The sequence below is a fragment of the Aethalodelphis obliquidens genome, unplaced genomic scaffold (genome assembly GCF_003676395.1).
Source record: "Aethalodelphis obliquidens isolate GAN/ISIS:26980383/991018 unplaced genomic scaffold, ASM367639v1 scaffold19, whole genome shotgun sequence".
In the NCBI taxonomy this organism is placed as follows: Eukaryota; Metazoa; Chordata; class Mammalia; order Artiodactyla; family Delphinidae; genus Aethalodelphis; species Aethalodelphis obliquidens.
In genome coordinates, this window is record NW_020837963.1 from 28,704,995 (window position 1) to 28,991,898 (window position 286,904).

General features: G+C 47.4%; 2 protein-coding genes across 21 annotated transcripts in view; both read left to right on the plus strand.

Moving 5' to 3' along the window:
• The first annotated feature begins 21,162 nt into the window (after window positions 1-21,162).
• Window positions 21,163-238,108, plus strand: ATP9B (ATPase phospholipid transporting 9B). Of its 15 annotated transcripts, none has more exons than XR_003435308.1 (29): window positions 21,163-21,407; window positions 36,268-36,441; window positions 43,850-44,000; window positions 46,491-46,604; window positions 57,755-57,863; window positions 73,769-73,827; window positions 82,063-82,114; window positions 96,359-96,453; window positions 107,411-107,491; window positions 116,030-116,105; window positions 126,577-126,653; window positions 160,847-161,007; window positions 179,078-179,220; window positions 191,145-191,257; window positions 194,506-194,751; window positions 210,309-210,470; window positions 211,156-211,248; window positions 212,736-212,819; window positions 212,927-213,097; window positions 215,711-215,809; window positions 217,775-217,864; window positions 220,388-220,532; window positions 220,758-220,822; window positions 221,383-221,538; window positions 221,639-221,703; window positions 222,187-222,348; window positions 222,499-223,438; window positions 223,632-223,686; window positions 224,145-225,170. XR_003435308.1 is itself a non-coding variant. In XM_027118803.1 (29 exons), exons 1-29 carry the CDS (start codon window positions 21,292-21,294, stop codon window positions 235,417-235,419), a joined length of 3,282 nt encoding a protein of 1,093 aa, XP_026974604.1. In that variant the 5' UTR covers window positions 21,163-21,291; the 3' UTR covers window positions 235,420-235,806. The 15 variants fall into 15 exon arrangements, 13 of the variants coding, with proteins under 13 accessions (XP_026974604.1, XP_026974608.1, XP_026974610.1 ...); XM_027118803.1 differs by lacking the exons at window positions 222,187-222,348; window positions 222,499-223,438; window positions 223,632-223,686; window positions 224,145-225,170 and adding exons at window positions 227,077-227,185; window positions 234,392-234,449; window positions 235,115-235,318; window positions 235,406-235,806; XM_027118800.1 differs by lacking the exons at window positions 222,187-222,348; window positions 222,499-223,438; window positions 223,632-223,686; window positions 224,145-225,170 and adding exons at window positions 227,077-227,185; window positions 234,392-234,449; window positions 235,115-235,318; window positions 237,569-238,108 and having other exon boundaries at window positions 21,181-21,407.
• Window positions 238,109-253,986: 15,878 nt separating this feature from the next.
• The window catches only part of NFATC1 (nuclear factor of activated T cells 1), a 101,729-nt gene continuing 68,811 nt past the window's right edge, over window positions 253,987-286,904 (plus strand). For 4 of the 6 annotated variants that reach the window (XM_027118813.1, XM_027118815.1, XM_027118816.1 and 1 more), the window contains exons 1-3: window positions 253,987-254,223; window positions 267,770-268,847; window positions 284,592-284,751. In XM_027118813.1, coding sequence (XP_026974614.1) covers window positions 254,097-254,223; window positions 267,770-268,847; window positions 284,592-284,751 — 1,365 coding nt within the window. In that variant the 5' untranslated portion in view covers window positions 253,987-254,096. Of the gene's footprint in view, window positions 254,224-258,464; window positions 258,939-267,769; window positions 268,848-284,591; window positions 284,752-284,780 lie in introns of those variants that run through there. The other 2 variants (XM_027118814.1, XM_027118818.1) reach the window with 2 other exon arrangements.

The following is a 286,904-nucleotide window of genomic DNA, read 5'->3' on the forward strand; positions in this document are numbered from 1 at the left end:
GGTAGCATAATCTGGTGACCAAAGAATTATAAAAATAAAACTCAGAAGGAGATATAAAATTGATTAATGACCTTAACTATACAAAGCTTGGCCCCGAACCAAACAATTGTCTTGGCAAATACATACTTTCTATTTTCCTGACAATCTAAGAGAAACGTTAACTTTTTGTGAATTATGAAAGAATGTGTGTGCTCACTGCTATACAAGTGGAATTTTCCACCCAAAGCTCTCTTTCCTTTGGTGCCGTAAATCTAACCCAACGGTGGAAAAGTAGCCTAAAAAGCAATCCAATATCTTCAGCAAAATGGGCACAATCAGTTGTGGAGAAAAACATATTGTGAGTTTTGTTGAGAAAAATATATTATGTTTGCATCATTGAAGCATTTAGACATGTTCTGGACTACAGAAATAACAGAAGCAAAATCCTCTTCACACAGGTAGAGTTTGTTTTAAATTCTGAAGTAAACTGATGTGGTCCCAGCAGCAAAGATGAATCTTCCCAGCCTGTGGGACCCGCTGCAGGAACATGAAACTGCACCGAGGAAAAAGAGTTTAGACAAAAAGGAATGCATTTCCTAGGTAGCCACACAGAAGGGTCTTTACATTGGAAGTAAAGATTCAAAGAAGCACCAGGACAGCGTTTGCCAAACCCTGCGTTATCCAGAGAGCTCCCTCCTGGGGTGGATGTGAGTGACAGGTGCCATTTCAGGGGTCTTTTGCTCAGAGGTCTCTTTAGAAAGGGAATGTCGCTGACGTGGCTTGGATCCCCCTCCGAACCAAGCATGCTGTGTCAGAGGGTACATCATAGTTCCCCAGTTTCTACTTTTCAAATTGTTCCGAACCATCAGATCTTTGCATTCAAGAAACAACTACATCTCCTCATCTGTTGGTTTCAGGGTGAAAGATCTGTGCCTTCCGAGTGGTTGCTGGTACCACTTTCAGTGCCAAGGCTGCTTTGAAAAGAGCTTTGTCTTGGTACCGACTCCTCCTTACACCCGGATTTCAGTCTAAACCGTAGCTGGGTTGCTGCGGTCCACGGTCAGAGCCTAGATGACTTTGTATTAGATATTCCTTAAATTCGAGGGCAAAATCAACAGAGTGGTATTTCCCAAAGCAATCCGTGGCCAACTTTGAATTTCAGTGTTGGACCATTTAATTTTTAGTTTGCTTTGACCCATAGTCACAATCTCCAGGTGAAACACCCTCCAGCTTAAGTTCTTGCTCTGATTGCTCCCCCAGGTAATTCACATCTAGAAAGAATGTGTTGATCAAGTAGAGAAGGAAGCACAGGCAAGGGCGTGGGCCTGGGAATTATTTAGGGGAACACTTGGGGAAGTTCAGCTGCGTTTCTGCGCTGCAGGACTTGTCAGAGCCTTGAATGAGCTAAGGAGCCTCGTGCCTCTCCTGGAGAGGAGTGTAGTCTGTGTGATTCGCCGATGTGGACCACAGAACCGAGTTTAGGAAACCCTGAACTCCACACCACGGCTCTGGCGACAACCGCCATGTCCTAATGTGGACGCCCATCCCCCAAACTCACCAGCCAAAATACTCCAGACACTTGCAATGGGTCAGATCTGCCCCAGGGCTGCCAGTTCCTCTTCTCCTCTCATCACCTCATTTGTGCTTCGTTCGCAAGCCCCGGTCTGTAGGCCAGGCCGCAGTCCCACCACCCCGGATGGGATCCTAGGGCCGGAAAACAAAGGACCCAAAACTGGCTAAAAATGACAGAAACTCATTCTCTCACACAGCAGTAAGGCGTTGCAGGGCCAGGCTCCCAGGGGGATCCTTTGTCTCCGCCAGGCTCTGGTGGCTGGCCTGTTCCTGTCCCTGCCTGCTGTGTAGACGTGTGTGTCAAGGGCACCCTGTGGCAGGGCACCATGGCCCAGTCACCGGTGTGTCCGTGGCTCGGGTGGCTCCACTTCCCACTGCACGAGTCTCACATCCACGGAAGCCCCGCGACCGAGCTCCCAGCTCTCTGGGCCGGAGTCTGGGAGCTGCCCGGGCCTCACGGTGTGACCTGTGGTCTGAGGCCACGTCTGAGGGTCACCCGCATGGGGGAGGGGTGTGTGTCCTGGCACCGCTCATCCCAACATCTGTCCTGGCAGCAGCCACGTTAACATCAAAGCATTCACCTCGACCTTGGTTCTCTGCTTTGATTTCCATGCTTATCTTGTGGTCACCAACAGCAGAGAAATCTGCCCAACCCAAGTGGGCTTGGAAGGGCTGGGCTTCCAGGCTGGAAGGCGGGCGACCCTCAGCACCGGGGCATCCCCAGAGCATGCGACTCCCCAGAAACCAGAGTGCGGGGCCCCTGAGTCAGCAGGGTCTGTCTGGTGACAAGGGCTGCTGGAAACAGCAGAACCACCTGCCCTGGTCAGGAGGTCACAGGGACGCGTGTTGTGTGAGTTCCCAGGCAGAGCCAGGCCAGAGGGAACTGCCCGGGGACCCACCCGGCCCGCACACAACCCCTTCTCATCCCCACTGTCCTGTGGCCACTCAGTAATGTCTCCTCAGCCTGAGCTGGACGCCCTCACCTCCGTCCACCCTGAGCTGTGTCCTTCGTGTCCCCCCTTCATTTCACATTCCCTCTGCGTCTCCTGGGAGCTCGTCACAGGACAGAGAGGGTGAGGGAGGCCACCTGCTGTGGCCTTTGGGCCGTCGCCGACCTTGCTGAACCAGGTTTCCCATCTGGACGAAGGGGGAAGACCACTGAGGTTGTACACATTGTAAACAGCATCGGGGTGTTTTGTAGTTTAAATGCATGACGTTTGTGCCTAGAACTTGGTAGGTCCTGTCACGAGCTCTGACGCATCGAGGCGTCCACACGCCCACAAGCTCGCACGCTGCCCGGGACAGGCTCCGGGGTTCAGGGCGCCAGTAGGAGACACATGCTCCCCGGTCAGAGTTGGAGAACAGCTCATCATTTGCACCAATGGCCAGAGGCCCAGCCTTTGGCCCCAGGTCTCCAAGCCCCGTCCCCACAGGCGACACCTACACACACAGGAGAGGTACCCTGAGCTAGGGCACCCGAGTCTCTTAGGACGGGCAGGGAGCCGGCCTGCCCCTTCCCCGGGGTGGACGCCCTTCACGCCCAGGCTGCAGACATTCTTGAAAAGCTGGTCTAGAGCACAGGGCACCCAGCACTCCACCCACAGGATGGGTGGAAACAGGAGAAATCCACTGAGAACTGTCTCCCAGCACTAACTCAGCCTGGTCCGTGGATGGCTTCATCTCAGGGAGAGACGCGAGCCCCTGCTAAAAATGGGTGTTTGCACAGCATTTCCAACACTGTCAGATGGTTTATAGGTATCCAGATTCTGACTCTTATTAGAGAGAGAGGTGTTGGCCTTATGCCTAAAAATCTGAAGAAACGCCCAGATGTATGACGCCTCTTCCCTAGTAGGTGAACCAAATACGGTCTTCAGACCCATTTCCTCCTTTTGATTTTTTGTCATGAAACATAACGTAGAAAATAAAACAAAACAAAAGCAATGCAGTCACCTCAATCTTGTGGTGAGATTGGCTAAAACTGATACAATGACGACATTAAGAGTATTTCTCACAATTGTCATTGCCTAATTCACCTTCCCAGAATGACATTGAGGGAAAATTCCTTTCAAATGGATGACTTTTTATGCTGAATCCACTTGGTTGTAAGAAACAGAAATGAAATTCGATAGCTGGTTGAAGCAGGGAAGCATTTCCAACAGTGTGACTGTGTAGAAAATGTTTCTCCCTGTTGCGCTCATTCCTATTATTAAGAAACATTTCTGCCCAAAGATGCATTTCTTTGGGAGTTATGCTGACTGAATAAATCATAGGAGAAACCAGCTGGACTTGTTGCTGCATCCAGAGTGCCCACAGGCTTGCGGCCCCTCAGCACTGCCAGAGCTTGGGCCCAGGGAGGTGTCCGGTCCGGCTGCTCCAGCCCCGCCTCCCGCTGCCCAGAGGGAGCCTCAGCCCAGCCTCAGGAGCTGCCCTGAAGGCAAAGGCAAAGGTGCCACGCTTGCTTCAAGGGTGCCTTCAACCTGTGGTTACCCCTAATCACCTACCTAGCACAGTCCCACCAAATTAAATCACTGAGTGGTCATTAATTATTTTTTTGAATTTTATTTTATTTTATTTTTATACAGCAGGTCCTTATTAGTCATCAGCTTTATCCACATCAGTGTCTACATGTCAATCCCAATCTCCCAATTCATCCCACCATCACCCCCCACCACCACTTTCCCCCCTTGGTGTCTGTACGTTTGTTCTCTGCATCTGTGTCTCTATTTCTGCCCTGCAAACCGGTTCATCCGTACCATTTTTCTAGGTTCCACATGTATGCGTTAACATACGGTATTTGTTTTTCTCTTTCTGACTTACTTCACTCTGTAAGACAGTCTCTAGATCCATCCACGTCTCTACAGATGACCCAATTTCGTTCCTTTCTATGGCTGAGTAATATTCCATTGTATATAGGTAACTAAGTGGTTATTAATTATTAAATAACTAATAATTGTAATAATAATTATATGGTTTTGCTGTTAAACACAAGTTTCTATGATTAAACTTTCTGATTTTAAGCCAACTTCTGAACGAGGCTCTGTGAACCCCAGCATGCTGGGCGCACGGGAAAGGCAGTGCAGCCCCAGCCCTCAGAGCTCCCTAGCGTGCCCACACCAGTCACACCTGCATCCTCAGCAAGGAGGCCGGGCACGGGGAGGCCAGGGAGAAGTAGGATTTGAACTTGGGCCCCAGTACACAGATTTGCACATCATCCTTTTGTAAGATGGGAACAGAGGAGGATTCTCTGTTATAAAGAAACTGAGTGGAAGACACCTGTCTCTAATGAGCATAATGAAAGAATGAAGCCAGACGGTCCCTTGCTGGGCATCCTGGGGACCCTGAGGAGTCTCTGACTCCCTGAGCTCACCGTCTGAGGGATGATGAAATAAGCACAAACAGTAACGCACTGTGAATCCTGGCATTCGCCTCTTTTGCTGCCTCATGGTCTAGTCTGCCTTCTCTAATCAAGCCCCCATCAGTAGATGCTTGAGACATAGACATGATCTTAAGATGCTGGTACTCCGAATCCTGGAACAAAGGAAAAGGCTCTAACCTGCCTGATGACTAAGTGTAATGTGCGGTCCCGAGCAGGAAAAGGACCTCAGAGGAAAACTAAAATATAAAGCATGCACTTCAGTTCATATCAATGGTATCAGTATTGGCTCATTAATTGCAACACGTGTGTCAAACCAATACAGAGTGTTACTAATAAAGGAAACTGGATGTGGGATGTATGGGGATTGCTTGTACTATCTTTGCAATTTTTCTATAAATCTAAAACTGTTCTAAAATAAACCTTTATTTAAAAATAAACCAATTAAGGAGCTTCCCTGGTGGCGCAGTGGTTGAGAGTCCGCCTGCCGATGCAGGGGACAGGGGTTCATGCCCCGGTCCGGGAAGATCCCACATGCCGCGGAGTGGCTGGGCCCGTGAGCCATGGCCGCTGAGCCTGCGCGTCCGAAGCCTGTGCTCCGCAACGGGAGAGACCGCAGCAGTGAGAGGCCCGCGTACCGCAAAACAAAAAATAAATAAATAAAACTAAAAATAAACCAATTAAAAGAATGGACTGAACTGAGTCATGTCCGACGTTATGGGTCATGACAAAAGGTGTTGAATCTCTCTCAGAAATGCGGACACGATGCACACGCGGAAGACTATGGATATTTGTTGGCGGAGGCGTTGCATAACCTCAGGTCACGAACCCTTTCCTGCATGAACAGGAAACAGGAGGCAGTAGGTGGGCCTCGGGACGCCAGACAGCAGCAGGATATAAACAGAGCTGGGACGTGCTCTGCATCCCGTTTCCAGAGCCTGAGTGGCTTTCACAGAATTCTGTCATAGGGGATAGCACCCACATGTGTGTCCACACGGGGCCCATGAACCAGCCCGTTCAGCTAGAAAACCATCCAAGCTGGTTGCTCGAAACCTCTGGTTAAAAACCATCAGCTGCTTCCAGGTCACCTGTGGTTAATTTCTGCAACTGACCTTGCGTTGGAGGACGCTACCTGCAACGTCTCTACTGGATGACAAGTACATTAAAATTTCAAAAAGAGCGGCCTCTGATCCCGTCTCCTGGGAATGTTTTCAGAGTCTTCCGGAACCAGCTGAATGGGATTGATTTTCTAAAAGCCATATTATCCTCCGGCTGCTGTTCTTAATGGTGCTTTAAATATATATTTACATCAAAAAATCTTTCTTCTTACGTAAACTCATTCCTGTTTTTAGAAAACATGGACATGATATATTAGTCCACTCACTTCTTATGACCTGCAAGCGTATCTAATAAAACTACAGATGGAAATTACAACAAACACCCATAATCACGTGACTCTATAGGACTATTTTAAACCATCTGTATGTGTGCATCGTGATGTTTTAAATATACACATTGATACATACATTATTCATAAGAGTAGAAGATACCACTTCGCAAAACTCCGTAAGCAGAGCGCATGACATAAAATCGCACTAGTTCCAGACACAGACCGTGAACCACTTGCAAAGGAAGCGCCCTGGGGCAGAGCTGTGCCCTGTGTCTGCACGGCAGCCATTATCTTTTCTCACAATTTAACCCGCTCTATAAACAGACACTTCCCTGATTGTGACAAAGACGTTGTTATAACGGCAAATACCACAACCTTGGGATCTTTAAGTACCTGTTGACCATCAAAAGACTGATTTACCCACGTCGTCCAAAGAGAGCCGCTCTATATTCAAAACCAAAGGTCGACACGAGTGCTGCCACCTTGTCTGACTCTGAATGAAAGGGTCGTCGAGAGACGTTACAGGAAACCAAGGCACCAGTGGTCCACTCACCCCAGCACCGCGAGGTGTGGTCACTTCCCAGGAGCACGATGCCACTTCCTGCTGCGCCCACCGGAAAGCTCTTAAACACAGACGTACCTGACGCCCTGGATGGCATTTCCATTTTCCACAAACTCCCTGCAGCATATGAAGATCTTTGTAAACGGAGGGAGGAAAATAACTTCAGAGAGAGAAGTGTCCAACCCATGGAGTGTCCCCAGATGGTGTCACTGTGCAGTCAGAGTAACACACATGGGCTCCCCCCCAACCAGGGATGAGCATGGCGGTTCCTCACGGTAGGAGGTCTGCTGTCCCCTCACCAGCTTGGGCTCCACCTTCACAACTGGACTCAAGCTTAGCATGCCATCCCGCCCCTGTCTGGCACCAGCAGCCCTGATTCACATCAGGCTCAGACACAGCCCTGGGAAAAGGCGTCAGAGTCCTGGGTCTGGGGCCCTCCCCTCACCAAGGCTCCCTAAGGAGGCCTGGAGGGCTGCCTTTGTCATCTCTTGAGCCAGAGCTTGCAGCAGGAGTGCGCCCGGGGCTTGGGCCACCCCAGATCTACAGGATCTGAGTAACAGGAGCGCTTGCCAAGAGCGCCGTTGACAGGCCCCTGCCTTCTCCTCCAGCTACATAACTGCCCTCCTGTAAAGAGATTCTAGAACTGCCCGCCTGCGAGGACAATTCAGCTATACTCAGTTGTTCTGACCTGTCCCCCCAAAGATCCCCAGTTGGTACCTGGGGGGTCTGTGTGTGGAACCATCATCTTAAGTATGGTTCCAGGCAATCTGGCAAAGGTGGACCGTTCTTTGAAAACCTGAGACCCAGAGCCACCTAAAGATGGATTCTGGAGTCGAGAACAGCGGGTAGTAACAGTTTGGATCTAAATCGTCAAGACGCTCTGCATAAGGAAGCTGCTGGCCCAGGCTCTGACGGGGATTCCAGGCTAAGACACACCATTAAGCCGGGAAGTAGATACGGACACCAAAACACTCGGAGAATCTAGAAAAATCTCATGTCCTGATGTCTCCAAAAATTATCTTTAGGATGTGGTCCTTGAATATGAGTTTGGATTTAATCTAAACCTAAATATCATTCAGTAGTTTACTAACAAGAAGCTTGAACAAGCTTAAAATTACAAAAGATATAAAGAACCATTAGCTTAGGAATATTCTCTCTGTGGCCAAGGACAGAAACAAACAAACGATGTGGGAAGCACAGGTACCGGGATGAAGCCAGGGAAGCACAATGAGACGTCAGTGAGGGGGGATCTGGACAGGAAGCTCAGTCTATAGGGTCAGTGTTTCTACGGATTTCTCCCTTAACAGCTCCTGGGGTTATTGGTGGAAGCCAAATTATCCGGCCCAACTTTCGTGTGTTCCCGGAAAAGTCCTGCTAAGGATTAACCGGCTGCCTGCCTCTCCCTTGGTACGGGCTGTTGGGTTCCAGAATTGTCTCTATGAAAAATAAAATACTTAAGGTCTCAAGAGCTGCTTTTAATTAAGTCGCCGAGTTTCCCATTGGGGGTTATCTGCAAATTATGCTGCTTTCTTTTTTTGTGTAAAATGATCATCGTTCAGTGGGAAATGCCGTGAAACCTGGGTCTGTGTCCCAGCCTGCCTGGAAGGGTGTGGACAAGTGAATCACACTGACACGCTCACAGACCGCCAGAGGAAGGGGGTCTGCTGTGACGGAGTGACAGTTACGGAGACATGTCCCCGTAGGTGCAAAGTGCAGGCCCCTCCCAATGCAGGTCGGGAAATCTGAAATGCTCTGAAAACCAGGAGTGGTTCTATTATTTAATGGATGGTGACCCTGACCCGAACTAAAGTGAAGTCATTTACAGGAGGGGTGTGTGTGTGTGTGTGTGTGTGTTGTACACATGTGTATGTGGCTCTGCATATTCTCTGGTTGTGCATGTTCATGTCTCACTGCAGACGTGTATGACTGACTGGCTGTAGGACTCTTACCTCCCTAGATGCCACTGGAGGTGTAGGTAGTGCATGTGTTACTTTTCTCAAATCCAAAAAATCTTGAATTCCAAAGTGAAAGATCTCAGTAAATGGAGGGATGTTCCATGTTAGTGGACGGCAAAGATGCCCATTTCTCTCAAAATCGATCTGTAGATTCAGGACAAACCCAATCAAAATCCGGCACTATTTTATAGAAGTTGGTGAACAGATTCTAAAATGGAGACGAGAGAGGGACTTCCCTGGTGGCGCAATATTTAAGAATATGCCTGCCAATGCAGGGGACCTGGGTTCGAGCCCTGGTCCTGGAAGATCCCACATGCCGCGGAGCAACTAAACCCCTGCGTCACAACTACTGAAGCCCGCGTGCCACAACTACTGAAGACCATGTGCCTAGAGCCCGTGCTCTGCAACAAGAGAAGCCACCGCAATGAGAAGCCTGCGCACCACAACAAAGAGTAGCCCCTGCTCACTGCAACTAGAGAAAGCCCTCGCACAGCAACGAAGACCCAAAGCAGCCAAAAATCAATCAATCAATCAATCAGTTTAAAAAAATAAAAAAATAAAATTGAGACGCAAGAGTAAAGGGCCAAGAACAGCCAAGATGACCTTGAAGAAGAACAAAGTTTGGAGACTTGTTACTGGATTTTAAGACATGTTACAAAGCTTGGCTGACCACACGGTGTGGTCTCAGACAGCAGAACAGAAAGTCCAGACATGTCCAGGTAATTGTAGATGGACGATCACTGTATGACAGAGTGGCAGTGCGGAACAGCAGGAAGGATGTCCTTTTTAGTAAAGACCGGGGGGTCATGTGTACACCCCTATGAAACTGACCTCTGCAAACCAAACCAAACCAAACAAAAGAACTCTGGGTGAATTATAGACCTAAACGTGAAAAGTAAAAGAATAAAGCTTCTAGAAAATTACATAAGATAAAATACCGTTATGGGCTGAGAGATTTTTCCAAACAGAACATAAAAATGACTAAAAAAATTGGTCAAAATCAAGAATTTGCATGAATCAGAAGATGAAAGAGACAAAAATGTCAAGCTACAGGTGAGAGGACTTTAGACCACATAATTGCACTTGTGTTTCTGGGAGGAGGAGTAGACGTGCTTTTCCTGTTCCCTCTTGCTAAGGACAACAAAAACCGTGGACGTTACACGTAAAGCAAACAGGGGAGACTGAAAGGGGGAAGAGGGCAGAGGGGCCGGGGCCGCAGCCTGGAGGGGCAGCGAGCTGCTGGCTGCCTTGGGTCTCCCCAGACTCAGGGCTAAATTGTCCGCCACCCAGAAGCACCAACGGGCAGAGACTAAAAGTGCCCAAAGGAGCTGCTCCCTCCAGACGAGTACCAGGAAGGGGCACCTGGCAGGACAACGTACTCCAGCCCCCCAACCATGTCAGCAAAGGGCGAGTGGGGACCCGGATGCCCACTGTCTCGAGGCTGTCACAGCACCCCAGGGTGGCCTCAGAGCATGTGCAGTGGGGGGCAAGGACCCCCTCCTTCCCAGCCAGAAACCCTTACAGGGTCAGGGCCTGGAGCCCACCCACCTGCAGCGCCCGCGAGGCGCCAGACTCTTATGGACACTTCCACGTGCCAGCGGCGACCACGGGAGCTGGAGTCCCCACGGCTGCCCCGGCGGATGTTAGGGACAGCGGCAAGGGGTCTACTCTTCGACTGAGCCGGTGAAAGGCTACGTGGGCTGCGATGGTCACCTCCGTATGAAGTGATACCCAGAACGATCACTGGAAAAGCTACACAAGGAAACGCCCTCAAAACACCACTTCCCTGGTGGCACAGTGGTGGAGAGTCCGCCTGCCGATGCAGGGGACACGGGTTTGTGCCCCGGTCCGGGAAGATCCCACATGCCGCGGAGCGGCTGGGCCCGTGAGCCATGGCCGCTGAGCCTGCGCGTCCGGAGCCTGTGCTCCGCAACAGGAGAGGCCACAACGGTGAGAGGCCCACGTACCGCAAAAAAAAAATAAAAAACACCACGGGGAGAGGACTGTTCTTTCTTGATAGTGTCCTTTGTAACACAGAAGTTTTTACTTTGATATAATCCAACTTTTCTATCAAAATCATACCTCTTGACTCTCTCTCGTGTTCTTTCTTTCTGATCCCGCAGGTCCATCACCTGCTAGTAAAGACCCCTGAAGAAGAAAACCGGGACTTAGAACAATTGAGAAAGATGAGCTGCATGGCCAGGAGTTTCTCTGGTCCTGACGCTGACCTCCACGTCGGGGAGCGGGGTCCCGGGTGGGCTGTGGGAGAGACGGGGTGTCCCCGAGTGCCCCTCTTCTGACAGTACTGGTCTGGGAACAAACGCGAGGAGCACGTGCAGATACGTCAATGTGGCCAGCCCTTGCCAGGCCCCAGGGTCTGGGGCAAACGCTTGTCATTTCAGTGACCGTTGATCACTGCCCCCCTCACTTCACACCTCCGCTTACTTAGGTATTAAAAACTTATTTTAAGGAGCCACAAAATGAGATGCGTAAGAGGGTGAGTTCCTCTGCTACTAACACGGAAGGCTCTAAGGACTTAAGGACATGGAAGTAATCCTCACTTTACTGATCCCAGATTCCCCTGTGAATCTGCAGACGCCTGAGTCGCCAGGATGCTGACACGCGCACTTTTTATATTCCTGAACGGTTGTCACTGACATCCTAGCACGAGGCCAACACTCGTATTTTCATCAGGTCAACCTGAGCAAGGTTACCAGGCCCTGGTCTCATCGTTACTTGATTATTAACCGTCACACATTTAATTCTGTGCAGGGAACCATGTGAAGCAGAATGAGTGGACAGAGGACAAATCCGTGTTTCCACATGGTCCAAATTCCATCTTGGCCACAGGTTTGACAAAGGCCCACATTTTTGTCTCAGGCAAACACCGTTTTCTGTGAACCTGTATCTCCGCTCTGTCCCGAAACACTTGGTGGGTGAGGGCCTGTGCCCGCCCTGCGGCCCCTTCCCCCACCTGTTCCTCCTCGCTCTGTGGTCTCTTTACAGTAAGTACATCTCCTCCAAGGGTTCCTGCATTTTCCATTTTATTCTTTTTTTTTTTTTTGCGGTACGTGGGCCTCGCAATGCTGTGGACTCTCCCGTTGCGGAGCACAGGCTCCGGACTCGCAGGCTCAGTGGCCATGGCTCACAGGCCCAGCCGCTCTGCGGCCTGTCGGATCTTCCTGGACCGGGGCACGAACTGGCGTCCCCTGCATCGGCAGGCGGACTCTCAACCACTGTGCCACCATGGAAGCCCCCATTTTATTCTTAACAATGAAATTTAGAAGAAAAATTTCTCTGCAATGAAATTCCTCTTTTAAAAGTTTTTTTCCTTCCAATTTCTCTGTTATTCTGGTTCATTGTAGAAAATGTGGCAAATATAAGTAGATATATTTGAAATGTGAAATCCACCGCAAACCCCACTACTGCTGACGCGTTCTGCTAACATTTTCGTGTATCTCCTCCCAGTCTTTCTCGATGTACATATATTCCACCTATGCAGACAGACAGCAGCCGCCGCATAGCACAGGGAGATCAGCTCGGTGCTTTGTGACCACCTAGAGGGGTGGGATAGGGAGGGTGGGAGGGTGACGCTAGAGGGAGGGGATATGGGGTTATACGTATACATACAGCTGATTCACTTTGTTATACAGCAGAAACCAGCACACCGTTGTAAAGCAATTATACTCCAATAAGGATGTAAAAAAAAAAAAAAAACAGCAAGGTATCGTGCTGGCCCTGGACTTTCGTATCTTGCCGGCTGACTCTAGGTTTGGGAACGTGGGCCACTGCCTGGCTGTACCGGTGCTGATAGTTTCTGTGGGATCTTCGTGGCACAGGGGCCCCTGAGGTTCTGCGATCACCGTGAAGGTCATTGTTCATAGGTTTCCATGATGAGGTGACTGTCCCAGAGAGACTGAAAACATGCCTGTGTGGCTCCCGCAGGGCTGGCCAGGGAATAAACAAAATAAAATCAGAGTGCGGTGGTCTGATAGGTTCTTCGAATATCCTTCTACCCTTTAAGGACGAAATACTGGAGCTCAGATATTGAAAAGGAAACTGCATCTATGTCCATCAACCATAAATATATTAAATGATGGTAGTTGTTCTGGCCACAGGTATTTGAGTTGGTACTTGCCAACACACATTATAATGTGCATGCCTTGCATTTTAATTATATGGGCAGTCATTTCAAAACAATGTGGTCTCTTGCAACAAAAGCTATTAAACCTACCTTCCCAGTGCCTGTAGTTTTATTTTGTGCATCTAGATCTTTTCACACCATCATTTATTTTCTCTTGGGAAGGAAAGTGCTGTTAACACACGATATTATGTTTCTGTATTACGCTGAAAGATCATCTGGGTGCCAATCCATACTCCACAATTATCCAGGTTTTGACTGAGACCAGGTGAGCATCCGTAGGAGGCTGGCGGCCGATGGGGCAAAGCTCACCTGGATGGGGGTCAGAGCCTCTATTCCGGTCCACGCCACCTCTGTTTAATGGCGCTGTCATTTACACGTCTCAGTGGACAGAATCAAAGGGTGATCTGAATTTATTCCAGGCAATTTCTCCTTTTGCTTTTCTTAATTCATGAGTATTAATATTCCTTAATAAGGATTTTTTATTTTGAGACTTTTTTTTTAGGGAGGGAGCTCTGCTTCCCTCCTTTCAGAGTGAGGAGCATTAGTGAACTCTAAGTAATGGAATGTTCTAGCAACTTTCTATAAAGAGGAGAGAGGAGAGTGGGTGACAGTGGGTGACAGTGTAATTCTAGGGTCTTGGGGAAGTAGCGTCATCCAGCGATGACGGTGCCAGTCTGATGTCCTGTCCTGCAAGCTCTCCTGTAAGGGGCAGATACTTGGCCCACAAATATCTGAGCCAGGAAACGAAGGGCAGGTGGTGCTAAGAGAGGATTCAGCAGGGTAATCACACGTGGGCTGCTGGGTCCAGCCCCGTGCTAAGTGCTCTGTACACATTCTCACATTTCATTCTCACACAAATCTTCTGAAGTTGGTACTATTATTATTATTCCCGCCCTTCGAGTAAGGAAGTTGATACTCGGAGTTTAAAACTGGCTCAAGTTCACAAGCAGGTAAGTGTGAGAGAAGAGGTGAAAACCCATGCGGCTTCCTCCCAAACATCAGCTCTTGGACGGTAAGCTGTATTCGCTCCTAGAACTTAATAAAGGCATCACCACGCCTTAAAATACATCTGAAAATAAATCTGTCATATTCTCTGATGGGTGTTAGGTTTCCACAGTCAAAAATTTTTGCCAAAAATTTTCAGTAGGAAGAGTGGAGAGTTATTAATAAAAAGTAACAAATGTGAAAATAATAATAAACATCTGTAGAGTGTGCTTTCACAAAACAAACTTAAAGTTGTTGGAAAAGTTAAAGTTTCTGGAGCTTCTTCTAGAGAGGAGAGGTCAGCGGGGGCAGCAGGGGGAGGGATGGAGGGAGCGTTTGTAGATCACTGCGGGACATCCACCCTCCAGCCGTTCTCCATCCTAACGGGAGCCCAAGACACTCGTTGGACGGAGGGCTCTGTTTAAAAGTAAGACGTCCCTGGCACTGAGGGTGGCTGAACACTGGAATGCGTCTTTGAGGGGATTTGTGAAGTCTTTCCAGATAGGCTGTGCTTCTGCTGGTCATCAGGCCGCGGTGTCGCCCGGTCGACCACTCCTGGGGCCTGGGCCCTGGGATATTAATTCTAAGACCTGTTCTGATTTTTACAAGTGTATCAGGCACATCTGAAAACTCTCAGTTATAACAACTTGGTAAGTCTAGACGTCTGAAAACCCCAAAGGAAAAAGGGTTTCAGCATTTGATTTATTCTATTTGACTATTAAAATAAAATCAGAAATACTCCACATATAGGAAAATATTATCGATAAAAACTAACATAGGAAATTAATGGGAATAAAGTTAGCATTCATGCAAACAGTAACGGTATAAACAGAACACAGAGAGCGGTATTTCTGCCCTGTGCCGACGATCAATGCTGTCCACGATCAGGAGGAAGAGAGATAAACGCTTCACAATGCATACAACAAATATTTATCAGCCACTTAGGCTGGGTGAGACTCTGGTGGTCACTAGAGGAAACAGATAAGATATAGTTTCTTTCTGCACGGAATGAATAAGCCAACTGTACAAACAGCAAAATACAGATTTGACTGTGCTATGGACAAGGGAAGCCCCACAGGTGCTATGGGAGATCAGAGGGGAAGAGCTGTCTCACTGAGAGGGTCCCCCAAGGTGCCCCGGGCAGCGCGGCTGCCGAAACAGAATCTACAGCTGGGGGCCCATCATTAGAGACGCTGGGTTCTCACCGTGCCGGGGGCTGCAAGTCCAACATGTGGGCCCCGCGGATCCTGCGTCTGGGGAGGGGAGAACCCTCGTCTTGGCTCACAGACGGCGTCTTCTCGCAGTGTCCTCACACGGCGGGGGGTCAAGGGAGCGCTATGCGGTCTCTTACAGGGCACAAGTCCCATTGGGGCAGGGATTCCACCCTCATGAGCCAAGCGTCTCCCAAAGGCCCCGCCTCTAACAGCATCCCCCTGGAGGTTAGGTTTCAAGGTGTGCATTTTCGGGGGACACAGACGTTCTGTTCATAGCCCGGGATATTGTGGATGGTGCTGGCGTTTGAGGGGCGACTTGAGGCGATTTCAGCAGAGACGGGAAGCACGAGGGCTGCGGGAGGGTCAGGAGCTTTTCCGGCCCCTGCCTTTCAACTCCCGCCTGCAGCTGCTGACTCTGTCCCCGGCCTAGAACAGAGCCTGGCGCAATTCACGGGGTACGATCGAGTCTGTGGATGAATCGTTCGTGATTCACGCTTATAATGTGAAATAGTTTACGTAAGGATCTCTCTGGACTGCAGGCCAGCGGCCGGCCGCTGATGGGGGCTGGGGGTGGTGGTAAGGCGGGGGAGAGCTGGGCGGTGGAAGGCCTGGAGGGGGGCGCCGGGAGCACCATCTGAGGAGCGCTAGCCTCCTCGTGGAAACCCAGAGACTCGGTTTTCAAGAAAGCAGTTCATGAAAAAAGCCAAAAGGTGTCTCAACTATGTACCTTTTCAATGACAATGAATGGAGTTCAAGCGCTTCTTGGAGTTTCAATAATTTAAAGTATCTTCTAAACATGAACAGTCAGAGCCTGACAGCAGGGTTCAGCCGGGGAGTTCAGGCGTGTCCGTGTTACCGGTGAGTTTGCACGTGAAGGGTGAGCCTGCGCTGGGCGCCGGGCCTCCACTGCCCTGTGTGCTTCGGACTATCTTCCCACGGGGGGCAGTTCCTTGGGAATTTCACCCAAACGGTGGTCTCTCTCTGTCTCTCTCCAGACTTCTTTATCTTTGATACGGCTCCTCGTTTTCCCGGTCATCCTCAAAGCGCCACGGACGGTGGTGAAAGGGAAATCAAAACAGAGTTGGTGTCACTCAGAGAGCGTCTAGAAAGGACCTGGGAGGCCATGGAGGGTGACTTGTGCATGTCCCAGCCGAGGGGATCTGACCTGTTGACCTGGTGAAGTCATCCAGAACCCCTGCCGGAAACGGGGTGTATTATTGGACCCCCTACCCTAAAACAACTCGTGATTCCTTAAGGCCAAATATTTCCTGAGTCAAATCAGGGTCAGGCACAATTCTCTCCAGGCGGCTGGTAACAACCTCGTGGCTTCTTGTCCTTCACAAGCCCATGATTTTTCCTCTTCCTTGAAACACTCTCGGGGTTACCCTGAATCTGCATCTCCCGAATTGCCGTTATTAAAATAACTAAGCCCTCTTGTGATGTGCAGCCCAATCAGGGGCAGCAAAGGCAAAGGTCTCCCCTTCCTGCTCCCCCCCGCCACCGCCCCCCAGCCCCGTGGACACAAGATTCCCGCGCCGCTGGCCTCACCTCATCCGTTGACTCTGGGCCTGGAGAGGAGGCCGCTGACAACATAGGGCGCAAATACCCCGAAGGAGCGCTCTTCTGTCTGACACTTTCCCGGGCTCCTGGGAGATGGGGTACGTCACCAAATGCCCCAAGGTTACGCGGACAAGGTAAGGACGCCACCCCCCGCCCTGGGAGTGTTCAGGTCCCTGCGTTTGTCAATAGGAGGAGGTGGTCAGGGGTGAGTCGTCCTGTGCTGGATGGGGCGGGAGTTGTGAGCTTGCAGGGAGAGGAAGGTGCCCACACTCTGCCCCCGCCACGTGTCTGATGTCTTGGTTTGTTGCTTGTTTTCTGTTTGGGGCTGGGAGTTATTAACGGTGCGGTATGATGGGGCCAGGGCAGGGGCACCTAAGTGTCCATCGATGGTGAATGGATAAAGAAAACATAATCGAACTCAACCTTCAAAAAGAAGGAAAGCCTGCCATTTGCAACAATGTGGAACAGCCTCCTTGAGCATTGGTGCTAAGTGTGATACACCAGACGCAGGCAAACACTGCGGGGTCCTACCTAGCACCACCACCCTCGGACACGCACCTTTATGAACACTGCCAGTTGTCCCTAAACCCAAAGGCTGGGCTGAGGTTAGAAACCCTGGAAGCCAGGGGCAGGTAGAGCTTGGGTTTCCTTTACTTCAGTGGTGAGAGGCAGGCCATTTCTTCCTCCAAATCTTGCACAGATGGAAAGACCTGGCAACATCTACTGTAGCTCCTCTGCTGTAAGGTAGAGTTACAAAATCCACTACCAGCCTTTTCTTCTCCCGTTAGTCTAAGAAAAATCTGAAAGGTACATACACTTTAATCTCTTCCTCCACAGATATGTGTGTATATGTAAATATACAGTAATTTCATTTTATATGATACTCTTAATGGAAACACTACTTTTACAAAATGAGCAGACTGATTTCCATTTTTCCAAAATAAGATACTTTATACACATCATATACATTATTCCGTGTATATATTTTGTATATAAAGTGTTATATACAGAATTCTCCATACAGAATTTTCTGAACATAAAATTATAATATGGTGGTACCTGGTATTATACCCTCTCTTCTGAATTTTCAAGAGAATTTTACATCATTATTGAGAACATCCTATACAGTATCTTGCAGGCTTCCACAGTTTGCAATAAATATACTTAGTATGAACAATTTCATTTTAAGAATTTTGAAGTGATTAGCTTCACCTGCTTGAAGTGGTAGAGACAAAAATGAAACTTCAGCAAAAGAATAAACTTCCTCTAGAGCCACTTTTAGACTTTCTACTTCTGTCATTATTACTATTATCTGTTACTGAAGTATAGTTGATTTACAATATCATGTTAGTTTCAGGTGTACAGCCCAGTAGTACAGTTTTATGTATATTGAGTATAGTCCCCTGTGCTATACAGTAGGTCCTTGTTAGTTATCTATTTTATATACAGTATAGTAGTATGTATATGTTAATCCCAACTTCCTAATTTATCTCTCCCCCCCTTTCCCCTTTCCCCTTTGGTGATCATAAGTTTGTTTTCTATGTCTGTGACTCTCTTTCTGTTTTGGAAATAAATTCATTTGTATGTTTTTTTTAGATTCCACATATAAGCAATATCATATGATGTTTGTCTTTGTCTGGCTTACTTCACTTAGTATGATAATCTCTAGGTCCATCCATGTTGCTGCCAATGGCACTATTTTATTCCTTTTTATGGCTGAGTAATATTCTATTGTGTGTGTGTGTTTATGTGTATATATATATATATATATATATATATATATATATACCACATCTTTATCCATTCATCTGTCAATGGACATTTAGGTTGCTTCCATGTCTTGGCTATTGTAAATAATGCTGTAATGAACATTGGGGTGTATATATCTTTCCAAATTATGGTTTTCTCCAGATATCTGCCCAGGAGTGTGATTGCAGGATCATACGGTAGCTCTAGTTTTAGTTTTTTAAGGAACCTCCATACCGTTCTCCATATTAGCTGAACAATTACGTTCCCACCAACAGTGTAGGAGGGTTCCCTTTTCTCCACACCCTCTTCAGCATTTGTTTTTTGTAGACTTTTTAATGACGGCCATTCTGACCCCTGTGAGGTGGTATCTCATTGTAGTTCTGATTTGCATTTCTCTAATAATTAGCAATTTTGAGCATCTTTCGATGTGACTTTTGGCCATCTGTATGTCTTCTTTGGAGAAATGTCTATTTAGATCTTCTGCCTATTTTTTTGATTGGGTTGTTCCACTTCTTATCATTATTGAGACTATGGTATTGTGCCTAGAAAGATTCTCAAGCATTGAAATGAAAGGTAGAAAGACCTTGTCAGCCACAAAGCTGTTGATACTGAACAGCCTTATTGATTCCAAATCCCAACCAACTGTAACGAGACTCCACAGAGCAAAGCTTGTTTCCAGTTTATTTATTCTTTAGCTAACCCTTTGAAACTCTCCATGAGAAGCTATTAATTGCATTTTTTCCCATTTTGATAGAATAGTTGAAACACCTATGGTTCATTACAAAGCAGTAATTGAATGAGTGGTTTAAAGGAAACTATGGACCCTCTAAATACATTGATCTAAACATACTTCAGCTGGATCCTAAACAGCCAGGAGTTCTTTTTCAAGTTATCGGTTTTCTAAGGTATGGCTGAAGTTGCGGGTGCGGAATAAATGCCACATATACATGCACCCACTCACACACATGCACACACACATGCTCACACACACATTTTTGTGGTTGACTTAAATTCTTCCTTCAGAATATGAGAAGCTAGAATAAATGACTGCACAAAAATACATTCATTTTAAATTATGAACTAGCTATAATTAATGTGAGAGCATTGTGTGGTGAATTGAATAAAAACCTTATTCTGTTGGAGTTACATTTTTCTCCTTTATAAGAAATCAAGGCATCATAAATCTGGAGGGTACTTAATATTTCCTCTTTAAAATATATTTCTATTCAAGGAATGAAACATGATGTTGGAAATCTTGTGTTTTGGTCCACGCTGGGATCTTCCGAATCCAGATATATGTTAGAGGGGGTGGGAGTGAAGATTAATTTTGTTTAACTTCCCATCTTCCATCCCCTAGGTAACCTGTAGAGAGAAAGAATGCATTTCTCTAGAGGGAGAGTTCCATGAGAGCAAAGCAAAGAAAGTATCAGGAAGAAATCATAAGTGCTAAAATTGGCTTATAAAAGATAATTTAAAGGCAGATTTTTACAAGATTCATATTTTATGGTAGTTTTTTTTTTTTAAAAAACTGCATTACGATAGCAGTCTTTGAACTTTTTTGTTCATTGACTCCCTAGAATTTTGTAGATGTATTCCTTCACACATTTTGTACTGATAGTTCAAAGTTTTAATTATAAGTGTAAATAGTTACAACTGATGCATTTTTGGCATTTAGTATTTACATTTAAAAAACAGAACTGTGACATCACTCTTTCAAATGTATTGAATGGCATTTAAATTCCATGATTCGATACCCAGTCATCCGTTTTTAAAAATACATAAGGAAGCTCTTTTCCAATATTCGAAAATTTGCCTTTTTGCTAAAGTGTAATTTTCGAGAGGTAAAACAACTCTCGTGAAGATACATAATAAAGATGGGCCAAAAATTTTATTCAACTTATTAAGAGGGAAGATACAGTGCGTCAGATATTGAGATCAGCTCAAAGAGTATTGCAGGGCCGAGGTATTTAGAGGCGATTTAACATAGGAATGTTAGGGTAAGACTGCTGGGTTATACACAAAACTGGCTAACAGCCTATAGGACAATAAAGTATATCCTTCAGCGTTGTCAGCTGTTGAGAGTGGTGATCTAGCCGGACACTCAAGGCCCACATGCTATTGTAGCAACAGGCACTGGCCACCAGCTTCATTCACCACAGGGGGGACCTGCAGGGACCGCGTGAGCAGGGGCGCCGCCGGACGGAGGAGGGAAGGCCGGTCAGCCCCGCGCGGCGTCCAGGTTGCGCACTGCGCTAAAGAGGTGGGTCGGGCTCCGGTGCGATGGGGTACCAGGGGTGGGCGGCAAGGCCCTCGGCGCCCCGCACCGGGCTCTCAGGGAAGTCCCCACGGGCGGGGTCACACCCGCACTTCTTACTAGAAAGCGCTGCGGCTCATGCGCGCTCGGCACAGTCCGGCCAGCGGCGCATGCGCGCACGCACCCGGCCCAGCCCGGTACCCCTCGGCCGCCGCTCTTGCCCTCGCCGAGCGGTGACGTCACCGGTGGCCGACGCCCGAGGAGCCGGGCCTCCGAACGCCACCGCCTCCTGCTCGCGCCCTCGCCGCAGGTGACGTCACTGGCCCCGACGAGCGGGGGGCGGGGCCTCGGGTGCCTCCGCCTCCCGCACCGCACCGTCGTTGACGGCGTTGTCATCGGGCCCCGACACGTGGTGACGCCATCAGGCCTCGACGCACGGTGAAGGGGCAGGGCGCGCGGGCGGAGCCTCAGCGGGGTCGGAGCTGAGAGGAGAAGGCGGGGAAAGGCGGCGAACTGAGGGGGATCGGGGAGGGGCGGGAAGGTGGCGGCCAGAACATGGCGGAACAGATCCCTCTGTACCCGGTGCGCAGCGCGGCGGCCGCGGCCAGCTGCAAACGTGCGGCCTACTTCAGCGCGGCGGGGCCCGGGCCGGGGGCCGAGCGGTCCAGCAGGTAACGACGGTGCCGCCCCACCGTTCCGCCCAGGCGCCCTCCCCGCCCAGCCCGGTGGGGTCCGCCCAGGGCGGCCGGCTCCGGAGCCCCGCGGGTGCGCCTGACCCGGGGAGGGCGTCCACGGTCCGGGAGGTGCCCGGGCGCTGCCACGACCCCGGTGTGCCCCGGCGCCGGGCTGAGCGCAGAGGAGGAAGAGCCTCTGGTTCGGGGGGCTGCTCCCTCAAGTAGCACTGGCACCGCAGGTCGCACGGCACCGATCACGCAAGTTGTTAGTTTCCGAGACCCGTACTGTGTCACCAGAGAAATCGCGAAGATGGCAGACACAACTTCCAGTTAGTTTTAGAAATACAAATCTTGTTGCGAATCACTTTCACAAGTGTAAAGAGCAAGTGAAGACATTTCAGTTTGTTTACTAAGTGCACGTTTTACTTGAACGTGTACATACAAAGTACTTTGTGTTGACAAGAATTTTTGCTCTTAAGAATGGGAAACGGAGATTCAGAAAGGTTAAATTGTTACAGTTAGTAAGAGGTAGAATTAAACAGTGCAGACCTTTGATTTAAAATGGAAGTCTCATACCCTAGTTGGTTTTAGTTCGTAACTTATTTCTTACCCAAAGGGAAGAATACTACACTTATAAATGATAGAGTGGTTAGAAAAAGAAACTTACAGGAAGGGGAGATAATGCTTTTCAGAGTTGTTAAAATTTTATTCCTGGGCAGTTGTAGAAGCAATCAGTCTTTAGAACATAGAGTGAAAAAGCACGGGTTTCAATATCCAGTTGCTTCAGGATTCCAGTTTTAGAATAGTTTTTGGTTTGGGCTATTTGAGAGGCTGTAACATGTAGTCAAAAGAGTACATATTATGATGCTACAGAGCTGGATTGAATCTTGGTTCATTTCCGTATTAGCTAGCTGTTTGATCTTAGGTAACCATAGGCCCTAATTTCCTCTGCTGTAAAATGGGGGGGGGCAGTATTTTTCCTCATAGAATTGTTGAGGGTTACAGGAGAAGTTAGTAAGGTGCCCATTTTTAGTGTTTGGCCCTGCAGTGAAGTATCGTTTCCTTTCTTCCCTGATATTACCTGGAAGAGTAATTGCATAGGTAATCTTCTAAGTGGTTGATTTTAGGAGATATTATTTGAAAACGTGCCACCTATTTCACAGTCGGTTTCCATCACAGTTCACATCTGTGAGTTTTTGCCTTATATATCTTAAGGCTCAGTCATTTGGTAAATACACATTTAGGATCTCTGTGTCTTCAGGGTGGATACTTCTTTTATTGTCAGGTAATATTTCTCTTTTTGTCTCTGGAAATTTTTTTTACTCTGGAGTCTACTTTAGTAGACTGGTGTAGCCACATCTGCTTTTTGTGGATAAATGTTTGCATGGTGTTAGCATTCAACCTATCTAAGTTGTTGAATTTGAAGTGAGTTTCTGTTGGGTCATGTTTCTCCATTATTCAATCCGTCAATCTCTGTCTTTTGATTGGTATGTTCAGGCCATTACATTTCAGGTAATTATTGATACATTAGAGTTTTTTATTAAGATTTTTTTTTTTTTGATGTGGACCATTTTTAAAGTCTCTATTGAATTTGTTACAATATTGCTTCTATTTTATGTTTTGGTTTTTTGGCCCTGAGGCATGTGGGATCTTGGCTCCTGACCAGAGATCGAGCCCATATCCCCCGCATTGGAAGGCAAAGTCTTAACCACTGGACCGCCAAGGAAGCAAGGAAGTCCCCGATACATTAGAGTTTAAGTGTGCCACTTTATTAATCTGTTTTCTGTTTCTTTGGATTCTCATTCTTCTGTTTCTCTTCTTACTTTCCTTTTACTTGAACGCTCTTTTGATATCGCTACAGTGTTTTTTGGTGTAGGTCTTTGTATAGTTTATATAGTGTTTGCTCTGGGTATTACAGTATATGTATGTGACTTATCACCATAGTGTATTGGTATCAGTATTTTACTATGTGGAGTGATTTGTGGAAACTTCATTTTGGTTCCTTTACCTCCCTTTTCCCCCCTGCAATTTAAATATCATGTCCTGAGTATCAGATGGTGTTATACTTTTTGTTTAAATCATCAAATATGGTTTATAAAACTTGTGATGATAAGGATAGGTTATTGTATGTACGCATATTTTTGCTCTTTTTTGTTCTTCCTTCCTGATGTTCCAGGATTCTCTTTTTTCATTTCCTTTCTATTTCAAGAACTTCCTATAGCCCATCTTGAGATTTCGTCTTAGAAGGTCTTTATTTCTCCTTTATTCCTGAAAGATAGTTTTATTGGATGTAGAATTCCTGGTCACTTCTTTTCTTAGTACTTGGAAACTCTTGTTCCACTTCCTTCCAGCCTTCATAGTTTCTGCTTAGAAGTCCACTGTCATTCCAATTGGTGTTCCCTGTAGGTAACGCATCATTTATGTCTGGCTACTTTCACGTTTTGATGTATGTTGGTATGATTTCTTTGGGTTTAACTTGTTTGGTAGTCACTGAGCTTCTTGAATCTGTTGTATTTTGTTTCCCTAAATTTAGGGAGTTTTTAGCCATTATTTCTTCAAGTCCTCTTTCATTTCCACCCCTTTCTCCTCTTCTTTCTGGACTCCAGTGATACAAATGCTGGATCTTTTGTTAGTTGTACGTAATTCCTTTAGGCTCTTTTATTTCCCAGTTTCTTTTCTCTGTGTTGTTCAGACTGCGTAAATTCTATTTACTTGTTCTCAAGTTCCCTAATTCTGTCCTCTGTCATTTTCACTCTACTATAGATCCCATCCAGTGGGGTTTTGTTTCTACTATTGTATTTTTAAGTTTTATAATTTCTTTGTTTCAAGAGAATTTGAAATTGTTTGTTGAAGCATACTTATGTTCGGTGCTTGAAATGCTTGTTACATAATTCCAGTATCTGAGTTCATCTTAGTTTTGGTGTCACTTGATTGTCTTTTCTAATTCCCACTGTCAGTGTTTTGGTTCTTTGTATGATGGATGGTTTTTGATTGTTTCCTGGATATTTCATCTATTAGGAGAATGTGGGCCCTGTTTATATCTTTTATTTTAGCAGATGATCACCCTGTTTAGATTTAGCACATAGGTCCTGGCCTACCTTTGTCGGCTGTGGTTCCAATGACAGTTTAATTCTCAGCGTTGTGATTTTTGGTGTGCGTGGTTTATGTGGTGCTACTGGAGCTCTTACTTGTCTCTACTTACGCTGCTGAGGAAAAGAAGGGATTCCCCTAGGCCCAGTGTCTTTTGGTGAGAGGTGGTTGTGTCATCCCATGTGGATGGTGAGGCTGTGTTGGCTGGGCAGTGGCTGTGGACGTGCCCCCTCCATATGTGCTCCCTGACTCTCCTGGTGTGTCTTGGTAGGAGAGGAGACTCAGCACCACTGTGGCCAGGAGGCTTTCTGTGCCCAAATCCTTTTTTCTGGTGCCCCTGGCTGCTCTGGCATCTTGGGGAAGAGGAGAGGCCATGGAGAGAAGCCATTTCCTGAGCTAGCTGCTTCAGTCACGGGGTTGCACTTGTTGGTGCTGCTGGCCGCCCCCCAGCCCGCTGAGAGAGGGGTGCCTCAGGCTCATGGGGACACGGAGGCTTCCTGAGGCCTCTAACCTCTTGCTGTGGCAGGGACCCTACCTGGTGCCACCTGGATGCCCTCGTGTCCCTGGGTGGGATAGGGGAGTCTCAGGCCCGTGGGGAAGGATGCCAATTCCCATGGCTACTTGTCAATCTTATCTTGCTGGTGGTGGACGACTCTTGTTCTGCCAGGGGAGTAATGGCCTTCCTGGGCTGCCTTTTCTTGCTAGGTTGGGAGTTAGGCAATGCCGAGCCTGTGTCCTTCCTTTTGTCCGGTGGGGGCATGTAAGACGTCCTGCCACTGTGTTCCTCCAGTTCTGCATCCCAGATCAGCCCAGCTCTCTTCCTCTCACTGCTGCCTTCTTCCCACCTTCCAGAGCTCTCCCGTGGTTGGCTCTTGCTTTATTTCCAAGGTTTATAGTTGTACTTAGGTGAGAGGAGCAGGGAGAAATGGATTGTGACTGGAAGTTGTGCTTCTGCATTATTTTGTGAAGTTTGGCTTTGGTTGTATTTTATCATGGTAACATTTACGTATAGTTTAAAAAGTTAATTGGTGGTAAAAGGCTTATGATAAGATACTGTGGCCCTCACCCCTCATCTTCATTCTCCCTTATCCCAGCCTCTCATCCCACAGGCAGTTACTTTGGACTCTTCTAGCTGTTTCTTCTGGCACTTACACATCTCCGTTATTTCAGTGGCGTTATTCCTGACTTTGTCAGCATCTGAAATGACTATTTCTAAAGGCTTCCTTGATCTCAGCCCCAGCCAGGATAAAATGGGATGCTCCTGCCAGGCTCCCGTAGGACTCTGTTTCCCCTCATACCACAGATTGCACTTGACTATAACTGCTTCTCTTCTCATTAGACTTTAAATTCCATGAATAGAGTGGCAGTGATGGTCAGATTTTACCCCTGTTACCTGGCCCCACGAGATGCGTAGGGAAATGTTCCCTTCTCTTTTACTTTCTGGAAGACATTGTGTAAAGTTGGTGTTACTTCTTTAAATATTTGCTATTTTCCAGTGAAACCATCTGGACGTGGCGATTTCTTTTTAGGGTGTTTTAATTTAAAATTCAGTTTCTTTAATAGTTATTGAGCTATTCAAATGACCTGTTTCCTATTTGGTGAGTTTTGATAGTTTGTGCCCCATGACCAATTGGTTTGTTTCAGGTAAGTTGCCGTATTTATGTGTGTAGAGTTGTTTGTAGTAGTCCCGTATTTCCCTTTTGATGTTGTTTCATTCAGGTGTTGGTGGTTTGTGCCTTCACTTCTATTTGTTGGTCGTTCCTGCTAGAGGTTTGATCTTTTCAAAGATCCATCTTTATTTTACTTATTTTTTCTATCGTTTTCTTTTTTTCAACTTCATTAATTTCTGCTCTTTATTTTTTCCTTCCTTTGCTTACATTAGGTTTATTTTTCTCTTCCTCTCATTTCTTAAGGTGAGAGCTTGGATTATTGATTAGAGACTTCTTTTTAGTATAAATGTTTAGTGCTGTAAATTTCCCTCTTGGTACTGACTTATCTGTGTCCAATAAATTCTGGTATTTTGATTTTCTCTGAGACATCCTCTTTGACCCATGGATTATTTAGAAGTGTGTTTGGAAAATTTACTATTATCTTCCTGTTACTAATATCTAGTGTGATTCCTTTGTGATCAAAGAACACACTTTGTGTGATTTCAGTTATTCTAAATTTGGTGCAGTTTGTGACTGAGGATATGGTCTGCATCGGTAAGAATTCCTGGGGCTCTTGAAAAGAAAGTGTATGGTGCTGTTGTTGGGTGAAATGTTCTGAAATGTGATTAGATCTCGTTAGTTAATGGTGTTGAGTTCTTCTCTCCTTGCTGGTTTACTGTCTAGTTGTTGTATGGGTTGTTGAGGGTGGGGAGTTGAAGTCTCTTGAGTGTAATCATGGACTTGTCTATTTCTTCTTTTAGTTTTTTCAATTTTTGCTTCACATATTTTGCAGGTCTGTTGTTCGGTGCATTCATGTTTGGGATTGCTTTGTGTTCTTGAGGGCCTGACACTTTTATCCTTATGTAATTTCCCTGTCTGTCTCTAGTAATTTTATTGCTCTGAAGTTTACTTTTTTTTTTTTTTTTTTTTTTTTTTTTTACGCGGGCCTCTCACTGTTGTGGCCTCTCCCGCTGCGGAGCACAGGCTCCGGACGCGCAGGCTCAGTGGCCATGGCTCACGGGCCCAGCCGCTCCACGGCATGTGGGATCTTCCCGTACTGGAGCATGAACACGTGTCCCCTGCATCGGCAGGCGGACTCCCAACCACAGCGCCACCAGGGAAGCCCTGCTTTCTTTTGATTTATGTTGGCCTGGCGTATAATTTTCCATCCTTTTAAATTCAACCTACTTATATTTAACGTGAGTTTCTTTTAGTGTGTGTATGGTTGGTTTATATTTTTTATCCACTCTGCCGATCTGTGTCTTAGAGTTGATGTATTTAGAACATTTACATTCATTGTAGTGATGGTTAGTTAGTGCTTACATCTGCCATTTTACTTTTTGTTTTCTGTGTTTTTTGTTTCTCTGTTTTCTTTTTCCTGATTTCTTGTGGGTTACTTTGAACACTTTTTAGAATTCTATTTTGATTTACTTATGCTGTTTTATGTTGGATCTTTTCTTTGTATAAGTACTATTTAGCAGTTCTAGATATTATATTATACATGCATAACTCATCACAGTATACTTGTGTTGATATTTTATCAATTTGAGTAAAGTGTATATTTCTTACCTTACATCCTTTTATTCTCCCCTATTAGTAATGTAATTATGGGCATACCTTGTTTTATTGTGCTTTGCATTATTGTGTTTTTTACAAATTGAAGGTTTGTGGCAACGCTGCATTGTTAGATGATGGTTAGCATTTTTAAGTAATAAAGTATTTTCCAATTAAGGCACGTATTTTTTTTTTACACATATTGCTGTTGCACACTTAATAGACTACAGTACATTGTAAACATAACTTTTATAGGCACCAGAAGACCAAAATTTCATGTGACTCACTTTATTGCCATATTTGCTTCATTGCAGTGGTCTGGAACCAAACCCACAATAACTCTGAGGTATGCTTGTGTCTTGTAAAATTATATGTAAATTTTACATATGTAAAAGTACTTAAATATTTCCCTTACATACAATTAGAATTGCACATCAGACAGTGTTATAATTTTTGCTTCATCTCTCAAACATAATTTAGAAAACTTGAGAGGAGAAGGATGGTCTGTTATACTGACCCATATTTTTGCTATTTCTGTTGTTCTTTTATTTCCTGATGTACCGAAATTCTTTATTTCATTGTTTCTGTTCTGCTTTAAGAATTCCTTAGCTATACTTTGAGGGTAGGTCTGCTGGAAACAAATCTTTTAGTTTTACTTCATCTGAGGATGTCTTATTTCCCCTTCATTCCTAAAGGATATTTTCACGAGATATACAGTTTGGGGTTGAGCACTTGAAAAATGTTATGTCACTTCTTTTTGGCCTGCATGATTCTTGATGAGAAATCTGATGTCATTTGAATGATTTTTCCTTTGTAGGTAAGATATCATTTCTCACTACTTTCAAACTCTGTCTTTAGTTTTCAGTAGTTTGATTATTATGGGCCTTAGCATAGATTTCTTTGAGTTTATACTGTTTCACTTAGTTTCTTGAATCTTTTGTCAAATAGAAGTTTTCAGCCTTTATTTGTTTGAATACTTATGTTTGGGACCTTCTTTTTTCTCTTCTTCTGTTACTCTAGTGACGCCTTGTGAGATCTTTTCTTTTAGTCCCATGTGGTCATGAGTTCTGTTCATTTGTTTTAAGTCTGTTTTCTGTTCAGATTGGGTGATTTCTGTTGTTCTGTCTTCAAGTTCATTGATTTTTCCTCTGTCTCCTGCATTGTGCTGCTGAGCCTGTCCATTCAGTTTTTAAGTCTCTGCTATTTTTTTTTCTCGTTTCAAAATTTCCAGTTGATACTAATTTATATTAGCTGTTTCTTTGCTGAGTCGTTCTATTCTTTTGCATATGCTTCAACATGTTTGTATTGCCTGTTGAAACATTTTTATGATGAATGTTTCAAAACCCTTGTCAGATAATTGCAACATCTGCATCATTTTGATGTTAACATCTCTTGATTCTCTTTTCTCATTCAATTTGAAGTTTTTTGGTTTTTGGTGTAATGAGTGATTTTTGCTTGTATCCTCGACATTTTGGTGTTATGCTATGGGGCTGTGGACCTTATTTAAGTCTTCTGTTTTATCAGTCTCTTTTAAAAAGAGACTCATGCTGAGAACAGATGCCTATTGTCTGATTATCTCTAAAATATTAGTACGTTTCTTAGTAGAGGCAACACAATTTTTTTTTTAGTGTTAGTTTTCTCATTGAGTGTCTACATACAGTTTTCTCTGAATCTTAAAAATTTTACAATTATCATAATGATAAAAAAATATTTTACTATTTGTAAAGATGAAACTTTTCCTTTGCTGTGATGGTTTGCAATTGAAAGCTTTTTTAAAGTACAGAATGATTAGTAAGATAGCATTTATCTAAGTATCCAGGCCCAGGATTCCTTGGAATCAGAGACATAGTCTTAAAATTTATAGAATTAATTTCCTTTCCGGGGCTGTAGTTCGCACACGTTTACGACATTCTTCACACTTGCCAGCATGGAAATGTCTCACTTAGTTTTCTAAACCGACGGTGTCAGCGTGAAGATGAGTCGGTGACTGGGGTAGCACATTCTGGGCCACTGGAGTGTGTGTCCTGAGCTAACTGGCCTGCTCATCTGTAAATTTCCAGATTGACATTTACGTATATTAGATATCGCACCATTAACTCTGATTCAGAAGTTTGTCTCCATTTATGTATAGCATTAGTGTAATTTCTTATTTGAGAAGTTGGTATTCTCATCTCTTACAGAACATTGTGTAAGAGGAGTCAGTAACTCCAAGGTTACTACCTAAACAGTGTGTGGCCGGGGGCCTCAGCTCGAGGGACTGCCTGACCCTTGTCCCTGTTGCTTGTTTTTGCTGCTGATGTCAAGGCATGCTGCTCTGGTGCTGTTCCTTTAAATTTTTTTTCTTTTTAAACTATTCCCTTGTTCATCTCCTCTGCTGCTGTAGGAAGGAAGGAGTTCCAATTTTTCAGAAGTTCATACAGTTTTGCTGCTCATTAATGACTCATCAGTGACACAGTTGAACTTGGAAGCTCTATTTGATGAAGAAAATACGCACATTTCTCTATAGCATTTTGTCGCTTTGTTTTTCTGCGTTATTTACATGTAGGCAAAGAGGGAGTGTTTATTTTTCTTAAAGAAGGTTTAAGCGTTAGGCATATTTTAAATGTTTTTCTCCCTTTAATATCAGTTGACTCTCAGAAATGTTTCTCATCAAAGTGGAAACAATAAGACTGTTGGATACTTAAGATAAAAATGTGAGTTTAAGATAGTTATTGTATTGACCTACTTTTACTTAGATACATGTAAATTATTCGTCTTCCAGTACTTGAATGTTTTGTTGAAAGTTCCTAATTTTTTTAAACCTTTGGCAGCAGCTAAGATAGCTGTCTTCAGTTCTTACCATGGCGGTACTCTTGGGTTCAGTATCATCCATTCTGTCGTCTTTGTTCACATTGTTGTTACTCATTTTAAAAATATGTTTCCAGAATTATACTTAATTGCTGGAAACGTTGATCTTTCTTGAGTGACAAACCAATTAAGTGTGTATGACACCAGGCAACAAAGACACTTAATATTCTCTGCTTATCCTGTCTCTGAAAAATCCATTATTCATCATCTTATTGTTTTTAAATACTGAGGTAAAATTTTCAATACAATAGGAAAATTGCTTTGGAAGTGGAATAAATTGCTTGCCAGTTCAAAGTCTCCATTTCTGAAGTTGAGGTTACTAAACATGATGTTGCTTATATTCATTATCTTTCAGACTCATTGTACTGCTTTTCTAGCATTAAACTTGATAAGATTGTGACTTTTGCTAAAAAACAACACAACGGCTAAAAGAGCTTAATGAAAAAGACTAAAAATCTCATTTTGTATACTATGTTATAATATATTTAAGTGGTGTTTTGAATTTTAATTGCATTTTGTATAAATATTCATTTTCTAGTTGACTGTTTTAAAAGAAGTAATCTACACAGAAGTAAGAAAAAAGGAATTTTTGAGAGGAAAAATATTAGTTCTGTTTTAGATTTTATGTAATTTTTTGCCTGAACCATCTCAGATGATAGGTCGCTTGCTGTAGGGATGTTCGGTGATGGTATCAGTAGTAATTGGAGTTGTTTGTAGAAGATTACATGGAGAGATTAAAACGAGTATCCCTTTGATCAGTGGAGTAAGGTGTTCAAAAGAGAGGTGAAAATAGTGACTGCTACTTCTCCTGACATATGCTTTCAGCTAGAGGTCTTCTGCTCTCTTGCTTTTAGTGATGAGATGGTATTCCATCATGTATTAAAAGCAACTCTAATCATTGATAATGAGGTTTTTCCAGGCTTTTGGGGTGCACAGCACGGTGATCATTATCTTTGTAGATATATCTTGTATATATTTTTAATTTTATGAGATAATAGAACCTGTGCGTTAAAGTTTAATTGCATTACCAAAAAAAAAAAAAGGCTTTCGATGCATCTTCACAAATTAGTCTCCAAAAAGTTGTTCACATTCTTACCAGCAATAAGAGTCCCTGGTTATCCAAGACTGTTGTCCATGCCAAATGTTAAGAATTATTTTTTCAGTTGTTTTAATTTGCATGTTTTAAACGTCCTTTTTGAAAACAAAAATTGTTCCCAGGCTTAAAGCCTTCCACTGCCTTCCCCTCCTTCCACTTTGAATTCGCATTATGCTCTTCCTTTTGGCCTTCCAGTCTGTGGGGCTTGCCCCGCTGCGTCTGCAGCTGCATTTGCCGCAGCTCCGCCCGGCTCGCTCCCTCCAGGCACGCTGGCTGTCTCCCCTCCTGCAGCCCTCCAGGCTCTGCAGCCCCTTCTAGGTCTTCCTAGGCCTTGGTGTGCTTGGCTGCTTTTCATCCAGGTGTCGCTTCTTGAGACTCAGGCTCCTGGACAATCTGAGGAAGACCCCTCCTGTCACTTCTGGTCTCATCATCCCCTTTATTGTCTTCCTAGCACTTTCCCCTTTGAAAATAGTTTACGTCTTGTTTTTGTCCTGTTAGTACCTAAGCTGTGTATGAGCAGGGGCTTCATGTGCCTCTTTGCTTCTGTACCCGCAGGGACAGCGCTAGCACGTAGTAGACACTCAAGTGTTTGTCGTAAGCTCCTAATGTGGTGGAGTGTAATTTTCTAAGTATAGCTGTATTTCTTCCTTTGTGAATTGTCTTTGTTCATGTGTCATTCAGAGTGTTTGCTTTTTTATTGATTTTTATTGATTTGTGAGAACTGCTTATAAAGAATCATTTTTTTCTGTCACGTGCTGCATATTTTCCCCCATTTTCTCATTTGCTTTAAAGTTTTCTTCTTTGATGATGCAGAATGCAGACCTCCAGAGTGCCTGGCCGTAGTAAGGACTCAGTGAACTTTAGCCATCCATTTTCCCGGGCTCCTTCGTCTAAGACGCCTGCAGGAGTTCTTTTTCATTCTGGTTTATTGTCTGATTGACAAGCCTGTTCCCCAAATGATGAATCTCTTGAGTAAACTTGCCCTGTGCGTAAGGGTGCAGCACACTGACTGTGGCAGCCAGCAGGAGCACGAGGAGAAAGGGCCCCGTGCTCAGTGCAGGGAAAGCCATGTTGCAGGAATTAGCTTGCGCGCTGGGGGTGTGGGTAGTGATGAGGGGATATCCGTCTTCCCGTGGTTACTTGGCTGCGGGGGAGCAGGGTATCATCAACAATAAGTACAGAATCTGTTCTTTTTTAAAGAATTGTGGTAAAGTATGCGTAACATAAGAAATACCATCTTAACCGTTTTTAAGTGCACAGTAAATGGCGTTAAGTACGTTACCGTTGTTGTGTAACCGCCACTGCCATCTACCCACAGAACTTCCATCTTCCCAAACTGAAACTCTGTGCCTCTTAGACACTGACTTCCACCCTCCCCCACTGCCCGCTCACCTGTCTTCCTCCTGTCTCTGGAGTTGACTGCTCTTGGGACCTCATGTAAGTGGAGTCATTCAGTGTTTGTCTTCTCGTGTCCGGCTTATTTCACTGAGCATAATGTCCTAAAGGTTCTCGTTGTAGCTTGTATCAATTTTCTTCCTTTTCATGGCTGAATGATAGATATCCCATTGTATGTATGGTCCGCGTTTGTCTATTGAGTTTTTGTTCTTTCTTATAGTATGGTTTTCTGTGTTAATTGTCTAAACATGGGAATTAAATGAATATACGTGACGTGCCTAGATTACTGCCTGAGAGTCTGAGCTCTCAGTAACTGTTCAGTGCTGGTTTCCTCTCCTTTAGATCAGCAGCATTGTCCCTTCAACAGTGCATTAGTAATCAGCAGGGTAGTGGGAGGGACAGGTTGGTGGCTCCTTCACTGAGTCTTCTGTTTTCAGCACAGCCTCCCTTCCCCAGAGGAGGGGAGGGCTGGTTGCCTAGTTGGGTGGGAGGGGGGCTGCAGTGTAAGGATCCAGATGTTTCTTTCAGAGCTTTCAGTCGGTTCTTATTTCAGCGTCCCTTCAGAGCGCTCCCAGAGGCACCCAGCGCTGCCGGTCTTCAGCCCTGCTAGGGTCCTGAGGTTCCAGTCCCTTGGTTCTCTGGTTTCTTCACTGCTGGCTTCAGACTCCATTTTCATGGTTCTGCTTAGTTGTTTACCATCCATACATCTGCTTCCCCAGCTTCTTACATTTTGTTATCTCCTCTTTTGTTTTCTGTTCTTGTAGATTGACGCTTTTTAAAAAAAGCAATATTTTGCATATTGAAAGTAGATTATGTATTTAATCTTCCATGAAAGATTAAACATGAAACATTTTAATCTTGAAACATGAAACAAGAAACATGAAACATTTTTTCATTTTACACGTATCTGTCTGATTCGTTCTTCTCTTTCAGAAGACTGGTTTTCTGGTTTCTTACTCTACGTACTGGCATAGACCTCCAACAGCTCCTATCACAGGAGATAGTAGCTTTAGTTATCGAGGGAGACTGCCGCCTTTTTCTCAGCTCCAGTCGCAGAATTTTCCTGGACAGCTGTGGCTTAGCTTGGTTGGCCGCCTGTCCCCGACCAACCACAGGAGGGTTTGAGGGTCCCAGGCAGCTACACAGCAGCCCTTCCTGGGTGGTGGGCGGAGTGGGCCAGGTTCCTAAGGAAAGAGGAGCTGGTGACCTCCCAGCTCCTGCCTGCCCTTGGCAGGCCAGCTCCGTTTATAGCAGCTGCCTGCGTCGTATTTCAGAGACCGCAGACTGAAAATGAATAAAAGCAGACTCAAGATTCTCCCTCTGCTGCCAGAAGCCTGCTTCTGCTAGTGTTTTCTGTCCTACTGAGCGGCACTGCCGTCCTTCCCGTATAGGCCGGTCATCCTTAGGCTCTTGTGTCCTCTGAGTTCACAGTCAAACATCACCTGTCTGTGTGCTCTAGCTCTTAAATGCCCTGAATCTACCCACTTCTCTCCTGTTTCCTCCAGCTCCTTTGTTCAAGCACTGTCTGTCTCTGTCCTGGACTCCTGCAGCGGCCTCCTAATTGGCTCCAGCTCTGCCTCGACCAGTTCTCCAGGGCAGCCAGAGTGCAGAGCGAATCTCATGTTTGCCTCTCACCTGAAATGGTTGCCTTTCCTGTGATTTGCAAGGGCCTCCACTGCCAAGTTCCTTCTGCCTTTCTGGGCTTGCAAGAGGCCCTGATCTTACGTCTGCACGGGCCACCCCTGCTGCCCCTTATCTTCTGAACTGCGTCCAGCTAAATTGAATTTTCCGTACGAGAGGGAAGCAGCCTCGGCCATAGCTCATTGGTGGTGTAGGGCCCGTGTGACACCAAGGTGCTCTCCTTCCCTTAAATGAGTAAATGTACCCGCCCCAGTCTGATAAGGCTGAGGTAAACTGCTTCTCGTGTTTTTGGTATCTCTCATAGCTCTCATATTGGTGGGAGTTTAAATTTGCAGTTTGGCAATATGTATCGAGTGTTTTACAGCTTATGACTTTACATAACAATTCTAGTCCTGGGAATCTCTGAAAGAATTCATCTAAAATATGGGAGAAGTGCTATGCACAGATATATTCACTGAAATATTTTTTAATGGGGAGTTATAAATGTCTTCCCTGTAGGGGATAACTGAGTAACCTGGTAAATCCTCTCGCTGGACTATTTTTTAGTTACCAAATGTTGAGAAGACGGTAGAGAAACTTAGGTGGGAGGTTGACATTGGCCTTCATGTCCAAGGACTTTTTTCCATCACTGAATTCCATTTGGGCTTGGGTTCTTGACAGCTAGGCCCTTATTTTAAGAATAAAGTCTCATGAAGACAGGCTTTGGGAATCTTGCCTGCTGACCTTTTCACAGAATCCTAGTAGGCAGAGTGGTACATGGCACCGTTGCCACACACTCACATGTGCACTGGAACACCCAGGCACCCACCCACCCGTGCACAGGCCACACACACGTGCACACACACACTTCCCTGAAGGATTCTAAAAAGATAGCTAACTGCAGATACAAAGCTTGTTATAAACTGTAGGAGATGCATTTTACTAAAGTTCAGAGCAGAATGGAAGTTCTGCTAGTGCTGTTGGATATTCTCGATTCTCTGGAGTAGCACCCGTCATCGTCCGCCCTTCCGTAGGCCTTCATCTCCAAAGCGTTGGCTCTCGAGAGTGACAGGAGATCTAGAGAAAGAAGATAGTAATGATGGAGAAAACGACAAGTGTCCAGGTGACCACAGGTCTCAGAGGCAGTGGCAGGAGAAAAGATGGAGAAGCTGTAGATAGAAGTAATGGAGAGTGGACATCTATTCTAGTCTTAAATTTTTTTCCCTTGAGTATAGTCTCCCCAGTTGCTCATTATAAGTTATTTCAAGCATACAGAAACATCAAGAGAATGGTCTTTTATGTAGATACAACAACTACACATGGAAGGCTGCTTGGAGGGTTCCGCTCACGGCATGGTAATGGCAGCTTCCTTGGACAACCTTTCCTTTCCTGCTTACCTTGGTTAAGTTTTTTGCAAAGGAAAGTAGCATTACTGTGCAGTGTTATTTGTAATGCTTTGCTTCCCCTGAAGACAGCTTACTTAGTGCGAGGGAAAAAGAAAAGTGTGATTAGTAGAATTGGGCCAGCTCTTGCCCTAAGCCAGACCCGTATCATATACAGAAGACTGCTTGGCCTGCCTCAGTGCTCTGTTCTTTCCTTTATCCAGGTACCAGCTGGAAGATGAGTCTGCCCATTTGGATGAAATGCCATTAATGATGTCTGAAGAAGGCTTTGAGAATGATGAAAGTGATTACCACAAATTACCACGAGCTAGGATCCTGCGAAGAAAGAGAGGCCTAGAGTGGTTTGTCTGTGGAGGATGGAAGTTCCTCTGTACCAGGTTTGTTCTCTATTGCTGCCAAACCTACACACCAAGGTTACACAGTTATTTATAAGCTTAGCTTCTAAACACATTTGTTTCTATATCAAACTAAAGAAGCCACTCTCTAAATGACATCATGGAGAGTATTAATAACCTTAGTCAAAACCAAACAGTGCTAATCCCAAAGGGACAGAAAGCCAAATTCACTTTTTTGTGAGATGTTTTAATGTTTAAAAGATGGAGAAAATTAGTGATTTTGTAATTACTGCATGGTAGAATTAATTCTGGTCACTGTACTGACATTTATAAACTGTGTTCCTTTCTTTTCTGTCTGTGACTATAGAGGCGTCCCTTGGTATCTGTGGAGGATTGGTTCTGAGACCCAAATCAGTGGATGCTCAAGTCCCTTTATTTTTTCAGTTATACGTATATATATATTTTTTCAGATTCTTTTCTATTGTACGTTATTACAAGATATTGAATATAGTTCCCTGTGCTATACAGTTGGTCCTTGTTGTTTATCTATTTTGTATATAGTAGTGTGTATACGTTAATCCCAGACTCCTAATCTACCCCCACACCCTGCCCTCCCTGCTATCCCCATTGGTAACCGTAAGTTTTTTTTCTATGTCTGTTTCTGTTTTGTAAATAAGTTCATTTGTGTCATTTTTTACTTTCTACATATAAGCAATACCACATGATATTTATCTTTTCTCTGACGGACTCGCTTCACTTAATGTGATAATCTCTAGGTACATCCATGTTGCTGCAAATGGCATTATTTCGTTTCTTTTTTATGGCTGAGTAATATTCCATTGTATATCTGTACCACATGTTCTTTATCCATTCCTCTGTCGATGGGCATTTAGGTTGCTTCCAGGTCTGGGTTATTGTAAATAATGCTGCAGTGAACATTGGGGCGCATGTACCTTTTTGATTTATGGTTTTCTCCGGATATATGCCCGGGAGTGGGATTGCTGGATCACGTGGTAACTCTACTTTTAGTTTTTTCAGGAACCTCCATACCATTCTCCATAGTTGGAGTTGTAAATTGGTTGTACCAATTTACATTCTCACCAACAGTGTAGGAGGGTTCCTTTTTCTCCACACCCACTCCAACATTTATCATTTGTAGACTTTTTAATGGTGGCCATTCTGACTGGTGTGAGGTGATACCTTATGTAAGTCTGTCATGTACTGGATTGGTCTAAGACAGATAGTTCTGTCAGATCCAGAAGCAGGATCTGGACATGTAGGTTTGAGAGTTGCTGTTACTGTAGTGATAGTGGAAACCACCTGGAAGGATGACATTCCTAAAATGGCAGCAGTGTGGTAGAGGTCTGTGAAGGAAGAAGGAAAGGGACCCTTTGGGGAAAAGGACAGTGTTGGAAAGGAAGGCTAATAATCCTTTTCTTAGGCAGCAGAAAAAATAGGGGAGCAAGTGTGAAATAGTGTTGGAGAGGATGACTTTTATCTTAACCTCAGTTGGGAACATTAGTTCATTTAAGTGAGGAGGTGTCTGGGATACACATGAGGACTAAAAAAATGACAAAATTGGTCCTGCCTTGGTAGAGATCATCAGTAATCACACATCTGTATTGAACCCAGCATAATTTTATTACTGTTTGTCCATCAAGGAGAAACGTGAGCCGTTACAGAACCAGCTGTGGAAGCGAGGGTGTGGGCAGTTACGGTGGGAATGGTGGCCAGTGTTGTGAGTTGAAGAGACGGCTGCGGCAGAGGAGCTTTGGGCGGTGCCGCAATTGCAGTTTGATGGATGTGTGGTGTGTGTTTTCCATTAGTGTGGGGTGGAAGAAAGAGTGGGATCAGACCCAGTGGTGCTGTTTGAGATGAGCATTCTCACTGCTGTTTACAGCCGAGAACTAGAAGAGGCCCTCTCCTGATAGCTAAGGGCCAAGCCCGAAGTTGAGCCAGAGTCTGACTTGACTCGCCAAAGCCTTTCCTTGCTCTTTGCTCCGCGGACTGGGAAAAGTGCTAGGACGAGGAGGTGTGCCCCAAATGCGATAGGTCCTGATTTGCACTCTTCAAGCAGATAAGTGCCTGGTCTCACCCTCCTAAAGGGAACCTGACGTGAAGATCAGTGGGACTGAGAAGGCTGAGAATCTTACCTACTGTGCACGGAGGATCCCTGCATGACAGAGTTGCTAGAAACTGGGGACGTGGGAGTGGGTACTGATGGACCTGAAACTTTAAGGTCATAGTCTCGTGCGCATGGTGTGGACTTCAAGAGGGCAGGCCACGTGTTGGAAGTGATACTTATCCATACCAGTGAAACGGTTGCCAAGAACTGTGGACATTGTTGAAGGCCGAGTGCCTTGTTGAATTAATTATTTTTGGTCTTTTACAGGATTTTGTTTTTACCAAATGGAACATGGCCAAGTTTTTGATTTCATTTGTAATATTCCTTTTCTTAAGGAAGATATTAAGAATATATTTGAAAATCTAGGTGTTAGTGGCAAAAACTAACATGTTTTGGGGATATTAAAACAGCTCAGTAATATATACTCGACATGTATATATAGTCTTTATCTTAGTGAATGGTGATCATGTGGGCAGAGCTGACCGAACCATCGTGGTGGCTTCACTCACGAGTGTCTCTTTCCATGTGGACGAGAGTGACCTGAGACATGGCCACACTTCGTGTTCAGTGTGCATCCACTACACCAGGAAATTGTTATGGAAATTAAAACTGCACCTTACAGAACAAACTGTACAGTTAGCAACTTAGATGGGTCTTATTTTCTTTATTATAAATTTCCAGTTTTGAATATTTGCTAACCTTTTTATTTTCTAAATACCAGGCATTATAAAAGTCAGTGTTATTAAGGTTATTAGGCGAAGGATCAAAGAGTAGAAGATATATAAAATTACTTAGTTTAATTGCAGAAGAAAACGTCAGTGAATATTGTAGTAAAGATAGATAGCAAATGATATTAATGAGTTGCAGATATTTCATTGTATTTTTATTTGTAGATTCTGTGAGTAGTCAGGTTTATTTTTAAATTATTCTTCTTCTGGGATTGAGTAGGCTTTAATTTCTTCATGGCTTAAGACCTGCCTTCTCATTTTTATTATTTGGCAAAAATTCCAACTCTGAAAAATTTGACTCTGGAAAAACTTTTTCTGTAATCTGTCTTCTAAACCTTTGGGTGTCCTCCACGTGGGTTACCGTGATGCACACCGGTATGTAGTTCTGGGGGACAGTAATGCCTTTCTCACGAGGTTTACGTTTCACTTGCTATCAAAAATCACTTTGTCCCCATGAAAGTGGAACCCTTGAATGGCATTTCCATATGAAGGGGGGTATCAAATGCTAGGATTGTTCCCGGTCCTAAATGGCCTCTACACTTTCAGTTAATCGGCAACACGTTTGGAGTGCAGAAGCATGGGAAAATGCTGATCTCTTGAGAGGACATGAGTGCTGTGTTGCTTTTGGCTTGGTAACCAAAGGTACCTGTTGGATATAATTATTTACTTATTTGGGAAGGAGGCTTTCTAAATTTTGGAAGTTATTTAATTATGGCCCCTTAAAATTTTACAAGACAGGATCTTGGCATATAAAGATGTGCTTTATTGAGTATTGGAGTACTACTTTGATTGTAGAGGCATTTGCAAAAACTTACTAATCCTAAAATGTTTTAAGAAAAAAGTATAGTTTGTACACTATTGGATTTAGTTTCAATTTGCCTTGACAGTGTGAGGCGATTTACATATAAATGGGAAAGTGTCTTCTGAATACAGAGTAACTGAGGAAACGTGCAGTGCGCATAGAAATGTTCCTGGGTAAAGCTTCTGGTTTCTTTCTTCCAGGGACTCCTCTGCATCTCCTTCTCACTTACCGGTATTTACCAGTATGTTTTACTCTTATTACTTTGCCTTCAAAAATGGCCCATAGTTTTACTTTCTCCCTTAGCTCTACAGCTCTATAAGGCTTACTTACACGTATTTTTTTGGTTACAAGTATTTTCTTTATGTGGGGGGTTTGTCTTCTCTTTCTGGTCATATTTTCTGTCTGCATAATCCAGTGGCAATGCTGGCAGAGCCCCAGGCTTTTAAAACTTCGAGACTGTGTATTCATTTAATATTGTGGAATAGCGGGTGGTTTAATAGTGGCTCCCTAACCACTGCTTGATTCTGTCTTTGCTTGAAGAAATAATAATAAGATTTTAATTTGGTAATAGTAGTAGCAAAGTGTTATGAATAATTTAATTACATTTTGGAAGTCTGGGAATCTTAGTTTTTTCTATACAGTGTTATAGAGAAAAACTGAACTGTTGAGTATGTGTTTTTAGCCCCTCGTATTTAATTTAGTTTCTAGAGTATGAAGCTTTGAAAGTTAATGGGATGTTAGTTTCATGTGCTGCTGACAGTGGTGTAGATGTTGAGGTTTTTATTCTAGCGAATGTTTACAGTGTCATGTGATGAAGACAGTGGTTTTGCATTTATAGAGCTTTTTGCCTGTAGGATATGCCGATACCAGCCTAAACTCTGGAAAATCCACATTTCCTAAGTTTTATTTATATTTTTTTAAACACTGAGCTTTGGCTATCCTCCGTTTCATCTTAAGACTTGTCTGACTTTTGCACATTAAACCATTAGATTAGATAATTATGTGTTTCAGGAGAAAAATTCATATCTGAATACATTCCTGGAGGATTTTTGCTGTATTTGAAATGCTGAAGGAAGTGTGCACACGAGGACTGCTGTCCTAGCTGTCGTGCTTGCCTGAAGAGTGCTTTGTGTGTACCAGCCCTGCTCCAGCGCTTCCCTGGGATGCTGAGAATATTCTAGATCTGTGACGTCCAATATGGTAGCCACTGGACAAGGTGGCTGTTGAGTCCTTGAAAGGTGGATAGGGTGACTGAGGAACTGCACTTTTTATTTTACTTAACATTAATTAATTCCCACTAAAATAGCCACATGTGGCCAATGGATGCTTTATTGGACAGTAACTTTTTGTGCCAATTAGTGTTATAAGTTTGGAGACATTCTGAATGTGACAGCGAGAGGCAGCACAGTGACAGCAGAGCTCTGAGTGCTTTCCCTGTGGCAGGCATTGTGCCAGGAGCTCAGAGCGTGTCACCTGTAACCTCATCAGCGCTTCTGCGGATGAGGAAACAAAGACTTAGACCAGGGGACCACCCCAGTGCCACTTGCTGGGAGTTGTTTCCAAAAGCACGACCTTAAAGTCCACATTTTTCCCATGGAGTCCTGTGGCCTGCTCATGCGTTTTTCATTTATTTCCATCGTCTGTTGAATGGCTGCCGTACTGTGTGCTGTGCTAAGCACAGGCCGTCTGTGTAGATGAGCAGGCGCCGGCCTGCCTGTTGTCCTCGCGGCAGGAGGAACACGGGGTTGAGTGGGGACTGAGGTCCGGGCTGTGTGTCAGCCCTGCCCAGCTGTTGTGCGTACATCGCTCACTGACCTCTGTGGCCTCCGGTTTTCCCTTGTGTACCGTGTGGGAGTTTGTCGTCTGTGAGTGTGGTTGCGGGGGTCTGAGACGAGGAGTTGGTGTTGTAACTGGACAGAGGTGGGCAGTGTGCGCCCTCCCTCCCGGCTGTGGGGAGGTGCCCCAAGGAGAGGCGCGGGTCCGGCAATTTGGTTCCGTGTGGGTGTTGGTGAGGGAGCTTGGGCTGGAGGCAATCCAGGTCCTACTGTAAAAGCAACAGGAAGGTGAGAAATAGTAGTTTGAAGCTTATTATATTTTATTTGAAGCCTTATTTAATTTTTGTCTCATACAAGCATAAACAAGATAAAATATTACCAATATTGACTGAGATCTACTTGACCAGTCCCCTTTCCCCCACCAACAAACAGTAAGGATGGGAATACTTATTTTGACAGTCTTAAATCGTTTAGTAATACTGTGATTTATAACTGTTGGGGATTTAAAAGTATGCTTTATGCGTGGAGATGCTCTCCGTTCTGATTTATTTTTTAAAACGTGATGGCAAGCAGTGATAAGAAATTTCTGCTCTTGGAGAGTTGGGTCTTCTTTGCTCCAATTGAAGCAGAAGATGGGGTGCGGAGAATGTTTTAGAGCTGATCTGCTTGGTATGCATTTGGCGTTCCTGGACCCCCCATGGGGTAGCTCCTCAGGACGGCAGAGCCTGACACTCCTGCGGGCGATGAGCTGTGCCCACGCCAGGAGGACTCCGCAGCTTTCAAAGGGCAAAGCCCTGTCCTTCCAGGATGAAGGTTTTCTGAGCACAGCCAAGAACTAGGTGGATACTTAGTAGGGATATACTGATTTCAGTTTAAACACATAATGTATTCTCTCATACGGGGTGCTGCTGTGGGTGATTTATGAAGTAACACATCTGAGTGTGTTAAAGGGAAGAAAGACGTGCAGTGAATTTGACACATAGTCCTGAGGGGTCAGCCTCATCTTATAGTCACACCTTCTAAGGCTGTCATTATCCTGCAGGATTTCAGGTTAACTCTTGAGCTTGCTTTGTCCCAAGTGAAGTTAGGAATTTCCGCCTTATCCTTCTGGCTTGCAGTTCTAGCCTTGGCTACGTTCAGAAGATGACGTTTAATAACTTCCCTTCCCTTATTAAACCTCTCGGAGTCTTTCTCTGCATTTTGGAAATTTTAATTAAACTGAATTGTTAATACTGAATTTTAAATTCAGGATTATTTTGTGCTTAATAGAGGTGAATTTGATACCTTTTCATCATTTTCTGAAGTATTTTAAGAAAAGTTATCCCACTAGAAACTTTATACTCTCTATTCAAATATGGTGGTTTGGATGTCCAGGAAGGAGAAGAGTTTGTGCTCCTGGAACCCTGAGCAGGGTTGGAGCAGGGTAGATTTAGATTAAAATCTTCGTTGCATAGATGAAGGTAGCCACATGGAAATACAATCAAGCTTTTAAGCCATTAGAATAGTCCATTAAACATTGGTATCCTTTCTAAATACTGAATTGAGCCATACGTCTTAGTTTTATATTAACGCGATCACTTAAAGGAGGAAAAAAGTGACTACTTAAGACAAGGGCGTGGGTCACATCCTAGTTAATTGACGTCTGAGAGCCTTTATCACTGAATCACCAAGTGGTGTATTGAGAATTACCCATAACATATGGCGATTCTTTTCTCAGCATGTAAAGCATTGACTGCTTCAGAATGTTAATGGTTTTATTTTGCCAGTAAGAGGGTCTAAACGGGGAGGATAATTTCCCTGAGGTTCTAGGAGTCATTGCACACTTATTCAAGCTCCTTCAGTATCTTCATGTCAAATTTAAATTAGTATAGCTGACCTGTTTTAAGAAAACCCTTACAGATTAACAGTAGATATGCTATTGGTGTCTGGTAAATACAATCAGTATTGGCTCTGGATATATAGAATTAATTCAAAAACTTTTGAAAAAGCATACGCAATATGTATCTTTTGTTTCATGCAGTTGCTGTGATTGGCTGATAAATATTTGTCAAAGAAAGAAAGAATTGAAAGCTCGTACAGTGTGGCTTGGATATCCGGAAAAGTGTGAAGAAAAACATCCCAGAAATTCTATAAAAAATCAGAAATACAATGTATTTACCTTTATACCTGGGGTAAGATTGTTAAATTCTTGAAAATGGGCTGCATATCAGAGATTGCTAACTTTGTTTTCATTTTTTTCTCTCATTAATTCTGTCGTATCCAAATCAGAGTCCTTTTGCTTTGGAACCATGGGTGTTTCAAATAATTGTTAAGTAATTCATATGCATTTGTAATAGCCACATGATAAGGGTTCAACTCAAGAAAGTTTATAGTTTGATTATTGCCTTCAATTCTAGATAAACATCACATTTATATTATTGTAGAAATAATCAAGTAAAGCTAAATAAAATTATCAGAAAATAAGTCATAAATTTTGTTTGGCTGGGAATTTGTTTGGTGGGAAAAGTGGAATGTATCTAATGTTTAAAGCCTGCCGAGGCTGTCACAATGAAAGTAAAATAACTTTTTACACAAACATGACTCCATAACAAAATATCTATAAGCATTTATAGATTTCTTTTCTACTTCACATTGTAAATTTCAGGCCTTGTTGTATTGTTATGTCAGTAGTTATCTTTAATTAGGTATTATGCTAAATTTAAATTCTGAAGTTTAAATATTTACTACTTTTTTTTGTTGCCAGTGATATTTGTGGCTTAAATTATAAAACTGCGATTATATGTATTTAGATTAGTGGAATTATTTTTGCTTTTTGTGCATCATTCCCTATTTTAATAGACAGATTTATTTATCTTTCTAAAGGCAAAAGAAAGCTGGGACTGATTTATGTTTCCAGTATCAAAGTTTTTGATATGTTCTAGGTGTTAGCTCTTACGCTATTTTGCAAAAACCCCTCTTGATTATGTGAAATGAGGGCTGCTTTATCTTTCATGTTTTTATTTAAATAAGCACGCTGACTTGATATTGGGCATTGATCAGCCCTCACCCCCCCCATCCGTCCAATAGTTGTCAGATGCTTGATGTCTGATATGCTCCTTTATTAAAACACACAAAACTAATGGCTTCATAATTAAAAGACTGACCTTTTGTTAGGACAATAAAGTGTAAACTCGCTTTCAGGCAGATAAATATTCTCATCTTTATTGAATGAAGCTACTGTTTTCTCCTTAGGTTTAAATTATTAAATACTCCCACGTTGGCTAAGTGTTGTACATTTTCCTAAAGCCCTCCAGAAGTTCGCTCAGCAGACAATCACGTCTTGATTGCAGTGGTTTAAGGTGGATCGGGCAGCTTAGTTTTGATCCGAGTGAGTTCACTTGGCTACCAGGACGGCTGTCCAGAAGAGACCTGTTGATGTGTCTGTACAGCTGTTACCGTGGGAATGACTTTTTTCTTAGATTGTCTCTTAAATTAGTCTTTTCATCTAAAACGTAGTATTTTAGAAACATTTGGTAATTGCACAGTAGGAATTCTATGCCATTTTTAGCACGAATGGCAATTTCCGAATTGCTAGTAGATATAATCTATGCTAACTGAGATTTGAAAGAAATCACTGAGGAAAAAGAGTTTTCTCTCCTGCTAAGATTAATTTATGAAATGATTCAAAACATTTTTAGACTGCAGTTGAACATGATTATGAATATAAATGTGTCATTGATGTAACTGATGTTTTTAGTCATACACATAACTGTGTGATGATGTGTATAACTTCATTATATAAAAACTGTGGTTCCAGACTCTTTAAGTCAACAGTAAGTACTTAACGCATTGCTCTGCCCTTGTGAAAATTTCTGTGCCTTCCACGTTGTATTAGAAAATGGCATCCCAGGAGATTTTGATTTGCAGTTTGCAAGTCTGTAAGTTTCATTGTAATTGTAGTGTTGAAGGTCAGCTACCGTATATCAGCTATCACGTAAAGAATATGCAGGTAGCTGTCTTCCTGAAAATTGGTCTGCAATTTACGTATTTTTATATTTTATCATTTCTTATACTTTGAGGGAAGTAAATACAGGAGATTAAAGTAGGTTTTTGTGTGTGTGTGAAGTCATACCTGTACATGGTTTGCTTGTTCACTCGATCTTTCTAAAACTACCTAGATGTCCACATTCAGAAAACGTGGCTATCATGTTTTATTGTTTACCATTTCATAAATACAAGGTTAACACCACTTTTCCATAAGATTTTCTGAGTTGATATGAAGAGATACATTTGTATATCTATATTAACTGACTTACTAACATTGGGAAGGTTTTGCTGTCTCATTTGGTGTGCATGTAAAGATTTATAGAAGATGAGTGTGGGAACCTGGAAAATTGCATGCAAGAAAATAAGAAACTTTTAGAGGACACTTAACATAGTTGAAAGTTCTAATTGTCTTTTTTTTTTCAGTTTATTTTAAATATAATTTGGGGTAACCTTAGCTCTTTTTTGTGATTTAGTTATTGGAAAGCCATTGTCAAAATTAATGTATTGTGACTCAGGGCATGTTTTCACTGTTTGATGGAAATACAGTTAGATATTATGTTGATTTTAATTATTTAATTAAGATATGAAAGATTTTCCTTGAAGAGATTATGTTAATTTTTTCTTTTTCTTTTTAGGTTTTATATGAACAATTCAAGTTTTTCTTGAATCTCTATTTTCTGGTAGTATCCTGCTCACAGTTTGTGCCAGCATTGAAAATAGGCTATCTCTACACCTACTGGGCTCCTCTGGTAAAAAGAAAAGATTTTTGAAATTAAGTGAAATTATTAAGTATTTAAAATATAGCTTTAAGAGTGGAGATGGTTAAAAGATAAATCAATCGTATTTTTAAAATGTGATATGTTGCTGTGTGTCACTGAACTTTTGTTACAAGGTTTCACAGGAGTGTGAGGGCAGCGTGCGGCGCTAGGTTGGCTGGAGAAGCTACAGAGCACCTTTGCTGGTGGGGCTGGGCGTTCTGTCGGGCCCTAGGGTGGCAGCTGTGTGTCCCCAGCCCCGCTGCCCCGTACTGGAGGAGCTCTTGGGAGAGATGGGGCGGGCCTGTGCGAGTCTGCCCAGCGCCTCTGACATCCTGACGGGTGGGCAGCTTTTCCCTCTGCCTGATGGCGACAGTTCTGAAGCATCTCAGTGAAGTCTGGCAGCCGCTGGTTGACAGCTTGGGGCGTGACATTTTTGGGAAGGCAAATGATGTTTGTCATTGAATATTTCCATCTCAAACATGCTATCTTGATAGTTTTATACTGTTTGCAGATAGTTTTCATTGCTTTTCAGTTTACAGAGGTAAGAGGTATGTCTCCTTCCTTCTTTTCACCTAGAAGCGGGTACTGCTCCCTTTGGTGTGCTCCCTCCTGGGCAGATCACCAGTGTGATCTGGGCAAGAAAACATGGCGAGTGAGATGATTCCTGTAGCGAGGGAGCAGGGCAGTGCTCAGGTTTCCCGCCCTCAGAACTGGAGATCGGAGCCCTGTGCTCTCCAGTTGATCTGTTCTGCTTCGTGCAGCCCTGCTGCCTCTGAGGCTGTGCTTTCAGGTGCGGCAGGAGGGCTGGAAGCGGGGGTAAGTTTAAGTCCCTCTCCGGTTCCTGTTCACGTAGACTTTAGGGTGGCGTGGGTCTGAGCAATGAAAGCAACTTATGTGTAATCTAGATACAAAATTACTGAATAAATGGATACCTTTTCCACTTGTTGTATTCGCCAGATCAACAGAGACGTTGGTGCTGATGATGTGAAGCTGTGATTCTCATCCACTGTTGTGTAAACATAAATCTATACAGCCTTTTTTTGGAGGATAGTTTGGAAATATATATAAAATGCCTTATAAATGGATTCAGCATTTCTATTTGAGGAATTTATCTTAAAGCAATAATGATCAGTCATAGAGTCTAAAGAATGTCTTTACTAATGTCTATTATTATTCTTTTTAAAAAATATTTATTTATTTGTTTATTTATTTATTTATTTATGGCTGAGTTGGGTCTTTGTTGCTGCGCGCGGGCTTTCTCTAGTTATGGCGAGCTGGGGCCACTCTTCCTTGCAGGTGCGCGGGCTTCTCATTGTGGTGGCTTCTCTTGTTGAAGAGCACAGGCTTTAGGCGTGTGGGCTCAGTAGTTGCGGCTCGCGGGCTCTAGAGCACAGACTCAGTAGTTGCGGCGCAGGGGCTTAATTGCTCCGCGGCACGTGGGATCTTCTCCGACCAGGTCTCGGACCCATGTCCCCTGCATTGGCAGGCGGATTCTTAACCAGTGTGCCACCAGGGAAGCCCTATTATTCTTGATGACAAAATTATTTGAAAAGTCAAATGTCTAACTGGATTGTTTAACTGTGCTTTATGCCATGCATTGTTGGAATACTGTGCTACTGTGTACCTTTGAAAATGATGTTTAGAAAAAGTATTTAATAACACTGAAGGTGTACATATTAGAAAAATGGGGAAAAATGGGTTAAAATATGTATGGAATGAAATACACAATTCTTTGATCAGCCCCCACTGAGTTCGTTTGTGTCCAGCACTAGTGAAAGCAGTGTTGATTCAATTGTGAATAAGACAAACCCTGTCCTAATAGAGCTTATATTCTGGGGGAGAAAGACAATTTAAATGATCCGTCATGCCAGGAAGCCTGCCATGAAGCCGTGAAGCCGAAAATGTAAAGCAGGATATGGGGGTAGAGAATGACCGGGTTATTTTAATAGGGTGGCTAAGGAAGTCGCCTTTGTTGGGGTGGCATTTGACGACATCTGGATGATAGGAGGGAGTGAGTGGGCCGTGTGCAGAGCAGGTGTTGCAGGCAGAGGGCACAGTAGTTGCACAAGGTCTGGACACCCTGGAGTGTGTGGACGTGCAACTCTGGTGGGAAGGGGGCCCGGAGGGGTGGTGGGCGCTCAGATTTCATCCTGAATAGGATAGGGGCGTGTGTCTGTGTGTTGCATATGTCACACGAGGGAGAACACTGAAGCTTACACCACAGTTTTAAAAGTTGATCTTAAAGCCACACAGCCATGGAGAGGGAACATAGGTGACTTTTCCTTCTTTCTTTTCTCTCACTTTTCTTCTCATTGGAGGTAACCTCTATTCTGAATTTGAGATTAAATTGCTGTGTATCTCTTAATAATTTTGCTACTTATGTTTGTATTTTTAAAACAAGATGCACTGTTTTGGCATGCTTTAAAAATTCTATGTAACATTTGTCTTGCTCTAAGTATCCTTTTGTAACATGCTTTTTTGACTTTACATTGATTTATAAAATTGACCCATGTGGACACACATATCTAGTTCCTTCGTTTTTCACTTCTCTAAAATATTCCATTGTGTGAATGTATCACAATTGATTTGTCCATCCTCTTGGGAAAGGAGACTTTTAGGTTGTTTCTAATTGTTCTCAGTTACAGACTGCTGCACGATCAGTCAAATTGTGTGTTATTCCTTACACACTTGTGCCAGAAATTCTGTAGGCTGTATGTGCCCTCCTTAAAAGGGCTGTTTATTTTGTCCATTTTCTAATAAAAGCAGTCTAGCATTACAGAAATTTTAGAACATAGAAAATATACTTGCTAATGCTGAAAACACAAACTTATTTATGGTTTTCATGTGTTTATTTCTAGCCCCTATTTTCTATTCCTAGCAGTATTTACCATTTAAATAGTATTTTCTACCTTGGGTTAAATTAATTTTAACTCAAACAGTGAGTATCTGAGAACACAAATTCTTCTTAAAAATCTGAAGTAAAATATATTCATTTGTATCTTGCTTTTGTCTCTGGCCTTTTTAACTCTGATTTAACTAGCTTTTAACCAAAGAAAATGTTCTATTTTGATGGATTCTTTTCGAAGAATTCAGTGTTATCTGTTCACAGATTGACCTTGTTGGCCAGGCTTGGACTGAGTGCACAGCATACATGGGCCTCTCTAGTTTCTCTGTTCTCTAACGAGAGCTCATTTCCAGTTCTAGATTGGATTTTAGGTCCTTTAACTTGAATTCTCAGGTTTTTTGAAGTACTTTATCATTTTTTTTTGACATGAGAAATAAACTTTATTATATTTAGATAAATACCTCAGTACGAACCTCAGTATCCACATAAGGGGACCGTTATTCTGCTGTGATTATGTGTTCGTGCTCCAGAGAGCAGAGAAAAGCCCCTCCCCTTCTTCGATTCGGGCAGGGCCTCGACACGCGGGCGGGCGCTCCCCTGCTCCGCTCTGCTGGCCGCCACACCCTCAGACCTGGGTTCCCACCCTTCCCTCTGCTCCTGGGTTTGGCAGCAGCCACAGGTGACGCCTCTTCTCAGAAAACACATAATGAAGGTTTGTCAGTATCTTTGCTTGCACTTTTTACATGCATTTTAACCTTTGACTTGGCAAGAATCTCACAAAGTTGATGTGCGCATTGGGCTCACTTTTGAATCCACGAAGCTGACTTAGGGTATATTGGTTCTTTGATCCAAACTCACCTCACAACACCTTTTAAATTTTTGAAAATTTAGATACTATCTGTAGAAGATCTTTTTTATTAATCTGGGCAAAGTTAAAGAACCTTTAAACTAAATCTAAAATATACATGTGTATTTTTTTTTTTTTTTTCTTTACCAAGGGAAGTATTCTTGATTTCTTCCTAAGCCCTTGTTCTTTCTACGCCTGTGTATCTTACCCTGTCCCATCCCAGGGCCTAGAAGAGCAGGGATCTTCATATACACATTGAAGCTTTTGACATCTTTTCTCTGCTTGCACTCTAAGGTTCTGTAAGTTGCCCAAAAGAGGAATCAGTTAGCATTTGCAGTTTTCTCCTAGCCAAAAACCTGCCAGTGAAGCATAAAAAATCTTAAAGCTGGTGATTATGAAGTCTTATGTCTGATGTCCACTCATTTTAAAGAAAACAAGTTAATGCAAACTTAATCCCTCTGCTCTCTATCTAAAATTAGGATGTTTCTGAAAACAGTGATAGCTTAATTAATAATCTTTCTATTTCAATTACTCCTGGCAGTGTTGTTTACTGGCTTCAGGTCTGAACTAATTTCTGTTATATTTTGTTATATAATAGGAAGAGTAAACTGAAAATAAGTGATTTCATTACATTGTATCAGAATGAATATTACCCTTCATACTGTTCAGATTTCAGAACACTTCTTCAAGGCAAAGCTGCTGTAATCAGAGTAACAAAATGGGTTGTAATGCTTCTATCAAAATTAATAAGGTGGAGTAGATCTATCCATACAAAAGGTTTTTAGATAAAGAAAATATGGATTTTTTAATCTGTACATCTTCCATATAAAATATCTTCCTGGTGCTCTGTTAATACATAATTGGAAACCAGACAGGCTGTGTAGGTTGGAAATCAGTCTGTGGGGGACTCTGATTTTCAGCCTGATTTTAAAATCCTTCCTTCTATCCACCCTTTCTTGTGAGTGTCTCTGTGAATTGGAGGTGTGGGCAAAGTATGAAAAGGAGAAAACAAAATCAATCATTTGGAATCCTGCCATCCAGAGACAACCACTGTTTACATGAACTTTGTGACCCTGACTGAGTTACTTTTTCTTTTTGTATTTCAGTTTCCTTATTTGTAAGTTAGAGCTAAAAGTACACGTCTTCTAAGGTTTTTGTGACATTTAAAAGGTAATTCATTTAAAATATGTAGGAGTGTCTGGCATATAATAATCCCTCAAAGGTAAACTGATGTGGTAACATAATAAAATCTTTTTTCTCTTTGCTAAATTATATATTGTTTTGACACTCACTCCATATGGTTCCTGGGTTATATGGAGAAATAGAAAAGGATCCCACTTTGTGATGTAAGATTTCATCACGGGCTGTGGACAGGCCATGCGAGATATTCTTGTCATCAGTGCTGATGCACCAGTGCTGTTGATTCTGGGGGACAGCATGTCACTGTGACCCTCTTGTGTGCAGTTTTGTTTTTTTCTGGATAGCAGTGCTGTAGCCGACATCTCTGACCTGGTTGGTGCTGAGGTCATGGGCAGGCCCAGCTGCTCCTGCAGGAGACTTGTGTATCCATATCTTCCCTAAACCACCCATCTGTTATGAGCGCAGACCTCTTCTGAGGTCTTAACCTCAGAAGATGTAAACTTGAAAGGTAGAGGCCCATTGGTTGTAACTCCAGTGGTCAAGAAGGAAATGGTGGCATCAGCTTGCCTTTCCTTTGATCTGTTTTATGTTCCTAGGCTGGTCACTGGGCGTCTTCTCAGAATATATGTGCTAGAGGTGGGCATGACGGTGTGGGAGGGACCCCTCTTGGCTGTTTCTGGTCCTACCCGTCTATTATGTATCCAGAGGAACCTTAGACTTGGAATGAGGCCTGGAGCAGCTTAGAGCTGTCAGTAGTCCTTGCCTGTGACCGGGACTCTGCTTCCTCTTAGGGGTGTTGAACTCCTGTCTTTAGAAGTTGGGACCTGCCCCTCTTTGGTGCATCTTCTCTGATATTATCACATTAGAAGAGGCAGCTTGCGTTCACTCCTTGAGTTCTTAGGAGCACTAGGAACTAGCACAGTTCTTGTGGTTTATAAACTTAATAAATTCAGAGGTAAATTTTGCTGTCTTTAAGCTGTAGGTTTAAAGGGTAAAAATTAGATTCATCTGGAGAGTTTAAATACCATTTGTATGTCGGGGTGGGGGAGGGGGTCAGTTCCCTGGAGATTAGAGGTAAAGGTACATATTTCAGGTAGGGCCTGAGCAAATCTGTGTTGCAAACAGTTGTCTGAGTGATTCTGATATGCCTGTCTGATAGAAAGCACTTCTTTAAAAATACTGTCTTCATTGTATAAATGAAGCATTCCTGACACTCACTCTCCTCTTGTCTCTCAAGGTGAGTCAGTCACAGGTAGAGTTTTAAGGAATTACTTCCACACCGTCACATGAGTCTGTAACCGTAAATATTCTCCTACACGAGAGTGGCTGCATAGAACTGTATTTTTTGGATTCATAGATGCATATTTTTCATGTTACTGAAATTGTGACTTATAAACGGTTTATGTATTTAAAGTGATATTGTCTTCCCACCAGGACTGTTACTAAATTAATAATGATGTATCTTTTTTTTTTAAATAAATCTATCTATCTATTTATTTATTTATTTTTGGCTGTGTTGGGTCTTTGTTACTGCGCACGGGCTTTCTGTACTTGTAGTGAGCAGGGTCTAGTCTTTGTTGCGGCGCGCGGGCTTCTCCTTGCAGTGGCTTCTCTTGTTGCGGAGCACAGACTCTAGGCACGGGGGCTTCAGTAGTTGTGGCACGCGAGCTCAGTACTTGTGGCACATGGACTTAGTCGCTCCATGGCATGTGGGATCTTCCTGGACCAGGGCTTGAACCTGTGTCCCCTGCATTAGCAGTGAGATTCTTAACCACTGTGCCACCAGGGAAGTCCCAATAATGATGTATCTTAAAATCAACAGCATCTTTGAATTAGGGAAATAAAATATTTCATCATATAGAGTATCATAAATTTCTTATTTGGACTTTCAGGTTTCCATTTTTTTCATATTCAGTGCTGGGATCCTTGGTTTTATTTTATTTTTTTCTTTAGGCTAAGTTTCTAGAAGTGAAGCTGCTTGGTTAATATGTGTATAAATTTTAAGGCTTTTGATAATACTAAATTTCTTAAAGCTAATGTTTTTGATATTTGATGCTTTTATTTTATTTTATTTTTGTCTTACCTTTGCTAACCCTAGCTCTAATAAAATGATGAATTTGCATTCAAGATAAGAGTACTTCTCTGCCCCCAACTAATAGTTTCTTTGACGACCACTTTATTTCATCACTGCTTTGTCATGACAAGTCACCAGCTTTGGAGAGGCTGGCCATTTGTCCCTAGAGCACATACTTCCCTCTAGTATGGAGATTCTTGGTCATAATGTAGAAATCTCTCTTGTTCTTAAAATTTTGTACTTTGCACAGCTAACATACTTTTAATGGTAAAAGACTGGATGCTTCCCCCTAAGGTCAGCAGCAAGACAAAGATGGCTACTCCCACTGTTTCCATTCAACATTTTATTGAAGGTAAAATGAATAGTGCAGTTAGGCAAGAAAAAGAAATAGGAGGCATCTAGATAGAAAAGAAGAAAAGCTATCTGTCTCTATTCGCAGATGGCATGATCTTGTATATAGGAAAATCTAAGGAATCTATGCACACACAAAAGTATTGGAACAAGTTAGTGAGCCGTAGGGTACGAGGTAAATGTACAGACCTCACTTGCACTGCTGCGCACTAGCGTGACCGCCTGCAAATGGAGTGAGGCTAACAGTTCTGTTTATAACGGCATCAAAAAGGAAAAAGGAATACATTCAGCTAAAGTGCATATCAAAAACTATGAAACATTTTTGAAAAAAATTAAGATATAAGTAAATGGAAAGTCGTCTCATGTTCAAGAATTGAAAGACTTAGTATTACAATGACAGGACTCTCCAAACTGATCTACAGAGTCAGCGCAATCTGAATCGAAATCCCATTTGGCTTCTTTTGCAGGCATTGACAAGCTGATTCTAAAATTCATGCAACAACGGAAGGGTCCCAGGGTAGCCAAAACAACCTAGAAAAGTAGATCAAAGTCGTAGGACTCATACTTCCCCATTTTGAAACTTCTTACAGAGCTGTAGTAATCAAGAGAATGTGGTACTGGCAGAAGGATAGGTATGTAGATCAAAGGATACAATAAACATTTATGACAAATGGATTTTCAACAAGGTACCAAGACGGTTCAATGGAGAAAGAGTAGTCTCCACAGATGGTGCCGGGACGTTTGGACAGCATGTGGGAGGGAATGAAGTTGGACCCCTACCACAGCATACACAAACCGTCACTTAAAATGGATCATAGACCTAAATGAAGCTGAAACTGTAGGACTCCTAGAAGAAAGCATGGAAGTAAATCTTTGTGATCTTGGACACTAAGAGCCCAAGTGACAAGAGAAAAAACTTGAGTAAGTTGGACTTCATCAAAACTAAAAACTTTTGTGCATCAGAGGACAGCATCAAGAAAGTACAACGATAACCCAGAGTGGGAGAAAGTGTTTGTAACATCATATTTGTAGGTCACATATTTGACAAGCACTTGTATGCAGAATGATATAAAGGGCTCTTCCAGCTTAACAACTAAAAGATAAGTTGACCCAGTTATAAAGTGGGTGTAGGATCTGAATTAACATTTCTCCAAAGAAGATATACACATGGGCAATAAACACATGAAAATTGGTGTAATCGCTTTAGAAAACAGTTTGGCTGTTGTCAGGAAGCTAAACATCGAGGTTACCGAATCACCCGTAATAGGCAAATCCACAGAGACGGAAGGTAGATTAGTGGTTTCCAGGGCGGGGACCGGAGGGGGAATGGGGGCTGGTTGCTCTTGGGGTTTCTTTTGGGGGTGATTAAATAAATAAATAATATGCTCTAGATGATGGTGATAGAGGCACAGCTCTGTAAATAAACTAAACAAGTGACGTGCATGCTTTAAAAGCATTTTAAGGTATGTGAATTAATCTCAACAAAACTGTTACTAAAAACAAAATGTGTGTTAAAGGTCCTGCTACGTGAGGGTCACCCTGCCCATCGTCAGCTGTCCTCAGGCGGTGATGGCAAATCCCTGGCACGTGCCGTGCCTGCCTTCCTCTCTGTGGGTGGGGCCCACCAGCAACTGCTGTTCACGGCTTCTCTTTATGATTCCAAGAGTAGCTTTGGAATACTTCTTAAAATAGTGCTTTTAGCAGCCACTGGAAAGACACTGGCAAAGACTGGATGGGAGGCGTCATGCTGTTGCAGGAGACTGCTGATAGTGTCCTGGCGTTGGAGGATAAAGGCGGCACTGAGTGGGCCACGAGGCTAGAGGTCTGTCCTTAAGGCTGTGCTTTAGCGAAGGAGCGTAAACAGCGGGGACTGTTGAGGTTTCAGGCAGTGAATTGCTGGGGCCCGTCCCTGGAGGAGGATTTTGCCACATATTTGTCAAATTTATATTGCAGAAGATACTTTGGGAACTGTGTGGAGGGATGACTTTGAGGGGAGTGAGGCTGGAGGCGGGAGGCTGGCCCAGTAGTGATGGTGGCCGTGAGAACCAAGGGGGCCTGGGCCAGGCTCCCACATCACCGCTGAGAGTGGTCTAGGCCTCAGGCGTGCTGGGAAGCACAGTCAGCAGGTGGTGATCCGTGATGACACTGAGAGTCAGAGAGCAGTAGTGATGCTGCTTACTGGTGGTGCCTGTACCATGAACGTCAAGACTGAAGGCTACTGAGTGAGTGGAGAACTGGGCCGTGTGCACTGAGCCTGGAGCCTCACACCAGCCTTCAGGCACAACTGCTTAAAGAGGACTGCACTTCTGAACACAAGAAACATTCTCCAGAGGCCTACTTACTTTAGCCTATTGGTTAGACAGAAAAAAACCTATGTAGAGCTGATTCACTTTGCTGTACGGTAGAAACTAATACGACATTATAAATCAACTGTATTCCAATAAAAATTAATTAAAAATATATAAAACAATAAAAGCGGGATGGTGGACTTCCCTGGTGGCGCAGCGGTTAAGAATCCGCCTGCCAATGCAGGGGACACGGGTTCGAGCCCTTGTCCGGGAAGATGCCACATGCCATGGAGCAACGAAGCCCGTGCACCACAACTACTGAGCCTGCACTCTAGAGCCCACGAGCCACAACTGCTGAGCCCGCATGCCACAACTACTGAAGCCCGCACACCTAGAGCCCATGCTCTGCAACAAGAGAGGCCACTGCAATGAGAAGCCTGCGCATCACAATGAAGAGTAGCCCCTGCTCGCTGCAACTAGAGAAAGCCCGCGCAGCAACGAAGACCCAACGCAGCCATAAGTAAATAAATTAGTTAATTAAATTAAAAATAAATAAATAAAAGCAGGGATGGCAAACCATGGGCCAAATCTGGACCTCCCTCTGTTTTGTACAGCCTGAAAGCTAAGAATGGTTTTTAAACTTTCAATGTTTGAAAAGCATCAAAAGCAGAATAATATGCTATGACATATAAAAATTATATAAAATTTAAATTTCCGTGTCAATAAACAAAGGTGTTCTTTTAATTCAAAAAAAACCAAAAACAATAAACCTGGAATAAGAGATTATTGTACTTTCAGTGGAAATTCATCCAGTGTTGTGTAATTTACATGGTACGCTGGAGCATGTTTGTCATTAAAATGAAGCCTACTGAAGAGGTCTCTCTTTAATCATAGGGAACTTGACTTGAAGAATATTCTTGTATTGTGTGTCAGAAAATACATATGTAGCCTTTAAAAAAGATGGACGTTAGCCATGTGTTAGTAACAGATTTCACAATAGATTACAAGTATACAGAAGTTTTATTTTGATAGCATCAAACTCATCTATTCAGGTTTTTGCTTAACAAAATGAGAGAAAAAGAGCACTATGGCCATACCTGTGCTCTCAAATGCATTTGCATGGTAATGCATGATGTAAGGAAGTTGATGTGTAAGTGTCATATATGGGAATTGTTTTGTGTTCCTAAATGCTTTTATTCTATCAGAAAGATTTAAGTGCACGTATTGTAAGATTTTTATGTCAGTCTTTGTTAATGTGATATTTGAATGCCTGAGTGTTCTAAATATAATTCATGGGTTTATTGAAGATTAATTTCTTTTTCTTTGGGTTATTAAATATTTTCTGATGTTTAGCTTGAAGTATACATTAAGGTGTGAATTTTTTAAGTTTTCTGGGGTATAGTAAGAATTGTAAATCTTTCACTATGCATTACTATGTTCCTTTTGTAGTGTTTGTTACTTTTTGTCTTTTTTTTTCATTTATTGTATATTTTACAACTAATATAAATTGAACGAAAAAAAGTAAAGCTAAACAGTAAAAGAATTTTCCCTTTTTGTTGAAGTCCAGTTTTCTCAAATACTTTATTTTGTTTAAAGGGGTTTGTCTTGGCTGTTACTATCATGAGGGAAGCAATTGATGAATTTCGGCGTTTTCAGCGAGACAAGGAAGTGAATTCACAACTATACAGCAAGCTTACAGTAAGAGGTGAGCAAGATACTTTTAATTCAGTTTATCATTGTTTAATATAATCATCATTTTAGAATTAACATAAATGTAAGAAAACGTCTTAATTTAGTTACTGAAAATAGTATTATGCGATTGTGTGTTGTCTAATTTTCTTATAATACTATAATGCATATAGTTTCAGGGTAGCTTTTTATTCATTCTCTAGATGCTTGGATGTATGTGTTTATGAATATTAATATATACACAAACCCTTAAATACATGCATGCACACATACATATACATAAATATTAATAGTTTTAGAGTGCGCTGTTACAGTTTGTATATAATGCACGTGTCCTAGAGACACGTGAAGCTCAACTGGTGTGTACGCATTGTCTGTGAAGGGTAGTTATCACTTCCTCTAAGGTCTCTCTTTGCTTTATATTTTAAACACAGTCATTAAGGTCAGACATCTGGTATCTTGGCCTTGAACTATACTTAAGGAAGAGGGCTTTGAGCAGCTGAAACAAATGTCATGGTCCAAAGTGGTAACTGATGTGCGCCGATCCCCCTGCAACGTTCATTTAAGGCTTTAACCCTCGCCCAGTTTATGTTCTTGAGAGTTGTTTATTTGGTTTTTCAGTCCATTGTAGAAAAGAAGCAATGTATTAGGGAGAGAGTGGGTGAAGGTATTACAGGTAAGCGTGATGACAGTAGAAAGTGACAGTGAAAAACTAAATGGATATTCATAATGACTCAGAGCCTGTTTAAAAATGGAGAAGTTTAGAGTGGAGTTTATGTCTTCTGTTTATACATGGACATTTGTACAATGAATTATTATTATTTTTTAATTGTCTAAAAAGTGTTTTTATGCTTTATTGGAGTATTTTTCACATAACATAAAATTCATCCATTTAAAATATACAGTTCAATAGTTTTGGGTATAGTCACAGAGTTATGAAACCGTCACCACCATCTAATTTCAGAATGTTTTTAACATTCTAGAAAGAAGCTCTGAATATCTATTAGCAGGCATTTCCCATTCTTGCCGCTTCCCTATCCCACTCCAGCCCCAGGCAACTACTGATCTACTTTCTATCTCTATGGATTTGCCTGTTCTAAACATTTCATATAAATGGAGTCAGGGAGTGTGTGGCCTGTTGTCACTGTTTCCTGACACTTGGCATCATGTTTTAAAGGTGCATTCATGTTGCAGCACATACCAGTACTTAGCGTCTTGTTGCCAGGTGATATTCTACTGTATGATATATCATATGGATGGACATTTGGGTTGTTTCCACTTTTAGGCCATTATAAATAATGCTGCTGTGAACATTTGTGTACAAGTTTTGTGTGAACATTGTTTTTATTTCTTTTGTATATATACCTAGGCATGAAATTACTGGACTGCACGGTAATTCCATGTTTTTGAGGAATTGCCAAACTATTTTCGTAATTGGCTGCACCGTTTTACGTTTCCACCAGCAATGTGAGAGAGTTCCAGTTTCTCCACATCTTCAACAACACTTGTAGCCATCCTAGTGGGTGTGAAGTGGTATCTCACTGTGGCTTTGGTTTGCATTTCCCTAATGACTAATGATGTTAAATGTCTTTTCATGTGCTTTCTGGCCATTAGTATATCTTCTCTGGAGAAATGTTTATTCACATTCTTTGCCTGCTTTTAAACTGAGTTATCTGTTTTAATTGTTGAGCTGTAGGAGTTCTTTCTATATTCTGGATTTAAGTCCCATGTTAGATATATGTGATTTGGAACTGTATTGTCTCATTCTATGGGTTGTATTTTTTCTTTCTTGATGGTATCCCCTGATACACAAAAGTTTTTAATTTTCATGAGTCCGAGTTCATCTGTTTTTTTCTTTTTGTCGCTTATGTTTTGGGGTTGTATCTAAGGAACAGTTTGCCAACCCAAAGTTACAACGATTTACTTCTGTATTTTCTTCTAGGGGTTTTATAGTTTTAGCTCTTACATTCAGGTCTGTGACCCATTTTCATTTTGTATTTTGTATGTGATGTGGCTTCTCATCCTTTTGCTTGTGAACACCAAGTTGCCCCAGTATCATTTGTTGAAAAGACTGTTCTTTCTCAATTGAATTGAAAAATTAATTATTAAAAAGCTTTAATGCATAAAGTATTGGCATGGTAGAGGAAAGGTGTGTTGTAGAAAATAAGGTAAGCTTTAGCTTTGGGGAAAAGAGTCCTCAGAATGGCCAGGTAAATTAGGTGTAACTTTGGTTTGTCTATTTTGGAATACAGTATAGGTCCTGGCTTATGTTTTAAATTGTTTTGTATTGTGGAATTTGGGCTGAGCAGAGATTTGTTTCTGGGCACTAATTGTATCATTCACAAATAAATGGTGTGGTGATGTCAGCAAAAATGACAGAGTACGCAGCTCCACAAATCAGGCAGAATGTGGCAGAGCTAACTTCGTCCAAACTCTGGAAACAGTCAAACTTTACAGCATCCAGGTGATTGTTGCATCCAGGAAAAGGCCTCCTAAAAATCGTAGGAAAGCCTTTTAATATTTTCACCTGCCTTTGCTCCACCCACTCCGTGTCATGGCAGCCGCCGGGAAGACAAGCAGCAGCCATGTTCCCAGTCTGGGCTCTGGACCCGGCCCTGGAGGGCACAGAGCAGGACGAGCTTGCAAAGCTTTGTGTCTGTCTGTCTAACCTGTCTGGGGGCTACTTGAAGGACTAACCCAGTTCACTCGCCTGTCTTTCACCTAGCTTGGAGTTCAGGGCAGGAAGGCTGAAAAGCTGCAGGCGTTTCTCCTTGTGTCAGACTCGGGTACAGCCGGAGTCGCCGGGCAAAGATTAGTTGGGGTTCACACACGAGAGTGTCACTTCCAGGCAGGAAAAGATGCGAGAGAATCCAAAGTGCCCCTGTTTGCTCGGGGAATTTTGAAAGCTACATTCAAGGCCAGAGCTGGATGCAAGCTCAGAAAAGGCCTGAGAAGGTCTTTTGCTTCTGACCAGTTTCTAGGCTCAGGACAGGCGGAAGTGAAGGCTGAGGCAGAGCTGTAAACCCGGACTAAGCGACAGGGTGCCCAGCACAGAGCCACAGTCTGCAAAGGCGGAAGAGGCTGTTCTTCCTTTCTGTCGTCTTCCCTCCCTCCTTCCCTCCCCCCTCTTTGTCACCATATGTGACAAAGAATACATGCTTCACAAAAATAGTTTAGAAAAGTCACTAAATATACATGGCTATAGCATATACCAAGCAGCAAAACAAATCCAGAAGAGGGGGGGGATAGCTCATTTCCTGGGTTACCAGATTATAATACTCAAAATGTCTAGTTTCCCACAAAAAATTACAAAGCATGCAAAGAAAGTGTAGCCCATTCACAGAAGAAATTAACAAAAACTTTCTCTGAGGAAGCCCAGACATTGAACTTACTAGACAAACACGACGTCATCCGCCTCAGATATGCTCAGGAAACTAAGGCAAACAATGGACAAATTGCTAAAAGATACCAGAATGAGATGTTAACAAATGGAGAATATCAGTAAAGGTATGTAAGTTTTAAAAAAAGAAGCAAGAAATTCTGGTGCTGAAAAGTACAATAGATGAAGAGAGAAACTCACTAGAGAGTTTCAGTAGCAGATTTGAGCTGGCAGAAGAAAGAATCAGTGAACTTGAACCTAGATCACTTGAAATTATCCAGTCTGAGGAGCAAGAAGTAGAATGAAGAAAAATAAACAGATCCTAAGAGACTTGTGGGGTAGCATCAAGTGTACTAAGGTACACGTGATGGGCATCTTAGAAGGAGAGGAGAGAGAGAGAGCACAGAGAGAATACTTGAAAGGATAATGGCCATTAACTCCCCGAATTTGAGAAAAGACGCAAATCTACACATTCAGGAAGTGCACTGAACCCCAGAAGGATAAATGCAGAGATCCACACTAAGACACATTACCATCAAACAGTTGAAACCCCAGGACCAAGAGCACACCCTGCAAACGGCAAGAGAGGCGGCTTAGCACATGCAGGGGGTCCTCAGTGAGGTGAGGAGCCATCTGCAGACTTCTCATCAGAAACCTTAGAGGCCAGGGGGAAGTGGGGTGATGTTTTTAAAATTGGGAAAGGAGAAACCGTCAACAGAAAATTCTATGCTAGTAAAACTGTCACTCAAAAATGAAGGCGAAATTAAGATATTCCCAGATAAATTTAGAATTAAAAATAGGGACTCAAACACAAATACACATATACCCATGTTATCACTGCACTGTATACAATTGCCAAAAGGTGGTGATGACGGTCCAGATGTCCATCAGTGGGTGGATGGATAAACAAATTATGGTCTCTTCATACATTGGGATATTGGGATATTATTTAGCTGTAACAATTACTGAAATGCTGATACATGATAGAATGTGAATGAACCCTGAAAATACTATGCTTTGTAAGAGAAGCCAGACACTAAAGGTCATATATTGTATGATGTCATTCTTTTGAAATATGCAGAAGAGGTAAGTTAATAGATGAAGAACGCAGATTGTGGTTGCTGTGGCCTGGGGGAGTAGGGAACGGCAGCTGCTTAATGGGTATGAGGTTCTTTTGTGGTGATGAACGCGTTTTGGAACTTGATAGAGTTGGTTGCACAATACTGTGAATGTACTAAGTGCCGCGAATCATTTACCTTAAAGTGGCTGACTATGTCATTTTCACCTAAAATAGTATAAAATGATGAGGAAGACAGACTGGTGTATGTCTTTTACAATTCTGTAATATTTGAATTCAAAATACTCTAAAAACAATTTCAGTGGTTTCATTTCAAATGCAAGTGAAAATTCACATTTTTTAAAAAAATCGGTCCTCATTGCCTGTGATCTGAGAAATGGACATTTCCCATGTAGATAGATGTCGGTAGCGACAGCTGCTCTTTTGGACTTCCGTGTGTGTCAGAGCACTTTCCCTGTGCTCATTCACATAACCATCGCCCAGGGGTGGCTGGTGTGGTCTCCAGTGACAATGAGAAGCCTGAAACTCATGCTGAATAATTTGCCCAAAGTTGCCATCCTTCTTGGCAGAGTTCGTATTTGAACCTGGACCCTCTGACCTCAAATTCAGTGTTCTTTCAGCTGTGGCACATTGCATTGTGGCTGGTTATTCTGATGTAAATGACTGATAAGTAAAACTTAGTACATAGAAAGTGCATGTGTATGCTTATTATTGAGTATAGTTTAAAATTTATTTTTGGAATGGCATTGATTTCTTTCTGTGATTTATTGTAGTTTGTTGTATCATTTTACAGCATGTGAACTTTTTATATTTAGAGTTCTGAAGCACATTCTTGTAAAAATACATTGAGAAAATGTTCTGTGTTGTTATTTTTTTCTTTTGAAAAGGAAAGCCACTTCCACTGTTAAATATGCTAACGACTTGAAGGTGCTGTGTTTGGAAGCAGAGAATATTTTAACTCTGGCATATGACCTTAGTGAGCACCGAATGATTTTTAGTTTGCCCTTTATTTCATTGCCTGATAAGCTGCTTTTCTTGCATGGGAATTTTCCATACCTGTTGCTGCTAGCTTCCTTCCTTTCTCTTTATGACTACTTCTGCTATTCATTGTCTCCTAGTGAACAGCACCAGAGGCAGAGGCAAGGAAGAGAAAATAACGTAGATTTTCCTACTTCCTGGCAGCTTTTGCGAAGAGTTGGAATTGTGTGGCCATTCTACTTTTGGCTTCTTGGAGACAATGCTGTTTTTTTCCCTTGTTGCTAGGGAGTCATGTATAGATTGTGTACCTTGTTTGTAATCATCCAGATGGCTAGTTCACAATTCATTTCCACAGATATTTACTAAGTACCCACTATGTGTTGGGTACCGTGATAACGTGATGAGATTCAAATATGGATAAGTCCTGAACTAAGCTTTTTAAAGAGCTCATGCAGTCAGTATTCTAGCAGATAGGATCAATTCAGAAGTCTTCGTTTATTTGTGTTTTCATCAGCTGCCAGATCTCAGCAGGGCTAAGTTATGTCAACCACTATTAGTGTATTTCCCAAATTTAAACCTAAAGCTAACATGGAACTTGATATTTAGAAATGAAACTTGAATTAATTTTGTGCTGTTGGGTCCTTCATACAGCTCGTGATGATTGTTTTCCAGTATATCTTAGTTATTTCTTTTTTATTTTTTAATAAATTTATTTATTTTTATTTATTTATTTTTGGCTGCATTGGGTCTTCGTTGCTGCATGCGGGCTTTCTCTAGTTGCGGTGGACGAGCGGGGGCTTCTCATTGTGGTGGCTTCTCTTGTTGTGGAGCACAGGCTCTAGGCTCGCAGGCTTCAGTAGTGGCTCGTGGGCTCTAGAGCGCAGGCTCAGTAGTTGTGGTGCACGGGCTTATTTGCTCTGTGGCATGTGGGATCTTCCTGGACCAGGGATCGAACCTGTGTCCCCTGCATTGGCAGGCGGATTCTTAACCAGTGCACCACCAGGGAAGTCCCTTAGTTATTTCTTTTACTAGTTCTGGCGTTTTGTCGTTTAACATGTTTTCAAGTATTCAGACATAGGAGAGAGAGAAAAATGTCTGTGACTTGAGCCTTATGTAAAGTACTTGTGTTTGCGTATTCGTGTGTGTGTGTGTGTGTGTGTTTGAGAGAATGTGAGAGAGAACATTTGCATATTTACATGTCTCTTGTGGTCCAGTTTCCTTGCCAAAAAGGAAGCTTATCTGTGCAGAGTATAGAAATTCTTTATTCCTGTGTATTTTAGCATCTTTGATTCATATTATCAACACTGTGTTGTCCCACACTTGTTAACATTCTTACTCTGTTTTTTTTACGTTAAAAAGATTTTTATGGAATGTCGAATGAAATTTTGCCATCTTTTAGTGAAATTGACTCCATTTGTCAGTAATAATCATTCCTTGAAAATCAAGAGATTTTAAAATCCCTCGTTAGTGCCTTTTACATATTGTCTATGCAATATGTCGCTTTCACTAAGTCATCTTTCTTGTCTGTGATCTGAGCAGCATTTTAAAATACCCTCTTCCAATGCTCATTCCAGAATATTCAGCATACACTATTGCATTTTTACTCTAAGTAACATTTATCAATCCATTACTATATGTCAGGCACAAACACTTTACATACACTCCCTCATTTGTTTGGTTCTCTGTGGCTGTATCATGGTGGACACGTATCCTCAGGACTGGATAGATAGGCAAGAGTGGATGTACATACTCATTATCTGCATAACTGGTATTTTTTCTTAGGTCACCCTAAGAGGACCTGTATGAATTCATTTCTTCATGATATTAAGCGTTTAACATTTTTTATTGCATTGTTTGGAGATTAGGGCCTGGAACCCATGAAACATAACTTTAAAAAATACTTGCTTGCACAGGGTACCTTCTCACACAGACGGGCGTTTCGTGTATGTCTGGATGCTGGTAGCATCCTCTGCTTCCCTCTAGTGACTGGCATCAGTAGTTACCTTTAATGACTGCTGGTTACCTTTAATGACTGAACTCCCAGCCACACGTTTTTTTAAATTTCCAGTTTGGTGGAAAATGCTCTCATTGTGTTTTCTTGCTATTTATCTTTTAGCACTTCACTGTTTGTTTCTTATCCTTTATGGAAGTTTATTCCGCCGTTGTTCCTATGTTCATCTTTATCTTATAATTTCTCTACTAAGATAAATTTATCACATGTGGGAAATACTTTTATCTTGCTTGATTAATTTTTTCATTTTTTTTAAGATGTAGATAAATTTATATTTTTCATGTAGGCATATCTTCTGATCCTTTTCCTTTGTGGTTTTTACTTCCATCATAGGAAGTCCATTCAATACCAATATATTATAAGTGACTATTTTATTTTATTTCTTTTAATTAAAAAAATATTTATTTTATTTATTTAGTTATGGCTGTGTTGGGTCTTCGTTGCTGTGCACAGGCTTTCTCTAGTTGTGGCGAGCGGGTCTACTCTTCGTTGCAGTGCGTGGGCTTCTCATTGCGGTGGCTTCTCTCATTGTGGAGCACGGGTTCTAGGCGCGCGGGCTTCAGTAGTTGCGGCACGTGGGCTCAGTAGTTGTGGCTCGCGGGCTCTGGAGCACAGGGTCACTAGTTGTGGCGCACGGGCTTAGTTGCTCTGTGGCATGTGGGATCTTCCCGGACCAGGGATTGAACCCGTGTCTCCTGCATTGGCAGGCGGATTCTCAACCACTGCACCACCAGGGAAGCCCCTAAGTGACTATTTTAATTTCCTTACAGTATTTCTGTGTTTTCATTTTTTGTACTTGAATTTATTTATTTATTTATTATTATTATTATTTTTTGCGGTATATGGGCCTCTCACTGTTGCGGCCTCTCCCATTGTGGAGCACAGGCTCCGGACACGCAGGCTCAGTGGCCATGGCTCACGGGCCCAGCCACTCCGCGGCATGTGGGATCTTCCCGGACCGGGGCACGAACCCGTGTCCCCTTCATCGGCAGGTGGACTCTCAACCACTGCGCCACCAGGGAAGCCCTGTACTTGAATTTTTACCCCATTTGCAGTTTTACGTGTAAAAGTATGTATTGTATGGAGAAGGAATCTGACTTTTTTTTTCTCAAATGGTCAGTTAGTTACTTTAAAACCAGTTATTCAAGTTACTAACTTCTCTCAGATCTTTGAGAAATATGTTAGATTTGTTTTGGTCCTTTCCTCTAGTTTCTGTGCTCTTCCACTGATTCATCCAAATTTCCATGCCAGTCTCATACCAGTTTTAAATGTTCCTTTACAGTACATTCTGGTATCTTGGGAAACCTCTCCGTTCCTCCCTCCTCCCCTCCCTCCACCAGCTATTTTCATTTTTTTCTTGTGTTCTCTGAGAAGCATGAAACGCTCTAAATATAAGAGTCCTGGGGAACTTTCTGTCTGCTCGTGACTTAGGCCAGTGGCCCCTGGCCCTCCAGCAGCCTCACAGCTGTCTTGCCACCTCCATCTGTGGATTTCTTCACTGTCTCCAAGTCTCCACACTTAGGTGGATTGAGAAGTAAACCACTGTCATGTGGGTTATGTAAACGTTAGAGGAAAAGAGAGACCAGGGACTGTCCTGACCTGGGTTTGCTCACATCTCTCTCCATAGTAACATGACCGTACACACTCAGGTAGGACACTTGGGGTTTGTCCATGGGGTGAGTCCATGGTAGAGGGAGACTGCTTTTTTTGTACTGTTTCTGATTTTAGTGATTGAGAGTCTTAGAACTTGTTAATTACGAACCATTCATATTAACAATACTTTGTATCTTCACCTTTGATAGATATTTAAGAAGCCTATGTAAGTATAGGAAACAAAGGTTAGAAATTTTTTTTATGCAAACAGCAGAGGGCTTAATGAACACTTTGGAGTGTGTCCTCTCTTTATTGATACCATATAATTTCTATTTGTATCTGTTAGTTGGTAAAATATCTAACGTTTGAGATACTTATTAAAATTTTCAAATTGTTGTGATTTTCTGCAAAATCTTTTATCTGGTGAATGCAGTGAATTACTGTTGATACTTATTTCAGTGTTAGGTTCTGCATATAGCTTTAGGCAAAAACACGTGCACTGGCTGGCTGTAAAGCCTGCCTGATAGCCTCCTCTGACAGCCCCTGGAGTCTCCCTTGGCAACTTGCATAGATAGCTTGGACTCCCTTAGCCAGTGAGAGGCTAATATAGTTTATCCGGTGAATAACATTCAGTGTTTTATCTTTAAATATTTCTTATGGTAATGTAGTATTTCATTATTCCAGTATTCCTCCCAAAGCTATTCCAGCTCTTTTTTTACTGATAGTAGAGGAAAAAGAATTGATTGTGTTTAATTTGAGCATCTTAATTTTTTTGTTGTTGCTTAGGAATGTTATTAAATAATACCTTGGTTATTGCTAGTAAATGTTTAAGAGTAAAAATTGGTTACTTTTGGCAAGATGCTTTATAATTCTTACCCCCAGGCTGTAGTATTTCTTTTTTTTTTCTTATTTCCTAGGCTGTAATTATACAGTCCATTTGTTGTTATATTTTATTTCACTCTGCCTTACTTAATATTGCTAGAATATAAGCTACCCATTTTGTTCCCACTTATGTCCCTGGCCTGTACCGGGGGAAGGGTGTCCACGTGCCCTTGAGTTAATCCTGACTTCCTCTGGCACCCTCAACTTCGTCAGCCGAGGTCAAGGGGAAGCCTGTGCCCTGCCCAGCTTCAGCCGGGGTCAAGATGGGGTCCTGGGCTCCCCGGGCCTCTCAGCCTGAGCGCAGTCTTGGCCTGTGTACCCCAGGACTAGCCTCACGGGACCTTCATCTTGGTTCGTGTCTCAGACTTTAAAATCACTCTTCATCTTCTGCGTTTTAATCACCACAAGATTCTGTACATCTTCATTCTTAGCATTGCCCTTTTTTCACTGTGCCTTTGGAATTCTGGTTTCTTCATCACCTGAACCTTTCCATCATCAGACTCCTCTGAATGTGCCTTCTTGCTTTCATTAAAATGTGGCTCTTCTGTGAGGGTCCTGCTTCCCCTGCAACTCTCCTAAATGTTTGCTATTTTTCTCCCGTAATCTTGGGGCCACTTGACCTGGAATTAGAGTCCTTCCTATCTTTGTAGCTTATTCCCTCTTGCACCTTCTTCCGGCTATTTTTCAACCGCCAGTTCACTGATCTTACACCTTTGTGCTGTTCTTGCCCCTTTGATATTCTAGTTGATGAAGTCCAGTGTATCAGTTTTTTCTTTTATGATTGTGCTTTTGGTGTCCTATCTGAGAACTCTTTGCCTAAACTCAAGTTCACAAAGATTTTCTGTTACATTTATTTCTCTGATGTTTCTTCTTCTAGAGGTTTTTTAGTTTTAGGATTTGCATTATATGACAGGTCTTTTGAGTAAAGTTTTGTATTGGTACAAGGTGTGCGTGTTGTTGTTTCTAGCACCAGTTTTTGAAAAAGTGATCCCTTTACCACCACATTGGCTTACACTTCTGTCAACAATTAGTTGTCTTTCATGTGTGGGTTTATTTCTAGACTCTCTCTTCACTCTGTTGATCTATTTGTCTCTTTTATGCTAAAACAATGGTCTTTTGATTACTGTTGTTTCATAATAATTCTTGAAAGCAGTAGCGTTTGCCCTCCAAGTTTGTTTTTCCTTTTTAGAGTTGTTTTGGCTAGACTAGATCCTTTGTATTTCCATGTGACTTTTATAAATTTATTTATTTATTTATTTATTATTTTTGGCTACGTTGGGTCTTTGTTGCCACATGTGGGCTTTCTCTAGTTGCGGTGAGCGGCGGCTACTCCTTACTGTGGTGCGCAGGCTTTCCATTGCGGTGGCCTCTCCTGTTGTGGAGCATGGGCTCTAGGCGTGCGGGTTTCAGTAGTTGTGGCACATGGGCTCAGTAGCTGTGGCTCGCGGGCCCCAGAGCGCAGGCTCAGTAGTCGTGGCGCACGGGCTTAGTTGCTCCGCAGCATGCAGGGTCTTCCGGGACCAGGGCTCGAACCTGTGTCCCCTGCACCGGCAGGGCAGGCAGACTCTTAGCCACTGTGCCACGAGGGAAGTCCCTCCATGTGACTTTTAGAATCAGTTTGTTAATTTCTATTAAAAAAAAAAGCCTGCTGAGGGCTTCCCTGGTGGCGCAGTGGTTGAGAGTCCGCCTGCCAACGCAGGGGACACGGGTTCATGCCCCGGTCTGGGAAGATCCCACATGCCGCGGAGCGGCTGGGCCCGTGAGCCATGGCCGCTGAGCTTGCGCGTCCAGAGCCTGTGCTCCGCAATGGGAGAGGCCACAACAGTGAGAGGCCCGCGTACCACAAAAAAAGAAAATAAAAAGCCTGCTGGGATTTTGATTGGGATTGCATTGAATCTATAGATAAATTTGGGGGAGAATTGACTTTTTAATAGTATTAAGTCTTCTGATCCATGAATGAGGTATATCTCTTCCTTTATTTAGGTGTTTTAAAATTTCTCTCAGCAATATTTTGGGTTTTTTTCAGAGTATAGGTCTCTCTCTTAATATAATACGATGTGATATAATATAGTATAGTATAAAACTTATTTCCCAACTACCCACTTTGCTTCATAATCTGGAGTTAGGCTCCTACCTCCACACCCACTTCAAATGGTGAGAGAGTTGGGGGAGAATGCCATTCCCACCCAAATAATGAAGACAAGCCCAATAACTTGCCAATTTCACGGGTGATGGTCTACCCAGGAAGCAATATGTGTTAATCCGAAGTGACCTTCTAGAGGGCTCCTTATATGCGATCAAGTGCTTTTTAAAAAAGTTGCTTAATTATCTGTCACCCTTATCTCCTTGTGTGTGTTTTGTTGGGAAATAAGTAATTAATACCTTTTCATCCTTATTTGGTAATGTCTGTGTCTAGTTAGATGTGGTGTTTATGGTTATGCTCTCTTTAATCCATTCCGGCATTTGACCCATTTTAACTGATTAGGGGTAAAATGGTTATCAACTCCTGTTCTTTTAAAATGGGTTAAGTTTGGATATGCATTTGCGAAGAACAAACTAAATGTCCTAAAAGTGCACAGGATCTGAAATTTGGTAGACACTCAGGTGTTTGAATATTTATAGCATTTTAAGCACATTGTGTAGCAGTGTGTATAAAATCCTGCTGATGCTTATACAGGTTACAGAAGGCTTCATGGGGTTATATTTGCTGTGCAATTAAGGAGGTCTGGGGAGGGAGGGATTTCAGTCAAAAGGAGCAGCAAGTGCAGAGAACCTGTAAGAATAAGCAAGGGCCTTACACGGTTGTCGGATAAGGTGCCAGACTAACATAGAGCAGGAGCAAAGGGAAATAGTAGGTAAAGCCGGAAAGTTAATTTGAGATCAGCTGTGAAGAATGTGTATACATGCTGCAAATTTGATTATCTTCTAAGTAATTGTCCAGTAATGGAGGGTTTGGGGTGAGGATGAACATAATCCTTAATTTTTCAACTAGTTTGTTTGGAATTATGCTGAATTCAGAAAATAATAACAGTGGCGACCATTTAGTTGTGTCTTGTTGCTACAGGTGATGCTGATGAGTGGCAATGAGAGTGGTAGACAGGGCACGTGGTTAGACACTCTGCAGGAAGAAGAGTGGTTCTTGGAGTGATTTTTGATCTCTCTTCGGAGGAGCCAATAAAACTTGGTTCACGGGGCAAGTGAGCTAAATGCTTGCCTCCCGTGATAAGGCACACATAAGCCATCATACTTTTGAGGCATAGTGGCAGGGAACGTTTATTGCTAGAAGAAGGATTTAATGGAAGGATTTACCTGCAGTAGTTTAGAGGGAGGAAAGGACTGCTGTTACCTTACTTGGTAATAGTCACTATTCACTGTTCCATCAAAAGAAAAAGGCTGGTAAGGTACGACTTCCTGAGTATGTACTTGACAGTAAATGGAGTAGGATATTTTTAAGGAAAACTGTCATTAGGTTTAAATACTGGTGTACACATTGAAGTATCTTTGTTACTCTATTTAGAACTTGCTTCTATCAAATGGAGCTCTGAAGTTACTAAATTTTAAATGCTCATTCAATAAACACTTTGTGTTGTTGATGGTTCCATTGGTTTGTGAGAGCAGGTGGCCGTTGTGTGTCTTCTATGTGCTGTGACTTGTAAAACTTAAGGAATATCTCTTGTTACCAGTCTCTTCCAACTCTGATATTAGTATGTTGCTAGCTAGGATCAGCTATCCGTTCAGCTCACAAAGGGTGGCCAGAAATCAAACCGTTAGTGGAGGCGTGGACTCTGCAGATTAGGCTGCGGAAGGTCATGATGCTGGGCTGTCAGTGCTGGACAGGTGCATGGGGAGTGGGTGGCTTTCCTCCATCTTTTCTGTCCGATGCCTTCGCTGTTCTTTGGGAAAGAGAACAGAGAAGAAGTCCGTGAGTTCATGTGACAAAGGCTGTAAAGGAAGTGCAGGCAGTCCCTTGAACACAAGATCAGAATTATTAGAGAATTCAGAACTGTTGAACAATTTGACCAATTCTTCAAAATTTAGACATGTGTGCTTTGAACAGATAAGTGAGGCAGATGATCATACTGATTTGACACTGTGCTGTGTTTAGCCTTCTCGTATTTTGTTCGTGTTGTAATATTGTGTAAGAGTTGAGAACTTTCAACAGTGCGTTTTCATAAACTGTTTTACTTAAACATGTAATTGCTAGTAAGTTCCATAGAAATGAATAGTGATCACAATTAATGCCTTAAAAATTAAAGGCTATTAAATATAAATTGTGTCTATTACCATGTGAGAGAAGGTAATAAATCTCTCAGAAATGTAAGGTCTTGATTAAGGAGTCAAAAAAGGATGCGTTTTCTTTGTTTCAAAATAGTTTAAAATTATTTACTACATCTTATGACTGCAACCATTTCTTTTTCTCTCTTTTTTAAATGTGTCTATTAAAATGTAAAAAAGCAGAAGGAAGGAAAAGTGGATTGGAGAGTAGGAGAGAAAATAAAATTAAATGATAAGACAGGAATTCTGCTGAGTTAATACTCAGGGAGTATGAGATAAGTAATATGTCTTTACTGCCTGATGCTTAGCTATAAAAAACATAATAGTGGGAGTACAGACCTGAAGCTTGAAGTGACCAACTGAAAAAAAAGATTTAAAGTAGACATTCTTTTGCAAGTATGTTTTTTGGCTACTAATTGATGTATACTTATCACTTATGAAAATATCGTAAGATTTGCTTCACATGCAATTCTAAAGAACTTTGCTATTTTATAATATGAATAAAAAGTAGCTTCATCTCCCCCCTGAAAAGTTACTCCAGCCCTTATGTATTTATTGTATAATTGAGGAAAATGGAAAAATATAACAGCAAAAATATAATATTTACAAAACGTTTTGATATCCTCAAAACAAATTGTTAGGAACTGGTATGGTTCTATTGAAACTCAGCTGCTTTAAGAGGTATTTAGGAAATAAGGCTTTATGATAAGTTGAATTGGTCTAAACGTCAGTGTAATGACTGGTAATGCTGGTCTTCGATAATGTCGTATGAACTCAGCTCTTGCTCTGTGAGCTTTCAGAATAAACCGAATGTAAAAGAAGTGGACCTTTTCCCACGTCAAAACAGTAGTTACAAAAATGTAAAGGCAGATCCATAAGGCTGTTGCTGGTTTCAAAAGGGAGATGGACGGAGGGACGGAGACCAAGATAAGGAGGTGGGGAGAGAGGGAAGGAGGGAGAGAAACAGAGGGGCGAAGGGAGGCAGGGAGGGAGGAGACACAGGGAGAGAGAACTGACCCAAGTCTTGTTGCTGCTTCAGGACAGTGTCTCCCATTGTCCACGCCAGCTTCTCACCTCCTCTCTGTGGCACTAACATGATGTAGATGTTGTGTGTTAGATTTTGTAAATGATTACAGTGCACTAGATACTAGAGAGACAGTTTAAGAATTTACACAGTATACCATGTGGAAGCATCACATTTTGTGTAAATCTCTAGACCTTAGTTTTCAGTCCTGACCTGTGTCTGTAAAGCTACTAGTGGAGGGTGGTTTTACATGTAATTTTCTTCGTTTCTTTTTTCTGTCAGTTATGTGCCAATCAGTGCCTCCAAAACATTAATGTAAGGATTTTACATCTACATGTTACTCAGCTTCAGTCATCAAATTATTTTATTTAGTGATATTTTTGATCATCCGTAACTTGACTCAGACCTGAAATAATGGCAGATGTGGGAAGAACTTTCCAGATGGAATCCTCTTCCCCACTCTCGCACGTCTTTTATTGGGGGATAGTTAATTGTATTTGGGAGTTCACTAGGAGAAGTAAATTTTCAGCGACTGTGTCTATCTGAAATAAATTTATTTTGAAAGTATAAGTATAGATAAATTTCTAAAGTGTTATTTTTTTCTCCCAAAGTTATTTCTAAAGTATTATTTATCAACTGAAAGTTTAACTCTGATGTGCTATTATTTCCTTGAGTTGATTATACTTCTTCTTTTTTTTAAGGTAAAGTGCAAGTTAAGAGTTCAGACATACAAGTTGGAGACCTCATCATAGTGGAAAAGGTTGATGCATTTTTAATATCTTTTAGACATGTGTATGCCAGTTATGAACATTTAGCCTGATTGCAAGTAACTTTTGAATCTGAAGGAATTGTTTGAGACATGTATTTTAAATCTTAACATCTTTGTGTAAGGTTTGATATATGTGAAGAAAAAAATACAGGTTTCTGTGTAGTCTGTTTTGCTAAAGTACGTTTCAGTGTGTGTAGGTAGTCATATTTTGTCTAAAATAAGACATGTTAACTGTTTATTGTTGCATTATCAGAATTATATCTTTTGACCAAAGAATTATATTAGTTAGAACCTATTTATAATGTTTCAGTTTCTAGAGCTTCTTTTTATAGACAGATATATATGTAATTATTGGATATTAATTCTTATGGCTTAAAAACTTAACGAGGGGGCTTCGCTGGTGGCGCAGTGGTTGAGAGTCCGCCTGCCGATGCAGGGGACACGGGTTCGTGCCCCAGTCCGGGAAGATCCCACATGCCGCGGAGCGGCTGGGCCAGTGAGCCGTGGCCGCTGAGCCTGCGCGTCCGGAGCCTGTGCTCCGTAACGGGAGAGGCCACAACAGTGAGAGGCCCGCGTACTGCAAAAAAAACCCCAAACAAACAAACAAAAAAAACAACTTAATGAGGGAAAGGTAAATGGAAACAAGAGGATTAGAAAGAAAAAGTTTAGGTCAATGTAGGAAGAAGCCATTTTAAAAACCCCACAGTGGTCAGACGTGGCTGTTGGCAGGCCACTACTGGCCCGGAGTCTGGAGGCCTGGGCTGTCTGCCTTTGCGGAGAAGCGTTTCTGCCTGCACAGCCTTCCTGAGTAACAGTGACTGAGGGCATAGTCTTTTTGTTTTTCCTTTTTTAAGGCTCTAGAACAACATTTAAAAAAATATAGAATGAGAGGTTTTCATAAGGCCTCTTACAGAGGAGTGTGAGCCGCTGGTACCAGCTGATAGCCACATGGGGACCCATGGGAACATACCCATCCTGAGCCGCCCGTGGGGAGGTTGAGTGAGAGCCTTCTCCTCAGGAGGAAAGCGGTCTTCATCTCATTGCAGTAAAAATCCGTACGCAGAGAACGCTTCGGGCTGTCTTTGTCGGATTTTACGGAAAGGAGAAAATTAAACATACTGATTTGCAGCTTATTTACGTAGTATTCAGTTATATGGATACTGTAAGTTACTAACTTTTGATCCATTGTTAGATTTTGGATGGTTTCTCTTTTCTGCTATGAGAAGTGCTATAATGAACATTCTGGTACACATATCCTTGCAGGACTCTGTAGGATAAATGCTGACAAGAGGGATGGCTGAGCCATATGTTAGTCATATAAATTTTGATGCAATTTTTAGGAAACAGCAACCTTTGTTTTCTCAGGTTTCTGTGGTCAGGCATCTGGATGCAGCCTAGCTGCATCTCCTGGCTCTGGGTCCCCCTTAAGGCTCTCAGTCAAGTTGTGTCAAGGTGTCAGCCCAGTAGCCATCGCCTCCAAGTTCCATGGGGGTGGAGCTGATGCCAGTCTCACTCTTGGGGTTGTTGGCAGGACTTGGTGCCTCTTTGGACTCAGGGCCTCAGTTCTACGAGCTTTAGGCCTGTGGCCACGCTCATTCCTGGACACATGGGCCTCTCCACCGGGCAGCCCACCACCGGCCTGCCAGCAGGAGGGGTAAAGAGAGAGTGTGAGTGCCAGCAGAAGGGTTGCACAGTCTCCGAGACCTGGACTCCAGAGTGATGCCCCAACACTTTGTTTTCCTCTTGACTTTTAGGAGGATATCTTGTGTTTGTTGTGTTGAAGGTTAGGATAGAATCTCTCTTTGTGAATCAGGTGAGTACTGTTTGGCCTTTTCATTCTTTCATCTCTTATTTCCTCCTTAACTTTCCTATTTACCCTTTTTTTCCCTTACCTTTGCTGTTTAGTTTGATGTAGCAGTACACTCACCTTCCTGTTTTCCCTCAGTCCTCCCATTTTTACTGAGTAACAGGTGCACCCTTCTTGGCCTTCTCATTGGTCATACAGGTAGACGTGAAAGAGAGATCTACATCTGTGTCTGGGTGTTCCTCTTCAGTGTCTCTGGCCTCACAGGTGTCTTCTCCATCAGTAAGAAAGATTGGTGAGGGACATAGGCCTCTGTAGACATCCAGGTAAAGGTTTCCGTTTGATGTGGAGCTGCACCTCTTTGTGTTTGTTTGTTATTTCAGTGTCCAGTGGATAGCACGTTGTGGATGACGCACCAGTGTTACATATATGTGAGCATGTGTGTGGTATCCTGCGCTACTCTGAAATGTAAAGGTTTGGTGGCAGAGCTAGAGGGAAGGCTTCTGACTGTTTTCGCTAGCCTTCAGGAAGCACTGCTGCCACAGCATAGGGCGGCACCACCTGCCTCATTCAGGTTTTATGTTGCCAATTGTACTTTCATTTTCATATATTTCAATTCCCTGGAAAACATTGAGTATTCTGAAGTTTGATAACATAGTTTCCAGTAACTACTGGGAAATGATAAATTTTTAGTAGTAGGTTCATGGTATTTGTCAAACCAATTTTGTGATTTTTGTAGTGATAAAAGGTTTTTTTCTTGCCAGTTGATATAATCATCATAAGGAAATAGCAGAGATCTGGCAGCAAATGGCTTTGTCCTTCTACTTTTTTTTTTCTTTTTTGCGGTACGCGGGCCTCTCACAATTGTGGCATCTCCCGTTGCAGAGCACAGGCTCTGAACGCGCAGGCTCAGCGGCCATGGCTCATGGGCCCAGCCACTCTGCAGCATGTGGGATCTTGCTGGACCAGGGCATGAACCCGTGTCCCCTGCATCGGCAGGCGGACTCTCAACCACTGTGCCACCAGGGAAGCCCATATTTCTCTTTTATTTGACCATATTCCTATTTATAAATTAATGTTTGGATATTTCCATGGTGGATTTTATGTTATAGGATAGTTGTAATTTTTTATCTTAACATGGAATTAAAATTAGTACATTGATATTCATTTTATGGGTATTTAAAGAAATAATGCTAATCAGCTTTGGCTCAGTGTTATAGATGTCAGTAGCCGTAGAACATGGGAGAGCAGCAGCCTGGGACAGAAAGTGGAAAGAGGATGATGCGGCCTTCAGTGTTCACTGCGTCTAGGTTTAAACTCCTAGTTCTCCAGTTTCAAATTCAGCCTAGGAGAAGTATGTGTTTGACATGTATGTGGAAATTGGGAGGGTAGGACCGTTCAGAGTCAAGGTCAGATGATCCTTTATGCATGCAAGGTGAAGCAAGAAATTCCAAAGATTATCTCCCAGCTTAATAAGGAAACCTGAACAGTAACTGAATTCTTACACAGATGTATGTATCAAAATCTCAGCAAGGTTTTTTCTTCGTTCGTTTGTTTTGGTTTTAAAGACAAAATAAGATTTTTCTAAAACTGATTTGGCAAGGCACAGGCCCTAACATGGCAAAAACAACCTTGACAAGGAGAATAAAGTGAAAAGAGTCACTCTCCTAATGTTAAGGCATACTTCCTACTATATTAACATAGGGCAGAAGAAGGGTAGAAACAAAGATAATGAAACATCAATGGAGAACCCAGAAATAGACCCACCCAAATATGCTCAAGTGATTTTTGACAAAGTGCAAAAGCAATTAAAATGGAGGATGGATAGCCTTTCAACAAAACAGGCTGGAACTAGTGGACATCCATGGGTAAAAAATGAACCATAATCTAAACGTCATACCTTATATAGATATTAAATCAAAGTGGACCAGGGACTTAAATATATAACGTAAAACTGCAAAACTTTTAGAATAAAACAGGAGAAAATATTCAGAATCTAGGGTAGGAAAATAGTTTTTAGACTTGACACCAAAAGCACAATGCATATAAGGGTGAAATTGATAGATTGCATCATTAAAATTAAAAATTTGTGCTTTGTGAAAGAACATGTGAATATGGTGGAAAAACAGACTGGGAGAAAGTATTTGTAAACCATATATCCACAAAGATTTGTATCTAGAATGTGTAAAAATGCTAAATACTCAACAGTAAAAAAAAAAATCAAATTAGAAAATGGGCAAAAAAACCCCCATTTAGCCAAAGAAGACATACAGATAGAAAATAAGCATATGAAACGTTATTCAACATCATTAGTTATCTGGAAATGCAAATGAAAATACACTGAAATATCACTACACATATAGCAGAATGACTACAATGAAAACTGATGACAGCACAAATGCTGGCAGTGACATGAAGACAGTGGATCACATGCAATTCATGTGGGGATATCAAATGTTACAGCTATTCTGGAAAATCATTAGACAGTCTGTTAAAAAACTGAGTATACAACTATCATTTGACCCAGAAGTTGAACTTTTGGACCTTTATCACAGGTAAATATTAATTTAGATTGGCACAAAAGCTTGAACATGAATGTTTATACCTGCATTATTCATGATAGCCAAAAATCAGAAACAGTTCAGATATCCTGAACGGGTCATGGTCAAAGAAACTGCTGTACATTATACCATGGTAATTTCATATTAAGAAAACACAGGTCCCTGCTCCTATATTGCTCAGAGTCTTGAGAGGAGGGAAAAATAAAAATATCCAATAATTATTTTGAAGTTTCTAGTTTACTTATTAATGCCTCATAGAAAATAAAACAGGATAAGGGAATAAAGGGTAGTTGTCTAAAATTAAGAAAAAAATTCCATGTATGATAGTATCAAAGGAATAAAATACTTATAAATAAAATCATGGTTAAGAATAAACTTAACAAAAGAACAAAACTTGTACTTTGAAAACTACAAAACATTGTTAAAACACAGTAAAGAAGACCTGGATAAACAGAACGACGTCCCATGTTCATGGATTGGAAGTATTCATATGTCAAAATGGCAGTACTCCCAAACTGATCTACAGGTTCAGTGCAGTCCCTCTTAACATCTCAGCTGACTTCTTTGCAGAAATTGACAAGCTGATTCTAAAATTCATATGGAAATACAAGAGATGCAGAATAGCCAAAGCAGTTTTTAAAAATGTGAACAAAATTGGCATATTCACACTTCTCCATTTCAGAACTTTCTACAAAGTTAACATTAATCAGGACAGTATGGAATTGGCATAAATTAAACATTGAGAGTCCAGAAATAAAGCCTTAAATTTCTGGTTAACAGATTTTCAACAAGGGTGCCTAGAAAATTCAGTGGGATGGGGCTGTGTTTGGGTGGGTGCTTATTTTTGACCCAATACTGATTATGAGAGTCTTCATTTTGTTGTGTGCAGCTGTAATTCATTCATTTTGTGGTTACATAGTATGCCTTGTGTCCATTCTACTGTTGGTGGGTATTTGGGTTGCTTCTAAGTTTTGCCTGTTAGGGTTGATACCTCTGAGTCATACTTGACCATGTCTTCTGGCTCACATGTGCACACATTGCTGCTGCATGTGTACTGAGGAGTGGACTTGTTGGATTTTGGGGTGAATGTGTATGTTGCACTTGAGTACTTACTGCAAATGATTTTGCAAAGTGATGTATCAAATTATACTCAGATCGACAGTGAGTAAGAGTTCCCATTCCTTCATGTTTGCCAACACTTGGCATTGCCAACCTTTTAAATTTACCATTTCCAAATTGTACATAGTGGTTGTGGTTTTAATGTGCATTTCTGTAAAGACTAACAAAGTCGGACACCTTTTCATACGATTTTGGATATTTTTCTCATTTGGGAAAAGCCTGTGAGAATCTCTTGCTGTTTTTCTTCAGAGTTATCCTTTCTTAACAGTCTGCAGGCCTTCAAGTACTCTGGATGGGAGTCCTTTATTAGTTTTATGTTGTGAATATCTTTTCCTTCCTAGTGTGCTTTGTGGAACAGAGATGCTTAATGAATTCAATATATTATCATTCAAAGAAAAATTCTAATGAAGTCAACCTTATTAATCTTTTCATCTGTAATAAATTTTTTTTAAAATTTGTGGTGGTAGGGGGAAGGAGTCTTGTTTAAGAAATCTCTTCCTACCAAAAAGTCATGAAAATATTCTTCTGTATTATCTTTTAGGTTTTATTGTTTTGACTTTGACATTTTTTAAAAATTTATTTATTTATTTATTTCTGGCTGCGTTGGGTCTTTGTTGCAGTGAGTGGGGGCTACTCTTCATCACGGTGTGCGGACTTCTCACTGCAGTGGCTTCTCTTGTTGCGGAGCACGGGCTCTAGGCGCCCAGGCTTCAGTAGTTGTGGCACATGGGCTCAGTAGTTGTGGCTCGCAGCCTCTAGAGCTCAGGTTCCGTAGTTGTGGCGCACGGGCTTAGTTGCTCCGCAGCATGTGGGATCTTCCCGGACCAGAGCTCGAACCTGTGTCCCCTGCATTGGCAGGCGGATTCTTAACCACTGTGCCACCAGGGGAGCCCCTGACTTTGACATTTAGAAGTATAATTCGTTTGGAATAGATTTTCGTGTTTCGATTGAAGTAGAGGCCAGGTATTATCTCTTCTCATTGCCCATGGGTATCTAGTTTTCTCAGCACTGTTTATTGAAAAGATGTCTGCAGTGCCAACTTTCTCATAAATCTGGTGTCCATGGATGTGTGGGCCGACTTCTGGATTCTCTGCTTTTACATTACTATAATCATCCATCTTAGTGGAATACCATCTTGTCTTAATTATTCTATTTTAATATTTAGTTTTGTTATATTGTACAGACAGCTCTCCATGTTGTTTCTCACACTTGTCTAGTCATTCTTGGCCTTTTCATTTCCCTGTAAATATTAGGAATATCTTGTCATTTCCCACCAAAAAAAAATGTTAATATTTTGATTGGGTTTGTGTTGAATGTATAGGTCAGTATATGCACACTTCACATCTTTGCAATACTGTATATTCTAATTTCAGAACATGGTGTTTTCTGTTTCCTTAGGCTTCATTTAATTTCTTTCAGTAATGTTTTACAGTTTTTTGTTTAGAAGGCTTGCCCATCTTTTATCAGTTTTATTCTATTGCTAGTTTTTTCTTATTACCGAAATGGGCATATTTAAAGAAATATTTACCTTCTTGCTGTTTGTTACTGGTATGTATGTTTTTGTTTCCTGTGTCATTAATTTTGCTCTTATATTTCTTTACATCCTTGTACTTTCTTTGGGATTTATTGGCTGGGTTTTTTTTTCCTGCTTTCGAATGGATATTTAGTCCTTTGTATATTTTTAGCCTCCCTTTTCTGTTGTATGCAGTTTAGTCATGTATATTTTCCTCTTATCATTTTCCTGACTTCGGCTGTGTTACACACATGATATGTTGATATGTTGAGTTTTTATTACCATTTCATTAACAATATTTTCTAGTTTCCATTGTGATTTCCCCCTTCACCTAAAGGTTCTTTAGATCTTAACAATTGCCTAAAGAAATGTTAGAAATAAATAGCTCTGTTCTACAGCATATCTTCTTTCCGCTTTAACAACTTATGTTTGTTTTTGTTGCTTGCTGACTGACAAGTAGTTCATTTCTTTACTGTGTGTAGATAAATCTTAACTTAGGTCTTAAAGAATATAAATAATTCATGAAACTATGTGAAGTATTCTTATTATAATTATATTTTTCTTTTAGTTTGTATAGCTTTCCCAACTAATTAATGGTAATTAGTATTACTAATATTATTAGTAATACTAATTAATACTAGTATTAGTAATAGTGATTAAATAAATGTATGAATAGTGACCTTTGAGTTTTTCTCCTTTCCTGCTTTGTAAAAAGAATATCTCCTCAAATTTGTGGGGTTTTGTTTGCTCAGTTGTACATTTATTCTTTCATTCAACATTTATTAAGTGTTTCGTTTTCGATATGCTCTGTTTTGTGTTAGGTGTTGGAAGAACACTGTCCTCACTTTCTAGGTCATTAGTCTGATAGGGAGGCCGTCATTTTTTTATAAGGCAGTAACTGTTATATTGTACATGTGAGTTGAGGTGTACAACAGAGGCCACAGAAATGGTAATATTTAACATTTTTCAGGAAATGAAGTAGTTTTCAGGTCATCACTAAATGCCATTTACGTGGTTCATTGATGCGGAAAGAAACTTCGAGGTCTAACTAAAATATGAGTTAAAATATTCATTTTTATTATACAAATTATGGATGTTAATTGTTTCAGCATAGAGTTGAAATATAACATTATTTTAGTTGTTTTTAGGAGCTATTTCTCCTTTGGAATGGAATTGTGTTAATTTGTAGACTTGCATATAGATAATTAATATTTTATATTACTCTGCAGAATCAAAGAATTCCATCGGACATGGTATTTCTTAGGACATCAGAAAAAGCAGGTATTTTTATTTTTATTGCTGATGATTGGTATTTTGGCAGTTTAATTTTCATTTTGAAAGATAAAAGTTAAATTTATTCTTGTAAGAATTTTTCTTTGATAATATATTGAATTCATTAATTTCTAAATCACATTTAACTGTTTATGTTTAAAACAATGATTTTACTGTGTAATATGTTGGTTTAAAAAATATCCTTTCCTATATCAAGTGAAAGTTTTCATTCGAATCCATTTTGATATCCAAATAGATGGTGATGTTCCTCAAAACTTGATTGCTATTCTGCATTTGCACTTTTATTTCTCATTCAGCAAACATTTATTTAGCACTTACTATATGCCAGGCACTACCTGTTGCTTAGAATACAAAAGGGAGTAAAACCGAGTTGCTCTCTTCAAAGAGTTTATGATCTACTTATTTATGGAAGTACACACATTGACGATTAGCAATACTCTGATTGTATAGATAGTATAAATATTAAAAGGCATGTGGAGGGCTTTGCTGGTGGCGTAGTGGTTAAGAATCCTCCTGCCAATGCAGGGGACACGGGTTCGAGCCCTGGTGTGGGAAGAGCCCACATGCCATGGAGCAACTGAGCCTGTGCGCCACAACTACTGAGCCTGTGCTCTGGAGCCTGTGAGCCACAACTACTGAGCCCGCGAGCCACAACTACTGAGCCTGCGTGCCACAACTACTGAGCCCGCATGCCACAACTGCTGAAGCCCGTGTGCCTAGAGCCCGTGCTTTGCAACAAGAGAAGCCACCACAATGAGAAGCCCACGTGCCACAACGAAGAGTAACCCCCACTTGCCACAACTAGAGAAAGCCCATGCACAGCAATGAAGACCCAATGCCGCCAAAAATAAATATACAAACAAATAAATAAATAAAAGACATGTAGGGGTAATGGGAGGGAACAGACAATTTGCCTAGGTGAGTTGAAATGGGCTTCACAGAAAAAATGATACTTATATGACCAGAGCTTTAAACAATAAGAGGAAGGTGCAAAAGGGGTAATGAGAAGGAAGCCTCATGTGGTCAAGGAAAAAAAATCCATTGGTTGGAAATCAGGAAACCTAAAATCTAGTCTGCTTTGACCAATTTCTAATTATATGACCTAGCCACGTGGTCATACATTTTCATCATCTCTAAAATGATGAGAGGTTTGTCAAGTAATATCCAAAGTTCCTTCTGCCTTATATTTCTGACTTTGTTGCATAAATGAGCAATATTTTTATGGGAAGCTCAGCACATGTATTATTATTTGTAGCATGAAAACTCTAGAAAGGACATGGTTAAAGTTTAGAGTTGTTGATTTCGTTTTTTCTCCATTTACAAACAGTGGGGGGTTTTTGTTGTTTTTTTGTATTTTTTAAAAAATTTATTTATTTGGCTGTGCCGGGTCTTATTTGTGGCATGCGGGATCTTCATTGCCACATGCGAGGTCTTAGTTGTGGCACGCAGGATCTAATTCCCTGACCAGGGGTCGAACCCGGGCCCCCTGTGTTGGGAGCGAGGAGTCTTAATCACTGGACCACCAGCAAAGTTCCTAAACAGCGTTTCTTTAAAAGGACATTTTAAGTCATGAGAGAGAAGAAAAATGTTTTCTCTTTTCACCAACTGTAGTTATGATTACTTACATCGTAAGATGAGGCTGCCATTAACAGCAGAATTCAGTTACACCTAATAATCAAGTGACCTCTGTACACTTGATACCTTTACTTTATTGTGTGCTGTTTAATGTGTGGTTTTGTTTTGCCCATAGGGTGGAGACTGGAGAACTACTTTTCCAGTCCATTTCCCTTTCCTGTCCAGTTAGATGGGGCCATGCCCTGAGGTATGGCCGAAGGAGGGTGGCTGAAAGTCATGTGTACCACTTCCAGCCTCGGCTTTCCCTGTACTGGCTATGTGTCCATGACCAGGGTAACCTTGGAAGCTGCCTGTTGAAGATGGCAGAGCTTCCCTCAGTTTAGGTTCCTTAATGTCTGTGTGGAACAGACTCCCCTCCCATTCTGTCACCAAGTGGACTCTGTATGACAGAGAAGTATTATTAAGTACCAGAGTTGCAAGTTTTATCTTTTACAAATAGCTAGTGTTCCCTTAACACCTGCAGAGCTGTGTCAGGCAGTTAAAACTCTGCCTTTGCCTTCACTTGCTTGTACAGAGCCTCAGAGTCAGCCAGGTGTGAGAGATTCGGGCCTCTCGGGTTTTCAAGGGCATTGTGTGCAGCCCTGCACTGGCAGGTGGCCTTCTAGGCTCTTGGGAGTATGATAGAGCTTTTGCTCCTTGTTATCTGATTTTTCTTTTAAATTTTTTTGGTCAGCTTGTTGTTTACCCCAGCTTTAACCACCGCCCAAGGTAGCTGTGACATTAAACAATGGCCACTGTTTGTTTTTGACAAACATTCCAGGGAAAACACATTCTCAGTGAATGAACTGTGGGTTGAGTCAAATCCAGACAAGCTCTACCTGATCAGGTGGTTACAGTTGTCTGGGCGTGGGGTTTGGGGAGTCCTAGCCCTGGTTTCTTCCCCTCAGTGGCTACCAGACCATTGGTTTGCTCAGCTACTGTGGAGTTTGACTGGGGGCAGGGTACTGGCAAAGGGACAAGTCAAAACACCACACATCTCACTCATAGCTAGATTTAGCCGTGTTTCTTGAATAAGTGCACCTGGGATTGTTGCAAGTCTTTGATTATTTTCCAGAGTTTTGAAAAAGTTGCTTTAGACAATTTTTGCTTATGTTGTCATTACAGTTATGGAGGAACGGGTTTTCAGAGATGTTTACACTGCCATCCCTACTTATTTATGATTTCTTTGTCTTTGTTTGTAAATGTATTCAGTATAATGAATAACAAACAGTTTGCATTTGGGAGATACTTTTTTTTTCTTTTTTGGCTGCACCACTTGGCATGTGGCATCTTAGTTCCCCGACCAGGGATCGAACCCGTGTGCCCTACACCAGAAGCACAGATTCTTTTCTTTTCTTTTTTTTTTTTTTTTTTTTTGCGGTACGCGGGCCTCTCACTGCTGTGGCCTCTCCCGTTGCGGAGCACAGGCTCCGGACGCGCAGGCTCAGCGGCCATGACTCACGGGCCCAGCCGCTCCGCGGCACGTGGGATCTTCCCGGACCGGGGCACGAACCCGTGTCCCCTGCATCGGCAGGCAGACTCTCAACCACTGCGCCACCAGGGAAGCCTGGAAGCACGGATTCTTAACCACCGGACTGCCAGGGAAATCCCGGGAGATGCATTTATATTTAAATGCCCTTGTAGTGATCATGGTAGGAATATATGTAAGATTAAGAATATCATGCTCAACGTGGAAATGGCTTTAGGTAATTAACGTAGAAGAAATAGAGTATACAGACTATGTGAGGAGACAAAGTGTGGACAAATCCATCTCTTCAAAGCTGGAAGGTTGTTAGAAGTGTCCATTTTTCAGAGGAAGACTCTGAGGGCTAGTAAATGTTTGCTGAAGTTTCAGAAATTGTTCTTCAGCCACCGTATCATTGTTATGGCGTAATAAGATAGCAAAACATGCAGAGAATATTAGAGAATTAGGCAAGTGAGATACTCTCTGATGTGCCAACTACAGATAAATAACGTTATATCCAAATTGATTATGTTTTAAAAATGTTTTTTTCCCTCAAATTTTGCTTTGTATTCTATGTTGTAGGGACAGTTTCTTTCTGTAGGGTAATGATATTTAATATTTTGGAGGTCATGGGTCTTTCTGAGAATCTTAAGAATTATCACTTTGTTCCTCAGAAAAATGTACATAATATACACGTATGCTAAATTTTTACTATTTAACATATTCCTGGAAGGTTATTAATGGCTCCAAGTTTAGGACCTTACTGTCATCTGTTTTAACCTGTGGTTCTATTATATTCCTCAGTTTTATGATTTTTTTCTGTCAAATTTAAATTGTTAAAACAATTACTGTTACTCTTATGGAGATACTAAATGTCAGATTACTGTTTCATGATATTTTTCTTCTCTTTATAAAATGGACCAGACAGCTTCCCAGCTGTGTAAAATGTGTCATAACACTGCTTTCAATCAAGGTTTCTTAGCTTTAGAAATTCTGTTTGTGTGACTTTACATAATTATTTAAGGTTTTAAATTAAAGCCTTGTTTTTAAACTTACATGTTTAGAATTTTTTATGTATCTGCTAACACTGTTAATATTACTTTATTATTTTTCAGTTTCAGTTCAGAAAACCCTGGTAATATACTGTCTGTTATAGTAAGAATCTCTAAACCCTAGCCAGTGTGAAAGTCTTAAATCTACGCAGCGTGTTGAGTTTGGACGATAGCCACTGGGCGTTTGTCAGTACAGCTCAGTGAGTCTCTTCGTGGCATCATATTGACTGTGTATTAATACAGGGTATTCTGTTGGGCCGTCAGTTGATTGTTTAGAATGTAAATGAGGCTGTTGATGGATCTGGTGACTGATGGCTTAAATTCCAATTAATCAATTGCTTCATCAGTTTCTTAATTCAGATCAAATATCTCCTGAATGCACACAATTCTTTTAGTGGTATTAAGAGAAATTAATGCTTTAGAACTAATTTTCATCAATCTCTTATAAATGCCAATATCTTTTTCACTTGCCTCCTAAGTGATGGCATTATCGTTTAAGTGTTTGGGACATATTACAATAGCTCAGCTGTCACTTGTTAGAGGGCGAGGGGTAGGTAAATGACACTGTACTCATCCACATTCTCTCCGTGGTGCTATTCATCTTGCCACCAGCTTAAAAATTTCATGCAGAGTCATTAAGCCATATAAATGATTTAGAAATTAAGTTTAATGGCAAACGATCTGGTGTTATATATGCAAAGTCAATGTCTATTTTTCTTTTCTTGGGCACATACTGTAGCTATCTCTTTCAGACCTATTGGATTTGTGAGCTGTTGCAGGCAGTCTGCTAATATTACAGGGTAACTTATTACAATATATGACAGACTCATGTGCCCTGTGTCACAGTGTCCCATCAATTACTTTATCACCACTTGATGCGGCTCTCCTAGGTGACATATACACGAGTTGATCTTCATTTGATTGTCATTAAACCTGTCCTTTGCTGTCAACTCTTGTCAATTATACCAAATAAAATCAAGTATTCATAAGAAGTCAGTAATAGGATATAAGCAGACCAATTTAATAATTCATTTTTACCGAGCCTTAACTGACATCAGTTGTAGCTAGTGCTTGCTGTGAAAAAATTACTAGATATACTTTGTGTAAGACAAGTCAAGTTGGCCATACTTCTGATTTTGCTGCAGTTCATTCCCTCTCTCTGTCTTTCTCTCTGTCTCTTTAAATCATATCAGTTACTGTGAGCCTAGTAATGTAATTGTACTTGAAGATAAGTAATACGTCAGTTTCCTCTAAATTTTAAAAATAGTGTGTAATTATTTAACATGAGGCATACCCTTTTACTTTTAAGAATGGCAAGTATATTGTTTCCAGTGTTTAATAAGTTTATAGACATCTACATAAGGTATTAGTTTCACTTTTAGAAACACAAAATGTTTGAAACTTAAGAGACTGTAGATATTCTCACCTTTTCCTATTTTCTATGTTAGAAAGCAAACCTGGAGCAGAGCTGTTGGCATTGATGTCTCAAAGTCTGTGTCATACAGAATCTAGAATCCAATCCCTTTTAAGTTGCTTTTATACTTTATAAAACACACACATACAGATATATATAACCATGCATATATTTAAGAGGAAAAAAAATCAATCTTGAGTAAAAGGTTTAAGTGTAAAATAATGGATACTGCAAATTTCCTAGTACTCCTTTTTAGTTGAAACCAGTTATTCTCCTTATCATAAATTTTTTTTTTTTTAATTTATTTATTTTTTATTTTTTGTGGTAAGTGGGCCTCTCACTGTTGTGGCCTCTCCCGTTGTGGAGCACAGGCTCCGGCCGCGCAGGCTCAGCGGCCATGGCTCACGGGCCCAGCCGCTCCGCGGCATGTGGGATCTTCCCGGACCGGGGCACGAACCCGTGTCCCCTGCATCGGCAGGCGGACTCTCAACCACTGCGCCACCAGGGAAGCCCCATAAATCTTTTGACAAGTAATACATAAGAAAATTTATTTACATAACTAGATATATTTTTCAAAGTGCATGAAATCAGATGAAGGTCTCATAGATATATCTTCAACTGATAAAATAGGTGATTGAAAAATCTTTTCTTAGCTCTCTATCTTATTATGTCTTACAGAAGTGACTTAACCTGTATGAATCTCCTAGTTTCATGTTGGCAACACTAATGCCTGTGCCATCGGTAGTTAAAAGGATTAAATGCACTTGGTTAAGGAATCAGTGGGGCGCATTTCAGATGCTGAATTGCTGGTGGCTGTAATTAGTTGAAAGTGCATTGGCTCCAAGAGAAAAGTATTTGGTATTTACGCAGAGTAAGAGAGCAAGGAAATGCTTACAGATGTGCAGGGGTCCATTTCTTCTAGGGGTGGATGTGGATTCGCACGGACCCATTTTAGTTTTAGAACATTGTGCAAAAGGTGCACTGGGCTAAGCTGTGTAAAGATGTGTTCTTACATAGCTACCTTAGCTAGTTCCCCAAATTTCAGAAATAATTAGCTAAGGAATTAATAGGTTCCTGGTGTATACCATTCGCTGGCAGATTTCAATAGATTTGCCTCTAAATTTTACACCACCACTCCAGAGTAAGTCTTATTTTTTCCACTGTGCACATGAAAACCTTCATAAGGTGAAGTACCTGGACAGGGAGCTCAGTGAGTGGGTTATTAGGCAGTGCTCAGCCCAAGACTGGCTCTTCCCACTGCTACACCAGCTTTTAAGTTTTGAATTGCCTTCAGTACTGTTGACGTTTGGGGCCTGGTATTTATTTCTTTGTAGTGGTGGCTTGTCTCTGCCCTGCAGGGTGTTGAGCAGTATTCTTGGCCTCGACTCCTCGGGTGCCAGGAGCACCCTTCCAGCCCCCACCCCCAGCGCCTACTGTGAAAACCAAGTCTCCAGACGCTTCCTGAGGGCAAAATCGCCCCTGGTTGAAAATCACTAGAGGATTGTTTCATCGAGGAAAATCCCTAAAATAAATCTTCAGTATTCAATTGTATATCTTTTGAAAGTAATTGTTTTAATATTCTTCAGAGATCTTTCTTGATAAGAACAGATTGATCCTGTGGAATTTTAGCCATGACCTACCCCAGTTCCATGTGAAGGAAGCTTCTGCTCTAGGCCAGTGCAGCCGAGAAATCAGGGCCTCCATCTCCCTGCAGCTCCCAGGCGAAGGCCAGGGCCTCACCCTGGAGGGGTACCCACCCGTCTAATGCTTCTGTTTTACTGTAGTGATCACTACTGAAAGCTGACCTGGCATACGGCAACCTCTTCCTCTGGAGAAAAGGGAAAAGGCCATGAGATAACTTGTTGATGAAATTAGCTGCTGAAGTGGAGAGGACATGCAGTGTGAGCTCTACTGCAGGACCACGTTTGCAGTCAGCTGTTCACCAGAGCAACACTGGTGCTGAACTGCGCTGATCAGTAGTATAATTCTACATGAAATTGATGGATAGGAGCAAACACTGATAGACAGGGGAAGGGGAGCTCGGAAATACAGATATGAGAAAAGTACAATGGAAAGTAGTCTCCATCTTTGCGGGCGTTCAAATATAAATTTAAATGTGAATTTCTGTAGTGCAGTTTCAGTTATTTGCAGTGTTCTTTTCCTGCAAAGAAAAAAGTTTGTATAATATGTTTGGTGTATATTTTCTGTGTTAATCTGAATATGTTTCTTAAAAAATTTTTTTTATTTTGTACATTTTTAAAATTATATTTATTTTTATTTGTGGCTGTGTTATGTCTTCATTGTTGCGTGCAGGCTTTCTCCAGTTGTGGCAAGCAGGGGCAACTCTTGGTTGTGGAACATGGGCTTCTCATTGCGGTGGCTTCTCTTGTTGTGGAGCACGGGCTCTAGGAGTGCGGGCTTCAGTAGTTGTGGCACGTGGGCTCAGTAGTTGTGCCTCGCGGGCTCTAGAGCGCAGGCGCAGTAGTTGTGGCGCACGGACTTAGTTGCTCCGTGGCATGTGGGATCTTCCTGGACCAGGGCTCGAACCCGTGTCCCCTGCATTGGCAGGCAGATTCTTAACCACTGCGCCACCAGGGAAGCCCTGTACTTTATTGTTTTAAGTTCACAAAAAAAAGTGAGAAGGCGGTACAGAGATTTCCAGTATGCCCCATGCCCTCACACCTGCGTAGCTTCCCTCATCATCAGCATCCCCCACCAGATGATGCATTTGTTGCAGTTGATGGACTGACGCTGACACATCATCCTCACCCAAATTCCATAGTTTACATGAAAATTCACTCTTGGTGTAGTACATTCTATGGGTTTTGGCAAATGTATAATGACATCCATCCATCATTATATATATCATACAGAGGATTTTCACTGTCCTAGAAATTTTCTGTGCTCTGCCCATTTACCTCTATCCCCAACTCCATCCTGGGCAGCCATAGATCTCTTTAGTGCCTCCGTGGTTTTTTTCTTTTCCAGAATGTCACGTAGTTGGAACCACATAGTATGCAGCCTTTTCAGAGTGGTTTCTTTTACTTAGTGATAAACATTTAACGTTCCTTCTTATCTTTTCATTACTTGATAGCTCATTTCATTGTATCGCTGAATAATTCTCCATTGTCTGGATTTACCATAGTTGATCCATTCACCTACTGGAGGACGTTTGGTTGCTTCCAAGTTTTGGCAGTTATGAATAAAGCTCGTATAAAATCTGCATGCAGGATTTTGTGTGGACATGAGTTCCCCAGCTCTTTCGGGTAAATGGCAAGGAGTGCAATCGCTGGATCGTATCGTAAGATTATGTTTAGCTTTGTAAGAAACCACCAAACTGTCTTCCGAAGTGGCTGCACCATTTTGCATCCCCACCAGCAATGATGAGAGTTCCTGTTGCTCCGCATCCCCGCAAGCCTTGGTGTTGTCAGTGTTCTGGAGTTTGGCCATTCTCATAGGTGTGGAGTGGCGTCTCGTTGTTTTACCTTACATTTCCCTGATGATGTGATGTGGAGCATATTTTCATATGCTTATTTGCCATCTCTGTATCTTCTTTGTTCTGGTTTGGCCCATGTTTTAACTGGATTGTTTTCTTATTGTTGAGTTTTAAGAGTTCTTTATATATTTTGGATAACAGCCCTTTATCAGATGTGTCTTTTGCAAATATTTTCTCCCAGTCTGTGCCTTGTTTTCTAATTCTCTTGCTGATATGTTTGCAGAACAGAAGTTTTAAATTTTAATGAAGTCCAATTTATCAGTTTTTGCTTTTTTTTTAAATAGATCACGTCTTTGGTGTTGTATCTAAAAAGGCACCACCATAGCCAAGGTCATCTAGGTTTTCTCCTAGGTTATCTTCTAGGACTGTTATAGTTTTGCATTTAAGTCTGTGATCTATTTTGAGTTAATTTTTTATGAAGGGTGTAGGTCTGTGACTAGATTCATTTCTTTTGTGTATGGATGTCTGGTTGTTCCAGCACTATTTGTTGAAAAGGCTATCTTTGCTCAATAGTACTGCCTTTGCTAGTTTGTCAAAGATTACTTGACTATATTTATGGAGTTCTATTTAAAGGTTTTCTATATTCTATTCCCTTCATCTATGTCTACTCTTTCACCAATACCACACTGTCTTGATTACTGTAGCATTATAGTAATTTTTTTTCAAGGTTGGTGAATGGTTTTACTTTTGAAGTGAATTTATTTTTTTTCTTTTTTACTGTGTTCAAACACACGTAACATAAAATACACATAAGCCCCAGCCCTGGTGCCACCGTTCCACTTTCTGTCTGTGAATTGGACAATCTAAGACCCTCAGGTAACTGGATTCATACAGTGTTTGTCTTTCTGTGACTGGCTTGTTTCACTGAGTGTAATGTCCTAAAGGTTCATCCATGTTGTAGCATATTGTAAAATTTCTGTCCTTTTTCAGTCTGAATAATACTTCATTGTATGTATATACAACATTTTCCTTATCTATTCATCCATCAGTGGACACTTGGGTTACTTCCATGTTTTATTTATTGTGAATAATACTGCTATGAACATGAGTGCACAAATGTCTCTTTCAGACCTTGCTTTCAGTTCTTTTGGGCCTACACCCAGAAGTGGAATTGCTAGGTCATATGGTAATTCTTGAAAAAACTTTTTTAGAAACTGCTGTACTGTTTTGCATTGAATATCTCCTTCCCTCCTTTCACTTCCAGCTTCTTTGTGTCTTTGTATCTAAAGTGAGTCTCTTGCAGACAGCATGTGCTTGGATCGCGCCTTTGTCCATTCTGCCAGTCTCTGTCTTTGGTAGGAGTCTGAATAATATTTACCTATTTACCTATTTATATTTAAAGTCATTGCTGATAAGGAGCAACTTCTTTCATTGTGCAGTTTGTTTTCCTTATGCCTTATAACTTTTTTTTTTTCCCTTCATTTCCTACATTACTGTCTTTTCTGGTTGATATTTCGTAGTAAAATATTTAAATTCCTTTCTCATTCCCTTTTGTGTATATTCGGAACTCTGCTCCTTTATAGTTCTATCCCCGTCCTTTCAGGTGTTGATGTCACAGAATTACATCTTCATACACTATGTTCCGAAGACATAAACTAATAATTATTTTAAATGCATTAACCTTTTAAATTATGTAGAAAACAAGATTAGAAGTTACAAACCAAGTTACAGTAATTCTGGCTTTTAGACTAATAATTTCTTTAAATTTATTAATCTCTTAAATCGTGTAGAAAAAGTGCAGTTCAAACCATTCTTACAATAATAGTAGCTTTTATAATTGCCATGCATTAGTAACCTTTACTGAGATCTTTATTTCTCCACACAGCTTCACGTTACTGTCTACTGGCCTTTCATTTCACCTACCAGACTGCCTTGAGCACTTGCAGGGCAGGTCTAGTGGTCACCAGCTTCCTCAGCTTTTGTTTACTTGAGAATGTCTTGATTTCTCCCTCACATTCAAAGGGCAGTTTTGCTGGATTGAAGATATTTGGTTGCAGTTTTTTTCTTTTAGCACTTGGAGTTGATTGGTTCACTGCCTTCTGGCTTCCATAGAAATTCCATCTCTTTCTGATGAGCAATCTGGTGGTTATCTTACTGAGGATCCCTTGTATATGATAATTCTCTTTTCTCTTGCAGTTTTCAAGATTCTCTTTGTCTTTGAAAGTTTGATTATAATGTGTCTTGGTGTGGGTCTGTTTGAGTTCATATTACAGGCATGGTTTCCTGGTACTTGTAAAAGTTATGTTTACACTATACTTCAGTCTGTTAAGTGTGCAGTAGCATTATGTCTAAAAAAAAGTACAACCTTAATTAAAAAATACAAAACAAAAACAATAAGTTTTGTCTTTGTAGTAACAATTTTACTACAATAGTAAAATCAAAGAACAATGATCACAGATCATCGTAACAAATATAACAATAGTAAAAAGTTTGAAATATTACAAGAATTACCAAAATGTGACAAAGAGATGCAAATAGAGCAAATGCTCTTGGCAAAAATGGCCCTGATAGACTTGCTTGATGCAGGGTTGCCACACACTTCCAATCTGTGAAAGAACATAGCATCTGCAAAGTGCAACAAAAGAACGTGTCTCTGTGCTTGGATTTTGTTGGGGTCCTTGGGAGTTTATATTCATGTCTTTCATCAAATCTGGGAAGTTTTCAGCCATTATTCAGATATTCTCTCTGTTCCTTCTTCTCTGTCTTGTCCTTCTGGGCCTCCCACAGTGCATATGTTGGTCCACGTGACAGTGTCCTATGGGTCCATTTGTCTCTGTTCACTTTTTTCCCATCTTTTTCCTTCTGTTCCTCAGGTTGGATCACTTCCATTGTCCTATCTTCAGGTTTGCTCATTCTTTGCTATGCCTGCTCAAATCTGCCTTTGACTCCCTCTAGTGAAATTTTCATTGCCCTTGAATTTCTTTTTCATTTCGTTTTGGGTTTTCTCTCTCTTTATCGATATCTCCATTGTGTTCATACATTGTTTTCTTGACTTTCTCCACATCTTTCTTTAGTTCTTTGAGCATCTTTTTAGACAGTTGCTTTAAAGTCTTTGTTTAGTAGAACTACCGTCAGGTCTTTTTTGAGGACAGTCTCTGTTGATTAAGTTTTTTCCATTAAGTTGGCCATACTCTCCTGTTTTTGTTTTTGGTTGTTTTTTTTTTTTTTGAACACTGGACATTTCTATCTAATAATGTGGTAACTCTGGAGATTGTCCCCCAGTGGTGGGACAGCTGGAGACTCTATAATAATAGTAATGGCATTGGAGTGAAACTCCTTAAGTACTGGAGCTCATTCAGCACACACAAACACACATACACACACATGCCTAATTGGTCTCCTTCTGAGGATGGCAGGGTACTAGTTCATTGCCTTGAAATGTGGGTAGATAACAACAGGAGTCAGTGCTTTCTTATAGGAACTTTCCCACCAGGTGAGCCAACTGGATCCAAAGAGCAGAGGCCTCTCCTTTTACATTTTATTCCAGGTAAAAGGTGAAAAAGAAGGATAGACTGCTGCCTTCTGCACCCTCTGGTGCAGTAACGGGTACCTCTAGTGGGCATTAAGCATGAAGGGCTGTTGGCATCAGAGAAGAGCAGGCCATTGTACCTCTGGACGGAAGCAGGGCAGCATTGCTGAGGGTCAGTGGAGTCTGAACTGGGCTCCGTGTGCAGGAGCCAGCGTTGTAGGACCCACAGAGGGAAGGGGAGCAGGCTGGCCTGGACCCTGAGTGTTCAGTCAGCAACACGCAGAACCAGCCTTTCAGCAGACAAATTGGAAGGAGGGGTGGGGAGGGCCTGGGGTGAAAAGTGACTTTACAGACATTCCCAGAGTGGGCTCTGCAGTGGTGCTAAGGATGTACATCTGCACAGGGACGTACAACTGACAGTCCTGCTGCTTTACAAGCAGGGAAGGGGCTGCAATGGGGTCGGGGCACATGCAGCATCTCCTAAGGGGTCTCATAGTTGTGCACAAGATATTTATCTTGTAGTAATTTGTAAGGTGTACATATGCTTGTGTGGCTTTCTACAACTATTTTATTTTACAGTTAAATTTTTGAAAAACCTCAAAAGTCACTTGAATTCATTATGTGGTTAAACTACTAATTTGTTACTTAGTTTTATCTGATTCCTTTTATATTTTCGGGGTCACTTTTTTAAAGTTTGATGTGATTTGGCTTTTTAATTATGTGAATCATGTATGATCTCAGAGTGAACAGTGTAACATGGGATGCACTCCCAAAGGTGTTGCTTCTGGCCCGTCCCTCCCCTTTCCCCTTCCTTCCTGTGGGTAGTGTCCCTCCCTGCACACGCGCATACAGACACACACACTCACGCTTTCCCCACCTTGATCTCCAGTAGCTGGTGTTACTTTGTTCCCAGTGTTGTGCACCTGGCTTTTTTCATTAGATGGTATATATCCTAGAGAGATTTCTCAGTAGAAATGGAGGCCTTTCTCATCTCTTTTTCTTTTTCCTTTCTGTTTCTTTTTCCTTCCTTCCTTTCTTTGCTTTTTTTTTTTTTTTTCACTGCTGCATGTGCTCCCTTGTATTCAGCTGATTCCCTGATTTTGTGTTCCCACTCCTTTGGTTATGATTAATAATGTTGCACAGTTGCCCTGTATGTATGTGTTTTGTGCTTTGCTGTTGTGTAAGAGGATACGTTATAAGAAATGGTGTGACAGCATGGGCAAAGAGTAAATGGACTTTTGTAATTTAATATTTTTTATGTTTAAAATTGGATGGGGTTGTGAGTATGACAGTAGCTCTTTTCAGGCTTTAACATTTTAGCTGTGATTTTATTATTGAGCATATGTTTTATAGTGATACATCATATATTTTATTAGCAAAGTTATATCACACACTCTTGGGTATTTTTGTATATTTACTTATTATTGTGTTATTATCAAAACATAAGCTAAAGGTAGAAATGATCAATGTAGTCTTTCTAAAATAAAGTAAACCTTTATTACTAGTAAACCTTAATAGTCTAGAACACCAACTAGGAGACAAGTGAATAAACAATGACTTCTATCTTTTCAGCAGACTCATTTTGTGAGTCAAATAAATAGTACTTTTAAGGATTTTTTGTTAATGGGAATCTGTAGATATATCATTTCTGTATCCCACTGTGCTGTGAATTGTGGCTTTAAAGTACCTGTAACTTAGGAGTTTTTCCTCTCTTATGCCAAGGTTCATGTTTTATTCGAACTGATCAACTCGATGGTGAAACTGACTGGAAGCTGAAAGTGGCGGTGAGCTGCACGCAGAGGCTGCCGGCTCTGGGGGTGAGTGTTGCTGTCATTATTCCATCATTTACTGTAGTGGCCATTTCTGTGCAGTAGATACAGTTCTGTTTATACCAACTTACTTAATTAATGTGTTGATATTGTTTTAAAATAATTTCTTTGTTACTAAGTTCATTGAAAATTATGCCCACGTAATTTCTCTGGTGTCTTAGCACATAACCTTTTTGAGGTATAGTTTTAAATGTTCCTTTTGGCTTGACTCTTAGGTTTTCTTTCTTTTCTTTCTCTTTCCTTTTTGTTTCTGTTTTTAAAACCCCCCTCATGTGAGTAATCTTTGAAATCGAGAACTCTTGGTGGGGTTAGCTACATCCATTTTTGGTAACTGACTGACTCCCAGGAGGCTGTTCAGATACTGCTTTGGTAGAACTCACAGGGGCTTAGCCCAGCCTCGGACACCAGCCTGTCCACTTCAGCTTTTCCCTTTGAAGGTGGAGGGGAAGTGAATTGTTCCTTCCTAGGGAGGGGGGGGAAGTGTTCCTGTGTGTCTCAGCAGAGTGAGAAGGGGAAAGACACCTTTGGACTTCTTGCTTGGCCTTTGCTGCCTGGGGAACGGGCAAGAGGTGGGACCAGAGGGCACAGTACTTAACGGATCTCAGTGTTTTTAGTGATCTCTGAAACAGATCTCATGAGCGCTCAGAACCTCCTAAACTGCTATACATCTTTTTTTTTTTTTTTTTTTTTTAAGTCAAAATCACGGTTGTGGTCATTTGGTGTTTGTTTTGTGTTATACGTATGATTTATCTGAATGAGAGAAGCTTTATCTTACATGATTTGCTGATATTCACTGGAGAGTAAAGAAAGATTGAGGGTCTTCAGAATGACCTTGGACCCAAGCAGTTGTTGGTTAAGGGAGAGGAAATTGAATCCTCTGGATTTGGTCACTTTCCTTAGATGGGTTGGATTTGATAGGAATAGCTGCTGCACATAGCTTACAGTTAATTACTGTGAATAGCAGGAACCTTCCTTATTGTAAATATTGTACTTTCTGGAAACTAAATCTGTTTGGCATGTATAAGGCTTGGCAGTATTTTGTTTCTTTAGGTATCTTCCATTGCCTGTACTTAGGTAGTACCAAGGTTGAAATTCATTCCTTGCTTAGAGTTTGTTGGTTTCTTGGAGCTGTGGGTTCCTGGTTTTCTTCTCTTTTCCATCCTCCTTTCTGCGCAGACCCATCTCTGGGACACGAGCGACAAGTGTGTTAGACTTGCTGTTCCTGCAGGTGTCGAGCTTCTGCTGCTCTCTTCTCAGTCTTGTTCTCTTTCTGTGACTCAATTTTGACAGTTTCGGTTGCTCTTTTTTTTTTTTTTTTTTAGTTGCACAGCTTTTGGGATTTTAGTTCCCTGACCAGGGATTGAACCCAGGCCCTCAGCAGTGAGAGCACGGAGTCCTAACCACTGGAGCATCAGGGAATTCTCATTTTGCTGCCTTTAGATTCACTAATTTTATCTTGTGCAGTGTCTAGTCTTCTGTTAAGACCACCCAGCTCATTTTTTTTATTCCAAATCTTGTATTTTTAATCTCTGGAACCAGGTTCCACCTGGTCACCCATTTTTGTTATTGTTTGAATACTTTTCTTTCCTAATATGTTCATAGTTTCATTTAAATCTTTCAGCAGTTTACAACACTTATTCTTCGTCTGTTAATGCCATTGTCTCTGTTATTTTGGGCATGTTTCTTCTTAAAAAAATGTTCTCCTTGTTACAGGTCACACTTTCCTGCTTCCTTGCACAGCTGGTAATTTTTAGTTGGATGCTGGATATTGTAAATACTATATTTTTTTCTTCCTTCAAAACCTGTTGATCTTGATTTTCTTAGTTCAGTAACTTGTGGATAAACTTGATCTTTCCAAGAGTTGTTCTTAAACTTTGTTGGGGTGGCCATGGCTCACGGGCCCAGCCGCTCCGCGGCATGTGGGATCTTCCCGGACCGGGGCTCAAACCCATGTCCCCTGCATCGGCAGGCGGACTCTCATCCACTGCGCCACCAGGGAAGCCCCTGTTATGTGTTTTTAAAGAGGTCTTTATATATAGTTTGCGAATCATCTTTCATTCGTTTTAATCTCTTCTAAATATTTTCATTTATAGTTTCTGTTGTCCGTATAAAAGTTCAGCATCCTTATATAAGGTGACCTAACAGTAATTTTACAATAGTCTTTAAAATAGTTACTTATGTAATGTGATAGAAGTGCTAATTATTACTATGGTGATGATCATATCACAATACGTAAATGCATCAAACTGACTTGTACACCTTAAATTTATACAATGTTATATGTCAAGTATATTTCAGTAAAAATATTTTTTAAAAAATAAATAGTTACTGCTTTTGGTTTTATGCTTAGACCATTTCCACTCCATGACTATGTTTTAAATGGTTACTTTAAAATCACTCCTCCTTTACACATGAACTCTCCAGTCCAGCTAGCATTTGTTTGGAGTCGAGCTCTGAGTAGGAAATCAAACGTAAAACAACCTGCTGGCTGGTTGTAGCAGTACTGTTTGCTGAATAGCTCACTGTTTTAGCACAATTTTAAAATTGCCCTGGGAGGTTCCAGTTTTAAACTCTCGCCCTCAGTGTATGCGTGTGCAGGGTTCTCCAAACCTTTGCCGAGTGAGTACGTGTCGCAAACCTATTCCCCCAGCCTGTTTCCTGACTTTTCGCTTTAAAATACCTTTTGCCATATAACTTTGTTTAGGTAAATATTAAAATTAACTTTTGTTTAGGTAATTATTTATACGTTTTCCTTTTTGTTTGTGGATTTTGTGTTGTGCCAGAAGGCTGTTCTCCCACCAGTGTTCATTTATCATCTTAACCACTGTCAGTGTTTGTCAGCGGGTAGTCTAAAAGTGAGAGGCTGGCCATTAGCACTTACTGTCTTGTAATTATTAAAATATTCCCCGCACATGGACCCGTAGAGAAGAGAGTTCAATCACATCATGAAATCTGTGTGGCTGAACGATAGATTTATGAGTGAGATCGAGTAAGCCCTTGTTAATAGAGCCTGCAGCTGGGCCGCAGTTTTCTCTGCCCAGGCTCTTCCTCTCTGCTCTCTCCAGCCTCACTCAGACTCCCGGTGTTTTCTGTGTGCTCTTCCTTCTTTCGCGTGGTGAAATAAATCTGTGCTGTCGCCTTGTCCCTGAAGACACCCAGCTTGCAGTTCTCACGCTACTTGTTAAAATGGTTAGTTTTCATCCTGAGACAGTCGTGGAGCCTGTTGACTTTCTAACGTGCTTTGAGCCCATTGCTGGGCTCCCGCTGCTCTTGCGCGCTTGCCTTTTTCCTCCTCTTTGTGCTTTCTTGTTTTTCTAGTGCGCGTCCTCAAGTGGTCTCTCCAGGATTGAAGGAGGAGGAAAGGTCACGAACCCCAAGTGACCGGAGGGTTTCTGTTTGCCATGAGGCTTGGAGGCCGCACCTCGGAGTCTGTCCCTCTGCACCTCACTTCCAGCAGTCACAGGTGCTCCAGGGCACACTGGGAAGCAGTTGTACAGAATAATCCTTTGTAGCAGATTTAATTCGCTGAGAGTGTTAGAAAAGAAGTGCATTGTTAAGATACTGTATTAGAATTTTTCTGAAAGAAAAGCCGAACGACGAGTATGTGGTATGTGATGGCATTACCTGGATTCCAGGAGAGTGGGTCAGCTGTGACAGAGGCTAGTGTCGGGGAGGGGCGTGCAGAGGACTGCTAGAAATGTCCACCCCTTGGTCCTGGTGGTGTCGTTGGTGCGTGCTTGTATTCCAATGCAGAAAATTGTACACTTTAAGCATGCATAATTTATTGCTTGTAAACGATATCTTAAGAAACTATTTAAAATTCCACTATGATGTTATCTATATTTTTGAATATTCCCTTTGCTGTGATCACAGGAGGTACATTTTATTATATTCAATATTATAAGGATGTTTTCCTCACTTTTATTAGTGACAGATATGTATAAATTGCAAAATACTTAGAAAGTCAGAGTATGCAATTCATACAGTGCTACTTTTAAAATTTTATGGTTGATACACTTTGATAAAGAGTGTGTTAAGCATTTGGGTGAAGTAACTGGAAAATGAAAACGTTTTAAGTTTTGATATTATCATAAAACCAAAAGGCAATATATTTTAGAAAACAGGAAATTTAGCTGAATTTGTGATTCATCCATCAATTTATTTATTTATTTATAAAATTTATTTATTTATTTTTGGCTGCCTTGGGTCTTCGTTGCTGCACGTGGACTTTCTCTAGTTGTGGCACGCGGGGGCTACTCTTTGTCGTGGTGCGTGGTCTTCTCATTGCGGTGGCTTCTCTTGTTGCAGAGCACAGGCTCTAGGCATGCAGGCTTCACTAGTTGTGGTACGCAGGCTCAGTAGTTGTGGCTTGAGGGCTCTAGAGCGCAGACTCAGTAGTTGTGGCACACGGGCTTAGTTGCTCTGCGGCATGTGGGATCTTCCTGGACCAGGGCTCGAACCCGTGTCCCCTGCATGGGCAGGTGGATTCTTAACTACTGTGCCACCAGGGAAGCCCCATCCATCAATTTAAATTTGTAGCTTCATATAATTTGACATATCAGGTATAGACTTTTTTTCATAGGAAAGAAAGCTCTAATTTCATTATGGACATAGACAAGGCAATTTGGTTTTTCATCAAATAGCTTACGCTGTCCATAACTGTCACTCATTTTGACTTTTCTGTCTCTAATGTGATGGACCTGGGGAGTGTTTGGTGACATTCGCTGTTTGTCGCATCATCAGTGGAGCATTGTGTCCACAGTGACACCAAGAATGATTAAACCTACAATCCTTAGAGCTCTTTTTAAAGAATTGAGGATGCCACCAAGAATAAGCTCTCGAATTCTGTTGTGTCCAGAGCACCTAATGTGATCAGAGAATTGAAATTTAGTTGGAGTGGTGCTGCCGATCCAAACCTGTGACGGCAGGTCCGGCTTCTTGCTGTCGCGGACATGGAGACGTGTGGGAATGTGTTTCTGCTCTTGTGATCAGGCAAATTTATTAACGACAGTGAGGGCACAGTAATTTTCAATAAATCATGACTCGCTGATGTATTTCAAAAGATCCATATAGGAGTAAACAATACCATTTATATTTAATTAGTTTTATTGAACGAAAGGCAATTTTTTTGGTAATGAACCACATGTTATGATTAAGGATGTATTTTAATGACCTTTAAGAAATGCGAACAAATGTTGCCCTTGACCTAATAGCAGAGGCTTTCCTACATTATTGAAAACTTCAGAATGATTTTTAAATTATTATGAAAAGCTTCGAATGACATTCTCATTATTGTGCCATTATTCAGTCATTTGATGTCTAATGTACTAGATGAAATGCATTCCTCTAAATGTTCATGTGCATGTGGAAATACGGGGGTTGTTGCTAGGCGGTTCTTTATTTCCATGTATCAAAAGGCAGTCTGTTATAGGAGAACTTCATTTTTTGAAAATGACTGTGACGGTATAGGACTTAAATGACGAGTGATCCTCCAGCTTGCCTTGTGCCAGGAGTCGGTGGGCTGTCTTTTCACAAGTCTAAAATTATTACGCAATGCATTTCTTCTTGTGTAAACTAGCCTGGCTTAATTAACTTGAACATAAATTTTTATTAGTTAACATATAATCTAAGCTGCAGTAGCAGACCCACTGTGGTGAGCTGGTGTGTTCACCCTTCATCCAGTGCAGCGTCTCTGTTCTTCAGAACCTTAAAAACTAACCTGCACGTATTTTGCAGGCCCACTTGAAGGCATGTGAATGAGCTTCCCCAAGTTTAACGAGCTCTCAGAGAACTCTCACGGCAGGATGGGAGTGAGCTGTCCCTCTGCCCCACTGGCATTCTCAGCTGGCAGGTGCTGTCCTCAGCCCCAGGGGTCTGTGTGGTAGTTGCTGTGTAGGCAGTGGCCTCCCTTGCAGCCTGGAGTCATGGCTACTGGTCTGGAACTCAATAGTGGCCGTGGTGTTTTCGGTAGAGGATCATTCTGAGAGTGATGTTTGGAGGTTCAGTCATGAGCTCAAACCTTCCTAAGGCTTTGGAAGCACTGCATTCCATGTGTTAAGTCCCTTTCTGCTCTGAGATCTGGAGTGATACATCCCAGATCCAGAGAGACGTTTCTTCTCCCTCACCTAACAGCCCAGAGGTGGGTGGTCCCAGCTGAGCGCGCAGCTCTGTCCTCCGCAGTCAGTGACCTTCAGCCGCGTCCCAGTGTCTGCTCCCCTGCAGCCTGGCCAGCGGGAGCGGAGGGCACGGGGATGGGGCAGCAGCCTCGTCACCCTCCTCCCTCCAGGTGAGCGGTGTGGGGAGGGCTGGCTGTGACCGTACTGAGGGGGAGCCACGCGCCCACGCAAGGTCGCAAGTTCCGTCTTAAAACGGCGACGGGAAGAATGGTGGAGAGTGGTCTCTGTCATCATTCCTTCATTTTGTTTTCCATCGAGTTTCTTTGAGTACTTTCTACGCTTCTTACTGGGTGGTGTACGCTAACGCTTCTCCGTTGGTTCTCCTGGAGGGTTTACTGCCCTCAGAGCAGGCTGCTCCATGTAGAACTGTTGTTACGATTACCATTTTTATTAGAGTCACTTGTTCTCCAAGGAGCTTGAAGCAACATGAAAATTTGTATGTCCCTCAGCTACGTTAGAGTAGGAAATAAATGAAATGTAAGTGCCAAACCGTCCGTATGTCTTCTAGGAAGGAGAGGAGCCATATTAGTTGTAGAGTGTTGCCTGTTCTCTGTTGAAGAATGTTTTCTTGAAGGGATGGAGCTTTCCAGACAGCCCATCAGGCAGGGCTGCCCTGGCAGAGGAGCTCTCCTGGGGAAGAGCCCACAGCCAGCTGCCCCTCCTGAGAGCCAGTGGGCGGCCGGGAAGGCAAGACCCGTGTCAGCCGAGCCCTGAGCCTCTGTGAATGTGGAGCGGCAGGAGCAGAGGGAATGAAGACGGGTCTCGAGGTCACTGTAAGAAATCTGGGAGGACATTAAGTCCAGACAGGAGCTGTGAGAAAAGATCAAGAGCAGAGTAAGAGCTCTTGGAAAGACACGTGATGGCAGAGGCCCGTCGAGTATCAGGACAGGAACGTGGCTCAACAGGGGAAGCAGAGTGGCACTTCTGGGTCTAGCTTGGTCCTCAGCACCACCTGTCCTCCTCCTCTGCGTGTTGTTAACTGTCCCGAGGTAAAATTGGCATACAAAAAAAAAATTGCCCAGAATTAAACTGTGCACTTCGCTACACCAGTGAAACCATCACCACAGACAAGATAGGGAGACCCCTGTCACTGCCAGCCTGTCATCCTTTGTGTGTGTGTGGTCAGCTGGGGTTCCTCTTTTCGATAACAGTGCTTTCCCACTTTTCCACTCTCCTGTAATTTCTGCTCCACCCGCCTTTCTCTCATCAGGTGATCTTACCTTGCAGAGAAAAAGCATTAAATCAAATGGAAATCCCCTCCATTTCCCAGCCTCCCGGCACCTCACCCCCCACCTGCTGGTGCAGCGAAGCCGTGTCCCCTCTCCTGTCTGAAGGGAAGTCTTCCGCCGCCTTTGCCTCCCCCTGCTTTCTCGAGACCTCCACCTGCCGGTTACTCCCTGCCTCGCCTTCTCCTAGCCTCTCCCTCTGCCGACCCCTTTTTCTTAGCCCTCAGGCCTTCAGCCAACTCTAGTGTCTCAGGTGGCGCTTCCTCAGGTTTAGGTTACTTGAATATATTTAGAAAGCTGACTTGCTTTGTTCATTGGCGTTTCAGCTATTCTACCTCTTTGCATGTTTTTACTACTTGCTAGAGATGGCAATATGCATTTAACTAAAAGTGTATTGTGAAAACTTAACGTTGTATCACTTCACATTAAATTAAGAACCTTGTAATTGAATAGATCCATTTACCCCACTCATTTTTGACGCTGAAGCACATTGCGCATTTTTTGTGTGCATATATATTTGTATGCATTTAGATACTTTTTGTATATGCAGTGTATCTACGTATATCATAAACTGTTCTGTTTTATCTGTATCTTAAAGAAGTAAAGTGAAGAGACAGGATTTTTATTTTTCTTTTGATATTAACCATGTTTGTTCCTTACCATTCCTTCCTAAAGATCTGAGTTTCTACTGGATATCATTTCCCTTCAGCCTAAAGAACTTCTGTTAGCATTTCTCGTAGTGCATGTCTGCTAGCAGTGAATTCGCATTTTCATTTATCCGAAAATATCTTAGTTTCACCTGGCCTGTTTTTGTGAAGTATATTTTTGCTGAATATTGAATTCAGGGTTGACCAGTTTTTTCTCCCCACAGCACTTTAAATGTTTTGTTCCATTGTGTTCTGCTTTCATTATTTGTGATGAGAAATCAGTGTTATTTTGCTAGTTTTTGCCTGCATGTAATGTGTCATTTTTCTCCAGGTATTTTTGAGATCTTTCTCTATCTTTGGTCTCTTATTATGCTGTGACTTTGATTGTTTAAAATTTTACTCATCTGTCTAGGGTTCGCTGGGCCTCCTGAATCTGCACATTTATGGCTGTCAGCCAGTTTGGCATATTTTCAGTCATTGTTTCTTCAAATACCTTTTCTTCCTCATTCTCTCTGTGTGCTGCTTCCAGGAACCCAACTGCAAACAAACTCCTGCTGTTCTCTCAGGGACACTGCGCCCATACTCACTTTCAAGATCTCTCTCCTCTGTGTTCTTCAGATTCATCATCTCTTGACCTGTCTTCAAGTTCACAGACTGTTCTCCAGTCTGCTGTTAAGCCATCTAATGCATTTATTTCAGATGTATTTTTTTCAATTATAGAATTTCCAGTTGGTTCTTTTTTTGTATACGTGTTTTCTTTTTCTCTGCTGTGATTTCCTGTTTGTTTATTGTTTATTAGGAGAATGTTTTCCTTTAAAAATTTGAGATGTTCTAGTAACTGCTTTGAAATTCTCATCTCTTAATTCTGATGTCTAGTCATCTCAGAATTAGTCTTCTTTGATTGGACTCTACTTGAATGTGGATCCTGTGTTCTCATTTCCTCCTGTGTCTGGACATTTTGATTGGATCTTCAGCATTACTGATGCATTGTAGAGACTCTGGATTCTATGATGTTCTTCTGAAGAGCATTGGGGGTTTTGTTTGGTTTTGTTTTGACTGGTGGTAACTGAGTGAAGTCAGACTGCCAGCTCCATCTTCCCTTCAGTGAGGAGCGGCGGAGGTCTTTGTTCCTTTCTTCTGGCCGAGCCGGACTGCCTGAAACCTGCCTGCACAGTGGCTTGGGCTGAGCATCAGAGCGCGCACAGCACTGCGGCCCCCTGAGGCCGCCTATTCCTCTCTCACGTCAGCGGCTGTGGTCTGACCTTTGTTCTTCATGTCCGGAAGGCTGTGTTTTCTAAGTGTTAGCAGCCATGAGGCAAAACCAAAACAAAACAGGAAACAAACGAAACCTATAAAAATGGCAAACTGTCTGTGACGGGGGATCCTCCAGACGCCCCCAGTTTTGATGATTCTCTCGGAGGGCTCCCAGGGCTCAGCGTCTTGTCCTCCTCGTGGCCATGAGTGGTTACAGTGAAAGGGCTCAGAGCAGTCAGCACAGAGAACAGGCACAGGGCGACATCGCAGGAAAGCAGGCAAGAGCTTCCAGACTCCCCTCCCAAGGGACTCACACAGGACACGCTGAGGTCCCCACCATCATGTGGGAACACGTGGGAAGTAGTTTCTACCAGGGAAGCTCATTAGAGACTCACAGGGCCTTTACTGGGGGCTGGGCCTGGAGGCACCCTCTGCCTGGGACGTACCACGCGCCAGATGCACCCCCCCATATCCCCCGCCCCCCGCAAGAAGGAAAGTGGGTGTTCGTCATGAGCCGTGTTGCTTGAATAACTGGTTTAGGCACTCTCTTATCTGGGAAGGGTGGCAGCTCTCCTGGGATCCACATTCCCAGACCGCAGCCAAGGGCCGGCCTTGCAGGCAGGGCTTTCTCAGGCCTGCTGTGTGAAACTTCCTGCACAGCCCACTCGCTTGGCCGGGGCGTGTTTGCAGCAAAAGTATACGCAGCATTGTTATCCTTAGACCCGGCGCAGCTGGGTGAGACCAGCCCGCACTCTTGGTGTTGGTGAGCCCTTTGGGAGGGCTGAAGCAGTGCCCGTGCACCGTCACCGAGGAGCCCGAGCTGTCAGGTGTGCCCAGCGGCCCCTTTGGGTTTCAGGCGCCGGCCTCTGGCAGAAGCGGTCAGGGCAGTGCAGGTTTCCTCAGCGGGAAGGGAGCCTGCGGACGCTTGTGGGAGGCTCAGCTGATCTTGTCCTCTCTCTGCTCCTCCCCAGGGTCAGGGCTTTGTTCCTTCTGTCATCACAGGATCCTCGTGCACCAGGCGGCAATCCTAACTCTGTCTCTTCAGACATCCCTTCCTCCCCAGGCCTTTCAGCTGGAACGGTTTTAGGCAAGAAACAAAGTATTTTTTGCAGGAAAATATTTTCCTATAACTTAACCAGGAAGACACACCATGTTCAGGATTTGGTCAAGAAGAACGCTGAATCCTCAGACTTTTTCAGATGGCTCTCCATAGCTCCCACCCCTTCCATCCTGAGCGTTAATCTTGGGCGTGGCCCAGGACAGGTCACCCCCTTGCTGGGACAGCTCTCTTAGTAATCAGACCGCAGCGTTAGGTGTGAGTCTCGGGAGGGGGGGCAGGCTTGCGGGCCGCGGGGCTGCCTCGGTGCCCTGTGTCTTATAAGCGTCGCCGGCTGCTTCTGACACAACCTGCCAGGGGGCAGCAGTTGTCCATTGGAGTTGGGAGAGTCCGCACACCTCCGTTGGCCTTAAAAACTGTTCCTTTGAGTTCTCTTCCATCCTCATCCGTAGCGTTGGCAACAAAACATAAGAAAACCGTCACTTTTGGTAAATAAGATATGAAAAGTATTAATTGGTAATTGGAAAATTTCCAAGTCATTTTGTTTAATTATTATGGAATTAATTCAGATATTCTGTTTTCCAGGACCTTTTTTCTATCAATGCTTATGTTTATGCTCAGAAGCCACAACTGGATATTCATAGTTTTGAAGGCACATTTACCAGGGTAAGTTAAGTCTTTTGTTAAACACAAATGTATTCACTATGTAAGTTAAAAGTAGCAAACCTTTATTTTGAAAAAGTAATTAAATCAATAATCAATTCAAACAAGTTCTGAACTAAAAAGTGAAGAACTAGAGAATGTTTCAAGTTCTTAAATTTTCCTATAGCAAATATTTCTTTGGGGTACATTCAGTACAGTTTTTCTATTTTTAGCATATTTACTCTTTTTTAAAAAAATTTATTTATTTATTTTTGGCTGCGTTGGGTCTTTGTTGCTGTGCGCGGGCTTTCTCTAGTTGCAGTGAGCGGGGACTGCTCTTCGTTGCAGTGTGGCGGCTTCTCCTGTTTCAGAGCGTGAGCTCTAGGCGCGTGGGCTTCAGTAGTTGTGGCACGCGGGCTCAGTAGTTGTGCCTCGCGGGCTCTAGAGCGCAGGCTCAGTAGCTGTGGCGCACGGACTTAGTTGCTCCGCGGCACGTGGGATCTTCCTGGACAGGGAACCAAACCCATGTCCCCTGCATTGGCAGGCGGATTCTTAACCACTGTGCCACCAGGGAAGTCCCAGCATATTTATTCTTGATAAGATCCTTTTCCCTTAAAATATTATGAGTCAGTAAAATGAAGTAATTCAGCTATTTCAGTTTTGATTTTGGATAATAGTTAGTACATTATGATACCCACATCATTTCTTGATTTTTATTAACTGGTTGGATGGATATCTGTATGTGCACGTCCATTTCCTTATACACACGTGTGTGTGTTTCATTCTACATTCTCTTCATTATTATGGCGTTTTGGTATAGCCATCTACTTCTCTCTTTTTAGAGTTGATACTTTGTTCTATAAAACCATTAAAGTCAAAAGGAAAACTCAGTATTCCTGGATTATCTATTTCTGAGTTAGGCAGCTTTTATCTCTTTACCTTGGACGGCTACCCTGGTTGTAAGCACAGGGTGGTTCCCTGCCGGACAGTTTCCTGTGGAAGAAACAGGGAAGGGTGCTGGTGCTGCAGCCAAGGACCTGGATGGGCTCCTGTGCCGTGGAGACGGTAGTGACGGTGTGGGGCCACCGGGCGAGAGCGTGATTGGGCTCCTGATGTAGACAGACCGTAGTGACGGTGTGGGGCCACCGGGCGAGAGCGTGATTGGGCTCCTGATGTATTTGGAAATTGATAAATACATTATCACCATTAGTATAAAACTATATAAAAATAAAAAGGTTAAAGATATTTAAAAGTTTTATAGCCTTACCATCCTAATATAAATAGTCATATTATTCTTTTGACTCTTCCCCTTCAAATTGTTTCCCATGTACGTACATACTGGAATAATATAAGCCTCATTTTTTTCCCCGCTTAAGATATATATTTCCGTAGTATTTTCTATATTGATGCAGCCATATAATTATCAATAGATATTTTTAAGCTAAAACTACTAAATGCAGCAAGTGTAACATATTTTACTTGACAAACTGTAACTCCTAAGGGACTTTGAAATGAAGGCAAAAGTGTGTGTGTGTCTGCAGAAACAGAGAATGGCCGTGTGCTGGCTTCAGAGTATGGAGTAGACAAACCCCTTTAATCAAGGGCTGTCTGCGGAGCTCCTGCATTTCAAGACCCAGTTTAAGTACCATCATTTGGAAGGCTTCCTTGTGTTCCCTTTTCTTTGATGTTGTTGCACTCCTGCCTGCCTTTGTATTTGCCCTTGGGGTTCTATTTTGTCATTGTTCGGTGCTCGTTTAGCTCTCACGTGAAACCAGAAGCTACTTAGGGGAATGGCTGTCTTACTTCTTCTCGTAGCTCCAGTTTCTAATACAGGACTTGGTGTATATTCAGATACCAAGTACACATCTGAATGAATTGAAGAACTCTCCTATTTACAGATGATATAACTAAGGCACAGTTAAAAGAAACACCAGTTTATAATCCTAAAGTGAATTGTTTCTTGAGGAATAGCACCCCACCTGTGTGGACAGGTAGGGTTGCTTCTGTGTTTTAGCTATTGTGAATAATGCTGCTGTGAATGTGGGAATACAGATATATCTTTGAGACCCTCCTTTTAGTTCTTTCAAGTATATACCCAGAAGTGGAATTTCTGGATCATATGATAATTCTATTTTCAATTTTTGTGGAGCTGCCAAAAGCAGTTCCACAGCGGTTATACTGTTTTACATTCTCACCAGCAGCGAACAGCGGGTCCAGTTTCTCCACATCCTCACCAGAACTTGTTGTTTTCTGATAGTAGCCATGTTACTGGGTTTGAGAAGTTACCTCATTTTGGTTTTGATTTGCACTTTACTAGTGATTAGCAATGTTGAGCATCTTTTCATGTTCTTTATGGCCATTTGTATACCTTCTTTTTTTTTTTGCGGTACGCGGGCCTCTCACTGCTGTGGCCTCTCCCGCTGCGGAGCACAGGCTCCGGACGCGCAGGCTCAGCGGCCATGGCTCACGGGCCCAGCTGCTCCGCGGCATGTGGGATCTTCCCGGACTGGGGCACGAACCCGTGTCCCCTGCATCAGCAGGTAGACTCTCAACCACTGCGCCACCAGGGAAGCCCTGTATACCTTCTTTGGAGAAATGTCTATTCAAGTCCTTTGCCCATTTTCAAATTGGGTTGTTTGGGTTTTTTGTTGAGTTTTAGGAGTTCTCCATATATTCTGGATATTAATTCCTTCTCAGGGACTTGATTTGTACGTATTTTCTTCCATTCTGTGAGTTGCCTTTTACTCTGTTGATAGTGCCTTTGAAGCACAAAATTCGTTGATCTTCATGAAGTCCAGTTTGTTTATTTTCTCCTTTGTTACTTGTGACTTTGCTGTCTTATCCAAAAAATCATTGCAAAACCTAATATCATGAAGTTTTTGTCCTATGTTTTCTTCTAAGTGTTTTATTATTGTAAGTCTTGCATTTAGATCTCTGATCCTTTTTGGGTTATTTTTGTATATATTGTTAGGGAAGGGTGACTTCATCCTTTGCATATGGATATCCAGTTTTGTCAGCATCATTTGTTGAAAAGATTGTCCTTTCCCCACTGGGTGGTCTTGGCACCTTGTCAAAACATTCAACCTTATATGCGAGGGTTTTTTCCTGGGCTCTCCACTTCATTCCATTGGTCTGTATGTCTGTCTTTAGGCAGCACTATACTGTTTGATTACTGTAACTTTGTATTACATTTTCAAATCAGGAAGTATGAGCCCTCCAGTTTAGTTTTTCTTTTTCGAGATTGTTTTGAATATTTCAGTTCCCTTGATATTCCATATGAATCTTAGAATGGATTTTTCTATTCCTGAAAAAAATGTCGTTGGGATTTTGATAAGGGATTGCATTGAATCTGTAAATCACTTCGGGTAATACTGACATATTAACAATATTCAGTCTTCTCATCCATGAACATGGGATGCATTTCCATTTATTTATGTCTTTTTTACTTTCTTTTGGAAATATTTTGTAGTTTTCATTGTACAAATCTTTCACTTCCTTGGTTAAATTAATTCCTAAATATTTTACTGTTTTTGATGCTATTATAAGTGGAATTGTTTTTGTAATTTCTTTTTCAGATAGTTCGTATATAGAAACGCAAGTGATTTTTGCATGATGAATTTGTATTCTGCTACTTTGCTGAATTCATTTATTAGATCCAACCATTTTTTTGTGAACTCTTTAGGATTTTCTACGATCATAACATCTGCAAACAGAGATAATTTTACATCTTCCTTTCCAAATTGTGCCTCTTATTTCTCTTTTCTGTACAACTGCTGTGGCTAGAACTTCCAGTATTATATAGTATGTTGAATAGTTGTGGTGAAAGCAGACATTCTGATCTTAGAGGAAAAGGTTTTAGTATTTCACCATTTGGTATCGTGTACCCAGTGGGTTTTTCATATATGGCTTTTATTATGTAGAGGTAGTTAGTTCCCTTCTATTCCTAGTGTGTTGAATGTTTTTTTATCATAAAAGGGTATTGAATTTTGGCAAATGTGTTTTCTGCATCAATTGAGATGATCGTGTGGAGTTTTTCTCTTCATTCTGTTAATGTGATGTATTTTGTTGATTGATATATACGTTGAACCATTGTTGCATTTCAGGAATAAATCTCACTTGGTCACAGAGTTTAATCCTTTTAATATGCTGCTGAATTTGTTTTTTTGGTATTTTGTACAGGATTTTTGCATCATTGTTCATAGAAGATATTGGTCTGTAGTTTACTTTTCTAGTAGTCTCTTAGTCTGGCTTTGATATGAGGGTTGTGCTGGCCTCACAGAGTGAGTTAGGAAGTGTCCTTCCTCTTCAATTTTTTGGAATAATTTGAGAAAGATTAATATTAATTCTTTAAATTTTTGGTAGATTTCACCAGTGAAGTCATCAGATCTAGGGATTTTCTTTGTCAGGAGATTTTTGAGTATTGATTTAATCTCTACAAGGTATAGGTCTGTTTAGTTTTTAAATTTCTCCATGATTAGTCTTGGTAGATTTTGTGTTTTTTAGGAATTTGTCCATGTCACCTAGGTTATCCTGTTTGTTAGCGTATGGTTGTTCATAATACTCTCCTATAATCCTTTTTATTTTTTTAGAATCATAGTAATATCCCTACTTTCATTTCTGATTTTAGTAATTTGAGTCTTCCTTTTTTTCTTAGTCCATCTAGCCAAAGGTTTTTTCAATTTTGTTGATCTTTTTGAAGAAGTAACTTTCATATTTATTAATTTTTCCTGTTCTTTATTTTGTTTATCTCTACTCTGTTCTTTATTTTTACCTTCCTTCTGCTAACTTTGGGTTTAATTTGTTCTTCTTTTTCTAGTTCCTTAAGTTCTAAAGTTAGGTTGTTGATTTGAGATCTTTCCTGTTTTGGAATTTAAACAATTATAAATTGTTATAAATTATATAACTATATAAGCTAGAAATTTCCCCCTTAGCACCACTTATGCTGTATCCCATGGGTTTTTATAAATTATATTTTCCTTGTCACTTGTCTCTAAGTATTTTCTAATTTCCCTTTTCATTTTAATTCATTGGTTTTTTTTAACATCTTTATTGAAGTATAATTGCTTTACAATGGTGTGTTAGTTTCTGCTGTATAACAAAGTGAATCAGCTATACATATACATATATCCCCATATCTCCTCCATCTTGCATCTCCCTCCCACCCTCCCTATCCCTCCCCTCTAGGTGGTCACAAAGCACTGAGCTGATCTCCCTGTGCTATGTGGCTGTTTCCCACTAGCTATCTATTTTACATTTGGTAGTATATATAAGTCCATGCCACTCTCTCACTTCGTCCCAGCTTACCCTTCCCCCTCCCTAATTCATTGTTTTTTAAAAAGAATGTTGTTTGATTTCCACAATTTTGTGAATTTTCTGTTATTAATTTCTAACTATATCTTGTCATGGTTGGAGTAGATATAGATACTTTGTATGATATCTATTTTTTAAAATCTATTGAGACTTAATTTGTGGCCTAACATAAGGTGTATCTTAGAAAATACCCCATATGCACTTGAGAACAATGTGTATGCTGTTGTTGTGTGGAGTGTTCTATATATGTCTGTTAGATCTAATTGGCTTATTGTGTTAAGTTCTCTATTTCCTTACTTCAGTCTGGTTGTTCTACCCATAACTGTGAGTGGGATATAAAAGTCTTCAACTATTTCTCCCTTCAGTTCTATCAATTGTTGCTTCATATATTGTCTTTTATTAGGAGCATAATGGTGTATAATTATCATATCTTTTTACCTTATTGAACATTTAATTAATACATAATGTCTCTTGTGATCCTTTTTGATTTAACATCTGTTTTTTCTGACATTAGTATAGCTACCCCTGCTCTCTTTTGCTCACTATTTGCAGGGAATATCTTTTCCCATACTTTAACTTTCAACTTCTTTGTGTCTTTGGATCTAAAGTGAGTCTCTTGTAGATAGCATATAGTTGGATCATTTGTTTTTATCCATTCTGCTAATATCTGTCTTGTGATTGGTGAATTTAATCCATTTATATTTGAAGTAATTAGTGATAAGGAGCAATTTATTTCTGTCATTGTACTATTTGTTTTCTATATGGCCTATAGTTTTATTGTCTCTCATTTCCTGCATTACTGTCTTGTATTTTGTTTCATTGATTTTTTTTTTATAGTGAAATGTTTAAATTTGTTTCTCATTTCTTTTGAGTATATTCTGTAGCTGTTTTCTTTTTGGTTACCATGGGGATTACATTTAACACCCTGAAGTTATAACACTCTAATTTGAGTTTACACCAAGTTAAGTTCAATAACATATTAAAACTCTGCTCCTTTACAGCTCTTTCCTCAGCTCTTTCAGTTGTCATTGTCACAAAATTATATCTTTATGTATTGTGTCCTAAAAATATCAACTAATAATTCTTTTAAATGCATGAGTGTCTTAAATTATGTAGAAATAAGATTTGGAGTTACAAACCAAAGTTACAATAATACTAGCTTTTAGAATAATAAGCTTTTTTCCTCTAAATATATTAGTCTCTTAAATCATGTAGAGAAGAAAGAGTACAGTTACAAACCATTGTTACAATAATATTTACTTTTATAATTATTCATCTGCATTGAGATCTTTAATTCTCCATGTGGTTTTGAAGACTGTCTAGTGTCCTTTTATTTCAGTCTTCAGGACTCCCTTGAGCAGCACTTCTTGCCCGGAAGGTCCAGTGGTCACCAGCTCCCCTCAGCTTCTCCCCCGCTCCCCAATTTGGCTAAGCATGCATTTTTAAAAACTTGTTATTGGAGTATAGTTGATTTACAGTGTTCCTCAGCTTTTGTTTATCTGGGAATGTCTTGATTTCTCCCTCACTTTTGAAGGACAGTTTTGCTGGATATAGGATTCTTTGTTGACAGTTCTTTTTCTTTTAGCACTTTGTCTATACCAGTGCACTGCCTTCTGGCCTCGATAGTTTCTGATGAGAAATCTGCTAATCATTTTATTGAGGATCGCTTGTATGTGACGATTCACTTCTTTCTTGCTATTTAAGATTCTCTCTTTGTCCTTGTCTTTGGAAAGTTTGATTATAATGTGTCTTGGTGTGGGTCTCTTTCAGTTCTTACATGGATTTGACTGAGCTTCTTGAATACTTACATTCATGTCTTTCATTAACTTTGGGGGATTTCAGCCATTATTTCTTCAAATAGTCTCTCTGCCCCTTTATCTCTCTCTTCTTCTTCTTGGATTTCCACAGTGTGTATACTGGTTCGCTTTTTTCTGTCCTTCAGATCCCTTAGGCCCTTTGAACTTTCTGCAGTCTCTTTTCTTTCTCTTTCTCAGCCTCAGTAATTTCCATTGTCCTACCTTCAGGTTCACTAATTCTTTCTTCTGTCTGCTCAAAACTGCCTTGAATCCCTTTAGTGAATTTTTCATTTTGCTCATCGTACTTTTCAGCTCTTGAATTTCTTTTGGTTTCTGTTTGGGTTTTCTATTTCTTCATTCACATTTCTGCTTTGTTCATACATTGTTTTCTTGACTCTCTACATCTTTATGTCTCTGAACATCTTTAATATTTTTCTTTTAAAATCTTTGTCTAGTATAACTGCCATCAGATCTTTTTCAGGGATAGTTTCTGTTGATTTATATTTTTCCTTTGAAAGGACCATACCTTTCTGTTGGTTTTTATGCCTTGTTATTTTTTTGTTGAACACAGTACATTTGAATATAATAATGTGGTAACTCCAGAAGTCAAAACCAGGGTTCGTTGGGTTTCTGTCATTGCTTTTGTTTATTTTATTTTATTTTTTGATTGTGGTAGGCTCTCTCTCTGCTGAGGCTCAGCCTGAGGTATAAACTTAATGCTTTCTTATGTCTTTTCTGAGCCTTTCCTGGGCATGTGCCATCATTTTCTGTCTTTTCGTGTCTATGCAGTTGTTTTTCAATGCCCTAGTCTTTAATGTCTGTCTTCCAAAAGGGGGAAAAGAGAAAAACAAAGGGGGATAAACGGGGCACTCACCCTTGAAATCCACTTGGTGGGGGAGGGGTTTGCAACAAGGGGGGAGGTGTGGCAACAATGGCCACCTGCCTCTTTGGCTGCATCTCTGCCATCTTAAGCAGCATCAGAGCACAGATTCCTGATATTGGAGGACAAGGTCCTTTTGGTCCACCCTGGCTGGCTTCTGCAAGCTGCTCTAGAAACACGTGTATGGCCTCCTGCCATGTGGCTGAGGGTGGGACGGGTAGGTGCTACGTGCTAAGACCTGAAAGTCACCACAATTGATTGCAGTAACCATCCAGCACTTCCCCTGGAACTTGCAAGCCTTAACCAGCTCTGGATTCTAAATTAGTTACATCAGACAGATTCTGTCCCTGTAGTTGTGGCCCAGGTTGGGGGCCATTCCTGGTGCTTCTTGCTCTGCCATCATCCCAGAATCCTCTGTGTAAATTCCTGTCTTATACCCCTATTTTTCACTGCCTTTTCACTGCTCGTTAGCTGGATCCAGCTGGTGGACTTGTTTTTAACACTGTAGATATCTGAAGTACGAGTAATAAAAAAGTTGCTAATTTGCTTTTTTCTTACTTTTCTCTCCTTGAACAGGAAGATAGTGATCCACCCATTCATGAAAGTCTCAGCATAGAAAATACCTTGTGGGCAAGCACTGTTGTTGCATCAGGTGAGAAATAAGCTCTATTTTTCACATGAATTCGCACATATAGGAGACGCTTTGTGTTTTTAAGTGACTCCAAACAAATGTTGTCAAAGTGCTTTGCACCACAGGGACCTTATTAAACATATACTCCCGTTCAGTGGATGTGGACCAGGCCTTCGAGTCTGCATCTCAGACAAGCCCAGGGCGAGGCTTGCGCTGCTGCTTATCACGCTTGGAGGAGCTAGGCTGAAACAGCTAAGGAGGGTGCACCCTTGTGTAGCAAGGCAGGGGGCATTTGGCTAGTTTTGACATCTGTTTCATGGCAAACTTGTCAGTGTGCCTTAAAGACAGGTGGCACAGCAGAACCGGGGAAGCAAACGGTGACTTCAGAGGGCTCTGACCACTTCTCATTCATCTAACAGCTGAGGAGGTCGGTGTGGTCGCTTGTCTGTGAGGGAGAGAAGTATTAGATGAGACAGGGACCTTAGGAGGGAGATTGGGTTGGGCCTTTAGGGGCCACGATGAAGGCTCTTTTAAGTAAAATTGGAGGATGTTGGAATATTTCCAGTGGTTGAACAGGGAGGCCACTTAAATGTACATTTTGTAAAGTCAATTTCTCTGAGAGGCATTGAAAATCTAAGTGATTATCACCTTTTCAGAAAATGATTGACCTTGTGGATGGTACCAGGAGGTAGCAGCAGGGAGCGTTAAGGGTGCTGGTGGGATAGGATGCGGAGAAGCACTCAAGGGAGGAATGTCTGTCTCGGCATCTGTCACCAGTGTTGGCAGTGCTCCCCTTAGAGCACAGTCCTCCTTCTGGGGTGGTGTATGGGATCTCCGCTCCAGACCTGGCGCTGGTGATACAGTGTGGGACAGCTTATGGTGAGAAAGAAATGAAGAAAATGAGCCAAAGGGAATTCCCTGGTGGCCTAGTGGTTAGGATTCGACGCTTTCACTGCCAGGGCCCAGGTTCATTCCCTGGTCGGGGAACTAAGGTTCTGTAAGCCGCGTGGTGCAGCCGAAAATAAAAAGAAAGAAAAAGAGAGAAGTCATTTGAGCTATGCTAAGTATCTCAGAAAAGTGCAGGGTGCCTTGAAAACAAAGAAGTGAAAACCTTACCTGGTCAGGGTCTGGAGGAGGCTTCCCTGAAGAAGAAACACGTGAACTAGATTTTAAACCACACAGACGGCACTGACTGTGTGCAGAGGCCTCATGCTGAGGGGCACAGCAGGCTGAAGACAGGGTTCCGAGGGCCATGTGCCTGGCACGTGGAGCAGGAGGGGCTCAGATCCATGCAGGGCACTTCAGCGTTTGTGCTAAGATGGGGCGTGGGTACACAGAAGGGTCAGGGAGCTGCTAGACCAGAGCACATGTCCCCTGTAGAGGACAGGGAATGAACAGTTTATTTATTTGAATTTTTGAATTTTATTTATTTTTTATACAGCAGGTTCTTATAAGTTATCTATTTTATACATATTAGTGTGTACCTGTCAATCCCAATCTCCCAATTCGTCCCACCACCGTCCCCCCTGCCACTTCCCCCCTTGGTGTCCATACATTTGTTCTCTACATCTGTGTCTCTATATCTGCCCTGCAAACCGGTTCATCTGTACCATTTTTCTAGGTTCCACATATATGCGTTAATATACGATATTTGTTTTTCTCTTTCTGACTTACTTCACTCTGTATGACAGTCTCTAGATTCATCCACATCTCTACAAATGACCCAGTTTTGTTCCTTTTTATGGCTGAGTGATATTCCATTGTATACATGTACCACATCTTCTTTATCCATTCATCTGTCAGTGAGCATTTAGGTTGCTTCCATGACCTGGCAGTTGAAAACAGTGCTGCAGTGAACATTGGGGTGCATGTGTCTTTTTGATTTGTGGTTTTCTTTGGGTAATATGCCCAGTAGTGGCATTGCTGGGTCATATGATAATTCTATTTTTAGTGTTTTAAGGAACCTCCATACTGTTCTCCATAGTGGCTGTATCAATTTGCATTCCCACCAACAGTGCAAGAGGGTTCCCTTTTCTCCACACCCTCTCCAGCATTTGTTGTTTGTAGATTTTCTGATGATGCCCATTCTGACCGGTGTGAGGTGATACCTCATTGTAGTTTTGATTTGCATTTCTCTAATGATTAGTGATGTTGAGCAGCTTTTCATGTGCTTCTTGGCCATCTGTATGTCTTCTTTGGAGAAATGTCTATTTAAGTCTTCTGCCCATTTTTTGATTGGGTTGTTTGTTTTGTTAATATTGAGCTGCATGAGCTGTTTATATATTTTGGAGATTAATCCTTTGTCTGTTGATTCGTTTGCAAATATTTTCTCCCATTCTGAGAGTTGTCTTTTCGTCTTGTTTGTAGTTTCCTTTCCTTTGCAAAAGGTTTTAAGTTTCATTAGGTCCCATTTGTTTATTTTTGTTTTTATTTCCATTACTCTGGGAGGTGGATCAAAAATGATCTTGCTGTGATTTATGTCAAAGAGTGTTCCTCCTATATTTTCCTCTAAGAGTTTTATAGTGTCTGGTCTTACATTTAGGTCTCTAATCCATTCTGAGTTTATTTTTGTGTATGGTGTTAGGGAGTGTTCTAATTTCATTCTTTTCCATGTAGCTGTCCAGTTTTCCCAGCACCACTTATTGAAGAGACTGTCTTTTCTCCATTGTATATCCTTGCCTCCTTTGTCATAGATCAGTTGACCATAGGTGCATGGGTTTATCTCTGGGCTTTCTGTCCTGTTCCATTGATCTACATTTCTGTTTTTGTGCCAGTACCATATTGTCTTGATTACTGTAGGTTTGTAGTATAGTCTGAAGCCAGGGAGTCTGATTCCTCCAGCTCCGTTTTTTCCCCTCAAGACTGCTTTGGCTATTTGGGGTCTTTTGTGTCTCCATACAACTTTTAAGGGTTTTTTATTCTAGTTCTGTAAAAAAATGCCACTGGTAATTTGATAGGGATTGCATAGAATCTGTAGATTGCTTTGGGTAGTACAGTCATTTTCACAATATTGATTCTTCCAATCCAAGAACATGGTATATCTGTTTGTGTCATCTTTGATTTCTTTCATCAGTGTCTTGTAGTTTCTGAGTCCAGGTCTTTTACCTCCTTAGGTAGGTTTATTCCTAGATATTTTATTATTTTTGTTGCAGTGGTGAATGGGATTGTTTCCTTTATTTCTCTTTGTGACATTTTGTTGCTAGTATATAAGAATGCAAGAGATTTCTGTGCATTAATTTTGTATCCTGCAACTTTACCAGATTCATTGATTAGCTCTAGTAGTTTTCTGGTGGCATCTTTAGGATTCTCTATGTATAGTATCATGTCATCTGCAAACAGTGACAGTTTTACTTTTTCTTTTCCAATTTGTGTTCCTTTTATTTCTTTTTCTTCTCTGATTGCCATGGTTAGGACTTCCAAAACTATATTGAATAATAGTGGTAAGAGTGGACATCCTTGTCTTGTTCCTGATCCTAGAGGGAATGCTTTCAGTTTTTCACCATTGAGAATGATGTTTGCTGTGAGTTTGTTGTATATGGTCTTTATTAGGTTGAGGTAGGTTCCCTCTGTGCCCACTTTCTGGAGAGTTTTTATCATAAATGGGTGTTGAATTTTGTCAAAAGCTTTCTATGCATCTGTTGAGATGATCATATGGTTTTTCTTCTTCAGTTTGTTAATACGGTGTATCACATTGATTGATTTGCGTATATTGAAGAATCTTTGCATCCCTGGGATAAATCCCACTTGATCATGGTGTATGGTCCTTTTAATGTGTTGTTGGATTCTGTTTGCTAGTATTGTGTTGAGGATTTTTGCATCTATATTCATCAGTGATTTTGGTGTATAATTTTCTTTTTTTGTAGCATCTTTGTCTGGTTTTGGTATCAGGGTGATGGTGGCCTCATAGAATGAGTTTGGGAGTGTTCCTTCCTCTGCAATTTTGTGGAAGAGTTTGAGAAGGATGGGTGTTAGCTCTTCTCTAAATGTTTGCTAGATTTCACCTGTCAAGCCATCTGGTCTTGGACTTTTGTTTGTTGGAAGATTTTAAATCACAGTTTCAATTTCATTCCTTATGATTGGTCTGTTCATATTTTCTATTCCTTCCTGGTTCAGTCTCCATTGGAAGGTTATACCTTTCTAAGAATTTGTCCATTTCTTCCAGGTTGTCCATTTTATTGGCACAGAGTTGCTTGTAGTAGTGTCTTATAATGCTTTGTATTTCCGCGGTGTCCGTTGTAACTTCTCCTTTTCCATTTCTAATTTTATTTTATTTTTTAAATTAATTAATTTATTTATTTGTTTTTGGCTGTGTTGGGTCTTCGTTTCTGTGCGAGGGCTTTCTCTATTTGCGGCAAGTGGGGGCCACTCTTCATCGCGGTGCACGGGCCTCTCACTATCGCGGCCTCTCTTGTTGCGGAGCACAGGCTCCAGACGCGCAGGCTCAGCAGTTGTGGCTCACGGGCATAGTTGCTCCACGGCATGTGGGATCTTCCCAGACCAGGGCTGAAACCAGTGTCCTGTGCATTGGCAGGCAGACTCTCAACCACTGCACCACCGGGGAAGCCCCTCTAATTTTATTGATTTGAGTCCTCTCTTTTTCTTGATGAGTCTGGCTAAAGGTTTATCAATTTTGTTTATCTTCTCAAAGAACCACCTTTTAGTTTTTTTGATCTTTGCTATTGTTTTCTTTATTTCTATTTCATTTATTTCTGCTCCGATATTTATAATTTCTTTCCTTCTACTAACTTTGGGTTTTGTTTGTTCTTCTTTCTCTAGCTCCTTTAGGTGTAAGTTTAGATTGTTTATTTGAGATTTTTCTTGTTTCTTGAGATAGGCTTGTATTGGTATAAACTTCCCTCTTAGAACTGCTTTTGCTGCATCCCATAGGCTTTGGATCATTGTATTTTCATTGTCATTTGTCTCTAGGTATTTTTTGATTTCCTCTTTGATTTCTTCAGTGATCTTTTCGTTATTTAGTAACGTGTTGCTTAGCCTCCATGTGTTTGTGTTTTTTACGGTTTTTTTCCCTGTAATTTATTTCTAATCTCATAGTGTTGTGGTAGGAAAAGATGCTTGATATGATTTCACTTTTTTAAATTTACTGAGGCTTGATTTGTGACCCAAGATGTGATCTATCCTAGAGAGAGCTCTGTGTGCACTTGAGAAAAAAGTGTAATCTGCTGTTTTTGGATGGAATGTCCTTTAAATATCAATTAAATCTATCTGGTCTACTGTGTCATTTAAAGCTTGTGTTTCCTTATTCATTTTCTGGCTGGATGATCTGTCCATTGGTATTACTGAGCTGTTAATGTCCCCCACTATTGTGTTACTGTCGATTTCCTCTTTTATAGCTGTTAGCAGTTGCCGTATGTATTGAGGTGCTCCTATATTGGGTACATATATATTTGTTATATCTTCTTCTTGGATTGATCCCTTGATCATTATGTAGTGTCCTTCCTTGTCTCTTGTAACATTCTTTATTTTAAAGTCTATTTGATCTGATATGAGTATTGCTACTCCAGCTTTCTTTTGATTTCCATTTGCATGGAATATCTTTTTCCATCCCCTCACTTTCAGTCTGTATGTGTCCCCAGGTCTGAAGTGGGTCTCTTGCAGACAGCATATAGATGGGTCGTGTTTTTGTATCCATTCAGCGAGCCTGTGTCTTTTGGTTGGAGCATTTAATCCATTCACGTTTAAGGTAATTATCGATATGTATGTTCCTATTACCATTTTCTTAATTGTTTTGGGTTTGGTTTTGTAGGTCCTTTTCTTCTCTTGTGTTTCCCACTTAGAGAAGTTCCTTTAGCATTTGTTGTAGAGCTGGTTTGGTGGTGCTGAATTCTCTTAGCTTTTGCTTGTCTGTAAAGCTTTTGATTTCTCCATCGAATCTGAATGAGATCCTTGCCGGGTAGAGTAATCTTGATTGCAGGTTCTTCCCTTTCATCACTTTAAATATATTGTGCCACTCCCTTCTGGCTTGTAGAGCTTCTGCTAGAAATCAGTTGTTAACCTTATGGGAGTTCCTTGTATGTTATTTGTCATTTTTCCCTTGTTGCTTTCAATAATTTTTCTTTGTCTTTAATTTTTGTCAGTTTGATTATTATGTGTCTTGGCGTGTTTCTCCTTGGGTTTATCCTGCCTGGGACTCTCTGTGCCTCCTAGACTTGGGTGGCTACTTCCTTTCCCATGTTAGGGAAGTTTTTGACTATAATCTCTTCAAATATTTTCTCGGGTCCTTTCTCTCTCTCTTCTCCTTCTGGGACCCCTATAATGTGAATGTTGTTGCATTTAATGTTGTCCCAGAGGTCTCTTAGGCTGTCTTCATTTCTTTTCATTCTTGTTTCTTTATTCTGTTCTGTGGAAGTGAACTCTACCAATTCTGTCTTCCAGGTTACTTATCCGTTCTTCTGCCTCAGTTATTCTGCTATTGATTCCTTCTAGTGTAGTTTTCATTTCAGTTATTGTATTGTTTATCTCTGTTTGTTTGTGCTTTAATTATTCTAGGTGTTTGTTCTTTAATTCTTCTAGGTCTTTGTTAAACATTTCTTGCATCTTGTCTATCTTTGCCTCCATTCTTTTTCCGAGGTCCTGGATCATCTTCACTATCATTATTCTGAATTCTTTTTCTGGAAGGTTGCCTATCTCCACTTCATTTAGTTGTTTTACTGGAGTTTTATCTTGTTCCTTCATTTATCTTGTTCCTTCATTTAGTTGTTTTTTTGGAGTTTTATCTTGTTCCTTCATCTGGTACAACGTCCTCTGCCTTTTCATTTTGTCTATCTTTCTGTGAATGTGGTTTTCCTTCCACAGGCTGCAGAATTGTAGTTCTTCTTCAGAGACGAAGTTTTGCACTAGTGTTTTAACATCATTAAAAAAGCATGAAAGCAAACATAATTTTAATAGGTGGAGATTCTCTTCAGTTAGTAGATGTTGGTTTTTTGTCATGATGAATTTTTTAAATTTCTCACAATAAAAAGAGAGCGGAAGTAAGTGTAGCACACTGTCAGAGACATCAGAGAGGGCAGGCCGGTCCTTCTTGAGGTCCAGGTAAGGGCTGTGGCTCAGAAGGCCTACCATTTTTAGCAGGGTCATGTACCCAGGATTTGATTCCAGGGGTGCTGTCCTCCATGGCCTTTGACCTTCAGCACTTAGCATGTAATAGTTTATAGGAAAATACTTACAGCATACCACATTTACATACCTGGTCACAGATTTTACATTTTCTATATCTAGTTGTATCTAGGTGTTGTATCCTATTTTTTTTCATCATGTTGATATTTATTCTTTTTAATAAAGAATCAAGATTGAGTTCACTCATAAAGATATTTGAAGATTCTCTTTTTCTTTTTAAATTTATTTCATCTTTTGTTTCCTGTATGTTAGAATGTTGTTACTGATCCCCAGTACTATTGATTTTTGGCCTCTCTTCTCAAAGAGCCAGAAGCAACCCAGGCTGGAGGCTTGAGGTATCCTAGATAATTCACTGTGCACAGTGTTTCTCTCCTGACCTTCATTCTCAGGATGACCTTGGCAAGTGGTAACTCCTGCTTGTGAACTTCGGCAACACAGACACAAATGTAGGCGTCATAACACATTTGCCGCATAGATAACCCTTTCTTATTCTTCCAGAGATAGAATTCAGTGGCCAGAGTATTGTATCTTCTGAGAGAGTGTTTAGGTTGTTTAAAACAATCGTTCCACAAGTTTAAATAAAGTGCCTTTAATTTTAAATTTTGTTCAGTCATTTTTGAAATGCAAGCTTTTTCATGGATTTCAAATCTTTCAACACATGCTTAACTCTATTTCAAAGCCTATTAATGTGAGCAATTGCTAGACTCTCTATATAAGCAGCCTTCCGTATACTGAGATGTGTTTGAAGTACTTTGGACTTCCAGGAGTAATACAGCAATTGCTAGACTCTCTATATAAGCAGCCTTCCGTATACTGAGATATGTTTGAAGTACTTTGGATTTCCAGGAGTAATACAAGGGCTCTTATCTTCTTTACACTGGATTACAAGTTGAGAGGGAAAGACCAGGATTTTTAAAAATTTTATTCTTTAAAAGTTATGTGTCACTACTATATTTAAAATAGATAACTAATAAGCACCTACTGTATAGCACAGAGAACTCTACTCAGTACTCTGTAATGACTTATATGGGAAAAGAATCTAAAAAAGAATGGGTATATGTAGATGTATAACTGGTTCACTTTGCTGTACAACTGAAACTAACACATCGTAAATCAACTCTACCCCAATACAGATTAAAAAACAAAGTTATGTGTCGATTGAATTCAAGTTGCCTCCTGGTGAAGTGAGCTCAGGCCTTCCTCCCTGGCTGTAGAAACCAAACGCATGGGAGCAAGGACTCAAGTTGACACAGACAGATAAACAGACACAAGGACTGAGGGCACCAGAGAGGGAAAAACACGACTTCCCAGGGTGCCATGCTTCTTCCCCTTGTTGGTTCAGAGAACCAGGAAACTTGCCATGTTTCAGTAATAGGTGGATATGGGAGCATTCGGATCTTAAGTTGCCGAGAGCCTGGAAGGAAGGATGAGTCCTCTAGAGTCTGCTGGACGTATGTGCTCAGATGGGGGTCCAGGCTGAGCCCCAGAGCAGGACTGCAGGTTCTGTGCGCAGTCAGGGGTCCAGGGCTGATACTGATGGTAGAAAATACAGCAAATGAGAGTAAACTTTTGGAAAATTTATAAGAATTTGATGAAGGAATTTAATGTTAAGAAGATTGGAACATATGTTTTGTCAAATTTTTTTTGTTATTTGTTTCTCTTAATAATTTATTGATGTGATATTTTGCAAAACTAGGCCTTGTGACCAATTAGAAATTTAAAAGTAAAACCTGTACCACACATAGTTTGCAAGGCTTCTGCTTTAGAGAAAACTTAGTATCTGGGATCTGCCAGCAGGGGAACCCGTCCCACTCGGGCGTCACTCAAGGGGCTGGACCCAGAGAGCTCTGGTGCAGGGCCACAGAAGCAGCATGGAGTCTGAGAGGCAGGACCAGTGGGGGCGCTGGAGCGCGCAGCAGCCTGCAGCTCGCTGCTTCTCAAGCTTCGGTCTCACGGGGCAGTTGTTGTGGGCTGGGAAGTGGGCGACGAAACTCGGTTCCTCACTTCTGGGGTCTTGCTCCTTGATGCTCCTGATGCGCCATTTGCAGCCCAGCTCAGTGCAGGTGTCACCAGTCGCTCTCTGTGTCCTCCGTTGGTGGAGTGGAGGTCCATAGTCACATGGGGCCGCTCTGCTTTGAAGAGCGCAGTAAGTGCAAGCCTCACAGCTTCCCAGGGCACACAATTACAAAGGGGGAAAAAAGAGATGCTTATTCTAAAAAAGAGCAAACACGTAATGTCTGCAGCTGTCACTGCTGAGCTGTACGTACCCTGGCATCTTCTGTCTTCCTGGGCGTTCCGTGGAGGAGGCTTTTGGTGGTGTGCTGAGATGTGTGGTGCACAGCTGTCATTGTTATGTAGACCCGAGATCACCTCGGTCACATTTACTCCACAGGTACTGCCTTAGGACTCACTAAATTCCACACATTACATTAATGTGACATCAAAGAGTTTTTGTATAATTATTAGGGTTAATGCTGCAGTGGTTGTTGATTTCAGTGAGTATTATGGATATATCATTCTCACCTTAATTGTGTTTCTCACCTTCAAATTTTGTGAAAATTAGAAATATAAATTATGCACAGCAGCAGTTCTAGAGGCGGACTTCCATGGTTTTTAATTTGACATTCCAGAGATGAATGCCTCTGATCTGAGCCTTTGTAATGTATAGATCGTTCTAGGGGTATTTTACTGTTCTTTTATCTTAAGTTTGATAGACCGCAAAATTATCATTTCTTCTTAACATGTACAATTAGAAAACCAAACTTTCAGGAGACAGGAATAAAAGAGACATAACATATAAATTCAAAATCAAATATTGTCTTTATAATACTCCTCTTACTGTTTTCATTGTCTGGGTCCTGAAATGTGAGCAGAGGCTCTTGTGCCTGGTTGTACTGCATCTTTACAGTGAAAGGATGATCTCAGACTCTTGTTCTGTTAAACAAACCCCCCCCCCCCCCCCCGACCGGTACCATCTTGTTTGGGATCGCATGAATTGATCAGTTAGAATGTAAGCTCTCTTAATGTAGCTTCAGTGTTAGAGTTACCATTTTAATAGGCATTAATGAGTGAACAGTGTCACGCTCTCTATTGCCAGTGAAAAGAATATTAGTACATTTTTTAATGTTTTGTGTAGGTAAATTAGTATCACTTAAGAAATCATTTGAGTTTTTCAAAGTTTATTTTTAAAGTTGAGATTAGATTTTCTAGAACTACTGAAATTAAATATGCTGTTGGATAAATCTGTATAAAATCAAATGGTGTCATAATATTTTCCATCAAAACGATTAATTAGCAAGTGTTACTTCTGTGCATATCCTTCAAGTTTATCTGTAAGGACCACTTTTGTGTTTTGCAGGTACTATAATAGGTGTTGTCATTTATACTGGAAAAGAGACTCGAAGTGTAATGAACACATCCAATCCAAAAAGTAAGGTAGGCCATAGCTGGGGGGCCGACTGCCTGACCGAACTCACCTCCTCCTCTCAGTGAGAGAGCACGTGTAGTTCTGAGTAGCTTGTTTGCGAAACAGAGCTTCAAAATGTTGGTGATTCAGGATATGAATTCTCTGTGTTTGTGTAACAGCATGCTCGTGTAGAAGAATTTTCAAAACTATTTTTTCTTGGTTAATCAGAGTTTTATATGTCTCTTAAATTTTCATTGTTGTATATATAATTTGCCCATAATTTAACAGTTAATTGTGGGTCTTTTAATTTCTCCTCAAGCTATTTATTTTATAATTTGCACTCTATTTTTATGTTGATGATTCTTTTTTAAAATAAAGGAATCTGTATTAATGTTTTTATGGTATGTAATTTGACAGTGTTTTATTGTTAAACCAGTTTTATTTGTTATTTCCATTTCAGAAGAAGCATATTGAAAACCAGATTTTAGTTTTTAGACTGCTTGATTATATTCCTAAATTAATTATATTCCTGTTACAGTCCTAAAATTGTTACTTATGCAGTCATCGTGTGTGTAAGTTAAATCATAACGAAAGGTTAGTTTGAATTCTCAGTAGTTATGATTTGAACAACACATTTTGTATCAGGTCATAATATGTGTTAATATCTACTGAATGAGAAGCTCTTTCTAACTGTGCATTTTACTTACTTTTCTTTGAAATATAATCTGTGTGTATCTAAGTAGAACAAAAAAATCCTCTCATGGAGTCACACCTTGCTTTGTGAGTAATTCATAGGACAGGTTGTCTTCTGCAGGAAATTTTATAACAAAGCAATAGAAATGAAATAATTCTTTGAAAGATATCTTTTAGGGCAAGATGTGTTTCATTTTTTCAGCTAAATACCATTTTAAAAAATAGTTAACCCTTCAGAAACTAGGGACGCATCACTGACGCTGTGAATGCCTGGACCTGCGTGCAGTGCAGCCGACTGTGCTTCCCGTGTGGAGCGCATCCCCAGCTGCCTCCCAGGGTTGCATCTGGTGACACTTTATATTCATGTATTTGTTAGGGCTCCAGATGTCTGTGGGTGACATGTTTACAGAAGTCAAAGAAAAATGTTGTGCTACTATTATTTTAGTATAAATTCTGATTTTGATAATGGGGGAAATATTCTCTGTCGATTTATATATATATATATAAAACTTGGCTTTAATTTGAGTAAATCAAATATACCCAAGTCAGTAATTCTACAGTAGAGTTAAATTATTTAAAAATAAATTACTAAACTAATGGCAAGAGTTAGGATCGCATACATAGTTATGTGTGTTTTCTGGCAAGTATGGTGTTTTTCTTTAGTAAGCAAAACTTGGACGTCTAGTAACACATATATGATTTCTGGGGGGTTTTTCCTTAATCATTTTACTTTTACACTTATGATGGTATTTGAGGGTAAATTTAATTTTAACTATTAAGGTTAAAATCTGAAAACTTTGTAATCCAACTTCTTTTCTTGTTCTCCCTTTCCCTTCTGTGCCGCTCACTTGCTGTCACTTTCTCACCGTCTGTCTACACACAGCCACTTCTTTCCTCCGGGCACCTTCGGTTTTGGCTCACGTGCTTGTTCCCTTGGGTGTTGATCCAGAGTTACTTAGGTGACCTTTCCCAGGTTTCTGACCGCAGTGAAGAACTCTGGCGCTGGAGGTTGACCAGCCTGGGTTAGAGTCTGGGTGTTGCACTGACCAGCTCTTTGACTGTGGGCAAGCGGCTTAATTCTGTGCCTTATTACTCGGTAAATGCTACCTATCACCGTTACCTTTCTACAAAGTGAAATGTGAAATATGAATGAGTGCCGTGGTTTTTCAACCCCACCCTCGTTGTCAGTCAAGACATGCTCCCTGAGCAGTGCCCAGGCCCTGAGCGGCTTCAGAGCTGCCCGCCTTTCAGGCCCTCCCCTCCGCCCTCCCCCCTGCCCTCCCCTCCACCCTCCCCTCCGCCCGCCCCCCTGCCCTCCCCTCCGCCCTCCTGCACCCCCTCTTCCTCCTCGTCCTCTCAGCCTCCCTTCCTCCTTCCCGGTTTAGACAGCCTTCCCAGTTTCCTTGGCGTTAGCAAAATCTCTCTTACAACAGGAAGAACTCCTTTGGCGTCTTGCAGGATTGGGCTCGGATCTTCGCTCTGCCGCTTGACAGCCTCACGTGGGGAGCAGACGTGCTCTTTCTGGGGCCGAACCTTTCTGGGGCTTGATCAGCGTTTGCTGCTCCCCTTCTGGTTGAAAGCCCTACGGAAGCTCTCACACAAGCAGGCACTGATCTGAGCACTTTATGTCCATTGTGCCGTGAGTCTGCATGGCAGCCCCCGGAGGAGCCGGAGCCAGCTGCTTTCAGAGCAGGGCGACTGCAGCTCAGGGGGCAGCCTCGTCTGCATGGGGCTGCCGCTCCCTCAGGGCACTGCGGGTGGCAGAGCTCCAGCCTGAAAACCTTCTTGTAAATCAAGGGATCATCTTAGGAGAGAGAGAAAATCTCTCAATGCGCATATGTCATTAAATCTTCCTAAGTGTTAAACGCCGGATTTATAAGAGCAAAATTCAGGAAAAGGTTGCAAGCATGCTACAGTGGACAAAAAGCAGCAGATGTAATTTATCTAGGGCAAGTATTGATATGTGCTGAAAGAAAAGAATGCGTGATGTTTGAATCCTAAACAGAGGGAAGACAGAAATTATGTTCACTGTTTGTAAGACGTTATTATCTGCAGACGACATCTCAGTGTTCTTCTGTAGCTTACTAAACCAGCAAACTTCTGGATTTCACAGAAGGCTAGTGGAAACAAAAAGCAAACATTTAAAATGCTTTGAATCATTTGCCTGAGTTTCATTGGATTTCTTTGGGGAAGCCACACTGTTCCTAACCCTCCATTCTGAGCGCTGCCCTATGCGTGGAATGCCTGTGGGGATAGAGTGTCAGGTGAAACAGCCCTGGAAGCACAGTGGCGCACACACCAGAGGTTCCTTCTCTCCTCGTGTACATGTCTGAGATGTGGGCAGGCGCTCTGCTTGGCACCATTCCGCGGGGGCCCCTCCTGGAAGCACGCCTTGGTGACCGTGGGGATAAGAAGAAACTGGCGTGGCAGGTTACACACGCCTCCGCGCTCAGCGGTGTGGGCGTGTTTCCTTGGCCAGAGCACTTGAATGGCTTCACCGAAGTTGGAGGAATTAGGGACGTACAGTCCTACCCCAGCCGTGGAGGAGGGAGAATTGGGGATGTTTAATGACAAGCACTGCTGACCACCCGCAGTGCGCTTATGGGTGAGAATTTCCAGCCTTTCACAGAGAGTTAAAACACAAGGAGCAACCTCGTAGAGCCCTAAAAGTGCCAGCAGCTAGGGTGAAGCAGGGAAGGGTAGCCAGGGAGGAAGGCTGAGAGGACAGCACTTGCAGAGTGGCCGGCAGTTGGCAGCGGGCCATGTGGCGGAGGCCCCGGAGGTGAAGGGCTGAAGGGTCCGCGGACTAAGCACATAGAAGTCGTGGTGAAGTGAAAAGCTCGGGTGGAGGGCAGATGCAGGGGCAGGTAGAAGCCTCCGAAGGAGGGCTCTCGGCCATGGCTGAGCAGGGGAGGCCGGACACGCTTTGAGGCAGGGCCCAGAGCACCAGAGAAGCCGTGGTGGTAAGAACTGATTGATGCTGCCCTGGGGAAAGGATTTTATTGATTTTGTTTCTGGTGAGAAAACCAATATCAAAAAACTACTGATGCTTCCAGTAAAAGAAGAGAGGGTCTTAGTTTATAAAGAGGAAAAATATTCTTTGGAAGAATAAGTTTCATAGGCATCTAATAGTAACTTAAATATATAAATACAAAATTACTTAAAAGGGAAATTATATACTGTTATATGGAAAACAGCTACCATAGAAAATATGATGTGGCCTCTTTGATTTTGCAGAAAATATTTACGCTCACAGACGTAGAAAACTTACAGTTACCAAGGGGAACGAGGGGAGGGGAGGGATAAAGTAGGCGTTTGGGATTGACATACATACACTACTGTGTATAAAATAGAGAACCAACAAGGACCTACTGTATCGCACAGGGGGCTATACTCAATATTTTGTAATAACCTATAAGGGAAAAGAACCTGAAAAACAATAGATATATGTGTATAACTGAATCACTGTGCTGTACACCTAAAACTAACACGAAATTGTAAATCAACTATACTTCAAAAAAATAAATTAAGAAAAATAAGAATAAAGAAAGAAAAGATTTACAGTCATCTGTTAATCAGCCAGTATCTTCCCCCCCCCCACCCGCCCTTACTCCATATTTCACTATGGGGTATACAGCAGCATCATGCAGATCTGTAAATTGCTGTAAGTTCCTAGGATGGAAAACGCTACAGTTAAAGCAGTGCTAATTTAAGGGAAAAAAAGTTAGTGATAATAACAATAATTGATGTAGTGAAATTAATGCAGAACATGGTAAGAATTTGAGACAGTTCCTAAAAGCATTGAGAAAGATTATAGCCTAGCAATTTAGGCTCATAAACTATTGGGCAGTGTTAGGGCCCCAGCTGAATCTTAAATTTCTCATGGAGCCAGTAATGAGTATGTGGCTTTCTCAGGCTGCTGTTCAGGAGCCCCCAGGCAGAAGTGAAGAAATGGCTGGTCTAAAGTTCCAGGTTGTGGGGTGGGAGGGTCAGAGGAACTGCCCACAGATGCCCCCGGGAGACACAGGGGCCCTGCAGGTTATGCCACTGGACTTCATAGCGTTCTTAGTACTCACGCCCGCTCGCAGGGCCCCCTTCCCCTGTCCTGCGCACAAGTTCGCATCTTTGGTGGCGGCTGTTCCGAAGAGCCGTCTCCCTCTGACATTACCACGGCCGCCTCTGCTGCCCTAGGAACGTGAGTGTCACTTCCCTGTTGAGGCTGGGGCTACTTGTGGACCAGCCTGGGCACGTTGTAAAATGTCGTCCTTGGGTTGAGCAGATGGCTGTTAGCTAAGTTGACCAGTTTGTATTGGTTGTTTCATAAAATGTATCTTAAAAATTACCTACTCAGCTAGTGTCGGAAGCCCGTTTTGGGCCACTCTCCTGTTTGTCATCGTTTTGTCCATCTTGCTCTTCTCTAGCTGCTTTTTTAAAGACAACTTCAGACAGAAAAGGAAGGAGAAAAGTATGATCACTCATATACCCTGAACCAGGTTTAACACAAATTCCCTACTAGTTTCATCTTTTTCTGTGGTTACAGATGTCATGCCACTTTATCCCAAGTGTGCATTCTTAAAAAATAGAAAGTCTGGGACTTTCTGTAGCTGTGCCTCAGCCCCGTCTTACTCTGTGGCTCCTGACCTGCACAGCCCAGTTGAGTGGCCCTGGGTTGGCGACATCAGCTTCACGTCTGGGGCACTGATTCGACCCCCTAGAGTCCCTCCCCTCAGACTTCCTGAATCCGAACCTCTGGGGGTTCTGACACACACTAGAGACTGAAAGCTACTGTCCCCTCGGTGGACACCGCAGTCGGAGATACACAGAGAATCCTGCAAAATTGATCACACTGTAACTGAATTCTATGACTGTGACAGATGTCCCACTTGAATTCATCCTTTTAGAATGGCCTTGAAGTTCGTTCTGGAAATCCAACTTGCTAATTTTATGTAATCAGCATATACAGTTTTACCCGTATTACAGGAGCTTATTAGAATACTTTTTAAAATGTAGCATGTTTTATCCAGACATGGAGATTAGGAATAAATCCTAAAATGTTGTTAGGTGGAGGAAAGTTCTAAAGTGTTGAGAAATTCCTAAAGCTCCTTCTCAGGGTTAGAATGTGCCCCTCATAGTGTTAACTGAGGCAGGTGTAAAGCAGGGATTGGGGTCTACTCAAAGTTTGAAAATTGTATTTTAAAACTTTGAACAGATCAAAAGTTTTTATTACCTAGCCATTACTTTTACAGTAATATTTGGTGAAAGTTTAACTTACAAGGACTACAACTTGAGTAATGGGTTGTTTTATAAAACCTAGCTTCGGATATATTTAATAAGATGATACTTGATTACATTTAAGAGGGAACAAATTCTTACAGGAGGTTAAGAAAAATCAATTGTGACAGGTTGCCATTTTCATGCCATTCATAATAATAAGTTGCTCAGAGCAAAAACAGCAAGGATGAAATGATAATACAAAGTGCTTCCAGCAGTTACTGTAATCCCTTGGGCATATTGATTTGTGTTTCTAATAAAAAAGAAGCTTTCAAATGTCTCATTGACAGACAGACAGGTGATACGTGCCATTATGTGAATTAGAGCCGCTTCTTGTTATCTGAATGGTTGTAAAGGCATTTTCAGATAATAGAGCAAAATAGAATCAGCTATGGTGTACTTGGCAAGTTGAAATATCAAGGCTGTTTGGAGAATAGCTCTTTTATTTTAAAAAGGGCAGTTTATTAATATTTTAAAAGTCGTGTTGATTTATATTAAAATTTTACAGTAGAAAGATGTATTATTCTCTCTTCTTGTGGTTGCATACCATCATCGCAGCCCTTAATTTTTTTAATAGTTGCCTTCTTGAGTAACAAAATATTCTTGAATTTAAATACTTGTTTAAAGATGGGATCATGTGGTTCACAAAAGAGCTATATGTTGTGGAATATGGTATTACAGTCAATCTACATAGATAGATAGACTTCGGAATGCTTTTTTGATAACTGTTATTAATATTAACAAATCATAGTGTTTCAAAGCCTCACCGGGAAGAGATTAACTAGAGAAACAAGCCCCCAGTAAAGTCATTCAGTGGCACGTAGACAAGGCCCAGTGTGGCTCTCGGGGTTGTGACAGCACACACACTGCCTCACTGCACTTGTTCAGCTGTACACTTTGATATTACAGCTGCTCACAATTAAAAGTTGTGTTTCTTCATCAGCAGTGTGAATATAAATAAACTTATAATTTCAGGAAAGCAAGAAAGAGGCAAGATGCTGAATGGAGAAGCAGTGCTAATGATAACCTCTGGGACGTGATGCTCTATCAGAGTACATAGCAAATATCTCAACCGGAAAACTTGGATTCAGCCCCTCATTCCTTTTAAATATGAATTTGATTATAAAGCAGGTGTTCTAAATAGGAAACACAGCATATTTGTTATTTAAAGTAAATACTTTGTATCACTAAAAAGACTTAGTTTTACATAAATTTCTGAATGAAAAGGGCTTACTCATCACCTGTATATAAAATAAGAACTAATTGATTGTATTTCATCATTTCTGAGCAGTACAGCTAAATTCCCTATAATCAAATTCTTAACAGAGAAGTATAACTTATTGAAGAAGCAATTAAGTATTTTGCTTTTGTTTTTTGAAATCTTTGATGCCTTATCCTGAGGCCATAATAACTGTTAGAAATTAGTGGAACTTGTGATGACTTATTTATGATGACATTTCCATCTTAATTTATGTATGCTCACAAAACTAAGTATTTATCACTCCCAGGAAGCATTTTTGATGAAAGCCTTTCTGAATGGGTGAGAATATGGTCTGAAATGTCCAGTGAGGTTGAAGATGAGAAGCTTTCAGAACTTCTGTATGAACTAGAGTGGATGGATGATTGTGCTGTCAGCGAAGACACCGGAGGAGGGTCATGAGATTTTCCTGTTGTTTTCAGATTCTCTCAGTAAATATCACCTTCCCAGGCGGGCTGCAAGCCACCAGGCCCTGGTGGGTACGCCTGGTGTCGATGTCCTAGGTTAGTATGCAGAGTGGGTCCCTTCATGGTCACCGTGAAGAGAAATAGGTCGTGTGCATGGCCGGGGTTCAGAAGCAGACTTGGGGAAAATGCCAAGCCCGAGGTCAGCTGGAAGGGAAGGTCGCTCGGTTTTCTTGCTGTGCCCTGGGAAGGCCTGGGACGGGCAGGACTCTTCGGCCCCCGCTGTGGTTCCTCCTTGAGAGGTCAGGGGAAAACCAACGTCACTGCACCTGGCAGGCCATGCGGGGTGCTTGTCCTTGGGGCTGCCGCTGGTGAGGACACCAGCGGGGGCGTGGGAGGCTGAGGTCAAGGCCAGCCCTTCCCCGCCCGCCTGCTGGCTCCTTGGGCCGGGAGCCCCCATTCCGCGGCCGCCGCCTGCGGCCACAGCGACACTGGTCTGGTGCCCTCTCCGAAGGCAGGCCCGGGACCGGCACCCTTTCGTGGTCGTGGCATCAGTTGGTGTCTCAGCCTCCGGCACGGTGATGACACATGTGTTGAGTGATCATGTTACTTTTCTTAGGAGTAGTCCATGGTTTTCCCCTCCACAGTTACCTTTTTCTAAGCAGTAATTTAAAAAGAAGTATATTCCTCAGAAACAAATCTTAACACATCTGGTTTCAACTTAGTTGTCTTTTCATACGTCTGAAAATATATTCTGGATACTAATTGTTTTTTTAATTTGAGTTGTCGACAGTTAGAGTAGCAACTGGACCAAACTTTCTTTTTTAAAACCTCATTAACTAAAACATGTATATAATACATTTAACATGAAATTAAATAGCTTTCTTTTCCCCTATGGAATTAGCATTGTCAGCTAATAATTACCTTTTGCAAAACTTTAAAATATATCATGTGAGTTTGAGTTTTCCCACTATAATAAGCTCTTAACTGCGTGAGATTTCTTTTTGAGGGACAGTTATCCATATCAAACATTTCTGAAAGGCTTGTTTTTTGTTTGTTTATTTTTTTAAGTCTTTATTGGAGTATAGTTGATTTACAATGTTGTGTTAGTTTCAGTTGTACAGTGAAGTGAACCAGTTATACATATACATATATCCACTCTTTTAGATTCTTTTCCCATATAGGCCATTACAGAGTATTGAGTAGAGTTCCTTGTGCAATAGGAACAAGTAGGTCCTTATTAGTTATCTATTTTATATAGAGTAGTGTGTATGTGTGTCAGTCCCAATCTCCCAATTTATCCCTCCCCCGACTTTCCTCCCTGGTAACTGTAAGTTTGTTTTCTACATCTGTGACTCTATTTCTGTTTTGTAAATAAGTTCATTTGTACGCTTTTTTTAGATTCCACATATAAGCGGTATCATAGGATACTTGTCTTTCTCTGACTTACTTCATTCACTCAGTACGGGTTCTTTTTAAACTGCTTAATACCATCAGAAGCAAATATTTTTTCGAGGCCTTGAAGTAAGAAGGAAATTTTTTGAGCTCTCTTATTTGAACAAAGTTAGAACACAAAACTTCTATGGGATAAATTACTACAATGTAATAAATGTTAATTTATCTATGGGATAAATTAATTACAATGTAAATTGGTGTGCCAGTGTATTTTCAAGAGACAATAGGAAAATGAGCCCAAAACATATTAGTGAAGGTTAATTAGTCCCCTCTACCGTGAGCAGAGCCTTCTAATTAGAAGGCTTCAGTAAAATATATTAGTTCAAATATTTGCTGTTTAATATTTTTAAATTGTGGGGTGGTGGTGACATCCCTGGAGGAGCTCTGGATGGGGCAGGTGGGGCAGTGTCCCTCCCAGTGTGCCTCCAGGTGTGCCCTCCAGGTGTGCCCTCCAGGTGTGCCCCTCCTGCTGTGTCTCTGTGCCTGCGAGGCTTGCGGCACTGCCGGTGGAGAGCATTAAAAGCAGGGGAGGTACGGAAGGAATCTGGTCTGATGGGGATGCTCAGAATCTGTTAGGTACTTCACTTCTTCTGAACAGCTCCATCCTGTTAGTTAACAGTGCTAGATACCGTGTGAGCTGTCTTAAATCAGGTTAGTTAGTGAGGGTGGGTCAGTTCAGTAGACTGGAGTGAGTGAGCTGTTTTGCTTGGTTGATTAGAATTTGTGCTGAAATGAGGCCTCGGAAGACCAACGTCCGCCCTGCTGAAGGCTCTTAGTAGTAAAGGTCTGTGGAGTTACTTTTCATTTCTGGAGGAGGAAGGAGTGCTGGGAATATTTGTTTTGACAATGAAAGGCCAGATAGGTGACTGTGATGAGATGCTGATGGTGCGGCACGGGAAATGGGCACCACCTGGGGCACCTGGGCCGCTTCTGCTGCCCTTGAAACTTCTAGATTTCTGAGCAAGCAAACGAAACCCGGTTACAGACAGACTGTAACTCAACAGTCCTTTTGATTCTTATTTTTTGAAGCAGATTTAGCTTACAAAATTTTATGCTTTCAAAACAGATCAAGGAGAGGAATTATTTACATGAAAAGTTTATGAATTTATTAAACGGTTGCACCCTAACACTCTAAGGATTTAAAATTATGTTTTTGGTCGGGGGGTGGTGCGGAGAAGGAAGGATTTATTACTTGCAGCAAGTAAGGAGAAGGCCGGGGATCTTCCCCAAAGCAGCGTCTTGGATTGAAAATTCTCGAAGTCCTGTAACACACACAGTCTTTGTGTGTTTTATACAGACACACAAACATGTTTGTCCCCGGAAATTTGAAAATGCAATTAGTGCCAGGTTGCCAGTCACGTTTTTTGTAGTGGTCTCTTCGGCAGGAGATGAGGTAAATTTAAAACGGCGCCGTTTATCTGGAGCCGCCGGCTCGCCGCCCTGGCTCCGGCCGACCCCGCTGCGCGGGGCGCGCCGGCCGCCGGGCTTCGGGGCCACTGTGCGCCGACTGCGCGTGCGCACCCTCCCTGGCGGCCAGCTTCCGGCTCCACGGGATCCGAGTGCGGGCAGGCAGCCTTGTTTGGGATGCCGCCTCCGTCAGGACCCTCCCTCAGCCTGGGTGACTGGTTTCCCGCAGGCGGAGGAGGGCGCCCCCGTCCCCGCGTGCCCCCGTCACGATCCGTGCTTCTCCCGTTACAGCACGCACGGGGCACCGTCCCTCAGATCCCTCTCCTCCCTCGTCCGTGCAGCCTGCGCCCCGGGGCCTCTCCCTCTGTGCTCTGCGCACCCAGCGCCGCGTTTATGCGACAGACGGGCCAAGGCTAGTCCCCTGCCTGGGCTGTTGCTCTGGTGGCAAACACCGGACCCCCCGGCTCTGCTGCTCAGGCAGCGCGTGAGCCTGACTTGGTGTGGGCCGCTGGCTGGATCTGCTGTTGCTTGGAGTTTAGGAATAAACACTGCCTTTAAAGAGATTGTAATCGAAAGAGGGAATCTCTCAGAGAGACATTTGTCTTCTGCCTCTTTCCTTACACTTTGTACATGGTAAACCCTTAATAAATAATGACTGGCTTTAGGTGGGACTTGCTGTGCTGGCATTAGGGATAGTTTTTTTTAAATGCCCCAAATTAAGTGACTTCAGAGTGAACAAACAGATTTAGGAAGCTAGGCCTAGAAGTCAGACTTATGTCATCTAGCTAGAAGTCATAGCTAGCTTTCTGTTCACTTTGCTGTTAATACTGATGTGAAAGAGAAAGCTTTTTCTTCATTGCAGTAATGTTGACAGGTGATGCTGTGTTACGTGCAGCCGTGTGACTGCAGTATGGACAACCCCCCCCCCCCGCCCCCCAGGGGCACAGAGTGAAGGCGTAAAAATAAGACAGAAAAAAGGACAGATTTAACATCACTATGTACAGTTCATTAACCTGTGGAGATGAGCAGCTTGTGTACCATACGATTCAGAGAAGGATTTGTTTTGTTTTGGATGAATATTTAGTCATTTGAGCAACACTTTTCTTAAGTTAAAGTCAATAATTTGTTTTTTTATTACAATTACAAAAATTGTTTCATAGCCTTAAGATACACACATGGTCTGACACACACAATATAGAGAACAGAATTTTCACAATAGATCAATTTAATGTTTCTAATTCTAAACAATATAAAGAAAAATGACTCCTTCCATGGTTTACTTTCAATCTAAGATGATGCCTTTGCCCCATACTTGAGGTGAATGTGATGCCATTGCGGCAGCCTCGTTTCAGAGGGTAAGTGCGTGCCCTTCGCCCTGTGAGCAGTCAGCTCAGGTCACTGCGGAATGTGCTGTAGATTCAAGAAGGAAATCAGATTGAAGTGTTCTTACAGTCTCCAATTAGTAATCAGTCCTTACTCAAGATACGCGCTTAAATCTTGGCTTTCTGGATTAAGAATCATAACAATTTTGAAGGTGATTTATGGTTGCTAATTAAATAAAATAAAAATAAATAGGTTCTGGACATTTTAAAGTATCGTGTCATTTGCACAGTTTCATTCAGTACACATTTTAAGCCATTGTAAGGATGTGTAACATGCTAGGTTGTAGTTACATGTTCTCTTTTGTCTTAATGCTTCATTAGTACATTAAAGACGAAGCAGGACGCTCAAGATCCACGTCTCCTCTATGAAGTAGGAGTGACGTCAGGAAGGACATTCCGTATGTAAGATTCAAGAGTGACTAAAGGGTGGTTGAATTATTTTCCCCCTAAAATGACTATAATTAGTTCAAAGAGTACAGCAGTGTTCAGCTTGTTATTTTGTTAATGCTACAGTATTAGTTTTTCAGATTAAAATGTGAGTTGCTTGGCCATCCTTTTGTCACCCGGGAAGGCAGGGTCCTCCCCTTGCTGGTCCAGCCTGCTCCTGTCTACTGTCTGACCTGAGTTTCTCTGTTAGTTCTCGTTGTTGTATGCTGGTCCAGCTAGTTGCTGCTGTTACTAGTTAATGTAAAGTTGTTTCTTTCTGTTTATCCTCTTTTGATGTCAATTTACCATATAAGTTGTGTTTCACACTAACAAATGGAGTGTAAACTCTCTGCGGGCCACTTAGTGGGTGACTTCTCTCCTGAATGCCCTGGAAGGCTGATGAGCTGCTTCTCATGCACTCAGCAGACACGGACCTGTGTGGGTGCTTCGTGCGGTGCAGTAAAGACACAGGTGCGTGAGCATCTTTCCCTCAAGGAGTTGTCGTCTGCTGATGTGGCAGACACAGTAACAGATCACTTAAAAGCTAACTTGACCTTGACAGTCTTTGTGTTGGTAGGGTGTTTGGGGAGCACTGAAAATTGGCCCTCACAACCTGGCTTGTTAGGGAGACCTGGCCCGAAGGGAGCCAGACCTGCGAGGAGGGATACATGGTGGCCCAGGGCAGCGGCCCGGACCAGAGCGGTTCAGCTGTGCTGGCGTGTGCATTTCGGAGGGAGTGGCGGGAGCCGGGGTTGAAGAAACGGTCGAGGGTGGATCTTGGAGGGTCTCCCATGCCTCTGATGCCTGAGCCGCATCCTGGACCAGGGCCACGAGCCCCGGCGGAGGTGCACGCTCCGCTTGCTCTGAGAGCTCTGTGGAGGGCTGATGTAAAAGATGAGGCGGAAAACCCATTGGGCCCGCGAGACGCACTTCAGACGTTGAATGTCGGAGTCGCTGCAGCCTGTGATCAAGGACGCGTCGCCGGGCACATCAGAGATGCTCAGAAATGTAGTTAGCGGCACAAGAGAACTGGGAGTTTTAAAATATTAATGTAAAGGAAAAATATAGTAGTCTGGTGCTCAGCTTTTGAGTTTCTAACTCCAGGCGTACCCCAGAGATACTGTGGGCTTGGTTCCAGACCGCTGCAGTAAAGTCAGGCACGCAAATTTGGGGTTTCCCGGTGCGCGTAAAAGTGATGTTAGACGACACTGCAGTCTAGTGAGTGAGCAGTAGCTTTGTGTCTGAAAACACAGTGTACACGCCTTAATTGCAAATGCTTTCTTGCTAAGTGCCAACCATCATCTGAGCCTTCAGCGAGCCACAGTAGTGACGTCAGAGATCAGTTAGCACAGACCACCCTAACAAACGTTAGTGATCATGAAAAGGTTTGAAATACTGCAAGAATTTCCAGATTGAGACAGTGAGCAAATGGTGTTGGAAAAATGGCACCAATAGCCTTGCTGGACACAGGTTGCCACCAACCTTCAACTTGTAAAACTCACAGTATCTGTGAAGGGCAATAAAGATGAGATGCGCCTGTAGGTCTCAACAGATTTGACAGTCCTGAAAACCGAGACTTTGATTTGCAAGAGCTGGGTGCTGTGGAGGCTGAAGAGGCCAGGGGAACAGAGTAGAATCGAAAGCATGAACAGTGACAGAGACGACGCAGACCCCCGCCGTCGACGCCCCGGCCTCGACGGGAAGCAAGGAGGATGGACGTGGTGTGGGTTTCTTCCTCGTTTGGCAGCTCCCCGGACTGGGGGAGGACTCGGAGGCCCGTGCTTGGCCCCGCCGGAGCCCTGACTGTCCCGGGCTCCAGGCTCATGCAGGACGGGGCTCCCAGGAGGAGGGTGCAGACTGCAGAGAAGGGGCCTGGGCCTGCGAAGCATTCAGTGACGAACGGGAAAGTGCCCTGTGTGGTGAGGGACCTACGCTCCCAGAGCTGACATCACACGGGGAGCGGGCAGGGAAGGCTGACAGTGCCTCCCTACTCTCAGAGGCCACTAAGTGCACATCATCCCGTCCCACAGGTTAGATGTCGGGGAGGGGAGACGGACTGGCAAAGGCCCGAGTACAATTTAACTGAAATCCGGAATCCTAATTACTAATCTTCATGAGTTAGCTAGAACGTGACCGGCTTATATTCCCTTAGAATAAATGTTAAGAAATTTATTTTAGGAAGATAAAAGACTTGGCCCATGCAAGCCTATGTCCTATAAAAATGATATCCACTACCTGAAACGTACCAAATGTTGACCTTTTGAGGTGCTTTTATCTAGGTTTTATCTAGGTTCTCTACCTGCAGGTAGAGAACCTAGATGCAGTGAGGTACGATTCTGCATCTCCTGGTCAAGATAGAGACTAGAGGGTCAGGTGGAGTCTAGCGGGTGGATACTGTACCCATGGAGACCGTGTGAGGAGGGGCAGGGCCAGCAGAGGAGGGCCCGCGGTCAGGCAGAGGCAGGAGCCGAATCTGAAATGGAGAGAAGTCTCGAGACCCGAAACGGCCGCAGATGTCCAACGCGGCAGAGCAGTACAACCTGGACTAGAAAACAGTTACGGGACTGACTGGAGGACTTTGGTGAGCTCTGGGCAACAGAACTTTCAGGAGATGAAGGTGAAGCTAGCTGCAGGGCAACAAGGGGGTCGGAGGTGGACGCGGTGAGCGGATGTGCCGAGGCCCGGGGCGGAGACGGCACGGCCAGGTTTCAAGGCCGGGCCAGTAGCAAGGGAGGCGCTGAGGATCCCAGAGAGGCAGAGCCACTGGAATAAAAGCCCAGCGGAAGCAGCAGGTGTCTTCAGCGAAGAGGAGCGGTGGCCCCGAGCTGGCGGAGGGACCTGACCTTCAGGAAGCAGGAGGCGCTGTGGGCGGGAACCGGTGAGTTGAGGCTCAGGCGGTCCTGCAGTCGGTCGGTCAGGGGCAAACTGGGGAACGTGGAGAGGGGAGGCTTGGAGGCCAGCAGGCAGAGGAAAAGGACATGGATGGGCCAGGTACCGAGGGCCCAGCAGAGGCTGGAGACGCGGTGTCCAGGAGAAGTGTCTTAAATTGCTGCGTGACTTCCCCCAGCAGAGCTGTGCTGCTCAGATGGAGAAGCAGTGACCCAGGTTTGGGATTTGCTGTCCAAGTTCTGAGGGGGGCGATTCGGAGGGAGGCGGTGTGCAGTAACACACGGTGCCCACGTGCAGGGTGGCTCGTGTCCGCGGGGAGCGCGCCGCTCAGGGTGCTGCGGCCGTCCTTGCATCCCCGGGCCCTCGGCCCTGCTTCCGCTTCTAGAGGAGCTGGGGGAGAAAAGCACCGTCACAGCCAGCCTCAGCCCCGGCCCCATGGCGGCAAAGAGCTGAGCACACAGAAAGTCCCCGGACAGACACATCAGGTCGCAGCCCAAGCCTTTGGGGCCGCCAACCAGTAGGAAAACCAAATGCTCACTTCGACACGCTGCTGGAGGGCGAGTGCCGACTGGTGCACGTGAGAAGCCCTGGGGGCCGCAGTCTGGGCGGCTCCGGCTGCAGGAACTCGTCGGGGGCCGGGGTGGAGGTCTGAGAAGGGGCATGTCCTCCGTCACAGGGGCTTACTTGTGGGTGGGGGTGCCCATCCCTGCCCCGTCCCACCTGGGGAGGGCCCTTCTCCTGCCCAGTCCCCTCGTCCGCCCGGCTCACCGGTGGGGTGGGGGGTTGAGAAACACCTGTGCAGGTGGCCTGGATGGGCCATGGGATCGCAGGAGGCTCCCCTCCCCACCTTGCACCCCGGTGCCGGCGGGACTCCAGCAGAGGGAGGCTCTGAGGAACGGCGTCTCAGAAGCCCAGAGTCAGCAGAGGGACACACGGGGCACCGGCGGACTTGGCAGCCTCTGTCTCCCACGGCTGCGGCGACGTCAGACACACCAGCTCCTGCCCAGATGAACATAAAACCCCCCACCGAGGCTTGTTTACCTCTCTTCTTACTACCTCACGCTCATCACATGTCCTGCTGCAGACAGGCATTACAAGCTGTGTGCCGAAGGGTAGGGAAGACGGTCTGGAGAAGCAAAGCAAGCATCCGGCCCAGACTCAGGTGTGGCACAGCTTTTGGAATTACCAGACAGGGAACGTGAAAGAACTGTGAGTAACATGCTAAGGGCTCTGGTAGAAACAGTAGACGTCGTGCATGGGGAGTGTCGTCGGGGTCATGGAAACTCCAAGGAAGACTCAAATCAAAGTCAAGCATAACAGGAACCAGGAGTGCCGGTGATGAGCTCTCAGCAGCCTGGACAGGGCCAAGGAGGGGACCTGTGAGCTGGAAGACACGTCGGGGGAAGCTTCCCAGGCTGAGGAGCAGAAACAAAGGAGAACAGAAAGGGGGAAACAGAAAATGGGACAGAGCATCCAAGAAGCGTGTCACAGTCTCAGCAGGTGTAACGTATCTGTACAGGGCACCAGCAGGAGGAGAGGGAAGGGGCGGAAGAAATATTCGGGGTGAACCTGGCTGAGGGCTTTCTAGACTTGATGACAGACACCTAATTACAGACCCGGGAGCCTAGAGGACACCAGGCCAGATGAATGCCCGAAAGTCTAAGCCCGGTGTAGAGCCTTCCCACTGCAGCAAACCACCAGCAAAGAGGGAACCCGGAAGAAGCCAGAGAAATAGAGGCGTTGGCCTGGAAAAGGCGCGGGACACTTCCCACCACATGGGATTGGGGGAGGCCTGGCTGGTGTCATCGTCATCATGCAGGGGGGGCGGTGGTGGGAAAGGAGTTGACACAGCCTGGAGCACAAGCAGGGAAGGTCCTGATGACCCGAGGGTGGCGAGGACTGGCTGGAGGCTTTGGAGTCCAGAGTGAAAAGGAGTCAACACATCCAAGCAGGTTAGGAGTTTAGAGCGTGGGATTCCCCTCACCTCTGCCCCCTCCCCAGACGCACTGTGCCCAGAAACCGTGGTACTGCCAGGCCTCCCCCCGGCAGTCACTGGTCAGGGTCGGGGCTGGGGGTGTGGGCTTCCTGCCAGCCTCGCCGAGCCTGCTCTGCCTGCAGTCTGTGTGGTCCACTGACCGTGTTCAGTTTGTGGTCACGGAGCAGAGGCTGAGCCCGTGGGTAGGGTTTCCTCCGTTGACTTCTACCAGCATTTCTGTATTATAATCTTAGATTAATGCATATGTTATTTCCTCAGCTGCCCACTCATTTTCTGAGGTTTCAGAAATGCTTTTTATTTAGCAGCTGTTAGGTCATCAGATGCAGTTTTGCACCTGAAATAGTCCTCCAGGTGTCATTTGACTGACACTTACGCCACAAGGCAGCGTAAGCTGTGCTCCCGTGCAGCTGTGAAGCTTGTGGTCAGCACTTGAGTTTTGCTTAAGAACAAGAATAATACTTCATTTCTGTTATACTTTTCTGGTTTTTGTTCTTTAATTTTGGTTGACTTAACATAATACACAAAAGTATACCAACTTTAAAAAGCATGGAACTCGCTGAGTCACCACAAAGCGAGCGCACGCCCCAGCCCCTGACGTGGTCAGGAACTAGCGCTGTGCCAGCATTCCAGAAGCTTCCCTCTCTGCACACCTGCTCTCCCGGAAGGGCGCTGTCCCCGTGTCTACTTGACTGGCAACTTTTGTCTGTTTCTGAAGGTTACAAAATGCGGCTGTACAGCGTGCATTCTTCTGCGTTTGGCCTCCTGTGTACAGTGATGCGCATGGGGGTTTTGTCCACGTGTCACATGTCACAGGGCTCTGTTGGTTTGCGTGTCTGTGCACCATCCCGCCACAGGACTGGCCGTAGCTGCTCGGAGAAGCCATCCTGCAGCTGATGGGCCCTCCGCTGTCCCGAGTCGCTCTGCCCGGGCGTCTGTGTGCACCGTGTCTCAGTGCAAACACGTGCGTTTCTGCCGTGTACGTGCCTAGGAGTGGAGTTGCTGGGTCACGGATACGTTTACATTCATTTTGTGGAATCCCGGTCCTCCAGAGTGATGGCGCCAGTGTTCACTCTTCCCTGCAGCGTGAGGATTCAAGTTCCTCTATGACCTTGTCCGCACTTGGGTTGTCCGTTTTTTTAAAAAAGTGTTTAATGTTCTATTGAGGATGTAGTAATGTCTTATTGTGTTTTTAGTTTCTGTTTCCCTGAGGACTAGCGAGGTTGCATTTCCTCTGCATGTTGATGGGCTGCCTGGGCATCTTGGTTTGAGGATCACTGCAGTGCGTCTTTTGTGCATTTTCCCGTTGGATTGTTAGTCTTTTTTCATTATTTTGTAGGAGTCCTTTATATATCCTGGCACGAGCGCTCGCTGGTTATGTGAGTATAATGTCCTCCCTCTCTGTGCCTCCTTACTCTCTTCAGTGTGTCTTGACAAATAGCCATGCTCAGTTCTAATGGAGTGCAATTTATCAGTCTTTTCATGGTTTAAGAAATCTTTCTCTACCCTGGGTCATGAAGGTACTCTCTTATCTTCTAGAAGTTTTGCTATTTACCTTTCTCAGTTAGATCTCTAGACGTCTGGGATTGGGTTCTGTGTTTGTTATGAAAATGGGAAGTTTCCATTTTTTCCCCATGTAGATTTCCAGTGGACCCATAACCAGCTGTTGCAGGTCCATCCTTTCCCACCGCAGGTTCCGGCATGAATCATACGTGCACATGCGGTGGGTGTGCATCTGGACCTCCTCTCTGATTGGTCCTCGATTCCCTTTTTGTGCTAATCGTCTGTAATTACTATAGCAAGTTTAATTGGGATTGCATTTAATCTCTGTAGATCTTTGAGGAGAATTGATTTTTAAATTCTGAGTTTTTTTAATCAATGAATATTCTGTATCCTTTGTTTATACAGGTATTCTTTAATTTTTTCAATAATATTTTATGATTCTCTCTGTGTAGAGCTTTTGTATACCGTTTGTTTGATTCATTTCTAGGTATTTAGATTCTGTTGATGCCGTTTCATTCATTATCTTTTAAAATTTATTTTCTGTTTGCTGCTATATAAAAATACAATTGCAGCAAAGCTTTTTATTTCCAAGTTGGTTTCCTATTCAAAATATTAAATATATGCTTTGCACTTTAGTTACAGGCTAAGTCGATGTTGAGCTCTGTCATCTCAAGAGCTGACCCTGTCTGGCTGACTGATGGGTTTTTCATGAGAAAGTTGGCGTCTCATCCGCAGTGACCCCCTCCCTGGGTTAGTCAGATGCTGCTGTCTCGAGGCCACTGGGGGTCCGTCCGTCTTTATGGGAGCAGGTTGGACTGTGGGTACCTGCAGCACGGGAAAGAGGCCATGCACACACTTGTACTCCTGGTTAGTGTCAGGCCAGGGTGCAGCGCGACTCTGAGGACTTGAAAATCAGGTCGGCCCCGCCATGTACACGCCCAGATCACGGGAGTGGTGGCTGGTTGCTTCGAAGCTGCTCCGCGTGGTCCAGATGTCCCCCAGCCCCTCTCCTCACGGAACTGGTGAGGCGGGGATCGCCTCTGATCTGTGGGCACAGTGTACGGAGGCCCCTGACCGTCCTGGCCCTGGACTCCCCTCCTCGGGAGCTGCGGGCGGGCGGCAGGTAGGGTTTATTTGAAACTGGCTTCCCTCCTCTGCCTCCTGTGTGGGGATGGTGGCCAGTGAGGAATGGCTGAGGGGCTGGAGCTGAGGCGGCCTCCCTCCCGCGGGAGACCGTTGTCGCTGTACTTGTCTGGGCTTCAGAAGGGGGAAGATCTGCAGTGTCAAGTTCGGGTGTTATACAGCAGCATTTTCGCGTAGACTTGAAAGTAAGTGGGGGAAATAAAAGTGAAGGTAACAATAAGATCAAAGGAGAAAGACATGTATTTTTATCACATCAGTAAGAAGAAGAATGATCGCAGTGGGCATTTAAATGAGCAATTACTGTGTGTCGGTTACATGCCTAGGACAGGAAGGTGGCCATGGAGCCCGTCCTGAGTCATCAATACAAAGGGTCAGAGACCCAGATGTGCCCAGAGCTATTTCGCCTCTTAAGAGCTTCAGAAAGCCCAGCTGGAAGGCGCGTGGGGCAGCTTCGTGGTCATGTAGAGTGACTGGTCCAGACGGGGCTCTGGCATTGGCGCACGCCCACCCGCGGCCCCCTCCCTCCACTGCCCCACAGTTTCGTGCTAGGTCTGCATCCTGACACGGAGACAGGGGTGGTGGATCTAAGGACAAACCAAAGTAAATCACTGTGCTTCACACCGATGCTGCCACACCTGCCCGTGCGCACAGACCCTTCCCGTGAGGCCAGCCCAGGGTGAGGCTCCGGGCCTGTTGTGGCGGTGACAGAAGGATGGCAGGATGCCGTGAGCCTGCCACGTTACGGCACTTTGCGCAGTCCCGGAAGAATTCACTCGTTTGAATGCCGGTCATTATGGTGCCATTTCTTACCATCATGTCCTACTTATTTTGAAAGGAAATTGAAGGAAAATTAGCTTACCTGCAGTGTACCGTTGTTCAGGAGAGATCTGATGACCAAGCTTACTTCAGGCAGTTTCTCTTTTCATTTAAAATTGTCTTCCTGTAAGTTATATGATTCCCCTTTAGGAGGAGTGTGTTTCTCCCTTGCTGTTTCTTCAGAAAGGGCAGTTAATCATCAGTTAATTATCATTGCTCTGAGAGATATTGGAAGACACCTAGGATGCAGGTTACACCTCTGAAAGTCTGGGATCCAGGAGAGTCCTGCTGGCCTGGCGTTTCTACACAGGAGAGGAGACGAGCGGCCGCTGCCTCCCCCGGCCCCCGCCCTGGCTGCTTCCAGAACAGCGGAGCCTCAGGGTCCACACCCACTGCCACTGCCCCGCTGGTGCTGAGTAGAGGCGTCCACAGGAGAACCTACGTGTAGCACAGGAAGAGCGCCCGTCCAGCAGAAGGCTCAGCACAGAGCATGTAGGTAGGATGAGGTGCTTTGTCCTTTAACTGCTTCACCAGGCAAAAGACCCTCAGCTGAGTGTTTACTTCCTCGGTCCTTGTTTTGGTTACAACATTTAATCACTTTGTTTAATCTGTTCTTCTTTTCCCAAAGGATAGTAACGGCTGCCAGTTGAGCAAGTTTCACCACTTTTAAATAGAAATAGTGAAGGAGAACATTCTGATAAGCAAGATGTGGCCAGTCTTCATTTCATAAACCTAATGGGAGTCTGTGTAGTTAATGGAAAGTACAGCTACAGATCTCATTACGAGAGTGGGAATAATATCATTTCTGTTCATATCAGCCAGCCAGGGAGGCCCGTCTGCGGCAAGGGGACGGAAGCCGCAAGCTCGGCCATACACCTTAGCTCCCTGGAAGCGAACCAGAAATTTAACCAGGCTGGAGCTAAGCTGAGTAACAGAAATCATGCAAAAGCACTTTGCAAGTTGTAAAGGCTATTGGCTTGGAAATTGCTAAGGTCATAAGCGGTCAGAAATTAATCAGTTATAAACAATTTAGACCAAAAAGAAGCCATTTTATGTGTTATTAATGGGAACTCATCTTGTTAAAGTAAATTGGTTATGCATTTCGTTTGTTTGAAGCATTTAAAAAATTTTTTTATTTATTTAATTCATTTATTTTTGGCCACATTGGGTCTTCGTTGCTGCACGCAGGCTTCCTCTAGTTGCATCAAGCGGGGGCTACTCTTCGTTGCAGTGCACGGGCTTCTCATTGCGGTGGCTTCTCTTGTTGTGGAGCTCGGGCTCTAGCCGTGTGGGCTTCAGTAGTTGTGGCTCGTGGGCTCTAGAGCGCAGGCTCAGTAGTTGTGGCACACGGGCTTAGCTGCTCCGCGGTACGTGGGATCTTCCCAGACCAGGGCTCGAACTCGTGTCCCCTGCATTGGCAGGCGGATTCTTAACCACTGCACCACCAGGGAAGCCCTGTCTGAAGCATTTTCACCTGCATTTTTTTTTCACAGGGAACATGTCAGCTTCACCTGAATGGCCTGTGAGGGGTCCGTCCCCCCTGCGGATGCCACAGTCTGTCTCAAATCGTACCGCCTTCTGTCTCCTGGCTTCAGCCAAGCTGCAGCGACCTAAGACTTTAGTTTTGAGCCAGAAGCCTTGACAGACCACCTCGAGATCTGAAGTCTTTTCTTAGCTCACCAACGCCCTTTCATGGTGACGCGTGTCCCGGGTCCTTGGGGGCTCTCCTCGCCTCCATGACAGGCCAGGGTGCCAGGGGTGTCTTGTCAGACTCCTGCTGTGTGGCTGGTTCTTGCTTTGGCCGTAAACGGCCTCCACCCGAGTCAGAGCCTGTTGGGTATACTTTGCCCTACGACAATTCACTAATTACTAGAATTTTAGCTCTTTTTGTGTAGGGCCCCCTCTCCGTCATTAGGTGCACGTTCTGAACAGCTAATATGTGTAATTACGTTTAAAATAAGTGCACTCCAAGTGATTAACAGCATTTTGATATCAGAGTTGTGACCTAGCTGTTGTCTTCTGGTGGCTGAATAATTAACTCGTGTCTGAGAGCTTTCGAGTGTGATAGTTGCCTAACACAGGGCTTCCTCGTGGAAGGTTTGCTGGCTTCCGGTGACCCTGAGCTGCCATCTGGTGCAGACTCTAAGTGCTGCTGTCATCTGCTGCTAATTGCTGTCACCTGCCGTTGCAGGCCCTCGACGGAGATGGCGTGAGCAGGCGGCCTGTCGCCATCGGCGCGGGTCCTCTCAGCACGCGCAGGTGCGCCCCGGAAAGAAAGCAGGGCGGCGGGCTGGGCTTGCTCAGTAGAAGCACTTTTCAGTTAGTTTGCATTTTAATACACAAGGTGGGGAAAATGGTGACCGTCTTGTGAAGATTATTACTTCACTAAGTCCAAGCGTGTTGCCTGTTTTATGATTTGTTTTAATGGTTCTGGCGCTTAGGAGCCTATTAGGCTGGCGAGGTTGTTTCCACGACGTTCTACAGAAGACTTCTGTAATCCTCTTTCTCAAGCAGATAAGCTTCGGTCGGGGCACTCGCCTATAGCACCATATTACAGTAATGTATTTTACTTGTAATTTAGAGAACAAGAAGGATGCCCTGATTTGAAGGCTAAGCTGTCCCCTGTGGCACTGGCACAGCTGATAATCGCGAACTAGAAAGATGTGTATATCAAATAGTTTACAAAATGAAGCCAGCTGTGTTTCCCTACATACTGTGGCTTCCTGACATGCATCATTAAACCTTATTAGCTACTTCCTTTTACAAAGATTCTTGTAGTCTTGAACATTGCATATTAACATTTTCTGCCCCTCCAACTGGAAATTATTTGCTTTATTGTAGAGTGTCAACTTGCTCTGGTTTCTGATGCGTTCTAATTGGTACTTTAGAGTATAATCATCGTGAGATACCACGCCATGCATTTCTTTACTTGGAAATTAATACAGACCTTTTCACCGTATCTGTCAATCTGGGCAACTTTTCACACAACTCCCAGCTCTTGGGATTGCTTACAAGCCATTAAGTATGAAATGGTTCATAAAGTGTCCTTGAAGACATAAAGTAACACAAAAATTTTAGATGGTTGAAAGTAGTGCTATATTTTGCCAAGATCCCAGTAATAAACCTCTTAAGTAGACGGTTAATAATAAAAGGGTAGTTAAGGAGATGAAAAGGTTATTTAACCGTATTATGCTTGTCATTTAAAAATTTCAGCAAATCTCCTGAATTCCGTTTTCCTTTCAAAAGAATGCAAATCATGAGAACTATGGATTTTGAAAACTAAGTAACGTTGATTCAAAGTTAGGTGTTAGGCCAGTATGATAACTTTCTTCATTCTTTTTCTCTCTGTGCCATTCTGTGTCTGCCGTTCTGCTACGCTGCCTTAAAAATTAATTATGTTTACCTACTGTTAACTTTCGTTTGTTAGCTAGTTATGCTGATATGTTGGTGGGACAGAGAATGGACAAGATAATAGCAATTCTGAGGTGTTTCAAACACTGACCAGGGTTTTCTGTATCTTTTCACATGTTTAATATAATCACAAAGAGGTAATATGCATTTCATTGAGACAGAATGTCATGAGTTCAGTGAAATGGTGATCATGGTTTTGTTTCCAGTAAATATCTTAGACACAGATCTTGTCAAGTCAGCTAATGACTCCTGATTTAAAAACCCTGCTGAGTGGTTTTATGTCGTGATGGGTGCCAGGTATCTGGAGACTGGGGTGGAGACCTTAAATGGCCCATAAATTCCCACATATTTACACAATAAACCAACAAGCGGTGAAGGGGGTAGTGCCACCATCGCAGCCTTTGTGTCTCTTCGCGGGCTGCACGGTCCAGTGTACGTTATAGTAGCGCCACGCTGCCTGCAGAAACTGAGACGTGAAACATGCTAAGCTAAGCTCTGCCACACGCAACACTTAGGCGTTGAGGATTTTTCCTGCCGATTGTCTTTTTTTTTTTCCCCCTAAGATACTGTTACTTAGAATTAACAACTTTATAATACTGTGTATGGGACTGAAGTAGTCCTTAATGAAACCAGACTTTCTGGAATCTATTATTATATAAAAAAATTGTTAACTAATGTCTAGTAAATTCCCTGGCACAAACCATGAAATGCATTTTACTTGTTGGTATGCCAAAGAAAGAATTTAGATGGTAACGTTTTGAATCACCGAACAAATCTCGGACTTCGTTATAGAAATTCATCTGTATCATGACCTCTTATGAGGAAAATCTAGGGCTGGAAATTAAAGTTTCATATAAATGAATGACCTTGTTTACTAATAAAAATTTAACCATTCCCTCTCCCAGAATTTTATTAGGAAAATAACCAAGCAGGTGGAAGGGTGTCCCCCCCCCCCCCCCCCCCCGCCTCCCCTGCAGTTTCTTTTAAGAAAAACAGCAGTTCTTCTGGCCCTGTCCCAGGCAGGCTCCAGGGAGAAGGGCAGCCCTGGTACCTGCCTGCCCGGCCATTCCCTGTGCCTCCCGTGCTGGGGGCCACCAGGTACTGGCTTTCCCTGAGAAGGGGCTCTGTTCTACTCCCGTCGCCTAAATCCCAGTCTTTCACATCATGTACGGTCCAGCAGTTTCAAGCCACTAACAGGAATGCGTCCTTCAATATGTCGCTTCCTGGGTGTTAGAAAGCCGCCAAATACTTTTCCAGCTCTTTGAAGAGTTCAGAGGGTGCCCTGAAGGGATGCAGTCACTGTGCTGGGGAATTTTGGGTGCAATAGTGTTAGAAGCCCTGGCTGTATGTTCAGCCATTTCTTTAGCAAGCAGTAACAGAGCCCAGATTTTAACAGCATTATTATTGATGTGCTTAAAAATCTAAGAGTATTTTCTATTCAATAATATATTTTATAAATTATATTTAAATGAATATTTAAGAGTATATTTGAAGGGTGTTTCTAAAATGCACACATCCACAAACAATATTTAAAATAAGGGACTCGCCACATGCAGGAGAAATAAAGACACACACACACCCATATCTCCCGGAAGAAAAATGTGCTAAATAGTGTAGCCTCCTCAGTATGAAAAATCGACCAGAAAATGAAAGGTGAGGACTGTCCCATATTTCAACAGATTTACAAGAAGCCATGGTCTGCCCTTTCTCTCTGAGTCTGTTAAAATTTTAAGACTCCTAATAAAAGGCTTTCTTTAAAAATATCAGAACCATTTAGAGTTCTTATTAGAAAAAAATCTATTTTTCATGTTTCTAGGGAAAAAAGAATTTCCAAGAGTGTGGGGACTTTTAAAGTCTTTGAAGAAGCATAATATAAAAGTCACAGTTCCTGAGCATATCGGTGACCACGCACAGAATCTGCTCTTGCTGGCGTTTTTCCAGACTTTTTTTTTTTAAAAACACAGTTACTAATCCCTAAACTCATGGGTATTGTGTTTTTAGATAGTAAGGATTCGAGAGTAGGTTAATGCTACTTGTAAAATATCTGTTAAAATAAATATAAAATTACCAAAATAAACTGCTTATTTAATTAGATTAAATTGAAATCAAATGCCTGACCTCAAATTTCACTTACATGACTGATGTTGAAGGTTGAGGTTTCTGGTGTCGGTAGATAGCTCAGGCTTGAAGTAATCATTTTGAATTGGTGGGTGGTCTTAGCAAAACCATTTAAAACTGATAGCTTTCTACACTGTTAAGACAAAAATAAGGTAAATATATGCAGGATCTCTAAACCACTAATGTAAGTTGTTGTTACAGCTTTATTGATTTAGTTTGTAGATCTAAATCTTTAAAAACAGAAAAGCCATAGCACTATACTACTGTACCGATTACCTACAGTATTTTGGTTGTCATATCTTTAAATATGACAAATATCAAATATCCTTATTTGATAGTAGATTTTTATTTGGGAAATTTCCTTCAATATAATTAATTCATCACGTTAAAGTCTATAAATTCTGTCTTGGATTCTTCATGACAACATAGATATTTATGGTAACTTTTTTTGTTGTTAATAAAACTAAGACAACATGTATTATATATACTGAATTGGCTGATCGAAGATCGAAGTTCTGCTTTTATCAAAAGCAGGCTTTCAGCATTCGAAAAACAAAAAAAGCAACAATCTTGAGCGCCCTCTGCTGGCGAAGCCGCAATATACTGCACCTTCGCCTTTGCTTTCTCTCCCCAGCTAAGAGAAACGTTTTTATAAAAGCAACAACGGGGCTTCCCTGGTGGCGCTGTGGTTAAGAGTCCGCCTGCCGATGCAGGGGACGTGGGTTCGTGCCCCGGTCTGGGAAGATCCCACATGCCGCGGAGCGGCTGGGCCCGTGAGCCATGGCCGCTGGGCCTGTGCGTCCGGAGCCTGTGCTCTGCAACGGGAGAGGCCACAACAGTGAGAGGCCCGCGTAACGCAAAAAAAAAAAAAAAAAAAAAGCAACAACGGAATATCAACAGGAAACATGACAGCAGTGCACACAAATCATATTCAGCATAGTGTTGGGCTGATAGTGGTTTGTGTGGTGTAGTCTCCTTGCATCCCTGGTTTTTAAATAACCTGTGTGGACTGTTGTAAAATAAGGCCGGAACTACTGTACATTAGAAAATTATGGTCTCTTTGAAATATTCAGTGCTGTATTTTCATGTAGTTTGTGTACATAGAGTACAACTTAAATTTCCAAACGGTTTCCAGACCGTTTTGCATATTTGTGCACACTCATCTTTGTTTTAAACATGGCTTCGATGTGTCTCAAGTTGAGCCTATTTGAAATAGTTTATAGTAATTATTAGAAACACAAAATTAAACTAACCACTTAAAGTCACTATGTTGCTTTAAATTTGATGACTTTTTAATATACTGGTTACGCCTTAATAAAGGCTCTACTGTGACAGAGGCTGTCAGACAGTAACAGCCTTGACCAAATTGTCCTGCATGAATATAAAAGTAAGTCTGCATTTTGCAAAAACAGACCTGACGTGTGTATATGTGTATGTCCATATGTCCATAGATAATGTGCTATTTTCTGGCATTTTTGATGACTATAAAATGTTACGTGGATATGTGTTATAGCAAATGCTCAAGCCACTATTGAAATTTCTCAAATGATCTGGTAGGTTGACGGCTTGAGAAGACAGCCACATTCTGCACTCATGAAGCCCCCTTCAAACTCAGCAAGTAATATGTTTGTAGATTTTAGGAATAATTTCACCCTTAACAACATGTTTATCGTGTCTAGCGGACAGAGTGATCTGACGACGTGCATTGTCCTAAACACGGAGCTGATCGGTACCAAGGTTGTGTAAACTAGGTGAGGGCTTGCACTGGGTCCCCCCTTTCCTGAGTTTCTCACATTAACATGGAAAGAGGCTGTACTTCCTTGCTGAGGAGCTGAGCTTTGCATTAAGGCTTTTTTTGTTTATCTAAAAAATGTAATAACCACATTTCCTTTTCTTTTTTTTGATTGTTTTTGATGTGGACCATTTTCAAAGTGTTTATTGAATTTGTTACAATATTGCTTCTGCTTTTATGTTTTGGTGTTTTGGCCACAAGGTATGTGGGATCTTAGCTCCTCAGCAGGGGATCAAACACGCACCCCTGCATGGGAAGGCGAAATCTTCCCCACTGGACCGCCAGGGAAGTCCCCCCATTTTATTTTTAAATGTTAAGTATTCAAGAAAAAAATATCTTATGTGGTAACTATTTGGTAAGCAAGGAAGAAACCTTAAATGCTGAATATAGAATAGTCATGCAAAATTTATTTGCAGGTAAAAATGTAGAATATGAAATATTCTTTCAGAATAGACTTTTATATGTTTATTGTGTAAATATAGATTTTGACTTTTAAAAATTAAGGTGATATAACATTAAGAATTATCGTGCTGATACTTACTTAGGGAGCTTTTAAAGCACAGATTATTGAGCCAATAGACTAGAACAGCTAAAAGAAGTGCTTCTTATTTCGCAGATCACTGGGGCAGTAAATGATAATAGCCGAGTTGTCTATGGGTGGGTGGCGCCTGCGTGCAGGACAGACACTTAGGACTGAGGCGTTCATATCCAAAGATGAATGAATAAATAAACTGGAGAATAAGAAAAAAGGGCTACATCGCATCACTCAAAAAAAAAAAAAAAACAACTAATACTTTTAATTTAAACTCCAAACTGGAAAAAAGTTCTTGCTGTAAGGTTTAGGAGTTAGATTCAGTGTAAGAGTTTCAATTATTTGAATTGAAGGTATGTACTTATTTTTAAGATTCTACTATAAGTAGAAAATATAGGACCGATTTGTTTCAAAGATATTTAAAAGAAATGTGTTTTTTAATTTTTTAAATTTTTATTATTTTTTTAAATAGCACAGCACCTGACATTTTTTTAAATTAATTAATTTATTTATTTATGGCTGTGTTGGGTCTTTGTTTCTGTGCGAGGGCTTTCTCTAGTTGTGGCAAGCGGGGGCCACTCTTCATCACGGTGCGCGGGCCTCTCACTATCGTGTCCTCTCTTGTTGAGGAGCACAGGCTCCAGACGCGCAGGCTCAGTAATTGTGGCTCATGGGCCCAGTTGCTCCGCAGCATGTGGGATCTTCCCAGACCAGGGCTCGAACCCGCATCCCTTGCATTGGCAGGCAGATTCCCAACCACTGCCTCACCAGGGAAGCCCCAAGAAATGTGTTTTTTTATAGGAATTTCAACCAGGTTAAAGCAGTAGCCCTATTTCAATTTTGTAGTCACAATCCAAATTCTGAATGATGTGGGGCTGATGGGCTGATCCGAGAATAGTTTTGCTGCTAAAAGATAAACAACGTTAACGGTAATGTTATAGTTTCCCCTAAGTAGTCTCTCACATGTAAAGCTGTATCTCTGTCTGTGTAGAGTCGTCGTGAGTGCATTTGCTAGTAGATTGGAGGCGTTTGTTTTTCAAATTGAGATATATTTACAGGGAAAATATAGGACAAATTAAAATGATATTTAGCTTTCTGCAAGAGTTTAAATTGGCTTTTTCACATTTTGCATCTTATGGTTTTGCTATACTAAAATACTTTCACGTAGCAAGTAAGGAAATGTGAGTTTTAGAAGCAAGGTTACAGTACTTGGATGTTCACATAACATTGATCCGGGGTAACATCACGTGAGGAGCAGTTGGCAGTGCTTCCTTTTATGCCTTTTGTTTTCTCTGCCACTAAGTTTTTATAACACGAGGCTCCTACATTGATTTCTTGGGGACTTAGGGGGACTTTGAGATGGGCTGGAAACGCATTGTGTTACTGAGATAAGGTGGGGTCTCCTTCGTCCATGGGTGCCTTAAAAAACCTGACTGATCTTTTCTTGATTAAGCAGGAGGATACTGTATTTACCCTTCATTGTTGGTATAAACCATTATTTTACTGAGAACCATTAGCTGTTTAAAACTTGGTACATAAATTAAAGAGGAGCTAAGTGGATCTGTGATCGTTGCCATTAGTAGCGTTTTAGATTATACAGGCAATTATTGTGTTCATTATCCCAGAGCAGCCCCTTCCCAGAGCCATTGTGGCATCTTAGACATTATGCACAGATTTTCCCTTGGAGATTAAAATTTCCAGTAGCGTATTTAATTTTGTTATCACAGTTGTTTCAAATCAAACAAATATTATGACAAGTGGAAGAAAATTTGCTTTACTAATATAGGAAATTACAAAAATGTTGAAAATTACTTCCTAGTGTACTTACCTTTTCTTATACAGTCATAATTACTTCAACTGATTCATAATATACCTTAGGGGTAAAAAGGTCTTGAAGTCATAGTAAAAGCTCTCTGGCCTGTTCAGATGTTCTAGGAAATTTTTGAAAGAAAGAAGAGTTTCACATCAAAACTCAGGCTACCACCTTCTTTATAGAATTTGTAGCTTTAAAGTTAACTAGCTTTCATATTGAATAGTTTTTGAGTCCAGATTGCATTTTAGACAAGTTGAAGAAACTTTTAAGGGTGTTCTAGTGAAATGAGTATAAAATTGAAAGTGACCTTTAAAAAAATAGTTGAAGTATCTCTTTTCTTCTCACTGTGCTTTGTTAGAATTGACCACCCCCCACCCCACCCCCACCCCAAAAAAGATCATACTATATACTATAGCTCAGTTGCAATTATGTTCGAGGAAGAATAATCATAGTTCAGGAAAGGCTCCTGAAAGAAAGCAGGGAACAGCCCATTACTGAGAAGCTGTGTTTTCTCTGCTAAACCTTTCATTCGTCCTTTAAATCAGAAGGGGTTGGTGAAGACGACATTTAGTTATAGTCACTAGTCAGGCAGTTGACCACGTGTCCTCGTCAATTAGAAAGGTATTAATACTTTGAATTAGCTGAATATCAATGTGCAGTGGGCTGCTTGTAATGTTTCCATCCTATATGGGTCATTTTTTCAAAGGAAACTTTGTCCTCATTCCTGACTGTTTTGTCCCAGCTCTTACAGTCCTTCACTGCCCTGATGCAGGGGAAAGTGTGAGGCAGTGGTTATGCATTTTGCAAGACAGTGATTCTTTATTTTATTACAAAAAAGGCCAACTCTGGAAGGCCAGATTAAATCATTCCTTTCACTTTTTAATGGGATTTGGATGAATAGAGTAAAATATGCACTTTGCATTCATTGATAGCATCTTTACGTTGAGGTAATTGAGTCTTTTTTCCCTGACTGAATGAGTAATGACTTCATCTGACCCTCCGCGAGGCTTGGAACTTAGGCCGTCTTTGTCACCGCAGAGGGCCCGGGCTTTGAAACATGCTCTACTTCCCTGGCTTAATTTTTCTTCATTTTAATCCAAAACCCTATTTTTCTCAATAATTCAAGCATAAACTATATAGTAGTTGAAGTAGCGGAAATTGCAACGTATTTGTCCTGGTTCTGCCGGTTTTTAAATGGAGTTGATAAATCAGGCGCCATGGTCCTGGCCGCCGCTCTCACGGAGCCCAGTCCCGCTCCACCGGGGAAGCTTCCAGAACCGTCGGCGCGGTCCTTCCCGCTGCTCGTCCCGGCCCAGAGGTGGCGAGCCCGGACCGGCTAGCCCCATTGCCCACTCGCCCGGTCACTGCGCTGGAAGTGACCGCTAGGGCGGCAGGGCGCTTCCCGCAGAGCCCTGCCCGCAGAGCCCTGCAGACACGGCCGGCCTGGCCGGGAAGGGTCTCATCTGCGCACAAGCTGCGCACAGGAGACAGCGCATCTCTAGGACTTGCCTACAGTCTCTGGGGTTCCGAGTCTGAAGAGCGCGCGCGACCAGAGTAGGCCGCGTGTCCCAGGCGAGGGGGCGGGGCCTGCCGGGGTGGTGGCTGTGGAGAGGAGGGGCCTGGTGAGGGGAGGGACTTCGTGGGGGTGGGGCCTTGTGGTGGGTGGGGCCTGGAGGGGCGGGACCTCTGTGGGTGGTGGCTTGGAGGCGCAGACGCTGCAGAGCCGCCTCGCCCCTGGCCCCGCTCCCACCTCCAGGGCCCTTGCAGGTGGGGACCCGTGGCTCCCAGACCACTGCGCAGACCCTGTAGTGTTGGGATTGGTGTGGAGGTAGGGCGAGTGCGCTAGACAGACTTCCAGCGGTGTAGCTTCTGGGTCCCTGTTGTCATTCCCGTGGTTTCTGGAGCCTCTAAAGGCCGTTAGGTGTCAGCCAACAGCAGTGCTGATGACGGGCAGCTCTAAGAAGTGACTTCCCCCATAAGCTTGGTTAGAGAAGATTTCTCTTCTATAGGGTATGTTACTGGTGTTCGCCTTATACTTCCTACTAGTTGGCTGTCTCTTGAAGGGTGAAATCTCATAGTGGACTCATTTTTCATAACCCTAGAGTTCAGCAAAAAATGTAGTAGGTATTTAAACTTGCTTGTATAATGAATGAATTTTCTTCACTGCTGCACTTAACTGGGTTTTCTGACAAAGTTCTGTGCTTTCTTTGTAACTACAGGTTCTAACGTTCTCATGAGCCTTTGTGGCAAACCCTAATCAAAAGCAGATATAAACTAAACAGTGAAGTGTGGAAAAGGCTAGCTTTTTATTGGCCAAAGACATGGTATTCAACAGGCATTCCAAAATAAACTGATATTACGTAGGTTAGTAATTCTAAAAGTTTTCAATTTGAGAATAATAGTATAGTTTTGGTAATCATGTTTTCTTTTTTAATTTCTCTTTTTCAAAATTTGTACCAGATTCAGAAGAAACTCAGGTGGCAGATGGATAACCTGATAGGATTCAGTCTTCTGCTAGTGTCATATAAATTACATATAAGCAGTTCTGTTAAGCACCTTCTGTGCCCTGGCCTGAGGGTGACCAGTAGTGACAGTGAGCTTTGCCACATTGTTTGGGCTTCTCCAGGCACCTCTGTTAGGAGATGGGTAACAGCAGTTTACAGAGGAGGAGAGTGAGGCTTAAAGAGTGTAAGAACATTCCCCAGGGTCACACAGTTAGTAAGCAGAGACTCAAATCCAGGTTTTTAATAATAATAACAATGATAATAGTAATGACAATAGTAGTAGCATGCATGCAGGCTTGCTCTCTACCAGAAGCTGTGCTCCCTGTGCTGTGTGTCCTCTCTTTCCCCCCGGGTCCTGTCAGGAAGACATGTTACAGCCCATTTTACAGATGGGAAAGCTGATGCTCAGCTTGCCCAAGGTTGCGCAGCCAGGTGGCAGAGCCAGACTAGCCTAAACACAGAGTCTTGAGGGATCTTAACTGCCGTACGGCGTCACTTGTCCTCTTTGTGGCTCTAAAGCCCTTCTACAAAGCCTGGCGCCGCCCTCCCCGCTCCTCTCTCTGCCCCCCACGCTGCATTGCCCGGTAGTCTTTCAGCAATGACACTAAGCACGGAGCAGGACTTGGTGGAGGTGCTGGGCTTGAAATTGAAGCTGCATGTTTCAGAAGAGCTGTGTTCTCTTCACTTGTAGAATGGATGGTGTCTGGGTATCTCGTTCTTACTGTCCCCAAGATCCCACACAGGACGCACACAAAAAAGGAACTAATTCTTATTGACATAATTCTCCCTCACGTTTTGCTCAGCTGGCAAATGATCCACAGGATGAACTGGAGTGTGTGTGCCTTACCGGGAGGACCTAAAGTACAGGACCTCCGCGAATTAACAAGCTGTCATTGCAGGCTAACCACTCCCCCTGTTGCTTTCCTTCTTAATTAAGAGAAGTTCTTTCCAGGGAGGCTCTTGGCAGAGAGGGCTGACAGACATACTGTCCTGTTCTGAAGAAAATCCTAAGTGATCCCCTGACGTGGCACGTGCAGAGGAAAAGGCGCCTGTGCTCCCGGAGAGCTGGCCGGGCTGCCGGGCCGTCCGTGCGGCTCTCGTCCCGCATCCCCTTTTGTCCACTTGCTGGTCGTAACCTCATTATCTAGAGAAAGGATCTGAGTTTTTTGTGGTTGGATACTCAGGACTCATGTTTTCTCAGTAGACTCTGGAAATGCTCTGGGGACCATGGGTCACTTTCAGAAATTCTCCCTAAATCTTTAAAAGGCTTTTCAGAAAGAAGTGTGAATGTCAGGAGAAGTTTTCAGAAGAAAATGTAAAGTTAGTACGTTTTTGTATTTTAGTATAATGAAAGCTAGTACAAAAGAAAATTTAAGAATGTGGTTCTGTCCTAACTCTTCATTTTCTTTCAGGTTGGTTTGCTGGACCTTGAGCTCAATCAGCTGACCAAAGCGCTGTTTTTGGCGTTGGTTGCCCTCTCGGTTGTCATGGTGACCTTGCAGGGATTCTCAGGTCCCTGGTACCGCAGTCTCTTCCGCTTTCTCCTGCTCTTCTCCTACATCATTCCCATAAGGTGGGTTTAAGAATGAAGAAAAACAGATGTCTGGTTTCACTGAATATGATGTTATTGAATGTATTGTTCTCAGTGTGATCCACCTAGAACGAAAGAGGGAACCCCATTGACCTTGCTGTGAGCCCCATTGACCCTGCTGTGAACCCCACTGCCTGGTGTGAACCCCACTGACCCTGCTGTGAACCCCACTGCCTGGTGTGAACCCCACTGACCCTGGTGTGAACTCCACTGACCATGGTGTGAACCCCACTGCCTGGTGTGAACCCCACTGACCCTGGTGTGAACCCCATTGACCCTGCTGTGAACCCCACTGCCTGGTGTGAACCCCACTGACCCTGGTGTGAACTCCACTGACCCTGGTGTGGACCCCACTGCCTGGTGTGAACCCCATTGACCCTGATGGGAACCCCACTGCCTGGTGTGAAGCCCACTGACCCTGGTGTGAAGCCCACTGACCCTGGTGTGAACTCCACTGACCCTGGTGTGAATCCCACTGCCCGCTGGTGTGAACCCCACTGACCCTGATGTGAACCCTACTGACCCTGGTGTGAACCCCACTGACCCTGGTGTGAACCCCACTGCCTGCTGTTGTGAAGCCCACTGCCCACTGGTGTGAACCCCACTGACCCTGGTGTGAATCTCATTGCCCCGTGGTGTGAACTCCACTTACCCTGGTGTGAACCCTGCAGCCCCATGTGAACCCCACTGCGAGCCCCACCCAGTGCCAGCTCAGCCGGCCTCCTGGGGCTGAGTCTCAGGGTCAGCACTGCCCATCTTAGCTGTTAACCCAGTCCTTCCTGCATGTCCTTCTGCAGCTGCCAACAGACAGCTCCTATTCCCATATCTCTTAAGCACATCTTTTTTTCTTGGGAATTCCCAGGGTTTTTCCTTTGCTTTCATTAATCTTGTTTTTCTTCGTTTCTGTTGCTTGTATCAGTTCTGAAATGCTATGTGCTGTCACTTCACTACTGTTTGTGTGTGTGATGCGAAAGGCCAGGTGAGAACTCTCTTCCTTCCTGTTTCTGGGGCACTTCTATCCTTAACTGATAGAAACCATTGAACAATATTCAACTTTTATTTTTTTAATATTTTATTTAATTCTCTTTATTTATTCTCTTTATTTTTTTTAATTCTCTTTAACTTCTTTCTTCAGTAAACTGACAATGTCAGTATGTATATCCTTTTTTTTTTTAAGAGTTTCCTGTGCTATACAGCAGGTTCTTAATTAGTTATCTGTTTTATACATAGTATCAATAGTGTAAATATGTCAATCCCAATCTCCCAGTTCATCCCACCTCCACTTCCCCCCTTGGTAACCTTAAGTTTGTTCTCTACATCTGTGTCTCTACTTCTGCTTTGCAAGTAAGTTTGTCTGTACCATTTTTCTAGATTCCACATATAAGTGATATTATACAATATTTGTTTTTCTCTTTCTGACTTACTTCACTCTGTATGCCAATCTGTAGGTCCATCCACATCTCTGCAAATGGCACTATTCCATTCCTTTTTATGCCTGAGTAGTATTCCATTGTATATATGTACCACATCTTCTTTATCCATTCATCTGTCGATGGACGTTTAGATTGCTTCCATGTCCTGGCTATTGTAAATAATGCTGCAGTGAACATCGGAGTGCATGCTTTGTATATCCTTTTAAAAAGTCTGATTATATGGGACTTCCCTGGCAGTCCAGTGGTTAATACTCTGCGCTTCCACTGCAGGGGGCACAGGTTCGATCCCTGGTCAGAGAACTCAGATCCCACGTGCTGCATGGTGTGGCAAAAAAAAAAAAGTCTGATTACAAAATGAGAAAGGTACAAGGCTTTCTGCAAATCTGGCTTGTTCTAGTTTTTCCATCAACAATTTTCTATTTAGGGTAACATGTTCGGTCAAGCTTGGAGAGACTTACTAGACAGAATTATGACTGTACCTCTGTTTAGCATCATAATATCTGATGCCTACTTCAGCACGATACTTTTCCTTGTTTTTCACAGTCTGAGGATGCAATTATACAGATTTAGCAGAGAGATGAAAACCATAAAACATAAAAAGTATAGAGGGCACTGATTTAGGAGCCTAAGGCTTACATTTGACCCAACCAAGTTTGTTTTCCCATTGCAAAGTTTCCATTAAACTATGAGTAGCGATACTTTTAGTATTTACTAAATACACTTCTGCATTTAATAAAGAATAGATTAAAATTTTTTTTTGTTTTGCAAAATACACAATTCTGAAAAGTAAAGTGCTTTTTCTTCTACTGACCTAACACTTTTTTTTTGAATTTTATTTTATTTATTTTTTTGTACAGCAGGTTCTTATTAGTCAGCAACTTTATACACATCAGTGTCTACATGTCAATCCCAATCGTCCAGTTCATCACACCACCACCACCACCCCCCGTCACTTCCCCCCTTGGTGTCCATAGGTTCGTTCTCTACATCTGTCTGACCTAACACTCTTAAAAGGCTTTTCCAGCTTAAGGAAGAAAAGCTGTTTCATAGAAATTCTCTACAGAATTAAAGATGTTTGAGTCACCTGATCCAGTTTACTTTGTCTGTCAAGGAAAATAGTACAAGACGTAACTCCTGTAACTCTAAAACGAATGTATGTTCCGTAGTTCGTTGTGTCACTGACAGCACAAAGCAAACGATCAGAACACTTCACGGGGCACGTCAGATTCCCTCAGGCCAGCAACTTGCAGTTACACGTCTCTAATGATTATGTTCTTTGCGCATACGCGTTAAAATGCTGCATAAGTCTAGCTGGTCAGGAACAACCGTCTTGCCAGTGCTGGGTCAGGAAGGGTTTACCCACGTGAGGCGGATGTGGGCAGTACAAGCACGATGGTGTTCCACGAGGCGACAGCACGTTCCTTCCGAGCAACACTTGAGAACCTCTTGCCAATAGGGTGTGTTTCTGTAAACGCTGATGTCGATGAGAGCTTGTGTGGCTTGGGAGGCAGTTTTCCTCTCATGTTCTGTAGGTTGGGCGGTCGGATCAGCGGGTGTGCAGGAGGCTTGCCAGGGAAATGCCCACACGCACATTCCACCACGTGCTCGGGGCAGCGCCTGGTGCCCTGCTCAGAGCCCTGCTCGGTCAGTACACCAAGAAGGGAGTGTCGAAAACATTATCCACACGGGTACAAAGTTCGCTTCCAAAGTTGGAATTAACTTTCCTGAAGTTTTGTTGAAGGAAGATTCTTAGGAGGTTTTTGTCAAGTTATTTACAAGTCAGGTGCCCTTTCTGCGACATTTTACAAGTTTGAGCTAACCTACCAGATATTTTCAGTAAGGCCTCATTTTCCAGGAAGCATGCTTGGGGAAAAGAGTTCTTTCAACCTTACTTAGACCTAGGAATGATATTTAGGTATTGATGGCTTGGGAAATTTTTAGCCTATCCAGGTTGCAGAAGATGCTAATATTAGAAGATTCAGCGTTTGGAAAGCATGCACAGGAGAGAAGTCCAAGGATGTGACTGGACAGCCTTTTGCTGAAGAGATTAGGTGTGGTACTCATGGACCCACTTAGCCATCTCAGCAGAAGTGAGGAATAGATGGGGTTGTCCAGCAAAGACCTGTGGAGGAGCCTTTTGTGTGGACGTGTGGACCCCCATGACACACACGAGAGCCCCACAGAGGTTTTGAGAATATTATACCAGCAGTAACACTGCCAGCTTGGACTGGAAGGAACAGAGACAAGACAAGATCAGAAGCCTGTCAGAATCCCAAATTCTGCAGGCTGAAAATGGGCTGATAGAGCTTCCTAGCTGTAAACATGTGCTGCGTTTTGAAAAAGGAAGAATAACTCAGAGGCCAGAGCTGGCATGGGCCAGGCAGAGGGCTGTGGAGCTCTAATGCTATACCTACCTTGTATTCTTTTGGGGGAAAACCACAACTTGGTCATGGTATAATACGCCCGCCTTCATGTATTACTAGGTTCCATTAGCTTGTAATTTTTGTGAAATTTTTGCATTGGTTTACATGAGTGAGATTGACATAACTTTCCTTCTTACATCATTCTTTTGGTGTTGTATCAAGATTATGCTATTCTCATAAAATATATTGATGAGTCTTCTCTAAAATATTTTTGTTTAAAATTGTAATTATTTATCCCTTGGACATATTTACATCAAGGAGGCCATGTCAGCCTGAACTTTTTGTTGTGGAAAGATGTTTGACAGAGTTGATTTCTTTACTAGTTTAACTATATTTCTTAACTAGTTATAGTTTAAACAGTTAACTTTAAAGAGTTAGAAAAGCTGCTTTCAGGCTTTTAATTTCCTCTTGAGTCAGTTTTGGAAAAGTTACTGTTTTAAGGAAGTATGTCAACTGTACCTAAATATTCAAATTTTTAAAAAAATTTAATTTATTTTTTTTTTGGCTGCGTTGGGTCTTTGTTGCTGCGGGCTTTCTCTAGTTGTGGTGAGTAGGGGCTACTCTTCCTTGTGGTGCAAGGGCTTCTCATTGCGGTGGCTTCTCTTGTTGTGGAGCATGATCTCTAGGTGCATGGGCTTCAGTAGTTGTGGCACGTGGCTCAGTAGTTGTGGCACGTGGGCTGTAGAGTGCAGGCTCAGTAGTTGCAGGCATGGGCTTAGTTGCTCCACGGTATGTGGGATCTTCTGGGACCAGGGCTCGAACCTGTGACCCCTGCATTGGCAGGCATATTCTTAACCACTGCTCCACCAGGGAAGCCCTCAAAGTTTTTAAATTAAATTTTGTTAATAGTGTTTTCTTGTTATCTCTTCTTATATGTAGGATCTGTGATATTGATCTTCTTCATTCTTGATACTTATTTCTGCCCTTTCTCTTTTTTTTCTTGATTAGTCTTCCAGTGGTTTGTCAACTTTAGCAGTCTTAAGGTTGAGTTTATTGATTTTCTATGCTATATAATATTTTTCTATTTTATTAATGTTACCTTACCTTATTTCTTTCCTCCTACCTTCTTTGGTTTGTATTATTCTTACTTCTTCAGATAGATGCTTAATTCACTAGTTTTCACAGTTTTTCCCCTTTTTGAATATATGCAGTTGAGGCTACAAATTTCTCTGTAAGTACTACTTTGGCTGCATACTAAAAGTTTTCATATGTATAGTGTTTTTGTTATTGTCAACTACAGAATATTTTTAAATCTCCACTGTGGTTTCTTCTTTGACCCATAGTTATTACAAAGTTATTTCTTAGTTTACAACCATATTTGACTTTCCTAAGTATGTCTTTGTTCATATTTGACTTAATTGCATAGTTGTCAGAAAACATAGCATTCATTATTTCAGACCTGTGAAATATGTTGAGACTAGTTATAGGGCCTGATATTTAGTTGGTTTTTGTAAACATTTGCTGTGTGCTTGAAAAGAACATGGAATCTGAATTGTTGGCTGCAGTGTTTTATACGTCCGTTAGGTCAAGATTGTTCATCTTGTTTTTCAGTTTCTGTGTACCCCTGCTTGATTTTGTTCTTTCTTTTCTAACAGCTACTGAGGATTGTGTTTAAATCTCTGATCAGTATTGTGAATTCATCTATTTTTCCTTGGAATCCTGTCTATTTTTGGTATCATATATTTTGTGACTTTGGCATTGACTATATACAAATTTTTTTAACATCTTTATTAGAGTATAGTTGCTTTACAGTGTTGTGTTAGTTTCTGCTGTATAACAAAGTGAATTAGCTATATGTATACATATATCCCCATATCCCCTCCCTCTTGTATACAAATTTAAATTGCTATATATTTCTTCTGAATTAGGCATTTTCTCATTACAAAGGGACTTTCTTTATCTCCGCTAAAGCTTTTTGCATTAAATTCTACTTTGTTTTATGTTAATATAGTAATGCCAGCTGGCTTTAATTTGCTTGGCATGTCTTTTTCCATCTTTATACTTTCAACTTTTCTGTGTAATTATATTTATATGTGTCTCTTGTAAATAGCATAAAGTTTAATTTTTATCTACTCCCATAATTTTTGACTATTTAGTGCATACACAATTACTGTAATACTGTTATATTTTTAGTTTAAATCTATCATTTTATATTGTGCTTTTAATGTGACTTAACTATTCTATATTTTTTCTACTTTCTTACCATTTTATTTATTATTTTTTATAATTCCACTTTTTTTCTAGTAGTTTGTGAGTTTTCTAAGCAGTTTCTGTTCTTTTAGTATTTATCCTAGAAATTAAAAACATTCTTAATTTCTCAAAGTCTAAAGGTAATCATTTCCTTTGCATGTCACCTTAGAAGTGTTTAACTCCATTTACCCTTTCTGACTTAATCCATTTTTGTCATTTATTCTAATTGTAGTTATTCTTAAACTCCAAGATATTACTGGGGTTTTTTGTTTTTTTAATTATTTATTATTTATGGCTGTGTTTGGGTCTTCGTTTCTGTGCAAGGGCTTTCTCCAGTTGTGGCGAGCGGGGGCCACTCTTCATCGCGGTGCACGGGCCTCTCACTGTCACGGCCTCTCATTGCGGAGCACAGGCTCCAGATGCGCAGGCTCAGTAGTTGTGGCTCACGGGCCCAGTTGCTCAGCGGCATGTGGGATCCTCCCAGACCAGGGCTCGAACCTGTGTCCCCTGCATTGGCAGGCAGACTCTCAACCACTGAGCCACCAGGGAAGTCCAATATTACTGTTTTACACATTCCCTCTTTAAAAAAAAAAAATTTATTTATTTATTTTGGTTGTTCAGGGTCTTAGTTGTGGCACTCAGGATCTTCGTTGCGGCATGAGAGATCTTTAGTTGCGACATGCAGACTTCTTAGTTGCAGCATGCAGACACCCACTTTGCAGCATGCATGTGGGATCCGGTTCCCCAACCAGGGACCGAACCTGGAACCCCTGCATGGGGAGCGCAGAGTCTTAACCACTGGACCGCCTGGGAAGTTCCTACAGATTCCCTCTTAATTTTGGTTTATCCATGTTTTGTTTTTCTTGTTGCACTTCACACCTTCCACGTAGAATAATTTTTCTTCTGTCAGAAATTTATTTTTTTAGTTTTTGTTTAGTGCTGGCCTTTGTTGGGAACTCTCTAGATTTTTGCTTGGCTTTTCTTCTTGAAAAATAGTTTCACCTGTGTATAGATTTCTAAGTTGTCATGATTATTTTACTCTCTTTTGGCTTCCATGGCTGCTGTCTACTAGCTGTCATTTAAGTCTTACTCCCCTGTGACCCTTCCAGCCTCTTTCAGATTTTCTCTCTGTTGTTGGTGTCCTGCTCTCTGATATAATATCTAGATGAATGTTTATTCCAGAATCTGTAGATAGGTTTCTTTCATTCATCCAAGAAAATTCTTAGTTTGTCTTTTTAAATACTGCCTTTGCCCTATTTTGTCACCTCTCTTTCAAGGTTGGTTAGATATCCACACTGTACCCTTTGTTTTTCCTGTTTTTACTTTTGTATTTCCCACCTTTTTGTCTCTGTGCTTTATTCTATTAATAAATAGTATTCCTAGTGCCCTGTCTTTCAAGTCACTAATTTCATCTTTGGCTGTGTCTAATCAGCTATTAAACCAATCAGTTTCTTAATTTCAGTTATTGGTATTTTTTTAGTTCTAAAAATTTTATTCAGTTTCTATATCACATTGACTATTTCATTTTTATATTTGCCTATTCCATGCAAGTATTCTTCTAATTGTTCTTGTGTATCCAGGTGTTTTATAGTTTGTGTCTGTCACGTGTAATATCTGATGCCTTTCGCAGTTTTGTTCTCTTGTATTTTTTCCTCGTGGCTCTTGTTCATGGTATGTTGTTTGGGTACTGTGTGGTGTTTGCTGTTGTGTTGTGCTGTGGTTTATTTGGGTTTTGTTTGTTTGTTTGCAATTATATTTAAAAAGCTAACTATAGGAATCATTTGAAATAAAAGATGAAAATATGTTTTTCCAACACAAATACCCTGCTTCTGAACTGTGTACTTGGAGGTACTGCCTGTCTTGGAACATCTTCATCCAAGTTCAAGGTTCACAGTTACTGAATTATTCAGGAAACGTGAGCCTGGCTCCATCTCCACGTGTAGGTGCCTTGGTCCAGGTTCTCTCTAAGTTTGAGAGTTAGCCCTTCATGGCCCCACACGTCATGGGAAGGAGGCCCTCTTGTTGGACCTCCACCTTTTGATGTTCCTGGTCTTTACTTTTGCTCCTTGCACAGGTGGACTATGGAAGAGCAAGTCCAAACTCTTGGGGAGGGCGTGTGCTCTCAGGGCAAAGGCGATTGTATGGTCGTCCCTGACCTCTCTGGCAGCTGATTTGGATTTAGTCCAGAAATTTCTCACTATCTACTCAGTTCTTTATTTCTTTTAAGAATTAAAAAAAAATTATACAGTATTTCTTATTGTTTTCAGTGGGAACATTGGTTCAAATAAAATACCTCCTGTTACCCTAGGTCACAGAACTTTTTTGCAATTTTTCTTTTTTTTTGACTGTGCTGTGCAGCTTGTGGGATCTTAGTTCCCCACCCAGGGATTGAACCCAGGCCACGGCAGTGAAAGCGCCAAGTCCTAACCACTGGTCCACTAGGGAATTCCCTGCAATATTTGTGTAAAGGAAGTTATACAAATTTGATTAACTTCCATGGCAGTACTTCCCAACCTAAAATTTTGAGGTCTCAAATACGATAAACCTTATTCTTGAGAATGCACCAAGCTTTCTTTTAACAACAAAATACAACTATATCATAGAAAACCTGGGAAATGAAGGCTTGTATAGTATTCTTTACAATGAATGCTATCCATCAATAAAAAGGAATAAACTGTTGATCCATATGATAACTTGGACATAACATTCTTGAAGTTACACAGTGTGATGGTGGAGAATACATCACTGGTTGCCATGGGTAGGGCTGGGACAGGTGTGACTCGAGGGGTAGGGGTAGGAGGATCCTTGCTATGATGGAAACGTCTGTGTCCTGGGGGAGACGGGTGGACAGGGTGGTGATGGGAATCTCTCCGTGGGACACAGAGCAGAGAGTGCGTGTAAAGCTGGCAGAGCTTGGATCAAGTCTGCATTTGAGTTAACCGTATTGTCGCATCAGGTCTGTGTTTGGGTAACATGCAGTGGTCGTGCAACATGTTACCTTCAGGGGAAGCAAGTGAAGAGCACACGGGACTCTGTCCTGTTTGCCACTTCTTGTGAATCTAAACTATTTCAAAGTTAGAAGTCATTAAAAAGCACCCTTGATCTAGGAGAGTGAGTATCTGTCTTAGAGGCAGACTGCAGGCTCTTGAATCAGGGGGTGTGAGTCTGCTTTCTTGCGTTGATGCCATGACAGCCCTGGCCGCGGGCAGGTCTCCCAGCCTCTGCACCTCAAGCGTTCTCACCTGTCTCTCCATGGGGCGAAGCTGTGTATAAAGCAGCGCGCCAGGCGCGTGACTCTGCTCTTGGTGCCTTTGTCCTTCTGGCTCTTCTTACATTTCAGCTTCTTGTATCAATTGGTGTCGGCTTTTAATAGAATGCTGAGTACCTCTTTCGTCTTATCAAATACATTTACTACCTCATTTGCCTTTTAACTAGACTATGGTGTTTCTTCATGAAAGAGCTGCTGATGCAGTTTTTAGATGATGTGAGTGTAAGGCAAAGGGGGATAACCGACGTGCCGAACAGCCCCTGGGGAAGGACGGCCGCTGCTGTCTGGGTGTGGCTGGAACAGGGAGCCCGACGTGCCCATGGGCTCTTGCTGCGCCTGTGGACTCTGCTTCCCTCTGGCCAGCGCCCTCCTCACCTGGCTACACAGATGGCGTTGGAGGCCTCGGGCTCACGTTCTGCTTGCTTAATTACACTCGTGAAAAGCGAGTACTTCTCTCCAACCCGTTGAGGAAAACTCCCGAGAGGGGCACCAGCCTCCCGGTGCCACTGCTTGCCTGCATGCAGTGTGGACTGTCCAGGCCCAGCACGGGGGTGGCCGTACCCACTGGCCGGGCATGGCAGGCTCTGAGAGCGCGGGGCCACCTCCTGCCAGCCCCGGGGCCCCGCTGCGTGGGTTCGCCGTGGGCAGTGTTCCCTTCGGGACAAGAGCCGAGCTGAGCTGAGCTTCTGCAGCCGGGGAGGCTCCTGACTTTCTGCCCCCGCCTTTCCCTCCATCAGCTTCGTTACTAAGATTCTGCTGGATCTGGCGTGTTTGCCCTGTTTCCTTTTGCTATTCCTTCATCCTTTGACTTTTGGAGACATTTTAAGGTGTATCTGTTAAATTGCTTGTAATTAGTATATTGATTTATTTGTTTAGAAACTGAGAGACGTGCTATTTTTAATAGGAATATTTACCCTTTCACGTAATTGACACAGACTATTTGGCCTCGCTTCTGCTGTGTGTATTTGTACTGTTGCTACACAGATGTTTTACATGCACGCGTGCACATACAGCCCTGCAAGCCACCCCCGCCCCCCCGCCCCGCATGCGGCCTGAAACCACTGTGAATGCTGGGAGAATCCTGAATTCCTCTGTCTCCATTCACCCCAAGATTTGACCCTCTGATCAGTATTTGGTTGTTGTGGGACCTGAGAAGATGGACTGATTCTCCCTGAAGAACTTTCTGGGTTTGTGCCCGTCCTCCTGACGTGGGAGACGCGGTCTCAGAACTGCAGGACCCGTGCTTACCAAGCCCACGGCCTGTGCCACCTCCTTACTTGCCTTCTGGCCTCCAGGCTTTCTTTGGTTCCGTCCACCTTGAACACTGAGGCTCAATTTATTTTTTGAAACACTACTTTATTTTGAATCCCCAGTCCACCCACGCCCACTCCAGAACTTGATGATGTGGTTTAGAATTTTGCTTCTACCGATTTCAACTACCTTCCATACTTAACTAGATTTTCTGTTCCTTGGGACCCAAGACTACATTTTGTTTATCCTCTTGTGTGTTGCAGTGGATACAAATCACAGGGGCAGTTAGCCTATTGGGGGGAATATCCGATCCGCCAGTGGCGGAACGTCCATGTCTTCTGAGCCCCGGAGCCTGGCTGACCCCCTGCCTTCCTAGGTGGCACCCACGTGCTGCCCACTCCCATGCTTTCCATTTCAGCTCTGCCTTTTCTGTGAAACCTTCTCTGGCTGTTCAGGGCCAGTGATCATCTGCTCCACCAGCATGACTCTCAGCCACCCGCTTTGATGCGCTATTGCTGACACATGGCGTTTTCCAGGTGCTGTTACCAAGGCTCCGAAGGGTCAAGTCTGTCATCAGCCCAGATCATGGAACTAGTACATTTGGGAATTAGGAATCCATACAAGTCATATGTAACATCATTCCTGTAAAATTCCATTAAGCCGTGCTTCCCCCCAGTGCGGCAGCTTCAGGGGACTTTAGGGGGTTGATGTGACAGGAGTGGACTATCTGGAAAAAGGAACCTAGAGTCACTTCCAGTTTCTGGCTTGGGTGACGGGTAGATCACACCATTCACTGGTGGGAGAAGCGTCTCCTCCTTGAGCAAGAATAAATTTGCTCTTATTTTGTTTGGCACAGGACGGGGAGGAAGTGGGAAAACTAGCCTCCATCGTGCATATATTCATTTAAAGGTATTTGTGGTAAATCTAAGGTCAGATACCCTGTAGGCAATAGAATATGCAGTCTGAAGCCCGCGAGAAAGGTTCAAACCAGTAACAGGATATTACCTTCCCAGTGCATGGCCGTGGGTGAATTCACCTAGTGAAAACATTTTGGAACCATCCCTTGCCATCGGTGGTGTCATGAAAATTTTAAAGAATCACAGAATGAAAAATTTGGGGGGGGGGGAAATTCAGATAAAATAGCATCTGTGCTTTTTCCTTTAAATGACAATTTACAGGAAAAGGTTTTGATTACTTTAGATAAAACTTGTCATTTAAATGACTTTTGTTTTGCTCAGATTAGGATCCAAACATACGTCTCACTTCAGAGGAATGCGTGTGAATTATTTCAGGTAGATTCACTCCCTGCGGAGCCTGGTGTGAGCTGGGGCTGTTTCACCTGGTTCTGATAAATGCTGCAGGTTTAATTGTAACAAATTAAGTTGAAATGTAGCAGGCCTCATGGGGCGCCAGTGGGGTCGCACTGCATGTTTTAGCAAAGTACACCTCACGTATTCAGGGTCCAGGTTGCCTCCTCAGACACTTTTGCGGCTGTAAGATGAGACTGTTTGGAAAAGGAAATGCCACCATTAGGATGATCTTATGTCTAAAGTTAACCTTGTGCTTTCTCTGTAGTGTAACGCGGGTTCACACACGTTCCTCTCGGTGGCTCCCCTGAGCACCCTGGCCCATGAAGATGCTTTATTTCATTTTTCTTACTTTATAACAGTAGAGGTCACAACTGCCTCTGGTTCAGCTGACCATCTAAAATGGCAATGACTTTTCCACTTATTTGGAGTAGGTCTCTAGATAATTTCACAGTTGTAAATTAGCAACATAATTTAGCTTAAATATATATATGGTATCTATTACCTTATAATCTGTTACTGTAATACTCAAAATAGTAGGCTTAACATATATTTTTTTGTTCACAAATCATGTAACTATAAAGTACTAGTCGAATAGAGGTCTGGGTTTTTAAATTCCATTAAATTAGAACATTACTAAAAAGTAAGTTAAATATGGTGATGATAATTACTCTGTCAACTTGGTGTTTGAAGTTTGAGCTAGAAATTTTTTAAAAAGCAAATTATTGTACTAACTTTTTTTTTTTTTTTTTTGGCGGTACGCGGGCCTCTCACTGTTGTGGCCTGTCCCGTGGCGGAGCACAGGCTCCGGACGCACAGGCTCAGCGGCCATGGCTCATGGGCCCAGCCGCTCCGCGGCATGTGGGATCTTCCCGGACCGGGGCACGAACCCGCGTCCCCTGCATCGTCAGGCGGACTCTCAACCACTGCACCACCAGGGAATCCCTGTACTAACATTTGATCAAGATGTACCGTGTGAATCAGAGTAAACTTAAGCTCTACCTCCTACCTGTATGGTATTATTGTCCTAGTTGAAGGTATTTTTCCTTTTAATAGTTTTTCACTTGTAAACCATGAACTTGCGTTCTGCAGTAGTTCTGCTTTATTTTTCTGAACGTGAAGGTTATCTCCATTCCCTTTTTCACTAGTAACTACTGCTTTGTACATTCCTTGAGGGGATTTAGGTTTGTAGTCAACCTAAACTATTCCAGTGGTATTGATTTGTGATGTAGTATTTCATGAAGTATTATATTCTTACAGTTCTGTACAGCAGTGGTTGTATTAGTAAACCCTCTCTGGCCCGGATCTCAGGAGCACGACCTGGAGGAACCTGAGAGATGCTCCTTTGGCTCCCGCTCAGCCCCATGCCCAGTGCAGACTGCAGGCTCTTGGGAAAGGCCCGTCCGGCTGCAGATAGGAACCCACTTGCCTTGAGATCCCTGAGGCAGGCTGATGTCTTCAAAAGTAATTCGACCAAAAGCTGCAAGGAGACCACAGCACACAGAGAAGAGCCCTGTCTTCCCGACTCCAAGGAGCCAGCTGGGCCGTCTTCACAGGGGTCACATGCCCCGCCCAGGCCTTGCCCCTGCTCTGTGCCCACCAGGCTCCTGCTCGTTCGTTGGCCATCTGGCCTGCGTGTTACCAAGTGACTCTGACTCTCACTTTATTCCCTGACTCCTGGAGACTCTGTCTTATGACCACACCCAAATCACAGATAAGTCCCTGTAAAATCCTTCTGTTTTTTCCTTAAATTTATTTATTTTATTTTTTATTTATTTATTTAATTTTTGGCTGCATTAGGTCTTCGTTGCTGCACATGGGCTTTCTCTAGTTGTAGCGAGCGGGGGCTACTCTTCGTTGCGGTGCACAGGCTTCTCATTGCCGTGGCTTCTCTTGTTGCAGAGCACAGGCTCTAGGCCTGTGGGCTTCAGTAGTTGTGGCTCATGGGCTCAGTAGTTGTGGCTCGCGGGCTCTAGAGCACAGGCTCAGTAGTTGTGGCGCATGGGCTTAGTTGTTTTGCGACACGTGGGATCTTCCCAGACCAGGGTTCGAACTCATGTCCCCTGCATTGGCAGGCGGATTCTAAACCACTGCGCCACCAGAGAAATCCTGTAAAATCCTTCTTTTTCTTCTTCCAACCTTCCTAGCACCCTGAACTCTTCCTGGGCGGCCGCTACTTAGTGCCTGTTGGCAGGACGCTCCCCAGTACTTTGCCAGCCTTTCCTCCTGGCTGGCCACCCCTCCGGGTGCCTCCCTACAGCTGATGGGAGACCCCTGGGGCTCACACAAGCCAGGTGCTGTGTGCAGGCGATGGCACGTCCTGGACCAGCGCCCCTGGGGCAGGGGAGGCCCAGGGACTGCGGTGCTCTCCCCGCAGGTCACCTTGCGCAGGCCGTGTCCTCACCCTCCTAGCAGGGTTCGGAAGAGCCGAGAGCTAGCGAGGGGCTGCTTTACAAGGTGTGTGTCGCTGTCAGTTAGAGATTTTCTTTCTGACGAGTACAGGTCTTACAATCTGTAAGATGTGAAGGTTATGGACAAATGAACTGTGATTCTTTTATTTGAATTTCTCTGACTCGCCTGCAGGCTTTCTTCGCTGACTGACTCCTGGAGATCGCCTTCCAAGTGTGTGTTTATTAATAGGCAGGTCGCAGGGTTGGACACAAGCAGCTTCACCACATGGAGTTGGTCCATCTTGTCTGCTGCTTTCCTGGTAGAATTAAGTCAGGTGCAGACTTCCCGGTAGAACTTGAAGCCTATCTGAGTGGTCTGAGGTCTGATTGTTAATGAGGACGAACGAGGCCCGGCTGGTGATGTACAAAGGTATAATTCCTCTGTCCTTGTTCTACCTGGTGATAGTCTGGGGCTGAGTGACTCCTTGCTGACTAAAGGGCTTCACCAGCCTGCCTCGGAGGCGTGCAGAAGGGCTGCCGCTCACCCACCCACGTTTTCGTGTCCTACCTGCCGTAAAAGTGGCCGCCACCCACGCCCAGCGTCCTGCCTTGAGGGACAGTGGCACCCGCACCCCTGCGCCAGGTGTTTGGTTCCTTTACTGTGATTGGATATTTTCTTTACTGGCTCTCCAAATTCTAGCCTCTTGAACAAATGAAATTTTCTTACCTCTAAATCTAGGCCCTGTTTTCACCGTTGCTAAGGGGCCTCTCATTGTTGGTGGTTCTTACTTTTCGCCGAAACCCTGGGAGCCCTTCCTGGTTCATGGGCTGCTTCTGTGCTGGCTTCTTCCTGGGGGTATCTCAGCGTTAGCTTGAGCCGTGGCACATTTCCCCATGCCAGCCCCTGTCGTTTCAGTGCAGTATTGTTCCACGTCCCTGGGTGTCTGCCTGCCTACGAGCACCCCCTGGATGTCTTGGATTTCCTGGTTTTCGTCGCCAGATTTCACTCTTTTTGCCACACTTATAGTTTGCATTTCATGCCTGTGCATTCTTTTAATCAAATGAAATAAAAATCTTGTGAATAAAAATATTCTGTGTAAAAAAAATTAGACACAGCTGAACATTTTTGACACACCTGGTATATAGAGAGAGCTGCTCTGGGAACAGCTAGCAAGCAGCCCTCCCCGCAGTGGTACGTTCTTAGCGCGTGTCCTTACAGGGAGCTCTTTAGAATTCCAGGCTTGGAAGGTCTCTATTCTAGTCCTGTGCTTTCAGGCAGGATTGCAACAAAACTGTCCAAGGTAGGATGGACCACCATTTGTTTTAAGTTGCAATCTTACTATACAATTGTAACTTATGAAATTTCTAAGGTAAGTAAAAGGTCCAGAGTCTAGTGACAAATGCCCTTGTGTTTGCCATAGATTTAACATGTTCAGTCTTTGTTCAGATCCTTTTTCTTTTTAAGAAGGTAGATGTCATAAAGTCATGGACCTTCCCTCTCTCTGCTCCTGCCTTCCCCAGAGGTGATTTTTCTCCCGAAATTGGGGTGGGTCCTTTCTGTTCATGTTTTTATGGCCTTGGTGCATATGGTGGGACCCGTGAACATTATAAAGTTTTGTGTATTTTTGAAACATTCATAAATATGATTGTATTAAGTGTATTTGTACCTCGGTTTGCTGTTGCCCCAATTTTAACTGTACTGTTGCTGGGCGGCTTGGATGCTTTCATGATCAGTGCCGCACGGACGGCATCCTGGTACGTGCTGCTGGGCGCACGTCGGGGCTTCTCCCGGTGGGCCGATGGCTGGAAGAGGTGCGGCCGGGAACACTCCGGCCGGTCTTCATTTCACTGCGTGCTGCCAGGTCCTCTCTAAGTGGCTCCACTGTTACACTTCTACTTGCAGTTCATTAAAATACTTGTTTCCCCACATCCTCACTAATGTTTGCGGTTGTCAAGCTCTTCTGTTTTGTTTCACAGTTCTCTAATATCCTAAATATTCTGAACTCGTGTTTAGAATAACTTCGTGGTTATCCACGAAGATGATGGTGTGTGGTAGAGGCATCAAAGGAAAGAGGGCTTTTATTCACGCCCTTGCTGGTTGGAAGCAGAAAAGGGGTGAGCAGTCTGGAGCCCCACATGGGACCCCGATGGACTGTCCACAGAACGTCTGCCCCCGTGGGAGATGGCGGTATTGCGAGGGTGTCCAGGGAACAGGTTTCAGACGTGGGGAGTTTGTGTATGTGGAATTTGGGTTTTGGAGAAAGAATCACGGGGAAAAGTTGGGTCAGAGAGTAACACGTAGACGTCTAAGGTGACGGGAGTGTGTGGGGAGACGCGAGGGGGACAGGCGTGTGCAGCACGACTCTGGATGCGGGCTGCCGGGGAATGCCGGTCGCGGTCTGGCTGGCTCCATGGGCTCCGCAGAAGGCTTGTCCCAGGGGTGCTGAGGCCAGAGGGCAGCGGACCCTGCACAGGGCAGAGCAGTCCCCGGGCAGAGCGCCTCAGCCGGTGTCCTGCAGGCCCTCCTCCTGGACCACCGGCCCGCGTCCTGCACAACGGGGCTGCTTAAAAATGGGTCAACGAGAAAAACGAATTTCGACAAATCAGACACATATGTGTTTACGTTACGTTTTACATGAATTCATAGGAATGTGTGTTCATTCCCCGGTCTGTTCATGTAGAGCTCTGGCCCTTTTTTTAAGTATGTTTTGAAAATCTGCATTTTCCTCATACAAAGAGGTATTTGTAGTGCATGGTTTATAATTTCCACTTTGGATTTCCTTACGGCGGAGGGAAAATGATTTTACAGATCTGTCTGGTGAGAATTTTCCTGAAGATTTAAGTTCCATGTTTTTTGTCTCACTCACACCTTATTAAAAATATTTTTTTAAAACAATTCATCACTATCCAATCTTTCAAAACCATTCCATTTCACTGAAGTGGAAAAACATCTCTTGATTTCTGTTAATAATCACATTTCATCAAATTACATAACATCAGTGTGTACACCTGGCATGGGTGGGCCACAGCGGCTCTTGGTTGGTGGAAGGAGACGGTCAGTGTTGTGTCGGAGGGCAGCTTACAGGTACTGGTGCCGTGGACATCAGTCACCCCAGCAGAACGGTGCATGCCGGGCGGGTGCGGGACGGTCCACCGTAGGCGTAATTCGGGCCGTGGCTCAGCCTGCTCGGGGGTCGTGGCTCTGACCCTGAAGTCCAGGCTCCGTGAGGCGGGCTGGCCCCGCGCCCCACTCTCAGCCTTTCTGGTCCTCTGGTCTCAGGGCCTGGCCCAGGGGCTCGCACGCTCAGAGGGCCTTCCACCTGCCCGGTCCTCCCCGCGGAGCCTGTTCCCCTCCCACAGGGCGCTCATCACACTGGGGCCGCTACTTTGCTTTTGTAAAATGACGGGCCAGATATCCAGACCCGTTTCAGATGTTGATTCCCAGGAAGGCCGGCGCCTTCCTTCCACATGGCGCTCTCCCCTTTGAGCCTGGATGGGGAGCTGCGCTGCGTCCACCTTTCCCAGGTCCGGCCGCCGTCGCAAACCGGGCTGGAGGGCCGAGTAGGGGCACCTGCTTCACCGGCATCTGCTGACACGCTCTGGGCGTGGGAAAAGACGCCTGTTGACTCAAATGTCAACATGTTCCTTTATCTTAAAGTCTGAAATCCAATATGATCCATTTATTCCACGTAAATTAAAGACAGTGCATTTAAGTAAATAAATTTATATGGAAAACCTGGACGTGAGGTGTTGGATCACACTGATGACTGCGATGGGTTTTCTTTGGCAGTTTGCGTGTGAACCTGGACATGGGCAAAGCCGCCTACGGGTGGATGATTATGAGAGATGAGAATATTCCCGGCACAGTGGTCCGGACCAGCACCATCCCGGAGGAGCTGGGGCGCCTGGTGTACCTGCTGACCGACAAGACAGGTACCGCTGTGCGCGCGTTCACCTCTGGAGGCATCTAGTGGCGGGGGGTCCTGGTGTGTCTGTGCCCACACACGTTTATGGCGTGTGCGCGTGCGCGTGGGCGCCTGCCGCCTACAGTTGTGCCTTTGTTTTATTTAGCTACCCGTATTAGCACTTCTCTGTTGGCTTCTTAAGGGCAACAAGGGCTTGTTTATTACAGAATGACAGGTGTGAGCTATGAGAGGAAGATAACAATAAGATACGTGAATTTGGTATTTTAACAGTGACATGCTCCTGAAGAGCTGCACCACACACGATTTATCCCGCCCTAAGTTTGCATGCTCCAAATTCTCTTTGTCCTTATTTCATTTTTTTCTTTCTTTCATCAGAGAATTCTTGTCAATCCGTAACATACTAAGTAAAAGACAAATTGAATCCAGAACTATAACAAGAGCCATATCTAAGGGTTAAAATCCCTTTTTGATTTGTTGATTCATGGTGTAAAATCCTAGTAATTCTTAGCGAACCAGAAATAAAAGAATATTTATATAAACGGTAAAGAAAATATGTCTTGAATAAAATTTAAAACTTTATTTTTAATAAAATATTAGATGAGTCCTCACTATAGTCAGGAAGAAGAAAGACTAATCTGTACCATGCTTTGATTTAACATTTATTACTCCAGCCACTGCTGTGAGACAGGAAATAGAAGGTCCACAACCAAAAGAAGAAACATTTTTACAGATATAATGATCAACCAAGGAAATGAACTGCTAAAAATAAGAAATCAGTAAAGTGGCAGCTTACAAATTAAAATAACAATGGCAGTAAAAATAGCTCCCTTATGTGTAGAATAGACTGAAGAAGAAAGATCCCATTCACGATAGCTCAAGTGCATGTAAAACATGTGGGCATAAACTTGGGGATGAAGAAAGTGACCAGACCTGACAGAGAAACGTAAAAGACTGGCATTAGTGGAGAGGTGTACCGTGTCCCGAATGTGAAAATTCAGTATTCTATAGCAGCCAGCCTTCATAAGGAATTTGTAAGTTTACTGCAGTTCAGTCAAAATCCAGTTGTTGGATCGTATTTGGTTTTCATTAGGACTTGTCTTGGTGGGACATTGAGGAATTGACCCGCAAGGTAATGCTCCATAAATCAAAATAACTCAGAAATAACAACTTGAGGGCCTCAGGGTCAAGAAGGTAGACAGAGGGCCTCCCTGGTGGCGCAGTGGTTGAGAGTCCGCCTGCCGATGCAGGGGACACGGGTTCGTGCCCCGGTCCGGGAAGATCCCACATGCCGCGGAGCGGCTGGGCCCGTGAGCCATGGCCGCTGAGCCTGCGTGTCCGGAGCCTGTGCTCCGCAACGGGAGAGGCCACAACAGTGAGAGGCCCGCGTACCGCAAAAAAAAAAAAAACACAAACAAACAAGGTAGACAGAGAAAATGCCTTCCCAACTCACTGCACAGATGGGAAAAACTTTAAAGGATAAATCTTTAACGATACTAGAAATCAAGCAAAAGTGCCATTAGATGATCCAGAAATTGGAATTCGTTTGATGGAGAAGCAGGAACACAGCAAACCCAAACTCAAAATGGCTCGTGAAGAGATCCTACAGAAATGTACGAAAATGTCTCCAGAACAGAGTCCTGGGGAGATACTAAATTCATAGCCAACTTGGATCTGCAGCGAGATACAGGGAGTCATGAGGCTGCCCATCATCAGGAGAGGACTGCCCCGAGCCCCTGGCTACAGCACCAGGCAGCCTGGCCTCTTGATACATACAGTCAGAAACCAGGAGCCACCAAGATGAGATCAGAGTCCAATTCAACCAGGAGAACTGTTCCCAAAGAAAACAAATTCAATGGCTTTTTCACACAGACACCAAGAAGAGCCATCAGGAAAATGTCTAGAATTGTAAGAGTTCAATTACATATATCAACTCGGTATTCAAAGTTAAACTGCATTTCTCTGTACCAGCAACAATTGGGACACTTAATTCTAGAGATGCCAATTAGAATAGCAACAAAAAAGTATAAAGTAATTAGATATAAATTTTAACAAGAAATGGGTAAGAACCATGCGGATGTATGTTTTTAAATTTTAAAAGACCTTTTACAGAGACCTAATTCAATGGGTGGACACCCTGTTCTCGTGAGTAGGACACCTTAATGCAATGAACGTGTCATTCCTCCTGCATTAAAAATCTGACGTGTCTGCAAGTACAGGACGAATGGGGAGGTCCTACTCACTGTTGGTGGGAGCGGCACGTGGCACACTGCCTTGTAAAGCGGGTCTTGGGCATTTCGGCCCAGTGTCTGTTCCCTAAAGAAGCATCTGCACCAGGAGATGTACCAGGATGTTCACAGCGATGTTCTGGCCACAAGAACAAACGGTCGGATGTGACACAGAGAAAGTCACCACCAGGACAACGGCACACTGTGGCATGTCCTTACAAAACACACAGCAGTGACACGGAGTGCAGGCGTTTACCTCCGCATGGACGGGCGCCGCGGGGAAACGCTGAGCAGGGGAAGGGTTGGGGGCAGGGATGCCGGATGCAGCCCTGGGCTCATCCTCGGGCCTGGGCCCCACCAGCTGCCTTTCCTACCACCTTCCAGAGGCCTCCTGCGGGCACCTCCTGCACCATTCCTGAGCTTGTGGTCGTGCTTATCCGGGGGAAGCAGGTCTGGTCTGGACCAGAAGTCCTCTTGTGGACATTTTAAATCTGCCTGTAATGGTCCTAGAGTGATATTGACCTATTATTTCATCTTAATTTACAAACAGAAAGCACATGCCTGAGAACACACAGTAAACTCAAGGCTCTGTGTCTCTGGCTGTTTGATATCAATAAGTAAAGGTTTTGTGACATTATTTGTCCTTAAAAGGCTAACTTTTATTTTGCATTTTAAACAATAATGGGTTTATTGTTCTGTAGCTCCTCCAGTTTTCTTTGTTGAATTGGAGTTACTTTCAGGGTAAGGATAAGTGGTTTTTGCCCAGAGTCATAAAGACAAAGTCTCATTTTTCCCACATTTCACTCTGCTGCTTTTAAAAGGCAAGAACATCGCTTCTAAAGGTTTTAACTTAATAAATAATCTTGGTTCCTGAGATTTTTTTTTAAATCACAGAAAAATTATATTAAATTTATTAGAGAAAATATTTTGCATTTCATCTTCTAAAAGACCTTTTTATGCTAGAAGTCATCTGTTCTGATGTTGAAGCCGTGCAGAGGTTTTTTTGAATTTTTTGGTCTAGAATTTTTTTCAGGCCCTTTTCAGTAATCCCAAGGTGAACGCCATCTGTGGAGCACCTCCTGTCGGTGTCAGAGGCAGGGGAGGAAGGTAGTCTGCAAACATCTCAGTGGCCCAAGCGTCAGCCAAGAAGGTTAGGAATGAGCTGTCGGCAGGAGCCTTCCGTGGCTCCCGAAACTATGAGGTGGTCCTTCGTGTGGCTGTAAATTGGGTTTGTGCTTCATCGATAAGCTTTCTGACGAGAAGCGTTCATCACAGTGTCTCTTATTTGCCACAGCAGAATAGAAAATGAAGTATCCCAGTAATTGCATTCTAGTTTCCTTCTCGTGGACAAGAAAGCGATGTGCTATAATTAGATTTGATTGGAGTGCACGTTTCGGTAAGATCTGAAATTAATGATGTTGCTATAGTGACACATCTGCGGCCACCAGTGCGTGAAACATAAAGTAATTCATTCGACAGGAGTAGACATCTGTTAACTGCCAGGATGCAGAGCGTGTTGACACTGACCAGAAATACTAGGCGTTATGTGCTCAGTGCGCAAACGATGCTGAACCCGGAGGACAGATCGTTTGCGCTGAACCTGCCGGGAGGACCTCCGCCTCCGCCCTGGCTACCCCGACAGTGCCATTGTTTGAGAGCAATGCTGCCGAGGATTCATAAATTTTAAAACTTGACTCAGGTGCAGCCTATTAAAGCAATACATTAATTCCTTTGTTAGTTTTTATCTTCGTGTAGAACAAAGCCATTCCTGAAACACCCACGGAAACAACAGGTTTTCGGACGCATTTTAATTATAGCATCCATTACCCAACACGCCATGTTGTTTAGACTGGAATCACGTGTGAGTTTCATAGGACGGCATCATCGTGTTGGGGAAGCGCTGTTTCCATGGTTTCCAAGGGCACCAGAGCACGTGTGTGCCAATCAGTGCGCACACACGCAGCGGAGCGTGTGCTGATGTCCTTCGACCGGAGGACCACTGTGGCCTCTCCTGCCTAGTGGCCACGACTGGGGCCTCACTTACGACGGGCGTGCACAGTCTCACTGATGCAGCTGTTTGCTGATACAGGTGCCGGGATGTGAGGGAGTCTGATGTTTGGGGTGTTGGGCCAGTCGAGGTAGCACACACATACAGATGCCAGCCGTTCAGGGCTCGTGGTCTTTTGAGAAAGCCTCACATACAGCAAAGAGGATATGTGACTCCGCATCAAAGAATGTCGAATAATTTTTAAACGGATGCGTATTCTGCAGTCTGGTAAATTAGTCACCACTTTTTAGAACTTTTGTTTCCATTCCTGCACCATAAGGTCTAAGCAACCGTGTTTCAATACAGCCATTGACCGTGTGTGCTTGTCGCTTTGCTTGACCAGAATCTTTGCAGAAAGACCTGCCCGGTGCAGGTGGGCCACTGTCCCGCAGCCGCTCCTCTGCGGCCTGCAGAATATTGGTCTGAGGCCAGATCACAGCCCAGGAAGGTTTGACCAGAAAGCTTTGTGTCTGCTCCGACGCCTCCTCTGCATGGCTGTGAGTCACATCTGTCGCCACCCGGAGAATGGTGCCCGCAGGACTTTTTCTTTGGAAACGAATTTTCTTTTTGCCTGCTTAGCTCATTGTAGTCCCAAAAACTGCTTTGTTAAAGAGCTACAGCTTTTTTTTTTTCCCCCAGGAATCACAAACAAAACTTTTGTCACATTTTCTGTCCACAGAGCTGCCACGATGATCAGGTCACTGTGAGGCCGCTGCCCACCTCGCTCAGTCCCCGCCCTCTTCCACGTTTCAGATTTGGGACATCTTAACTTTTGTTGTATTAAGATGACAAAAATTGTAGAAACTATCAACTGGCTGGAATCATGAAAATATTTAAGATAAGACTTGAAAAATCATTCTGCATTGCTGACTCTTTAGTAACCAGTAGAATCTTATACTTACCTGCTGCCAGGAGGGCACAGAAAGCCCGAGACTAGCACTGACCTTCCCGCTCAGCACTTTGCAGAGTCAGCTGCAGAGTAAAAACACCACTGAAATTTTAAAAATATTTTGATGATTCATCTTAATATGTTAAGTAATTACATGTGTCACATGAAGGACTGTCTGCATAAATATTACAGTTTCTTCAACCCAACAGGATGTGAGTACATTTACTCAAGTGGCAAAATAACTAATATTTTATTATTTATTTGATGAGGAGTGCTAGTCATTTGTTCAAATGTGTCAGTTCTAAGTCATTGAAAACATGATTTATTAGCAACTTAGATACTTTGGAAGATGCCACAGTCATCACTACACAGCGTTGGATTCAAGTGACAGAAGTGAGGCTGTGTCGCCCTTAGTGTTTGGTGTAGCTTCTGAGTTTCCAGTGTCTGGTCTCCGCACACCCCCGCCCAGCCCACGCCGGCCAACTTCCCCATCCTCGCCTTCCCCGCCTCCCAGCCCTGGTAACCCCTAATTTCCTTTCTACCTCAGTAGATCTGCCTGCTCTGGACATTTCAGAGAAATGGAACCATACAATACGTGGCCTTTTCTGACCAGCTTCTTTCACTCAGCATAACATTTTCAAGGTTCATCCGTGTTGTAGCCTGTGTCAGTAATTGCTTCCTTTTCATTCCAGAGTAACATTCTGTTGCACAGGTACACCACATTTTATTTATCCATTTATCAGTTGATGGACATTAGAGAGTTGTTTCTGTTTTCTTGTCTATGATGAGTGACACTGCTGTGAACATTCAAGGTCCCAGCCAAGGCAGTTAGGCAAGAAGAAGAAAAAGACATCCATATTGTGCAGGAGAGCAGAACTATCTATTTGTGTGGGACACGGTCTTCGTGTAGACAATCCTAAGGAATCCCCTAAAAATCTATTAGAACAAGGTCAACAAACAGAAAAGAATTTTATTTCTATACACTAGCAATAAACTATCCAAAAAGAGAATTAAAAAAACAATTCCATTGACAATAGCAGCAAAAGATAAAATCAGTACTTCATAGTGTTAAAATGGAAACAGTGTTTCCCAACTTGATCTGCAGACTCTACACAATCCCTATTAAAATCCCAGCTGCCTTCTTTGCAGAAATTGACAAGGTGATCTTAAAATTCATACGGAAATATAAGGGACCCAGTGTAGCTGAAACAGTCTTGGAAAAGGAACAGAGTTGGAGGACTCACCAGTTCCTCGTTTCAGAATGTACTACAGAGCTACAGCGATCAAGACGCCATGGTGCTGCTGGGAGGGTTGGCATCAGGGCCGAGGGGACAGAAGTGAGAGTCTGGGAGAAAATCTAACACTTACAGTCAGTTGTTTTCAGCAGAGTGCCAAGATACTTAATGGGGAAAGAGTAGTCCTTTTAACAAACGGTGCTGGGAAAACTGCATATCCACACACCGTGTACAAAAGTTAGCTCCACATGGATCAGAGACATAAATGTAAGCACTAAAATGTCATCTTTTTAACTTGCTCAGTTTTCAGAAGCTATTCTGAATTTGTTTTCTATTTCATTCTCCCCAACTCCATTAAGCAACTGAATAAAGGACTGTCACGTATCTACCCAAACAGAAAGCTTTTAAACATAACCCAGAAGGAGAAAGCAATAGTTCAAACCTGGGCTTCAGTTACCTTTTAAATTATTTTAAACTATATGTGTAAGTGCAACAATATATTCAGCATGTTAGCGTCTGCTCGCATGTGTCTGTGGTAGCTCTCCGCCTGCCCTGTTTCCAGGGGATCTTCGTCCGTACGTGGAATTACTCTCGCGATTTCTCTGACTGGTAGTAAGTAACGAGCCAGGTGACGCAGCACAGTTGACGCTGGAGCCTTAGCGCTTGCAGTACAGCTAATCAAGGTGTTAAAGCAGCAGCCACTCTACAGCCCCAGATTCCCCGCCTAGAAGTCGTCTGTGAATGGAGCGACTGGAACCACATGCCTTTGGCTGTGGAAAATACCTGTCACTCGCGTGGCTGCAGCATTCGGGAGTGTCAGATTTTTGTCTTCAGTGACCTCTGGGGATCTGATTCAGGTGCATGCCACTTTAAACCCAGGGCGGATTTACGGGCCTGGGGACTGACCACCTGCGGGGGGGCGGTGGGGAGGTGTCGTGCCCCTGATAGAGAACCCCCCCTCCGTCCACCCCGCGTGCGTAGTGGGCTCCAGAGCCATCTCTGCAGCCTCTGTCCAGCGCCGTCACAGCAAATCCCGGGCCTAGAGGGAACGCGTGAATCAGCCCCAGGGCCAACAAGCCACTAAGTGCAGACTGTGGGGAACTGAGGCCCTCGGGGAGTTTCTGAGGACAGAGCTGGGGGTCAGGCTTGGGAGACCTCGCCAGGTCCATGTTCAAACCACAGTATAAAAGCCCGACACACAGGAGACGAGACAGCTGGGAATCAGGACCGGCCTGCCATGTGATGTTGAGAGGTTAGGGTCATTTCTGGTGTGATGGCGTTGGGGTTGTGTTTATTTTAAGAGCTCTTCTTTTATTCGTAACACGGACGTGCTCGTGGATGAGGTGGTATGTTTCTGATTGGCTCCAGCTGTGACGGGGCAGTGGCTGGGGCCCTCGGGGACCCTTGTGGAAGGGATGATGGTGCCGGGCCTGTCGTGACGCTGCTCTGTCCACTTGTGTGTGTGCGGTGCTCCCGTCAACAAGTGCAGAAGGTGGGAAGGAAGATGACATTCCTGACCTCCAGTCCCTGGCATTCCATGTTCCTCAAATTTGTAGTTGAAATTTCCTGTGCGTTTTGCTTTACTCTGGCTGTCGGTGTGCACTTGCACACGCACAGAAGAAAGGGGGTGTCCAGGGTGCGTTTCCACGTGTTTCCAGGAAGGAGGGGTGGTCGACAGGGAGGCCTCCACATCCACGTTTTTCACTGCGAATCAGCTCCCCTACTCAGTAGAGCAGCAGGCACGCCTTGGCTGCTGGAGTAGAACTGGCCCATAATCACATTTGTAACTGTCAGGTCATTCACTTCGGCGGGAGAACCTTTTGTTTTCAATTCCTCCAGGAGAGCTGTGTGAATATTAACATCAGATTAAAAGCTTCATCTCAGAAACTTTGTGAAGTTTTTCCTGTTCCTCCTTGGCCCCCGTGTGTACCTGTAATCGTTCAGACGGAAGAGAGAAACAGAAAGAAACGACTCGCTCTCGGGTCGGCAAGTGGGAGGAAGGTCTCTGGTAAGAGCGCAGACTGCGGAGAAGAAGTGTAACGTGTGTTCGTTCTTTCAACTAGAATGTGTCTTATGGAAAAGCACATTTACCTTACTTTTTGCCATCATTTCAGTGATATCCCTACTAGCTGTTATTTTTTAAACTGGGGAACTATAATTACATAGCGATCCTCTAGCGTTTCTTGGAGCCAGAGCCCAGGCGTGTCCCCTGGCGGCTTCCGCTGCAGGAAGTACGCAGCTCAGGAGCGGTCCCTGCGCTCGGCCGCCAGGTCCTGGCCGCACACACACGGTCCCACAGCCCGGCCGTTCCTTCCAGCGCTGCTGTGAGAGTCAGGGAAGATCACTGTGAAAGTAGCTGCTGCCGTTTACTGTGCGCGTGCTGGCTTTCAGGGGTAGATGTCCAAGGTGAGAGTGTGGCACGCTCCAGCTGGAGGGCCCAGCCACTCGGCAGGCCGGACGGCGTGTCCCAGGAGGGGGCCTCGCGGGCATCACATGAGCAGTAGCCTGCATCGCCGAGTCCGCTCACACGATCGCTGACACGCACAGCGTTATTCCTCCCAAACACCTCTCGCTTCCTCAAGTGGGTTTCACGTTGTGAGATAGAAGGTTCATTCTGTGCACCTCTGTCGTGAATTTTCTTCCAAAAGTTGTAGTTGTGGTATGATGAGTACGAGATCGTTCACGTTATGTAAGTGTGTTTCGCTTTAATGTTGTGATTATTTTTCTTGACAGTTTTCACTCCCACCCAGACCTCGGCACACGCCAGCCGCCCTGCACCTCGTCACCAGCACGGGGACCAGTCCCTCTCACGCGGCCAGGTGTCCAGCACGAAACCAGAACCCAGAGGCACGACATGCGTCGTGATCTTGGGGATCGGGCACGTCCGTGCTCCGCTTTCCCTCAGCTCCCCCGCCAGCCCCTCGCCTGCGTCCTCGCCGTCCTCGTGGGCGGCTGCATGGGTGCCGTCCTGCAGCCCCTCTTCCTGGCCGTCAGGTTCCCCTCACCCTTTGTGTCTCAGGCACTTTATATGCTTATTTATTCTTCGCCATATCCATGCGGGACCGGTGGTAATTTCTCTGGTTTGCAGACAAGCACTGAGGCCTGAGAGTTTAAAGCATCTCCGTGAGGCCCACCAAAACCCAGCATGGAGTGAGGCCTCATGAGGGTTCTTTAGCCCAACGAATGACTGAATTCCAAGTTCACTAGAGACGTGTGGGAACGTGAGAGCTGCTGGTGTGTCTGGAGAATGGCGGCCATGTTCCAAGGCCGGGTGAACTGTGGCCTGTTTATCTAGGGTCTTTCTTACCTGTACGAGGTGGTTTTAAAAACTTAAGAGAAATAACAGTTCATTCTTGGTGGGAGCTGTACAGGTGTTTGTTGTAATGTTCTTTAATTTTGCTGCACAGATTAAGTTATTAGTAATAAAAAGTCAGGTTAAAAGAAGTGTCGTTAACCACAGTCCTGTTTATAAACTGTTTAGCGTGTGCGCCTACTTACCATCCCCACCGTAAGCTACTGCCTCACGTTCAAGGTATATCAGAGAAAAAAAGTCTAAATGAAATTCTTCAGTTACCTCAGTTAATCTGATACGTAAACTATTTTTAATTTAAATAATGTATTTGATCATTTCTCAGAGAACTGTCCATTTGGGTGCATGTAATAGAGGTAAACTTCATACTTACTCTAATAGGAATCAATGTAAAATTTCATTATCTTTTGACCATAGGTAAATAATAGAACTGTTGTTTTCATATCAAATCTTTGAAATAAAGCATTTATAGAACTTCCTTATTTCATTTGGAGGCTGAATTGTTGCTAACTACATTATTTAATATACCCTAGTATTTAAGTTAGTTATTCTTTAATTAGGATGGCATAACCAGCAAAAACCCTTTAAACTGCACTTCTCATGTAATTTTGATTCTGTTAATCAAAGAACCATAGGAGCCATTTATTAAAGGGGCTACATAGAATTTTGTAAAAGGCAGAATTTATAAAAGTGACAAGCGTCCCTGACAGTAGCTGCTCTTTGGAATTTATGAAACCCTGGATAATATGTTATAGACACTCTTTAGGGAGTGTTTGCTAAAACAATCTCTAAATAGTCATTGTAAATTATAGATTTTCCCTTTATTTTAAAATAACCTCTGAGTGCTGGGGTGGGTCCTGTCAAATGAGCTATTTTGCTTTGAACACTAGTCCTAAGTAATGGGCACGGAGTCACAGGTAGATATGAAAACAGTTTGTATTATATTTTCAACATTGTGTGGGCCAAAGAAAACAAAACTTAGTTACTGTGGTGTCTCATAGACACGTAAAAGGTCCGACTTTTACTGTGACCGCGTGGCTCTCTGTTCATATTCACACCCTTAACTACGTCGGTGCCCGTGGGTGACCCTTCTCTGTGCTTTGAAACAGGTGCAGAAATCCCGGGGACAGGGTTGGGGGGGACAGCTCGTAGCTCGCGGTGCCGGGGTTTACAGGGAGTTCTCCCTGCACCACACCGTGTGGCTCTCCTTCTGTAAAACCAGAGCAGCCGAGGCTGTGTGCGTGTGTGCTTTCATATTAAGTGCTAGATGCAGTGTTTAGGGTCTCCTGTCAGGGTCACAAGATCAATAACACTGGGAACTTACGTGCCACTTTTTTTTTTTTTTTTTTTTTTGGCGGTACGTGGGCCCTTCACGGTTGTGGCCTCTCCCGTTGCGGAGCACAGGCTCCGGACGCGCAGGCTCAGTGGCCATGGCTCACGGGCCCAGCCGCTCCGCGGCATGTGGGATCTTCCCGGACCGGGGCACGAACCCGTGTCCCCTGCATCGGCAGGTGGACTCTCAACCACTGCGCCACCAGGGAAGCCCTTATGTGCCACTTTTAATGGAAGTTCACCAAGGTTTTGAAATACACGGCATTACCTCTGCTGCCCTTCTGTTCATTGCTGTTACTTCACTGCATTTGGTTGTGTATCTTTTGAATGGAAGCTGAAACCTAAAACTGACCTGCCTGGGTTGGTGGGCAGTGCCAGGGCAGATGCAGAGGGCCCGCACCGGGGCTCACAGGCTAGAGACCAGCTGGAGAGAAAACGCCTCTCCTTCCTCACCTCCTCTCCGTACGACACACGTGGATGCCAAGGCCTAAATGCATGGTTTCTGTTCAACGAAAAATACTTAATTTTTCGAAATAGACTTATTTGAAACGGACCAACGCACTGGTCTCTCAGGCAGCGTTCTAGGGTGTAGTTACAAAGAGAGTGACTCAGAACTGGAAGACAGAGTCCAGACCTTCTCCACAGAACCGGAACGCTTGCCGTTACTAAAAGTTACTGAAAGGGGAACCTGACGTTCCAGGAAGAAAGCTCTGGTCCTCACTAGTGAAATGAAAACATAGTGCAGGTGACGCTGGAGGACACTTTGTGTGGCCGAGCAGCGTGTTCACAGGTGCAGAGCGCATCCAGCCCTGGGCGTGGGGCGTGTGGGGTGCGGCCTCGATCTGCCTGATGGGCCACCCGAGTTGACGGTGTCCTTGCTGCTTCTGTCCTAGGAACCCTCACCCGGAACGAGATGGTATTTAAGCGGCTGCATCTGGGCACCGTGTCTTACGGGACGGACACGATGGATGAGATCCAGAACCAGCTCATGAATTCCTACTCACAGGTGAGCCGGTTCAGTCCTGCAGGGATCTTCTGGCAAAAGTACCCGGTGCTGCTGAGTGACACGGAGCCTGTTACCTGCTTGACCTGCAGCGTGGCACCTTCTCTGATGATGCTGAGGCATTACTCATCATTCATTTATAAATCAAGAAACAGATTTTGGACTAATTTTAAATTAAAATTTCTGTATGGTGTAACCGTAGGCTTAACGACCTTAAATCGTTTATTCTTATTCAATTTTCTTAGTGGATTATTTGTATAAATCACTCAGTAAACATAGTATTTTTAAGAGTATCGAGTGGAATCCTGCGTCAGATATGTTTCTTAACAATCCCTCTGTTTTTCCTCATAATTAATAAGGCTTTCTCATATTTTTTAAAGGTACATATTTTTAACCTTTTCAGTAAACAAAAGTAGGAACCGTAATTTTTCTGCCCTTCAACTTCCACGATTATCAGCGCGCAGCTGATCCTGTTTCATCATAGCCATTGTCCTTCAGATTGTTATTTTGAGGTGAAACTTGAATATAATATCACATTAGTTCATCTGTAAATATGTAGTCTGTATCTCTCATAGATAAGGACAGGGGTTTTTTTTTGTTGTTGTTTTTTTGTTTTTTTAAGACATAAACCTCAATCTTGTCTTTTTCACCGGAGCTTCTACAGGAAGAGGAATTGTTTCTTTCACGTGAGGGCGCAGCCTGGTGGTTACAGCATCCGTTCTCTGCCAGGGCGTCTGGGCTGGGATCCTCCCAACCTTTCAGGCTCCCGACGTTAGGTGTGTCAGGTCCGCTGGGTGCCCAGGTCAGGCGAAGACCATGGAGCGGTGAGGACATAAGCCACCTTCCAGTTTATTTTCGGCTGTGTGGTTTCCACGGCCCTTTCCCAAGTAGGGCTTGTGTTTCAGTCACTGGGTTTCTTCTTACCCATTGTATAACTTGCAGTCACTGATTCGGTGTCATCAAACCCAGCCATCCCAGGGCATCGATTCAGGACCACTTCCTGAGGCCTTTTCTCTCCTGAGGAGCTGAGCGAGGTGTGTGGGGTTGGCACGCACAGAGCACTCACGGGCTGTGATGTCTCCCTGCTGCCAGCAGGCTCCCTGGGCTGCACCAGCGCCCTCACCTGCCGAGGCCGGCAGGTTCTTGTTTGCAGGCCTTTGTTTCCCACTTGATTTCACGAAGACTGGACTGAATTACCCTTGCCCTCTGCAGTTCTTCCTTGTATGTTGTCAGCCTTATATTCAGTTTTGTGAAAACCGTCTCTTTTTTCTGTAATGTGCACCAGTCTGGCATGTACTTTACTTTTGAGATGCTGTCAAATGAAAACAATCTTATATGAGTATGTATTTATTATATGTGTGGTCATACGTGCCCAGAAGCACACATACGTGCATGAACACTTAAAACCAAGCATTTTATTAATTTGGATGTCATTCATTTTAATACAGAGTATTTTGTAACCTAGAATATTTATTAATAGAATACTTTAAAGGGGAAGGAATACGACTTCCCTTCTTGTAATCTATGTCTAGATTAAATAGTACCAGGTAACATCTGTTTTAAAAAATATGAATTTATATTACCCATGAATATGATTTTAATAATTCCAAATAAGTTATTTTACTAGAAAAAACAGTAAAAGCAGAAAAGATGAGTCATATAAATACAGCGAATATAACTCCCTCTAAGAATTTAAAAATCTTTTTACCAAAAGCTGTGTGTTGGTTAGCTAGGCAGACAGTCCTTTCACGCGAAACTGATTTTATTCCTTACGGTTCATGTTTAAGATGATAATTGTCTGCTAGGTCCACAGTAACGTAACACAGATCTTGTGTAACCCGATCATGTTTACCCACTGGAAGCATTTGGTGATGAGGACATGGTCGTGAGTGGAATTTGTGTGGAGTGAAACAATACAGCCGTCAGTAAACACGGCACATTCGGCAGGAAGAGGCCGCCGCATTGCTCAGCTGCGCTAGCGGCGGGGCAGGCAGGACGCAGGCGTGGGTCGGAGGCGCGGGCTGGAAGGGGCACCAGCTGAGCAGAGGAGCTGCCCCTCATTAGCCGGCACTGTGATTTGATGGGCTCTGCACAGCTGCCCAGAAGCAGGGGCCTAGCTTTCTAAGGGTTGTCGGGAGCTCCCCTGAGGTCTGAAGTGTCTGATGGGCCTTGGGGTTGGGGTCCTCCCAGGCCCTCCCCCACCAGGTGAACGCCAGCGGAGACGTCTGTCCAGGGCTGTCAGGCACATCCGGAGGAGTGGGTCGTGGCTTCAAGGGAACAGTTTTGAAATATGACAGGAGGGTCGCTTTTCCTCCCACAGCGGTGATTATTGTATCTGATGATTATTATCTACAAACCCGACACTCTTAACTTCAGAGACTGTTGCAAAGCTGGATGAGTTCATAGTATTAAGGGAACGTTCATAATCATGTTTTCCTGCTTTTAGCTTTATACTTTTTTTTTAATAAATGTTTGTTTTTTTGGTTTTTATTTATTTATTTTTGGCTGCGTTCGGTCTTCATTGCTGTGCGTGGGCTTTCTCTAGTTGCAGCAAGCGGGGGCTGCTCGTCATTGCGGTGCGCAGGCTTCTCATTGTGGTGGCTTCTCTTATTGCAGAGCACGGGCTCTAGGCGCACAGGTTCGGTAGTTGTGGCTTGCGGGCTCAGTAGTTGTGGCACGTGGGCTTAGTAGTTGTGGCACGCGGGCTTCAGTAGTTGTGGCTCGCAGGCTCTAGAGCGTAGGCTCAGTGGTTGTGGCGCATGGGCTTAGTTGCTCCGTGGCATGTGGGATCTTCCCAGACCAGGGCTCGAACCCGTGCCCCTGCATTGGCAAGCAGGTTCTTAACCACTGTACCACCAGGGAAGCCCAGCTGTATACCATTTTATGCCCAGCAGTTTTTAAAGAGAAACTTTGTGAGTATCCTATTCCATTCTGTTTTCAACTTTGCTTTTAGAAAGGAGTTAGCAAATTCATGCCATGGTTACAGTGAATCTACTCAAAGGAGATGGTGAGATTTTGAGTATTATAGCAAATATTTTGGTTACTCGACGACTGGGAAATGTCAAAGCACTTTGTAGTACAAGGATAAAAGGGTAACTTGTCACCCCAGTGGGGCGCATGGCAGAGGTAATCGTCTTGAGCTGGTCTACTTACTCCTGGCTAAGGCTAAGCAGCCCATCAAAGCCATGCGTGTTACTCATCCCAGCATCGGCTCTGCTGTCTCTAATTCTTTGGCGTGCTGTGTTTGACAGACGCAGTCTCAGACCAGTGGAAACAACGCCAGTTCAACACCCCCAAGAAAAGCCCAGTCCTCAGCGCCCAAGGTCAGGAAAAGCGTGAGCAGCCGGGTCCACGAGGCCGTGAAGGCTGTCGCCCTGTGTCACAACGTGACCCCCGTGTACGAGGCCCGCGGCGCGGCCGGGGAGACCGAGTTCGCCGAGGCCGACCAGGATTTCAGCGACGACAACCGCACCTACCAGGCCTCCAGCCCCGATGAGGTCAGTCGGGCCGAGCGGCCCAATCCCGACGGGTCCTCGGGGTGCAGACGGCGCCTCTCCGAGGGCTCATCGGGCTCCGGGCCTGAGGAGTTTCTTGTGGAGTGAGGAGGGGGCTTGACGGTGGTTTCCAGTGCGGGCTTTCGCCACAGGCCAGAAATCTGGCCAGCTCCCTCCTGGTGGGACCCCTGCCCTGACCCAGGCCTTGCGTGGTTGTGCCCACACGTCCCAGAACAGCCTCGAGTCAGTTCCAGGAAAGCCGTGAGCGGACTCAGGGAGCTTACTGACTCCGTAAGGTCTGCAGGCTGCACCCTCCCGTGTCCTCTTCTCTCCAAGTGAATCTTCAGATTTGCACGTTAAATTTCCAGTTATTTTTGCCAGAATTTAGATACGATGTATGTGTTTCAAAACAGAATTAGGATGTAAATAATTTCAAAAATCTACAGAAGACAGAAATGGTAAAATCTTAAGTGTGATAAATGAGTCATTTCTGACTTTACGTCAGTCATTCTTTGATTTTTAGGTTGATAAAAATTATTATTAAATTAATTTGTCCACTTCCTGTACAATCTTAGTGTACTTTTTTTTTTTCTTTTTGCGGTACGTGGGCCTCTCACTGTTGTGGCCTCTCCCGTTGCGGAGCACAGGCTCCGGACGTGCAGGCTCAGCGGCCATGGCTCACGGGCCCAGCCGCTCTGCGGCATGTGGGATCTTCCCAGACCGGGGCACGAACCCGTGTCCCCTGCATCGGCAGGCAGATTCTCAACCACTGCACCACCAGGGAAGCCCCCTTAGTGTACTTTATGTATAGTTTTCTCATCTACCCTTTGCACTCAGGGTTCTGATAATTCTGTAAAGTCATCAGACTTCTTCAAATATCTTGTAAAACTGGATCATATAAGTAAGTAACCTCAAAAAATGCCTTCAATCAAAGGTTTTAAGAACTCTGACCTAATGTCTTCAAGAGAGGACCCTGCCGATCCCATTAACAAGTTTATTTCCAAAGAGAAGAGTCCTTCCTCCCTGACAGCACTCCCGCAACCCCTGGCTCTGCGTCCAGGAGGGGCCCCTCTGCTGCCCACGGGCAGGCTCCTCTGTGCTGTGCAGCCTTCCTGCTCGGCAACAGCCGGCGGTGTCCCTCCTCTGGTTTCCACGACAGTACTCTCGTTCCCAAAAGTGCCCGCACAGCCTCGTCTGCAGACCCCTGGGGGCTACAGGTGGACCACCGGCACGGGTTCTTAACCCTGTCTACATATCCCATGGACTACTAGCTTTGTTTTGTTTTTTTCATACTTGCCGTTCTCTATACACATCCTCAGTTCTAGAAGTGCTGATTTTCCAGCAGGCCTGGTGGGACTGACGTTTCTCCATTCTGAAAATCCAGTAAGTTGCACCCACAACTGAGAACCACTGAGTCTTGTAAATCTTTCCTTTTGACGTGCTTTCAGGATATGAGGTGAGGCCCAGTGCTGTCAGCAGCGCCCCTGACAGTCTCAGGGTGCAAAGCGAGGGGGCCCCAGCTACGGCATTCTCACTTCCTAATGATAAACCCTGAGTGCACCAGCAGGCTCAGGGCATTTACCAGCTCCTAACACAGCTTTATTGTTTGAGAGCAAATTTACTTTTGAAGCTTTAGTTACATAGGTATTTCCTTTTCTTTTTTAATTGAAGTAGAGCTGATGTACAATGTCATGTAAGTTACAGGTGTACAGGATAGTTAGTGATTCACAATTTTTAAAGGTTATACTCCTTTTATAGTTCTTGTAAGAGATTGGCTGGGTTTCTTCCCTGGTGGCACAGTGGTTAAGAATCCACCTGCCAATGCAGGGGACACGGGTTCGAGCCCTGCTCTGGGAAGATCCCACATGCCTCAGAGCCTCTAAGCCCGTGCGCCACAACTACTGAGCCTGTGCTCTAGAGCCCGTGAGCCACAACTACTGAGCCCACGCACCACAACTACTGATGCCCGCGTGCCTACAGCCCATGCTCTGCAACAAGAGAAGCCACCACAACGAGAAGCCCGTGCACTGCAACAAAGAGTAGCCCCCGCTTGTCGCAACTAGAGAAAGCCCGTGTGCAGCAAGGAAGACCCAGTGCAGCCAAAAATAGATAAATAAATAAAAGATTATTTTTTAAAAAAGATTGGCTGTATTCCCCGTGTTGTACAATATATCCTTGTCGCTTATTTTATACATGATATTTTGTACCTCTTACTCCCCTCCCCCATCTTGTCCCATCCCCTATCCCTCCCCACACTGGTAACCACTAGTTTGTTCTCTATATCTGTGAGTCTGTTTTTTGTTATATTTCCTAGTTTGCTGTATTCTTTAGATTTCCCACATGTAAGTGGTATCATACAGTATTTGTCTTTCTCAGTCTGACTTATTTCACTTAGCATAACACCCTCCAAGTCCATCCACGTTGCTGCAAATGGCAAAATTTTATTCTTTTTTATGGCTGCATAGTATCCCATTGTATATATATACCACATCTTCTTTATCCATTCTTTATCCTGCTGATGGACACTTAGGTTGCTTCCATATCTTGGCAATTGTAAATAATGCTGCTACAAACATTGGGGTATATGTATCTTTTTGAATTGGTGTCTTCGTTTTTTTCAGATATATAGCCAGGAGTGAAATTGCTGGGTCATATGGTAGTTCTATTCTTAGTTTTCTGAAGAACCTCCATACTGTTTTCCACAGTGGCTGCACCAATTTACACTCCCGCCAACAGTGCACAAGAGTTCCCCTTTCTCCACATCCCTGCCAACGTTTGTTATTTCTTGTCTTTTTGATGATAGCCATTCCGACCGGTGTGAGGTGTTGTCTGATCGTGGTTTTGATTGGCATTTCTCTAATAATTAGCGATGTTGAGCATCTTTTCATGTGCCTGTTGGCCATCTGTATGTCTTCTTTGGAGAAATGTCTGTTCAGGTCTTCTGCCCATTTTTTAATCAGGTTGTTTGTCTTTTGATGTGGAGTTGTATGAGCTGTTTATATGTTTTGGATGTTAACTCCTTATCGGTCGTATCACTTGCAAATATTTTCTCCCATTCAATAGCTTGTTTCGTTTTGCTGATGGTTTCCTTTGCTGTGCAAAAGCTTTTAAGCTTAATTAGGTCCCATTTGTTTATTTTTCCTTTCAATTCCTTTGCTTTAGGAGACATCTAAAAAAATATTGCTACGATTTATGTCAAAGGGAGTTCTGCTTATGCTTTCTTCTAGGAGTTTTATGGGTTTTGGTCTTACATTTAGGTCTTTAATCAGTTTGAGTTTCTTTTTTGTATGTGGTGTTAGAGAATGTTCTAATTTCATTCTTTTGCATGTAGCTGTCCAGTTTTCCCAGCACCACCTTTGTTTTGTCAATTTAGAAATTATAACATGTTGTTAGTCATGTCAGAGCTTATAGGTGGTGAAAAAACAGCCAAAAAGATGAAAGTTTGGTTTTTTTTCAACATGGAAAGCTGAGAACATTCCCACTTGGTCCTTCATCTCCACTGAAACTCAGCGTTTCCTCTTTTCTCTGTGGTTGTCACCACTGCTGTGACCTCGGGGTCACGCCTCCAGTCTTGGTGCCCAGAGTTAGGAGGCAAGGGCACCTGCCTTGAGGACATCTCTCCAGGCCCAGCCCCCTGGCGCCACACCGCAGGACCGGCCTCCCTCCCCCAGTTCACTCTCCAGGGCTCCTGCGCGCAGCTGTGCCACTGTCCCTGGCACTCTCTTGCTGGCAGCCGTCTGCTCCAGAGCCCGTGGTGCCTGCCCCGTGCCTGACACCTTCCCGCTCTACGAAGTGGGCCTGAGCCTCATGGTGATTTCCAGATATGAGGCCCTCAAGTCTGGCCGCTTGCGTGGTGCCCACAGGCCTGACCTCTGCCCCGGCCTGTGTCCAGTTCTGCCCGATGCCAACACTCGTCTTGGTCTCGAGCAGCTAGTGGGCTGGGTGCACCCCTGTGACGGGGGTGACGGGGACGTTCTGTTTTCCAAGCACTGTTTATTATTTGAAGCGGTTACAGTAAACTTAACTGCTTTTATAATGAGTCAGAATTTTGGTATTCAACCAGAAAGAATGAAAAAGCTGAAGGAAAAGCAGCAGCTCTGCACCTGATCTCAAGTGACTATGGCCCTCGCCAGCTTTGCCCTCCCAATGCCCTCTGACTTTTCGTCCACGCTGTGTGACGTGTCCCAGCCACGCAGTGCTTCTGTCATGTGCAGAGTCTGTGCTTTCATTCCGTCTTCTGGGACCTGGGCTCTGTGCATCGTGGCAGACGGAACCCCAGGCCTGGGAGGTGGTGGGACGGCACTGCTGATCCAATTGGAGCGGGGCCGGAAGGTGTGGTGGTGACCTGAGATAAACCTCATCGACACGGGGCCTCGGTACCGCATCCCCGTCACTGCATCCCCAGCTGGTCCGGGAGGAGCTGTCCCTGTGATTTAGCCGGGTGGTGTCTCGGAGTTAGATGCTTTTCCTTTTTGTGAGACACCATGCCTCTCTTCCCAGGAAGTGTTAGGAGAGCCCGTGGAAACTGGGGCTGCCTGCGGTGTGGTCAGTTGCTGAGTCGCTCCACAGGGTAGCTTAGTCACTGTACAGAGGGGAAAGCAGGGGGTGTGGAAGCACCCCGCTGTCTTCAGGGCGCATATTCCAGGCGCCACGTCCCAGGTCAGTTACGCGGTGGGCGGGAGCTCAAGGTCCCCTTCATCGTCACCACTGCTCTGTTTTATAGATTATGTTAACCAATAGGTGTGTGAGAATCTCTTTGCAGCCACAGCTCAGTATGACTTTTGGAATCGTGTGTGTGTACCAGATGTTTTTACTGGGTGACGGGGAACCTAGGAGGACGTGCACAGCTCAGTGGTCCCAGCAGATGTGGCGGCCGCGGCTGATGGGGTGGGTGGTTAGGATGCACAGGAGCTGCACCTGTCATCCTGCCGCGCCCTGTCGGCCTTGAGACAGGTACCGGGTCCCGGTGGCGCTCTCCGAGAGGACATGCACCACCGCTTTTTCTTACAAAGGAAGGTTAAGCACATTGTCTTTCACAGTCTAGCATTCTAGAGGTTCTCTCAAGTTCCGCGTGATTGCATACTGGAACGTGTGCTTGTCCCGTCCTGAGCATGGGGAACTTAGACCACAGACGTTTCCCAAGGAAAATTGTATCGGAAGTTTCAAAAATCCTGTATTACGTATTCACCTTATTACCTCCCAAAAGTAAATAAAAATTTTGTTGAAAATACCTGGGATTTTTTTATCTTTAGGTTTTTATGTTACAACACTTTCGAAATCTTAAAGCAGGACTTCACAGTAGAGAGGGTTTCACTGATCCCAAGATTCCCAGCACTAAATAGAGACTGCTAATCTTATGTTTAAAGTTTTTACTTCAAACTTTCTTCCCACTTTGGAAATTGGACCATGATTAAAAGTGCAAAGCATTAAATAACCTTTAAGAAATCCCTAACACGTGCTTTACATCTAAAAATGAAAAGACTCAACTTCATCATAATTTTTAAAGCACTCTGTCGATGCAGTGTTTGCAGGTCCCCAGAGCCCGAGGAAAATCATCTGAACGGTTCATTATTTCGCTTATTGAACTTCGCTGCGTTAGGCTGACGGATGATGGCGGTGTTTCCCAATCACCAGAGTACTGTTTTAAAAGCATTTTTTATTGAATAAAGTGCTTAGAGTATTGCACCCTGGAGCTTTTTTCAGGGAAGTGGCTCGGTTGATGTTCTCTGTTTGCCCTCAGCCTTGACCTATCACAACGGGTGCGGTTAATAAGCAGCCTTTTCCGTTCAGGAGACTTAACTGGCTTTGCACACTCTGCAGCAACACTATTCTCTTATTTTCCCTGTTTGCTTATGGCTCTTGTGTCATCTCATCTTAGTTTTCAGAAAGAATGTGACTTATTGAGTAGAACGTGCTGGTTTTTGAGTCTTTGATCTTGCATTTTCACTTTCCTGAAAACAGAGAGGCTCTCCTACCTTACCCTGCGTGTGCACAAATGCATTTTATTATACAGATACTGGAATTCTGGGGAATTGAAGCTGGTAAAGGCTTTCTGAGGCGTGGTCACTGGGCACTTTGCAGTGACGTGTGTGTTTGGAGCTGTCACCTGCAGTGGGTGCTGGAGCGTCAGAGCGGGAGGGGTGATTTCGGATTCAGAACCTGCAGCCTACTTAGGCCCCGGTCGCTGTTTCTTTTGATAAGTGATCAATATTTCATTTTCTCCAAGAGCGTAGAAAGTTTCACTTGCCTGTCACTTTGCAGCCTCAGCATAGCAGACTCCAGCTTAGCAAACTTTAAATGTTCCTGGAAATTCCTGGACAAAGTTAAAATCCGGCCCTCGTGAGCTGTGTGTCCAGTGCAGCTTCAGGAAGCTGAGACGGAGCCAGCGTCACCAACAGGCGCCACCGAGTCAGCTCAGGGGCAGCGCCTCAGGCGAGCTAGGCCAGTGCGACGCAACCCCAAGACCCCTGCCCGCGTTGGTTCAGAAAGATTGATTGGCCGTGATTTTCAGTGACTCTTAAGCCTGTAAACTTGCTGTCTGTTGGTAACATCCTTTCTCCTCTGTGGCCATGTCCCTCACATAGGTAATTTCTATATTAAGTATTATTTCAGGGTGTAGGTATCATCTGCTCGTGTGGACATTTGTGTGCAAGAATCAGCTAAAATTTATGACAAACCATGAGTGGATGACTTAAAAACAAAAGCGCGTCCCACCCTTAACAGCACTGCTTTTGATTTACTCTAATGTATGCAGTGTGCTGTGGATTTAAATTCACTTTATCGTGTCTGCTTATTGAAGCAGGACTCACTGTGGTGTGGCGTCAGCACGTCTGTGGGGAGCAGGTCCCTGTCTGCGACGTGAGCCCCCGTCCGTGACCCTCAGGAGCGGGACAGCACGCGAACCACACGGCCTGCCATGAGTATTGACTGGCAGCTTTTCCAGGCGAGCAGGTTCACGTTATGTTCATAATTCTATTAAATTATAACCGTGATGGTAGTACCACAATTGAAAATGAAGACATGTCAGTGATCGAATTATGATTTATAAAGTACACGGTAAAAAATGTGTCCCTGGGGGCTTCCCTGGTGGCGCAGTGGTTGAGAGTCCACCTGCCGATGCAGGGGACACGGGTTCCACGGGTTCGTGCCCCGGTCCGGGAAGATCCCACGTGCCATGGAGCGGCTGGGCCTGTGAGCCATGGCTGCTGAGCCTGCGCGTCCAGAGCCTGTGCTCCGCAATGAGAGAGGCCACAACAGTGAGAGGCCTGCGTACCGCAAAAAATAATAATAATAATAATAAACGTGTCCCTGGAGTAAAGCTGGCAGCTATGCGGGTGTAATTGCTAATATGGTAAAGGAAACTTCTCCCAAGCTTTTCAAGAATGATAGCACAGGGCTTCCATGGTGGCGCAGTGCTTAAGAATCTGCCTGCCAATGCAGGGGACACAGGTTTGAGCCCTCATCTGGGAAAGATCCCACATGCCGCGGAGCAACTAAGCCCAGGCACCACAACTATGGAGCCTGCGCTCTAGAGCCCACAAGCCACAGCTGCTAAGGCTTGTGTGCCTAGAGCCCGTGCTCTGCAAGGAGAGAGGCCACCGCAATGGGAGGCCCGTGCACCACAACGAAGAGTAGCCCCTGCTCGCCACAGCTGGAGAGGGCTCACGCGCAGCGGCGGAGACCAACGCAGCAAAAACTGAATGAAAAAATAAAATAAATGTACAAAGCGAGAAAAAAGGAAACTTTGCTTAAAAAAAGAATGATAGAACAGAAATTTCTGAGTAATGGAATTGTAGAGAAAATTAATAATAAGATCTTGCCCTGCACGAGTTACTTAGCATGGAGAAGTGTGAAAGCATAAACCAATTGCCTGTGACAGCAATTACCCAAGTGTGTTGCTAACGTGGCCTCTGGATGAGATTTAGCTTAGGCTCCCACTTAGATATGTAACTTTTACACTCACAGTTTAATTATTTTGACCTTTGTATTATTGTCAATAATCGCATTGTTAGAAATGTCTTAAAGCTAAGTTAGAGAAATAGTCATTCTTACATGGCCTGTACCACCACTGAAAGCACCCAAAGGAAACAGGAAGGGGTGGCACCTCCTCTGCCCCTTCCACTGGGAGGGCCACACCAATGGGGAAAGCAAGCAGCAGTGTGTTAACTGCTCCTGAGATGAATTCTGAGTCAGAGACCTAAAAATTCCACCTGCCCCCAGCAGCTTTCTTGTTCTGTTAGAAGGACCCCATGTAGCGGCAATCTGACCCAATACAGGGATAACATCCCAAGAGGGGCCGTGGTCAGGGGAAGCCAGTGGTCAGAAGCAGCCTCCATGCGAACACTGAGAGTCTCCCGCTAAGACACCACCTCCCGGGAGCCGTCAGCAGATGGAAACTCCACCTCCACCGGCTTATGTGTTAGGCAGTGCCTTGCAGATCAAACCGGGGCTGTGCACTGGTAAAAAGAAACGAAACAAATGAGGTTGGCATCCAACTAAAACGTTTAGAAGAAAAAGGCAAGACCAAAGGAAAGTAAGAGAAAGAAAAGATAAAGGAAAACGTAAAAGTTGGATATATACTGATTGAATATACTGATTGAGTCCTGCTTCAATAAGCAGACACGATAAAGTGAATTTAAATCCACAGCACACTGCATACATTAGAGTAAATCAAAAGCAGTGCTGTTGAGGGTGGGACGCGCTTCTGTTTTTAAGTCATCCACTCATGGTTTGTCATAAACTTTAGCTGATTCTTGCACACAAATGTCCACACGAGCAGATGATACTTACACTGATTGAATAAGCAGTAAATTCAAAAGCTGATCCTTTGAAAAGTAAATAAAATGGAAAAACTGTTGGCAAAAATAGTAAATAATACAAAACAGTGAATGCAGACTAAGAATACACACATAAAATTACACATATGAAGAGTGTATAATAGATGAGCTTAAATTTTTATGAGAGTATATTAAAACACAGCCCAAATGCTATTATTTTTGAAAACCTCATTAAATAACCATGTTCAGGAAAAATATATATTAGCAAAATGGCATCTAAAAACAGCATAAAACCTCGGTAGACCAGAAAAGAGGAAGAAACAAAACTGTCTCTTGTTTTAATAGATGATATGATTGTCTCCATATAAAATCCCAAAGGCTCTACCAAAAATTTAACTCTCTACTAAGATTTAATAAGTGAGTTTACCAAAGTTGCACATTATGATAGCCATATACAAAAATTACTCATGCTTGTATATACTAGCAATGAGCAATTAGAAATTGACATTTAAAAATGTACCATTTATAAAGCACCAAAAAAAAAAAAAACCCATGAAATGCTTAAGGATATATCTAACAAAGTATGTGTAGGATTTGTATGCTGGGAAGTGTAAGACAATGAAGAAAACTCAAGGACAGTCTATACATGAGAACCGTATTGTGCACGTGGATTGGAAGACTTTCTGTTAACCAAGATGTCAGTTTGTTACCAAGATGTCAGTTGATTTTTTATACAGATGCCAAGGAAATCCAATGCAGAAAGGATGATTATTTAAATAAATGGGACCCAGAACATATTTTTTAAACATCTTTATTGGAGTATAGTTGCTTTACAACGGTGTGTTAGTTTCTGCTTTATAACAAAGTGAATCAGTTATACATATACATATGTTCCCATGTCCCCTCCCTCTTGCATCTCCCTCCCTCCCACCCTCCCTATCCCACCCCTCCAGGCAGTCACAAAGCACCGAGCTGATCTCCCTGTGCTATGTGGCTGCTTCCCACTAGCTATCTACCTTACATTTGGTAGTGTATATATGTCCATGCCACTCTCTCACTTTGTCACAGCTTACCCTTCCCCCTCCCCGTATCCTCAAGTCCATTCCCTAGTAGGTCTGCGTCTTTATTCCCGTCTTGCCCCTAGGTTTTTCATGACCATTTTTTTTCTTTTTAGATTCCATATATATGTGTTAACATATGGTATTTGTTTTTCTCTTTCTGACTTACTTCGCTCTGTATGACAGACTCTAGGTCCATCCACCTCACTACAAATAACTCAGTTTTGTTTCTTTGTATGGCTGAGTAATATTCCATTGTATATATGTGCCACATCTTTTTCCATTCGTCTGTCCATGGACACTTAGGTTGCTTCCATGTCCTGGCTATTGTAAATAGAGCTGCAATGAGCATTGTGACTCTTTTTGAATTATGGTTTTCTCAGGGTATATGCCCAGTAGTCGGATTGCTGGGTCGTATGGTAGTTCTATTTTTAGTTTTTTAAGGAACCTCCATACTGTTCTCCATAGTGGCTGTACCAATTCACATTCCCACCAACAGTGCAAGAGTGTTCCCTTTTCTCCACACCCTCTCCAGCATTTACTGTTTGTAGATTTTTTGATGATGGCCATTCTGACCGGTGTGAGATGATACCTCATTGTAGTTTTGATTTGCATTTCTCTAATGATTAGTGATGTTGAGAATCCTTTCCTGTGTTTGTTGGCAGAGTCTGTATGTCTTCTTTGGAGAAATGTCTGTTTAGGTCTTCGGCCCATTTTTGGATTGAGTTGTTTGTTTTCTTGATGTTGAGCTTCATGAGCTGCTTGTAAATTTTGGAGATTAGTCCTTTGTCAGCTGCTTCATTTGCAAATATTTTCTCTCATTCTGACTGTTGTCTTTTCGTCTTGTTTATGGTTTCCTTTGCTGTGCAAAAGTTTTTAAGTTTCATTAGGTCCCATTCGTTTATTTTTGTTTTTATTTCCATTTCTCTAGGGGACCCAGAACATTTGAACAGCCATATGCAGAAAGAGCCTAAACTAATCTCTCTCACTCTTATAAAAATTAACTCAAATTGGTCATAGACCTAAATGAAAAACCAAAAGTATAAAATTTCTAGAAGAAAACCTTTGTAGGCTTGAGTTAGTTAGGCAACGATTTTGTAGGTCACAAACAGTACAAATTGTATAAGAAAAGAATTGATAAACTAGACTTAAAGGTAAAAATCCTACGTTCTTCGACAGACATTGTTAAGAAAATGAAGGCAAGCCACAGGTTTGTAGGATATGTTTGCAAAATACATATCTGATAAATGACTAGTGACCAACATAGATGAAGAACTCCCAAAACTCAGTTATGAGAAAACGACCTCTCTGTTTAAACAGAAGCGAAAGATTTGAACAACTGCATCACCCAAAACAGCCGTGGATGTTGGCCGTGTAAAGCCACAGAACAGCAAGCCTTGGAGCTTCGTTCGGGTGACGGGCACTTTGCACGCTAAGAAATGGTTAGAGGTGAACTAGTAATCCCAGGGCGAGAATCAGGTTTCTTACGCTCGAAGCCCAGATCACACTGGACTAGCGCTTCATCCCCATCTCTTCCCGGGTCCTAGGAGACTGCCTCACACAAGCCAGCACCCAAAAACTGCTCCGGCTGTGTTTTCACGCCTGTCTTCAGTGTCCCGTTGAACTTACCACTGTTAAATCACCTTAAATCAGCGATTGTTAGTTCTCGCTGATTGAAGGAATGTCTTGCGCTGGTTCCTGAGGGTAGAGCAGTGAGCACAGCAGGCATCGGGGGTCTCGGGGCTGCTGGAGGCCCGGGTGGGGGACATGGCAGCGTGGCGGGAGGGGGAGCCACAGCGGAGAGAGCGGGGGCTTTGGGGGAAGGTGACGGGGAGCCGGCAGGCAGCCCCGGCGATGCTGGAGGACGGCTGGTGGCTTGTGGCCGCAGAGGCCCAGGCGGCCGGCGGGGGCAACCCGAGGCCATTCGCAGGCTCGCCACGCTGTTGTCCAGCTCCGTCACTGGACGTTCAGCTCCGTCACGGGGGACACCGAGTGGACTGTGCCCAGCGGGTCTGCACGGGGCTCCAGGGGAGGCCTTGGCCGGCACAGCCTCCACTCCCCACTGTGCTCCGACTGCCTGGCGAGTCTCCACCCCCGGCAGCCGTGCTGTTCATTTTGCTGTAGGGGAGGCATCATGCTTTCAAGACGTGTGTTTGGTCTAATAGCTTAAACGTCCTCAGGAAGAAAATAGAGTCAAACTGCCCATTCCTTAGAAATTTTCCTTCCTCTGATTTCGACGTTCAGTATCACCGGATGTAAGTGACCCCTCAGAGCCTTCTGAAAAGAACACCTCTAGTTTATTTCAGACATACAGAGGGAATGGTCCGAATGCTGACCCGCTTTCCCCCAGCCCCGCTGCACTCCAGGGCCAGGTGGCAAAGCTCGAAGCCGCAGGGGGACCCTCCGGTCGCCGTGGGCGTCGTGGCGGCCTCCACTGAGGTGCCGAGCGCGTGGCGGCCAGTTCTGCACGTTCGTGTCTCCCCTTCGTGGCTGCTGGCTTGTAAGTCTGTTCAGAAATGTTACATTTTACATCACCAGAGAGAATCCTGCCCAGCGCTAAGCACTGACATTAGAAGACTAACGGAAGCGCCCGTCGCGTTGAGTGTGTGAACGCTCTTCTCCTGGTCGGCATTATATAGCGAGACCTCGACGTGCTTACTGACTAGGAACAGCTGTACACATGCTGGGCCAGGCAGCAGAAGCCCAGCGGACTCCTCTGATACGTCGCTACCCCCAGTGGGTTATGAAACCAAGCATAAACTAAACAGTAAACAGGTGTGAGTCACCAAATAGAGAAACTCAGGTCCTGACTGCAGCGGGACCCAGTGAGATGAGAGGGTGTTCGCAGGGAGATACAATTTACAGGTCAGAATGTGATAGTAACCTTTCACTGTGTAAACCGAAAACGAAACTTGGGGTCTTGGGTCATCTGCAGACACAGAGAAGTCGTATAGAAATAGTCTATGGAGTTTCACGTTCGTTTTACATTTGCACTGGGGTTGCAGAGCTGTTGACTTGCCCCCTCTCGACGTGCTGACGTCCAGGTGTCTTCTTTTAGAGCTATGATTTGGAGTGTATCACTGATGCTCTAAATTATAGTACTGTATCCTCGTGGCGTCATGTTAGGGTCCCGGCCTGCTTCAGGATCCTGGTGACGCGCTGGAAAGCCAGGGCATGCGGCTTCTAACTCGAGCTCCACGGTGACTCATTGCGTCACATTTAATGCGTTCGTGGGACCCCAGAGCTGACGGGGCCCCTAGAGAGCTGACGTCATCCGCCCTGTAAGCCAGCAGATGGACTCCGGTGTCAGGAGTATTGACAGGCGTCTCCACTGCCGCCAGCAAACCAGGACTGGGGCTGGGAAGAAGCCGTTTCAGTGGACACTGGCACGGGGGTCAGGAGTCCGGCGGGACCCGGCCTTCAGAGCCTGCTGCGCTCACGTGTCTCGTGGAGACCCTGGTTGCAGCCTCGTGGACTGGCTGTGACGCCCCGCTGCCGGGCGGTATGGTGGCCACAGCCAGTGTCCCCTTGGGCAGCGGGGTGGGAGCGTCCACCACGGGCGGCCTTGCTGCGGCCTCGGCCGCTGGGCTGTCGGGCCGTCTGGTGCTGCGTCGGTCTGTCCTCTCCTCTGCTGGAAGCTCCCGTGCGTGAGTGCCGCCCCTCGGGCTGCCCAGCTGCGGGGAGGACGTCCTTCCTTCGGCTCCGCCTTCTCTGTCCAGGGTGGGCTCTCACTCCCGAGCTGGCCCGGCCCACCTGGGCTTGGGGGCTGGGCTCGAGCCGGGGCTATTTGCTGGTGGTTGCTGGACGCGCATCCTGGGCCTGGTCGGCGCAGGGCTCCCTCGAGACGCCAGCTGCAAGTCCGGGGCCCCGGGACCCCCCTCAGCATGACCCTCACTCCCACTCCTGCTTCTCCGAAGCTGCTGTCACCTGTTTATCACAGGCCGACTCTACCATGTACACTTCTTAAAATACCAGAAGTTTTTATAAGATGAATTCTGATGCATTGACTGCGTATAAAATAAGACGAAATTGTAATTTAAAACCGTATAAAAAAGTATGCCTTTACTATTCTGAAACAGTCGTCCCGCTTGTCTGTTTAGGTCCTTTGCAAAATCCTAGAAAATGTTTGGGAACTGAAGTCACCCTTTCCGGGAGAGGCTGGGTACCATCTGTCCTGGACCCCTTTCAGGGAAGCCATGTGGGAGTGTGTGGGGAGCCAGGCACCAAGGGACCGGCACAGGTGACTTAAAGTGTCGCCCTCGGCTGTGCCCCAGGGCATCCCCGCCCCACGGGGCGCCCCTGCAGCCCCAGAAAGTGTCTCGCACCGGCTTTTTCTGCCTCGCTGTCTTCGGACGCCCTGTCCACCCGTACCATGCGGCCCACCCCACAATGTCAGACACTTGACAAGCTTGTCGGGACTTTTCTCCAGTTATATTTGTGGAAAATTACTTGGAAAACCTCATTCGTAAAGTGATTCCCACTCCGCCTAAATGGCTTACGTGAGAAAGGGCGGAGGGTGAAACCCAGACGTTGATCATCAATGTGCCAAACGCCCCACGGGTGGGTCAGACCTCAGCGTAACCCTGGGAGGTCGTCACCATCTTATCGACGAGGAGACCGGGGCTTAGGGGTGCAGCCTGTCACCCAGATTCACGGAGCTGGTACACGGCAGCTCGAGGATTCCGAACTGAGCGGTCTCACCTCGGCACCAGAGCTGCTGAGGATCTCGTCAGACGGGAGTTTTCAGGAATGACTAGGAGAGAACGGTAACATCTGCACACTAGACAGAATTTAAAATGCTCTTGAATGGTATGATTTCTCAGAACCCCAGGTCAAACGCTAAAAGCACAGGTGGTGAAAGGAACTGCAGGTGAGGGCAAGACGCCAGGGTCAGGAGAGGCCCAGAGCCCCCAGGGGGAAGGAGCCACTGCCTGCGGCCGCGGGGCCCTCACCTGCACGGCGGGGCAGCACGTCATGAATTTCTTGCAGTGAAGTTGCTTTTAAAGACAATTTTTTTCTGAAAACGCTTATTGTCATAAAAATTACTATGCATAAGTGGTGAACTTTAAAAATTATTTTTCCACTTAAGATTTTTACGTTTAAATCATAAAGGATTGTAAGTAAGAATACTTTCTATTTTTGAGTCCTTGCCACATGCCAGGGAGCCTCCTCTGATCGTTTCCCCTTTAGAACAGTTTGCAAATACATCTTCCACAGAACAGGCGGGTGAACCTCAGTACGCAGAGGACCAGGTCACGGGGCTTCCAACTGTCAGAGTTGGGCTTGGCGCCCGGGCCTGCCCTCCCCACAGACGTGCTGGCTGTGGAGCCCCCAGTCGCCAGTTGGTCCGTGATTGAGACACATGAGGGATTCAGGGCATCACTGTCGCGGGCGTCCTCGAGCCCAGCCCCACCTGCTCTCCGAGCTGTCCATCCCGGCGGGCGCTCCACATAGATTTTAAACCCTAGCTGTAGGCAGCTGGTAACACAAATCGCAGCACAAGTGTGCTCACCAACGGCCTTTATCTTAGACGGTAAGACCAAGTCCCTCAGTCTCGCTGCGTATCGCTTCCCTGTAACGAATACTAGACGCGGCCTCAGAAACAGCAGGGCCTGGATGTGGTCAGTTTCGTCTCTTGGTGGCATCTCGGCGAGCTCACTGACCGCTGGCCTGATGTCCCCTTCCCGGGGAGCAAGTGCCCTCACGTCTCGCTGGTCTCCCGCAGGTGGCCCTGGTGCAGTGGACGGAGAGCGTCGGCCTCACTCTGGTCAACAGAGACCTCACGTCCATGCAGCTGAGGACCCCCAGCGGCCAGATCCTGACCTACTGCATCCTGCAGACCTTCCCCTTCACGTCGGAGAGCAAGCGGATGGGGGTCATCGTCAGGGTACGCTGGCCTCTGTCCCCGAGCTGGGTGCCTGCTCTGGTCACTGTGAGGACACTGCAGCGGTCTCTTAAGGCTCACTCCAGGGCTTTATGCTCATCGCAGTGTTTTGTAATAATAAAATCCAAACTGATAATTTATGCTGAGAAGCTGGCGTGGCTCTAATAGTCATGATTTAAAACAACTTTCCTAAGACGGCTGAGGCAGGATAAGTAGATGCTCATGAATGTTTGAAATCGGCTCGCGCTGCTTTGTTTCCCACAGCAGTCGCAGCCAGAGTTCACCTGAAGATGATTTATGACCATAACGTTGCTAAAATATACCCCTATTACATTTTTTGTAGCGAATACCACAAATACATCTTGGAAGTTGGCTAAACTAAGAAGCTTATTCACTCAAGCTCTGGAAATTTGAGAGAATTTACCTTGCAGTCCAAGGCGTATATTCATTTACAGATTTTATTTCAAAACCCTCAGCGCAGCATCTTGAGAGCCACAATTATGCTCTCGGTTCCTGGTGGCCTGAGCATCTAGGGAGGACACAGCCCTGCCTACAAGGTGTCTGAGTAACTCACCCAGGGGAGTGGGTTCACAGAGAATTGCCCTCCTGGTGCGTTCCCGTTAGAGCAGCCCCCCAGTAGCCGCAGCGTGGCCTCAACATGTCTGTGTTCACTCCCGTCTTGTTACAGGACGAGTCCACGGCAGAGATCACGTTCTACATGAAAGGTGCCGACGTTGCCATGTCCACCGTCGTCCAGTATAATGACTGGCTGGAGGAGGAGGTATGAGCTGTCTCACATTGTGCAGATGTTTTTATGAAACTCAGGGCAGTGACAGAAGCACGGCATCCTTTCTCCGACTTGTAGGTACTTGCTGGTGTCACTGGAGTGAATCAAGATGCCAGGTTTCACACCAGACACTGTCGGTTCATCAAGCAGAGAGGATAGGAGTACTGTCAATTATAAATACTGTACTTTCTGGGTGAACAACTACTGTTTTTGGTTTCTGTGTGAATACGTGTAGATGTGTGCAAGTGGGTCCTTATGAAGAATATTTTGTTTATTTTGGTGGAAAAACAGAAAGCATCCCTAATCATTCACTAGAATATTCTGAATAGTGTTGTGCATGTAACTAGAGTTATACTTGAACATGATAGTTATTTTGTACCTAAATTATTTACCAGGATATTTTAGTTAGAATTTAATTCTAATACGTACATAGGATTCACTTGAAATGTGGAGATAAGATCCGAATATAACCAACCCTATATTTTCATCAAATTCTCCCTGAACAAATACGATTTGTATTTAGCTTCATGAGATGACTTGTTGTTTGCATTTATGTATTTGTAAAAACTTAGATTTCAGAGCAAAACTAAACCGCTGAATGCATGAGTGTGACCCCCTTCTGTGCGCATGTTGTCGGTGGGGCTCAAGCGTGTCCACCCCCCTTCAGGCCAGGAGTCTGTCAGTCCAGGGGCCACAGCCCACGTCCACGACGGTATTGGCAATATGAATCAATAGCTCCTTCAGGCACTGGATTTAATCAGGGACATGAATAAATTAAACTCCCTGAAGACCTAGTAAAATGCCATAAAAATTACTTTGGGTCATAATGATGTGCAATTAATTATAAAATCCTTGTTTAATTTATTTGGCTTTATGAGGTCAAATCGATAAATGTCTTGCAACAGACAGATAATGTCAGACTGTTTTTCAGATAACTTTATTAAAAATCCTTTGTGCATTTATTTCCAACATTGTAGTTTCTCCCATCGATAAATCTTTCCACACCCTCCCACCGCAGTCTTTGTTGTTAATACTCTTGTCGTGGGGAAAGCCTTTCACTTTATCCAAAGCCAGCAGGTACTCAGAGCCTGAGTTTACAGGGGGCTGTTCTGTGTCACAGAAGCTCCCAAGCTGGATTCTGGTTATCAACGTGTGTTCCCCAAATACTAAGAAAACAAAACACACCTACGCTGTCCGCCATGCAGCGGAAAGGGCGGTTTTGTAAAGCCTGCAGCGCGAGCCCGTCCTCTGTGTGGACGTGATGCCCGTGAGCCGAGGCGGCGGTGCCTGGGGGGCAGCCCCTTCCTCTCCGCGCAGGCTGCCCTCCTTGCCCCCAGATGTGTGTTTGTTAGAAACGAGACGGAGCTAGGACTGGGGAGCAGGGCGGGATGAGCTAGCAGAGGACGTGGCCGTGGCTGCAAGTAGCGGTGGCCGAGGCTGCGGGCCGGCCGGGCCGCGTGTGACCTGCCTCTCTCTTCCAGTGCGGCAACATGGCCCGCGAAGGCCTGCGCACCCTCGTGGTGGCCAAGAGGGCGCTGACGGACGAGCAGTACCAGGACTTCGAGGTGAGCGGCCGTGGCCTCGGGGAGACGGTGCGCACGGGGGCGGCGCCGCGGGTGTCCCCGCCTCGGCCAGCCCTGCGCGAGTCACAGCACCGCCCGCCTGTCCTCAGAACCGCTACAACCAGGCCAAGCTGAGCATCCACGACAGGACGCTCAAGGTGGCCGCCGTGGTGGAGAGCCTGGAGCGGGAGATGGAGCTGCTGTGCCTGACGGGGGTGGAGGACCAGCTGCAGACGGACGTGCGGCCCACCCTGGAGATGCTGCGCAACGCGGGCCTCAAGGTACCGCGAGGGAGCAGGCGTCCCCTGGAGGTGGTCCCGGGAAACCCGCCGAGGTGGAGGGGGTGAGGGCCTTGGTGAGCTGAGGTCTCTACGCGTCCCGCGGAGCCCCGGCCCGCCCCGCCCGCCCGTCACCCAGACGCAGCGGTTCTGCTGCCCCCTTCCCGGCGGCCGTCTGTCCTCCTGGCTGCCTTCCCGGCCACGGGCGTCCTCACGGCAGCCTGAGGCCTGTCCCGGCCCGAGCTGCTCCCCACGGCAGCCTTTTATCCGCATGGGGAGGTTTGCTCCATAGACCGCATGATGCTCCCTGCCTGACCTACTGACCTGCTGGCTTTTTCTAACGGTTTGTCCTCTTCGGGTCCAGGGGAGATTCGCACGTTGTGGTGTCAGTTTTAGTTTTCAGCAAACTGCTTTCTTGCCTTACTTACCTGCGCTCTCACGAAAGCTGAAGTTCAATTACAGATGGCTGAGAAAATGCATTTCAGTGCTGCCTCGAGGACTGAGAATGAAAAAAGTACAGCTTGCTTTTAAAAGAAATACTTGTGTCTAACTGGAGCAGAGAGAGAGAACTGGAGGAAAATGTCAGAAGGCAAAGCCGTGGCCGGCTTCAAATAACAATACACTCAGCACGTTTTGATGAGGGCCCTGTGACGGGCACGGCAAGGGGGCCCCTGCCGTCCAGGCCTCTGGGCGGGGGAGATGTCGGAGCCTCCCCGCCCGTTCAGGGCCGTGGCAGGGGCGGCCGCTGGCATCTGCGTGTGCTGTCCAGGTGCTAGTCAGAGTGGAAGAGAGCAGTTCAGCCTCAGAACGGTGACCCGATCTAAGCCTGTGCGACAGAAGCTTGCGTGGAGGAACATGATTGACTAGAGGCAGACAGCCTGCTCGTTCCATTGTGGTTTCTCACGAGCTCCCCGTCAGTCTCGCTCTTGGGTGTCGCTGCTGGCTTGTCAGCACAGCCGAGGCCTGCGCGTTTCTTGTGTAAAGATTTGGGTGCTTTGTATTAGCTGCTTGCTAAGCTCTGAGGTCAGTAAGACTTGCTGGGCTTCTGCCCTTTTCCCTTTTCATGCTCCGTCAGGAGAAGCAGACTCTTTTGTCCCGTTATAGTTGAAGGATGTGGTTTCAGCCCGTCCTCTGAGCCCGAGACGTGGCGCTCGGCCAGGCCACACTTGTCCCTGAGTTATCAGCAGCGGGACTTCTTGTTCTGTGGGGTTAATTGTCCCCAACTTGGTCACAGTGACGTGTCGTTGTCTTAGATCCAGGCTCAGTAAAGTGAATATTAATGTGTAACATAAGTAAAAAACACAAACCCTCAGACACTGCAAAGAGCCCCAGGTAGATTGTGCCTAAGCAGAGAACCAGTATAGCATGTAAGTTCCCAAAAATGCGAATTTATGTATGATACACATGACACATCTGAAAAGTCAGGTGGTAGCAAGAAATTGCTGCTGTTATAGAAAAGATACATAAACCATCCTGTTCTGTATGAAGTGTCCTGGTTTTGCTCTCTTTTCAGTCTAGGGACGTTTACACATACAATATGTGCATGTGTTTGATATTTTTAAGTAAAAGTGGTGTTCGGGAGTTCCCTGGTAGCCTAGTGGTTAGGATTCTGGGCTTTCACTGCCGCGGCCTGAGTTCAATCCCTGGTCTGGGAACTGGGATCCCACAAGCCATGCGGCGTGGCCAAAAAATAATGATAATAAATAAAAAGTAAAACAAAAGGGATAGATTTTTAAAAAATATATTTTTTTGGTGGTGTTATTTGACATGACTTATTTGATACGAAACAACTTTCAGGTTAACTATTGCCCGTTTACCTATTTTGAACCTCAGTTTTCAACCGAAAAACTCACACAAGTGACAACGAGGATGTCAGGGTCCCCCTAACTCTGCAGGCCCTCAGCCTGTGGTCCTTGGGCCTGTTTGCTTGGCCTGCGAGGCCGTGTAGACGTGGCCTTCTGACACTCAGGCGTCCTCCTCAGCCCCAGCCGCGAGGCTTCTGATCCCCTGTCGTTCACCTGCCTCAGCTCTGCTGCCGTGTCTAAACGTCACTTTGCTCTTACCTGTTTCAGTTAAGCAAGTTGGCAGAGACTTTTATTGTGGTAAAATGTGCATGATGTAAAGTTTACCATCCTCACCATTTTTAAGTGCACGGTGCAGTGGCACTAAGTACATTCACACTGTCACGTAACGAGCAGCACGCTCCGCCTGCCTTAACTCTTTATGCTGTAAGACTGAGACTCTGTCCCCGTGAAACGCTAGCTCCCCCTCCCGCAGCCCGGGCACCCTCCATCTCCTTCCTGTCTCTAGAGTCTGACTCCTCTGGGGACCTCATTCAGGTGGAATCATGCGGTGTTTGTCCTGTTGTGACTGGTTTGTTTCTCTCAGCATAATTGTTGCAGGTGTCAGATCCCCTGCCTTTTTTAATATTCATTGTATGGATGGACCACGTTTGGCTTCTCCATCGTCCATCCGTGGACTCACGCGTTGCTTCAGGTTTGGCTGTTGTCAATAGTGATGCTGAAAACACGATGTGCAGATATCTTTTCAAGGGCAGACACTTCAGAGATGAACACGTGATAGCGTTGGGGTTCACCAGCTGAAACTGTTTCTTAGATATGGATGCTGACGGGCGATAAACTGGAGACGGCCACGTGCATCGCCAAGAGTTCTCACCTGGTGTCTCGAATGCAGGACACGCACGTTTTCAGGCCGGTAAGTGCACGTCCACATCACTTTGAATTTTAAATGTTTTGGATTGAAACTTACTGGTTTTGTGAGAATGTATACGCAGTTATTTATTAATTAATAGATACATTTTAAAAGAGAAGTAAGTTTCTTACTCAGTTTATAAAAACATGTTAAAAATAGATTTCTATTAGTTACATATATTAAATGTGATCAAAAAGCTGCTTTTGGGCTTCCCTGGTGGCACAGTGGTTGAGAGTCCGCCTGCCGAGGCAGGGGACATGGGTTCGTGCCCCGGTCCGGGAAGATCCCACATGCCGCGGAGCAGCTGGGCCCGTGAGCCATGGCCACTGAGCCTGCGCGTCCGGAGCCTGTGCTCCACAACGGGAGAGGCCACAACCGTGAGAGGCCCGCGTACTGCAAAAAAAAAAAAAAAAAAAAAAAAAAAAAACTGCTTTTGGTAGAGTGAAACAAGGTCTAAATTCAAGAGTATTTTTCTGTTGTACTATTAGAATTATTAACGACTAAATATCTATTTTAAAATAGACATACTGCAGTCATTTTCTGTTCAATTTATAAAAGTATATATTGAGAAAAAAATGACGTTTGTCTATTAGTTAGACACAATACATGTGGTCCAGAAGCTGCTTTTGTGAAACAAGCTTTAAATACAAAGTAGAAATGTGTTTTTAATCTACTACCATCTTCAGATTAAATGATCTTCCTCAATTAGATCAAAGAAAATTAATAGAAATGGTCGAAATTTGTGTGTTTACTGTATCTACGAGTTATGATGAAATTTGATTCAAACAAAAAATAAAAGTTTCTTGGGTCTTGATCGATGGCAGCTGAACAGACATTGTGTGTCTGTGTTCCGAAGGAAGCCCTTGCACCTACAGAAATAGTGATTTGAATATAATTTACATGTAAATGTAGTTTATTTCGAAGCATCAGAATCACAAATTAGGCCCTGCAGACTACTATTTGCAATTAAATTATTAATGATTCTGATAAAACTTAAGATCAATTTTTGTTGACTTTGCAGTGTTATAGCCCCACAAATAAAATTTCCACAATAAAACCTACCTATCTAAAGATGAGTCTGGATTGATTAACCTGGACCCATGAAGCTTTTTATTTCAGTCCTGTAATATATCATTTCTTTTATGCCCCATAAAATCTCCACAGAAAGAATGCCAAAAACTAGTATGTTGGTTTCTGAAATATTTTCATTCAAAAATTAACGATACTTCAAGATTATGACCTGATTTTACTCTTTTCCATCATTCAATCTTCCAGGTAACTCAGTTTGCTTGAACTGATAGAATAAGTTGAAACCCATGGTAGAGACAACAGAAACAGTTTTATAAAAGCATTTTGTATCACTTGGCATGTTATGAAAAGAGGCGTCTTTAAATGAAGCCTCGATTTTAGGCCATTCCGTCCCTCCCTGCTGTGTGGCCACGAGGAACTCAGCTTCCTCGGGCTGTGATGCTGAGGTGTGTTGACCTGTGACTATGCAGAACGGCATCCCTGGCGTTAACACTCACACACACCCCCACTGCCCTATGAAAGTAGAGAGACTTTCAGTCAACGGTCATCATGCTCTCTTACCCGCGTATATTGAGAAAAGCCAGTTGTCTTCCCCAGCTACGCAAAGGCGCCTGTTAGCTCATGGGGGCAGTGGTGGGGGGCCGTTTGTCCCTCTTTCTTGACAAGCCAGTTCTGTTCACTTTGTCTTACTGTAATTGTGCTACTTGCCCTGCACTTTACAGTGTACCTTTCCTGCCTTGAGTTGCCACACGTTGGAAAGCAATTCGTATTAAATTAGTAGGTATTTATTCCCATCACTGTAGGAGAAATTTGAAAGAGCGGCTGGCTATGGAATTTCCTGTGTAAAGCACTTTCCGGTTTTAGGAGTGTCTAAAGGGCTTGTTTGTCTGTGTGGCTTAAACAGTGTTGTAACTGGGCACTTCTTCCCCTTTCATGGAGGTAACCAGTCGGGGAGAAGCCCATTTGGAACTGAATGCCTTTCGAAGGAAGCATGACTGTGCACTGGTTATATCCGGGGACTCCTTGGAGGTGAGACTGGGCCCTGACCAAGCAGGTGTCTGTGTGTCTGTCCTTCTCCCTGGAGGTGAGGCTGGGCCCTGTCTGTCCGGTGGACTGTGGGCTTCCTCAGTCAGACGTGTTATCAGCCTGCATTGCCCTCTCCACTGGTTTTGACGTCTCTGCTCACAGCAGTGATGTGTGCGGGTGGAGCCTGAGAAGAGGCCAGGGCCATGTCGCAGTGAGAACTTGGTCCTTACGGCTTTGGCGCTGGTCTGTCTTGGGCTCGTTCAAAGCTCTTCGGGCGCTTGGAGGCCTGCTCTTCGTTCCCGGCGTGGCTGCCTTGGAGCCTGGCTCTGGTAGCCGTGATCTCAGTTTATCCAAACGCGTGTTTCCAGCAGCGGCCCTGGTACCCAGGACCCTCTGCTCCTGGAGGCCCCGCGTGGGGCTGGGCGGCCCGCTCGGCGCCAGGGTCGCAATGGCTGGAGCCGTCGGGTGGGGGGTGTGCTGGGGGCCCCTCCCCCTGCAGCTTTTGCCCGCGGCTCTCTCAGATGTTTCCAGAAGTCTGGGCGGAGCAGCGCAGCCTCTGGTGACCCAGTCAATGTGGCCACTGAGGCCAGCCTGGCGGGGGCGGGGGGGCTGGGGGTTGGACGGGACGTCAGGAGCAGTGGAGACGGTGCGACCTCTGTGGCCACGTGCGTGCAGATGGCGCCGTGTCCGGCTGGCTCTCCCGCCTGCTGCATTGCCGGGGCCGCGCCTCCCAACTCTGCGTGGCTGCTTCCGCGGAGCCACCGGGACCGCGGGGCCTGGACAATGGGGGCCAACGGCAGCGCTCTCACCCGCCCGTGCCCAGGATGGAGGACTTGGAGGGCGCCCCGTGCTCCCCGCCGTGCCGTCCCCACAAGCTGACCCCGGGGACGCCCCCAGCCTCGCTGGTGTTCACTGCGTGTGTGTTGTTTTATGGGAGCCGCGCGGGCCCCTGGATGACTGTCCAACTCGCTGGCTGAGCTCTGGCCTCACGTTTGCATTTCTCTGTCTGCACCGCGGCGTCTGCGCAGCTGCGGCGGGCTCCTGAGTTCTGCTCCTGTCCCTCTCGCTGCGTGTGCGGGACCCGGGAGCCCTCGCCGGCTCGGCACACCCCCATCCCCGCAGCGCTGTGAGCTCACGCTTGGGTCACCTGTTTCCGTGGTGCCCGGTGCTGCGCGACCTGCCCGCCGGTCTCCCCGGAGCCCGCGGTGTCTGGTCCCCCCCGGGCTGGGCCCTCCATCCAGCCGCTGAGTCGGTCCAGCACCTGCCGGTCCCGGGCTCCCTGAGCCCCAGCTCCTGCCCAGCACAGCGCCCTCTTGATGGTGCCAAGGAGTGCGGTCCAGTCCCTGTCCACGGATCACACTTCCTTGGTTCTGGGGGACGAAGGATGACTGTCCCCTCCCCAACTCTGGCGGCACTGATTGGGGCCTGAGCCGGCCTTCGAGCCCCCTTTCCTTTCCCGCCTTCTGTCTCTTCGCTCCGCCTCCCGCCCCTCGTCCAGAGGGTGAGGCCGGCCTCTCCAGGGCAGAAGGGCTCCGTTCCACCCCCCAGCCCCCCGCCCCCTGGCTGCGCGTGAGGAGGGGTGAGGGGCCTGGGCCTCGCGTGTTCTCGGCTGGTCCCACCGCCGGCTTCAGGTTGCTCACAGCAGCCGAGCCGCGTGCACGTGGCTGTCTGCTTTCCAGCCCAAAGCGTTTTGCGAATTTCCCCTCCGTTCTAGCCCCTCCTTGTAGGTCGATGTCTTTTTTAAAACCTCTCTATAGTTGGGGCTTGGGGAGGGAGCAAAAGTAGCTACTTGTGTTAAGCACGCTTCTGTGAGTGTGTTTTTATTGAAATCCTTTTGCTGTTTCTGTCCCCCAAATCCACATGTTGTTCCTGGCAGCCAGCCGGCCCCAGGGAAACCGCAGGCTGGAGCGCACATCCCCCCTCCCGCCAGCACCCCAGTCCCGCTCCCCAAAGGCAGCGTCGCTGTTTCTGCTTCTGGGTCCTGCGGTGGTTCCTCCCCTCAGCGGGGATACTGTGTCCGTCTGTGCTGCTGAGTACCTGCCGTGAACGCGGGTTTTCGCTCACCACCCAGGTTTTAGGTGGCAGAGGGCCTGGGACTGCGTCTTGACCTCTTCACGCGGGGCACGGGCGCCCACACGGCTCTCCTGCAGGCGGATGTGCTGTTGGTGGTAGTCGGCGCCCCGGGGGCTCAGGACCCTCATCTCTGACTCCTGTCGTTCGTGTGGGGTGACTCTCGGGGTGTCCAGCTCAGCAACGGGACCCCACAGACTTCAGGCAGCTTTGGGGAATTTTTATTTTCCCCACCAAGATGGGGAACTAAGGATCGTCGCTGAGGGTATTGTGTGCTAAAGACCAAAGACCTTTTCAGCCAACCCCGGAAGGTGGTGCTGGCATCCCCTGAAGGCAGATGGGCTTGTCCAGGGCTTCCCTGGAGCCCTCCCCACAGCCTGCGTGCGGGCTCCGTCCACCCGTCCTCCGTCCATCTGTCCGTGCCCTGAAGCCCGGCCTCGCTCCTGCCGCCCCCAGGTCTGCCTGAAGTACTACGAGCACGAGTTCGTGGAGCTGGCCTGCCAGTGCCCGGCCGTGGTCTGCTGCCGCTGCACGCCCACGCAGAAGGCCCACATCGTCAGGCTGCTGCAGCAGCACACGGGCAGACGCACGTGTGCCATCGGTGAGCAGGGGCGTCCGGGCAGACGCGCGTGCGCCATCGGTGAGCGGGGGCGTCTGGGGAGCCGGGGTCCTGAAATGAAATGCGCGGGGACGTGCGCCCGGCTCCCTCCTGCCCGCCCGGTGGATTCCCCCCGTCTTCCTGGGTGTTGAAACCCCGTCTGCCGGTTGGCGAGGAAAGCCGGCCCCTCACAGGTTCCCACTTCACGTCCGCGTTCCGTGCTTCCAGGTGACGGAGGGAACGACGTGAGCATGATCCAGGCAGCAGACTGCGGGATCGGGATCGAGGGGAAGGTGCGTCTGTCCCTTGTCCCCGCCAGGCCCCTGGTCAGCCCGCTCACACGCGTGGCCGGGGGCTGGGGGGAGGCGGACCCACGCGCTGAGGCAGCAGCTCCACGAGGGCACGTAGAGGACAGGCACGTCCTGCCGGGACTCGGGCACCTTCCTGGTCCCCGAGCTGTGCGGGGCTGCACCTGGGCCGCTCCCTGGATCCCCGCAACCCTCTCTCAGCCCCACACACACGGCCCGCGCTCGGATGTCCGGGTCTCCCGGGCGGTCGGGAGCTGTGGTCTGCCTCCTGAGCTCACGTGAAAACACCCAGAGAGACCTGGACACAGGCTGGATCCCGGGCCCCTCTGCTTCGTGAATCAGGCCACAGTGCTGAACCCGCAGCCGCTTGGCGGGGTGGCAGGTTCAGAGAACTGTCTTGAAGATGCCCCGGTCCCTGCTTAGTTTCCGTGACACCGTCGGTGCCAGGCCGGGTCCTCCCAGGGTGCTGGCGGGGGGCTCCCGGGGCGGGGCCCGCGCTCTGCCCCTGTCCGGCCCTTAGCCCGGCCCCTCTGCCTTTGTCGCAGGAGGGCCGGCAGGCCTCGCTGGCGGCCGACTTCTCCGTCTCGCAGTTCAAGCACATCGGCCGCCTGCTCGTGGTGCACGGGCGCAGCAGCTACAAGCGGTCGGCGGCACTCAGCCAATTTGTCATGCACCGCGGCCTCATCATCTCCACGATGCAGGTGCGGCGTCCGGAGGGGCCTTCCGGGGGCGCCTGGTGCCTTGCGGCCTGCGCGCATATCGGCCGACCGTGAGTAATGGGCGCTGCTCTCCTCCCTCCAGGCCGTGTTTTCCTCCGTCTTCTACTTCGCGTCCGTCCCTCTGTACCAGGGATTCCTCATGGTGGGGTAAGTGGGCCCATCATGCGCAGACGTGGCAGCGGCACGTCGGGAGGGCTTGTAGCCCGGGAGCACGTGCAGGGGGTTGCTTGCGTGGCTCCCACACACTCAGCCTGAGGACGAATCGACTGCTGTACGGAGCCACGAAGGGGGGCACCCAGAGGCAGCACGTGTCCGCTTATCCCTCCTACGACGCTGCTGTTACGGTTCTCATGGAATTTCTGTTTACGTGGGGCAGCGCACCTGGGTCGGGAACTGTGTCGGAGCCGGGACTTTCTCCAGCCCTCGGCGGCGGCATGGGGGGTGGGGGGTGACTGGGTCGCTCCCAGGCTGGGGAGCCCCTTCCTGAAGCCTGCGCCCTCCTGGCTGGACACGGTTAATCCTGATGGCGGCGTGAAGTTGGCAGCAGAGACCTCCCAGGGTGCTGGCACGGGACCTCACATTCCGGGACGGACTCCGCAAGGCCCCCGCGGTAACAAAGCTCATCCTCAGGGCGCCCGCCCGGCAGCGGGGAAGCCCGTCCGCACAGCGGCGGCCCGGGGCCCGTGGCGAAGGCTGCGCTCATGGCGCTGCCAGAGCTACAGAGCGGGAGGCCTGTGTCAGACAAGAGCAGACCGCAGTTCCCTCCCCTCACCCTGGTGACCGCGCCAGCGGGTAAAGCCAGCGTGGCGGCCGCTGTGCAATGAACACGCGCGCGGCTGCTCTCCTCCGCGAAGCCCCTCCACCGCGTGGTGAGGGCGACGGCGGTTAGCACACGTGTCCCGGCGCCATCCTGAGCGCCGTCCTGTCCCCCCGCATCCCTAGGACACGGGTCTCCCGGCCTCAGCGTCTTCCCAGGTCGGCGGAGGACAAGCCAGCGGGTTATCGCACCCTGTGGAGCCCGGGTCAAGGGCACGGTTACATGCGTGTCGCCTGGCGGCTCCCTGAACCCCGAGAATCCCGGGGATTTCAGCGAGAGGCATCGGGGGCATCGGGGCGCAACGTGGGCTGATATCAGGGCGAAGCTGGGCGGGCGAGGTCCCGTCGCGAGTGACGGGGCTCCCTCGGCCTCCCGTCCTGTGTCCTGGCCTCCTGCCCCCGGGCCAAGGGCGTCCGCTGCCTCCGCACGCCCGTGTCTCCAGAGTGGACGTCAGAGCGAACTGGGGACCTGGTGGGACCAGCTCTGGGGGTGTCTGGGGGCGCAGGGCAGGCGGGAGGGGCGGCGGGAGGCTGGCGAGGGGTGGGCCGAGCCCGGGGTGTGGGCGCAGGAGAGCTTTCCAGGAAGAGGGAGCCCTGGGGCGGGTGCTTGAGCCCCGAAGAGGACAGGGCGCTGAGCTCGGCAGCGGGGGGCCGGGGCAGTGGCGGGGGTGTGAGGTGAAGGTGCCGCTCTCCTGCCACGTGGACGCATCCCTGAACGCCCGGCTTGCCGCCCAGCAGCCGCAGGGGCTGGATCCCGGTCCCCCTCGCTCCGGGGCTCCATCGTTTCTCCCCTCCGCCCCTGGCTCCTGTGTGGCTTGAGCTGTTGAACAGTTTAGGTTCTTGTGGAAATTAGAGCCTATCCTTCCCCACGGAACTCATGCGGACCCTGCCCAGGTCCCTGGAGGCGGAGGGGAAGCACTGCCCCTCCCCCGCCCCCAGGCCCAGGTCAGGATAAAGGCTTCACTGCGACTGGCTGTGGGGCTGGGCCTTGCGCCAGTTCAGGCAGCCTGCCCTTAATGGCAGCAGGAGTTCCTGGAGTCCTTCAAAGAGAGGGAAAAGCCTAAAGGTACAGAAAGCTACAATTTTTTTTACATTTTTCCGTTGCTTGCTTAAGTCTTTGCAATAATTATCACGTTAATTACTCTAAACAGCACAGAATTTGCACAGTAGTGCTGGTTATGTCTTGAGCTTGTCCAGGGCATTTCTTCCTCGGAGGCCAAAGAAAAAGCGTAACCATTCTCACTTTCCATTTTTCAAAGTGTGGATTTGGAAGTTTCAAAGGAAGTGTCAGGGGGCAGAGGTGTTACTCCTTAGGTAAGAACTGCCTGAGTTCGTGGAATTACAGCCCTAGGCCTGATTTCGTTCCCGTCTGCAGCCTGAGCCCGTCAGCATAAGCTCGCGTTATTTTTAAAGCTCCTGTTTATTATCAGCCTTCACTGAAAGTTTTATTTGAAGTTTCTCTGTATGTCCATCACTTAAACGAGGCGCCTGTAATTCTCTGAAGCATTAGTTCCTTGGATTTGGCAGGAATGGAGGGAGATGCTTCTACGTTATGCTTCTTCAAAAATAAATAATAAAATAGTTTTGCCCTCACCTAGAAAACAAATATAAAGAACTGGGCGGGAAGCAATGTGGTGTTTTTATCAAATAAAATCTAACCAGACCAAACTGCTGACCTTCCATGATGGGATAACTGGCTCTAGGCACTGCAGGACAGTTGGTAGAATCCCATTCCACCTATGTACGGTTTTTATCCGAGTTCATTTCATTAGCTTTCTAGGGACTGGTGACCCAGGTGAGGCCCACCCGCACTGCTGGTTACTTCACGGAAGGAAGCTCGTGCCGAGGCCGCCCCGGTTCCCCCTGGAGCCCACCAGGCGGCACCTGGCCCACTCCCCTCACTTAGCCTTTGGTTGCGTCTGCCCACATACCTGAGGTCCTGGGAGGGGCTGTGCCCTACCTCCACACGCCTCCCTCGGCAGGTCCTCTGGGGAAGCACCGTGCATCCTGGCCCCACTTAGCGTTCACAGGCGTCAGCACATCCAGGATTCTGCAAGACCCGCTCCACATGGTCGAGCCAAACCCCTCCTTTGCCCCACAGCTGCCGACGTCCCGTGTTCAGGCAGCATCCGTGGAGACACGCAGGTCTGCTCTAGCTGAGGTGTCCCTCTCGTGATGGCCACAGCTCCCAGAAGGCACCCCCGGGCCATCACAGGTGTGCATCCTCGCAGGGGATTTCAGTGGGGAGCCTGAGGATGCACGTGGGAAAACTAGCAGATGCCGTCTTCACAGGGTGCCAGGAGGGCACGTGACATCTGAGGAAGAGTCCTGAGCTGCAGGCAGGAGCATGGGCGAGTGATGAGGAGGTGGGCTCGCAGCCCGTCACCAAGGGGCACCACGGAGCGACAGGAAATGCCCTGTCCTCCCAGCCCACGCGACTGGAAGACACGGTGAGGTACAGGGAAAAGCTGTTTTCGGACCGTGGACACCAGGCAGCAGGCACTGATGCCGGAGACAAGGGAAGCTGGCAGAATTCACAGCTGGAAATCCCTGGAACCTTGGGGGGTAAAGATTCCTTAGGCACAAAATGCGTGAACTGTCACAGGAGAAATTGGCAAGATGGACTTCATCAAAATTAAGTCTTCGCTCTTCTAAAGACAGTATTAATCAAATGAAAAGGCAGGCTGGGAAACAGTCTTTTCAGTACCTATATCTGATAAGAGCTCTGTACCCAGAATGTTTCATGATCTCCAAACAACTCAATTTTTTAAGAAAAGGCTAAAGATTTGAACGTACATCACAAAAGAAGATGTAAGAATAGCCAATAAGCACACGAAAATATATTAACATCATTAGTTACAGGAAATGGAAATTTTAACCCCACCTAGAGGCCAAGTTAAGACAGACCGCGCTAAGTGTCAGCAGGAAGCTGGGGCTCCCGGGACTTACAGCTCCTGGCCGGAGCGCACAATGGTGAAACGAGCCCGGAAGACAAGTTGGTCGGTTTTTCATATGATTAAGCATATGGCCCAGCAACCCTCCCCTCCGAAGCCTGCTCCTCCTTTATTTGCGGTGAGATCCACCATGCCATGTCTCTACCGCCCCGGGGGGTCGGGCGGGGTGGGGGGAGCCAGAGAAGCAGCAGACGCCAGGTCCCTGCGGCCCGCGGCCCAGCCTGGGGGCTGATGGGGGGATGGGGGTCTGCGCTGGGACCCTGGAGGAAGCCACCCAGTCGCATGCTGGAAACTGCCCTCAGCAGAATCAGCTGATAAAAGGGGTGGTGATGATGTTTGTGATTTGGTTGTAAAGCCGGAGGAGTTTCTGGCACAATAACAAGGTTCTCATCGACGCTCTTTACGAAAATAGAGGCTCCTCGGGCCTGCGCTGTGACACTCGTGAATCCCGGTGCAGGAGGGTCACTGGGCCTGGCGCACGTGCAGCTTGGTCCTCGTGCGTCGGCTGGCTCCGGGGGATGTGGGCCATGTTCTGCCTGGGTTCCTTGGCCCTTTCAGCCCCCTGAGTCCTAAGGGGACTAACAACAGCAATTAGAGATTTAGAGGAAAGTAAAGAGCATGTGCTTGTTGACCTGACGCAGAAGTTAGAGGTTGAACCTGTAGGTAGAGAATCGAGCCATCAAAGTGCAGGCTGACACTGGACAGCGGACGGGAGACTTGAGCAGGGGACTGGGGACGGCAGACGGGCCCGTGACGAGGCGGTCAGTGTCATCAACCACCAGGAAATGCATATTTTAACCACAGTGAGCTGCCCCTCCACGCCTGTCAGAATGGCTGAAACACCTGTGACAGCAGCAAATTATGGCGAGGATTCAGCATCCGGACCCCTCATACGTGCTGGCAGGGATGTGAACTGGTGCAGCCGCCCTGGAAGGCGGCTTGGCAGCCTCTTATAAAACTAAACATGCAGCCGCCCTATGGCCCAGTGCTTGAACTTGTGGATCCCAGGTGGCACCCGTGTCTCAAATAAGTGCAACTTACTTTTACAAAAAACCTGGGCAGTGGATGTTTATAGCAGCTTTATTTGTAATAACCGGACCCTGGGAACGACCCAGATGCACTTCAGAGAATGCCCGGGGTGCAGAGCTGCTCTGTCCACAACCACGAATGCTCCTCAGCCACCAGAGGACGGCCTGTCGTGTGGCCACACCTGGGTGACCCTCCAGGGACTGGGGCTGAACGAGAAGCCGAGCCCCAGGCTCACCTGCTGTGTGGTGCGTGTGTGTCACCTTGAAGTGACAAAAGTTATAAGATGGAGGACAGTTGCCAGGGGTTCAGAGGGGCTGGGAGAGAAGCAGGCTTCAGGGGTCCCTGGTGGGCTTGGGTGCTGCGTCTGGACCATGTCAGTGTCGGCGTCCTGCTGGAGATTGGCTGCAGTTTTGGAGATGCTGCCTCTGGGGAAAGCTGGTTGAAGGTCCCCGTGGTCTCTGTGTTACTTCTGGTAACTGTGCTCACCTCTGCCGTGATCTCAAAATAAAAGCTTTAATTAAAAAAGGATCCTGCTGCCTGTCCGCATTTGTGGCTTGTAGACCTTGCTCCTGTACTGTGGGTAAGTACTCAGTTTTAGGACAAGTCGTGCTTGGTTGCCAACTTGTTATTTTCTGCTTAGGGTTTGACCTTTGGCCTCTGGTTCAGAGGTGTGCTCCTGGTGGTGCCGAGTCCCCCGTGTAACCTCCCTGCTCTCCTCCAGGTATGCGACGGTCTACACCATGTTCCCTGTCTTCTCCCTGGTGCTGGACCAAGACGTGAAGCCCGAGATGGCAATGCTGTACCCAGAGCTGTACAAAGACCTCACCAAGGTGCGGCCTCAATTAGGCATCAAAGGGGAAAACGGCGTTTGCGCGAATGTTTGCAGTGCAGCTCTGATATCACGCGTCGAGTTGTAATTGCGAAGGGTGCTCATAACCGTTCGTGGAGCTTCTGTGGACTAGAACCGTGGCTGAGGGCTCCCTCTTTCTGGGTGAAGGGTGCTTTGAGCGGGGGCTCCCGGTCAGCACTGCGCAGTGGGTGGGGCGGGCTCCCGGCCCACCTGGAGCGGCCCGGCGTTCGAGCCGGTAGGGACCTGGAGCCTGGCCGGAGCCCCTCTGAATGCCCACATCTCCGGCCATGGGCTTCAGAATTTTGTCTGAAAGGGATCTGCAGTATGTTTCCGTCCCTGAGACCCGCGTGCTGTTGTCACGGTGACGCTACTGAGGTAGAAGTCCACTTCCCCGAGCTGCGCAGGCTTCATTCACGCAGCCCAGAACTGCTCTGGGACAGTTAAACATTCCTGAAAGAAGTTTTAAATTTATCGTGTTTTTTAATGAAAACATATCTCTGTAGCATAGAAAACATGCTCCACTGGGTGGAAGACATGCCCAGCTCCCCACACACAAACCCTGGTGACCTCAGAACCTTCCAACACTGAGTTATACACTAATATGTATAAAATAGATAACTAGTAAGAACCTGCTGTATAAAAAATAATTTAATTTAATTTAAAAAAAAAGAACCTTCCAACACTGAGAACAAAGTCCACGGACCCCCAATTAAATTTAGGTTTACAGTTGATAACCTGAAGTTACCGACTGATTTTTAAAGCTGTAGCCATATGTTGTAACGGAGAAAGAATCAGATTAGGCATTAACAGGTAGACTCGCCCAGCTAACCTCTAACCAGGCCCAGTGGTGTTGGGTGAGTCACATAAATCTTTGGATTTGATGGTGTTATTGTCAGAATTTGATGAGATTAAGATTTTTTTAAATTTTATTTTATTTTATTTATTTTGGCTGTGTTGGGTCTTCGTTGCTGCGCACGGGCTTTCTCTAGTTGCAGCGAGTGGGAGCTCCTCTTCATTGCTGCACGTGGGCTTCTCATTGCGGTGGCTTCTCTTGTTGTGGAACGCGGGCTCTAGGCGCGTGGGCTTCAGTAGTTGTGGCACGTGGGCTCAGCAGTTGTGGCACATGGGCTCAGTAGTTGTGGCTTTTGGGCTCTGGAGCACAGGCTCAGTAGTTGTGGTGCACGGGCTTAGTTGCTCCGCGGCATGTGGGATCTTCCCAGACCAGGATTGAACCCGTATCCCCTGCCTTGGCAGGTGGATGCTTGACCACTGTGCCATCAGGGAAATCTGAGATTAAGACGTTTTCAATCCATTGAAAAAAATAGAAAATGCCTGTATTACTTCTATAATCAGGGCAAAAATAAAGCTAGCTCAACAGTATAGTATAAAATAAAATAGCAAACATTATATTTTATAATACATTTTATTTGATAATAAGATATAGATGTGAGACATATATAAAGCATTATTATCATGATAAAAATATCATTGTGAATATTACAAGTAGAAGAAAAACTTTTTGGTTTAATATCCTAAGATGGTGAAACCATCATCATTCAGTGAATCAGAAGAGGCTCAAAGATCCACAAACTACAGGAGGCTGTTGCGAATGATTATAATTTTAGTAGATTGTGTGTTTCCGTATTTCCAGTGGCTCCAGAAATGTTTCCCTCACAGATACGAGGGGGAACCAGCTTCTTATGAACATCAGTGGAGGGGCTCGGTGGATGCTCAGGGTTAAGGTCACTGCAGGTGAGGCCAGGTGATGCTGCCAGAGGTGGGAGGACTTCCTAGCAGAACTTCAGTGTCCCCACCAGCGAGGGGACCCGCCGCTTTCACTGTTGCCCACCAGAACCTTCTTTGTGGGTTGCCACGTTACTCTAGTGATAAAAGCAGGCTCCCGGGGTCACAGGTGTCCGGCGCTGAGTCCCAGCTCCCCTCTGACTGTAGCCGCGAGGTGGTGAATCCACACCATTAGCTGATACATTTGAACTTGAGGGGATGTTAGGAAACCACGTCCAATTCCAAGTAAGTTGGGTCTTGTTAAGGGTGCTGGCTTTCCATTCTTGTTAGGGTGACCAACAGTTAGAATATTTCAATATCCTAGAGTCAGGACCGCATTCCTAATCTTTTTGACAAGAGTTCAGTCACTTATTTTCTCTAGACGCCTTTTCTTCAAGATCCGGAATCTGTACTTTTTGTCTTTAAAGTATATATTTCTTTAAAAATTGCATACACTCGAAATGCTTTGAAAATAAAGTAGCCCTAAGGCACTCAGCCAGTTAACTTGCTAAGAAGTGAGTATTTTTCTTACTGAAGCTAGAGAAACATTCTGAAGCTTTACACTGCTTCTGAGCCCAGCACTTTGCACCCGCTGGGGACAGGCAGTCTGTCCGAGTCCATCCCTGTGGGTGGCACGGTTGAGGGTCCCGTGCCGGGCACTTGTAAAGACCTAGAAGGCTCTGCTCCTGGTCTCCACAAGCCTTCAGTCGGGAAAAGAAAACATGAATTCGGGGTAAATTAAATGATGGTTGGACAGTAGCAGAAAACAAGCCACGGGCTGGAATGTAAGTTACTGTCCAACAAATGATTTATCTTGTAAGTTCTGAGCAGAAATCTCAGGTCACAGTAAATTCATTAAATACCACAAAGGTAATCAAGGGAAGCAGCGTGCACATCCCTTGTAAAACAGAAAGGAAAGAACTCTACTTCGAAATAAAATATCCTGGTTTTATACTTATTTCATAGCCAGTCTTTTTTTTTTTTTTTTTTTTTTTTGCGGTACGTGGGCCTCTCACCGTTGTGGCCTCTCACGTTGCGGAGCACAGACTTCGGATGCGCAGGCTCAGCGGCCATGGCTCACGGGCCCAGCCGCTCCGCGGCACGTGGGATCTTCCCGGACCGGGGCACGAACCCGCGTCCCCTGCATCGGCAGGCGGACTCTCAACCACTGCGCCACCAGGGAAGCCCCATAGCCAGTCTTTTTATGCTAAGAGTATAAATGCTCCAAGCATCACCAATCTGACTTAGGGTTCTAACGAGATTAGGCTCTAACGAGCCTAAATAAAATTAACCTTCTAACAAGATCCTGGATGTAAACATTTGTTCTCTGCTGTGTCTCCAGGGCCTAAACCTGGACACAGTGTCTGTTCCGTAATTGGTGAATGAACGAGGGAGGGAATGAATCAGTTAAACAAAGAGGCAACATTTCCTTCCTCTTCCTAAAACCACATAGTTCTCATTCCTTACAGAAAAGGATGTATTTGTAACGATGTTTGGGTCACGTTCTGCTTTGAGCTATTGAGCTTTACTCATGGTGAGTGCAGTCACTTCTGGTTTTCTGGTGCTGCCAGTTAGAGGGGAAACATGTACTCATCCCTCTCCTAACCCTACAGATGACTATTTGTCCTGAATGCTCTGTGGCCTCTTATGAAAAACCACCTGAGCCTGAGCCCTGGGGTCAGGACTTAGGTGACGCGTGGTCAGCTGAGCCGCCTGTGTGTTCCTGAAATAGTTCGGTCTTGTGGCTGTGAGTTCAGTTACCAAGTCACAGTGTTACATTCGTGATAAGTTAAACTGCTCACTACAGAGACACCTGAGCTGTAGTTGTACTGACTGTCAAGATACAAGCAGGTGATGCACAGTCATCCCTAAAAGCCCTTGGAACCATTAGACGTTGGACTATTAGGACTACGTCACTATTTGCATTTTCTGTTGAATAGTCTGAAAATGGTTTTAGCTTTTGAAATGTGTATTTGTATCCTTGTATAATTTTAAAAATAATAGTGATAAGGAAAGGAAATTCAGGGTATAGAAATTAAAAAGGAAGAAATAAAAATATCTGTTTGCAGTTGCCAGAATTGTCTATGTAGAAAATCCCAAATAATCCACAAAAAAACCCTCCTAGACTAGTAAGTTTAGTAAGGTTGCAGGATACAAGGAAAAAATATTTTTAATTATTTCTAATTCTGTATAGTAGCAATGAACAATTGAGATCTGAAAACAATTTTAAACACTGTTTATAACAGCATAAAAAAGTGAAATACTTTGGTATAACTAACAAAATATGTGCAGGATCTCCATGCTGAAAATTGTAAAACTGGCTGAAAGAAATCCTAGAAAGGAATAAATGAATTTCGTGGATTGGAAGTATCAGTGTTGTTGAATATTGACAACTGATTCTAAAGTTTATATGGAACAGCAGAGGAGCTAGAATTACCAAAACAAATTTGAAAAAGAAGAACAAAGTTGGAAGACTCCCAGTACCTGGTTTTTATCACTGGCAAAGGATAGACACACAGGTTAGTGGGGTAGAACAGAGAGCCCAGAACTACAGCCACGCATGTCAGCCGGTCTTTGACCAATGTGAAGGGAAATCCAGTGGAGGACGGTCGTCTTCTCAACAGACGGTGTCAGGAGAGCTGGTCACCCTCGGTCCACACCTCAGGTCTTACACAGAAATTCACTCACAGTGGGTCATAGACCTAAATGTAAAATGTAAAACTATAGACCTTCTAGGAGAAAGTACAGAAGGAAATGTGCATGACCTTGCGTTAGGCAAAGAGCTTTTAGATATGAGGTCATAAAGGAAAAAATGGATAAATTGGACTTTATCATAATTACAGACTTTTTTTCTGTGAATGACACTGTTAAGAAAATTGAAAACAAACCACAGACTGGTAGAAAATATTTGCAAATTACACTTTTGATAAAGGACTTGTATCCAGAATATATAAAGAGCTCTCAAAACTCAAAAAGAAAACAACCCAAGTTTTTAAATGGGCAAAAGACCTGAATTGACACCACACCAAAGATGATGATGTACAGACGGCAACTAATCACTTTTATGAAAAAACGCTCAACGTCATTTTTCATTGGGGAATTGCAAATTAAAATCAGATGCCACCGCAGTCTGTTAGAATGGCAAAAATGCAAAACCGACACCAGCAAATGCTGGCAGGGGTGCTCAGCCGTGCTGGTGGGAATGCAGGCTGGTGCAGCTGCCCTGGAAGACAGCTTGGCGGTTTCCCGTAAAGGTAAACATACACTCATCACGTGACTCAGCAATCCTACTCCTAGGTGTTTACTCAAGAGAAATGAAGAGGTACGTTCACACAAAATCACGTGCAGAAAAGTTGATGGTGGCTTTGTCGTAATTACCAAAAACTGAAACGACCGGCTGCCCTTTCCCCCGTGAGGGTGCAGCCGCACAGTGGGATCGTGTCCGTGACGGCAGAAAACCCGTCCGTTCAGCAACGCAGACGACTCTCAGATGCATTTTGCTGCACAGAAGCCAGGCTCCAAAGTGAGTGTGGCCCCAGCGATCTGCCGCTCCGGGAGACGCGCAGCTTTAGGGACACAGGACAGGTGGGCGGCGGCCGCCCGAGGTTTGGGGTGGGAGGGCATGACTGGAAGGGGGCAGCGCGGCAGCTTTGGGGTTAGGGACTCTTCTGTCGCACTGTGGTGGGTGGAGACTGGACCTCTGCCACCACAGAACTGTCCACCCAGGAGCTGGCACGTAGACTGGGACAAAGGGCTCCAACCGCAGTACACATGAGCCACAGAACCACAGCGGGGGTTGCTGCCCTAAGAAGCCTCGGGGAGGGCGTCCATGAGTGCCTGCGGAGGGGGCTGGAGACGGACAGAGCCGCCGCCGGAGACAGGGCTCCCGCCACGGGACGCGGCATCGCAGGGCCCCTGCACTCGGTGGGTCGGCGGCGGCATGTCTGCTGCAGGTACAGAGGCAGGAAGGGGGCTGGTGCAGGTACAGACAGGCAGGAAGGAGGACCTGTGTGCACGCATGCCAGGGTCTGTCCCTGAGCGTGGCTGTTTTCTTCCTTTAAAAAGCAATATTGCTTGGGGCTTCCCTGGTGGCGCAGTGGTTGGGAGTCCGCCTGCCGATGCAGGGGACGCGGGTTCGTGCCCCAGTCCAGCACGATCCCACATGCCGCGGAGCAGCTGGGCCCATGAGCCGTGGCCACTGAGCCTGCGCGTCCGGAGCCTGCGCGTCCGGAGCCTGTGCTCCGCAGCGGAAGAGGCCAAAATGGGGAGAGGCCCGCGAAAAAAAAAAAAAAAAAAAAAAAATTGCCTTTTCACAAATGATGACATATTGGAAGGTTGCTCTCCACTCAAACGCAGTGAGGCCTCGGGCTCAGCCAGGACGTTCTCAGGTGGCCCCTCGGGACCAAGCTGCTGCAACCGTCTCTTTCAGAGGTGTCCGTGGACGCCGGGTGGACGGGATTCAGCCTCTGGGGTCCTTGTGCTGGCGCCTGCCCCCGTCCTATGTACGGTTTGTTCTTCCCTCGTGCCGTTTAGCATCACGTGCCGCCTCCTCCTGGCGGGGATGCCCCGCACCCCAGCAGAGCCTTGGTCTCCTCCGTCAGGCCTGGCTGCAGCGCGGCCTTCGGGAAGTCTCCAGCTGCGGTGCTTCTCCATCCGTAAACGGAAACGACGTCTGTGGGCTGTGCCGGCGGGCGGGAGACGCGGGGGACGAGCGTGAGGGTCTGTGAGTCCCGCGCCCGCCGCGGCCTCGCCGGGCTTCGTCCCGACACCCTCATCACAGGCCTCGGGGCCGGCGCTGCCTCGGCCAGCCCTTGGCGGGAATGGGCTGGGCGGCGACTTGTGGCCCCCCCTCCTTCTCGGATAGAAGCGTCTTCGGGAGTGTGGTCGGACGGACGCAGGCTGAGTGTTCAAGGTGAAGGTTGCTGTGCCAGAAACCCTTGTTTGTGCTGGGCTTGTTGATATGGCATCTTTTCCAGAAAGGACCTCAGGGCCTAAATTCTGACTTCAGGTGTGATAGACCGTCCTTTGTCACCTAAGGAAACTAAGAAGTAGATATAGGAAGATTTGTTCCCAAGAAGTAAAGAAGAAATAAAGGGAAATTGTTTTTACTATGCAGAATAGTGCGTTTCAATGTTTGTTTTATACACGTCGACTCCTGGGTCACTAGGAAGCCCGGGAATGGAGAGCCGTGGCTTAAGGTCACCAGAGGTCAAACAGGAGACCGCTCACCCCTTTACCATAAGCGGAGCGGGGCGGGCGGCCCGGGTGCGCGGGAGGAGGACGGTGGCTGGATCGGTACGTGGGTTGGGCTGGGGGCCTGGGGTCTTGACAAGTCACCCGCACACAGCTACTTAAAAACGTGTGTTCTGCTCTGTTAACTAAACTGCCCCACTGTCTACCCTAGGGAAGATCCTTATCCTGTAAGACCTTCCTCGTCTGGGTTTTAATCAGTATTTACCAAGGTAAGACGGACCCGCCTTCTCCTGCACTGAAGCTTTTTTGTTTTCTATGGGCAATATTGTTTTCACCTCCCAGTTAAGTTCCAAAAGCTTAACATTTCATCAGCAGTTGAATATTGCTTTCAGTTTATCTTGTGAATCGATACCCCAGCAGCTGGTCCCGCAGGCCTCTTCACAACGCAGCGGGGGTTGGCGTTTTTACTGGTGCAGGTCACCTAAAAACTGACCTGTTTTTAAATAAAAGACAATCCAGAAAAATTTAATCAGCACTTACCACGCTGCCTACGCCCCGCAGTGGCTTTCTTTCTTGGCATGATAGCCGGACTTCGAGAAATATGAATTAGGAAGTCCGCAGTCACCAGCTGCCCCCGCTTGGTGTCCCAGACAAACGGGAGCCTGTGGGAGTGGCTAGCAGGCGGCCCCGGAAGGCGGCAGCCAGCGCGCAGCTGCTAACCGGCGCGCAGGCACGGCTCCCCCCCACACTGCCAGAATCCACGTCTCACTTTGTCCCCGGTCCAGAGTTTACACGGATCACTGGGTGCGGGTGTGCACAGCCCGTGTCTGTCAGTGTCAGCGGCTCTCGCCCCTCATACAGTAACGGAGCGGCCGACCCGAGTAGGAAGGTGGTCGTGTCCAAAGCCACACCGCCCACCCCGGCTGTTTTCCAGGCGGCATCCTCATGTTTGGGGCCCTGGTGCTTTTCGAGTCCGAGTTTGTGCACGTGGTGGCCATCTCCTTCACGGCCCTCGTCCTCACGGAGCTTCTGATGGTGGCCCTGACCGTCCGGACGTGGCACTGGCTGATGGCGGTCGCCGAGCTGCTCAGCCTTGGCTGCTACGTGGCCTCGCTCGCTTTTCTAAATCAATATTTTGGTAAGTTGCTTTAGACTTCTTTTCTGAATAGCTGTCTCTTACTGGTTTTTAAACGTTTTCTTTGTTGCTTCTAATACGTTATCTTAGATTGCAGATCGTAATAAAACCCACATCAGACAGCTTCACAACACAGAGCTTATTTCTGTGGAAAGATTAAACCCCTTGCAACAATACGTGAAGTCGTGCCGAGTTCTCCCCACAAGAGCTGTATTGTTTGTCCCTTTTCCTGACGGAGGCCGCTGAGGCTGCAGGGAAGAGGGCTTCCAGGATGGGGCCTGGCGCCGCCCGCCCTCCTTCCCCGGAGCCATGGGGCCCAGCTGCCTCGGTCCCGAGCGGCGTCAGAACCTGCAGGCGGCACGTGGCCCGGGTCGCTGCACCCCTGCCCCCTTCTCGCCCGCCCCCGTTACCAGCAGGGCCCTGAGGAGGGGGGCTGCTTGCTGGGTGTGAGCGCTGGCTGGAGTGGGAGGGAGGGCGGGTCTGGGGGGGGAAGGGGGGGTCACCCAACGTGGCCCTGGGGGAGGGTTGAGCCGCTCTGGGTGCGTTCGCACGGCCGTCCCCAGTCCCTCTCCAAGACTCCCGCTTCCCGTCCACGGCCGGCGCTCTGATCTCGCCTCACCTGACGCGCCTCATCAAACCCAGCTCTTCACTCGCCACCGTCGGAAAACTCATCTAAGGCAGAGCCCTGACCCTTGAAGTCACAAGTCGGCATCTAGTTCCTGTTCCTAACACCAGCGACTTGGGACGAGCAGACTTCACTGGGATGAAAGATGAGAGCCTCATATTTCTGTGAAGTGGAGGAGAGCAACGGACCACAAAGTTATTTTTGGTGAAAAGTGATGGTAACATCACTTTTCACGTATTGTGAAAATATCTCCATCCTTCACAGCAGAGCTATAAATTACAAAATGAATGTTTAGGCAAGTTTCAACAGCGGGAGTTTATGAATTGTGTGCCCCTTCCATAACTTTAACGTATTATAGATGGTAGAGAAGTAAAAAGAATTCCATCATAAAAGCAGAAGTTGGGTGAATTCACATCCAAGTATCTCCTCAATGGTGAGTACGTACATAGGAAAACTATTACAGATTCGTGTTTTTGCACTAAAGAAACATTCACCAAAAAAATAGCCATGGCACATAAGAAGTGGTTATTTTCAAATTACAATATCTTGGTTACTTTGTTTTGAGAATGGACGTTTGCTTTCCCGTGTGAACGCGAGTTGACACTCTTGGACGGAGCGGTGTTGGCTTCTTCTCGGGCGTTTCCTGGGCCCGCAGCTCCTTCTCCCAGCCTGTGTGCACAGAGCACAAAACAGAAGCTACAGCTGGGACACCAGCAGCAGGGCCGCCCGGGGCCCCGTGTGAAGCAGACACAGGCAGGGTGTCTCGTGCAGCCTTCTCCGGTCGTTGACGCTACCACGTCCTTCAAGACTGCAGAAACTTAGCAGAACGCCGTCACTCCAGAGGCTCGACTGATAAAGAGCCCCGCCTCCCCTCTTCGTGGCGTTTGCTGTGGGCTCCTCCCACCTGGCGACAGCGCGGGAGGCCCTGGGCCCCGTCGGGGTTCTGCGGCTCATAAGAGGGGACGGTGCTGGGTGTCCTGCGTCCGCCGATGAGCACCCGAGTCCGTCAGGCGACCGTGCGTCGTCCCCGCAACATTTTGCCGTGAATTTTTAGTGATTGGACCCGTGGAAAACACTTCCCGGGTTTTCTACAATGTGCTTAAACACAGCCTGGGACCCCGTGTGCCCTGCATGCAGACCCGGGGTTTCCCTGCCCTTTTCTGGGCCTCAGCGGCCATGCGCCTACCAGGCTGCTTCGTCCCACTTCCGACGACAGTCTCCAGGGATGGCTGTCCTAGGATCGGCCGCCCGTCGGGCTCTCACACGGCTCTTCACCCGCAAGGATTAGAACAGCCGTTAACCCTGGGGACACCACCCTGTGGTGGCAGGACGGAGGGGCACGGGAGGTGGGCTCACGGGGACAGCTCTGCCAGCGGCCTCAAGGCCCCGACGCCCAGGGTCGCCTGTCCTCAGGACGACGCAGATGAGCCCGGACGGTCTGAGCCGGCCCCAGGCTGCCTCTGGACCGTGCAGCACCGGCCCTGCGCAGCTGGGGCTTTGCGCCTCCTGTTAGAGGAGCCCCTGCCCGTGGTGTGCAGGGAAAGCAGCGCTGTAACCCAGACCCCGAGGCTCCACGAGCCCCGCCCCTGGGCGCCTCTGACACCCGTTCCCGGATTTCTCTCCCACAGATGTTCCTTTCATCATGACCGTGACCTTCGTGTGGAAAGTGTCCGCGATCACGGTGGTCAGCTGTCTTCCTCTCTACGTCCTGAAGTACTTGAAGCGGAAGCTGTCCCCTCCCAGCTACTCCAAGCTCTCCTCCTAGGGCCACGCACCTGCCACGGAAGGTTCCGGCACCTTCGTGCCCGTTTCCGTGATGCAGGGTGCGCGGCGGCGGCTGCCGAGAGAGGGCGTGAGGCAGGAAGGGCCCGGGAGGGGGCCAGGGTGGGGCTCCGCAGACAGTCGTGCCGCGGCCGGATTTCCTTTCCTTCCCTTTTTATTGTTTCTCCAAGTTTAATTTCCATGTCGAACCAGCTTGACTTTATGTTGAAAATGCGGCCTAACCATTTCACTGCTCCTGTAAAGCATCCATCTTTGTCTGCTGTTCTGAGAACTGAAATGAAAGGCCGCTTAATGTTCTGCAGTTTCCTAACATTCAAATTCTTTCTTTGATGTTACAATATGGAAAGCCTCCCCGCTTAACCAGAATAAAGTCTCGATGCTGTAAAGGCCCGTGTCTGTGCCGCTCCCTCCCCGCCTGCCCCTCCCGCGGGCCACGCTGGTCCCGTCGGCGCCCACGGCAGCCACGTGGCGCAGGGCGGGGCATTTGCCCGTAAGTCCACGGCAGCAACTCAGGTACGTCCCGAGGCTCTGCTGTTAGTCAAGCCCGTTTCTGAGTTCCCATCCTTTCGACATTTGTGAAATCACACAACTGCACACCTCGTTAGCGCCTGGCTCCGGCCGCCTGGGCCCCCCCGGCTGTGGGCGCAGCGCCTCACTGATGCTGGGCTGGAAAAACGCTTTCCTGAACAACCGAGTTCTTTTGTTCAAGGGGCACTTCTGGGTGGGCAGCGGCTCCACCGCTGGGAGCTGCCCGGGGTCTGAGCGGTGTGCTGGGACCCTCGGTGTGCCCGAGGCCCCCAGGGCTGGGTCCCAGAGGAGGAGGGGTGATGCCCAGAGCTGCTCAGACTGTCCCACCAGCACCTCCCAGGTGGCCGGTCCTCCCCTGCCCACCGGGCGTCGCTGTTTCAGCTCCTCGCAGAGCTGCGGGTTTGCAGGGATCTGGGGCCAAGGGAGGAGCTTGTGCTCAGGACCCAAGGGGGACCTGGGGGAGGCCGGAGGGGCTGAAAGGGGACAGGCGAGGCGGGCTCATGGGCTGTGCCAGCCACGTGCCCTGAGAAATCCTGGACGTCTCACCAGGGGTTGGGCGCTCACCTACGAGGCCTGACGGGGGCAGGTGGACGGACTCCCTGCCTTGGAGGGGCCAGGAGGGGGCGCCTGGGGGTGGAAGGGGCTGGAAGGCCCTCGTGCAGAGTGAGCACGGCCGCGGCCGGCCGTGAGGGAAGGGGTGACAGGACGCAGGCGACCAGGAGGCAGGGGCTGTTTGCAGGCCGGTAGGTGCGCCCTTCAGAGGATGTGAAGCTGACGCAGCGGCGGGCGGGCGGGCGTTCTCCCTGAGAGCCCAGGTCCGGTCTGTAGTTTGTACCTGCGTGTGGGGACCGCTGGTGACGGAGGGAGGGCACGGTGGGTGTGAGGAGGGCCCAGTCTCCACCACCGTGTCCCCAAGAGCCTAGACGCCACTGGCCCCCATTACTGTGTGACGTAGACGGATGGGGGGGGGTCAGATGGACAAGTGGAGGAAGAGTGGGCAGGTGGATGACGAGTGGAGGGGCGAGTGGAGGGATGAGGGGGTGGGGGGGGGGGGTGAACGGCTCTTCCGCAGCCCCTGGAGGTGGCCCCGTCCTATTCCAGACTCGTGACCGTCATCAGTGTCTCTGAGTCAGGGCTGCACTGTGTCCGCCGAGCCTGTGAACTCGCCCGGTGGCGCCCCGGGGGACGGGGGTGTGGGCTGCGGAAGTGGCCTCTGCTCCTTCCAGCTGGGACGGCCTGCGTCGCCTGCCCGGGCCCTGCTGGGCCTCCTGCTGTGGGAGGGCTCAGGGACCCCCCCACCAAGGAGTGCACCCCCCGCCCCGTGGGAGGGTGGCCGGAGCTCCCTGCACCTCAAGCCCGTCCCCTGAGCCACGTGGGTGCAGGCGTGTCCCCACGTCCTGTCCGGGGGTCCCTGGGAGCCCTCCTGCTGGGCCCCCTCCCTCGCTCCACCAAGAGGCCCTGGAAAGGCCCCTGTGCTCTGCGGACCAGGGACTGGTCTTGCTGTCTTGTCACCCCGTCCCACCAGAACCCCAGATGGCCCAAGGGCAGGACCTCGAACAGAGCTGGGGCCCCTCCACCCCCTCAGGCTCTGAGTACCCCAGAACGCGCGAGAGGCCCAGCCCGGGCCCTGGGAAGGGGTCACCCGCTCGAACCCAGCATCATCCCCCTGGACGCGGCCTCGGTCTGTCCACTCGGCCTACCAGGCCACGCCTTGGGGGGGGAGGTCACTGCCCCGGTGACTCAGTGCCCTGGCGCCCCCGGCCTTGACCCATCCCAGGACAGCGCCGGACAGACAATAAGGGATGCGGAGACTGAGGCTTGGGGAGGTTTAAGGGATTCCCCACCTGGCCCATGGCAGCATCCCCACCCCGTGCAGGTAAGGGCTGGGCGGGGACTCCGGGGCTCTCGGGCACAGGGTCAGGCTGTGTTCCCCTGCAGCCACCGCAACCACACCCCCGCTTCCTGCACGCGGGCCCCCTGGGGACACCGTGGCCAGAGGACGGGCCTGGCGTGTCCTCGATCCCAGACATGCCTCGGCCTCGGGGAGGGGGAGGGTCCTTCACTGCCACTTGGTCCCCCGGCCAGGTCCCCACAGTCAGGCCAGCAGCCCCAAGCCCCTCAACACAGCCCAGCCCCTCGCTCAGGAAACAATCCTGTGTCCCCCAAACAGGCGGGACCCTGGGGCGCCGCTGGGCGGGTCCACACCTGGACGGGACCTTCCTGCATGTTCTCTCCTGAAAGCTCTTTATCTTGGAATGATTTAGACTCGGGAAGCTGGCTGTCCATGCGAGGAGGACCGTGCTGGGCTCCCCGACTTCCCAGTAAATCCTGGTCTGAGCCCTCCGGTCGGGAAGGTTCCTCGTGGCCCTCTCTCCCAGCCGTGGGGAGCTGGTCGGGGAGCCCGCGCCCCGAGCTTCTGGGCAGGGCTGGGACGGGCCCGGGGCACGGCGGGCAGGTCGTATCGGTTTGTGTCCTCAGGAAGGGGGTGCGGTGGCTGCTCCCCTGCGATCCCGCAGTCGCCGGGCACTTTGGGGCCCAGTGGGCCCTGCTCAGCCGAGCTCCGGCCGCCTGGCTGGGCTCCGATAAACAGGAAACGCCTCGGCCACCGCGCCCTGGGGAGAAGCTGTAATTCCGGGAGATTCCAGCAGGCGGCGCTGGAAGCTAAGAAATGCCGCCCACGGCCCGCAGGGTCCAGGCTGATGCCTGGGCTCTTAGGCTCCTTGGGCTGGAACAGCCGAGCCCAGAAAGTGTGATTCCCTGAGGGGCCGGGGTTCGTCGCCTTGAAGAACCTGCCTTCACCCGGGCGTTTGTGTCCGCGCGGCGTCCACTCTGCCTGCGTGGGGCCCGGGGTACCTCCTCATAGTAAAGCCCAGGCGGCACCTCCCTCCGTCCTCCCGGGAAGACCCCGCCAGCGGCCCCGCGGCTCCTGCCCCCGTCCCAGTGGAGGGGGGCTCCCGGTGGGCCCGGAAGGCTCTGGGGCCTTGGGCCTCGGAGACGACGGCTGAGCGGAACCGCGGGGCCCAGGAGGACCGAGGTCTGAAAACAGTCCTCCCTGAGCTGCAGGATTTTCCCAATTTTTAAAACCAGAGAACAGCCCCACTCCAGCCCCGGTGCCCTTTTCCAAGGCTCCTCCCGGAACTGGCCGCCTGGGCTCCGCAGCTGCAGCCGCAGCCCGTCCCCGCGCCGCTTTCGGGGTCCCGGGGCCCTCACGGCTCAGGGAGGACGGGAGGCCGCAGACGCCAGGCCTAGCGCGCTGCAGGGGCGCCTTGAGGGCACTTGTGGACGTGGACGGCCCCCGCCTGCCTCTCCCGTCCCCTCTGCCGGCCGCGGGGGGGCGGGAGGGACACCGTGGACGGCTCTGAGCCCCGGGGGACGGGCGTGACGTGGCTGCTACCGGGCCCCCAGGGTCGCAGGAGGCTCCGCCCACCGCGGGCCGCCCCGGGACACGTGGCAGCCGGCGCCCGCATCGGTCATCCATCTGGGCCCATCCATCTGGGCCCCTCCTCGGGCCGCCTGGAGCTCCATGTCTGTCCACCTGGCGGGGTGGCCAGTCAGTTCCGGAGGCAGAGCCGGATTCGCGGCCAGAAGGCGCCGGGCTGAGGCCTGGGCAGAACTTTGGACCCTCTGGGCCGACGATCAGACACGACCTGTGCAAAGGATGAAGAAAAGGCCAGAACCGGCAGGGGAGCGGCGCGGGGGACGCCAGGCTACCACTACACAGGGCCCTGCGGGAGGGGCTCCCGGTTCCCGGGCGCGGACGGGCCCCCTCGCCCCCCGCAGCCCAGCAGAGCCCCTTCCGTGTTCACTCGACACGATGCCCTCAGCAGAGCCTGAGGGGCCGTCGTCCCAGCCACGACCCCCAACGTCCTGGGAAGGGGCCCCCAGACAAAGCACCGCCAGCCAGGTGGAAGGACGGAGGTTCACCCCCTCGGTTCTGGAGGCCGGGAGTCGGCGTGAGACGGTGTCCAGGGCCGCCCTCCCTCCCAGGCTCAGGGGCCCCGCCTGCCTCTCCCCGCCTGGCCTGCTGCGCTCCTGGCTGTGGCCGCGGCGCTCCGCCGACCTGTGCCCGCGCCCTCAGCCCCACCACCCCCCGCGTGTCTGTGTCCAAAGCCCCGGGTTTTCTGACGACGCCGGCCAGTGGGTGGGGCCTCGCTCCGGGACAGCCTCATCGTGACCGAGCCCATCTGCAAAGACTCCTCCCAAGTCCTGCGATCCCGGGTGACCTGCAGCGGGTGCGGGACGCCTCAGCAGTGTTGACTCGGAGTGACTTGGTGTCATGCAAGGGGTCCAGTCTCTTCCTGACCCGAAGGTGCAGAGAAAGCGCCAGCCAGGCACTGAGACGGTTTTAGTCTGTGATGGAATCAGGTGCCAGGGTGCGGGCTGCGCCCTCGCGGCCACACTGTGCCGGGCACCCAGCCCTGCCACCCGACCCCGAGGAGCTGGATCTTGAGAAAAGTCAGACGCCTGCGTGGCTGAGTGGAGCCTCGGCCTTTAACCTGTTGGCTCCCGGGAGCCGCCGGGGGTTTCTGTAAAGCTGGGGGCTTCTGGGCACAACTGCAGGGGGTACCGTCCACACACAGGTGAGCTGCACTGTGGGACGTCCCCTCAGTCCCGACGTCCTCCCGTCCTGAGTGGCCCTGACTGTCGCTCCGAGGGGAGCGGGGGTCCTCTGGGCGTCTGGAGGCTGTTGCCGTGACGACGACTTTGGGTCTCGCCCCAGGACAAGGGGTGCTATCCTTCTTACTGTTTTCCTCAAACAGGAGAGGAAGGCCGCTGCGCCCCCAGACCCACAGCCCGAATGGGGCGACGTCTCCCAGCTCGGCGTGCAGCCTCCTGGCCCATGAGCCTGGGTGAGGCCCCCGCTCCAGCTGGTAAGTTCCACGCTCATCCGAAACCACAGAACAGAGGAACCAGCAAATGTCGCGTTTACCTGCCCGCCCCGGGCCCGGCCTGAGCACCTGCCCTGCGGCAGGTCCCGAGGAGGTCCTGGACACCGTCGTCACCCTCCAGCCACACGTCTCACTGATGTCCTCGGAGCAGCTCCTGTTTCTCTCTAAGGATCTGTGGTTTTCAGTCCCCGAAGGTCGTGAGGCTGCGTCACTGTCACGGTGCCGAGGCCCCTCGGGAAGAGCCGCCAGCTTCCTGACGGAGGTGATGGCCCACAGGTGGTGGGTGCGTCCCGCGCGGCCACCAGCTCGAGCTCAGCGCTCCCACTTCCAGGCCCCACTTGGCGGGATGTGAGGCGCGCGTGCCCAGCAGACTGGATGGGCCCCTTGGGTCAGGCGCCACCGCCCCGGTGCCAGGACCCTGGGAGCCTGGGGGGCTCCGGGGCGAACCTCCCACTCCCCGGCCACCCTGTGTCCTCGGCCCAGCCCTGAGGTCCCACTGCCCGGCCGCCTGGAGCCCGTGCCGATGGCGGGGCTGTGAGGTCCCCAGCTGGCCGTCCCACCCCCCGCCGCCTCTGGGCGTGAAGCCTGTGGTGGGAGCCCCTCGGCAGGGGTGAGGGGCTCCCCCCGCGACCTGAGGGGGGCCACCTCCTAGCAGCAGGGCGTCCTGGGGGTGCCGGGGACCCTCCTGCCCACCGCCTGCCACCCCACGTGGGCACACATGCAGGGCTGTGGATCCCGCCCCCCTGAAATCGCTGCAACATTCGGACTGATGCCACCCCGCCCCTCAGGAGTTCTCTCTGCCCCCGACCATCCCCCCAATTTGTGACAAAATGAGAAGAAGCTGAAATGGCAGCAAGAAGGAGGCAGGTGACCCGGGCAAGCCGAGCTCCATGTGCCGTGCGGGTCGGGGTTCGGGCAGCTGGCGGCCGAGCCGGGTCTCCCGGTGCAGGCTGGAGGGGTGGGCCCGGGGGTGGAGCCCACGGGGGGCGCGGAAGGTGACGGGCGCAGCGGCTGCCCGGTGCCGGGACCCGGGGCCAGGCTCAGGCTGGTTGGATCCAGACGCAGTGCTCGCAGGGTGACAGGCCACCAGGATGTGAGGGATGCCAGGCGTGGCCAGCGTTGCTAACCCTCCCTGGGGGCTCCCCACCCTCCCACCCCAGCACGTGGCCCTAGCGGTCTGCAGGACGTGCTGCCCTCGGCCCAGGGACCCTGCTTCCGGAGCCTCCAGCTCGGGGCACCCACGTGGGTCCTCAGGAGGAAACTGGGGAAGGTGGACGGCGGGTGGACACCCAGCTGGTGAGCCTGGTGGGAACCTGTAGCCATTTCAGCAACCGTATCCACCAGGCTGGTGGGTGAGCCACTCGGCTGCAGAGCCCTCGCCCGGGACACAGGGGCCATCAAGGGCCCCGTCACACTGCCCAGTAGGGCAACCAAGGCCCAGCCCACCCGGCAGCCTGGTGCCCAGCGTGACCAGATCAGGAGGACACCCTGTGAGGACCACAGCCGAGAGCACGGCTACGTTCATCATTAAAGAGCAGTGACGGGGGCTTCCCTGGTGGCGCAGTGGTTAGGAATCCGCCTGCCAACACAGGGGACACGGGTTCGAGCCCTGGTCTGGGAGGATCCCACGTGCCGCGGAGCAACTAAGCCCGTGAGCCACAACTGCTGAGCCTGTGCGCCACAACTGCTGAGCCTGTGCTTTACAGCCTGCGAGCCGCAACTACTGAAGCCTGCACGCCTAGAGCCCGTGAGCCACAACTACTGAGCCTGCGCACCTAGAGCCCGTGCTCCGCAACAAGAGAAGCCACCGCAATGAGAAGCCCACGCACCACAACAAAAAGTAGCCCCCGCTCGCCACAACTAGAGAAAAGCCCACGCGCAGCAACAGAGACCCAACACGGCCAAAAATAAAAATAATATAAATAAAAAATAAATTGAAAAAAAAACCAACAACGATGACGAGGGAGGGACAGAGACAGGGAGACAGAGGGGGGCCCAGCCATAGAGCCACTCCTGATGGGGACGAGAGAACCCCCGGGTTATTTCTTTGCTCCCCCAGGCCCAGAGCCCGCGAGGCTGTGGCCACGCCCTTTGTCCTTGGGCCCCAGAGGCCTTGGTTCTCCACCTGCACTGGGACGGGCGCTGTGTCTTCTTTGGAGCACCTCCAGCCTGGAGCTGACTGCACCCCAGGTGCCTGGCCTGGAGGCCCCCCGCCGCCCTCCCTGCTGCCCCAGGCGCTGCCGAGGTCTGGCCACCAGCCTGGAGGTCTCACCGGAGCGCAGACCCCCGGAGGGAAGTTGTTGAGAACCTGTCCAGAGCGGCCACCGCGATGCCACGTACAAACCAAGCACAGGCCACTGGTCCCTCGAAGAGCCCAACTCAGGAGCACCGTAGGGTCCAGAAACCCCACGTCTGGGCGTGTCGCCCAGAGACCGAAGGCAGGGTCTCGGGGAGTCCGCACCCACAGTCAGGCCAGCACCGCTTCCACCGCTGAAAGGTGGACACGACCCAAACACCCGTCCACGGACGAGCGCGGAGGACAACGTGGCCCCTGCGCACGACAGAATCTGATTTAGCCTCGAAGGGGAGGAAACTCTCACCCTGGTACAGCCCGCCTGGACCTTGAGGACATGATGCTGAGTGAAATAAGCCGTCCCGAAAGGACGAATCCTGTGTGATTCCACTTACACGAGGGGCCTGGGCTAAGCAGGCGAAGTCAGACAGAGCGACGGTGGGGAAGGGCGGGAGCGGAGGCGCTCGGAGGCCGAGTGTCAGTTTGGGAAGATGAGAAGGCTCTGGAGACGGATGCTGGTGACAGTGTGAAGGTACTTAACGCCAGTGAACTGTACACTAAAAATGGTTAAGATGGTAAATTTCTGTTATGAGTATTGACACAAGTTTTAAAGAGACAATACAGTACAGGCTCTCTTGCTGTCTGGGTACCTGAGGCCCAAATGGGGGACAGCCAGAGGGCTGTGAGGGGGTGTCAGCCCCATTCCCCCACCCGCCTGGGGACCCAGCAGCCCAGGGCCCTGCAACAGCCCCAGGCTCTTGGGTGTGGGTTTGAAACAGCATCGTCACTGAGGGATCGCGTCCATTTACACGCTGGCAAGATGCCACTTCCTGTTTCCAAGAAGGAAAAAAGGCCAAGCAGGCTTGTAGAAAGCCGCCTGTGCTTCAGAATCAAACAGCTCAACACGGCATCGCAGCGAGCTGAGTGTAAATGAATCAGAAGCACGTGGATTAAATGTCCCTTGAAATTCACTCCGGTTTAGAAATTAATGGAAAAAGTGGCTGGCAGAACTTGTTTAGAGCTTTATTGAACCAAAGACACTTTAAAAATAGTTTGGGAAGCCCGGCAGCCCCAAGCCATGGGCAGATTCCACCTCGCCGCGGGGTCGGAGCCCTGGGCCCGGGAGGGGCGGCTGGCCTGTGCACCCACCCCCGAAAACTGCACCGCAGAGACAGGGACTCGGCAGCCTCCCCGTCTAAGGCTGGGGTGAAAGCGGCGCGCCCTGGGTTGCTGCCTAATTTAGCAAATTTGCCGCCAGAAAACTGTTACTATTATTCCTCTTACTCTTTCACAAAAGGAAAGCATTGTGAGCTCCCAGATGCAGACCCCGACACTCGCCAGAAACAAGAGGTGGAACCTAGTCCCCTCCGGCCAGGTCGGTGGCCAGAGCAGACGCCGCGACGGCTAAACAGGGGAGCTGAGTGCCCTTCTCTTCCGCACGTCCTCCGACTTCTCAGAAATAAAGGACAGGGCTCACCAAGCCCGCAGCTGGCCTGAGGCTGGCAGGGAGGGCGCGAGGCAGCCGCCCGGGGCTCAGGGCAGGGGGAGCTCCGGCAGGTTTCCCAAGAGAGCCGACGTGAAGCTCGAGGACTCTGCTCAGCGGGGCGCTCGCAGCCTCCGCCCTCACCCATCCGTCTGCATCCGCCTCCGAAGCTGCCGGTCCCTCTCGGGCCTTGCAGGGCAGGGGCAGAGCCCGGGTGCCAGCGGCGGCTCCTGTGTGGCCTGGGGTTCTAGCTGAGGCCGAACCCCACAGCAGAATAGACGGAGGCAGCGAGAGAGGGGAGGGGTCTCCTCCCCTCGTGAGGAACCCGGAGTTGGGCTTTCAGGTGCCTCTGGGTCCAGGTGATCAAACCGCCCAGGAATCCGCCTGCGGCCGTGCCTTCCTCGCGGGCCCAGTGGGCACGGCTACCGGGGGGGCCTCAGAGCCGGGGGCCCACCCCCCCACGGCCCCCAGGAGCTGAGTCCCAAGGGGAGCAGGGCAGCCCACGGCCCACACGGAGGGGTCCCCGGGCGAAGTTGCCTGACGGGGGTACCGTGGGGAGAAGAGGGGCCTGGGGTGGCACCACGGCCACCAGCCCGGCAGTGGGTCAGGAGGGCCCCCAGCGGGCCGTCAGCCGGGCTCCCGGAAGGAAACACACACCACCCAGCCTTTGAGTTTGTTCCCTGGAGCCGCCGAGCAAAGTACCACGAACTGGGGCCTCAAGCTGACAGAACAATATTCTCTCACAGCCCCGGAAGTGCAGGGTCAGGGCACCGGCAGGGCCGCGCTCCCTCCTAGGCTCCAGGGCAGGGTCCTCCTGCCTCTCCCAGGGGCCGGTAGTGCTGGCGTCCTCAGGGGCACTCCCGTGTCGCTGCCCCGTCAACCTTCTCTCTCATGAGGATGACGGCCACGTTGGGTCAGGCCACGTAATGACCTCCTCTTCACTGATCCCATCTGCAAGGACCCTGTTTCCACGTTCGGTCCACTCACAGGTACCAGGGGTCAGGGCTCCAGCGCCTCCTTGGAAGATGCAATCCGGCCCAGGACACTCTGGCTCTGAGATGTTCATCACGTTCGTTGAGCGGCTGGGGGCCGGTCACCGAGGAAAGCGGGCAGGGCCTCCTTTAACCCTCACCACAGCCCACGAGCTGAAGGCCTCGATGACGGCTCCCCTGGGTGCCGCGCGGGGCTGCAATGCAGACGCCACGTCAACTTCTGCACTGCAAGCATGAGCTCAGCTGACCTGCTTCATAGTGAAAACGCAGAAAATCATCTAAAAGAAAACAACCATTCAAAGCCTCTGCAAATGCTCCTAAGGACAAAATGGCAAAAGAAACATCTATTCAAGAAAATCTACGGGAACTGCTTTAAAAAGGAGAGTCTTTGGTATTTGAACCGAGACTCCCCCAGCGTCCCAGCTCAGCGAGGAGGGGGCTCCAGTCTAGAGGCTGCAGCCACCAACGCGGGGCTCCCTGATCCCGTGGGCTGAGTCCCCGGGGAGTGCGGCTGGGAAGAGGGACACCTGCTCCCATGCAGCCCCCACTCCTGCAGTGGAACGGAGGCTGTACCTTGAGAACGCCAGGACCCCCAGAGCCCTCGCCCCCACGTGTGAGGGTGGTTCCATGCCAGGAGAGACCTGCATCACAGTGAAGGTGCTGAGAACCACAGCGAGGAGAACATCCTGAGAGCAGCAAGAGGAGAGTGTGGTCCCTTCAAGGGGCCCCCGGTAGGACTGCCTCCAAATGAGACTGGCCTTCCGCAGAGACACCGCAGGCCGGAAGGCAGTGGCTGACACATCCCAAGTGCTCAAAGGAAACAAAGAAACTGTCAACCAAGGATCCCATACTCAGCAAAGCTGTCTTTCAAAAATGAGGGTGAAATGAAGATCTTCCCAGATACACAAAAACTGAGAAGTGGCTGCTGGCAGATCCACCTTTTACGAGAAGTAAAGGACGTTCTTCAGGTTGAAAGCACACGACCCCAGACGGAAACTGAATCCACATGAGGAAAAACAGAGTGCTGTTAAGGTAAGCAGGTCACTGCATAAGGCAGCGCAAATGTATAGTTTCCTCCTGTGTTCTAATAACTGATTTAAAAAGCAATTGTATAAAATTACATAGATATAATGTAATGGCAGGCCTATTACCAGTGGAAATGTAATACATGTGTAATATTTTCATCAATAACAGTACCAAGGAAGTGGCTGGAGCAGAGCTGGGCTGGAGGAATTGACTACAGGTGGTAAAGGAAGCGCGCTTGCAGAGTCCGCTGAGTTTGCAGCATTGCTATTGGTCGTGTAAGTAACATAATGCCATAAACAGGGGAAAAAGGAATAAACCCACATGAGATTAATGTTTATGGATATCACTGGAATTAACCTGATTGTGATGTTAAAATGTAAGTGGTAAACCCTAGAACGACCACTAAGGAAATAACTTTGGAAACGGTAAAAATCATTAAAGAATTCATAATGCTGCATGAGACAACATTCACTTAACATAAAGAAAGCGATAAAGGAGAACGGAGGAACAGAACAGACACGAGAAACATGAGAAACAGGAAAAATGAAATGGCAGACATAAACCCAACGATATCAACGATCACGTTAAGTGTGGATGAATTTAACAAGCTAATAAAAAGGCAGAGATTGTCAAACTGGACGAAAAACAAGGTGATCCAACTTGCAGCTGGCTGTAAGAGGCACACTTTAGATTCAAGGCACGAATGGACTAAAGGGGTGGAAAAGTATACTATGCAGAGAACAAGTGCGGGAGGGCTGGAATGGCTGCACCGATGTCAGACAAGATAGGCTTTAACACAACAAGTGTTATTACAAATAAAGAGGGATGTTTCGTAATGATAACAGAGCCAATCCATCAGGAAGACATAACAGTTAGAAACATGTGCATCTAACAGCCGAGCTCCAAAATATATGAAGCAAATCTGATGGAAGGAAGGGAGAAATAGATGGTCCTACAGCGACAGGTGGAGGCGTCAATACCCCACTGTCGATAACGGACGTAACGGCCAGACGGAAGCCAACCAGGAAGCAGAAGGCTTGAGCCACAGCGTGAAGCAACGAGGCCTGCAGACGTGCTTCGGACGTGCCACCCCGCCACAGCGGGACACACATTCCTCTCGAGGTCACGTGGAACGTTCTCCAGGGAGGATGTTTTAGGCTATAGAGCAGACTCGGCTGTCCAAGGCCACCACACTGGACGGCAGTGCGAGGGGCTACGGAGGTGGGCAAAGATGTTTCAGACGGTGATAAGGACCCGGGGAGGGGGGGCAGGTGGACTGGAGGAGGGCTCTGGGCGTTGGTGGGGGTGAGGCTGAGACTCAGGGTGGGTGGCAGGGAGGGGGGGGAGGGGGAGGGACAGCAGGAGCCACGCTGAGAGCTGTGCTCAGGGGAGGTGACTGACTGATGACTGAGGCTTTAGACCTGGTGGTGGTGCTTGGAGTGCGTGCTCGGGAGACGAAGGAGGCCCCTGCACCGTTCCAGGGAAGAGGGGTGGATTAAAGAGCGATTTCACAAGTAAACGCACAGTGTAAACTTCCAAGCCCTAAATCCATGGACCTCTAAGGACACGTCAGACCGAAGCGGGACGTCCGGAGGGGCTGACACAGGTGTGCAGCCCCGTCTTTCTCAACTTCAGCCACGACCTGGAGGTGCACTGCCGCTGGCTTTTTGAAAACCACCTCAGCTAAGTTTACTTAGAAGTAAATACCCTCTTCACAATTCTGATTTTTAACGTCATGCCAGTCTCCACCCTCTGGCTAGTTGCCGCTGTCCCCAAGCGCACCTGCCAGCGCCTCTGTTCAGTCCGTGTGCTTCTCGCTGCCTGCAGGAAGAACGCACACCTGCCCCTTATAGAGGATTCAGGTGCCCAAGGTGTTTCCAAATGGGAGAACGTCAAGCTGGCCACTGCCGGGCTCACCGCGTGGACCTGGCGAGCACAAAGCATTCACGTGCAACCCGCAGACGTTTGAGGTGATTTTCACCAGGAAGAAGTGGCGCCTGGGTGTGCGACTGAGGAACAGGAAGAAAGGGTGGGCCGTGGCCTGAGGAACAGGAAGAAAGGGTGGGCCGTGGCCCAGCACCTGCCCAGGAGCCCCTGCCAGTGCAGTGTGTGCACGGAAGCTGCCTCCCTGGAGGCTGGAAAGCCCCAGGCCAGGTGGGCCAGACGGTCCCCAGCGGGGCTCCCAGGGCGGGGGACAGAGCATCCCCTTCAGGGCAGCTCCAGCCAGGCCAGGGCTTCCCAGGTCCTCCTGACCAGGTCCCGGACCGCCCACGTCACTGAGGGTGGCGTCTCCATAGCAGTTGTGCTTAAACACAAAAGCCCAAGCAACTGCAGAGTCTATAGGAAATATTAGGCAGGGGGGATGGATTACCCAAGTGAGCGCCAAGAGAGAGGATTTGGCATCCGAAGCGACTTTGAAAATGGTAAGCTTCTTTGGGTGTATTTGCCCCAATAATCCACAGAAACAACAGTAATCTAAAAATAGTCTTGTTTTCTGTCCTAAGCTCCTTTTAACTTCGTTAGTCATCACCCATCCTTAAAATAAAACCCGTGTAACGTCTCTCCTAGTAGCAGCTATAAACACACTTCGAGAGGAGGCCCGAGGAGCCGGAGAGGCGGAAGGGGAGCGCGGGGGGCCGCGGCCGCGGGGACGGAGGCCCGTGGTCCCGCAGTGGCCGCAGGACCGGCCCGAGGCGGACACGGGGGCGCGCTGGCCGCCGAGCTGCGCCGCCGCCCCCGGAACTCCCTGCGCCCTGGCGCGCGGCCACCGTGGTCCCGGCAACGGAATTAAACAGAGGGAAACAGACGGGGATTCCGTCACCCGGGCGGGGGAATAAGGGGCGCGTTGAGAGCAGACAGGAAAAGAGCTTTTCTGGATGGAGTGAAAATTATTTATTGGAGGAAGAGGAGGAGGGGCAGTGGCGGCCAACAGCCCCCAGCTCGGCCCCTCTGCAACCCAGGGGCGCCCCCGGCCCCAGGGGGTCCCGCGGGCTCCAGGACCGGGAGACGGTCCCGCGCGCGTGTGAAAGCGCGAGAGGGGCGGAGGGGAGGGGGTGAGAGTCAGTCTTTATTTTCATACAACTTTCCACACCCCCCTTCGCCCCCGGCAAGGACTCGGCCCCCTCCTCCTGGCCCGTCCCGGTAGTGGGGCGGGACCTCTCCACGCACACTCTCCTGGCAGAACCCTGGCACCCAGGTCTGGGGACACCAGAACGTACAGCGGTCAGATCATTTTAAAGGGAGGGGCGAGGGAGGGGCGTGGGCGGCCCGACCCTAGCGCCCCCTGGCGGCTTCCGGCTCTGTTGCACGCCCCGGCCCCCCCCGCCCCGCCTCCGCCCCCGCCCCGCATCCAGCATCCTTGAGGGGTCCCCCCAGCCTCGTCGTCCTCGCGGGGTCCCTCCAGCCTCGGTGTCCTGGCGACTCCCCCGAGCCTCAGCATCCTCGCGAGGTCCCACTTTTAGGCCTCCAGCCTCCTCGTGGGGTCCCCCCACCCCCAGCCCCGGTGTCCACGCGGGGTTCCCCCCCTTTGCCTGGGGCACAAGGCGCGTGCCAGGCCCGGCTCTCGCGGTGGGAGCAGACCCACAGGTAGTGGCACCCGAAAAGTGTCCTGACACCCACCAGACACCCGAGGGGAGACCTGAGCCGGAAGAAGGGATTTCAGCCCTGTCGGGTCGACGCCGCTGCGATGAACCGATAACCGGCAGCGGTGACGCGGGTATCGCCCCCGCCGGGCACCTTCTTACTGTTTAATATCGCGCCCAAGGGGCAGCGAAACACACAGATGGGGGTCAAATGTCGCACCCCACTTTCCCCAGGTCCCGGGCGTGAAGTCGTTGAGGGTGCCCACCCGCGCGACCTGCAGGCCTCCCGGTCCCCGCGGCAGACAAGTTTTTTGCTTTGGGTTTATTTTAAACCACATAGGGTGTCGTGCAATAGATTTATTATTTTTATACACCAGACATTTTAACCGCCCGAACAAACACTCCAGTCCCTTCCCTCCAAGGCCAACACGAAACTACGGTCCCGTTTTGGCCGCTGAGCCGCGCCGAGGAGAAGCAGCAGGGTCTGAAAGAGGAAAGTGTAAAGTGAAACGGGCCGGTTGGAGAGGTTTCCCCGAGCGCCGGCTCTCGGTTCTCAGACCAGCCCCCGTCGGTTAGAAATCCCGAAGTCGCGCCCGTAAACCGCCCCTGGCCCTCTGGGGCGGGCCGGGTGCCGGCGGCTGGGAGCCCGGAGAGGGGCTCGCGGTTCTCCAAGACACCCCCTCCCCCCAGCCCGCCATGCAACAGGCAATCTGGGTCGCTCAGATATTTACAGAAGAAAAATGACAATAACTCCACGTCCCGGGACTGCCGTGCAATCTGTTAGTAATTTAGCGGGATGGGAATTTCCTTTCTCGGGCCTGCCAGTGGAAGCGCTTTTCCAAATTTCCACAGCAGGGAAAGCCTGCGATTTTACATAATGACTTCAGCATGCAGGGCCCTCTCGGCACCCCCCTCGTCTCCGGCCCCCCTCCCCGCCCCCTCATTAAAGCAGAGTGTGGCTCTCTTAGGACACCCGCGTGGACCCAGGCGTCCGGGCCGGGCCGTGCGCCGGGTGCGCCCCCGCCCGCCCCCCGTTGCGCCCCGCGGGCCGGTCGAGCGGCTGCCCGGCGCGGGGAGGGGCGGGCGCTCGGCCGCTGGTCCCCCGGGCCCAGCGCTGGCTCGGGCGGGCTGGGGCGTGATGTCACGGCAGGGAGGGGGCGCGGGAGCGGCCGGGCCGGCGGGGAGGCGGGGGAGGTGTTTTCCAGCTTTAAAAAGGCAGCAGGCAGAGCGCGGCCCTGCGTCAGAGCGAGACTCAGAGGCTCCGAACTCGCCGGCACAGTCAGTCACCGCGCCGGGGAGGGCGGCCGGGCGCGGGGACCGGGGCGCGGGCGCACACCTCCGAGCCCCCGCCGCCCGTCAGCCTGCCGGGCTCCCGGGGCCGCCGCAGCCCGGACCCGCCACGCGCGCACACGCCCCTCACAACGCTTCTCTGGGGCGCGCGGCGCTGAGCCCGGGCCGGCGCGCGTCCGCCGGGGGAGAGGCGTCCTTCCTCGGGAGACCCGGCCCCGCGCGGCGGCGCAAGACGCCCGCTCCTCCTCCCGCTCCTCCCGCCGCCGCCGCCGCCGCCGCCGCCGCCGCGTGGATGCCAAGTACCAGTTTTCCAGTCCCTTCCAAGTTTCCACTCGGCCCTCCGGCTGCAGTCTGCGGGAGCGGAGAAACTTTGGGGCCCTCTGCGCCCGCCGGCGGCACCATGAAGTCGGCAGAGGAAGGTAAGCCGGAGCGGCCGCAGACCCCCGCCGCGCCCCCCGGGGGCCCCCGGCCCCGCGCCCTGAGCCCGGCGCCCGTGCGGCCCGCGCCCGTCCGACCCACGCCCGGCGGGGTCCCGGCCCGCGGAGGGGCGAGCAGGCCGGTCCAGGGTCCGCGCGCAGGGAGGGGCGCGGGCGGCCGGGCGCGCGGCGGGCGCGCTGCACAGATTGGGAAGCGGTGTCCCCCTGGTGTTTCCCCAGAGCAGCCCTGATTTCGTGCGCGCCTTCTTGCCAATAGGTGTCTCCTCTTCTCTAGCGCTGAGTGCGCGCACTTGGCCTTCGCTGGTGCAGCCTCGCGGCTGCTCCGGCTATACAAACTCAGTTCAAATGCAGGCGGCTGGGGGACGGGGCGAGGTTAGGGCCGTCAGAACCACGAAGGAAGGACACTTTGGAAAGCAGCGAGGTTTCTCTGGGAAAGAGGGATGGCCGGTGTCTTCCCCCCGTGGGGCAAGGCCCCAGGAAGACCAGCCGTACGGTGAGGTTGCGGCGGGGGGGCGGTGTTCTGCGCCCCTCCACGAGCTCAGTCGGTAGCAGATTCCTTCCAGGCGCTGGGCCCCGCGAACCGCTCCGTGTGGCGCTGCCCCGCCGGTGGCTCGACCCGCAGGACTAAAAGCCATCAGAGGAGCGGTCGGGCACAGCCCCTGATTCAAGACAGTTTGCAGCCTTAGAGACTTGAGAGTTCCAAACGTAGATGTTCCAGGACAGTTGGAAAAGAGACCTCCGAGTTTCAAGCTACTTGTTCATAGTCACGAAGATGGCATAAGTGTCTGCCCTGCCCTGAAGGCTGGTGATGGCGAGGCCGCCGCTACTGACGGTGCGCTTGCGACCCTCCCGCGTGCGGTCTTAGGTCCACAGTCCCCTCACCCGCACCCTCTCAGCACCCCTCCCACCCCTGACCAAAGCAGCCCAGAGTTCCTACGGCGTTCCTGAAGGTGTCTGAAGATAGCCTCCGAAAGGGGTGACGAGCATCCTCGTCAGGGAGCACGATGGAAGCTGGGAGACACTTTTCCAAATGCCGTAGCAACCCTGAAGTACTTTGTCTAAACTATTTTAAGAAAACCGCCTCGCCTGCCAGTGCATGATGAGTGCTCGTACTTCGCAGGGCAGACACCCCTGTGGGGAGAGCTAGGAAGTAACTGCTGCCGTCTCCTGCACGATCTAATAAACGTGACGGCCCCTCCTGCATTACAACTGCGCTTTTCAAAGACTGCCGGCTCGGGAGAACTTCCTTCTCTTTAGCAAACGTGAGCTCAAGACCGTACATTCAATATAAGAACAGCGGTATGGGGTCAGTGTCTTGATGTCTTGTTATTTCTACGTATTTTCATCAAAGGAGGAAGATGTATCTCATGTTTCTCACCATTTCAGTCCAATTTAGAAGATGCTGAAATGTAAACAGCAGGTGGCGTTTACAGGACAAGCTCTTACTGTTAAAAAAGTTTTAAAAGTTGTCAAGATTTTGATTTTACATCCTTGACACTTATTTCAAAGTTTCTTATCACTGCTTTTTATAAATGTGGGTCTTTCAAAGTTTAGGTTTCTTTACCTCTACAGTCGGTGGTCTGTCTGCGATAGAGAATCTTTTTTCTCGTACAAGAGGAAAAGGCGTCTATGGGGGTGGTGGTTATCTTTCAGGTTTCCAGCTTAAGAAAATACATTTGAAGGTGTCCCTGCTAAGAGGCAGCACGCCAGGCGTGATGATGCCCTTTGACTAAACAAATATTGGTGTATTTATAAGGACCACAGAATTAGGCTAAACAGAAAGTATGATCTAATCCTTCATAGAGCCAGGCACAGGGTATGAGAGGCAGGGCCTGCAGGTCCACGCCTGCCGTGCTGAGGCCTTCCCCCGCAGGCCCGGCTGGGCTTTAGTTGCCCATGTGAGAATCTCAGGGATTCCCCAGCGCTTCCCTCCAGTTTAGTGAGCATGTGGTCAAAGCTCACTGGGCACTGCTGTTGGAGAAGGCCCTGTGCTCGTTCTTGTGCGTGGGGAATGCAGAGAGATGCAGGCCTCGTAGGTACACCCACCCACCCATCCAGAGGTGGTTCCACACTGAGTGCCCGGGGCTCTCCAGAACGGAACAATGCCCGCGCTGTTCTCCTGCCACTTAACTTCGCGGCGTTGTTCCCTAATCCAGATTAGAAAAGGCCCTGCTGCTCTGTCACACCCAGGGCTGGAGCTCTGGGCCCGGTGCACACCGGCAGCCTCTGACAGGAAGAGCCAGCTAAACGTTTCCATCAAGACGGGAGTGTCTGCTGAATTAGCAAATAGCTCCAAACCATTTACAAGACGAGAGGCACGGGGGTGCTGGGAAGAGGAGCAGTTAAAACACGGCCACCCTATCCGGTTACCTCGGTGGGGGATCCGCACGTAGGTGGGGATCAGCTCGGCCTTAGGATAAAGCAGACCCCAGTCCTGACCCCGAGGGCTCGGGTGCACCCAGAAGGGTAAACCCACTTTCTCCTGGACAGAACAGTTGAGCGAGAAGTTTTAGTCTAAACAGATGGTAGAGGCTGTTGTTTGTGTGTAAATTTTTGGTGGGGGTGAGAAGGTGGCTGAACTTTAAAAAAAAAAAAACCCGAAAAGAGAGAAAATGAAATATTGTGGCTTCTGAACGGAAAACAGAACTTCCATTTGCCTGAAGGTCAGCAAAAAAAGCAAACTAAAACAAAACAGCCCTCCAACATACATCTCAAAGATAGAACTATTATTAGAAACTAAATCAGGCCAAAGTGAACTATAGTTTATCACTGGAGAAAACCAGCGATTTGGAAAGGGTCATGAGAGGGAAAGGGTTTGGGGGAGGGGTCACGTGATTCCCAGGTTATCTGCTTCCGAAAAAAGCAATCCCCACGGGGCCAGAGGGCCTGCGGGGCAGAGAGCAGGACTCGTTTGATTAGCAGCGGAGTTGCAGAAACGGACACTTGTGCACTCTCCTCCTTTCCCACTCGACTCCCCCTGCGCGGGTCGTCCTCAGCCTCTCACACCGCCGTCTTGGCCACCATCCCGTTGCTCTTCCAGATGCTGGTGTCACGGGGTGCCAAGATTCTCGGGCAGTTAGAACAAACACCTGGGAGAAAGTCCTGGGGAGAGTTGGTGCTCAGGCGGGCCTAGCCTTTTATACTGCTGTTGTGCGGACGGGCTGCTCTGTGTCCGGGCCTTGGGTTTCACCCCCCCGCGAGCTCTCCCTCAACCTGGGAAAGCTTTGGAGTCACTCACGGGTGGCTGGCAGGCTACTTGTGCGCGCACAGGCGTGTGCACGCGTGTTTCAGGAATCTGAGGGACTAAGGTGAACGGGGTCCCAAAAAGGAAGGGGTGCCAGTTGGGCATCAGCCTGCGAGTGGAAGGCCGCGTAAAGCAGCCCGGCCTCAAGGTGCGAAGGAGAGCCCCGACCAGCCTCCCACCTTCCTCTTTCGGGCTCTGGGGGCTGGAAAACGGTGTTCCCTGTGTTCGTTGCTCTTCCGCAGCGGGTTGGGGAAGAAGCCGCTGCTTTGAAAGCGAGCCCTGCGGTCCAGGGAATTCTACTCCGGGCCCTGGCTGAGGGGCTTCGGCTGGACGTGCGCGTTTCAGACTCGGCAACAACCGAGACGGGCTGATCCTCGTCCTACGAGGGGCCAGGCAGCGGGGAGGCCCCTCTAGGCACGTTCAGTAGGTTGGTGCGGCGTCAGCAGCAACTCGGGACGCAGCTATTGATCTTCGCGACCCGCTGCCTCCGGGTGCAGCCAGCCGGCACCGCTAGCGGTGCCCGCCTCCCCGGAGTGAGGCTGCAGGCGGGCGGGGGTCCACCGCCGGCTCCCGTCCTCGCCCGCCCCCAGCCTCTGCCCACCCGGCTCCGGCCGCAGGGGCGCTCGGGCGGCGGGGCGGACGGAGGTGGCTGGACCCCGTGTCCCCTCCCCCCAGTCCCCGGCGCACGCGTATGCCCCCGAGTGCGGACCCGGGGGGCACTCGGGGGTCTCGCTCGCGCGGAGGGGCGGACCCGAGAGCCTCCTGGGGGCCCCGGGCGCGGGTGTGGGCGCCGGGAGCCGGGACACCAGTGAAAGGCGTGCGCTCCAGCTCGCGGGGAGAGTTTATTTAAAACTCGGAAGCCGGCGGCCGGCAAGCTGCTTGTTTATGTAAACCCGGAAACAGCGGGGGGAGGGGCGCGGCGGGGGAGGGCCGGGGGGAGGGGCGCGAGCGGGAGTCACGTTACCCGAGGACGCGCGGCCGAGCGCAGGGCGCAGCCGAGCCCCGGGCGCCTCGACCACAGGTGCCCGCGGCCGGGGCCCCGACCCTGGACCCCGACCGGACCCCCTCCAGGCCCCTAACCCCGACCCCGACCCCAACCTGGCATCCCGACCCCGACCCCGGACCCCAGCCTGACTCCAGTCCAGGACCCCGACCCAGGCCTTGACTCCTGACACCGGACCCCGCCCGACTCCAGCCTAGATCCCGACCCCGGACCCCGACCCGGGACCCCAACCAGGTCCCCGACCCCCGACCAGACCCGAACCCCGGATCCGATCCCACCCCTGACCTCCGACCCCGACCCCGGACCCCAGACCCCTGACCTCGGACCCCGACCCTCTGATCTCTGACCCCCGACCCAACATGACGGGGCTGGAGGAGGACCAGGAGTTCGACTTTGATTTCCTCTTCGAGTTTAACCAGAGCGACGAGGGCGCCGCCGCGGCCACCGCAGGTGGGTCCGCGCGGGGCCGGGGCGCAGGGAGGGGGCGCGGGGCCGGGCAGGCCGGATCCGCGGCGGGAGGGGCGGGCCCGGAGACGCGCCACGGCTCCCGCCCCTCTGCCCCGGGGCGCCCCCCAGTCTCCCGTCCCCGACCCCCCGAGGCGCCAGGGGCGGGGGCAGCGCCCATAGCCTCCCCAGCGGGTCCAGCTGAGGGGCGAGCGGGGTAGCGAGAGAGGCCCCTTTGGAGTAGGCAGATCCCCCGGCCAAGTGTGCTAGGCTCGGGGCCGCAGTCCAGCTGAGCCCTGAGCGCATTCCCGCTGGAGGGGCCTCCTCTTTAGGGCGGGGCGCCGCTCCCGCCAGGGGACAGTGTGCCAGGCCCTGGACTTGGACGTCCCGCCGGGGCGGGGGCCACGAGCTCCCCGAGTCTGCCCGCCCGCTCCCTGTGCCCTCAGCGCTGAAGCCTCCCTTCCCCCCCCCCACCAGGAAAAGTTCCAATGGAACTAGCCTCCGGTACCTCGGACCACCAAGTCCCCCGGCCTTGCCTTTCTTTCGTTTTCTCTTCTCGGTCAAAAATAAAGGTTCTACTTAAACAGAAGATAAGGGAACCCTCCAGCCCCCTAGGGTGTGTGCTCTTGGGTAAGAGTAAGCCCTTGCACGATCACGCCCCCTTTTACTGGAAGACCCAGGCTGTGCCTAGGGTCGCCCTGCGTGGAGGGAACCGAGAGCCCCCTCCTTGCAGCCTGGCTCTCCCCGACCTGTCTTTCTGCCCCCAGTCGGCCCTCTTTCTGTGTCTGTCTTCAAGATGTTCTCTCTGTCCCTGCCCACGTGGCGGTGAAGTGAAGCTGAGCCCAGCACACTTGGCACTGGCGGGCGCCCGTCTCTGCAATGACTGTATAATATTTTCCGTATCATTCACTGCCCCTCTTTTAAAAGTGCAACGTCCTAAAAAAAAAAAAAAAAAAAAGGCAACGCCCCTGCTCTTTTTTGTTTTTTTTTTTTTTTTTTTTTTCCGGTACGTAGGCCTCTCACTGTTGTGGAGCGCAGGCTCCTGACGCGCAGGCTCAGCGGCCATGGCTCACGGGCCCAGCTGCTCCGCGGCATGTGGGATCCTCCCGGACCGGGGCACGAACCCGTGTCCCCTGCATCGACAGGCGGACTCTCGACCACTGCGCCACCAGGGAAGACCCCTGCTCGTTTTTTTAAAAAATAAATGTTCCAAGCAGGCCAAGGCTGCTTGGATCTGTCCTCCCTAAACGTCTTCTCTTTTCCACTTCCTCGGCTGTACCATTTCCAGGCCTTTGGGTCAGGTGCTGACAAGGCAGGCGCGGGTGGGAGACCGAGGCAATTGTCTGAACAGATCTGGGGCGGAAGTGGAGAAACAGGCCCTGAAGGCCTTCTGCACTTGCTGGGCTTCGGCTGTCTGTGCGCAGGTCCTGGCTGGGCTTCCTGGGTTGTTTCCACCAGAAGACTTTCTCCCTTGGTATCCAACCCCCTTTTCAGTCTGTTTAGCAGATATCTTTGATGAGAGGCTTGGTGACCTCTTCAGGGTGTGAAAGCCAGTCCAGGACAGGGACTGCCGTGCTCGTCCTGTGTCCTCAGGGGCTCTGCTGCCCGCTTAGTGCTTGGAAAGCTCCCAGAGTTGGGGAAGCCCTCACGGCCTCCCCCTGTCTCTTTGCACGTCTGCTCCCCCCGACAGCGAGCTGAGTAACACTCTCAAGGGGCCTTTTCAGCCTCACTGCCAAGCATACAGCCCCCACCCCAACCTCCAGGGACCGCAGTCCCATTAAAGCCTCCTGCAGGAAGGCCTCTGGGGTGCTGGCAGCTGGGGCCCAGCGTTCACCAGGCTTTGGGGGAAGGGCAGCTGGAGGGAGCTCTGGGCAGAGATGGAAAGGGCTCCTTCCCTTTGTCATGGTGTTAGGAAGAAGTTGATAGAAAACATTCCTTCTTATCTATTTATGTGAGAAACACTCACACTTTTTTCTTTTTTATTAAGACTTTTTGAGAACAGTGTTAGCTTCACGGCAGAACTGGGTGGAAGGTATAGAGATTTCCCCCTCCTCCCGCAGGGACGGTCTCCCCCACTATCAACATCCCTACCAGATGGTACCTTTGTTACAGTCGATGAACCTACACTGACACATCATCACCTGAAGTCTGTAGTTTACATAGGGTTCACTCTGGGTGTTGTACATTCTGTGGGTTTGGACAGGTGTGCAATGACACGTATCCACCATCATGGGGTCATACGGAGTGTTTTCACTGCCGTAAACATCCTCTGTGCCCCCCCGTATCTCCCTCCCTCCCCCAGCCCCCGGCACCACTGATCTGCTCACCGGGTCCACAGTTTTGTCTTTTCCAGAACGTCCCGTAGTTGGACACACAGTGCTCAGCTGTTTCAGATGGGCTTTTTTCACTTAGCAACATGCGTTTCCGTCTCCTGCACGCCTCTTCGTGACTTGCTGGCTCTGGTGCTGAATAACATTCCCTTGTCTGGGTGGACCCCGGTTTGTCTATCCATTCAACTCACCAAAGGACATCTTGGTTGCTTCTAAGTTTTGGCATTTATGAATAAAGTACTTTCTTCTTGTTCTTATTAGTTACTAACATTATATTGTAACTATTAAGTTCATGGTTACATTGTTACATTAAATTCTTCAGCTCTTAATGGGTGACGGGAGTGTCTTCACATTATTTCCGGAATGAACCTGGATAGAAATAAATGAATGAATGACTAATTCTGAGATCGAGTGTGAAGCGCGCTGGCGCAGAGCCTTAGAGATGATACTGAACCAAAAGTGGGCACCTTCTCAAAAGGACACGGCCAGCCCTGACCTTGGGGTCCCTTGTCCCTGTCACGATTTTCTCTGAGTTGAGAGCGGCATCCTCTCACCTGTCACCCTGTCACTCCCGCCACCTCTTGCGCTGGGAAGCGTGGCCCCCGGGTGTTCGAGGGGCCGTGGGTCCTGGGGTTCTTTACTTCCAGAGCGCTCGGCGGTGCGGATAGACAGTCAGCCACCATTTGTTGGGAGAAAGAAAAGAGAATTTTAAAAATAATCTGCCCTGGGCTGGGCTGGGCAGGGTGTTGTTTGCCCTCCCGGGGCACTCCCGGCCCCTCTAGGGAGGAGGCTGGGCGGTGGGCTTCCGTCTCTGGGGAGCAGGCAGAGGGCCTCCTGCTTCTCTCTGGGTCTCAGGAAATAGCTGCTCTGCTGTCAGCCGGGCGGCGGGCGTGGCCCTGCTTCCCGCCCGCCTGGGGCTCCTGTTTTCTAAGTTATTTTGGCCGCCGGGCTGGGGACTGTAGCCCTGGCAACTCAGGAGGAAATGGGCCTGGCCTCGGCCTCCTGGCCTCGAGGGCAGGTCCCTCGCCGCCACCTTGACTGTGCAGGATGGCGTTTCATGGCTCACGTGTGAAAGGGGGCATCTTCTGATGACGTGAAGACTTGGGGGCGTTTTTATTCTCAGTTCCCTCCTCAGCGGTGGTGATGGTGATGGCGAGGACGCCCCAGAGGCCCGCGTGTCTGCGCAGGAGGGCGCGGGGCCCAGCGCCCAGAGCGCAGGCGGCCCCTTGGCCTCTTAGCACAGGTGACTGCCCTTGCACCTTCAGCAGCCCCAAAGTTCCAGAGATGTTTCCACCAGCGGGCTGCTTTGTCCCAGAGGACATTTTAATTCTCTGTGATGTTTGTCAGAGGAAGGCCACAGCGACTCATGGCCACAGGCTGTTTTTAATTCCTTAAACGCGGGGCCTGGGAAGGTGAAGACCTAAGGCAGTGAGGCTGGGGCGTTGGAGCCCGTCCCCGTCGCGACGCAGGGGACCCCTGTGAGGACGGCTGCTTGTTGCCTCTGGAAGTCATCTCCCTGGCAGGCAGTGGGGTGACCGGTGCCCTCAGAGCTGTGTCTGTCTGTCACCCACGGGCCTGGCTCCTGCCCTGCCCAGTAAACAGCTCCCGACAGAAAGGTCCTGGCGTGGAGCGTCTTTTTTGTTTTGTGTTTTGTTTTGTTTCCACTACCTGCGAAGTATAATCTGGCCGCGAGGGCAGTGCCCACGGCTGGGGAGAGGAGGCCTGGCTGCCAGGCTGCTTCCAGTTCTATTTCTAGCTTCGTGTCCTACGGCTCAACCCCAGCAAATGCTGAAGGGGGTGTTCCGTACAATGAAAAACAAAAGTCGCCATGACGGGCTTCCTCTCAGGGTCTGTGACGGACGGGGGATGCGGGCAGGGGCAAGGTGGTTCCCCCGTCTCTGGTGAGACGGCCGCCGTGTGCGGGGCGAGGGCGCAGCCAGCAGTGCGCCCTGCGTCCCCCTCGAGGCCCTGGATGGTGCTGGGCAGGGGTCTGAGCACTCGGGAACCTTTTGAGATGCAGTCGGCCATGGTGGAAGGACACGGATCGACTTTTTTGGTGGTTGTGCAGAGATGATGCGTTTGTGTGGTTCTGAAATACACGAGCTTTCAGAATGAGAGGAAATACTTCCGCCAGCTCTGGCCTGTTGAACGAGCTGAGGATGGAGCTCGCAGTGGGCGCTGGACCCACTGGGAGCTGATGCGCGGTCCGCAGGCTCCAGGCACCCCTACTCCCCACGCTGGCGTCCATCTCTGCGCCTGCCCCCGCCGGGGACCTGGAGGCGGCATGGCTTCAGAGATGAGCCACGCTTTCATGAATGTCCACTATATTAAGCCGTTTTGAATAAGCTCTCCCCAATATTTGCTTAGACTCCTGCGCTGTAAGTTGATGAATCTCCTGGGCAGGCAGCCAGGCTCTGGAGGCAGCAGCAGAAACTGGGAGTAATGGGTGCGGAGCTCCCCAGTGGCCGCCGATGTGGCAGGCGTCAGCCTGAGCATCTCAGGGCTGTCAGGAAAGTCACTGGAAATGTTTTCATTCCAGGTAAATGTAATCCCTTTGAATAGTTAAAGAATTCAGATTTGAATTACGGTTTAGGTAGGAGATTGAGTGGAAGCTGGGAGGGATGAGGGGAGGGGAGAGATGCCCCCCACCCCAGCCCCGGCAGGAAGGCAGGCCCCGGGCAGGCCGGGACCTACCTGGACACGTTTTGTCCGCAAAGGGAGAACTTCCATCAGCAGACGGTGGCTGAGCTCAGAATCAGGTTGAGGCGCTTAAGGCTTTTGCTGTGCAATTCAGTTAATTAAGGCGAACGCACGCTGAGGTGGTCTTTTCTGTGTTTAATAAAGGCTCATAAAGGCTCGTGTTCTTCTCTCCCTCGTTGCGTCGCGCTTATTGACAGACTCTGGTTAAATAAAGGCCCCCCCTTCGGAATGCCCTGGGAGTCAGCGGACCCCCTGTTCCCATCTCCCTCTGGGGGCCGGGGGCAGGGGCGGGCACGCTCTCAGATCCCCGCCACGACTCGGGCTCGGGACCGCGAATGTGGCTGCGTCCCGTGGGCAGGTGGTGGGGAGGCCCCAAGCTGATTGCTAGGATTTTTTTGAATTCTTGGAATTACCTTCCTGCCAGCAAATGGTAGTTCAGTGGTGGGATCAGCTGTATCTTTTAAAATAAATGACAGATTTGCATAATATTCTTAGCTGGGCGGGAAGTGTGGGCTCTGTCCACTAAACCCCTGCAAGGCCCCCCAAGGCCTCCGGGTGCTGGGGAAGGGGCCCGGCAGGCCCGTTGAGGGTGTGTGCGGACCCGGGCCTGGGCTCTGTGCACAGTTTGTATGTTTGCCGTCGTGTCCTGCCTGGGCTTCCCTCCTGGAGTCGTGACTCGTCTTTACAATGAAGTCCGTTCTTCGTCGAAGGCCGGATGGCCTGTGCTCTTCACGTGGAGGAAAGGGCTCAAAGCACACGGTGACCACAGAAGTGAGGGTGCAGGCCTGGGGCACCTTCACTGCTCCCAGGAGCGGCCGGGTCTGGGGCCCTCTTTCAGCTGGGGGGGGGGGCTGGCGTGTTGTCCCCTTGCGGACAGAACGTCAGGGAGGCATGGGGCTCGTGCCGCATCATAGCTGCTGCCCGGGGCTCTTTGTCCGCAGGAGCTGGGATGGGCCTCCTCTGTGGGCCAGGGAAGGCGCGCGTCCAGGCTGGTTCAGGCCGGCGAGTACCCTCTGGTGTCAGGGTGCAGACAGAGGCGGGGCCCATGTGTTGGGCTGCGGGCCTGCGGGGGAGCCAGGGCGGGCGGGGTGAAGACCCCACTCGCTGAGGTGGAGCTGGAGAGCCGGTTATGAGAAGCCGCCTGAGAAATGCCAGAAATGCTGGTTCCGATGCTTTAGCCCACATGGTGCCTGGATGGTGGGGGGGGGGGGGGGGGGCAGGGAGCCAGGGTCTGTGTAACTCACACTTGACCTTGGAACGCGTCAAACGTAATACAGCCACTTGCTGAAGTGTCGCTACTGAAATTCCTGCCCTGGACGTATGGAATACGATTTGTTAATGTTCTGCTTACTGGCCACGCAGCCCTCATCACAACCACACAACAACAGGTGGTGCTGGACGCTCCAGCCCGTCCAGCCTGCTTTTGGTCGACATCTGACTTACCTGAAGCCACGCAGCTACTGGGAACGATTTTTTGTTTCTCAAACTGGCAGTTCTGGTTAGAATGGTTTGGACAGTGTTGGGCCAGCGGTGAAGGGAGACCCTCTTAGTGGGAGGTCTGTGGATGTGGCTGTAATGTCCGTGTAAGGTACCACCACGCTGTGGCCTGAAGGGGACCTTGGTTCTGCCCGGCGCATCAGCCAGGTGCCTCTGGGAAGAAACACACAGCAGCATTTAGGCTCCCATGGTAACTGAGAGAAGACTGATTCCGTGTTGACACCACTGCCGCCCCTGATAGGTCCTGCCCTCGCAGAGACCCCGGGGCCTCCTGTGGGATCCGCACCCGCCCGCTGCCGGGGTCCCTCTGGACAGCACTGGCCCGGCCTCCTCTGCGTCCAGGGCCTCCGCTCACCCAGGCACAGGGTGGGGCTGAGGCAGGGGTGTCCGCACCTGTCCCGAGGGGTCACCGCGTGGCGGGCGGGGCCTCAGCGGCCTGGCCTGCAGCCCCCGGCCCCCTCCTTCTGAGCAGTCTTGACTGTCTCCTCTGGACATGCCTTTCCAGGCTTATTAACCTCCTGTGTGGTTTTTGCAAAGACTGTCCTCCGATTTTTAACATTCTAGTACGGTTTTTGTGTTAAATGTGTCCGTGGGCCTGCGAGGGTGTTGGTGTGAGCGGGGGACCCGGCAGTTGAGGGGAGCTTCACCCAGCAGCCCCAGGCGGGCCGGGCTCTGGCGTCGGGGTCCGGCCCCTGGTCGCGCCGCCCGTCCTTCCCTCTCGGGACGAGGGGGTGGCGAGGCTTGCGGGGGGCATATCCGCGGACCCGCCTAGCCCCCCTACGCCCAGGCGCCACCTCCCACTCAGAGCTTCTGGTTCCCTCCGCTGCAGTTTCGCTTCTCTCCTCCTCACGGCTCAGTCTCTCCCTGGGGCCGTTTACAATCCGGCCCGAATCTGAGCGTCTGGACAACACTGACGCTTTCTCCCCAGAAGACAGCCTGGCCTTGACCCCCGGGGCGGGGGGCGGGGAGGGCAAGGCCTGTGTGTTCCCTCTGGGCCGCTCTTTTGGGGAGCAGCAGAGAACAGTTTTATGGGGCAGGGGATTCAGAGTGTAAAAGCCAGAGTTTCTTGATAGCAAAGATGTAAGGGTCTGGGTTGCCAGAGGGAGGTTGTATGCTCCTTCTGAAATAAGCCATAATGGAAATAGATATCCCCCTACTGGGGGAGCTGGACCCACTTCCGTTAATAAATCGGATGGGATGTGAGCCTGTACTTTGAGGCCCTTGATTCTCTGGGGTCCGCCCGGGTGGGTTTCTGCAGCCCAGCGGAAGGGCGGCACTGTCATTGGACGAAGCGTCTCCGGGCTGGTGCGCTTGGCCCGGGAGGTGGTGTCGGGTTTCCACGAGCAGCTCCATTATTCAGAGACCTTGGGAGCCTCAGCTCTAGGCACACGATAATGAGGTACCCACGTGTTACAAAGGGTCTGTTCAAACTGGAAGTCCAGACGTGTGGCTTTGCTGCTAAAAATGACTAATTACACTAGTGTGACTTTTTTAGAACATTTTACTGAGGCTGTAATCAGTATGTGATGATTTAACATACGGCCGTACCTCAATGTCGTCTGCTTCGTGTTTCCTGTAAAAGAAGGATTCCTAGGCCATGAGCCACCATCAGAAGGTACACGAGCGATCCCGGAGCCAATGTGTGCGTCCAGAACCCTTGGGGTGTTCTCTCTGTCGCTGGCGATGCGTCTCTCACGGCGTCTTCGAGCGTCCAGGCCCCCGTGTCGAAAACCCGCCCACCCGTCTCTTGGTTGGACAGATGGCGCACGTCGTGGACCAGGCACAGGCCTGGGCCCTGGAGGCAGGGGTGGACCAGGGTAGACCTGGGCGGGCCCGACGCGGCCCTCAGAGGCATGGGTTCTGCTGGTGCAGGACGTGATGGGGGAGATGGTGAACGTGAGGAGAAGAAAGAAAGTGGGGGAGGGTGACACGCCTGTTGGGCTGGGGGCTGCGACTGGGGTAGGGCAGGTGGGGGATGTGATTTTTGAGAAAAAGCAGAAAAAAGTAAGGGGACCGGCGCTGCGGCTCTGCGGGAAGGATGTTTGTGCAGAGGGAAGCCCCGGTGGGCGCGTGTCCAAGTGAGAGGGCGGTGGCTGGAGTGGAGAGAGGAGGGGCCCGGGCGGGGCGCAGGGACCCTGCTGGCCAGGCCGGGGCTCGGGCTGCTTCTCCGCTGGAGCAGCAGTAGCGAGCCCATCTCGGAGGCCAGGCCTGCGGGGTGAGGGGTGAGGCCGGTCCCGGATCGCGGGGTCCCTGAGCACGTGGGTGGCGGTTCCATGGCCAGCGCCTCACCCGTCTCCCCCTCCCTTCCAGAGCACTACAGTTACGTCACCTCCGGCATCGGCTCTGGCCTGCCCCTCTCCTCCGCCCACCCCTCGCTGCCGGCCCCGTGCCACGGCCTGCAGACCTCGGCCCCGGGCGTCTCCACCGCAGGCTACGGGGCCGCCCTGGACGGCGGGCCCTCGAGCTACTTCCTCTCCTCCGGCGGAGTCAGGCCGAACGGGGCCCCGGCCCTGGAGAGCCCTCGCATCGAGATCACCTCCTACCTGGGGCTGCACCACGGCAACGGCCAGTTCTTCCATGACGCGGACGCGGAAGACGTCCTTCCCAGCTCCAAGCGGTCCCCGACCACGGCCACCCTGAACCTGCCCAGCCTGGAGGCCTACCGCGACCCCTCGTGCCTGAGCCCGGCCAGCAGCCTGTCGTCCCGCAGCTGCAACTCCGAGGCCTCGTCCTACGAGTCCAGCTTCTCGTACCCGTATGCGTCCCCGCAGACGTCCCCGTGGCAGTCCCCCTGCGTGTCCCCCAAGACCACAGACCCCGAGGAGGGCTTCCCCCGTGGCCTGGGGGCCTGCGGCCTGCTCGGGTCCCCGAGGCACTCGCCCTCCACGTCGCCGCGCACCAGCGTCACTGAGGAGAGCTGGCTGGGGGCCCGCACGTCCAGGCCCTCGTCCCCCTGCAACAAGCGGAAGTACGGCCTCAACGGCCGGCAGCTGTCCTGCTCCCCCCACCCGTCGCCCACGCCGTCCCCGCAAGGATCGCCACGGGTCAGCGTCACCGACGACACCTGGCTGGGCAACACCACGCAGTACACCAGCTCGGCCATCGTGGCCGCCATCAACGCCCTGAGCACCGACGGCAGCCTGGACCTGGGCGACGGCGTCCCCGTCAAGGCCCGCAAGACCGCCCTGGACCACTCGCCGTCAGTGGCGCTCAAGGTGGAGCCAGCCGGGGAGGACCTGGGGGCCACGCCGCCCACGTCTGATTTCCCACCCGAGGAGTTCCCATCCTTCCAGCACATCCGCAAGGGCGCCTTCTGCGACCAGTACCTGTCGGTGCCGCAGCACCTGTACCCGTGGGCCCGGCCGAGGTCCCCAACGTCCTACACCAGGTAAGCGGGGCCAGGCGGGCGTGGGCCGCGGCAGCGGGTTCCCGAGGCCCAGTGCCGGCAGGGCTGCTTCCTTCCAAGGCTCAGGGAGGATCTCCCGCTCTCCAGCGCCGGGTCTGCTGCCGTCCTGGCGTCCCTCTGCCTTCACACCCCTCGGCCTTCTCCCGGCCTGTGTCTGTGTCTAAATCTCCCTCTGTCGGAACCCAGTCGTGTTGGTCGAGGGACCACCCCCAAGACCTCACCTTCACGAATTCTCTCCTTTTTAAAGGCCTGTCTCCAGGTGAGGTCATATCCGAGGTGCTGGAGGGGGGAGCGGGGTCAGACCTTTGGGGATAGGAGTCAGCCCGTCACAAGGGTTTACCGACACGTGGGCTCAGTTTTTGTTTGTTTCCTATAAAGCCAGGTGACGCTCGTGTCTGTGTTTTGGCTTCCCTGCTCGCACTTAATTGCCGTCACTGCACTGTCGGTGCAGATGGGGCCTCGGCTCCGCGATTCCCCAGAGTAGCGCGCCCGCACCAGCCCCACCCGCCGGCGTTTGGAAACAGCGCAGCCTTCTCCTCCCAGGAGGCGGGCTGCCTGGCAGGAGCCTCCGCTCCTCCGAGCGTTGGGGCTGCCGGTGCTCTGTTGGGTCCACTTACTCAGCCCGGGGTTTTTATTTTTAACTAAACAGCTTTCCCAACAGGTGGGCCGCTAATGACCCCTGGCAGAGTGCTTTCTGCTCCAGGATTTTGTCAGGCGTAGACTGTGCACACGGGCCTTCCCAGGAGGTGCACGGCCTTTGCCGTGGGGGCTGCGGGGGCCTCTCCAGGAAGAGGCGTGTGTGACAGGCATGCAGGCGTCTGCCTGTAGATTCAGGTATTCGAGGCTCAGGGTTTTCTTGTCCCTGCTCCCTTTTTTGTTCTGGTGGCAAGACGGCATGGTGGGGCCCAGTGCCTTCCAGCCGTCGTGCCCGTTAGATGAGGAGAGCAAATCGGTAGGGTTTCATTTGTTCCAGAATTTTCTCTGTTGTGCTCAGACCCTCTTTTTCTCCACAACTAAAGCACACATGAGTGAGTTAGAGCTGCCAGTGGATAATGTAGCTCCAGGCGCCGAATGAACACAGCTAAACCTTTTTGGAAGTTTGTGGCAAAGAAACAGTGTGAGAGATGAAAGTTTCTAAAGCATCGGACAGTGAATACTTCCTTTCTGGTGGCACATTTAGGAGTCGAGAGGTAGAGAAGCAAGGGTTACCGTGGACTGGGAATCAGGACCTGGATTTAATTCATAAATGTGGGAATTTTAAAAACCCATTTGGAGGCATTTTAAAATATAAAAACTGTTTATGCAAGCTGTCCTTTCTTTATAATTATTACCTAAGAAGAAGAAGGTTTTGAAGCTAACCTGCTCAAGCACACAGGCCCACACACAGTTTAGGACCTTCTCATTTTCATGGACCGTGACGGGGCGTCAGTGAACCCGCATCATCACTGCAGGTGCAAAGGTAGCTACCGTGTCTCCAGGAGCTGCTGTGACCAAACCCCACAGACGGGGCGGCTTAAACAGCAGGCGTTTATCCCTCAGGGTTCTGGGGCCTGGAGTCTGCGATCCAGGCACCGGCGTTGAAGTCCTTGGACCAGGACCACCCAGGGGCCTTGCCCTACCTTGACGGCCCCTGTAAAGACCCCACATCCAAGCGCGGTGGCCTTCTGAGGTCCTGGGGTTAGGACTCCAACCTGGGACTTTTGGAGGGACCAGCTCAGCCTGTGACCCCCGGTGGCAGATGGGGTGGCTTCCTCAGGACCTCAGCAACGGGGAGCCTGCGGGAACGCGGGTGTTTCTGGGGGGTCGTCCTGCGTCAGGACGCAGAGCTGCTGCCTGCTGTCTGCTCTGGGGTCTCGGTGATGATTCCCTGGTTGAGTGCCCTGCTCCATTTATCTCTTGGTCCCAGAGCTCCAGGCGAGGTGTGACGCTCCCGGCGTTCCTGTGAGTTCACGCCAACGAACGCTGTGAAGGCCCCACACTTCCCCCCGAGGGTTTGAAGTCCACTTTTCCCTCTGTTTTGGTTCCACATCAAAATGTGTTTCCTGGTCCCTGGCGATGTGTTTCTGTGTGATCCCGTCAGCAGGTGCAGGGGGTGGGGGTGGGGTGGGCGGCTGGAGGCCACGGGAGAAGAGAGAGGTCGAGGCACTCACCTGCCGGGAAGGTGGCCAGACTTCCTGCCCACGGGGTCTCGGGCTGCCCAGCCGGGGTGCCCAGTGCTGCCAGGCTGCGACGTGTGGGGTGGACGGCTTATCGGGACAGATCCACCTCCCAGCCTGTGGTGCGGCGCCTCTGGGCACTTCTGCTTCCGTCTTGCCGGCGAAAGGAACTTTTTAATGAGAAGTGTGCAGCGTTACTCTCTACCCAAGGAATTTGGGGGCCGTGGGCTCACTGCCCCTTTGGGGTCTTTCTGTCTGTACAGCGTGCGTGGCTCGCCCGTGTGCAGAGCCTTCTGATGGGCCCGCGGGGTCACGGAATGCTGCTGAATTCTTCCCACAGGAGGTCTGTGAAGCCAGCAGCAGTGTTGGATGGAAGTTCATGGCTTTCAACTAAGACTTTAGACTTATTTTAGCGCCTCAGAGAATGACGCTTCTGCGCTTAAAGCTTTGGGGAAACGCAGGCGGCTTGTTTTAAGTGCCCCCCGCGCTCACGTCCGACAGGCCGCGAGCCTCTTCAGAAGGGGGCGGTCTTCCCACCTCGCTTCCTTCTGTGGACGAGAAAGCGATTCCGCCAAGGATGGTGCCACGCGGCTCCCACGATCGGCTGCGGCCGTGAGGGTGGAGGCGACCGGCCGATTCCCACTCCCGGTGGATTGTTTCTCCTTGGTGGCTTTCAGAGGACGTTGTATTGTCCCAAAGGAACTAAAGTTTAAATGTCCGTTGGTTCAAGCGAACGTACTTGAGCGTCTGCCCTGGGCGAGGGTCCGTACCCAGGGTCCTCGCTGTGTGTGTCCAGTGAACTTGTGTTTCCTTTAGGATAGGCTCGGGGAAAGCCCCAACTTCTGAGGTCTTAATGTCTCTGTCTGTGCCCGGCATAACCTCTGGATTTGCCTTTAAAGGGGCAAAGTTACACGAGGAATGTGTAATACCTAAAAGGAAACTAGTTTTGGGAATGCGGAGCATTTTAAGGTGAGCCTTTTGTGACATCAACAGCACACGTGTTGAATTAAATTCCTGCAGACAGACTTTGCTGTTGTGATTTGAGTACTTAAAGAGTGGACTTTCTTCAGGGGCGAGGGCCCGCGATGAACAGGGTTACTTGGGGCTACTGGGTTCAGTGACCCGAGGGGCTGCGTGTCCAAATCAGTATTTCAGACACGGTTTCTTTTAGGTTGTTGGGTCCGATCGATGATTTTAATAACATCCATAACCTTTATGCTGTGTCTAACTGTTAGTTTCCAAAAGTCCGATGAAACTACTGCTGACTCTGACTGCATTTTGTAAGTTGTTTGAATATTTCGGAGTGTGTCCTAATTTGGAATAAGATTAAATGAAGCCGGAGGTGGTAACAAATCCAACTGCACGTCGTTCCGCTGGGGCACCCCCGGCCCCGCCCGTCTGCACTCGGTGGTCTCCATAGGGCCAGCCCACGCGGGCTTCTGGACCAGTCAGTCACTTCTGGGTTATTGTCTCTCTTCTGACCTGGCAAAGGACCCTCAGCCACATCATCTGAAGATCACAAAAGGAAGCTCGCTGGGGACTCCCCTGGTGGTCCAGCGGTTAAGACTCTGCGCCTCCACTGCGGGGGGCTCAGGTTCAATTCCTGGTTGGGGAGTTAAGATCCCATATGCGGCACGGCCGGAAAGTTAAAAAAATTTTTTAAAAGATTACCAAAAAAAAAAAGGAAGCTCACTGATAGCGAGCTTTAAAAAGAAGACAGTTTGTGGGGAGGTCTCTGCACGGTCCCCCTGAGCACTTGCTTACAAGACCCAGCGCCAGGGTCACGTGTTCAGGCCCCACTAGTAAGAGGTAGAGCTGGACTCACGCCGTGATTAGCTCACCCCAGAGGCGCCCCTGGCTGGGCCCCTGCTCCCCGTAGCCCTGACGAGTTTTCCCTCTAATCGGGGGGCGTCGGGGAGCCTGGGACCTTTCTCTGACGTCCGCGTCCTGCTCCCAGGATGCTGGTGGCGCTCGGGGAGGGTGGGAGCCCCGCAGACAGAGGTCCTCACGAGGCCAGAGGCTGACCTTGGCCACAGGCCTGCAGAGGCTCCTGCAGGTGAATTCGGAGTCTGAGTGCAAGACCCGGGCTGTGCGTTTCTGCAGTTGTGCTTCCTTGCTGCAGGACTGTGTGGTCTCAGAGGCCCAAACCCTCATCCCCGCGGGGCAGGCTCTTTCTGGTTTCCCAGAGTTCACAGCTGACGCCAGAAAAGGTGCTCTGTGTACTGACTTCCAACTGGAAAAGTTAGCCTTGCAGATTCAGCTGTGATCTGTGGGTTTGTGGCAGAGGGAGAGGCTTCTGCTCCACCTTTAGGACCCTTCCCCCAAGGTGTACGTGGAGGACGTAGGCCCTGATTTCTCTTTTTTTTTTTTTTGCGGTACGCGGGCCTCTCACTCTTGTGGCCTCTCCCGCTGTGGAGCACAGGTTCTGGACGCACAGGCTCAGCGGCCATGGCTCACGGGCCCAGCCGCTCCGCGGCATGTGGGATCCTCCCGGACCGGGGCATGAACCCGTGTCCCCTGCATCGGCAGGCACACTCTCGACCACTGCGCCACCAGGGACGCCCTGATTTCTCTTTTTGATGTTGTTCTGTGAATGTCTATTTTTAGCCACGAAAAGGAGAAAGAGGATCTCAGGTACTTTTGCGTTCCTGGAGAGGATAAAATAATTTGAATCTTTGTGGCTTTACACACAGATGTTTAAGTCTAGCCCTTGAGCTCTGCCATGTTGGCTGATCTTGTAGATAATCGAACGCCCGCAGAGTCTCGGCTATAGAACCGTCAGCTCCTGGCCTGGTCCTGCTCCCGCCGGGCCGTCCACCCATTGCGTGTGAAGGCGGGGCTGCTGTGCTCGGGGGTCTCCTATCCGGGGCCCCTTCCCGGGTCTCCAATCTTGAGATTTTCCAAACCGTGAGGAGACTCGACCAGGAGCAAGTGTCCAGTGACGACACGCACGAGTGACCACAGACACAACAGAATTGCTTTCTGCTCAGACATTTTCCTCCGAGGAGAGTGTGGGGTGCTCGTCGGGGACCCCACGCACCTGCAGCACACCTGGGCTGGGCCTCCGGGGAAACAAGGGAACAGTCCTGCCGGAGACTGAAACGTAATCGTGAGGCAGCTTTAAAACTCGGCCTTCCGTGAAAATTAATGAGCAAAATTGTATTTGTATGTCATGATGGGCTTTGCTTTTTAAATAAATGCTTCTAAAATACCTTCTGGGGCTTCCCTGGTGGCGCAGTGGTTGAGAGTCCGCCTGCCGATGCAGGGGACGCGGGTTCGTGCCCCGGTCCGGGAAGATCCCACATGCCGCGGAGCGGCTGGGCCCGTGAGCCGTGGCCGCTGAGCCTGCGCGTCCGGAGCAACAGGAGAGGCCACAGCAGCGAGAGGCCCGCGTACCGCAAAAAAATAAAATAATAAAATAAAATACCTTCTGGAAGCTGGGGCTTGACCCACAGCATTGAGCTAGCTGGGTTTTGGTAAAGAAAGCGACCCGCATGTTGTTTTTCCCTCTGAGGTTTCCCGTCCAGGTTCGTCTGTGCTCTGAGCGCCCAACAGGCACTGGCTGCGAAAACCCTCATGACTGGAGCACGGAAGCGGCGCATTAATTACGCGCTGCGTCCAGTGCTCTCAGCGACGGTGCCTTTGTCACTCCGGCCATGTTGTTTTACAGGCTTGTTGAGGTGGATGGTTCTGTCCTCTCCCCGCTCAGGCTTCATGTAGATTTAAGCGGGCTGTTTCCGGGATCTGACCGTTCTGCTCAAGCCTTGGAAGCCCCGGGGCCCCTGGGAACGCCTGATTTTCTTCCGAGAGTCACTTCCCACAGGTGAGCGTAGCCACCTGCAGGGCAGTCACACCGTGATGATGCCTGTTTCCCCTGAGCCCAGAGCTCTGCAGGGCTGTCGGGATGTGCGTGCACTGTGGCCTCAGCATCCCTCCCCGGGGACCTGGGCTCGGGGCCAGCGAGCTCACGGGAGGCGTGGATGGGTCTCACTTTACAGATGGGGAAACTGAGGCACTTGGAAATTGCTAGACACAAAACGAAAGACAAAAGGCTACAAGGCTCCAGTTGCCGAGTCTGGGGGTGCGGGACGAGGGTGGTCACTGCAGGGCTCAAGGCTGGGAGGATCCAGTGATGGCCGTGAGTCCCCCACTGCGGGGGCACGTCTCGGGGCTGGACATGCACCTGTAGGTGGTACTGGCGTCCCACTGTTTTATTTCAAGTCGGATGTTATGGGGGGTGGGGGGAGGCGGAGTCCGGGGTGCTGCGGTCACTCGCCCTTGGTGTCCAGAGAGCACGGCAACGGGCGCAACGCCCAGCAGGCTGTGCCTGTCGGGCACGGGGTCTCCTCTGGCCTGACCACAGGCTGAGCTCTGTGTCAGCGAGACCCTCGCTGGGGCCGTGAGCTTCTCTGGTCCTCAGGGAGCAACGTGCCTGATGCAGGTACGTTCCTGCAGATGATCTGAGAAGCTTATTTATTACGTCCTGAGCCCCTGAAGTCTGTTTTAAACTTAGAGTTTGGAAATGGAATGGTTACTATTTCATGACTGTCCAGGGTTTTCTGTGGGTCCCCTATTAAAACAGATTAAGGGTGAACTCTGGGAGCTGCCCCCTGACGGTCCTGGCATCTCTGGGTAGAAATCAAATCCGAGTGTCAGTTTCACGGCTTGTTTACGCCCCATCCCACACTAGCTCGGCGATTCTGTTTCTTGGTTTTTATGAGCAGTGTGGCAGGTATCATCTGAGCTTTCTCAAGCCCTGTAATGACTGGTTAGCAGCAGGCTCTAGTGGCATCTGAAAAGGCATTTGGGGCCCAGTAACAGTCACAAACTCGCTGGCATCTGCCCCCTGTAACAAACAAGAGGGTCAGTGGAGAAGCAGAGGGACCACCTAGAGCTCAGCGTCCCGCGGGGGTCCTCACCAAGTAAACATGCCTCCACCCATCCACCCACCCTTCTTTCCATCCACCCATCTGTACAGCCATCCACCCAGACATCCATCCACCCACCCAAGGCATGGGCCCTCCCTGTGCCCTTTGTTCCACTCCAATAGTGGACGTGAGGGAAAGGCGGCGTCCTCCCTTGTCTAGACAGTTCTGGTCCCCGGGGACGGAGGAACTGGGTGCAAATGCAGTTGTCTAGTCTTGGGTCAGGAGGAGAAGCCCCAGTAGTTTGAGAAATTCCTCCAAAGTAGCTTATTTTCCACCTCAGCTGGATTTCTGGACAAGAGCTCTTTGTGTCCCACTGGGCTGCCCCCACACTGAGTTGTAGGAGCATCTGGTGTCCTTAGATGTGTCTTCTTTCGGGAGAGGTTTTAGGAGTTGGAGGGCTTGTTTTCCTGGAGAACAGAGGGCCGGCTCTGTAAGAGGAGGGCCCCTCAGCGATGCCCTCTCGCGAGCCGAGGAGGAGACCCCAGGTGGCTGTCCGCCCGGGAGAGGGGCCAGGTCCAGTCTGCCTGGGGGTCCTGGAGGCTGCCTGGCTCCCCCCGTACAGGTGCAGGGCGGTGGGAACTGTCGGGATGCAAGTCTGGACGGCAGGGCCTGAGAGGCTTACGTGAAACTGGCCTGTTTTGGGGGGGGCGGCGGGGGGATGAGTGGTGCAGAGTGAGGATGACGGCAGTTTTCCGGAAAGCTGGAAGGAAGGCTCAGCCCCTTGGGTTTCTCCACACCCTGGTCGGTGGGGCCACTAAAAGCAGCGAATTCTTAACGAAATTCCTGAATTGATCATTAAGAAAAAAAAAGAATCTCTCCACGGTGGCCTCGCTGTTCTTGTTCTGAAAGTTCCAGGTCCACGACTGTGTTTGAATTGGATTTCTGAGCAGACCTGGGCCTGGCAGAGCCTCCGAGAATGTGGAGAACGAGCAGGTGGCCCTTCCTGGGCTGCCCAGCTCCCGAGCATGCCCCAGGCACTGCACCCCGTCCGTGCCCCCCCCAAGTCCCCGGGGCATGGGGACAAGTTGGGGACCGGTCGGGAACAAGTCAGGGCCGAGGTGGCAGCAGGGAGGCATCTGGCACTGGTGTGACCCAGACAGGGCCTCTTGGGGGGGGATCCTGGGCCTCAGGACAGGTCGCTGGCCGCAGAATCTCGGGGTGCGGGGGCCCTGCCTACAGCACCCGACGTGGGGCTCCCTCCTCTCGCCTCACCCGCCTCCTTGCATTGTACTGCCCGGCTCTGTCCCTCGGCCCCCTGTTCACCCACCAACGTCTCCGTAAAAGCACTTTCCCAGCCTCCAGGAGTGGTCAGGGCATCTCCTCCAGGCCACCGTCCTCCTCATGGCCAGTCCTGTCCCCGAGTCTCCTCAGCGCCATCTGAGTGACAGTGCAGAGGAAGCCGGTCCCAGCAGCTGGGGGTGACCACCCGAGACCCCCGGGCGTGAGTTCCTGTCTGAGGCCCGCCCCCCAGTCCCATCCCTTCCAGACCCATCAGACGTGCAAGGCCAGCCCCGAAGGACTTTGGCCTTTCGTGGATCACAGCCAGCCCCTCCCTGAGGGCTGTTCCCTGGGAGGGTGGGTGGGTGGGTGAGGACGCCACCCACGGCCCGCGAACCTCTGGGGGGTCATCAGCGGAGAGGTCGGCTTCTCCAGGGCGCCCTCCAGGAAGGCCGGCCTTTCTGGCATGGGAGGCGCTTCCTCACCCATGCCTCTTGGGGGCCCCGGGGGGAGCTGGGTGGACCTTGGGGCGAGGTGTGTGGTCCCGGCCAAGCCTTGGCCTGCGGGAGCCCCTGCTTGATTAAATAGGCGAGAACTGAGCTGATGACCTTTTTTAAAGTTAGAGGGGAAAAGACAAAACACGGCTAGTAAGAGGTGGCCATGGGCTCCCGACCCTGGGAAAACGTGTTGCTTTAAAGTTGGGGTGATGTCCTTCCCCTTCTGCTCTGGTTCTCGCTCTCATTCGGGTTCGGGTGGACTTCAGTCCTGCCAGGTTCCGAGTTTGTAGCTTCAGCTCTTTCAGAAACAGAAGAGTCCTGAAAGCTTTTACAGTTTTCTTCTAAGTGATAAGTCCATGTGAGCCTTAGGTCTCAGAAAATTCAGAATTGAAAGGATTCCACCCAAACCATCTGAACCAAAGAGCAGCCCCCTTCCCGGGTGTCTACACGGAGGGAGAACTCCACAGCACAGGGGCTTTGCTGAGGCTCTCGTCTTGGCACCTTGCGGTGGGATGTCCAGTGCACGGGGGTTCTCTGACGTTGAGTGGACAAGGCCTTTGTTCCGGGAGAAGGTTCCGGAAGGGCTCCAGGCTCGAGTGCAGCCAGTTTAGGGAAGTCGCTGCCTCTGACTCAGTCACCGAGCTCGCCAGGGCGAGAACAGGAAGGTGAGAAAGTAGACGACTTGGGGGGTTTACAGTTCACGTCCTTCACTGTGGAGACTTTAATGGCGATAAACAGAGGGCAGTGAATCCCTGACAGCTCCCGGCCCTAGAACATCACTGTGGTAACTTGAGTGCCTGTTTCTCAGCGTTGCTCTTTCGCTCTGTATCACAGAAAACCAAACTGTACACGAGTCAGACTAGTCCTGGGCCGCCACGCCCACACCTGACTGACTGATGACTTGTGGTCCTCTTGCCTCACCTCGTCACCCACACCTGTTCCTTGGCAGTAACTCCCAGACCTCGTGAAGTCTTACCCATCGATATTCAGCGTGTCTTTCAGAGATGGGGGCTCAGTTTTAGAAACGAATCGCGACACCGGTAGATACCGTACCCGACACTGATATGTGATTTAAGGGAATCCCTTGGTATCACCGAGCAAGTGTCCGGACTCCCCTGACGTACTTTCTCCGAGGTGGTCGGATTCCAACTCCAGGCCTCCCGATCGGCTCAGGCGCAGAAATCTCTGTTTTCCCCGCGCTCAGCTGTAGGGGGCTCGGCAGGCCCCAGTCCGGGGCACCTGGCACACTCCTCTGTCCCTGGCGTTCGCGGTTTTTCCTCGAATTGGTGCAGAATTGGGGCCCTGCTGGGATCTGGGTCCGAGTTTTGGCGGAGTGGTGCGTGCCGTTCCCTCAGAGGCGGGTTCTGGCGTCTCCGTGGTGGCAGCAGCGGCCGTTGAAGTGGTTTACATGGAGAGGCCCGGGGTGAGCAGGTCCAGCCCGAGCCCCGCCCCGCTGGCCGTCGGGAGCACAGAGGGGTGGTGGGGACGTAGTGAGGCTCTCCGGAGCCCTGAGCCCTGCGGTGACCTTGGTTCTGAATCAGTGCGAATGGCCTCCGTCCGTCTGTGTCCCCGCGGTCAGCCGCGCTCCAGGCCAGGTCTCCTGTGCTGGAGAAACACGTCATTGGCAGGCTGCACCCGCGGAGACTGGCGGGTCGGCGGGTGTCCCTGGGTCCCGCTCAGGGGCGGGTTTGGCTGGTGTCAAGGCGTGTGCAGGCGGCCGGCGGTGCCGAGGTCAGAGCTGCGGTCTCATAAACACCTGCTCCGGGGCGGCACAGCTTTTGCTGAAGCGCGGGAGGCTGTCTGTGAAATCCTTTGTGTGCTGGAAAGACTGCCCCGGACTCGCGGGCACCCAGGGAAGCCCCGAGCAGGTGACCACAGTGGCCGGGCAGGGAGGAGGGGCCCCGGGCAGCTGGGGCAGGGCCTGGATGGGGGCGGGAGACATGGGCTGAGAGAAGTTCAGGTTCGTCTCGGGCTCTGCATGCCCGTGGGGAGGTGGGCTCCAGGCTCCAGGCCGTGAACTAAGCGTCAGAAAAGATCCTTCACCCTTTTCCCGCATGAAGGAAGCACAGGGATTCGATAGGACACGAAAGGCTTTCCGGTGGGAAGTGGATGGTGGCAGCAGCTCCAAGAGCAGGGGATTCAGATTGGGGCCCAGGGGGCTCCCCGATGGAGGTCGCGTGACTCCCTTCCTTGTGTCACACGAGCCGGCGTCCCCAGCCTGGAGGCCAGGGCCAGCCAGGCCAAGCCAGGCTGCTTAACACCTACTCACAGCGGGGCTCCTGGTGGCTCGGGGAGGCCATGGGCCTGGTCCACCCCTCGGCCCTGGGGGCGGGGTGATGGTGCCAGTGGTAATGGGTGGAAACCGCAGGCACTCAGCGCCGACGGGCACCAGCGTCGCTCCTTGGTGGGGTGGGGGGGTGGGGCGTGAGATGCGGCCTCCAGCCTCTTCTTCTTTAAACGGGAGCAAAAGGAACGTGATTCAGGTCCTTACGTGCCAAGTGCACAACAGCCATTTAGAAAAACCTTCTATTTGCAAGAATTCCAGACTCACAGAGAGTTGCAGAGAGATCTGTGTCCCCATCAGCCAGTGTCCCCAGCAATGACAAGTTGATATTAAGGACAGTGGCCGTCATCCCGGAGTGGCCTTTGGAGACCCCGAAGGAGCCAGAGTTGGGGTGTGGGGGGCCTGGAGTCCCACGTTGCCATTAGTCAAATGCGTGTAAGAGGTCAGGGGACGTTTGAGAGGCCTGGAGACTTTCAGAGACGTTACCACTGGGGGTTCAGAGTGTTTCAGTTTATTGTTACCACGTGATGGGTGCGTGTTACAGCGTTACAGGAAGATGCAGCCTCAGAGCGCCCTTCCCTGTGGGGTTTGGCAAAGATTAAACCCATCGGGCCCTGTGTTGGCGAGGCCGTGCAGGGGACCTGACCCCCGGGAGGTGTCAGGAGCCCCAAGTGTTCATGCTCTTTGACGGAGGCTGTGGATCTGTGCTGAGGAAATGACCAGAAAGGCCACCAGGATCTCACGCTGGATGTTCACACCTCTGGTACTGATAAGAGCAACAAATTGGGGGCAACCCCCAAGTCCATCCACAGAGCACTGATCAGTCATCTGTAGGACAAGACGTGACGCTGAGATCAAACCATTTTTGAACAATGCTAAAATGCTCAACATGTGATCTTTACGTTAAAAAAGCCAGGATATCACACTATGTATTTTATTTTGTTAAGATCTATCCCTTTTGTGTAAAAATACTTGCAGATACACGCCCAGCTGTGGAGGTAGTTTCTCTGGTTGATTATGAGATGTATACGTGTGTGTGTGGAGAGAATGTAAGGTAGCTTCTGTTCGTACAGATCCGCGGGATCTTAGGTTCGAATTGAACCGCGTGCTGTCTTGGCTGCATTGAGTGTGGCTTTGTAAAAAATCCAGTTAAGTTGGAGGTGAGTTTGAAGTTATTCAGCAGCCCTGGGCTGAGGCCATGAGAGAACTCTCCTGATGTGGTCCCCGTGGCGGCTCCTCTCCGGGTCGCTGGTGACCCCCAGGAATGACGCTCGGCTGCAGGGCCCGTGAGGGGGTTGGGCTGGGACAGCGCAGCCGTGAATCACCGTCCTCGCGGCAGGGGCCGCTGCGTCTTGGAACATTCCTTCCAGTCTTAGGCCTTTTCTCTGAATCAGAGATACATTTACAATTTTTGTGGAGTTGCCAAACTCATGCTGAAAATGTCCAACCCCAAACAATAATTTAAATTGTCTGTATTACAATATTTATGTTGTGGACCATTCTAACTTTAAATTGTCTGTATTACAGTATTTATTTTGCGGACCATTCTAACTCGAAACTGCGCTCACGCTGTGTTGCTGGCTTTGTCCGTGATTCAGGAGCCAATCATTTCCCCAGATCTATTCCTCTATGGCGTTCAAGTGCGGAGCGGCTCAGAAGTTGCTTGCCCTGCGCAGACGGCAAGGGATTGCACTTTCCATCCTTCCTTTGCTTCTCTTTCCGTCGCACACTCTCGTTTTTTAATTTCATGGGAGTCAGATGAACCTAACTTTTATTTTGTTTTTCATTTGTTTCTTTTCTATTTACAGCAGAGGACAGTGTTTTCACTTAGACCAACAGTATGTATAAGATAACAGAACAGATTAGTACGTTGGATATTCTAAACGGAGACGTGGTCCGCTCCCTCCGGGCGGGGTGTGCTGAGCTGGGCAGTTTGTCTGGGGGTCGGGGCAGCTCCCGTAAGATGCTAGTTACCGAGGGCCGGCCTCGCGCTCGAAGCCCGTGGCTCTCTGGTCCTTCGTCCTGGCGGTGTGGCCACATGTGTCGCTGATAACACGTCAAGAAAGTGCTTCTGCGCACCACAGCCCGGGAGACCGCCAAACGCACCGCGGAGCTCCGCCCACCAGGAGAACTCCCATTCGATTCCGTTTAGCGTTTCTCAGAAGCCACCTGGCACTGGGGGCGGGGCGGGGGGCTCCTGCGCTCAGCCCGTGACTTGGGCGTTTCCCTTGTCTGGGCATCTCGGAATCTCTGCGCACACACGTGTCCGTCCCATTCTTCTTGGTCACATCGTCTTGAGTTTTCCGAGGCTGTACTTAGTGAGAACCGGGGGGCGGGGGGCATCTTGTTGACGTGGAATCAAAATGTAGACAGCAGACGGGGGCCCGGCGGGTGGGCGATGAGCATCCCACCCGCCTGCGGTCTCGCTTCCTAAGAAATCTGGGTTTAGGTTGGCCGTTGAATAGAGGGTTTTCAAGTGCAAGTTGGTCCTGGAATCCGACATGTAGTCTGGAGGAGGGGCTTCCCAGGGTTGGAAGGCCTCCCATGCAGACGGTGATTTTAGGGCCCAGCAGGGTGGACACGGGGGCTGAGGGACACACTCCAAAGCAGCGTCCGCGCCTGCACGGAGGTCCTGGCCCCCGGGGGCGCTGGTCTTCCCCACTTCCACTGGCGTCTGACTGTTGGACACGCCCACTTCACTGTATCTGCGGCGGATTCCAGTTAGGATTTTAAATTTCTCGCTGCGTCGACACAGATGCAGCCTCTTCTCACGTTAGAGCCTTTGATTTGCTGCTCGAAGGTCGAGCTCAGGCCCACTGGGAGGCCCGTCCGCCCGGGTGGCATCGGGGCTGGCGGTGTCCCTGGGACCCAGTGAACACTTTATAGTGGGGTGTGGTGTGCGCGGCCTGCGTCCCGCCAGGCTCTCAGCAGCGCCGTGTGCTCTCAGAGGAGCCCAGCGGGCGGGGCTGCAGAACCCGAGGGTGGACAGGGTGCCCGCAAAGCTGAGTCAGCAGTAACTGCACGTGCGTGGCGAGATGATTCCGTTTCTGCCGTCACTAGAAAACCACGAATGCCCGGAAATATACTGTCCTTTCCAGGAGTATTTTGCACGTTTTTTAGAAATTACATGTTTGATTCCAATTCAAGCTGACTTCTGGGGTTTTTCTCCTTTCAAAAAGTACCTTTATTCTATCTATTGTCTTGTGTTTTAAAAATCACCCTGATTCATCGTCTGAGATGAGGCGGAGAGGCTGGGGGACGTTTCGGGGAAGTAGTGTACCGACTCCTTCCAGGCTGAGACGCCACGAGCGCTGCGTCCGTGTGTCTGGGCCTCTGAACAAAACCCACGCTTCCCAGCCACCTGTCCCAAACAAGCCGCCGGCACGCACGGTGTCTGCTGCATGTGCGGAGACGGACACATCAGCGACAGGCGGAGCGGGGCGAGGGGACAGTGGCGCCCGGACGGCGGAGACTCTGGGAGCAAGGGCACCTTCAGTGCCGTGTGTGGAGGGCGAGGCCTGGGCGCCTCCCGTCCACCTCTGCGGGGCAGGGGGTCCTCACACTGCCCCCGCTCTGCAGCCCTCCTGGCCGGCCTGGGCTTGGCTTCCAGACACCTCTGAGGTCTGACGAGCAGCATCTCTGTTGGGTCAGGTTCTGCATCCGAGAGGGGAGGGGGAGGGGCTGTCACTGTGGGGACCAAGAGCCACCCCACCCCCACTGGGCTGTTGTTGTAGGAAGGCAGTGGGTGGGCCAGACCCCAGCTCCTGTGAGGGCCTGGCGGCCTCTGCCTGTGGACTGTGGCTTTGGGGGTCAGCCTTTTGTCTTTTTACAGGGCAGGACCCTGAAGCACGTTCTGTAGGGAGAGCAGGACCTTTGGCCTCACGTGGACCTGGTTTCAGGTGGCAAATGGCCTCCATCTCCCGTCTGTACAGTGAGACTGTCAGTGCCCCAGAGATCTGAGCTTGTCGTGGGCCTCGTGGACCCCTCGGGCAAGGCCCGGCTCACTCCCCTCTTCCCTCTTCAGCCTCCAAGTGACAAACCCGCCTTGCAAATCTGCCCTGGGCCCCAGGGCCGCTCCCTTGGTTCTGTGGTCTTTGTCTGCAGCTCACTCGTGCCCTGGGTGGGCGGCTGCCCAGTTGTCGTGCACGGAGCACGGGATGTAGGGGGCTGGGCGAGATTGCCGCAACCCCGCCATTTTATCAGGAGCCTGGCGGCACCCCCGACGGTTCACTCCTGCCCGCGGCCAGCGCGCGTGGGACAGAGGGGAGGGGAGCCAGGCCGCCCAGTTCTGAGGCCAGGCTGATAGAACTGTGATTCTGAAAAGGTCTTTAATTCTGGAACCTATCTTATTAGGGAGGTTAAATAATTTATAGGCCTATCGTGAACGAAGGAAAATATTTTAAGGTCGTGTGGGAAAATGTTTCCGTCTTATTCAGAAGCTCGTCATGAAGGCCTGACAAGGCTCTGGGCGTCCATCACGATCGGGTTGCCGTTGGCTGTGTCAGGCCGTTATCCTTATCGATGGGAATTTCAGATACAAGCCCGGCAGGATGAGCTGCTTCCCAGGGCCCCAGGGTCTTAGGTGGGTCTGTGGTCTGCGGGAAGCGTGGCATGAATGTTTAATGCTCTGTGTTCCATTTCAGCCCGTCTCTCCCTGCCCTCGACTGGCAGCTGCCGTCACACTCAGGACCATACGAGCTGAGGATCGAGGTGCAGCCCAAGTCCCACCACAGAGCTCATTACGAGACGGAGGGGAGCCGGGGGGCCGTGAAGGCGTTGGCCGGAGGACACCCCAGTGTGCAGGTATCTGCTCTGCTCTGACCCCAAGTCCTGTCCCTGCTGCAGGGGCAGCAGCTGGGGCTGGTTTAATCCAAAGGCCACTTTGCGGTAACAGCTAACAGCACCTTGCATTTTCTGTCTTTTTTTTAAAATATTCTCATCTCCCAACCAGTTTAGCTAAATATTTTATGCACAGTCAAGCCCCAGTTTTCTCCTCGATACATGGAGTGGTACAGTGGTACAATATGCAATGGCACAGAGGTGCCAAGCTCTGCTTGCCTCTGGAGCTCACAGACCAGCTGCACTCGCGACACCTGAGGCTCCTCTTCGGTGGGACTGCTCTGGGGGAGCAGGCGAAACCCTGAAGATCGTGGGGGCGTGACCAGCCCGGCGGGGTTGGGAGGACTCCCCTGGAGGGTGTTGCCAGCAAGCCTTTACTCAACGAGGAGGCGGAATGGCTGTAGCTTTTGCTTGTGTCTCCTGGTGGGTAACTGAGGGGACCTCGGTACAGCCCGGCTACTGCTTTGTCCCGGTGGACAATGCCCTTTATCCCCATGCGTCCCTGAGCAGTCATGTTCCACTCAGAACAGATGGGAAAGAGGGAAGAGAGAAGCCAAGGGGAGACAGTGTGTCCAGGAAGATGCCCTGGGCCACCTTGAGGGTCCATCTCGCTGCCTGGATGGTGGCCAGTGGGCAGTGTGGCCTGGGGGCTGCTGTCTAGACCTCTCAGTAGACTTGACCTTGGTGCTATTTCGTTTGAAGGTGTCCTGGAATAGGAAAATTTAAAAGAAAAGAAATATACCTTTGAAGTAAAAGGGCTTTATTTTTGAGGACCTTTTCTTTAACAAATCTGTAGAAATAAGTGTTCAGGGTTATTAGAACCAAGGACTGAAGCTTCTGCTGAGAAGCTCCCCCTCGATTTCTAACCCAGCTGCATTTTGTCCATCGTTCCTGCTGCAGACGTTCCACAGTGTACACCACACGCTGGGTGCCGTGCACGCCACACACGGACGGGCAGAGGACTCCTCCTGGCGCCCCTGCTCTGGGGAGAGTCAGAGAATCGAATCCAGGGGCCCTCTGCCCTCTCCAGCCCCAAGGGGAATGGAGCCCACCTCTGCCCAGCCCTCTGCTCAGAATTAACCCCATCCCCCAGGTCACAGATGGGGACAGATGGGAAGAGCGTGCAGCCCTGCTCGCCCGCAGCCGCTGTTCCCCTCCTGCGTTGGCCGCGGCCGCCCACCCCCTGGGGCTGCTTCCCCAAATGTGGCCACCATCCTTGTAGCACGTCTCCCCACGGCCGTCAACAGAGCCTCGACCAAGGTCTCCTTGGGCCACGTTAAGATTTGTCCAAGGCAGCGAAGTCCGTCTGCACGGCTGCTGCCTCTGGTTTGGGGTTTTCAGAGGCTACTTTTAAAGACTCCATCCTTTCCTCTCTGAAGCCGTGGACCCTTTGAGGCGGTGGTTCCCCAAGTAAGCCTGCCCAGGGTCCCTTAGAGATGCGATTTTCTGGCCCACGCGCCCCACTGGGCCCTGGAGTGCCGGCTGGGACCCGCCACTTTGCTTCTCAGCTGGGGACAGGAGGAGCGGGGACCTGCCGTGGGGTGTCGGGGCCGGGGCAGCATCGGGGAGGGGCTGCTCCGGCCTCATGGGGAGCTGGCGGGGCTCTGTCGGTGTGGCTCCGGGTGCCACTCCCCAGCCTCACACACCCCGGGGGAGATGGGCGTACGTGGCGTCAGAGTCAACATGTTCAGAGCTGGTGTCCAGGCCGCGCCCGCCATCCCAAACCTGTCGCTCCCCTCCAGCCCAGGAGGTAAAGGTGAGCTCGCGGACAGGCTGTCCTGCAGGCGTTGGCATTTGGTCACACGTGTCACCTCATCAGCCCAGCGTCTCCCACCAGACCCCTGTGATGTGACTTGTGACCGTCCCCTTGGACGTGAGCTTGCCCTCTTGCCCCGGAACTGCAGCCGTATGGCGCTGATGGAGACGGTTCTCCCCCGTCTAGCTACGCCCCCGCCTGTCCAGTCCGCTCCCCAACCCTGTCATTTAGGGAATGGTGCAAGCCGAAGGGGAAGCAGCAGGGCACCCCGTGTTTGTATTTGATTCCATTTAGATAAATAAAAATAAAGCTTGCGAGGGCAGGAGGGCGCGGACAAGTGCCGGTCCGCCAACGCGGCATG

Excerpts from the sequence above, each read along its gene's own strand:
- ATP9B (XM_027118800.1), top strand. The coding sequence starts at position 21,292 with ATGGCGGAACAGATCCCTCTGTACCCGGTGCGCAGCGCGGCGGCCGCG. Across the intron at positions 227,186-234,391 it reads TGTACAAAGACCTCACCAAG|GGAAGATCCTTATCCTGTAA; the intron begins GTGCGGCCTCAA and ends TGTCTACCCTAG. Across the intron at positions 235,319-237,568 it reads TTTTCTAAATCAATATTTTG|ATGTTCCTTTCATCATGACC; the intron begins GTAAGTTGCTTT and ends TCTCTCCCACAG.